The 288,358-nt window shown below is 37.5% G+C and overlaps 1 protein-coding gene, 1 non-coding gene and 1 pseudogene across 2 annotated transcripts; 2 read left to right on the top strand and 1 right to left on the bottom strand.

Annotated features, from left to right (window-relative positions):
* Positions 1 to 15,607: 15,607 nt before the first annotated feature.
* On the bottom strand, positions 15,608 to 15,706 carry LOC143639538 (U6 spliceosomal RNA; annotated as a pseudogene).
* A 46,799-nt stretch (positions 15,707 to 62,505) lies between these two features.
* On the top strand, positions 62,506 to 181,116 carry Mid1 (midline 1). The gene is made up of 10 exons (XM_077106407.1): positions 62,506 to 62,583; positions 73,231 to 73,943; positions 114,284 to 114,379; positions 137,322 to 137,429; positions 147,149 to 147,297; positions 153,694 to 153,821; positions 158,788 to 158,931; positions 167,865 to 168,026; positions 174,062 to 174,269; positions 180,418 to 181,116. The coding sequence occupies exons 2-10, from the start codon at positions 73,284 to 73,286 to the stop codon at positions 180,764 to 180,766; spliced, it is 2,004 nt and encodes a 667-aa protein (XP_076962522.1). The 5' UTR covers positions 62,506 to 62,583; positions 73,231 to 73,283; the 3' UTR covers positions 180,767 to 181,116.
* On the top strand, positions 84,385 to 84,456 carry Trnag-acc (transfer RNA glycine (anticodon ACC)). Its single transcript has one exon. It is a non-coding gene; the product is annotated as a tRNA-Gly (tRNA).
* Positions 181,117 to 288,358: the final 107,242 nt, after the last annotated feature.

The following is a 288,358-nucleotide window of genomic DNA, read 5'->3' as shown; positions in this document are numbered from 1 at the left end:
AGGCTGGCCTCAAACTTGAAATTCTCCTGTGTCTGCTTCTCTAGTCACTGCAATTATATGTGTGTGCCACCACATCTGGCTACTTTCAAGTCTTTTCTGAAAACACAGAATGTCTATGTATGTACAAAACATTCCACCCTGAAGTATAAATGTGATATGCCCAGAAACTTAGAGTGGAAGATGGCAGCCTTTTTTCCAATATGATATTCAACACATGTGAGATTAGAAGAGTCAAAATTTTGAAAAGGGACCCTTGGAAACATCTCAAATGAGATGGCTCAATGAGGAACCTACCAGTTGGAATTTAACAGCCTCTGTCCTAAGCAGATGTTTTCCAGCTGGAAAAGTGATGACCAAAAAAAAAAAAAAAAAAAAGGCACCCACATGCTTCTAATGGACAAATCTCTGAACAACCTTTTAAGCATAAAAAATATTTAGATTGCTTAAAAACATCCATTACTTTAAAATTAGAATTTCATGTGTTAGTCACCACTGGTCCATCATTATTTATTTGCAATGCTCAGGAGAGTTGGGGATTATTTTATATTTAGCTGAAAAGCAAGTATAAGGAAATCTCAACCCATTGACAGAAAGACCCAGTTTTGTCAGCATCAGATCTACATTCCACCTGTGATTGTCTTTGAGACTGATGAATTCATTTGAGTTCCAAGCAAGTCAAGCCTGGGCTTTGCAGTTGTTTCAATAGCAACTTCCATTTCCACAAGATCTTAAGACCTTGGAGAATCAAGGTCTAGAGAACACCATTAGGGTGGCCTCTGACTTCTTGAGCTTTTGACATTCAGCCACCAGAGGCTGCTCTGAGACCATTATCCTCTTTTCACTCTGGGCCCAGATTCCACTGGTGAAACCTGTAAGAACTGATTGTACTTCAGTGGCTCACAATTTTCCTTGCTCAATGCAGTTCCCTGGTGGTCTGGTGTTTGGAGTAGATGATTAATTATAGTTAAAGAGCAACTGCTGAAAGCAATAAAAGAACTACAGATTACTGTTTTACCCCCCTCTCTATTTTTAAACTCAATCTTGTCCAATTTCTTTTAAGTCAAAGAGAATTAGGGTGGAAAGAGGGGGTACTTTCTTACTGGCATTGGATAAATTTTCATCATTTTTCCCCTCCATGTTGAGGTAGTTTCAAAGAACATTTCTGAATTTTTTTTTCCTTAAAAAAGTTTTATTCCTCAATATTTACTTCCACATGGTTTCTATTCTTCCACATTTACCAGTATTTTATAGTTGCTTTCATGCTGTTCCCTCTGTTTTATGTTTTGAAATCTTTGTCTTTCTCCTTTAAGTCTTTCTTTATCTAACAAAACAAACCCAAAATTAAACGAAGGAATAAATGTAGTTAAGTAAAAAGGATTAGAAATAATTTTGATGCCTGTAATGCACTTTGTATTTAATCTTGCACAACTAAGCACTGATTTAAATTGTTAATTGAAGAATGAAACCCGTGTCTTTATGTGAAATTGCTTTCAGTCTTCTAAAACAAAGGCATGATTTGGTAGACAAGGACCAGCCCATAAAAAACAACTGTTTTTTATGCTATTATTACATATGCTACCCTAATCACTAAGCTTCCATATTTATGAAAGTAAATTATTACATAAAGAAGTAAGGTTTGGGGGCTGGGGCTATAGCTCAGTGGTAGAGCACTTGCCTAGCACATGTGAGGCACTGAGTTTGATCCTCAGCACCACATAATATTAACAAATAAAAGAAATGTGTGCTGTTTATATTCAACTACAAAAAAGAAGTAACGTTTTAAATTCATGGCAAATAGCAAATTTATAATTCAGCAGTCATCAATGTATAGATGACCTAGGGAATTGCAACACTGCAATTCTTTAATTCTAGACTTCTTTTCTGGGAAAATTCCATATCTAATTGAGAAAGGTATAACTTAAGTGCATATCTGTGTGTCCTTCCCCCCACCCCCCAGTACTGGGGATTGAAACCTTATGCTTGTCGCTCTACCACTGAGCTACACCCCCAGCCCCTTTTTAAATTTTATTTTGAGACAGGGTCTCCCTGTTACCCAGGCTGGCCTCCTGCATCAGCCTCCCAAAAACTGGGAATACAGGCATGTGACCCCACGCCAGGCAAAAAATTGTCTTTTTAAATATTATTTGTTTTCTATAGATTACAGAAAAATCGGCTGAACTGGAAGAAAAATGAATGCCTACTTTATTACTTTGTATTTATGGTAAAAGAAGAAAACTTTTTCATCTGAAAAGAAATTCTCAAGTTACCATGAAATGTTCCTCAATGTTTAGTTTCATTATATTCATCAAGTGGAACTACAATTAAAAAGCATTTGAGCTCAGCATAGTGGCACATGCCTGTAATCCCAGTGACTCAGGAGACTGAAGCAGAAGGATCACCAGTTCAAAGCCAGCCTCATCAATTTAGCAAGGCCCTAAGCAATTTAGTGAGACCCTGTCTCAAAACAAAAAGTTAAAAGGACTGGGGATGTGGTTCAGTGTTTCAGTGCCCCTGGGTTAATCCCCAGTACCAAAAGAGAAAAAAGTATTTGAAATATTTGATAGTTTTCCCAAATGTATTCATAATAATAAAGATTGTTACTTAATATTTGTGACTAAAACAGGATACTGGGCTTATATGCTTGAATTTTCAGGTAGAATGTGGCATGTGTAGTATGTAAATTCGTGCATATTTCACTAAGCACTTTGACAAAAGTGGAATGTCAATAAAAGTGCTGGTTTCTTTCTGTTTGGCAGGTTATGCTTCTCAACTTGCCCCCACTGGGAGAGTACCAAAAGCCATTTGCCCATGAGTAATACCTTATTAAACCATCATGATTTAATGTGGCATATTTTTTCTGGATTTGCATGCCTGACAGTAGACTTCCTAAATAATCTCGTTCAAACTGAACCACAAAAGAAAAATAGACCCACTGAAGCAGCATTAGGTCAGCTTCGTGGGATGCATTAGCGACCTGTCTGAACAAAGACGGGGGACTTAGATGCAGAAAATCATAACGTGGCCTTGGGCCCTGGGAGGTGGCTCCATTGCCTTGCAAATGCATTGCATGACTCATTATTAAACACTGGAGAACAGATAAATTCCAGGGAAGTGAAACATCCACCAATTCAACTGCAGTTAGGTGGGTTGTTTGATATCTGTCTTACATGCTTTTCCTTAAGGAACTCCCACGCCATTTCCAACTGCTCTTAAACACCATATGTCAGATGCACTGAGCAACTGTATTAAGATAAAATTGTTAGCATTAAAGACAGGCGCTTAAATTAATATAACCCTCAGGCCAGGTATTCTTCACTAAATTGCACAGGCTTTAAACTACCAGCACTCAATTTTTAAAGTTGTACCCATAGCAACCTCTTTGTTAAGGGCATAGTTACCCAAAAGGACACACGTCTTCTGAGAGAGAGAGAGAGAGGGTCATGTTAGTTAACTGTGGATGATATTAGTTGGATTTAAATTTAACTAGAGGCATGATTCGGAAGGAGAAGGGGCTTTTAAGAAATTTGTAAAAACTACGTGCTTGGGCTAGGGCTGTAGGTTAGTGGCAGAGCACTTGCCTAGCATGCATGAGGCACTGGGTCCAACCCTCAGCACCACATAAAAATTGAAAAACAAATAAAATAAAGGCATTCTGTCCATCTACAACTACAAAAAAAAAAAAAAAAAAAAAAACCCTTACATGCTTATTTCCAGTAAAATGTGTCTTCATTCCTTCTTTAATACTGATAGGTCCTTAGGAACGGGATTTTTATTAAAGTATGATAGAATAACTTTGGGTTTCAGAAGTTATATCAATAATCCTTTTCTTCTTATTCATGTCATGCCTACCTGCCATTTTCTTAGAGAGGTCCTTCATTTAGTTCACATGACAGGTACTCTGCAGTTTTTGCTGTATACAAATTAACAGTCATTTCACAGTTTTTTGTTTTTTGTTTTTTGTTTTTTAGCAAAAATGGCACAGGATTGTGGAGTAGTACACAGTTCTTCTAATGTGAGGTCACCCAGCTTCATTAAACCTGTTTTTCAAGAGATGCTATCTGATGGAATGGCCTTCTTTTTTTCCTCCTTTCTCTTTTCATTCTTTGAAGTACTGGGGATTGAGCTCAGAGGTACTTTACTACTGAACTATATCCCCAGCTCTTTTAAACACTTTTTTTTAACTTCAAGACAAAGCCTTGCTAAGTTGCTTAGGGCTTTGCTTAAGGTCTCCAACTTGTGAACCTCCTGCCTCAGCCTCCCTGAGTTGCTGGGATTACAGATATCTGCACCATGCCCTGCTAGTGCCTTGATAATTTCTCATATCTCTGAAATAAGGAGTGTTGGAGAGGAAAATCTTTGCCTCCATCCTCTTTGGTTCAGTACCAGAGACCTATGAAACAAAGTAACAAAAGACAGATTCCTACTGGTAGTGGAAAATGCACATGATTTTTATTAATATTTTTGTGCACAGTAGTTCATGGGAAAGGGGCGAAACTCAAAATAATGATTAGACTAGGGGCACGGTAGCTTATATAACCTTTTAACAATGGAAAGAGAGTTTTAGGTTGTGGGGCAGTGACTAGGAAAGATATGAGGAAACTAATGGAAGATAAGGACTATTTTGGTAAGGTCTGTTTATGCAAACTCATCTTGGTGAGGACTCCCTGTCTCAGATGATAAGAGTCTCTTCTCTCCCTGGTACAGGGGAGCATCTTCCTCAAAGGAAAATTTTATGCATTGCTTTTAGGCAGATAAGGGGAGTGCAGAGAATTCTTTCTATAGCCATTGATTCTCAATTGCCTTTAGCTCAAAATAACCCAAATAGGCATGTTTTAGGGTAGCATATTCTTATCCCCTCTGGGATGTAAACACATCATGCTTGGAGCTTATATTAGCCAGTGTCAGGACCAACTTGATGAGCAAGCAACCTGTGCTGCTGTCCAGTCACAATGGGTTTAATGATGGCTGAATGGGCATGGCTACATTATAATAAAACTTCATGGATACTGAAATTTGAATTTTTCACTATTTTTTGGGGGGTACAGAGATTGAATCCATGGGCACCTAACCACTTAGCAACATCCCCAGCCCTTTTTTAACTTTTTATTTTGTGACAGGGTCTCACTAAGTTACTTAAGGCCTCACTAATTTGTTGAAGCTGGACTTGAACTTGCGATTCTCCTGTCTCAGCCTCCTGAGTCACTGGGATTACAGATGTGTACCACCACACCTGGCTGTCATTTGCTTTTAACATCTCATGAAATAGAATTATTTTTTTCTGTTTATGTTACTAGAGATTGAACCAGGGCCTTGCCCATTTGCTAGGCAAACACTGAGCTACATCTCCAGCCCTTTGTATTTTTATTTTGAGACAGGGTTTCACTAATTTGTTCCAACTAGCCTCGAATTTATGATCCTCTTGCCTCAGTCTTCTGAGTTTCTGGGATTATAGGTATGCACCACTACATCTGGGTATGAAATACAATTCTTCTAATTTTCCTCCTAGCCATTTGAAAAGGTTAAACAACATTCTCAGCTGGTGGACTGTACAAAACATTTGGTTGGGAGGTTTGGGCTACAGAGCCAAAGTTTCAGACCCCTGATCTAAAGAAGCATTTCTCAGACCAGCAGCATCCATCCAAACTGGAAACTCCTCAGAAATGCAAACTTCCAGGCCCCAACCCCAGACTTGCTACAGAACTTCTGAGACAGGGTGCTGTAACCTATATTATAACAAACCCTTCAGGAATCCTGATGTGGACTTCAATTTGAGAACTACCCATCTAAACCTATTGCTATGCATCAGAGATCTCTTATCTCTGAAATAAGGAGTGTTGGAGAGGAAAATCTTTGCCTCCAGCCTCTTTGGAAAATAACTGGCCCAGATTGACTAAATTGGCAACTATGAGGGACTATCTAGGCCTGAGTCACCAGATTTCAGTGATCAGTCAAGGAAACTAATGCTTTCATTGTACAAATAAGGAAACTGTAGCACTGAGATTTTGAGTGATTTGCTCAAGATACACAAGAAAAAAATTGCTAGGTATAATCTATTTGCTTTTCTTTTCTTTTTAGCTATATGTGGGTTAAATTCATACAATTTGTTATGGATTGTATTTGCCAGCAACTTCAGGGTCAGTTTATCTTTTATTTAGCACTGATTAGCTTAAATACTCATCTGGAATCATGCCCTAAATAAAATAAAAACTAGTTTTGGAAACTCATTAGACCAGACAATGCAGCCCTAATTAGAAGAAATAAGATGCAGAGGAGCAGGAAAGTCCCATCTGAAAGCACTTTTGGGCCAATGGAGATCTTCAGGATTAGGTGGATGACAAACTGTAAGGTAATGTCAGGAATTGTGGCCTGCCCTGGAGCTACTTACAAGTGTATCCCAACAATTGTTTCCTGTTCCATATCTTGAACACAGGTAAATATATCAGTTTCTTAAATGTCATTAGCGAGTATCTTAAATGTCATTAATGGCAGAAAAACAAACCTAACATTTGCATGCTTGTAATGGATTTTCTGACTTTTAAGGATTCCTGTGCTTCAGGCCTTTTTAAGGGAACTTTCAAATGATGAGTGCTTTGTTTTGTTGTTCTCAGCTAAGGCCTTATCTGTGCATTCCAAGGAAGAAAGAATGCAGATTGTTTACCCAAAATAGAGCTGGAGAAAGTGAGGCACAGATGCAAGCTGAGTTATGTGATGATTCCAAGTGGAGCTGTGTGCACACAAAACTGAGTGCTAGAGATTGTTATTGTGACCTGATCACAATATAAGCTATTATTATGATTTTGGTACTGGAGATTAAACTCAGGGGCACTCAGCCACTGAGACCCATCCCCAGCCCTATTTTGTATTTTATTGAGAGACAGGGTCTCACTGAGTTGCTTAGCACCTTGCTTTTGCTGAGGCTGGCTTTGAATTCGCACTCCTCCTTGCCTCAGCCTCCTGAGCCACTGGAATTACAGGCCACTGTGCCTGGCTATAAGCTATAATTATTGGGTGTTTGCTCTGTGCTATGTTCTGATGGTATTATGGGTTAAGAGCATGTTTTCAGGGGCCAATAAACCCAAGCATATAAACCTAGCATCTGTGGCCTCCTAGCTATGTGACTTTGGTAAGTTACTTTGCTTCTCTGTGCCTCATTTTTTTCCTCACAGAAAAGGAGGATGGTATTAGTACCTTTTCTAATAGGGAAAAGGAGGAGGAAAGCATGCTCACCACAGTGTTTGGCATCCAGTAAGCACTCAAAATGTAAAATGATATTATTTTTAAACAAATCACCCCATTTTATTCTCACAATAACTTTGAGAAAAATGATGCAAGTGGGTCAAGTTCACACAGATATTAGTGTTAGGGTGGATATTTGGACTAAGACTGTTTTCCAGGGCTGCCAGTCACAGTTCTATAGTACATTGATTGGGAATACTGAATCAAATATTTATGGCCAGTGTTTTTCCCCACATATAGTATAAACTTCTGGGCTTGATCCACATATCCCTGGACCTTCTTACCTTCTTTTCATTTATCCGTGTGTATGTATTTACAGGGTTCTGAGTATTTAACCCACTTATACTCTATCAATGAGCTATACCCTCAGTTCATTTTTCTTTTAAAAAATTCATATTATATATATATTATATCTATATTTCTTTTAGTTGTAGTTGGAGACAATATCTTTATTTTATTTTTATGTGGTGCTGAGGATTGAACCCAGGGCCTTGCACATGCTAGGTGAGTGCTCTACCACTGAGCGACAACCACAGCTCCTATTTTATATATTTTTGAGAAAGGGTCTTGCTGAGTTGCCAAGGCTGGCCACAAATGTGTGATCCTCCTGCCTCAGCCTCCCAAGTCGTTTGGAATTACAAGTATGTACCACCACTCCTGGTCCCTTATTTTTAACTTTGAGATAGGGTCTCACTAAATTGCCTAGACTGGCCTTGAACTTGCTCAGCCTCCTGAGTCTCTGGGCTTATAGGCATGAGCCACCACTCATAGCTCTATTAAAGAGTTCTAAATGTCTGAGAAATAATATTCAAATGAGGTTTCATTTTATTCTCTTTTGAAGTATTTATTTACAAAAGGAAGGGATTTTATTGCCTATTTTGTAAATAGTTATGGTATTTGATATGTTAAGGTGAGGGATTTAAATAACATCATACTATGAACACAATATGCTCTTTGGAAGGGGGGTGTACCTGGGATTGAACTCAGGGACACTCAACCATTGAGCCACATCCCCAGCCCTATTTTGTACTTAGAGACAGGGTATACTAAGTTGCTTAGTGATTCGCTTTTGCTGAGAGTGGCTTTGAACTTGCTAATCTTCGTATCTCAGCCTCCTGAGCCACTGGGATTACAGGTGTGGGCCACTACGCTGGGCAAAATATACTCTTTTTTATTACATTATCTAAGATGTATCAAAAGGCCCTACTAATATTTCTGTTAAACTGTATGGGGCCTGGTAATTTTGTTATGGTCACCTTCAGAAATCAAACCATTAGCCAGGTGTAGTGGCAATTGCCTGTAATCCCAGTGAGTGAGGCTGAGGCAGGAGGATCGCAAGTTCAAATCCAGCCTCAGCAATTTAGCAAGACCCTAGGTAACTTAGAGACCCTGTCTCAAAATAAAAAAAATAAAAAAGGCTAGGGATGTTGCTCAGTGGTTAAGCACCCCTGGGTTCAATCCCCAGTACCAAAAGAAAAGAAAAAGAAATAAACCAATTGGCAGACAGGTAAATGCATCTTCAACTGGGCAAATTAATCTATCCTAATTAAGGGAATTCAAAACCACTGAAAGGTCTAATGAAATTAAAATATGGACACCTACATTAGAGAGATGTGCTATGTAATATAGTAAAACCCACCAGGAGGTATTTGGGCTGAACTAAAAAGGAGCTAATGAAAGAAATCCCATATCTACCATGGAGCAGTTCAGTGTCAGGCTCCCGGGAATATGTGGCAGGTGTATGGTTGAAATATGGGGAATTGGACCAATCTCTGACTTCAGAGGCTGTGTTCTTTCCAGCAGTGGTGTGGCAAACCTGCTGCAGATGCAGTTCCTTTTTGGAATGAGGCATCAAATCCCAGTCTACCCATGACTGGCCACAAACACTCCCTCATCTCCTGAGCCTCATGCTGGGCTGTTGGGATCTTACCACTTAGATACTGATATGGTACTGAAATTTTCAACCACAAGCCACCTCCAATTTTTTTTGTCACACTGCAGCTTCAAGATAAGCCAGGAATTTGTTATTTACCTTTTAAAACAAATTGATGTACTTTAATAACTCTTATTTGCTGCAAGTGGTTCTCCAAATTTGGGCTCTGCTCTCCGTACCATTGGTAAGTAAGAAAGAAACATTGTATATGCCTATTAATAAGGTAGCCCTCAAGGAAAAAGATGTTGTATTATGCAGGGCAGCATGTGGATGTTAGGGAAATTTCTTTAGGACTGTGAATGAGGTTTCCTTTCATTCAGAATTTCCCACTGGCTTTCCCAACATAGTACACTTGTATTTGTGTGATTCATTCCCACAGTTTTGAATGCAGCCTTGAAGCTTTTTACCTTATTCAGAGGGAATTGGGTCATCAATGGTTTAGCCATGGATTTCATTAGCAACCTATAAATATCTATATATCTCTATGAATTGATTTTCATCATGTTCAAGGCATCCAAAAGATCTCAAACATAGAGACAAGGACCTCCTCTAAGCAAAGGAATTCGAGGGACCTGAATGCCTTAACTTCACACTAACAAAGATTCAACAGTATACCTTCTTTATGCCAGAATAGTCAATCATTCATTCAATGAGTATTTATTGAGTATCTACAATATGCCAAGGATTGTTCTAGGTTCTGGTGATATAGACTGGCACAAATGGGCTATGCACTGTCATCATAAGCAGAACTTTCAGTGGAGACAAATAAATATGTAGTAGGTCTAATGATGCCAGGAGTTATAGTAAGGGAGATAGGGAGTGCTATTGGGGTTAGCAAATTGATCTTTTTTAATGGAGTGACATTTTAACAGAGATCTCAGGAAGTGAGAAAGCAAGGCTTTCAGCTATGGAAATGGACAGTGACATACTTATCCAGACACAGGGAAGAGTGATCTCAGAAACTCTGAGTCCAGGACAAAGAGCAACACAAAGAGCCTGTCTTGGTTGGAAGAGACTGAGTAAGGGTGATAGCAGTAGGAGCTAAGGTCTTAGGAATGTCTCAGTGTGTATGTGTGTGTGTGTGTGTGTGTGTGTGTGTGTGTGTGTAGAGGGCAAATATCTGCATATCTTATAGAGTCTAGGGAATATAGTTCAGTGTTAGAGCACCCCTAGGTTAAAAAGAATTGTCCTCTTTAATACATATGGAGAAAGCTAGGGCACTGATAATCAATGTTTTCATTTTTCCCCTTGAAACAATTTGATATATTTATCTTGCATGGGGGAACAGTAAACGAAAGCCTATCTCAGTATGTGTGAATTCATAAGTGGTTCCTAGCAGAGGAAAATCTAACCAGTTATAAGGAAATAGTCTTTCCTCAGCTATTAAATGAGATGAAAAACACCCTGATCTGTGTCTAGCAAAGGAAAGAGATGTATGGACCATGATTCATAAGTAGTTTTTATCTTTATCATCATCTTAAATCCAAGTCTAGCTATTATGTGTGAAGTGGAAGAGGGTTTTCACCAATCAGAAATGACATTACCATCCTGGCAATCTTTGTGGGCATTTGAGAAGTGCCAATCTACAAGATAAAACACTGAATTTTTATAAGCAAGGAGTGCAATTCCTGTGCACAGCTTCTTTTGATGAAAATTTCTAATCACCTTCTTATGTCCATGTGATTATAAATGATCCAGCCTGATTTGCTTGTTTCTAACATGCAAAAGTGAGATCTGATTCACAAAAGTTAATTTTTTTAATCTCTAAGACTAATTTAAAAGCCAGTTTGGGGCATTAAAATATTAAAAGCTTGAGGGACTAATCCTTTTCACCTTTAAGTAAAGTGAGATAAAAGAATAATAAGAAGCAAAATGGTTATAATATGGAAAACGGTTACCAGCTACTCCTACCCACACTTAAACCTACCAACAACAACAACAACAACAACAACAAAAACAGATTTTAAATCAAGAATGATATCATTAAACGAGTAAGAAGAAAAAAGGAGTTTTGATTACGCTAATGAATTATTAAGGCATCTGGGTTGTAGAATCTTCTTTCCTAGAGATCTAAAAGAATGTTTGTCTAAAACAGTTTGGATCAGGGCTAATACATGTATTTCTGGATACACATGGCAAATAAGTCATAAACCTTGAGCAAATTAAAGCTGTGGTGGGGGAAACAGGAAATGCCAATCAGCTCATATGTGCACTACATGGTGACATTACACTTGGGGGTTCAGAATGGGCCATCAGGCATGTAATTTCTCTAAAATTCTACTATGACTCTTTCGTCAACCATAGGTCAAATAATCATAAAACACTGTTAGTTCACAGGAAATGAATTTAAGGATAAAAATTGCTTTAATTGCAAGTGAGTGCCTTTTTATTTTTCACTAATTTTAATTTTTATCAAAGTAATACATGTTCAAAGTACAAATGTATTAAAGACGCATAATGAAAACCAGCAATCTTTGTTCCATCCCTCTCCGCCCTAGGGGTAATCATTTTCAACTGGTAAATATTTCCTTTGGTATGTACTTCCATATTTCCCATAATATCCTTTTACTGCTCTTTCTTGGCTTATGAATTTTAGACATTATCTTTAACATTCTATATATGATCAAAAGGGAATTATCCTTCCCTATGTTTGATCCCCAGCACCACAAAAAAAAAAGAAACAAAGAAAGATGGAATTTATCCCTTTTCATTCCCACACCACCTTTTCCTAATATAATAGTGTCACAAAATTACTTTACCTAGTTACACAGATATCAAAACACTGGTTCAGGGCTGGGGTTGTAGATTAGCAAGAAAACACTTGCCTAGCATGGGTGAGGCCCTGGGTTCTATCCTCAGCACCACAAATAAATAAAAGTTAAAAAATGACCATTCTTGTATCAAGATGATGATAGATACATACAAATGTATTGCACTACATTCCAAAAAAAAAAAAACTCGTTCTAACAGATTAGTGATTAATTTTTCTCACAAAACATGAAGTTCAGGACTCAGGGCTCATATAGAAGCTCCAAAATGTCATTAGAAATCCAGGATGTTTCTAGCTTTTTTGTTATCTAGTCTTTACAATGTGGTTTATCCTCCTTATGGCCCTTAGGCTTTGCAAACATATTCCTCATGGGGAAATCTGGGAAGGGTAAAGAGAAGTATGTGTCCCCTTTAATGATCTTTCCCCAAAGTTCTACATAGGAGCTTCTATTACCATTTTGAAGTCTATAATAGTTTCACTTAATCACCCATACCTATAAGGAAAACTAGGAACTATTCTTCATTTGGACACATTTCTGCCCTAAATTAATTGAAGTTCTTTTGTAAAGAAAGAAAGGGAAGATGGATACTGGACTCATGACTAATTGTCTCTGCTATATTTGTCTCTGCTACAATATCTGTATCAGAGTTCACTGTCAATTTAAGGAGCATTCTATGACTGTGCTTCTGTTTTCATGCAGTTTTTGTTTTTCCTGAAGTTAATGATAGCCTCACATTTTTCTTATATTTGTATGTACCTGTTTAATTTAAAACCTCAAATTTAATCTATCAGTGTCATTTTTTTCCCTCTTTAGAGATCTAACCTCCCAGAGTCCTTCATGTTCCTGCTACAATTTAAAATTGGGCCTTTCTAAAATGATGCATCTATCATCTTGGACTTTTCTTACCTCTCTATATATTGGATCCTCTATTTTCCCAGTATCATTGGCTTATCTTTCCAGGTTTAATTCCCTCATTTTGCTAAAACACATCTTTGAGTGGTTTCCAAAGGAACATAAGGGATGCAAAAATTTTCAAACTTTGTGTGAAAATAATTGCATACAATCCTGACATTTGATTGATAGTATAACATAATATAGAATTGTCAATTAGAAATCATTTATCTCAAAATTGTATTGCTCTCGCTGGGTGCAGTGGCACATGCCTATGATCCCAGCAACTCTGGAAGCTGAGGCAGGAGGATCACGATATCAAAGCCTGCCTCTGCAACGTAGAGAGGCCCTATACAACTTAGTGAGACCCTGTCTCAAAATAAAATATATTTTAAAAGTTGCTGGGGATATAGCTCAGTGGTTAAGAAATTTTATGTCTCTTACCTTCCAGGGATACCATTGAGAAGTATATAATAGATATTTTAGCAAAATTACATCTTTTATGAAGAAGCCTTCTACTGATAGAGGTTTTAAATTATTATTGTTAGTTGCAACAGTTCAATAAGCATTTATTAACTAATACATTCTTACTTGTTGCAGGAGAGATAAATGTTTGGGCATGGGTTATGTGATTTTTTTTAACATGGCTGGGCTATGGTACCCATTTCTTCAATCAAATATTAACTTTGCAATGGAGATGTTTATAGATGTGATTGACAGCTACAATTAGTTGACTTTAAGAAGATTATCTTTGATCATGTGGGTGGGCCTCATCCAAGTAGTTGAAGTCCTTCACAACAAAATTGAGTTCCCCCCCCAGGAAGAAGTTTTGCCTCAAGACCACAGGGTCAGCTCCACTGACCTGCCCTATAAATGCCAGAATTGCAAGTCCCTAAAGCCATACAAGTCTGAAACAATCTTATATGTGTATTATGCATCCTACTGGCTCTGCATCTCTGGAGAGTCTTGATTGATATAGGCCTCAATGAGCTCAGCATCTAGGAAGAACAGATAAAAAGATAGTTGATTCAAGCCAGGCATTGTGGTGCACCCGCTGTAATCCTTGTGACTTGAGAGACTGAGGCAGGAGGATTTCAAGACCAGTTCAAGACCAGCCTTAGCAACTTATTGAGGCCCTAAGCAATTTAGTGAGACCCTGTCTCAAAATAAATAATAAAAAAGGGCTGGGGATGCGGCTCAGTGGCTAAGCATCAGTGGGTTCCCCAGTACCCCTCCCAAAAATTGATTTAATAGTTTTCCTCTTACCAATTCCAATAGAAAATTATGGCAAAAAGTAGATGACTTAGAAATTGTAGAATTACTCTGGAAAGTAGGATACTACTGTGTTGAAATGAAGCAGAAGGGTTCTATTGGGAATGGAGACAAATTTTGAGAGAGGAGGCTACAAAACCCCTTAGAGCCAGGCACAGCGAAGCCTATAGTCTCAGCTACTTGGGAAGCAGATGCAGGAGGATCAGTTGATCCTAGGAGTTTGGAGCCAGCCTGGGCAACATAGCAAGACCCTGTCTCAAAAAAAAAAAAAAAAAAAAAAAAAAAGGACTGGGGGTAAATCTCAATGGTAGAGCGCTTGCCTAACATGTATGAGTCCCTGGGTTCTATCCCTAGCACCAACAAAAACAAAATCCCTCACATCATAACAAAAATGAAAAGAACAAAAAGCCCTTGCTAAATTCATGCATACATCATTTACCAAATTACTAAGAGAAAGAGAATGAAGAATCAGCTGTACTTAATCAACAAAATCTAGAAACTGTCTATACATTTCATCTCTAAATGCATACAATGATTAGTTATGATTGAAACTTAAAATTACATGATTTGTTTTAAGATTTTAATTTTCAAGTGAGGAATTCTCAAGCCTAATTTATTTCAAACCCTGACTGATGACCATTCAGTCAGTTCTGCCCTGCATGAAAGCCTGCCTTTAGGGGGTATTCTCCTAAACTATTTCTCTTGGTGTGTATGCGTTTTATTTCTGTATTCACAGATTCCTTCCCTTCTTCCAGAGTTAGTCATCTGAGACATTCATGAAACAAGCAATAGCACTTGCACCAGGCACACTTCCTGATTTCATTCAATCTGCCCAACTGTCCCCAGAGAAATCTGGGGCTTAGAGATGCCAGTTGGTTCACCTGGAGTCCATCTGTCAGTTGTAGCCAAGTCAGCACCACAAAGAGATTCCAAATCCCATTTGCCCTGTCCTTACTGTAATGTGGCACTGCTTCCCTTAACAACAGAAAGAAACTAACTTAATGAGACCTGTCTTCAGTGAGCAGAAACTTAATTCTTTCCTGTGGCTTCCATAAGAATTCTAGATAGGATTTTCCTTCTCTAAGCAGGAACTTATGTTGTTGTCAACTTAAATTATCTTCACTAATCACCTTGAACACAGTGTTTCTCAAATTTTCTTCTGCCCTCATAAGAATAAAACAACTGGATTTCTAGAACTTCTTGGGGAGAATAAAAGCAAAAACACTATTTTCATAGATTCCCAAGAATGTATCCTTACACTGGACACATTCTTCTAGATGACTATGTAGCAACATCAGCTTGATTTTCATTGATTTTATTTTTCTTCTTGTGGTGCCACAGACTCCAGGGTCATGTACATGCTAAGCAAGTGTTCTATTATTGAGACACATTCCCAGTCCTTTTTAATTTTTTTTTTTTTGACAAAGGGTCTTGCTAAATTGCCCAGTCTGGCCTCAAACTTGTGATCCTCCCGCTCCAGCCTCCCAAGTAGCCAGGATTACAGGCATGTGTCACCAGCTTCACAAATTTGTATGCCATCCTTGTGCAAGGGTCATGCTAATCTTCTCTGTGTTGTTCCAATTTCAATGTGTACTGCAGAAGTAAGGACTTTCTTGAATTTTGATGATGTATCTTGACACACATTAGAATAAACTATATGAAGTTAACAATATTCAACCATTTGCAAGGGGTACTGGGGATTGAACTCAGGGGCACTCGACCACCAAGCCACATCCCCAGCCCTATTTTGTATTTTATTTAGAGGCAGGGTCTCACTGAGTTGCTTAGGGCCTCACTTTTGTTGAGGCCGGCTTTAAACTTGTAATCCTCCTGCCTCAGCCTCCTGAGCCACTGACATTACAGGAGTGCACCACCATGCCCAGCTCAACCATTTTTCACCATTCTGTAGGCTTTGACCTATTAAATCATTGAAGGAAGTGGCACAGGTATGGTTAGTTATCCTTCAAGAGTGTGTATCAATGTTCATCTGTGTCTAAGTAGGGCCTGTCTCTTAATATCCACCCAGAAACTTATGTTCAGTTTGCTGCAGAGGACTGTGTATAACCAAACTCGCACAAAACTCTAGAGGATTATCATCTGGGCTGTTTTTTAAAGGAAGCACTATCAAGATTTAGAACATCCTTTTAGCTAACATTTGCAAACTGTTAATCACAGACTTGGGATCAGAACATCCATTTCTTTGGGGGAAACAAGTTTCTTGCTTCACTTTACTGGCTTATACTGTTACCAGAAGGGGATTATGAAATCCTCACTCAATGGGAAACCCCCAAAGGGCTATTCATTTCATTTAATATTTTTAATACCTTTATTTATTTATCTTTATGTGGTGCTAAGGATCAAAACCAGGCCTCACACATGCTAGGTGAGCATTCTATCACCAGCCACAACCCCAGCCCTTCATTTAACATTTTAGAAAGTTATATTTATATGTAAATGCAAAAGAAGACTTCACTTATTTCCACCATTCACTTTTCTTAGAGGTCGTCCAAATCATTTCTGGAGACAGCGTATTATGTAACACTTAGTTCAGACTATTAGACCAAGTATCTTAGACTAGGTAATGTATAAACAATAGAAATTTATTGCTCACAATATTGGAGGCTGGGATGTCCAAGATCAAGGACTTGCTCTCTGCTCCATAGATGGTGCCTGTTTCTGTATCCTCACAGGGCAGAAAGGGCAAACAGACAACCTCAGGCCTCTTTTATAAGGGTTCTAACTAACCCATTCATGAAGGCAGAGTTATAATGACCTAATCACATTGCAAAGGCCCCCACCTCTTAACATCATCACATTGCAGGCTAGGATTTCAAAATGTGAATTTGGGGTGAGGGGACAAACATTCAGACCATAACAGGCACAAATCAGAATGATTCTAATCTGATACACTTAGGTTTGATTCTTGGTGAAACCATTCATGAAGGTAAGACTTGAGTATCTTTACTTTGCCCCAATAATCCTGCCTACCAATGGTGATTCCTACCTTTTGGTATTTGGATGGCAATTAAATGGTGCACATTGTGATGTGCCTGGCACAGTGCTTGGCTCATAATAGCCAAGACACCACCATTAGCATTCCTGTCTTAATACATAATGAGAAAATAATGGAGGTAAGCATCATCAATAGCTGTACTTCTTACTTGTACTTTTTACTTCTTATCCCCTTTCATTTACCTACCAGAGATTATTATAGAGATTCCTCCTCAAAGTCCTAACTCAGTGGCTGAGAAGATGTATAAGTATACAGATAAAAATGTATGTGTACCTTCATATAAAACCACAAAATACATTGTCTCATGAACATGTCCATGAAGTTGGGGTTCTGTGCTAGAGGATGGTCTCTTCCCCACTCCAATCTAGATATAGCTTGAACATAGCAGTGTTAAGGTGGGAGAAGGCACTATGTTTACTGTTGTCAGAAGTTCAGAATAGATCCTAAGTGATGGTAAAAGGTCATTATAAGAGTTGTATTTTCCAAAAGATTCCTTCCTCTTCCATAATGTAGTAGTGGCAGAGTTTTGATTGTTCTCCATGTGTAGGGGAAAGCTAGTCACTATATTTTGTTTTCATTCTATAATGTTTGTACATGCAGGTAGGTAAAAATAGCTGAGGTTACAAAGATATATAAGATACCATTCTTTGATTTTAAATTTATTCTTTTTAGATATACATGACAGTAGAGTGTATTTTGACACATACATACATAGAGTATGACTTATTCTAATTAGGATCCCATTCTTGTGGTTGAATATATTGTGGAATTACACTGGTTGTGTATTCATATATGAACACAGGAAAATTATGTCTGATTTATTCTACTGTCTTTCCTATTTCCATCTCCCCCCTGTTCCCTTCATTCTTTTTATCTAATCCAGTGAACTTCTACCCTCTTCCCCTGCTTATTGTGTGTTAGCATCCCCATATCAGTGAGACCATTTGGACTTCGTTTTTTGGAGACTGGCTTATTTCACTTAGCATGATAGTCTCCAGTTCCATCCATTCACCTACAAATGCCATAATTTTATTCTTCCTTAAGGCTGAGTAATATTCCATTTTTTGTTATGCATTCATCTATTGAAGGGCACCTAGGTTGGTGCCATAGCTTAGTTATTATGAATTGAACTGCTATAAACATTGATGTGCCTTTGTGTATATACTTGCCATTGAGACATTCACACTAAATATAGGAGAGAGACTCAAGAATATATGATTGCATTTCAGTTTGGAAGTGAATCAGCAGAGACAGATCATGGTCTGCTCAGCTGGTGCTTCCCATCTCCTTTCCAACTCCAAGTTCAGCCCTTCTCCTCACTGTAGGAAGGAGGGAGTATTTATACCATGGAAATTGGCAAAACTACTACAAATCTTTACTTATTTATTTATTTACTACTACAAATATTTACTTATTTATTTTGAGAGCTGGTTGTTAAAACATTGCGCAACACTGGTGTTGTAGAAGCTGCTTTATGAGCATAGAAGTAAGGGAGACATTACTTTTTCTTGGGGCATCAGGGGAAACCACTAAAGAATATTGACATTTGAAATCATAGGATGATGGGAGAATGGGTCAAAGGAGAGAAAAGTGGCAGAAACTTTGAAAGGGCACCATCCTTGAGAGAGAAAATCCTAACATATGTGTATATATACCTTTGACGTGATGACAACATACACTTCTGAGAAGCTTCTGTTAAATAAATAGATGTGTGGTGGGTTCTAACTCCAGTGGTAGCAGGCCTGGTAGCTTCCTGTGTTCTGGGGCTAGGTTATGCCTAGGGCCAGGATAGGTGCAGTCTCTCTTTTAAAAGTGAATCAGAGTCCTTCAGCAGTAGGAATTTGTTTCTCAGGCTCCTCTGCAAACCTACTAGTCAGATTCCCTTAGAGAAGGGCCCTAAGTATTTGCATTTTTAAAAGACTTCCTAGAAATTTCCTTGCAGTCTCAAGTTCAAGAATTAACCTTTCAAAGCATGATTTTGCTACCCAGGGAATATCTGGTAAAGTTGGGAGACATTATCCATCATCCTGACCATGGAGGTTCTACTGGCACCTAGTGGGCAGAGTTTAGGGATATTGCTAAACATGCCATAGCACATTGAGTGGCTCCACTATAATTACTGATCCTGATGTCAGTAGTGCCAAGGTTCACAAGCACTGATCTTGGGCTTAGTGAAGGGCTTTGAAGTAAATACAAGAAGTGAACGAGACTGCTCAAGTGGGGGCAGGGCTGGGATAGGGTTGTGGACAGTGGGCAGATTATGAACACACAGCAGGATGGCAAATTTTCATAGAATTGGGCCAAGCTCACACATATTGAACCCATGTGGAAGACACTCCTGAAGCCAATGACTCATTATTTACTAAGTTGTCTTTTTCTCTAATACCAAAAAAATTTAAAGTATTTATTGAATTATCCTCACAAATTTGTGGGTCACCACTTTGGGAAAAAATATTACTTGATCTATACAAAGTGGTATTTGCTCAACTTGCTCTTTCATGAAATCCAAGAGGTAGATTTTCATTGAAATCATACTAAGGGTTGGAAAGAGGTACTGTTTAAAAGGAGTTAAGAAAGCAAACTTTGGAAATTCCTTTTTAAGTCTGGGTTGAAGTTTCTAAGAAGCCAGTTGGTTCTCCTGCCATCCTGCTGAGATGATATCCCAGTTTGTCTCTGTTAGTAAGCTCAGCAGATGAACTTTGTGTAGGTCAGGGAAACCATAGTGAAAGGTAGATGCACTTATTTTTTATTTTTTTCTTAACAAAAATGTCAGTGTTGCTTTTAGAAACATACAAGTCAGCCAGCCATATTAGAGATGGAATTAAAGTTTCCTTAATATTGTTTAGAAAAGTCAGCATTTATTGTTCTATTGAGATTTTTATTTGAAATTATGTCTTGGGTCCTCATTGATAAAGATCCTTGTTCATTTGCTGTATTTCAAAATATTTGTGTGCACAGCCCCATTAAGATTTGTTTTTCATAGAGTGGATCTTCAATTTCTATGGAGGTGAGGTGGGTAGCAGCTCCTTCCTTTGAGAGCTTGTTTCAGTTAAAGTGTTAACATAACAATTTGTTTTCCTCCCCAATGTCTTTGCAGAAGTAGGTATCCAGTGCAAGATACTCTTTTAAAAATACCCTTGGGTACTGAGTGTTGAACTTTCCTGGCTGAAATAATTCTGCACTTTCCAAATGTTTTAATGCTTCTAGGGAGCTCTTAAAAATGCAAGGATTTAAAGCCTGAAGCTAGTTATTCTTTGAGCAGACGCAGGACTGTTAGATAATAGAACTCATCCTTTACTTTGGGAGCTCTGGGCACTGTTTCCAGCTGCTTCCAGTCATTTGACTCCTGAAAGCTACCCTAATCCTCGCGGAGGCTGCCTCGCTGGCTCCCAGGACCACCCCCTGTTCCTGATTGGCGAGGCTCCTCCGCGGCCCAAGCCAGCCGCCTACGACGTCCCTGAGAACTGATTTGAAATAAGAGCCAGGCGGTCCTCGCTTCTCTGCGCCCGACTTTTCATAGGCTGGGAAAGAAAAGGTTGAGAAACTTGACATTGTCTTGGGCAGAGTGCGTGTAGCAACAGATCAAAGAAAAAGAGGACGAAAACGTGCTCTTTGCTGCCTGTGGATTTCACCGAGTTGCTTTTGTCTCGCGGGCTTCTGTTGGCTTTAGTGTCTGCACTAAAGGCTTGCGGCGTGCGCTTCCATGCAGCTTGCTCCCTGCCGGATGGGTCATGGAATTCTAAACATGAGGCAGGTAAGGCTGGCGGCTGCGCTGGCGCCGGAGAGGGAGGGCGCAGCGCGGGACTCCTGCGACCTGTTACTCCCGAGAGCTTGAGGAGTTAGCAGATGCCTGTCCGAGGAAAGACACGGATGCATTTTCCTTAAGCGACCCAAGAAACAGATTACCCAGGGGCCCCCCACCACCCGTACCTCCACACCCGTCCCCAATTTTGCCTCTAATGGTGGTTGATGAAGTCAGGCAGTCATTGTAAAGGACTCAAAGCGATTTGTAGAATACGTAAATTCATTCCAGTTTACGGCTGCTGAGATGTATTGTGCAGGATGTATCTCAAGCTTTTAGCTTCTTTCGTGTGTTTTGGGTTAGAATACATGCAACTGAATATTCTGAAAAAGAATTACAGGGGGCCGCTTATCTCATTTTAGCTCCCAGTTCTGAGCACTTAGTTGTGTTTATGGCTGAGAAGGCGTAACCAGTCCGAATGGTACACACAACCCTTCCAGAAAAATGCAGATTTGTTTGCTCTGTTCTAGCAGTTTGGGAACTGTATTGCTTCTGGACGTGAATAGACAGCCTTGAAAGTAATGAGCAGAGAAAGGGCTTGGGGATTACTTAAAGGAGCCTTTGAAAAGAATTCTAAACCAGCAGTTTCTTCCGTAGCTCTGGGGCAGGATGATAAAATTCCTTATCAGCCCAGGCAGAGGTTTATAGCTTTACCCTTTAGAAAGGAAAGGAAAGAAAAGAGTGGATTAGGAAGCCCAAGAAAAGGGTGTAATTTACAACTCCATCAAAGTTATGGAAGAATCTTATGTCAATATTTAAATATCAAGATCAATACTCATATAAGGAGAAGAGAAGACTGAAAAGCCATACCAGTAGGCTGAGAAGGGCAGAGATTATGGAAGAGTAATATTACTTTGGCCAGGGCTAATAAATCTGGGTGGGAAAGTTAGCATCTGTATTGTCACCAGAAAAGCTCCTCACTTTTTTTCCCCGAAAATGGGGTGGGTACTTGCCACTTTGGTGCCCACTTTGGGGTCTGTTGGGGGGAGTGAACCTTCTCCATTGTAACAGGGGCAGAGCGTTTGGAACTTTCCCTTTCTTGCAGCTTGGGGAGGGGTGAAAGAGGACCCTATGGTATGGTCAGGGGTAGAGATCCTCAACCTCTTGTCCCCTTGTTTGCTCTTTGAGCAAGCATGCTTGGCAAGTTTCAGTGAGTGCAGAAAAGCCCATGCAATGCCGTGTGCTTTCAATGAATTAATTGCATTTGCCTTGCTAGAGACTGGGCGGAGGCTGGTTTTCTTTAACTTTAACAAACTCACAATCCAGGCTCCTTCTTTTAATGTCTAGTAATCAGATGGGTTGGGGGAAAGGAGCGAGAAGGCAAACTGGAAAGGATTAAAGAGGAAAAAAGGGGAACGCAAAAACATTGTTGACTAAGCCGGAACAAAGAAGTCATTTGATCCTGCGTGGAGCCACCTGTCCTCTCCTCCATAGTATCTGAGCTCAATTTCCAGAATCCCTGTGCCCACACAATTCCTCTGGTATGATGGCATTCCCTTTGCCTGATGCCCAAGCTTGGGATGGTTTTTCCCATGAATAGCTGTGGCATTTTATATAAGGTTGGAAAATAGCCCAGTATTCAAGTTTTAAGGATACAAGTACATATTTAGTAATTCCTTATTTATTTAATGAATGAACAACTTTTTATCCCACATCTCTATACACCTATTTTTTTTTCCCATTGGGTATTGAAAAGAGGATGGGATGGAGTAAGGATCTAGAAGAGAGGGAGAGGATCTTTGTTCATACATAAACCCAGACAGTTAGTTCCAGAAAAGGAATGCAGGGGGAACTGAGATGGTGGCATTATTGCATGGGCTGATTCCAGCTTGATTCTAGTTTCATGTGGGGAAAACTTGACTGCTACATCTAGGCAGGGTGAATCGCACCCACCAGTCAATTTGTCATCCCAGCCCAGCAACCCCAGCTGGATTTGCAGGGTTAACTTTCAAACCGACCCATGTGTCATCAGCTCAGCAATGAAATTCTATCTTTTTGTTGATGAGTGATCTGTCCCTAGGGCTGCACAAATGCTGAACAGTGGTGTGGCAGCCCAGAAGAGACCCCTGCCACTGACTAGCCAGAAATCCAAGGTAGCCAGAAATTGCCAAATGAGTTAGAAAGCTGTCTGGCTAGTTATAAGGTTCAAAGGGGTTTGGGATTCTTCCAGGTTGGCAGAAAAGGAACCCTGTAGGATAGAATTCTTTGAGGGTTGGTAAGGCCACACTGAGTTAGGGCAAAAAAAGTATAAACCTGACTTCCTAATTTTAAAGCTTGTGCCAACCTTTCTCTGCACTCTAATTGTAAATGGGAAATTTTCCTGAACCTTCCTTGAGAAGGAATTTGCTATGTTCCCAGGCAAAAGGAAAGGCATGGCCACCTGTTCTGGAAGCCCGGCCAAAAACAACAGGTTTGCGTATGGCATTCTCACAACTGCAAATATCTTCCCCAAGTAGTGAGCTACCTATTGTCCCTACACAGGGGAGGGACAAATACTTCATTATCAAGCTGGGAGAAAGAATCAGATTTCTCCTGACAAAATTGTCTACCAGAGGGCTGAGGTTGTGGCTCCATGGTGGCTCAGTTGCTTAGCATGTGTGAGGCACTGGGTTCAATTCTCAGCACCGCATATAAATAAATAAAGGTCCATTGACAACTAAAATTATTTTTTTAAAAAAATTGTCTACTAGACATATTTTGTGCTTTTAGAACCCTGAAAACTTCAGAGAAAACTCTGAGAGAAGGTGTAGGCTATATTTCTGATCCACTGAAATGAGTCACATAGCTGCTAAATTTTTGCAAGACTAGGATGCTGCTGTTCCAAGGAGGCTGATTAGCCCCTTTTGCATTCTTTAGATTGGAATTAAAATGCCCAAGGACATCTGGCTTAATAATGAAAGTCTTCGTATTAATCTTTCCTTGGAGGATTAGAAAGCCCTTTACAAACATGATCTATTTATTCTCTGTCACATCCCCAGGAGAAAATGAAGGGCAATTTGATCCTCATTGAACAAATGGTGAGGCAAAGGCACAGAAAGGTTAAGTATAAAGAGACACAGCAAGTGTCTGCGGAAAATATTCACCTACCCAGAAAGATTACCTGTGTAGGTTTGGGATCTGAAAATGCATTCTAGGAACACAAACAGAACCTCTCCTGTAACATCCGTTTTCTTATCATTCTGTAATCAGCATGTAGTGTCCCAAATGTGTTGTGTGGTTTCCTTCATTTGAAAGTCAGCCCTTTAAATGTTCAAAAGGCCTTTCTGTTCTCATTTGTCCCAACACTGAGATCAGTCCACTTTTATGACATCTAATAGGAAGATACTCTAACCAGAATTTTAAATATGCATCAGAGAAACATTCCCTTTCAGCAGATGTTTTAAGTTTTTGCACATGGTTTAGAGAGCTCAATGTCTTCAACATACGCTGAAATTTTAATTTCTTCCCTGCTATCTCTCTTTCAGAAAATGTTATCATTGTAGGACCCACTGTCAATTTAAAGACAGGCCTTTTTTTTAAAAAACATTTTTTTTTCAATTTGGCTTTGCCTTGCCATTTGCTGTGACTTGTGCTTGTAGATTGCTTGGCTATGGACCACATGGGCTACAAGCAAATCCCTTAATTGGTAGTTGTATGTTATCCTCAGACATTCCAGCAAGTTTTAAGGCTAAGTGTGTATGTGGATGTCTCCTGGCTTTGATCCCTTGTGTGGTAAATACACATCCAAGGTAGCTATGGCAACCTGGGCTGTGCATTGGTGAAAGGGGGGGATTTGGTCACTGGACAAAGAGCAATCTGTTTGATTAGAAAAAGATGGGGCCAAATCAGGATATTTTAAACCCACATGATTTGAGGATTCCAGTTCATCTAAATCGTTTGTATTTTTCTAATAGGCAAAAAGAATTAATGGCTGACCACATCAGAGTATTTTGCAGATGTAATTTAAATTCTTTTTAAGAAAGTGGTTGCTACTTTCCAAAAAGCAAACTTCTGAAAGGAATGTCCAACATATATCAATGTCATCAATATCCTTATTGTGCTTAGTGTGGGTGTTCTTATTTTCAGAACTTGATGGGATGTTAAAAGAAAGAGCAGATCTGATTGGAGGTATGCATTTCAGTTATTCACCTGCAGGGGTCAGGCTTGACGTTTCCATGATGGAAGACCAGGCAGTGGGCACCACTGCAGGGAGCCCCAGGCAGAGCCAGAGAGAATTACTCTGCTTATTTGGAACGATTAGTTAGCAATTCTTTAATCTCATGAGCAGAGCTACTATGAAAACGAGTTCATTTAAAAATACAAAAGCACAGTGATTACAAATACACTGTGATTAAAACAAGGGCAATAAAGCAGGTCAAACAGGAATCTAATCTCCATTTACACATAGGGCAGTTTATTGGGAAGATTCTGGCCCATTATCAACCCCTTTTATTTCATACCAAACTCATCTCAGGGTTTTTATTCTAGAAGATTATTTGCCTGGTTTTATGACCTGGAATGCTCTAGAAGTTTCTTTAAATCGAAAGATACAATATTAGGGATTCATGTGGATTTACAAAATTTTCTTTTTCCTCCAGAGGAAAACATTCATTGACACAAGGTGAGGATGTTTATTGTCCTCCAGAAGGCTGTGTCAAGGAGTTCAAAAAATTGAAGCAAACACCCAGAGAAGACTTTCCTTAAAAAAACAAAACAAAGCAAGCAGAAAACCCTAAAAATTTTATCTGCTTTGTGCTTTAAAAGAAAGGTTCTGAGTAAAAAAGGCAAGAACAGGGAAGAGGTGTTGATCAGTTATAATTAATATAAGTGGATATTGAAGGTTTCATATTCAGTCAATAGTTTATGGAGAGTATAATATCAAGGCTCTCCTTCATTGCTTGTATCACTCAACATTCACTGAATACTTACAGAATTGATATTCAGTAAAGCTACATGGTGATTATTATATGTCAGGAGATGTCTGGGCTCCAAACATGCTTTCTATATGATCTGTGCCCTCAAAGAATTTTCAATCTTGTGTACAGTTTATTGTACCCATTTATTGTACCAATGCAAGTTATGGCATGGGCGAAATGGCTGCTTGTTGATATCTGTATTTGTAAGGATAGAGTTCCAGTTGATAACTGATGGTATCCAAAGCTTTAATGAACTTAGGGGATTTGACAAATGATTTGATTTGTAATTGTGAAGTTTAGTTGATTTTTATCTACATGTCCATTTGTAGAAATTCTTGATTTCCTTGTAAAATAAATTAATCATAATTATCAATGAAGCAATCCCCAATATAGAAATGCCTTATGGTCTATTCTATTACATATGTAAAAATTTATTATTTAGTTTAAAATTAGGTTAAAATTAAACATAAATTTAACTGATATATAACACATAAAAATTATACGTGTTAATGGGGTACCCTGTGATGTTTCAATACCACCTGTATATGTGTAACCAGGCTAAACATGTCTATCTCCTCAAACATTTGTGACTTTTTTTGTGTGTGGTCCTGGGAATCAAATCCAGGGTCTTGAGCATGTGAGGCAAGGGCTCTACCACTGAGCTACATCTCCAGCCTCATTTATCACTTCTCTATAGTGAAAACATTCAAAATCCTCTTTTCTAGCTTTTTGAAGAGATACAGTCCATAGTTTCTATCTATAGTCACCCCACAGGGGAACAGCACACCAGGGCTTCTTACTCCTATCTAACTGCAATTCATTGATCAACTTTTTGGTGTTCTGAGAATTTGTTGTTTGAAACCAGAAAGTTTTCCAGTGAGAAATGATGCTATAATGGGAAGGCTGAGGCAGAAGGATCACAAATCACAAGTTCAAGGCCATCCTCAGCAACTCACGAGACTCTGTCTAAATAAATCAATAAATAGGACTGCGGATGTAGCTCAGTGATAATGTGCTCCTGCATTCAATCCCCAGTACCCCCTCCAAAAAAAAAAAAACCTTTTGAAAAATAATCAAGATTTAAGTTCCGAGTTTTAGAGACATGGTGCTGGGTTTTTTGTTGTTGTTGTTGTTGTTCTGGTTATTGTTTTTTTTTTAAATTTTATTTATTCTTTTTATTTGTTTTGTTTTGGTACAGGAGATTGAACTCAGGGACACTCAGCCACTGAGCCCCATCCCCAGCCCTATTTTGTATTTTATTTAGAGACAGGGTCTCACTGAGTTGCTTAGTGCCTTGCCTTTGCTGAGGCTGGCTTTGAACTCGCGATGCTCCTGTCTCAGCCTCCTGAGCGTGTGCCACCACGCCCAGCTATTTGTTCTTTTTAGAGATACATAAAACTTCTGTTTTGTACAGTATGGAAGCACAGACGGAAAACAAAAGAGTTGCTACTATTGGTAACAGGACAGTTTTGGCAATTGAAATAGGTTAAAAAACTGCAAATTTTTCCTTTCTCTCTCCATCCTTCTAATACCTTCTGGTCCCCCCAAGCCCTCTCACTCAGGCCTGTCCTAATATACAATGAATCCATAATTGCCCATCTTCCCACCCTCCCCTTCCCCACATGCAAACCACACTCCTATTTCCTGGAGACAAAGTTCTCCAGCATATGTTGAGAGAGAAACCATACGGAGGAATCAAAGCCATCTTAGCCCTTTAACCCTTAGGATGAATCTTTAATTGGGGAAATTCAAGCAGTGAAGTCTGGAGCTATAAGACATGGTTGCCCTTTCAGGGACAATATTTGGGGGTCAGTTCGTACCTTCTTCAGAGAGGACTTGCCAGTGCATCTGCCTGTGGGTCAGACCTCTTTGCTTTTTCCTTCTCAACATCTTGCCAGAACTTCTGGGTTTCCTAGCATCTTTGTGAGTGACAGCCAGGGAACCACAGGGGGCTGAGTAAGAGGGAATTGGTGGCATCTGTGGATTTGGGTTGTTTGCAAGTATACTCTGTATGCTGAGCTCTATCGATTTAGATTAGAATAAATGGCAGAAAATAGCTGTTGCAGCCTCTTATCCACACCAGCAGTTGAGATGTTGTACATATTTCCCCTTAGCCATTTGTTTGCATATCTTGGGATTGAGTTACTGGAGACAGTTGCACCTTAATTACCAGACCCAATCACAGTGCCTAGAATACAATAAGAATTATTAAATGTTTTAGAGACACATGATGGGTAAATTTTAGTAGGAAAGAGAATACTCTCCAAGATCAGATACAATATGAAAAAGGAAGGGCTTTAGAAAAGTTGAGGGGACAGCAAGAACTATTGATATCAGAGAAAAGAGGAATGTGATTTGTTGACCATTGGATCGTGTTCTGGGTGAGGACTCAACCCAGAATAGAGCTTATCACCTGCTTCATGGGGCTGCAGAAATGATTGATAGGAGACTGGCTTTCCAATGACTCCAAGCTTAACAGCCAAGATGAAATGTGCTGCTCGCTCTTATTGAGTGCAGCCTGATATTTTAGGCCTTCAGCCTTTGAGCAGTTGGCTTATTTTGCCAGGTGAGTGGCATGCCTCAGGTCACTCAGCAACCAAGATATTGTTTCTGGAAGGCCAAAGTCTTCACTCCAGGCAGATGGCAGCCACATTTTCTATAGTGAAATTCAAGACATGTGCTGGATAAAGCATTTTCACTGCTTCTGGGTGTGACAGACTGTCTTAAGAGTTATGGTGAAAATGATGAAATAGAAATTTCAGAGCTCTTCACTGGTTTGGGGAGACAATAGGGCTAATACATTTTCAAAGGGTACATGCAGTAGACTATGTTATATGTCATATGTCAAGTTTTACAGTGTTGTTTTGGTTATATGTATTTGGAAGTGGGCTTCCTCAAACCAGGAGGAAGGGTGTTGTTTGTAGACAAATGGAAATTATTGAATGTCCATATGAGTTAGCAATAACCAAATAAATGGCTAGATAAAGCAATGTATAGACGGAAATCACCACCGAATAATAGAAATTTACATATTTATACAGAATTGAGTCTTCTATAGGAAATGCATTAGGAATTCAGGCAAAAATTACTAGTTAAAAGTTTACCATTTGTAGATTGAAATTTAGCACAAGGAACATTTTCCTCTCAAGAAAGTAAGGTTATAAGTGAGTTTATATCTAGAACTTAAGACTTAGACTCCCCATCAATTTTCCTTTTTTTAATCTATATTGCATATGTTCTAGTAATCTATGATTTGATATTTTCAGGTTACAGGCTGTAATGTAATATGTTAAAAGATTCTAAGAAAATTGAATTTCTCTCTCTCTCTCTCTCTCTTTTTTGGGGGGGATAGTACTGGGGCTTGAACTCAGGGATTTATGTATGCTTGGCAAGTCTCTACCACTGAGCTATGCACACAGTTCTTTTTATTTTATTTTGAGACATGGTCTCACTAAGTTGCCCAGATTGGCCTTGAGTTTATGATCTTCCTGCCTCAACCTTCATAGTAGCTGAGATTATAGGTGCACACCACTGTGCCTGGTTTGGGTTGATGGTTTCTCATAAGTGAAGTCAGTAAAGACTGTCTCACCTTTATCACCTTTAGAAGATACTATCTGAAAAAAAAAAAAAACCCAAGTAGTTAAATAGTCTTATATTTGGGTCTTATGTTACTTTTTGTGTGTATATTCTCTGCCCTGATTTTAGATAAGTATGAAATTGACAAACAGTAAAAACTAGAAGGAATATTTTTATCCAGAAGAAAAATTTAGGATATGAGATAAATCATTTTTCCCAGCACAGTCAGCTGTGCTTTGGGGAAATAATGCAGGAAAGGGAAATCAAACAAATAGAAGGCAGAAAAAAGTGAATTCTTCTGGTCAATATGTAATGGGGAAAATGGAAGACAAAATTTGCTATTTGGTGTATGATTTAGCCAAGATTATTTTTAGTGGTCAGTGCTTAAAATGAATTTCCAAGGAAATTGATGTTTCTGTCCTTTATGTGGCTCTGAGTGAAAGAAGGAAAAGAATCAGAATAATTAATTGAGAAGGGTATGATTTTCTGAGTAGATGATAGTAGACTATTAACCATGATAGTAGACTATTAATGAATATTTATTGCTAAATGCTTCTTAGTCTGAAGGTGACACTTTCTGAATATTTCTCCCCTTTCTAACATTTCAGCTGTCAGAATTGAATAGTTCACATGTAAACTACATTGTTTTGGTTTAACTAACAAAGAGTGATAAGACATGAATTGTTTGTGACAGCCCCGAACATTGATAACAGGAGACATTAATGCCTGCAGACACAGCCTACATGGTAAAAATCTGGAAGCAAAAATGCTTATTATGTTAGGCCAACGTGCTTTGACCTAGTTTTGCTTTTCTGCTTGGAAATTATGTCAGTATTAGTTACATCATCCCCACGGATGAGCAATTTCACATTCTTGTTTATTTCAGTGTCATATTATTAGTTTTGTGTATCTAGTTCTGACCTCCAAGAAGCCAAACTAATCCTCATTGACTTGCATTTTTCTTTTGAAATAAGACTTCTGCATGATAAAGAGAGAGGATTTTATGTATTAACAAAACAATCTAAGATGTGTCTTCAAAGGCATTAGTTTCTCCTTGATCAGGAGCCACTGCCCTCTTGAAGGCTCCAAGAGGCCATCCAATTTTCTGCTGATCAGAATGAGGCTTCCTTTCTTTGTCTTATGAGTAAGGAATAGATTACTGTGCCTACAACTGCCCTGCCATCCTCGAGTGATGAAAAAAATAAAACAATGAGATCGAGGGGACATTTCTCAGCACAGGACCCTTAAATTCGCCCTTTTGCTTTGTGTTTCTGCTTTGCTTCTTAACATATTTTTCCTATTTAACATTTTTACCGAATACTTTTCAAAATGAATTGTTTCCTCAGTTGATCTCGAACACATTTTTTTCCTGCCATTTAATACTTTATATCACAAGGGGAAAGAACCATTTAATTATTTCATACATTTATGAATCCTAATCTTCAAAGAGTGTGAGTTCTTCTAGTGATCAACTTACACCAAATTTACAAGTCTAATTTGCTACCAAAAGACCTTGAATGTTTTTTGGTGCACATGTTTTGGCATTCCTTATTAACAAATCTAATCAGGCAAAAAGCCCTCAAGAATATGTATTTGTGGTTCTTCTGCAAAAAATCTACCATTTGCTTTTGTTTTCTAATTAAGGCTTTGAAGGTTAAAAATCCCTTTGTTGTTGGCTCTTTTGCAAATCCTCTCTCTGAATACAGAATACATAAGTGTCCCCTTCAAAATACAACCAGATTCATTGAATTTTAGCCAGGTAAATTGCTGATTGGCTTTGGATCATTTAAAGAAACAGTATGAAAGTAATTGGGATCAGCACAAGTCCTGATTGTGTGATCCCAGGGGACTCCAACGTTGCTTGAAGCAGTCAATTCAGAGTATTGTATTCCATGTCTGATCCTTATGCTAATTTGAATACTACAAGCTTTAGAAAAACTTCTTTAGAGGATTTCTGGAATCCCTAATTGGTACATAAATATTGTCACTCCTGACCTGCCAGAAGTTGTGAGATATTGTATACTATGTGTCTCCTATGGTGACATCCATTTCTACAGCAGTTTTTCTGCTTGTTGAAGGCAGATGAAAATATATTTTCTTCATCTTACATAAATAGCCACCTTCTGTATATGCTATTTGGCACTCTGATTTTTTCCTATTTTATGAAATAACCTGGAGATCTTTCCTTTTCATAACAGTATACAGAGAGCTTTCTCTTTTTTAAATAGCTGCATAAAAATTCTATTGTGACAATGTACATAACTGATTTGATCCTTCCCATACTGTTCACAGGGATGGTGTCCAGTCTTTAGCCATTAAAACAATGTGCATAGAGAAGCTCATATTCATTGCTGTGTTTGGGGCAGGTGTATCTGTCTTATATATCCCAGAAGTGGGATGCTGAGCCAAAGGGTGAAAAGGGTTTCCAATTTTGATAGATAGGTGAAATCATCTAATCAGCATTTATGAGAATGCTTCCCTAGAACCTCACCAATGGAGTACAATATGCAGCTTGTACACCTTTACCTCTCAGATGCTTGAAAGAAGGTATTCCTGTGTACTTTTTCACTTCTCTTCTGGGGGATGTTGAGCATCTTTGCATGCTGGTAAGGGCCATTTGTGTTTATTGTGCAATGTCCATTGTTTAGGGTCTTTCTTGATAATCATTTCTTAGCCTAATGTTATAATCATTCACCAGAAGCTTGTGTGTTTGACTTTTCATAAGTAAATCTTTTAGTGTTGTAGGTTACATGAATGGAAGTTGAGCTAGTTCACAGCCAACATTGATTTGAGAGGTTAGATTTCTACATCTTGCTATTTCATTTTCTCCTTCATTCTCTAGCCATCGAAAGTTAAGGGGTTCAGTTTTGTAAAGTACATGTAACTTCCAAAGTGTTGAAAACTTGCTTCTGGGGGTCTAATTCCAAGAGGTGCTTATGTTGTTAGTACTCAATTTGTTGAAATTGTGGTCATTTTTCAAGGAAGTGAGAAGTTCCACTTTAATTACCATTCTTCAGAAAATATGGAGTCTTTAAGGCAAAAAGTCTCTACTTTTTAGTTGCCATATATCAGGATGCCTGATTTATAAGTGATTTTAATATTTCTGCACATTAGGGTCATTCTGTTTCAGCTTTTGTGAGGACTTGGACTTCATTATCAAGGCCAACTAAACAACATTTACATGGTTCTGAGTTTTCAGTGTATATTTATTCTTTTAATAAAATCATTTAGTGCTTAAAAATATTCACAATTACTTATCATTTTATGGTCATGATCCAACTACTTAATCTGTGATTGTAGTTACCTCCTGTAAAAGCATAGTTCCTATATCATAGGGTTGCCATGAAGATTGAATTAGCATTTGTCTATTTCTTAGTCTAGCTCTTATAAATATTTAAGTATGTGTTAAATAAGTTATAGAGTGGTAGTTGTCAAGAGTTATAAAGTGTCTGAGACTTCATTATACTTCCACACTAACACCTTTTCCTGCCACTGATTCTTGGATGTTGGCAGAGGCATATCTGGGATGGCATATTCTGGACTCTTTCAAGGGGAACGTAGAACAGACTGGATGAAGGCTGTACAGGTAGTGGGTTTGCCTCACAGTTATGAAATCCAGAACTGAGGGAACCTGAATCTTTTATATTAGAGAGTAACCATGCCTGCCCATTGGTTTGGAGGGACACACTGTGTCCTTTTTCCAAGATTGCTCACTATACAAAAATCCTGGAAATGGTAATTTGGAACAAAAGCAGTGAGTGCCTCTGTTCATACAATAAGCAGGAATGCAAGGGATTCACGGAGGAATTTTTTTTCAATAGTAGTTGAATGAAGTGTCTTTTTTGACCTTTGATCCTTAAAGCTTGAAAAGTTGCATGCATAGCTGCTTGGGGCAAGAGGGAAGAGTTGTTATCCAGACACAAGAAAAGGGAAGAGATGAGGCAGCAAGAGCCACCCTCTAGTCCTCTGCCATTCCAATAAGAAAAGCTGATTTCTGCTCTTCCAAAATCTTGGGCTTCTGGATTAGATTTCATTTGAACAAAGACATCTTTCTTTCTTTTCCCCTTGCAGTTCTGGGTACTGAACCCAGGGCTTTACCCCCTCCCCCCCCTTTTTAAGTACTGGGTATTGAATCCAGGAACATTCTACCACTAAGCTACATCCCCAATCCTTTTTTTTTTTTTAATCTTTTGATACTGGGAATTGAACCCAATGGCTTTTAACCACAGAGTCACATCACCAGTTTAAAATTTTGGGACAGGGTCTTGTTAAGTTGCTTTGGGCCTCACTAAGTTGCTGATGCTGGCTTTGAACTTGTGATCCTCCTGCCTCAGCCTTCCAAGTTACTGGGATTACAGGCATGTCCTACTACACTTGTTCCTTTTTACTTTTTTATTTGAGACAGGGTCTTGTTAAGTCTCCCAGTCTGGCCTGGAGCTTTCCATGCTCCTGCTTCCCAGGTCACTGACTGACATCTTTTCTTGTTAAAAAGGAAGGAAAAAAAATAAAAAGAAGATGCTTCATGTTATTGCAATGGTAAAATTACTATTTAACAAGAAAATCGCCCCAGGCAGTAGATTTAGAAGCTTTAGAGTCCACTAAGAATAAAGGGAATTTTCCTTTCACCCTCTGAAGGTTAGCATTTGATTCTGTGAAATAAACTGACCCTAGTCAGGTTAACAGGAGAAACGGTATACAACTTTATGATGTGCACAGGAGCTTCACAAAATATGAGACTTAAAAGGTTGGATAGCTGAAGCTGAAATAGATTTATTTATTTGTTTATTTTGGTACTGGGGATTGAACCCAGGGGTGCTTTACCACTGATCTATATCCCAAGTACTTCTTTATTCTTTATGTGGAGATAGAGTTTTGCTAAGTTGATGAGGTCTCCCAGGTTGCTGGGATGACAGGCATTCAGCACTGTGCTCTGTTTAAATAGTATTTTGAATTACAGAAAGGAATAGGGGCTTGGAGCTTCTGAGGGGAGGTGGAGACAAGCCTGCAGGGGAGGTGGAGACAAGCCTGCGAGAGAGAGGGGAGGAAATGCATGTAGAACAAAGGCTGTCTTATTAATTCACATAAAGTCTCTCTAGTAACAGTGGAAATTCAGAGAATGCCCCACTCCAACAGACACACACCTTACAAGAGGGAAAGGGAGTGACACAGGGGGCTGGAGAAGGTCCCAGAGACCTTGGTTCCAATTCTGCTTCTTAAGTTTAAGGTATTCATGCCAGATTGCCATGATTAGAGTATGCTCTTTGAATCCTGTGAACCCATAATCCCTAATGTGTCACCTCTTAGCTCTTTGGCCTTGAGTTGATTCCTTAAAACTTTCAAGTTTCTGTAATTTCAAAACTGAAACAGCTCACAGGGCTTATCTAGTTATTAAATGATTACATATTTTAAAATGACATAAAACACTTAATAGACTTACTGGTTACGTATTAGGCAGTTAAGAAATGTTAAGTTGCCTTCGTGTTTTCTGGAGATGAAAACATGTTTTTTGGAGGGTTCAGAGAATTTAGATTTTTAGATATTTCTATCTTACACGTACACCCATACAGAGGCATGTGTGTGTGTGTGTGTGTGTGTGTGTGTGTGTGTATGCATGTATACACAATAGGATAATATTAAATAGTCATAGTGATACAAAATAATTTCTTTAGTTATGTGTGTGTGCAAATGCATGTGTGCATATATGTATGAAAAATGTAATTTGTTGCTGAAAATATACCCTTATAGGACTAATGTTTCTTATATGCCAAAACACCAAATGTCATTAATGGACGTGGCCACTTAGTCATTAGTTTTCATATTACAATCCAAGAAAGCATTGTTTCTTTTTTTTAAAAAAGAGAGAGAGAGAATTTTTTAATATTTATTTTTTAGTTTCCGGTGGACACAAAATCTTTATTTTATTTTTATGTGATGCTGAGGATCGAACCCAGTGCCCCACACATGCCAGGCAAGTGCGCTATCCCTTGAGCCACATCCCCAGCCCAAGCATTGTTTCTTTATCTACTTTCTTCTTTGCTAAAGTTAAAATTTTTATAATATTACATATCTTATATTTAAAACTATACTCAGAAATGAAATTGCATTTATATGTTTCTATATTTATATCTTTAAAAAATAATGAGCAAACAGCAGTAACTACAGAAGGTAGAAATGGAAAAGAATGCATTTTAGAAGGTATGTTGCCAAGTATGGCCGCTACTAAACACTAAGAATGTAACACTGACCAGTACTACAACTATGAATGAAACCATTCAGATGGTCTTGTTTCCTAGGTCTCTGCTGGTTACAGAAACTGTTTTAAATTTAAATTTTTTTTTTTTTGTACCAGGGATTGAACTGAAGGGCCTAGGGTGCTTAACCACTGAGCCACATCTCCAGCTATTTTTAATTTTTATTTTGAGACAGGGTCTCACTAGGTTGCTTACAGCCTCACTAAGTTGCTGAGGCTAGCTTCATGCCTGAAATCCTCCTGCCCTGGCCTTCCAAGCCTCTGGGATTACAGATGGGCACCAACATTCCCAGCTAGTTTTCTTTTTCTTTTTCTTTCTTTCTTTCTTTCTTTTTTTTTTTTGAAGTAATTAGACACCATTAGGAAGCTGCACAAAAGAAAATATAGGGGGCAGTCTCTTGTACCCTCTTTGTCTCCGGTTTTAACCCCTAGTAACCAGAAATCCGTTCTCTACCTGTATAATTTTGGCAGGGAGTGACTCTGGGGATTGAAGACAGCCTTGTGCCTGCTAAGCACATGCTCTGTCACTGACCTTATACCTGTAGCCCTCTACCTCTATAATTTTATTGCTTCAAGAATATTCTGTAAATGCAATTGATATTTATTTCATTCAGCTCAATTCATTGAAGGTTCATCGAAGTTGTTGAGTGTATCAGTCATGTTTTTCTCTTTTATTGCTGAATAGAATTTCATGGTATGGATGTACCACAGTTTAACCATTCACCTTGTTGAAGGATATTTGGGTTGCTTCCAGTTTGGAGCTATTACAAATAAAATTGCTATGAGCATTTGTATACAAGAATTTGTGTAACTACAAGTTTCTATTTCTCTGGGATAAATGCCCAGGAGTGTAGTTTCTGGGGCTTGCAGTAAGTGCATATTTGGTTTTGTAAAAAACTGCCAAACTGGATTCCACAGTGGCTGAACAATTTTATATTTTCACCAGTAATGAATTAGTGATCCAATTTCTCTATATCTTTCCTGGCATTTGGTGGTGTCCCTATTTTTATTTTAGCTATTCTAGTAGTGTATGGTGTTATTGCATTTGTATTGGACATTAAAAGGTAAAGAAGATATTTCATAATACAATGTAGGTGTGTTCAATAGCTTCTAGGTAAAATTCCCACATCCAAAAGGACTTATCTTGGTGCATGACTGAATTACAAAATACTTGCAATTACTGGGTCTTTGGTTGAACTCTGCCTGGTTGTTATATAAAGAGCAAAAAAATGGAACAAAATATCTTTAAAAATTAGATTGGCTATCAGTTATACTCAGAAAAACTCAAAAAATTGATACTTGCTCACTATATGCCAGACTCCCACACGCCTATTCACTTTGGGAAATATTAGGCACATTAAATAAAAATTACCAAGACTGTTGAAATTTTCCTTTCCTTCAGCATATCTCCCTGTCTTTGCAATATAGATGCATGGATGCACGCAGATGTGCATTTGTGGGCTCTTTGGGCTTGAATCCCAAATTTTCTTCAACATCTAGTTTAGATTCTTCCATGTCAGGGGTGCTTAACTTCAAGCACTATTGATGTTTGGGGTTCAACAATTCTTTGTGGGGGCTGTTCTGTACGTTGTAGGGCATTTAGCAGCATCCCTGGTCTCAACTCACTAAATGTCAGTAGTCTTCTCTCTACCAAGGTATGACAACCAAAAATATCCCAAGACATTACCAAATGTCCACTGGAGGCCAAAGTAAACCAAATCACTGGTCTAGGTAGAATAGAAGGAGATTCAGTTAGGGTAGCTGAAACTTGAGAATCTCCTTGCCACCAAGTTTGGGTGCCTACCTGGCTACTTCTGATAACTGTTAGGCTCTTTAACAATTTTTAAAGATTTTCCTATTATAGCTGCATAGTAGTGGTTAGAAGAGAAAAGATATCAACCCTTGTTTATATTTAATGCCTTAAAATATAGATTGAACACACATAATTAAAAAACAAAACTTCATGCAAGTGTGATTTTATTTTACTTTGTATTGATAGTTTATTGCTTTATATTAGATATGATGATTATTTTTTTAAATATAAGATTTAATAGGCAATAAAATAGGGTATATCTCCAGCTATCCCATTCCTGGGTATTTATCCTAAATAAATCATCATACTATGGTGATATGTGCATACCTGTGTATGTACCATGTATGTAGGGAACCAGCCTGTGTCCATCAGTGGAAGAATGTATAAAGAAAATATGGTATATATACACAATGAAGTTATATTTCACTATAAAGAAAAATGAAATCATGTAATTTGCTGGAAAATAGATGGAAGTTGAGAACATTTTGTTAAGCAAAATTAGCAAAATAATAACTCAAAGATCATATATTTTATCTCATGTGGAAGCTAGAGAAGAAAAAGGAAAAGAAAGTTAGGGAGGTTGGGATGAAAATTGAAGGGAGGATTAGTAGAGTAGAGGATAGAACCAGGGAGAGGAAGGAGGGCAAGGAAAAGGGAAATAATGGGGAACAACATTGGATAAGTTATATTGTTATATTGTGTGTATGTATGGTTATGTAAAAACAAAGCATACCATTATGTGCACTCATAATACACCAGAAAGAAATGGAAAATACAAAACATAAAATAGGGTATATCTACATATGCATAAAGAAATTGGAAAAAATTCCTAGATCTTCTTTTGATTTAATATGTTTAACCTTCTAATTCTCTAATAGGTTTTAAAAGAATTGTATGAACCCCCAAAATAGACAAGAGAAAACATGATAGTGTCTTAAAATTTAAATTATGCTTATGATAATAATAATTATTATATAAGCCATAGAAAACACTGTATTTTTTACTTTTAATAAACTAACATGTTTTATATTTAATATATGATTTAAATATAGTTTCCTATCTTAGAATTAACATAGGTTGCAAATATTTAGTGTTCAAAATACTGTAAGTAGAGTTTTATTTTGTTACAAAGTACATGATTTACTACTGAGCCATCCCCCCAGACTCTCAGTTGGAATTTTGAATACCACTTTTCTTTTTTATCCTTCCCTCATTTTATGAGTAAAGAATTTAAGTTGTTATAGTGTGTCCAGTTTCAGACAGTAGTTATCACTAATGCACTGGAATGTAGCCCTTCCTGAAAAATATACCACGGAGTTGTAATATGAATTCCCAACGAATGCCAAACCCATCCAGAATGAAGCATTCCTTTCTCAGAAAGAGATTTTCAAACTGCTGGAAGTACCACTCTTTCAAAACTCAAGCAACAATGCCACGTGGCAAAGCCTCTTAGAAGTGTATGAATTTAATAAGAAAATTACCAAGAAAAAATACACTGAAATACAGACTGACCCTTAGAAATAATGGAATACATTTGTGAATGTGTTAGTTTGATAGCATAACAAATAATACTCAAAAGATATTTTGAAAATGCTTGACTCCATATAAAACATCTAAAAGTATTTGTAGATTATGTTGATAGAAGGCTTTGAAGGAAGAATCATTATATTCTTAAGAGTCAAGAAAATGATCCTCCTTTATTGGATTGCATAGAGGACTTTTTATTTCTTAAATGAGAATACAAATTACTTGGCACAGACTAAAATCACCATTCTTGGAGGAAGTAGTACAGGTTTTCTTCATATAATTTGTATTCTTCCAGAGAGTCTCTGAAGTGACAAAATTATAAATTCATTCATCCTTCTTGTGACTTCATTTAAACTCGGCGTTCTGGTAACATCGTGCACAGTTCTCTTTCCCACCAAGCCTTTATGTTTCCTACAGAGCAAGGGGTTCATTCATTTTTAGAGTTCTACAACAGAGGATTGCTGGAATGGCAAATAATATACCTCCATTTTCCAATATTGCCTGACAGAGTCTTTAGGACCCCTGCAGATACCTAAATTCACAGATGCTCAGGTTCTTTCTATAAAACAATGTAGTGCATTGCATATAATCTATGCATAGCCTTCCAGTGTACTATAAAATCATAACTAGATTACTTAAATTCCTAATACAAAGTAAGTGGTTGTTAGAGTATATCATTCAGAAAATTAATCACAAGAAAAAAGTTGTACATGTTCAAAGCAATTTTTGTTCAAATATTTTTCAACCCACTGTTTGTTGATCCAAGGATATAGAACCCATAGATACACAAGGCCAATTGTAATAAGGTGATCTTTTAGGGTTACAATATAGTCTCAAAAATTGGAGTTCATTGGCTGAGGTTGTAACAGAACTTAGCATTATCTCCTGAAAAAGCTACAACTCAGGTTGATAGGCAGATTAACAAGTCTAAAATGTCAGCTGAGAAAAGATAAAAAAGACTCCAATTTTTGGCAGTTCTGTTCAACAACTCAGTCTTTAAAACCTGTATAGTGGATGGTCTGAATTTACCTTAATTTACTTATTTGTCAAATGGGTACATTACTGAATTAATGAGTAGTAAAATTTAAAAATGTTCTATATTGATTATTTGGGGATAAAATAAATGTCATTTCTATGTACTGGAACATCATAATTGACAGAGTAGATATTTTTCAAATACTCTTGCCAGTACTAAATCTCATCAGAGTTCTTTAAGTTGTAGCATAGTAAGAGTGTATTCAATATAAGAAAATTTTAATTATCAGCCTTAAAAATGTATATAGCAGAGACTAGCTTCATTTTTTCCTAATAACAAAACCTTCTTGAAGTTCTCCAAATTGTACATTAGTTTTGAGATTTTAAACTTTGGACCAAGGGTAGAAAATGTAATTTCAAGAACTGCAGAGTACTTCTGATTAGTTCTACCTTAAGACAATGAAGTCCTACTAGATTTTATTTATTTTTTTATTTATTTATTTTTTTATTGTTGGTTGTTCACCTACTAGATTTTAAATCATTGTGTTCTTTATAATTAATGTCAGAATAGGTTCCTTCTTCCCTATAGTTCATGATTTACTTGTAAAAAGAAAATCTTTGTGTTTTTATATTTAAAGAATAATTAGCTGTGATACATATATGTACATATATGTTAATTCCACAAATAATATGTTTGGCTTTGGCCTACATGTCTTTTTTTCTTTTTTAAATATGATATCAAATATCTGGACAGGTTAAAAATCTCCAACACTGGGGGGAGGGAATGGGAAGCTACTGGGGAATGAGACTTAATGAAATCGATCAAATTATGTGATGTGCATATATGAATCTGGCATAATAAATGCCACTATTATGTATAATTACAATGCATCAATAAATAATCTCCAATATTTACCTATATATGTTAACTAAAGCTTTCCTTTTCATTTTCTAAGTTGCTGCATAAATGCTTTAAAATACGCTACTTTTGACATTAAGACATCATCTTTTTCACTTAAAAAGTGCATCGATCTTTGGGGTTGAACCATCATAGCTGCTTTAAACCCAGAATCTCCCCAAACTAGTTCCTTGCTATCACCCTTGACACACACTCTATCTACATCACGGGCAGTTAAAGGTCTTTGGCTTATTGCTTGGAACCTTGTCATGTTTGAATTCCTACCACAGCACCACTAAACCCTTTTTAACGGCCTCCAGGAAGACTAGAAAACAAGGGATTCTCAGGAGATCCATTCCAAAGAAGTGGCAAAGTTTTTTGTTCCATTAAATCTGTATCTGCTTCCCCATTGCTTTTACCCGTGTTTGGCACTCCTTACCCAACAAAGAACACATGTAGTTACTCTGGTCTCTGACAACCCTTCAAAGACAAAGCTAATGTGGCCTTCTTGGGGCATTTTTCCAGGTTAAATATGTCCAGATGTGTTTGATTTTGACTCTATCCTTCAGGATCAAGCAATGTTAGTAACTACAAGTGTCAAACACTTAAAAGATCTGTCCACAAGGGAGACAGACCCACCTTCACCTGATTGGAGGAATGAAATACCATTCAGTTTCTAATGCCCAGTGACCTCAAAGGCACTATTTTAAACTCTCTGCCTGGATTATAGAGACTTTGCCTAGCTTACTTTTGTAATGGAAATTCTGAGTTTTTGCTTGTGAGCAAGCAATAACATGATAGATACTAAGAAAAAATGAATGGACAAGGTTTGAATTTTGTTTCTTTGCTTGCCTGGTACTCCATGGATATTGCAATATATTAGTGGCATGTATTATAGGACTCAGAATTTTAATCAAGGAGTCCCAGAGTGAAAGAAAAAAAATATGGGCTGATAAGTAAGAAATGAAGAGGAAGAGGAATCAGGAGCATTACTCAGATATTTGGAAAGTTGAAGGCAACTTGAATTTGGTGCAGTACTGGAGACTGAACCCAGAGGCTCTCTATCACTGAGTTATGCCCCCCAAGCCCATTTTATTTTTTTTATTTTCAGAAATGGTTGTCAAGTTGCCTAGGCTGACCTCGAACTTATGTGCCTCCTGCCTTAGCCTCCCCTGTTGCTGGAATTACAGGAGTAGGCTACCATGTCTGGCTTATTTTGAACATCTTAAGAAATTATATCATTTTATATTCAAGACAAAAACTGGAAAATATACCCAGTGTTTTGGCAGTATAGTAGAATATTTAGGGTTTGACAGATCAAGCCAGTATGTAATAAAAAGGAAGTTTGTAAAGAGCTTAGATCTGAAATTATGAGGCATATACCCACCTGAGCCATATTGGCATATGTACTGTTGATATTTATTTGGGTAAACAATAAAATGAACATATGGTAGCAGAGTGATTCCTCTAATGGCATGGCCCAGACTCATGGGCATCCCTCTGGACCATAAGGAAAGTTTGTGGGCTTTTTTCAGCATTTAAGAAAACCCAAAGAATATTGTCCAATCAATTACCTTTTCATTGATGGTTTCACCAGTTACTTACTCCTAAACCTGGGGATTTGTGAAGTTAAAAGTTAATTGGTTTTAAAAAAAATTATCCTAAGTGAGAAAAGCCAGTCACAAAGGGCCACATAATATATGATCCATTTATATGAAATGTCCAGAAGAGGCAAATCCATAGAGACAGAAAGATTAGTGGTTGCCGGGGGCTGGGGTGAGAAGAGAATGGGGAGTGACTGCTAATGGGGTGATGAAAATGTTCTGGAATTAGATTGTGGTGATGGCTGCAGGACTCTGTGAATAAACTAAAACCACTGGATTGTGCACTTTAAATGGGTGTAATGTATGAATTATATTTCAATAAAGCTTTTTAATTTTTATTTTTGGGCACTGGGGATTGAACCCAGGGCTTTTTACCACTACATCCCCAGCCCCTTTTATCTTTATTATTATTTTTTTTAATTTTGGAGACAAGGTCTCATTAAGTTGTTGAGGCTGGCCTCTAACTTGGGATCCCCTACCTCAGCCTCTGGAGTCACTGGGATTATATGCCACTATGCTGTTTAAAAATGATAAGCACCCAGCCTTTTTTTTTAAAGGAAGAACTGGGGCTTGGTGGTTTAAAGGTCAAGAACCACTTGTTTAATTGTTACAATTTTTATTTCAAATTAAAAAAAAAATCTTTCTATTCCATGTCTCTAAGAGTAACAAGCAGAATACTGTCACAACTATTTCTAATAGTCAAAGTATGTGTGTGTGTGTGTGTGTGTGTGTGTGTGTGTGTGTGTGAGAGAGAGAGAGAGAGAGAGAAAGAGAGAGAGAGAGAGAGAGAGAAAGAGAGAGATTGATTTAGCCAGGCATGGTGGCACATACCTGTAATCCTATTGATTTAGTAGGCTGAGGGAAGAGGAAAGTTTGAGGCTAGTCTCAAAAATTTAGCAAGCGAGACCCTGTCTCAAAATAAAAAAAGAAAGAAAGGGATGGGGATGTACCTCAGTGTTAAAGTGCTCCTGGGGTTCAGTCCAGAGAGAAAGACAGAGACAGAGACAGTCAGACTACACGACTTAGTCAGGGGGTCAGCACCCTTGTTTGCAAAGAGCCAGATAATAAATGTTTTAGACATTTTAATCTCTGACAAACTCCTTAGCACAGTCATAAACCATATAAGCAATCAGAGGCAAACAAGTTTAAAAAAAAGCACTTTATTTTTAGGGCACTGAAATTTGAATTTCATATTATTTTTGCAAATCACAAAATATTATTATTAACTGCTTAAGAGTATAAGTAGCATTCTAAGCTGCAGAGCACACCAGAATAGGCAGAGGGTTGGAGCTGACACACAAGCTGCCTGTGGGCCATAGTTTGCAGATCCCTACTCTAGCAATGTACTATGTTAAATTTCTTAAGCCAGGGTACAAGGGAAAGCAGTCATGCTGCATTATGTTTAAATGTTGAACTCTCAAGAGGCCAAATTATAACAATTTTTAATAATGAAAAATAAGCTAATAGAAACTTTTAACAATAGTATTCAGAGTATCATAATGGTACCTTCTGTGGTTTTAAGATTTTTAAGTTAGGGAAGCTGTGAATATCTTGAACTTTGTCCATTAAGAAGTTTGCCAAAGTTGTGTATTTTAAAGCCATGGGAATTTTTCATTGCCCCTGGCTTCTGAATTTTAACAACAAAGTTATTCATTAAAAAAATCTGTCAACAATGCTTCTTTATACATTATCTGCATTTGATAGACTTCCAGAAAGAGGATCTTTAATTTGGCTAATGAGTACATCCATTGTTATTTTAATAACAAGTAATTTACAAAAAGAGAAAAGGTCTTTAAGCAGGCAAATCTCTTAACATTTGAAAGTTAAATTCCCTGATGTTCAGATTCAGAAGGCACAGTCAGGGTGTGATGATTGGCTCAAGACACTGCTGGTAGGACACTGGAAATGCCCCCTGAGTAATAAGCCAGTAAAGCAAAAGGAAGAAAATGTTTTGCCCTTTTATATTATACATGTTGGGTTTATATTTAGATTTTGACACAAGTCTGATGTTGGATTTGGGGAAGCATTTGCTCTACTCTCCCTAACCTCCAAACACCCATCATGGTTCTGTTAGAAGTTTTAAGGTCTGTTAATTTGAAGAATAGTTAAACTTCTAAATATTCACTAGGAGCATAAATAAGATAATTCAGGAACAAATAACTTGTTGAGCTCATTGCCATTTTCAGTGTAAATTTCACATTTTGTTTTTGTAAATTTCACTTCTTATTTTTTGTTGCTAGGGATTTTTAAACATGTTATTGGTTATTTTTAGTTATGCATGATGGTAGTATCCATTTTGATATAATTAAACAAGCATGGAAAGCTGGGGTCAGAGTGAATGTTCTAGATGTAGAAAGAAAAGTTTGAAACAGGTAAAACACCTACACCAGATGGATGCATGAATTGGAAGAGATGCTAGGCCTGAGTAAATCAGGTGGTAGAGTGCAGGAAGGCAGAGAGCCTTAGGAAATGAACCTTTGAGTAGGAGGTAGTTAAATTCCTCCTAAGGGACAGAGCAGAGGTCAAAAGTTAGGGCATGTCTGGCAGGATTCATTGTAGATTCCCAAAAGGTTAAGAAATCACTCAGAGGCCCAAGCTTGAACATTCTTTGAGAGCTGATTGTTACCCATCAGGGTCTCTGACTAGGGAGACAAACATTGTCAGGATGTCACCTATCAGAATGGTTGCAGAGAGGTGAAGATGTATTAGTTTCCATTGCTGCATAACAAATTACCATAAACAGATAGGTTAGAATAACACCCATTTATTAGCTGATGGTTCTGCTGGGTGGCCTGACTTTTTGCTCAGTATCTCACAATGCTGAAACCAAGCTGTCGGCCAAATCAGGCTCTTATCTGGAGGCCCTGGGGAAGAATCTGCTGCCAAGCTCATTCTGGTTGTAGGACTAATTCATTTTCAGGCTATCAGCTGGGGTCCACTCTTTCTTCTTGGGGACCATCTGTATCTTCTTATGTGGCTGCCTCCACCCTGAAAGCATTAACAGCACACTGAGTACTTTGGGCACACTGCATATCTCTAAATTCCTCTTGTACCATCAATCTCAGCTTTGAAAGGCCCAAAATGATGAGGCCCATTTGGATCATCTGTCTCCCTTCCTTACATCAACTGTTCCCCATAACACAACACAATAAAGAGAATGATTCCTCATTGTATTTACAAGTTCCAGGAGTCTGGGTGGATATGTTGGGATGCCATTTTAGAAAGTTTGCCTATCACAGAAGGTGATAACAAGTTTCAGCTCCTACCTTGCTCCTTTGTGAGCAGTGTGACTCATGAGGACAGCAGGTTTGTGGACAATGGGCCCACGCTCTGCTAGGGTTATAAGGTAGAAGAGAAACTGTGCCTTTTCCTTCTTCCTCTGACACTGGCTCATTCCTATGAGGCAATGTGCTCTTTTTGCAGTCTCTTCCCTCTTTGACCACCTCCTGGGTATTGGTGCCAAGAAGCATGGGAGGTTTGATTGTTCATCTGTTTGGGGCAAATGAAGGCGTGCTGGGGGCTCCCACAGCACAAGAGGGCAGCACAGAACAAGAACTGGTAAATGATGAGATGCAGATTCATTTGGTCTTTACCCTTTCTGAGATATTTGTTCATTGGTCTTCAAAACAGCCCCTTATGTAACATGTGCCTCCTAACCCAGATCCTAATGAGTTTTTTCCAAATAAGTCTGATGCTCTAGTTATTTGCAACTTATTTCATTACCGACTTCCCTCCCACAGAGCCTTTTCAAATACCTTTTTACAACTCCACCCCCCATGAAATTTTAATACCATAACTCTACTATATTGATTTATGCATATCTGATTTATACATGAAAGAGTAAAATTATTTGCCACTAAGAACTAATTTTCTGCCTCTTGGGGATAATATCACCCCCACTGATAGCATATGTTGTAATAAGGGGAAAGTGTTCTCATTTTAGTATTTATTAAATCTTTGGCTTGTATGGTCTATTTGATTTGGCAAGTAGCTATAACACTTCAGTTGTACTAAAAGGTACTTAAGATTAATCTTGAGAAGTCAGAAGTCTGTGAACATGAAAAATCACCCAATATATTATATTAAAACTAATAGCTGGCAAAATAGAATATAAAAAATAGTCCCATTTTTTGTGGCTAAGATGTACAGAAAAATAACTAGAGAGATCAATCCACAGAAGGCTGCTTCTTAATGGTTAGGTCCTCTAGGTGATTTGCTTTTGGGACTGTGATAAATGAATATATATTACATTTTGTCAAGAAAAGTACTGTTAAAAAAGTTTGCCATTCTCTTTGCCTTCAACATTTAGGATGAATGGGCAATGTAAACTCAATCATTCACGCGGAGCATAGAACTGTTTTACAGGGCCCATTCATGTAAAACTCTGTTAGATCTCTAGAGGGCTTCAAGTCTCAAAGTTTATTGTTGCATTCTTCTTAATTCTGGTTGAATGCATGGACGTTATTTTCTGTAAAATACTACTAAAGTGTGTTCCTTCTCCTAAAACAAGGTTTTGGTGTCCCTAAGGCCTCCTTAGTCCTGTTTACTTTGGATATTTCAGGAATTACTGAACGGTTTAACTGTGGTGAGTCTTTAAGCCCTCTTTTTAAATTCATAAACCATCTCTAATCTTCGAAAAATGTCAGGTTACACTTTGGAGAGTTTTGGGAACTTGACATTGTGTAACCCAGTTGTGGTGGAGGTGGCTTCCATTCTGAGCACCTTGTTCCAATTTACATCAGGGGAAATTATATACAGGTCAGGGCTGAGAGCAGGTTATAATTAATGGGGTGGACAAGTGGATTTTTAGTGTTTCATAAAATGAAATGGAAATCACATGTGCTTGGAACTGTTTTGTTTTTTAAATATTTACATTTATTCTAGTAAACATTAATTATATCTGATATATTTCTCCTGTGAACTCACTAACTGCAAGGTCATACGCCATTGTTCACCAAGTGGAAAAGATGAATGACAAACTAGTTATAAAAAATAAGAGTACTGGGGGGGGGGTATTGGTGAGTGGATTCATGGAAATAATCCAGTCTTAGGTTTTTCTCCTAATTTTCTCTTGTGTTTAAAGAACCCACTTGCCAATATGATCCAGATGTCTGTCCTTCTAAGAGAAATGAGAAGTGGTTAGCACATGATGTTCCTGAATGGCTCTTGGTGCAGAACAATTGACCAATGCTTTTTTATTTTAAAAATATTTTTAGTTGTAGATGGACACAATACCTTTATTTTGTTTATTTAGTTTTATGTAATGCTGGGGATCAAACTCAGGGTCTCACACATGCTAGGCAAGCACTCTACAACTGAGTTATAACCCCAGCTCCTTTGACCAATGCTTAAACTCTTAGTGTTTCTAAATTAAAGTTTAGAAGTCATTGAAGCATCACCAAAATATGCAGAGTCCATTTTTTTTTGTACCAGGGATTGAAGTCAGGGGCACTCAACTCCTGAGCCATATCCACAGCCCCATTTTGTATTTTATTTAGAGATAAGATCTCACTGAGTTGCTTAGCACCTCACTTTTGATGAGGCTGGCTTTGAACTTGTGATCCTCCTGCCTCAGCCTCCCAAGTCACTAGGATTAAAGATATGCACCACCATGCCTGCCAATCCAAATTTTCTTTACATTCATATATCAAAAATTTCCAGGGGCTGGGCTTGTGGCTCAGTGATAGAGCACTCGGCTAGCACATGCGAGGCACTGGGTTTGAGGCTCAGCACCACATAAAAACAAATAAATAAAGGTACTGTGTCCAACTACCACTAAAAAAAATAAAATTAAATTTTAAAAAATTTCAAATGTAACAGCAACATATTTTGTAACTTTTTTTTTAATCCATACTGGGAATTGAACCCAGGGGTGCTTTACCACTGAGCTCCATCCCCAGACCTTTTTATTTTTTATTTTGAGACAAGGTGTTACTTAGTTGTTTAGGTTTATGTTGCTGAGGTTGGCCTCAGACTTGTAATCCTCTGACTCAGCCTCTGAAATCACTAGAATTACAGGTATGTACCACCATGCCCAGCTATTTTGTGACTCTTGAGATTGTCAAGAATCATAAAAACTCAGATTCTAAAGGTGGACTCAACATGTGCCAACTGTGGGTGGCCCTGAGCAGTATATTCTGAATCTCAGTTTCCTCAGAATAGGTGGACTGATACTGCTACTGAGGGTTTGGGTAGGATTAGAGTTAATTTATATGATGTATATAAAAATTGTAAAGAAATACTGACTATGGCTAGTTGAAGGAATGACTCCAAAAAAGGAAATTCAAAGGAAGGCTTATCAATCACATATCAATCATTTGGGTATTGGAAATGCATTCTTCATTTCACCAACATGTCTCCACTCTCCAAATCAATATTATTTCAATGAACTCAATGTTTCTTTATATATAAATTTGTTTTATGCAGTGAAGAATCAATATAATATGAGCACCTTACTTTCCTAGGTTTAACAGTTACTAAAGTAGTGGATCATGAGACTTTATTTCTCTTTTTAAGGAAAGTATTTAAATATTTAAAGGAAGGGGAGTTTCACACTAAGTTAGCAGGTAACAATCTGCAGTTCTCCCTCATGCTGCTTCTGTGATTGAGCCAGAAGAGTGGCCATTCATTCTAAATGAGCCGAGACTACTTGTCCAGATTCTTGGCCCCAGTGCACCATGTGCGTCCAGTTAACCTAGAAATCACTCTTGGTGTCAGATGGTGGAGTCCAGTCACCCTTGATACTTTGGCCCCACTTAGAAGCATCCTAGTTTAGAAAGTCTCTGCAGAACTCTCTAAGGTGTTTTGATATTAATAGTCTGAGGAGTCCTTAGAAAGAAAAAACATCCAATCTTTGGGTGCACTACCCTTCTTCAGGGCAAGATTTGGGGGAAAGACACTGAGAGAAGACAGAGAAGATAGAAAGAGAAAATGAGTGAGAAGAAAAACCCATTGATCTTGGGGCTGGGGATGTGGCTCAAGCGGTAGTGCGCTCGCCTGGCATGTGTGCGGCCCGGGTTCGATCCTCAGCACCACATACAAACAAAGATGTTGTGTCCGCCGAAAACTGAAAAATTAATATTGAAATCCATTCTCTCTCTTTCTCTCTCTCTCTCTCTCTCTCTCTCTCTCTCTCTCTCTCTCTCTTAAAAAAAGAAAAACCCATTGATCTTGTCTTTGCAATGTTTATACTGACTTATATATTAATTTAAAGTGCATATTCAATACATGTATCCTCAAAAATATGCCACTCTTTTATTCCCCAGATATATTAATTGATGAAATTAACACATGGATAGATAGTATGCTTTATCTAGAGTCCTAGTTCAGAGTATAACAACTATTCTACTTTCAAAATAGTTATTCTGCAGAAATACCAACACTACCACTAAATTTGGCATCACTAAGTGCTTGCCCCACATGCACAAGGCCCTTGGTTCAATCCCCAGCACCAAAAAATAAAAATCTCTTGTGGATCTATAAGTTTGGTATAACTGATTCCTTCAACAGCATTCAGTCTTTTTGGAAATATTTATGAAAACCCTACTGTGTGCCCAGTGGCTAATAGAATTCCTGGTAATAGAACCTCAAAATAAATTTGCTTAGTGCTGCTTTTGGGGATGAGGGCATGATAATGCCTGCCTCTCCACCAAGATGTGCGTATTTATGTGAGTAGGAGATGGAGGGGTGAAGGGGGGAGAGAACATGAGTCCCCGTGTTATCTTTCCATATATAACATAAACTACTTGGAATTGTAAAGTTGGAAGTGATCTTATCTGATATTTTCCTAGTGTCCTAACTTGTATTGACAGGAATTTCTTTTACAATCCTCTTCACAAAAGGGCAGGAAATCTGATATAAGACTAGAGGTCTCTCTCTCTCTCTCGGACAATCATTTGATTCAATATGGTATTGTTATTAGAGAGTTCAAAGTGGCATAGGATAAATTTCTGTGAGAAACTGGAATGGGGAGCCCAAGTGAGGACGGACCTCCTGGTTGTGACTACACTGTGAAAAGAGGACTTCTGGGGCCAATATTGAGCTGAGTGTTCCACTAATAAACCTAAATAAACTCTAGCACTTTCTCTTTTTTTAAATTTTTTTAGTTGTAGATGGACACAATACCTTTGTTTTACTTGTTTATTTTTATGTGGTGCTGAGGACCGAACCCAATGCCTCATGTGTGAGGCAAGCACTCTGTCACTGAGCCCCAATCCCAGCCCTAGCACTTTCTTAATAAGTTGAAATATATGAGAGTGTTATATGGTCCTTAATTTGTGCTAACAAAATTAATTAGAAGTACTATATTGAACCCTTTTACATTTTTCACACCTATTAAACATCAGATAAAGAAGGATTTTTTGTTTTACAAATTTTCCTTTAGCAAACAAGCAAAAGCCTCACTTTACCCAAAATTTGCCCCCCCAATTCTTTATTAATCAGTGTTGTACATTATGCAAAATACAAGGAAGAAGGTGATTTCGTGAATGAGAGTAAAAATTTATGGCCATGGATACATTCAAGTCAATCTCCTAAATGTCTATTTATAATCAAATGAAAAAAAAATCTTTGTAATGATGATCTCAAGGAAAAATAAAATTTGGAATCACCTAATAACCTTTAAATTAGATGTAGTGTGTGGTTTATAAGTTTGCAAGTAAAGTGGGTAGATTCAAGCATTTTAGAAAAATTGTATAAGGATTTTTTAAAAGATGTTCTATTTGTGATTCAATTAACCAGAAAATTAAATTAACCAGAACTCTTAAATTTCCAGAAAATTTCAATTAACGGAGGTTTCACTGTACGTTTATTGTCATCTTAGTTTCCACATGGAAATTAATTCCATTTTATGACCTAGTTCTTAGAGAGTTATTAGCATAGTCATCACCTTGAAGGAACAGGGCAGCAATGGCTTTTTGATGTGTGTGTGTGTGTGTGTGTGTGTGTGAGAGAGAGAGAGAGAGAGAGAGAGAGAGAGAGAGAGAGAGAGAGAGAGGTGGGGGGAGAGGGGAGGAGAAAGCAAAGTCTCTCTGACAAAGGTGTTCAAAGATACATAAACTGTCTGCTCTCGCTATGATCTGACTTCTGTTGTCCTCTTTCCAGTCACTTTTTCCTTTCAAAATTGGCCATTTAGAAGTGAAAAGTATTTTCTTAGAAATGAGTACTGCTTTCTCTGTGGTTTATTAGTAGTTAGAAGGAAATGCACCATGGTCCATGGTAAAAATAATCTCGATATAATATGATAATGTTTTGTTCAAGTTAACCAGAAAGCGAGGTGAAAAAAAAAAAAAAATTCAAGTAGCAGAGAGACCAGATGGTCTTTTTTTTTTTTTTTTTTTTTCACACAGTTACCTAAGCAGGAAATTTTGCCTGATTAAGAAAACACTTGTCTTGATTTTTATTCAGCAGTTTTGAGGGACTGTTTAATACACACACACACACACACACACACACACCCTGTTTTCATTCAGCCAAGTGATGATTTATGCTAGTGTAAGCTAGATTCTGTGGCTGAGAACGTGAAGTCTTAATGATGAAGAAGAAAATGGATTCCCAAGTCTCAGCTTTAAGAACTAGGAATTTGCCCACTCCCCTAAAGATCCTCATCATTACCATATCCATCTTATTGTAGTAAGGTCTGGTGTTTTGTTTTGTTTTCTTTTGATAGCCTAGAATGGAAGAAAGGCTGTGTACCACAGTGGCTAACTAGGGTTTTGTGAGATACAGGATAGACCCAGGGGGAGAAAATAGAGGTTTTGGAGTTCAACGCCCCAGGGGGTTAATGTGCATAAAGCGACTGCTCCAAAGGACTTGAGCTTAATCCTCAGAGCTGCCAGTCAGGATCAGGATGAAGAAGCATCCATGCAAAGAATTGCTTCTGGATGTTGATAGGCAGGGGTGGGAAGGGGGATTGGAGCGCCCCGCTTTGGACCAGTGATGCTTTGGTAGTTCCTGTTCCAGGGAGGTTAACTGGCAGTAGCTTGCACACAACAAAGCTCCCTTTGGGGGAAGTCACCAGCATTCCTGCCATCATCTGGCACCCTTTTCCCAGAACCCCAGGAGTGAGCAATTTCCAAGTTGTATTCTAAGGCAAAAAAAAAAAAAAAAAAAAAAAAGACTAAAGTTGTGAAACTAAGTATTTGCTTGGAAGAATTTGGAATGGATAGAAGAGATTTAGACAACTGGTAGAACTGTTTGGACATGTGCCTTGAATCATAGCACCCCTCTTGACTTACATAATGACAAGCAATAGAAGCTAAATAACAAGAGATAACTGATAAATCTTTACCATAAAGATGATAAATCAGGCATTAAAAGTTGTTTTCAAAATGTGTTGTTTTTTCATATAATTTTGTGATATTTTTTCACCAGTTAGCATTCATATTTATTATCGAAATAAATATAATTCCACTGTATTACATGTAGCCACCTCACTGTTCTTAAAGCTAGACATTTTTTTGCAAGTGAATTTTTAAGCCCTAGACTGCACCTCAAGTACCAAGTTCTTTTAATTTTACTTTTTCTTACGTTTAAAAAGCAAACTTCTTATCTAATTTGATTCAATGAAAGGATAAAATGTACAGGATGAAATGCACACTTAGAATGCATTTCAATGAAAGGATAAAATGCTTGAAATATTTTTTTTAAATCACAAAAAAGCAATCATATAAGACACAAAGCAAAACACTCTTAAGCCAAGTCCCCAGGATAGTATTTTTATATTCTAAAATGATTTCTTATATTGATGTGTTACAAGTTAACATTTATAATCTCTCTTAAAGATATAACAAGGAAATATTTTCCCCTCCCCCTTTTCTTTTCCTTCACCTCTTCCCTCACCCTTAATGCCCTGCTTCTTTTCTACTCTTTTCTTTTCTGTTTTTATGAGATCCCCTTGTTTTTACTCCTTTTTCTCTCCAGCTTCCACATATGAGAGAAAACATTTGACCCTTGGCTTTCCAAGCCTGGCTTATTTCACTTAGCATGATGTTCTCCGATTTCATGCATTTACCAGGAAATGACACAATTTCATTCTTCTTTATGGCTTGGTAAAACTCTATTGTATATGTACACCACAATGTCTTTTACCCATTGATCTGAAGGAAACATTTTGATAATACAAGAAAAAAATTTCAGAGTTTAGCCTGCCATAAGAGTATGTTTTAAAATTCATTAAGAGTTTCATAATAGTCTTTAGCAGATTTGTTCTAAGAGATTACAAAATTTTTTAATATACCCTTTTTGTAGAAGTATTCAATCTCCAAAGAAGCAACTTTAATCTTGATTTTTTGGGCTGAAACATCTTTGGGTTGGGTCTCAGAAGTAGTTTCAGAAGACTGCTTGTTCATAAACGCCTCAGTACACAAACCTCATCTGCTTTACTATTTTCCCACAAACCTCATCTGCTTCACTGTAAAGGAGCACATACCCTCGACCCAGGCTTCCCAACCCTTCCCTTGGCCTCTGCTTAGCTACAATATCACCTGTGTTCTCCCCCAACAATTGCCTCTGTGGTCATCTTTCTTTTAGCCCATTCTTAAAGAGGTGGGCTCTAAAAATCATGATTGAACTGCTATGGGAATTTTACCTAACTGGTGAATTCTTTTGAGATACTTTTTGATGTTGTCATTGTCAGCAGAACACCAGATGAGGCTGTCAGGTGACTTGTCCTTCCAGTCTCAACTCATCTTTGGTACTTACACTTATTCATCCACCCCAGTACTATTCCCCTACTTCCTGCCTTTTTCTTCCTGAAATTTCCTCTCCTAGTAAGGCAAAAGCAAGTTAGTAAGAAAAGACAAAACTAATGACTCTACCATTGTCTCAATTCATTTTCTTCCTATCCTTTTCTGTAACCTTAATTACACATCCATGGTCATTTCAACTTTGGTTTAATATCCTAAGATCAAACATTTAGACATTAAAGTAATTCTCAGTTCCACATGCTGTGGTTTGAATGTATCAAAATTCATGTGTTTGAAACTTAATCCCTAGTGCAGTGGTGTTGGCAGGTGGGACCTCTTGAGGGGGGCATGAATGTTGCTATAAAAAGGTTTTGCATAAGTGGGTTTTCCCTCTTATGTTCTTCTACCATGTAAAGACATAGTGTTCCTCCCTTCAAGAAGACAGCCTTCTGGGAACCATCTTGAAACCAGAGAAATAGGACTTTTACCTGCAGGCACCTTAATTTTGGACTTCCCAGCTTCCAGAACATAAGAAATTTCTATTCTTTATACCTTATCCATTCTCAGATTTTCTATTACAGCAGCACAAAATGGACCAAGAAACAATAGTTTCTGCTTTTTGGCCACCAAATCTTCACAGCTCTTCCCTCTCAAATTTCATTGCTGAAATATATAAAGAGGTTGCTATTTTTCAAAAATTCATCACATTGCCTTTTCAGATAAGAAATAGTAAAAGTCAGATTTTTAATGCCTGGGAGAAAGAAATCTGTCCTTTAGGATATCTGAAACTAAATGTTTAATAACTTGAGAAATTAAATCATAGCTCTTTGCTCAAATGCTATAAAATTTTATACTGAAATTAAGAAGTTCTTTGCTTATTTATTGGCAGGAAAATAGCCAAACTGTTAAGAGAACCATGCAAATATGAAGAAAATCTTTGCTAAAATAGACAACACCCAGCCATCTACCTTCTTTCATGACATCCTTTTTATTTATTTCATATTACATATGGGTTTTTGAAATTATTATTGTTTTTATACATTTATTTTTTCATCTCTTCATTGAAATGGAAACTCTCTAAGAACAAACATTTATTTTCCTATCTACCAGCACATTCTTGGTGCTCAGAGAAGCTCCTGGCACATACCAAGACCTAAAATATAATCTGTAAAATGAGAAATAGTGAAGGAGATGACTTTCTATATTTTACTATAAAAGAAGTAGTTCTAAAATTTTCAGAATGCTTAAAGAAAGCTAAATTGATGTACATGCAAGATATTCAATGCCATAAAAGTAACAAAAACAACTTACTCATCCAAATTCTTAAAACTACTTCAGGATCAAAGTAAAGAGCTGAAGATCCAGACCAGACCCAGGTTGATTTGGGCCTATGATGGAAATTGATAGGTGCTCTTATTTATTGGGCAAAGTCTGTGCATGGGACCACCTTGCTCTCTTGCATTTTTTTCTGGAGTTTCTTCTGATGCTAGGGGTGAGAGAGATGAGGAGTTTGGACTTGGGGGTAAGGAACACCTCATTACTTTCTTGCAAGCTCCTTTAACCTCTGGTTTTCCATAACTCATGGGTCATTTAATGCCACGTGAAACTCTGCCTCTACCACAGCTACTAGAAAGCCACCCCACTGGTAACCTGATTTCTAGTTACTACCATTGTTGTAATCCCCAGGAGGAGGCAGAAATTGTGTATATTTCAAAATAATTCTCTGTGGTTCATTCATTCATTTATTCATTCATTCATTCAGTTCTTCTTTCGTTCCATCCTTTGTCTCTCTCACTCTCTGCCATATCCCTAGCCCTTTTTTGTTTTTATTTTAAGATAGAGTCTTGTTGTTTAGGGCCTCACTAATTTGCTAAGGCTGGCTTGAACTTGTGATCCTCCTGCCTCAGCCTCCTGAGTTGCTGGGATTACAAGCATGCACCGCCATACCCAGCTGGATCTGTCGTTTCTGTACCTCTTGTGAGCTGAGATGCTGACAGCCTTTTTTCTAGACTGTTTTTTAAGGGTGTTTTTATAGCAGACAGGCTAGATATAATGTGTCCTTCCAAGGTTGTGGAGGTTTGCTTAGTCCACAATACAAGATTCAGAATTCCTGAGCTTGGGATTGCTCAACTGTAATGCAATCCCCTGTGACATGCACCTGAGACTCTACATGGTTCTTGGGTGATCAGATGAACCAACGAGATCATGAATCACATACCACTTGTGCCCTGAGTAAGAACATTCTTTATCTTTGTTAAAGGAGTCTGGTGTCTTCTGCCAACATCCATGTAATTGGTGGATTAACTGGTTAGCTTGCAAATAGAAAAAAAATCTGAAGCTCTTCTCTGTTCTTGATAGTCTTATAAGCTCCATCTATGTCAGGGTTTCTTATTTCCTGCAAAATAAAAAATTGTGGTGACAAATGCATTAGGTACAAGAAGACCTTCTTTGGGGAGCAGAGAAGTGAAGCCTCAATATCATGGTGGGAAGTTGTAGCAGAAATAGATATAGCAGAAATAGAAATAGTAGTAGCTGGAAATAGATGAAACTGCCTATGTGAAGACAATTATTAGACAATTATTAATGTGAAGAATAGAAATGGTATGTACTATTTCTTCATATAAGACACTCCATGAATGTTACTGAGCAAACAAATGAATTGATATCTTTTCTGCTTTCAAAAATCATTTGCAGAGAATTCCAATAAAAATACAGATAATGAATTTATTCAATGAACAGAAAGAGGTGATTCAGGACAAGAGGGGAAGAAGGATGTGAGAATGACAATTTTGTCAGGCACTTTTAAAACTTTGCCTCACTTACTCCTCAAAAGACACTTTGAGATCACTCTCATTGTCCACATTTTACAGATAAGGAAACTACATATAAGATATGAAGAGTATCTGTGAGCAGGAGATATGTAGAGTATCAGGCTCCTATCACCTTTGCAAGGAAATGGCAGAGCCAGGGGTTGAACTCAGGTTTATCAGGATGCAAGGTATACATTTTTTTATATGACACCTCATTGATGGTGTTGGCCCAAAAGTAGACTAAGGACACTTGGGCCCCTGAGTTTAGGGCTTAGCCACATGTTTCTGACACCACACCATGGAAAAGCTAAATGAAATTCATTAGCAGAGAACTTGAAATAGTCCATTAGTCATCTGACAACAGAAAATACAGAATGAGAAAGGGAAAACAGAATAGTAGTTGAATAGTAGTAGAAGCAGAAAAAAGATGGACCGTTTTGATGCAGTACAAGATGCTATTTACTTTTTGGAAATTCCTTTACGTTAGAGCCTTCAATTATAACAAAATAATAAAATAATATGTATTAAGGGTCCACCAAACTATACAAACTCAGATGATGTCTTATTAAATGAATCATGACACTATCAGGTTTCACAGAATTTTCATCTGAAGAAAACTGTAAGACAAGGCACTGTGACTTGCAAAACCAGTGTACTTTATTAATGTAACAACTTAGTTTGTTATGATTTGTTTCCCAACATAATACCAATTGCATTGTTTCCCTGGGGATTTAAAATATTTGTTTGGTACTGGGGATCAAACCCAAGGGTGCTCTACCACTGAGCTCCATCCCCAGCCCTTTTTATTTTTTATTTTGAGAGAGTCTTGCTATATGCTCAGGCTGGCTTTGAACCTGTGATCATCCTGCCTCAGCTTCCTGAGTCTCTGGGATTGTAATCACATGTGTCACCATGCCCACATCCCTGGGGATTTTTGAAAACTCTATTTAAAGATTGTATTTAAAGTGTAAGTTAGAGTATGTGGTGAATGGAAAGGGTTTTCTTGTTTTACTTTTTGTAGATTCAGTTTCCTTAGGATTGCCTACTGTTAGCTCAGTTATTTATTATAACCAACATTTTATTTTAGATCAGGCAAAATAGAGATACAGAAATTTCAAGAAGTTGATCGAGGGTTGAAAAGGTAGTGATTTAATGTATTTGAAAGCAGTTTTAATTTTGCATTAGTTTCGATTGTGTGCCTTTGTTCGTGTATGTGTGTCTCTCTGTGTGTATGTGAGTGATAATTTTATTGCCCCATGTGAAGATCTGTACTGCGATTTTTGTGCTGCATGGAAAAACTACCCTTCATCCATTAGCATTTAAATGTGGAAAAGTATTTTTGTGAATTTTCTCCTGAGAAGCCTCTTGCCTTTGTTCTGTACAGATGCTCAGTATGCTTCTTTCATGTGGTGCCTTACAATAACAATTCAGAACAAAAGAATCACTCCTCTTTTGGTTGCCTTAAAAAAGAAAAAAAAAAAAAAAGACTTACATCCCCCAACTGTAGAGCTTCAGTGACCATGGGAAGTGTTTAAAGCATGTTCTCCATAATAGTTAACCAGGAGTTGTGAAGAAAGGTTAGTTTTCTTTATTTTTTAAGATCATGAAGTAGCTTCAGGCTATTGTGAGCATGAGTTTTTTTGGGTTTTTTTTTTTTTTTTTTTTTTTTTTTTTTTTTTTTTTGTGTGTGTGTGTGTATAGCTAACTTTGAAGTTGAAAGGGAAAAGTGATTTTCTTTGAGAGAATTTCCCAATCTGCTCCTACAATAGGAATCAGTTGCTCTGTAACATCGTCATTACCCTCAGAGTCACAAGACAGGAGTAAGTGTTATTGTTGAATTTTAAGCTTTCCAGTGTTCTGAGAATAATGTCACATTGAACATCATCAGCAACTATTTATCAATGCATTTTGCTTCTGGTGAATAAATGGGAAGGGAAAGTATGTCCTTCTCTGCCTTCTAGGGGAGTGTTGTGTGAATGAAGTAGAAAAAAGTTTCCCCAAGTGGTGAGTGTTTTTTTTTTTCCCCCAGGGCACAATCTACTTGTTGCAAAATCCCACTGGACCAGTATATCTTTCAAATAATATAGATTTCATGGGCTGGGTCTGTAGCTCAGTGGCAGAGCGCTTGCCTAGTATGTGTGAGGCACTGGGTTCCATCCTTAGCCCTGCATACAAATAAAATAAAGGCATGCTGCCCATACATAACTACCAAATTTTTTTTTAAATAATATAGATTTCTTATATCATTTTGCTCATTTCTGTGTAGACTTTTGAAATATGAGAAGGCAATTGATTTTTTAAATAAATACAAATTATCTAATGCTTCTGTTCTCACATAGAGAATGGGATGTTCCTTTAGTACAGGAGGACTGCTCAAACTGAGGGACTTGTGAAGAGTGAATGTTATAAAGTCCCAAGTAATTGTGAAAAGGCACTTATATATGTGTGTGTGTATGCATATGAATGTTTGTCATTCTGTACATGTAAGTATTTATATGTGCCTATGATACCAATTCTATGGTAAACATGTAGGAATTTTTTTGGGGGGGGCCACTGGGGATTGAACCCAGGAGTGCTCAACCATTGGGCCACATCCCCAGCCTTTTTAATTTTATTTTTTTTTAATTTTGAGGTAGGGTCTCTCTAAGTTGCTTAGGGCCTCGTTAAGTTCCTGAGGCTGCCTTTGAACTTGCAGTCTTACTGCCTCAGCCTCCTGAGCTGCTGGGATTACAAGTGTGCACTTCTGTGCCTATTTAAACATGTAGGATTTTATATAGACTTAGGAAGGATTTTGTGAATGTGTATAAAAAACTAAGCACTCTGGGAAGGCAGTGTATGTGCTTTTCATCTGTGGGTGGTTTCAAAGGAATTAGCAGCTTCCATTTCTGTGACTATCACACTTTTAGTCTGCTCCCTTGGAGTGCTGAATTAGATTTCTGCCAGGAGACTAAATGTGACATGTTCTCTCTCTTGTCCTTCTCTCTCTCTGGTCTGCTATCACTGCCTTCAGAACCAAATTCTTGCATGACAGCCAGTATAGCGTAGATCTGGAAAACATCAGTCATTATCAATATAATGTAAAATAGGTCCCGTTTGCCTTTAAAATTGAATGCTTTATTTTTAAAAATAAATAATAAAAGAAATGAGATGCCTTACACCTTTTGATGGTTGTAAATTTTGTATCAAAGATGTCAGATTATGTTCTTTAAAAGATTAAAATAATTATTGTTTTACTTTTGAGATATAGTGTTTCTTGATGTTTCAACTTGAGATGCTCTGGCTAACTTTCCATTACAATATGAAAATATGAACATGTTAAGCCAGTTTAGAAATTTTTATAGTGTCTTTCTTTTTTGGAAGTGTGGGGGGAGTGATACTAGGGATCAAACCCAGGCCTGGTGCATGCTAGCTAAGCACTCTACCACTGAGCTACATCCCATCCTGATACTTTCAATGTTGTTTTAAAGAGGCAGTTTTTTTTTTTTTTAAAAGTCTTGATGAAAAGTACTTTAACATTCTATTTTATGATATATGTATGTATATATGCATGTCTTTTCCCTAGATAATAAGAACTTCTTAAGGAAGTCATCTGTATGTGAAATTGAGTAATCCTTGTATTGTTAAAAGTCATGATTTGGAGAGATATAAGCTGAGAAAATGTATGTTTGCATTTTTATGTCCTGACATGTGAAGCACACTTTGGTTTACCATGAAGTGTTGCAATGGCACAAAAGTAAGCACTACAATGTGCAAAATGGGCAACACAAGGAAACAGCAGTTCTTGCCTCCTGCTTCCCCTTAATCACGACAGTTCCTTAAACACCTTCATGGTGCCCAAATGTCTAGAGTATAAATTGAGTTGTGCAGATATTTTTTTTACACTTTCCTGATGATTTACTTTAGCTGCAGTTTCTTGTCTTGTATGGTGATAAGCAACATCCTTCAAAGAACTGCAGTGCAGGACAAAAGAAACTACTTCCCTTTCTTTCTTCACATAATCAAATTTTAAGTGATTATTTTTCATTCTCAATATACCCTTCCTTTTTCATTCTGGAGAATAAAATCAAGATTTTTGACTCATTACAGTTTATTTTTTATAGAATTCTTTTTAAAATATTTATTCTTTAGTCATTGATAGATACGGTATCTTTATTTTTATGTGGTGCTAAGGATCAAACCCAGTGCCTCATACATGCTAGGTATGTGCTCTACCTCTGAGCCACAACCCCAGCCCCCACAGTTGATCTTAAACACATGTACACACACACACACACACACACACACACACATACACACACTTTTGTTTCTTTGTCTCACTATGTCCTGGCTGGCCCCAAACTCCTAAACTGAAGTGATCCTCCTGCCTCAGCCTCCCTAGTGGCTGGGAGTACAGATATATGGAAAACCAACTGTATATACAACTAATATATGTAGGTTCTGCATTTGCAAATTCAACCAAACTTGTATAAAAAATATGTGAAAAAAATTCATCTGTATTGCATGCTTACAGATTTTTTTCTTGTCATTTTTCTCTAAACAATACAGTATGGCAACAACTTATATACATTTATATTGTTTTAGGTATCATAAGTAATTGTGAGATGATTTGAAGTATACAAGAGGATGTATGTAGGTTATAGGCAAGTACTGTGCTGTTTTATGTAAGGAACTTGAGCAACCACAGATTTTGGTATCCTAGGGGAGTGTTCTGGAATTAATCTCAAGTGAATACCAGAAGAAGGCTGTATACACAGAACATGCATATACTTGTGATCTGTGTGCATAATATATGTAATATGTTTATAATAAAGTTAAAACTTGTTTGTGTATATACATGTTTCATATGCATATATCTTTTCAATTATTTATCAGGATGATCCATTGCAATTTAACCCTCTGTTTCTGGAAGAAAAGATGATTTTGGTTTATTGTTTCTGTACAGGAGATTGTTCTCCTGGATCTAAGTTGAAAAAACTTCTTTCAGAAGTTATTCTTTAATTCAGAAGGTAAAGGCACAAAATAATGAGTATATTATTTTTAAAACAAACAAAGCAGTTTCCAGAGCACAATGTGATAATGTGCTCAGCAGGATGCCAAAAGAACCCCAATGCAAGGGCATGCGAGTTTCCCACTTCAGGAGCTGGGCAGGACCGCTCCCGTTGGCTGCATGGAGAGCTGGAATCCAGCCTTCCACTGCAGGACCACGTCCAGTTGGCCGGGCCGCTGCTGATCTCTGTAAGCAGTGAGAGTACAGAACCCAGTGCCAAGTCATCATTATTTTGGACCAAGCAGTGGGTGTTGACCTGACCTGAGCTGCCTTTTTATTTGGTTTCAGTTGAGCATCGAGTGGGCGAGGGGATAGGGCAAGTGCGGCGGGGGCCGTGGAAAAGGCAGTGGATTCTTCAACTCGGGCAACCCTGGCGGAGTGGATGAGGTGGAGCTGGCCTTCCTGGAATTGTTGGGCCGATTTTCCTGTTGTGTTTCACTGTCGACGCTCTCACAGACACACAGGACTGTTCCAGCACTGCCTGCCACCCACCATCTGGTCTCGGTGGCCTGTCTGTCATTTCGTGGGTCCCCATCCTCTGCCTACGGCGATGTTTCTTCAAAAAGAACTAGTGTGCAGTCCATTGGTGGGTATTCAAGGGGATCTGTTTGTCAGAATCTCGAGAGGTGCTCAAAGAACTATTAAGGACCAGTGTACTAGTTCCTGTTTTTAGCCTGTTTATCAGTCTGCCAAAGGAACAAATGGCACTTCTGAGCCTGTCGGGGGGTGGGGGGTTTCTTCACTATTCAGACAGAGTGGGATAGGGCAGTGGTTCCTCGAGGAATTGGGATTGCTCTTTTTCATTGCCATTTGTGTCTTTTGCTTGTCTGCTTGTATAAATGAGCCTCCATGAGGAGTATTTAAGCATCCTGTTAAGTAAATTTGGAAGACTAGGTTTCAATTAAAATAACCAGACTGTGTGACCCAGCTCCCATTTCCCCTTGATTTTGATCATTAAAGCCTTCATATCCCCATAGACATCTGCCATGCTTCCAAGCGATTCTTTTTCAGGAATGTTCATTCATTATTAATCAGGTTGCATGGTCAGACGAGTGTGTGATTATTTTAAAGAATGTCCTAGAGATCCAATTACTAAAAATGAACGTGTTACAGGCAGATGTGGAAGTAGAGAAAAAGGTTTGGTTAACAATTTAATTTGATTTGCATGAATTCCACCAGGTGGGTGTTTAGTGAAATTAAAAGTCTTCCTAGCCTCATGTCAGGTATCAGGCAAAACGATTTTAATTTCACCACTCTTTAGAATAAAGAAGAAATGGCAAGTTATTCAAAATATCTATTGTACTAATTAATTGTTTTAAAACTAGAGGCTAGCATCTCAATGCTTATCTGCTTGTCATTTTTTTTTTTCAGTCAGTCTTTGGTCCCCTGTAATTTCGTTGGCAGAAATTCTTAGTTGTCTCTTACCAATTAAACAAATGAATTTGGGTGTGCTGGAAGTCAGAGGTTACCCTCTGTGATGTTTCAGAGTAACATTAGTTACCTGTGGAATGTTATTGGATCACCTTTTTTTCACCTGTTCCTACTCAGTGTATTATTTATGTTGTTGCTTTAAGGTCCACTTTGCAATTATACTGCTCTCTGCCATAATTTAGGGTGAAAAACAGCCTGTATTATGGTATCAATTTCCAGTTAAGTTCAATTGAGTTTCCTCCTCTCTTTCCATCACTTCATAGTGCCCTGTTTTATTGGACCTTTATTGACTCACCTGCTTCTCAAATCAGCCAGGATGCTGATCAGTAAAGTAGCATTTGGGTAATGTGTTTATTCAGTGGTTTTTGTAACTTGAGGTTGAATTCTAAACTACATGATTGAATATGCAGATGCCAAGCACTTGTATTATGTTATTTTAAATATTCTATCTTGGATATAGTTGTCAGTTTTTATTGACTAAAATAACTTCTGCATTGAGAAATTGTGCTTATATGAGATGAGAGCAAGTTCCTTCCCAGTCTCAACCTCACTGACTCAAGTTGGTTTCAAGCCTTGCCCAGTTAGGTGGTCCCTAGTCCTCTGACAGTGTGTATTTCTGCTGATCAAAGACAGAAACATCATTCCACAGTCTTTAAAAAATATTCTACCTGTAGCTATACAGTTAGGATAATCTCATAGCAAAAATCCAAAGACCAATAAGTTAGCTAACTCTGAATTCTTCAGGTAAAGAGGGGACAGAAGATATGCACAATTATTTGTAATATTTATTTGCATTATTTTCAATGCTGTTTATTGTTTGCAGAATTTTGGGAAGCTTCCTTTTCTGAAACCATATCTTTTTCACTTGGCATTACTGTAGTGTTGAAGTGTTTTTGTCATTTCACTTACATTTTGGTAAATTTAATAAGCTTAATTTCCATAATTGGAGGATATTTGGAAAAGAATCTGAGGAAGTGCCTTGGGAATCATTGGGGCAGTGGCAGAGAGCAACCTGATATTAACGGTTAATCACAGGCCACCCAGATTATTCCTTGGTTTAGTGCCACGTTAACTTCCCTGACTGGGAAGGATCTCAGAGCTGTGCTGTAAGGGTAGCATGCTGGCTCTTTTTAATATACTCTAAATTAGAAAACAGTTATGTTTCTTGGACTATGCAGATATGAATAGATGATGTAATGATGATGACATAGCTCTTTGTTCTAATGGGTAACTGATCACACAGAATGTTTGGGGTCTGGAGATTTCTAATTTTTGACCTGGCCCTTTTTTTTTGGAGGGGGGGTGCTAGGGATTGAACCCTGGGGCACTTGGCCACTGAGCCACATCTCCAGCCTTATTTTGTATTTTATTTAGAGACAGGGTCTCATTAAGTTGCTTAGCACCTCACTTTTGCTGAGGCTGGCTTGAACTCATGATCCTCCTGTCTCAGTCCCTGAGCTGCTGGGATTACAGGTGTACACCACTGCACCCATCCTTGACCTGGTTCTTGAGCATATGGGTGAATCTTCCCATACCCTTGGCATCTGAATCTAAAACCTTGCCCACTGAATTTAGCCATAAATTGAATCTACACTGCATGATGTATGCACAGAGATTCTAGACATTTCTTCAAGGTACATGCTATCTTGATTGTGTCATAGTAGATGTTGATTGTGTCATAGTAGATGTCGTGAGAGACTATAAAGAGTAAAGTTTGTCACAAGGGTTGTGACAGTGCAGACTTGGGCTTAATTGTTTTGTCTGCATTGACCTGCCAGGGTAAAGTAGTATTTGTGCCTTTTAGTTCAAAGGAAGGAGCAAAAAAGATGAGTCCAACAGCCATGAACCCCTTTAACTTCCTTGTGTCCTTGGCTTCTAACACTAATCCACAAGAGTGTCCATCCTGAGTTACCCTCCTCTCTTCCCAAGACCAAACCCTGCAGCTGGGAAAGCCCCTATATCCTTCCTCTTGCACCAGGAATTTTCCCTCTTGCTGTTTTCTCCCATATCCTGTACCTTGGGCAAAGTAAACCTTGCTCTTTGGAAAATATTCTCCTCCTGTGATGAGTGCTACTGTTCAGCCTGAAGATACCTCAGGAAAGAGATCCTTGGAACCCTGAGTGAGAAAGGAAGGAGCCATCTGCTCAGGCAACTCTTCAGCCAGATCTCCCTAGGAGATTTATGTTTGTGTGTCTGCTTGTGCCTGAGCACATACATGTTCATAGTGAGTCTGACTATATAGAAAGAAGGAGATGAATTATATATCTTTAAACCTGGGTCATATTACTGACTGTTCTGGTGAGTACTTGGAAATAATATTTTAAACTAAATATTTTAGTTGTTTTGTGAATAGGATAATTATATTGCTGTGTGGTTTTCAGCTTAAAGGGTTACTTTGCAACCTTTAAATGTAAACATTTAAGACACGTCACACTATTTAGAACTGTCTTTTTAAACAATTCTTCTTTGTTTAATATGAACTTGCCAAGTACAATAGTGGCCAGGACTTGTTGGGCCTCTGGGAGGTTCCATTTGCATCTTTAAAAATCAGCAGAAATTGAAGAAAAAAAAGAGTAAACATCAAATAAAAAAAATTTCACATAGGAACATCATTTGTTCTAGGAAGAAAAGCAAAGGCAATTGCTGCTAGGGACAGCAAATGGTCCCATTTACTGGGTCTCTGTTTAGGAAGTGAGTGAGAATAGACTTGGAGGTGTGGTTTGAGAGAAACTTGGGCCAGACTTTGCAAAAGGAAATAAGATGTCAGAACTCAGACGTCGGGCAACAGGGAACTGCTCTGTGTTTTGGACCATTGAGGGAAGTTACAGGAAAAAGCCGTGATGCCTGAAGCATGTTCCAAAGATTAAACTGGAGCTACACATTGTGGCCCAGGCCTGTTATCCCCGTGACTCCAGCAGCTGAGGCAGGAGGATTGAAAGTTCGAGGCCAGCCTGGGAAACGTAGTGAGATTCTGTCTCAAAATAGAGTGAAAAGGGTGGGTATGATGCTCAGTGGCTGCCCCCCAACACCCCCCCCCCAACTCCCATGAAGATTAAACTGAGGGAGGAAATATTGGCAATAAGGAATCAAATTAGCAAGTCGCACCCCCCACATGATAGCCTAAGAATGCTGCAAAGAGGGTCTGGATCAATATAGAGGCAGTGAGAACAAACAGAAGGAAACTGATGCAAAGAACTATGAAGACCTGACATCTCCGAGTCTTGGCCAATGATTTGGATTTTTGGAAGGGAGAGTGTATGAGTTTTCTATTGATGCTATAGCAAGTTACCACACAGTTGAGGACTTCAAGGAACACAGATTTATTGTCTTCCATTTCTAGAGGTTTGAAGTCTAACACAGATCTGTGGGCTAAACATAAAGGTATCTGCAGGGTTTCATTCCTCCCCGGAGTCATAGGGTAGAATCTATTTTCTCTTTCTAGCTTCTAGAGTTTGTGTGCACATCTTGGCTTATGGTCCCTTCTTCCATGTGTGAGGCAGCCATGGCTGGAATAGCCTTCTTCACATCACATCATTCTGGCTCTGACTCTTTTGCCTCCCACTTCCACCATATATATATATTTTTTGAATGGGAATTGAATCCAGGGGTGCTTTGCTACTGAGCCACATTCCCAGTCATTTTTATTTTTTATTATGGGACAGCGTCTCACTAAGTTGCTTAGGCTGACCTGCAACTTGTAGTACTCTTGCCATAGCCTCCCAAATTTCTGGGTTTGCTTTTATTTAAGGAGCCTTATGATTCCACTGGGTCCAATTGGAGAATCCAGAATACTTGGATCTCAAATTCAGATGCTTAATTGCCTAATTATATCTGCAGCATTAATTTCCCTTTGTACCTGTAGACTAAAATATCAACAGGTTCTGAAGTATAGCTTGTGCATATCTTTGGGATCATTATTCTGCCTCCCTCAGAGACACAAGCTCTCTTTGCATTTTTTTGAAGGAAGGATCGACCATTAGAAAACACCTAGGCTTTCACGAACAGTAGAACGAAGTCAGAAACAGTTAAAGAAAGAAAAACTAGAAAAAGATAATTTCAGTGTTATACAGAATGAGAGAAGGAGAGAAATGGGGAAGGAGGAAGAGTGAAAATATTCACATCATTATTTCCCATCAAAACATACATTTATTACTTTCCCACTTTACTTATTTATTTTTTTGATACTGAGGAGTTAACCCAGAGACATTTTACCTCTACCTACATCCCCTACCCTTTTTTATTTTGAGACAGGATCTCACTAAGTTGTTTAGGGCCTTGAACCTGTGATCCTCCTATGTCAGCCTCTGGAGTTGCTAGGATTATCAGTGTGCACACTGCACTTTCCTATTTTAAAGAGGTGCTTTCTTGAATCTGTAAGAAAGTATCTTTGAAAAGATGTCCAGCATTTAGTATGGGATGTCTCAGGATGCAGGGCTTCACTGTAACTTGCCATTAAAGAGTGTCCTGCTTAGGCATGCAATCAGAATGAATGCTAGAGGGATTGTAGGGAACATCTGTGGGCCCTCACCCTTGGACACTCAGGCACCTAATAAGTACCATGTTGAATGCCCTAGATTTTTCTGGCCACTTGCCTAACTTACCCACTACTGTGCTATGGTTTAGATCTCCTAGTTGTGGGTGAGCTGTGAATTGTTGCCATTCCCAGTTTGTTTCAAGGGATTCTCATGATTAACTACATCCTCCTCTGAATGAAGACTGCTCAGCCCATTCACAAAAATGTTGAGCTATAGAATATCCTGACAACAATATGCACGTGTGATTTCCTTCCATTGTAGTGAAGGCTAAAAAGTTTTTCTTTTCTGGCATGGAAATTGAACTCTAAGGGATAAGAGAATATGAAAGAAATATAACATTTTTCACAAAATCTCCATTCACCACCACTATCTGCTTGGTGAACCTCTGTTCTCTTTTAAAACCTACATCATGTGTTGCCTCCTGCCAGAAGCCTCCCCATGTCCCCTTCTCCTCTAATATATTATAAATTTTTTCTAGCTGTCTTTGGTATGCATCTTCTGTTATGTTACACAATAATTTAAAAGAAAATTTTCTCCACCCTAATAAACCATAAGACCACAGAAGCAGGAGCCAAGTGTCACCAGTGCTTGTCTGAGATCAAGCACATAGAAAGACTTAAATATTTTGTGAAAGAATGAATGATATTTTGATTTCTCCAAAGGATATTTATAAGTAAGCTAGAAAATGCTAATTGTTTGGAGGCGGAATTGCATGCATACAAGTAAGACAGATACATTGAGTAACTTAGTAAAAATGATATCTCTATTATAGCAAAACGTGGATAAAGTATAAAATGGGATCCAGTATACGTGTCAAGTCAAAACCCCTTCCTTTCTGGCAGCATGTAGGTGAAGATTTAGAAAATTGGCTGAAACTCACTTACCACATAGGTATTTTGTTATTACTTAATATAGTTAGCCATTTACAGTGTACACACAGGCCCAAAGCACCAGGCCAAGCACTATGGCAATAAATGAAAAAGATCTCCATCTAAACAGCTGCTATTAAAACATTCTTATGTGACTTGCCCCAAGCACTCGTTCAACTCACATCGTTTCCATTGATGCAAGGTGAAATCCTATTGCAGATTATTTCCTGTTAGTACTGGAAACGTGTTTGTGCTTGTCGAAATCTGGCTCTACTGTCATTGCCACGGTTGCCCACACAGCATTTTGTTCATACCTCTTGAGGGTGATTTTCATTTTATATTCTGGCTTTCTATATGTGACTCTGTCTTCTAAAATAAGATCTGTAGAAAAAATTCCATCTCATTACCTGTAAATGCAGTTGTGTGGGAACACAGCCACACTCACACCATTATGTGTTGAATATGATTGCTGTTGCATTACAATTAGTGGAATCAAGGAATTGCAGCAGAGATCCTACAGCCCACAAAGACAGAAATGTTTACTGTACTGCCCTTTATAGAAAAAGCTTGCTGACATCTGTTCTAATGTATTGAGAGATCCTTAAAGGAAAGAGTTATGTTTCATTCTTTTTGGTTTCAACCCAAACATCAGCAGTACATTTAATGGAATTAATGTACTAATGATTTAATGAATGTTTGAGTGCTCATTGGGCTGGACACAGTTCTAGGTGCTGAGGGTACCTCACCCAAAGAGCAAATTTCTGGTCTCATAGAGTCTCTGTTCTAATGCTGGTAACAATGGGGAGAGACAGAGCAGTGAACAGCACGTAATAGAATGTGTCAGCAATAAATGTCATAGAGAAAAGCAAAATGAGATGGGGGAGAAGGATTGCCCAGTGGGCGGGTGATCATGGTGGTAGTAGAGGAATTAGGTTTATGTGAAAAGACCATGTGGGGGTAAGCAAAAGATGGGGAATGTTTGGCATGTTTGAGGACTCACCAGGAGGCCATGTGCCCACAGCAAAGCAAGGAAGAGGTAGTGTGGGAGAAAATGAGCTCACTGTCTGAATTGGTTTTCTGGGGCTGGTTTTATCCTGGTGAATTTCTTTCTGAGGTGGGAAGCCTCTGGTGAAGGAGAAGCAGGATCTGACATGTTTTAACAAGGTCTGTGGCTTTAGAATGGAGGATAGAGTACAAGGGGAAGGGTAAGCGTGAGCAGAAGCTAGGAGACAAGTTAGAAAGCTCTTGCCATCTTGGAGATGGCACTGGGTTGGCCCATGATAATGGTGGTGGTGATTACAACTCCAGATTCTGGCTTCTCAAGCCAGCTATTGAATGAGTGCATAAAACGCTGGCATTTCCTTTAGGGTACACACTGCACCTGCTTCTGGAAATTCTTATGGCACCACTCTGGGATGGAATCCTAGCATTTGTACTAAAAATACAATTATCATGCTGTATTTGTTTCTGTGCTGGACTTATTTCATTGTTTCACTCAACATAATGTCCTCCAACTCCATCCATGTTGCTGCAGATGATAGTGAAGTAGGACAGAAGAGGATGGATATCCAAGGAATTTTCAGGAAGCAGGTTTATTGACTACAGGGTTCAGAGGTAGCTCTCGCCTAAGAATTCTTCCTCTGAACGAAGATTTTGGAAAAATTTTTGAACTTTATACCCACTGAGGTTGGGCCTGGAGGCTCACATGACATATGATCTCTGTTCCATCCCCTAGACTACACACAGGTTTCACAAGTTTTTATCCAAGAAAATAGAGATAATATCTTTTTGTACAACAAGCTTAAAAACTAACTCTGTCACACCTTTTGTGTGCAAACCTGGCATTTACAAGAAAGAGAAAACTACCATCCACAATAACCTCTGCAGATATCTTGCTGATCTGACCAGAGGAGAAGCTTAATTATGGCAAAGGTCTTTGGAGTGGGGGTACCCAGTCTACTTCAATAGGATTCATTCTTTTTCCCCCCTTTTTTGTGGCTGAATAATATTCTATCATGTCTATGAGCCACATTTATTTATCCACTCAGCTTATGGGCACTTATGCTGATTTCATATCTTGCCTATTATGAATAGTGCTGCAATGAACATAGGGGTGCAAATGTTTCCTTGACCTACTGATTTCATTTCCTTTGAATACCTAGTAGTGGGATTGCTGAGTCATATGGTAGGTCTACTTTCAGGTTTTGTTTTTTGAAAAACCTTCATACTGCTTTTCCATGTATCAAATGATAATGCTGTACCCATAAATAGGTACAAAAGTGTTGTTAATTAAAAATAAAAATTAAATAAAAAAATTAACAGCACAGTTACCATAACTCTCTAGACATAATCTGATACTCCCCCCTCTGTGGAGATACATCAGTAGGTGTTCTTGTCTTTACCTGAGAACAAAGCAGAGCAAAAGGGTACATTTTCCCCTGCAATTTCTATGCTGCTTATAGGAAGGAAGAAGAAATTTGATTTGAAGATAATTCTTTTTCCATGATTAAAATAATATTTAATAGGTAAAAACAAAACAACAATGTAAAAAAAAAACCTTTCAATTTCCTATGAGCCATCTATAGGAGAGTTGGCTGGGATGAAGTAGAATGATTAAGTTTGTTACAACAGTAGCCTTACGGTTTCTATTCAGGCTGTGGAACGATGATTATGTTTTAATATTTCAAATTGTGGGTACTCCTTTATTCTTTCTTATGTAGTAAATATTAGTAAATGGTTGAATATTTTTTTAAAGCTCCTGGGGTTTTAGGAAACCAGTAGCTTTTTAATTTTTAACAGGTTCAGGACATACTTTCCACTTTTAATGATCATTTACCATTCAGTTGGTAGCAAGATGAGCATCACATGGCATTTTGGACTGATGATGTTTCAGAGAAGGTCAGGGTATTCTAGAAATTGTGAATTTGGTAAATAAGCAGAGGTGTGAATACAAATGATGGATTGTCAGAATCACTAAACATAGCTTTGGACATGAAGCCTCCCCATAAATCTGGTGGGGGGGCCCCCTCCCCTTGCAAGTAATTTGAACTTCCCGACCACTGGGTGAGCTGCACTGTTCTCCCACAGCCTGCAGTGGGCTGCATCTAATATGCCCACCAGTGCTCCGGAGACCTCTGCTAATGGTCTTGAAAGGGAGAAGGTTCAAAGAGGCTTGGTTCCCAGGCCTGCTAATGAGCATGAGGCCTCTTCACCCTAATGAACCAGGGCTTGTGTGGGATTCTTTGCCCTCCCTTTTTGAAGGCAAGGCAGGCGGGAGCTCACAAAAGCAGCAAGGTCTTTATGGCGAGGGGAGTGTGCAGCTGGGCCACCCCAAGGTGGCCTGGAGGGGAGCAACAAAGCTGACGGAGGTCGTGTCCAGGCCAGCACAGTTATGAGTGTGAGGCAGGACCTCCTGCCAGCTTGGCCTGTTGCTGGCAGCAATGACAAGTCCGCAGTGGGAGATTTCAGACCAGGAGGGCTACACAGGTCGCTCAACAGCCCTTGCAAGCCTTCTTAAATTGCTTTTTAAGCTGCATTTGTTATCATTGTTAGAACTTATCAAATGAATATGATAACCACCAAAATCCTTGTTCTAATTAGCTAAATTGTTGTTCTAAATATTAACCATTGGTACCAAAGCTCACTGTAGCCGCCAAAACGTCCTCCAGATATTTTTATCTCTCTATGCCCACCCACGTCCAACTGCATGATTAAACAATAGAATTATTCAGAAAAGTAACAAACACATGCCAAAAATATTGCCTTTGTCACAATCATCTTTGTGGAAGTCAAAGTTTTTCTCACGAATAGATTTAGAAAATGATATCCTGTATTTAAACCAGAATTATTTCTACTGAAATATGTGCATTTGATTTCACCTATGCTCAATGCCCATTTCTGCAATGACTGCTTCTTTATTATTAGAAAGCCTGGTTTGGTATTGCAGCGTATAAGTCCTTAAAACACATATACTGTAATATGTAACTTCATGAATTCAAAGTTATAAATGACTATAGTTTCATAATGAACATTTCTACGTTTTAATTTTCAATCAAGGTTAAAGCCTGGCTGTGACACAATACAATTTTTTCTGATTAAACACAGGTTATGAAAATTACGAGTTTTAATTACTTGCCAGTTTGGAGTGAGGCCTTTTAAGAACCAAACTGAAAAACAAATTGCCACTTTCAGTTACTGGAAATTTGAGCAAACGTTACAATGTTCCCCTTCCCCCCAAGCCCCCCCCAATAGAGAGAGAGAAGAGAAGAGACTTGGAATGTACACACACATTTACCCTTCCATGACCTGTGTTTGAAATTATTCTGAGACGCATTCAAAGCTGACAGCCCCCCATGGCTGACCCCTCGTGCCTAATCAAATCTTGCGTTCTGTTTCCAGATAGCTGATCAGCTTCCTTGGATTTTGATGACACCAGAGAGCTTTGCCTGAAGATGGAAACACTGGAGTCGGAACTGACCTGCCCTATTTGTCTGGAGCTCTTTGAGGACCCTCTCCTGCTGCCCTGCGCACACAGCCTCTGCTTCAACTGCGCCCACCGCATCTTGGTGTCACACTGTGCCACCAACGAGTCTGTGGAGTCCATCAGCGCCTTCCAGTGCCCCACCTGCCGGCATGTCATCACGCTCAGCCAGCGAGGTCTAGACGGGCTCAAGCGCAACGTCACCCTGCAGAACATCATCGACAGGTTCCAGAAAGCGTCAGTGAGCGGGCCCAATTCCCCCAGTGAGACCCGTCGGGAGCGGGCCTTTGATACCAGCACCATGTCTTCTGCTGAGAAGGTCCTCTGCCAGTTCTGTGACCAGGATCCTGCCCAGGACGCGGTGAAGACCTGTGTCACTTGTGAAGTGTCCTACTGTGATGAGTGCCTGAAAGCCACTCACCCGAACAAGAAGCCCTTTACAGGCCATCGTCTGATTGAGCCAATCCCGGACTCGCACATCCGGGGGCTGATGTGCCTGGAGCACGAGGATGAGAAGGTGAATATGTACTGTGTGACCGATGACCAGTTAATCTGTGCCTTGTGTAAACTGGTTGGGCGGCACCGCGATCATCAGGTGGCAGCTTTGAGTGAGCGCTATGACAAATTGAAGGTTAGTCCGATCCGCCTTAAGCCAACCCCTTTCTGCCAGCAAATGTCATGGAAATAAGAAGTGTATTCACTGCTAGCTACATGGCAGGTGAAGGTTTTCTCTTCACCTTTGTTATCTGATTAGTTTTAGCATGTTTTTGGCAGCCTATAAATGTTACACAATAAGGGTATCTTGTAAAAGTTGACTGCTGCTTGTAATTTTAGCGTTGTCAAGGTGAGGGTGAATTCTAAAAATCTGGATCATTTTCAATCCTTGCAGTTTTTCTGGATCATTTTCAATCTTTGCAGTTCTTGCTAAGAGAGTGCTGCTTTGAGAGAGAGTACCCGAGCAAGAATGAGAAAATGAGCGCAAAAAGAATTGGCTGATAGAATCTGGCTGTAGGCATTTGGGGGGCATTTATTTTCCTCACTCATCTGGGAAAACTAATTCACTGTCATTGTACCTATATCTAGTTACTACACAAACAAAAGAATAGAAGAAAGAATGTCTGTAGCAAATGTGGGATTTTAGGGGACACGTGACCTTTTCTTCTTGTCTAAATGATATCCAGCTTATTGGTTAACTAGAGCACTCTGACAATCTCAGGTTTCATGAAAGAATTCCTTTCCACGTAGGCGTTTTATTCCATGAAGTTACAGGCAAGACTGTTTGAACTTAACTTTTAATACGAAATTATTACCCTAATTCCAGCTTGGGGGCTAATAATTAATATGAATATATGTCAAATAAAAAAATCACTCTCTAAATATGGCTAGAAAGCACCAGGGAAGAAATAAAAAGCCGTCTCCAGATGTCTGTTCAACTTTAGGCAACCGTGGGGCTAATTATTGAAAACTCAGCTGAGAGAGTTGGAGGGAGAGACTGTGTTCACCAGCTAATTTTAGATCACAAGACACCAATTAAAAGGAAAGGAAGTATAAATTAAAGCTCTCAGTAAATATATACTGAAGTCCTTCCTCTCAGGAAAAACACATACCAAGTGGTTGAGCAAACAAAATGAATCATGTGATCCAAAGAGTATTATCACTTGGAGAACTTCTTCACCTTTAACAAATGGTTCCTATCACTTCTCCTTAGCGCTAATGGGTGGTTGTGTTTACTTGGGGCACAGTTTGTGATGGTGGAATTAACAGATCACATCTGGGATTTGACTTGGCTATTTTCTTGACACACTGAGGGAAGATGACAGACTGAAGTGAATCCCTGCTTTTAAATGTCATTTGGGCAACAAAAGCATCACCTGGGCAGTGTGTTTAATTTCAAGTGTCCAAAGAGTGACTGGCACAGATCCATCTTTAAACCATGTACAGGAAGTTAAGCAAAAGGGTTAAGGTGACAAAGAAAAGTGGAGAAAGGTACCCGTAGTTTTTTAGTGCTTTGCATGGCCGTAGCAGAAAAAAGTACTACCGAAGTCATTAATCGCAAAGGCGACGCATGCATGAATTGTGCTTCTAAAGTCAGTTCTTCAAAAATCGATATGACTGCCAATTTTTAAAAGCCAAGGTGATCTTTTGTAACCCCCTTCTTTGTTGTTGGGAGGGGAGGAGGTTCAGGATCATTGAACAGAAATGTTTGATCTTTGTTTTCCTATAGTAAACATCACAAACCTTTCCCCTCATTTATAAAAAAAAAAATGTTCCTTTGATTGGATTAATGCTATCTTTTAATGATTGTTAAAACACTATAATCATAATGATGTTCCATATTCAAACACACTTGATATTTAAATCTGGTAATCAAGTTCTGATCATTACTTGGGTACTGTCACAGCAGTTATTAATTATTTACCTAAAATCTTTAAATTTATGAAGAGAGACTGTCATATTCTAGCTTTTTTGTGATGAAAATGAAAATCTTCAATCATTGCTTGCCTAATCAAGCCAGTGGGTTATTGGTCCTTGGTGCTATCACAGGGAGGGCCTGACAATTAACAATGTAGTATATTTTATTTTCTAATTACATAAATATGAGCATATAAACAGCATCCAATGTGCCTAAATACATTTATAGCTATTCAACAAAATGTGCTTATGAGCAATTATTTACAGCCATTCAGCAAAATGTGTTTATGAGCATTTCAACAAATAACGTACTAGCATGGCATGTTTGTTCTGAAACATGCCACTGATGTTAGAATAAAAAATAACTAGAAGAATATAGGACATTTGGGTGAAATTTTAGTGATCACAGATGTATGAACATATGTACTTCCTTGTTTTGTTTAAAATCTCAGTACAATATAAATGTTGATTTTTGAAGGAAGTAATAGCATACTGAAAGAACCAAAACGAAGGAAATGTGTTTTTGTTAATTGTGACTTTGGTTTGAAAGAGTGAATGCACTCTGTACACTTTTTCTGTAGTCCTGGGATCTCATAGAGATTTGTGATGATATGAAAAATAGATGAAGCACAGAGATATTTGAGAATGCTTTCATTGACAAGATGATAGATTGACTTTAGTTATTTGGATGTAAGGATCCAGGTATCTTTGGCTTGAAAATATAGTTGTTCCTCTGTTAAAGTCCACTATACAAAGAGGGGAATCCTGCAATGATTATGAAGAATAATTATTTCCTTCAATAACACTAAACTTTGGGGAACCTTCTTAAGTTATATCAGATCTTGGTAAAAGATATATGTGTTTATATAAAGAAATGGAATATAGTTTTATATATCACAGTGTTTTTCTAAGCACAAAAGACAAAAAAAGACAACATATTCCAACATGTAGAATTCATGCAAATCAAATCTTCCACATCGTCTGAAATAGTGTCATGTCAGTAGTCTAATGCTTTCAGAAACTGTGTGTTGAGAGGCACTCATGAAATATTGAACTAAATAGAAAATTAAAGTAGTATTTCCTGAACCCTATTTTAAGAAACGCCAAATGCAAAGTCTCTAAATGGAGCATATCAGAATACACAGAATACAGACCTTTTTTTTTTTTCAGATGCCTCTCAATCCTCCAAATCGTGGATTAAAATTTTGATTTGTGAAGTACATAACATATAAGAGAATTTCACATAATGCCTTCCAGAGTTTTCAAGGAATTACAATGAAGTAATAGCTCTTTTTCTCTTCCAGCATACTATGTTGGAACTCTTGATTCTTTTCTCTAGTTACACCTATAAAAATATAGCAGTTGAGAACAATTAGCCTTTCCTTGCCCTTCACTTTCATCATAGCCCCATCAAATGAGCTGAATTGAAGTTCTAAACCATGGTCTTTTTTTCTAACTCTAAAGGCTGGCTATAGGAGGGAGTTTGTTTAATACAGATTTCAATGGATCATCCTATTGTAATTTTTAAAACATATATATATATATTCTTAATATCTTTATTTTGTTGTTTGTTTATTTTTTATGTGGTGCTGAGGATCGAACTCAGTGCCTTGCACATGCTAGGTGAGTGCTCATACCGCTGAGCCACAACCCCAGCCCCTCCTATTGTAATTTTTAAATGATCTGATCAAAATTTTCAGTTATATCTCAGCCTTCCTTATGTAGCACTTGTTATTAGGAGGAAGACATGAGATTTCACTCCTTCTATTTTTTAATATATTTATAATTTTATGATCTATTGATTATAGATTTAAACAATTGATTTTATATGCATATTTTAGCTGTAGTTGGATACAATATTTTATTGAACCCATATTTAGGTGGTGCTGAGGATCGAACCCAGCGCCTTGCACATGCTAGGAAAGCACTCTACTGCTGAGCCATAACCCCAGCCTCATTAAATTGTATTGATTTTTGAAAGTCTTTTCCAATTTGTAACTGTGAAAGTTTTAGTAGCTACTAAGGTAGACCTTTTCTTTTTCCTTAAGAGTTTCTATAGCTGGTTACTTCTCTGTGAATAGCTGTAGATATTGTGCAGGTTCTAGTGTAAGATATGTGTGTGTGTGTGTGTGTGTGTGTGTGTGTGTAAGAGAGAAGTACAAATATACCTATAACATACATGTGTATGTATGCATACATTCATTTGTTTATTTATTTTAATATCAGAATTTTTCTGAATCCAAATTATATGGAGGAAAATTCAAGTGATCATTATTTCTTCTAGGCATATTTCATTATGCAGGCAAGAGATGACGAAAAACAGAGCTATGTTAGCTATATTCCTATTATCTGAAATATTTCATCTATTTTCTAAATGTTTGGTAGATGGGTAGAAGTTTTTTTTGAACTTGGTGTATACTTCGAGGAAAGATTTTTTTTTCTTTTTTTCTTTTCTTTGTATTTCAAAGTTCCAAGGATGAGAGGGGTTTTTTTGTTTTGTTTCTCGTTTGTTTGTTTGTTTTTGGTTTGTTTGTTTTGGTGCCGGGGATTGAACCCAGGGGTGCTTAACAACTGAATCACACCCCAGCACTTTTTATTTTTTATTTTGAGACAGGGTCTCACTAAAGTCCTTAGGGCCTTGCTAAATTGCTAGGGCTGACTTTGAACTTGCAATCCTCCACTGGAATTACAGGCATGTGGTACCGTGCAAGGCAGCATAAGTATTTTTTTTAAAATGTATGTTTCTATTTATTTATTTCCAATTTAAATACCTTAAGATTGCTCAAGGCAATTGCATGTGATCTTACTTATAAATACAGCAACATTTATTAAACACTAGAATGACTATTAATTGTGTCTTCAGGTTTTCCATAGCATAGGCTCATTGTTTTATTCTGCTTAATCAATTAATGACTTAGACAGGTACATTTAAACCTCTTACTGATAATGAAGATTTCTGGAAAGTGAAAATTTCAGGTTCTCATCATATTTTTTTTAATTTACAACTTTTGAAGCTATGTCTATAAGAATATGTAAGTTCATATAGTTTTTTGGAAATTATGAAAAATTAAGTTTAAATATGTTTATTAAGTGAAGAGAATATGAACAGAAATGGTTCCTGCCTTTATGGAGCTTATAGTCTAGTAGAAAATTCTAATAGCCAAATATTTTCTCTGTTGGTAGAAGGCACATTGTTCTCAAAGCAAGGACACTGACCCTAGCATTAGAGATGCTTTTTTTCCCAGAAAAAGGGCCATCATACCTACCATTTCCAAGTCTTGTATTAAAAAACACTGTCAAATTTACTAGATGTCTGTAAAATTCCTTTTATTGGACTTTCAGTTTTTACTTCATACCACATATGACCTCCTTAGTGTAACCTTTATATAGTTTTTCAAAATAGTTCACAATAATTCCAGGTTAGATTTTAACACAAAAGGCAGATATATACCTAATTTGATGTTTCATCATGTGGTATGTGAGTGAGACACACATTTTCTAAAATGTTTTGGTTTATGGGGTCTCACCACTTCCAACTCATTTCTTTTAAAATGCAATTGTTTGTGATTATTTCAATGGCCACATGTCTTTAGTCTGCAACATGTATTTTTTTATACATTCCCATGTGATAAAATGATTTCCAAATATTTGTAAAATGTATTCAACTATTTTAATTTTTTTAGTTTGGTACAAGTATTTATGATGGATCGAGTAAAAAGAAATATCTGCGGGAATATGTTCTTAATGGAAAGCTCAAGGGCACTCCCTGCCCTGCTTCTCACCTCTCTTTTCCCCGATGAGTCACCTCTCCCCTCCTTAACTTGTAGAGAGGAATGCATTATTGCCTGACAATTTATTATGATTAGGATCATTTTTTTTTTGGTAAGCTCAGGGAGTTCCGGAAAATGCACAGACAAGTACACAAGGAATCTCTTAGTCTTGGTTCTGTGTAACAAATGTATTCTTAGAGCATGTTGCTTAACATTTATATGCTGCATGTTACTCGTCTATAAAATGGGGAGAATAACATACTGTACTTACTTTCACAGAAACTTGGGAAAGCAAAATAAAGTGTTTCATTTAAACCCTTGACATTGTGGCTGACTCAGAGAAAGTCTGCTATACATGGTAGTTCTACTATTAGAAACCAGGAGGTAGAGTGTGTATTGGTTGAGTGTGTGGACTTTGGCAATAGATGGGCTGCTAGGTATTTTTTTAAATCATTGCTTGCATTATTTGTCTAGGGGTCCACATTGTTACTTTAATGTGTTTTGTAGTTTAATTTCTAAAGCCCCTGGCCAAAGGCAGAGGCACGATAATAAACACTTGTTGATGGACATGTGCAGTTGATTGGTTTAGATGAGTGGGGATTCGGAGGAGGAAGAGATAACTCTGGGTTTGAGTAGACAATAAACCTTGCTTCAGGGTGGTGGGATTTAAGCTGCTCTGACAGATCAGTGGATTATGCATCAAAGAGGTGTAGTGAGGCCTGCAGAGACCTGTCTACAGCAATACGGGAGATAGCTTTGTGACTGTAGACAATGCTAAATAGATTGTGGGGTTCTGACTGAGGGGCCAAGAGAGGCATTGTTGGAAGAATCATCATTTTTTTAAATATATTTCTTTTAGTTGTCAATGGGATTTTATTTTTATTTATTTATATGTGGTGCTGAGAATTTAACCCAGTGCCTCACACATGCTAGGCAAACACTCTACCACTGAGCCACAACCAACCCCAGCCCTGGAAGAATCATCTTAATGGAAATTTTGAAAGTCTTCACATGCCAGGTTAAGAGTTTGGGGTATTTTTACTCTTGTCTCTAAGGCTATAGTGAAGCGATTTCTTTTTGAGAGAGGGGCTAATGCAATATATATGTTCTCTAAGAAATGTTGAAAGAGGATATCAGAATTATTAGGGTTACTGCATTCACAGAAGAAATAAAGAATCCTTTAGATTTTGTGGTCTTTGCTTTAGTTGGCAAAATTCACCATCCTGTCAACAGAAATGCATCAAAGTGTGAGATTCAAAGTCTCGCCCCTGAAGATTAAGAATAAATAGGAGGTGTCAGTGTTGATCAGCTCTTGGGCCCAAGCATAAACATGATGTTTCTCTTGTGTTCTTGGCCCAGAAAGACAGTGATAATAGTGTGTGACTTTCTTCTGGCTTTAGATTCATGATAAGGAGAGTACTGTTCAATCCTCCAAGTACCTACTGCAGGTCCCAGTAACATGTAGGAACCAGGAGCAACCTTAGAGCTCAGGTTGCTCCACCTCATTCTACAGCTGTGGAAATTGGGGCTGAGAGTGGCAAACTGAGTTGCCTCAAATCATCTTGAAGAGATAGTGATTCTGAATTATAAGCACAGTTCCCTTGTTGCTCAGTTTGTCTTATATCTCTTTCAGTACTTTCTACCTAGCTAACTATGCCAACACAGGCAGCATTACATTTTGAGTGTTTCAGCCTTCTATGTGGCCTTTTTTGAGTTTTTCAGAAATAAGTACAGTGGGGGTTTTTTGGAGATTTTTAGGTTGTAATAATCAAAACCCTTTTAGTCTATGCCATTGACAAATCATAAATTATTCTTAGAAAGACTAGTGAATTTTTTTTCACATTGACTGGGTAAATAATAAAGTGACTGTGAGTGGCTGGGGAAAGTAAATGACTGAAGTTTTAAATTTTTTCCCCTCTCATTATGTGATATAAGCCTTCTGGAAAAATCTGATACAACTGCATTTACAAAATCCACTTTAAATTTCTTCACATTATGTTTTGGACTCTGGGACTTTAATGCCTTTTTGCATATCCATGAGGCATAGCTTTTTAAGCTAACAGAGGAAAACACATTTTGTGTTTCTCATCAAAAAGAAAAATGCTAGTAAACTGCTGATCATAGTGATGGCACATAGTAAGCATTGGATGAACATGAAGTAGTATTTTATCTACACTTTTACAGTTATGATAAAGGCTTCATTGGTGTAATCCAATCGTGGATTTCTTGACAGTATCATAAATTACTCATTGGTTATAGGGTTGATTTGTGTTTCCGGCCGACATGGGAAACTTTGAACAACCCTCAAGGGAATCATATGGTGTTAATATCTGGAAATTGCCTAATTCCAAACTTTGGTTTATTGTTCTTTTTAACAAAACAAAATAGTAAACTGGACTTTTAAGAAGCAGTGAGTGGTGGATGGAAACATATGCCTTTAAAAACACACACCATTTTGAAGATGATGTGGATGGGCTGGGCTTTCATGGTCCTGCTTTATTGGGCTCAATCATCTACAATTGTTCCCTAGGAAAGGGAAGCTGGGATTTAGGTTTATACAATAGCTGTCCCATTTCGACACATCTAGACAGATGAAGAAAATGTAGGTGGCATGACGTTCAGGCAGCTTGGGTTGGCTACAAGGGGCTCAGCGGGCCAGCTTTCTTTTTTTGTGGTAAGATTGCATTTGGTGGGGTGAGGGCTGTGATTCAGAGGTAGAGTGCTCGCCTAGCATGTGTGAGGTGCTGGGTTCGATCCTCAGCACCACATAAAAATAAATTAACTAAAGACATTGTGTCCAACTACAGCTAAAGAGAGAGAGAGAGAGAGAGAGAGAGAGAGAGATTGCACTTGGTGTGCGCGTGAAGAAGGTAGCACGCTGGCCCTGGGCTGTGTTCACAGCTGTGTCCCTTAGAATAGGAAGTGGGCAGGGTAGCAGAAGGAAAGTCCTAAAGTAAAGGAACTTGCAGAGGGAGAAGCTTCCAGCTCCTCCTCTGTAGTAGCCCTGGGGATTTTGTTCTTGGTAATCTCTTTGTGTCAGTTGTATACAATGCAAAGAGTAGTGGTGCACAATCTGCTTCTTCCCTTATATCTCCTTTGCTTTTTATGGGGGGCGGGTATTAGAAAACTACAGGTTTTTATATACATTGTGATAGAATAGGTTTTTATTTTTTCAAAATATTTATTTATTTTTAGTTGTAGTTGGACACAATACCTTTATTTTATTTATTTTTATGTGGTGCTGAGGGCCTTGCATGTGCTAGGCGAGTGCTCTACTGCTGAACCACAACCCCAGCCCCAGGATAGAACAGGTTTTTATTAGTGAAAAGTATGAAACAGCATCATGAAAGCACTTATCCTTTTTTGTGTCTTTATAAATGTTTTTTATATCTGCTTTATCAAAGTCTTTTTTCACAAAAGAAATCTTTTATTCACCCAAGGGATATTTTTATGTAACTACTATGAGATAAGAACTGGGCAAATTTGGGGGATGTAGAAATGAATAGCAAAGTTATTGCTTCATGGTCTAGAGCTAATGACAGATAACATGTAATAAGATCACATAAAAGGGGGCTATGAAAAGAGTACTATGGAGCTCCATCCATGAGATAATTTTTAATGTGAATAATTATCAAAGATTGTTGACTTTGGTGCCAATATCTGGAAATTGCCTAATTTGAAAAGTTGAAGCAAAAACACATTTCAGTGAAAAGCAACATTCAGAGAGGACAAACAGTGACATCTACACTGTTCATTCCTCTGCAGTGATGTGAGGGCAAAATATGAGGGCTCTGATCCACACTAAACTCTGGGCCGGATGCTTTCTTATTAAAGGTCTACTGCTCACGCGCTGGACTGTTGGCTCTTCTCACATGCTTTCTTCAGAGGTCCCCATATCCTTCCGGAAAAGGGCTAATAGGTCAGGTAAATATCCAGACTCAGAAGCAGTTAATGCAATTTCCACTCTGAAAGGCCAGGTCTCTAGGAAGAGAGGGATGAGAGGCCAACTCAAGGAAGTGCTATTGTGTTAACCAAGCCAGCTGGTGGACTTGCTTTATCTGAATGGAATTTTTAGGAACTTAAGTGTTAGGATAAATATCCTGAAGTGGTAAGGAGCATTTATTTCCTTCTCCTTTGACCCTGGATAGCACATAGCTGTCCAGAACTCAGTCAATTGCTCTTGGTTGTCCTGGTCAAATTCAAACCTGGGAAGAGTGAAATGGATAAAATTCAGGCTCATGCTGAATATAGCCAGTTGCTTCTGAAAGATCTAGGAGACCTGGAGAGGCCGAATGATCTCCACCCAAGGAGGTGCTAGGCCTGCTCCTGGATTGTGAAATTGAACTGTACAGGGTTCCAGTATTCAAGGGCTTCATCTATTTATTTTAGTGTCAGCTCGTTCAGTGAAGCAATTGTAACGGTTCTTCTGAAAATTCATCTGTAAACATATGGCAAGGCCATCATGCAGGCTCCATATGTCTAGGACAAAGTTTGTAGGCCAGGACTGGAAGGTAGTAGATGGAGACAGAGTATCTTTCAAGATACTGCTTTCAGTTGTTGTGAGATATAGTTCAGGATATTTGTTGATTCAACACTGAGAACCTGCTATTACCAAGCATTTATAATAAAAACTAGCATTCATATTTCTCCAGATTGACAGGTTGCAAAGCACTTTCAAGTATTATTTGATAGTCAGAACAACTGTATCTCCTAAAAAAAATATGGGAATGATAATACCTGCTTATTAGGGATCTTAGGGGTTAAATGAGATAATACAGGTCCAAGTGTTTAGCCTACATCTAGTGGATAGAAGCACATCAGTGGTACACAGCAGCCATCTTAGTGATACAAAACACAAGGTCATGAGTAATTGAATAGCATAGAGGCTCTAGGGGTATAGCTTAGTGGTAGAGTGCTTGCCTACCATGCATGAGGCCCTGGGTTCAATCCCCAGTATTGCAAAAACAAAAAAACAAAACCCCAAAAACAATGACCCAAACATAGCACATTTAAAAATTAGTGATAAAGAAAGGGAGAGACAAAGTGTTTTTACATTCACTTTTGACACCTGGGCTCCCTGGACTGAGCACAGAATTTTTCTTTAAAGTGGTGATGTTGATTAAAAAGGATCTATTTTCAATATTGATATAAGGAAGTAAAAATACAAGGTTGAAATATGTAAATCCATGTAGAATCATTTTTATTTACTTACCATAATGTTGAATTATTTAAATATTTTGCAGCTACTGGGTACCTAAGCATTATGTGAATGAATGAATGAATGAATCTGATGATCCCTAAATTTTTTTTAGATAGATAGAGAGAGGGAGAGAGAGAGAGAGAAAAAAAAATTTTTTTAATATTTATTTTTCAGTTTTCGGTGGACACAACATCTTTATTTTATTTTTATGTGGTGCTGAGGATCGAACCTAGCACCCCATGCATGCCAGGCGAGCGCGTTACCGCTTGAGCCACATCCCCAGTCCCATGATCCCTAAATTTATTTCATTACATGCAATATGGTCATTTATTTGAACTGGTTATACATAATTTTAGATTCTTGGTCTATAAGTTTGACATTTCCAATCTTTTAAGAGGCTTAAATGAATTTTGAATAATATTTAGTTTTTTATGCCAAAGCATAGATACAAATAAGAAGGGTCACCATATGTTAGTCAATAATGAAACTTTTTGTCTAGTATTCATTCCTCTAAGAATGCTGATCAGTCAGAATTGTAGGTTGAAATCAGTTTCTTAGACAAGCATATCACAAATATAGCCAGACTTGGTGGCATACCCCTGTAATCCCAGTGACTCAGGAAGTTGAGGAAGAAGGATTCCAAGTTTAAGTTCAGCCTCAGCAATTTAGCATGACCTTGTTTAAAAAAAAAAAAGAAGAAGAAAGAAAGAAAAAGACAAGAAAAGGCTGGGACATAGCTCAGTGGTAGAGTGCCTCTGGGTTCAATTCAAACAAGCAAACAAAACAAAAACACAAACAAAAACAATCTTAAATTCTCTAAACCTCATTTCTGCACCAGTAAAACAGAGATAATAATTCAGAAATAAACCCTATAATACTTGACCCATGGGAAGCTCTGGGCAAAAGATAGTGGTTTCTTTTCCCTTTTTTTTTTTTTAATTTTTTTACCTTAGGGCTCTAACTCCCCCTGCCTTATTGCAAATATTAAGCTTTTTCTATAAAGACAAATTATGTTCTTATAAAAAGTCAGACAATACAGTTTATATAAATAAAAGTGAATTGTTTTCCTACTCAGTCCTTCTAGTCCTCCCTCTACCAAATCTTGACTAGTCTTAAAGGACCAACTCAAAACTCATGGTTGACTACTGTAGCTAGCTGGTCACAAAATTCTCTAATCTACATTCTCTGTTCTCTTTACTTTCTTTCATAATTACATACATTTGTGCATTATTTTTATAAGCATTGTTTGGGCATATGTCTTTTCTCTCCAAATATTTTTCAATTACCCAAGGCCAGTGAGTATATCTTGCAGTTATTTTGTATCTGATAATTCATTTTTCAACAACTAGAGCGTTTAGAAAAGCTGTAGGGAATTTATCAGCAGTGAATACTTTTTATATTAATTTATCTAACAAATGATCTCTTTATTGTTTTATTTTTATGTGGTACTGAGGATCGAACCCAGTGCCTCACATGTGCAAGGCAGGCACTCTGCCAACTGAGCTATATCCCAGCCCAGCAATAAATACTTTTTGAAACAAATATAAGAACCTATAATCTGTAATAATTTAACTAAATTATAGTCTATCTATTGTGGAGGTAGAATTTTCCCAAGAGATTAAAAAAAAAAAAAAAAGTCAGGCACGGTAACACATGCCTGTAATCCCAGTGGCTCAGGAGACTGAGTTAGAGGATGGCAAATTCAAAGCCAGCCTCAGCAGTTTAGCAAGGTCACAAGCAACTCATTGAGACCCTGTCTGTAAATAAGATACAAAACAGGGCTGGGGATGTGGCTTAGTGGTCAAGTGCCCCTGAATTCAATCCCCGGTACCCTGCCACCACCACCACCACCACCACCACCAAAAAAAGATCATAGTCCACCAGCCATTCTTTTTTAAAATACCTTTATTTTATTTATTTTTTATGTGGTGCTAAGGATTGAATCCAGTGCCTCACACATGCCAGCTCTACCACTGAGCTAAAACCCTCACCCCCACCAGCCATTCTTTTGAATATCAAATATATAAGCAAGCAAATTCCCTCCCAATGATTTCTTTCAAGAAAGTCTTATAAAGAGACTATTTGATTTTTACAACTTTAGATTAGGCAGTAATGATGAAATACTTCTCGTTTTTAAGGAGCAGGATAAAATAACACTATATGCATATTTGTAGATATTTTTTGTGTTATGTTTTGTTCCCTGCTGCCTCAGAACAGTTAACTTTCATTGTACCTGTAGATAGGACAGTGAGAAATCATCAGGACCATTGGGTAATCTTTGCATTGTATAATGCAAATGTTGCTTTATTGTCCCAACTTGGAAGGAGAGAGGGCTTCTATTGGAATCTAGAGGGTTGAGGCCAGGGATGCTGTTAAACATCTTAAATGCACAAGACAGCCCCACAACGGAGAACGATCCAGCCCCAAATGGCAGTCGTGGAGACACTGAGGCCCCCTGAGTTGAACCAAAGCATCTTTGCCAACACCACAAGGGAAACCATCAGTTTCACTCTTAGAGGCTTTTACTTGTTTGTATGACTTCCAAAACCAAGTGTATCTTGAGATGTCAAGAGCCCAGACTTTGCAGGATCCCCCACCTCCTCTCTACACCCTGCCATCTGCAGCCTGCCATTCAGGCTGGCAGCCTGGAAGCTGCCCCACAGTTCTGAGCACAGCAGGCTCTCCCACCCCATGCCCCCAGCAGTCTCTGTGCAGTCTGGGCCTGCACATGCCATCCTTCAGGCTGTTTCAGCAATCCCTAAACCTCCAAAGGCTTAGGAAATATTCTTTAATCCCTTCCCCAAGCCTGATTTAGGTGCATTTGATATTATCTGCTATCCCTCAGATTTCCTAGTTCTTGGCGGCTCATTCCCAGGGCTACTTTCCAGGTGTAGCCGTCTGTGTCAGATAGGAGCCTGGGGCTTTCCTCCGAGTGGAGAATCAGTGGGGAATGGGCTGGCAGCTGAGAACATCCACCAAATGGCTTATATTTGATGTATAATAGTTTTAATTGTGATATATTACAAGTGAATTATTTTCATAGACCAAAAGTTAACTCTTTAAATCTGTTAGTCTAATTTAAATCTGTCTTCCAAAGGAATCATTTATATCATACTGCATCTTTATCCTTGCAAATCCATAGATTCTAAACTCCTCTAGTTGGAGACTTGGAAGGGTATAAATCAAGCACAAGTCTTTAATGCAAAAGCTAAATTTGTTTAGGCATAATTTCCAAGTGTTTGTTCCTGTTGGTGGATATTACTTACTTCACAAGTAGTTCAATGTCCTGAAAGCACTGAGCTCGAAGGGCCCTGGCAATTGTCTAATCCCTAAATTTCTCAATCTGGCTGCCCACGGACCACCTTGAGCAGGAGCCCAGCCCAACAGAGCATGACCATCTGCCTTGCAGCTTGGGCTTGGGAATTTCCCCCAAAACTTGCCCAAAATAACTCTGATGGGCCAACTTTGTGGAAAAGCTTAAATCTTTTCTAGTCTCTCAATTGCAAAAAGGGAAACTGAGCCCCAGATTAATTCATAAAGGCAGGAGTCCCATAAACATTGTCTGTCTAAGGCTAGCAACTAATTCTTTCTGGCTTTGTAGGCCATAAGGTTTCTGTCAGAATTGCTAGATCCTGCCATAGCTTGAAAGCAGCCATAGACGGCACAAAAACAAATGGCTATGGCTTCGTTCCAGTGACACTTTATTAAAGCAGGTGGCTGGTTGGATTTGATCTATCAGCCACAGTTGCCAACCCCCAGCCCTGGTCTTACCATTGCTAGACCACAGATATGCCACTCATCAACAATTGGTCTTTCTCCCACTTGGTGGCAGTTTCCTGTTGTAGAGAGTATCTATGACATACCCAGTTTCAGCAGAAGTTAAATAAATGCCTGTATGTAAATTTAGGTAGTTGCTTCGTGTAGGTACTTAGTCTAGAGCGCAGAAATTTCCATTTTCTCGGTATTTTTTCATTTTCTCTGCCTTTCCTTTGAATGTATTTACCACATTTTAAATAACAATCACTTTCTCTATGCTAATAAAGGAATAACTTAGACAATAATATTCCTGTCCAAGAGAAGTGTTTAGTTTCAGTCATAAAGTCAGAAAATGAGATGATGTGATCAGATTATCAAAACAAGAAGGGGGAAAAACATTTTGCTGAGGGAAATATGGACCTGATATTCTCTTCCCTTGGTTTAGAAATCATTTATTGATCTCTTAATTCTTTATTATTGTGCTGATGACCCATGGGGAAATAATTTATTCAGATTTCTTCTCAATAAAGCTGAGAAAATTTGAGTGTTATACCTAATAGCTAAAGATGTTTTGGGAAGAGACCATGGACTAAGGCTGAGGTAGAGGAAATGAACCACCACAGTTGTTTGAAGAGTTATGAGTTTGGTTCTTATCACAGTTTGGGCCCTTTTCACTCTGTAACCTTTCCCCCAGAATACATTCACTATAATGGGTTTCCTGATTTAAAAAGCATTGAGTCAGGTCTTTTCCTTTGGAGATGGGTTTATCTCCATTCAATAGTGACCTTCATATCGATGCCTTTCAGGAAAGTAATTCTACCTCTTCTATTTTGTGTCTATATAGTCAATAAAAGTGCTTTCTATTTTGAAAAAAAATCGCTGTCATATTTACAAGTGTAAAACAGCATTCCATCAATAGTTTCTCTGGTGGCTAAACATTGGAAATGGCAAAACAAAATCAATTTTTTTCCCAAGAAATTGATGTCCCTCACTATCATACCATCATTGAACTGGGTTTATTGAAGGAGGGATACCATAGAGGGACATCATGATGATATCATAAAAGGGCCATCATAGATAATCACATAATTGATTTGGCATCATTGATAATAGCAGTGTAGAGAGATGCTCACAGAGAGGGACCTTGTGTTCATGGGAAACACAGCAGGGGTACATTAAAATAATCCGATACTCAATTGTTACTATACATAATAATGATTATGAAGCCTGCCCATACAGTTATAATATGCATAATAATAACAGATCATTTTACATGTAAGTCATGCTACTTTCCCTCTTCTTGCCTGGTTTTTATGATATGCATAGTCATCAGCTTATAACTTTTCAAAGGCACTAGAAATTGTGGTTACAATGAAGTGATTCTCTAAGAGGTTTTCTGCAGTAATCCTTCTGGGATTATTAAGTTTACCTTAATCATATTTAGTGATGATTCACAGTCTCTTCTACCTTAATTTGAATTTTGGCTCTGCCTCAGCTAAGCTTGACCTCGAGAAGGTTTCTGAACATCTCTAATTCTAAATTCCAAGTTATAAAATGAGTCCAGTGACATCTGTCACTCATGGTTTATATGAGGAATGTATGAGATTGTGCCCATAAAGAATTGAGGAGAATGCCTGGCAATCCAGTGACTTTCCATACAGAATGATATATTATTATCTTCAGGGCCATTATTGTTTTTCTACCATTGCCATAGTGCACCCTAGACCACAAGTTGTGCCTTTGTCAAGGAAGCATCTACAGTTAGGATAAATGCAAGAAGGAAGGACACACTGGAATATGACTGTCCCTCGCACATATGTGAAGACAGTAGCTCTGCTGCTGCCTTAATCTTAGTCTGGGGGGCGGGCAGTCAGTGCTGTTGAGAGATATATAACCCTAAGAGATTTTATGAAATAAACTAATCCAAAGGGAGTGTTGTAGAAGATGAGTGATATTTGTTAAAACCAAGAGTTTTTTTCTGGGAAAAAAAAGCAGATGAAAAATATCTAGTAAATTTTATCTTTTTAGAAAGTTTCTTTTGACAAGGGGGTATTAATTAACAGCTGTCGAAGGTTGAATTGATCTTTATCCTGGGAAGTTCTGCACTTGAGGTAGTCTTCGTAAAATGGATGAGATCCAGAGGAAATGTGGCAAAAAAATAGATTGGGTAATTTCACAGTATGATTGTGAAAACAACTATAAACAAGATATATAAAAAGATATGAATCTATAGAGTATGGTTTTTAATTGCCCCAGAACTCTTGAAGATTTAAAAACAACTGGAATTTAAGCAACTTTCATGAAACAAAAACAGAACTTCTCCCTTCTGCAATTCTTTATTTTACAGTGTCTCAACATTGTTTGTGTTGTTTTTAAAAATATTTTTAGGCATTGATAGATCTTTATTTTATTCATTTATTTATATGTGGTGATGAGAATCGAACCCAGTGCCTCACACATGGTAGGCAAGCACTTTACTGAGCCATAACCTGTTTGTTTTTACTGTTGTTTCTCTGAAAATAATCATTGCCCTAAATATCTTTAAATTTTTTTCCAAAATAATAAATTCCATGCAATGAAAGGTAACAATCAGAGTGACTACTATGAACTGACGAAAGTTTCCAAAAAGGAACAAAACATCTACAGCCTTATTTTATTTTATGTTTTTGGCACCAGGGATTGAACTAAGGGGCACTCAACCACCGAGCCACCTCCCCAACCCTATTTTTTTTTTTTTTTTATTTAGAGACAGGGTCTCACTGAGTTGCTTAGCACCTCACTTTGCTAAAGCTGGCTTTGAACTTGCAATCTTCCTGTCTCAGCCTCCTGAGCTGCTGGGATTATAGGCATGTACCACTGAGCATGGCTTTTCTACAGACTTATTATTGGGCATTAATTTAGCACTATTTAGAATGGATTTATCCTTTCATTTTCCCCTTTTTCTTCTTCTTCTTCCAGAAAGAGTATTCAGGCAAACATCCCATTTTGAAGTGTTTACCAGGAACTATCCTTTCTTTTTTAATATCATGAGCTGAATATTGGTGTGACTTTTCATTATATTAGCAGGCAAAAGGGTCATTAGATGTACTAAAAGAAAATGAGTCTGTATGTGATTATAGAGTTGGCAAAAGATGAATATTAATATTTTATCTTTTTATTGTAATCATGGAAGACAAAAGATGCAGGTTCCCAGCAATAACTTCCATTTGTCATTAGGATCATGATGAAAGTCTAATCCCTTTGAGTTTGAGAGCCCACATAGGAAGAAAGAAGGATAGGAAGGAAGGAAGGGCAAAGAAAGAAAGGGTGAGACTTTCCTTAATGTTCTGTATTTGGAGTTTTACAAAGACACTTATACCTAGATTCTTTGTTGATGTTGAAATTCTAAAATAAGTCAAGGTGTAAACATGTAATGTAAAACTAATCTTTGAAAGGAAACAGCCTATATTTTCACAATTAAGTTATAGTTTTTTCATTTTTATTTGTGCTTTTTAGATATACATAGCATAGAGTATAATTTGACATTATACATATGTAGAATATAACATATTCTAAATAAGATCCCATTCTTGTGGTTATACATGATATGGAGTTACACTGGTCATGTATTTATATATGAACATAGGAAAAGTTATGTCTGATTCATTCTACTGTCTTTCTTATTCCCATCTGCTCTCCCTTCCCTTCATTTCCCTTTGTCTAATCCAATGAACTTCTATTCTTCCTCTGCCACCCCCCCATTATGTTTTAGTTTCCACATATCAGAGAGAACATTCAGCCTTTGGATTGGGGGATTGGCTTATTTCCTTTAGCACGATAGTCTCCAGTTCCATCCATTTACTGGCAAATGTCATTTTTATGGCTGAGTAATATTCCATTGTGTATATATACCACATTTTCTTCATCCATTCATCTGTTGAAGGGCACCTAAGTTGGTTCCATAGCTTACCTATTGTGAATTGAGCTGCTGTAAACATTGATGTGGCCACATCACTATACTATCCTGATTTTAAATTCTTTGGATGTATATGAGGAGTGGTATAACTGGGTCAAATGGTGGTTCCTTTCCAAGTTTTCTGAGAAAGCTCCATACTGCTTTCCAGAGTGATTACACCAATTTGCAGTCCTACTAGCAATGTATGAGTGTACCTTTCCCCCACATCGTTGCCAACATTTATTGTTACTTGCATTCTCGATAATTGCCATTCTGACTGGAGTGAGATGAAATCTCAATGTAATTTTAATTTGCATTTCTCTAATAGCTAGAGATGTTGAACAATTTTTTCATATATTTGTTGACCATTCATATTTCTTCTTCTGTGAAATGCCTGATCTGTTCTGTTGCCCATTTATTGATTAGGTTATTTGGGGATTTTTTTTTTTTTTTTTGGTGTTTAGTTTTTTGAGTTCTTTATATATCCTGTAGATTAATGCTCTATCTGAGGTGCAAGTGGCCAAGATTTTCTCCCATTCTGTAAACTCTCTCTTCATGTTCTTGATTGTTTCCTTTGCTATGAAGAAACTTTTTAGTTCGATACCATCTGATTTATTGATTCTTGATTTTATTTCTTGTGCTTTAGGAGCCTTGTGGAGGAAGTCAGTTTCTAAGCCAACATGATGGAGAGTTGGGCCTACTTTTTCTTCTAGTAGGCACGGGGTCTCTGGTCTAATGCCTAGGTCCTTGATCCACTTTGAGTTGAGTTTTTGTGCATGGTGAGAGAGAGTGGTCAATTTCATTCTGCTACATATGGATTTGCAGGTTGCATTTTTACTGTACATGTCAGCAACATTTTTAACCTGGTCTAAGTTCATCTAGTAACTTTGTGTGGTGGTGGGGGTGCTGGGGATTGAACCAAGGGCATTACTCTACTAGCTATAACCCCAGTCCTTTTTATTTTATTTTGAGACAGGCTCTTGATAAATTGCTGAAGCTGGTCTCCAACTTGTCATCCTCCTGCATGAGCCTCTCAAGTAGCTGATATTACAGGTGTATACCATTGTTCCTAGCTAGTAGCATTTTCTTATGAGTTCAAATTAAAATACACCTATTATTGGTGTAGATCTAGGTAAGCCCCCATTACAAGAATGTGGTAGAAACCTGTGGTATTAAAGGGATGCTGACACAGAATAATTTCTACTCCTAAATTTGATTCAGTCCTAATATTGTTTGTGAAGTTCTAAATAAACTCAATGCCCAGTCCCAACTTTATTTACAGTGAGTTAGATATTGAAGTGCAACTGCTTTTAAATTTAACTGCTTTTAAATTTCAAAATAAAAATAAATTCAAATGCAATTTGAATTTAGTCTTCTGCTAAAGGTTTCAATTCATGGTAGAAAAATATTTATCAGATTGCTGTTTTAAAATTAAGTCCTGGTAGGAAATTCCAACATGCCCTTATTTCTCAAGAGTTTTTTTTTTTCCACATAGTACATCTAAGTGTTTACCATGATCCGAAATCCTCTTGATTCTAACTAGTGTCACTTAGATGTTGAATCTCACTTATTTACTTTCTCCTTAAGTATAACCATGGCAATTCCAACTTTCCCTCTGATGCACTGATTGTTACTTTGGCCTCTCCATCTGTCAAGCCAGTGCAATACTCATAGCAAGCATTTTCTATGGGTGTTACATGGGGCAGCAAACAAATGAGATGAGATTACTTCTTAGAGGAAAATGCCATAAGAAGCACGGAATCAAACTACTTCACAAGTTGGATGGAGTATGAGGAGGAGAACAGACTTTGGAATTCTACAGAACTGGCGTGGAGACTGTGCTACCTTGGGAAAGTGAGCCTATCTGAGTGCATTTCTTCATTTATAAAAAGCAGTAATACATTCCTCATTGCATGAATAAGAGGAGTAGACATTAAATAGGAAAATTAGTTGGCATTTTCATTACTACTAGTAGTACTACTACTAATACTGCTACTAAACTACTGATAGTGTTGTTACTATTATGATTCCTGTTACTTCTATTATTACATGAGGAGGACTAGCAAAAGAGAAATCACCTCTTTGAATCCATTTTTTAAATTTTTTGGTATTGGGGAATGAACCTAGGGGTGCTTGACCACTGACCTATATCCCCAGACCTTTTAGTTTGATCAGGGTCTTCCTAAGCTGTTGAGGCTGCCTTTGAACTTGGTATCCTACCTTAAGTCCCTGAGATTACAGTCCTGCACCACTATGCCCAGCTATTTTCTCCAATTCTTTTGTTAATATCATAATATTTATAGAGTTCCATGTGATGTTTTGATACATCTATATGTTGTATAATGTTTAAATCAGGTTAAATATACCTATCTCCTCAAACAATGATGTTTTTGATGAAAACACTCGATCCTTTCTTCTATATTCAGTACAGTATTCTGTACTTATCCTCCTATGCCAAAGCACATCAGAACTGTTAACTCCTATCTAGCTGTAACTTAGTACCCATTGACCAACCTCTCCCCAACTCTTTCCCACTATTCTCCCCAGTCTCTGGGAACTACCGTTCTACACTCAAATTCTATGAGATCAACGTTTTTAGATTCCACATATGAGTGAGATCTCACAATAATTGTCCTTCTGCACCTGTCTTCAACCATCCATGTTGTTGTAAATGATTTAATTTTATTTTTTATGACTGAATAGTTTCCCAGTGTATATAGGCACTACATTTTATTTATCCATTCTTTAGTTTATGGACATTCAGGTTCTTTTCATTTCTTGGCTATTGTGAATTGATGACCTCCTTCATTTCCAAAACAATGAGTCATTGCCTCCTTCTAGCAGTTATAGAAGAATGCCCAAGAGTTTTGGAATCTGAGAAAACCAAAAGTAACTTATGAAGAATGATAAGACCATGGAAGATAGGAGAACCTGAGTTTAAACTGGGAAGTGTTGAATTTGTTTATCCGTGAAAATTGCTTTTCCAAAATTTAATATCGTCATAGATGTTGAGATTTCTCTCATGATCAATATTTGATCTTTCAAAGCTGATAAATACCCAACACACTTCAAAGATTTTGTTGTATCACTATGATTATATACCAGGGATTCTGTCATATATGGAAGAGTTATTTTGTGTTTGGTACATGATAGTTAAGACTTCCATTTAGTAAACTGGTATGTAATTGCATTAGAAAAAAAGTTTTGGTGCTAGAGATCATAACTAGGGCCTTGTGCATGCTAGTAAGCAGGTGCTCTATCACTGAGCTATGTCTCCAGTCCAGAAAGTTTTTTTTTTAATTTTAAAATAAAAATATATTTAAATGCAATTATTGTGGTGTCTTCTGATATGACCTAGTTGCAATATCTCTAAAATGTTTTGAGTTTGGAGTAGAATAGAATGGAATAGTTCACCTATTCCTGCCACCCTAACATTCATATATACTCCAGGGCAATTCAACAAATCTATATTTATCCTACCCTGTGTCCAGGCGGTAAGGCAATAAGATTAGTGGAAAGATTCTTCTGTCATTAGGGAAGTTACTATCAAATAAACCTGGCTACTCTATTTAATTTATGATTTTTTGAAAAAGTTTACTTTTTATTATAGAGTAGCAAAGGTTCAATTTCACTCCTTTTACTTTTCCCCTTTTTGTGTAGACACTCTTTCTGATGTTAATTAGCACAGTACTTAGGTCTTAAGTTCCCCACTCCAGCCCTCCTCATGATTCTGGCATTTCTTACAACTGGCAGACATGGGTAAGTAATGAGCTATAACATTTTTTAAAGGTCCCAAGCATTTATTCCAACAGCACAAAGTACCCTATGGAGACATTGTATATACTAGTAGCAATGAGCAAATGTTTCCTTTATTTTTATAATTGTTTTGGAAAACCATATGATTGCCAAAGACAGCATGCACATGGTCAATTTGGATTTATCCCAGCCCTTAAAAAATCTGCAAAACACATTAATAGTTGTAATGTATAGAGTTGAGTGTTGTTTTGTTTTGTTTTGTTTTGTTTTAACATGCCTTCCAGTTGTACATTGGTAATGTTTAATTTAGGTTAAAATTCTATGAAGGATGTAATTGATATGTTCCAAGTTTGTTAACCATTTTAAATGGCCATTTCTTTTGCCAAATTCCATTCTATGCCATAAAAATGCTGTCCACACTAGGATCCATTAATGGGAATAAAACTCCCCTGATCGATTTTACTCAAGTATGGTAAAATGGCTGCCTATGTATAAATAAGCCAGTCTTGGGAAATCCAGTGGAAATATGTAGCCAAGAAGGTCCCACAAGTCTTTCAAGTAAAGTGCTTCTCCCTTGTAACTCTACTCCTCTCCACATTTCTCTAACTTAATTCCACACATGCTCAGAAAATTCACACTTGGGATTTTTGTGTTTTGTGATTTAAACTCATTTTTGTAATTTTCTTTAACATGTCTAGAGAGTTGCTTAAAATGGTACTAAACTACAATTCCAGGTTTTTATGTTTAGAAAATACTAAACTACATGATGTAAAGAATCTAAAACTACTTTAGAGTCCTCATTTTTAAACTGTATTATATTTTAGGAATTGAGGAAAGAAAATTCTTGTTAATGGACAACTTAAACTTTTTGTTTTTCAGTTTTGGTGTATATAATTGGTTATTGAAAAAGATGGTGCACACATAGCCTCTCTCAGAATATGCTGAAGAGTATTTTCTTCAGAAACAAGTTTTTAAATTAGAGATTTCAGAGGTTGAGAAGTTGTGGTCACCAGTTCTGAGTTACATGGGGAGACTAGCACCTGAACTCTGTGTTATCTGTAATCCAAAAACAAATATCTGTTAACTTCATGTGCTAACATGTAATGGTATCTTTCTGGGCAGAGTAAAAATGAGGCCATTCTTCTCAGCTCAAATGTCGGAGAGAATTAGGGGTTTTGCAGTGGTAGAGACAGATAGGCCATTTGGTGCTTTCCATCGAGGGTCAGAATGCCATCCTATCCTGGAGCAGGCTCCTAAGAGGCTCTTTTCCTGACCTCACATTTTGTGTAGGACTAGAATACTCATTGGAAACTAGAGACCAAGAGTAGCAATATCAGTTTCTCTAGTAATATCTTGGCAATGTAAAATGTGCCTTTCTGTCTGGGACACCTCCAAGTCATGGCACCTATATATCATGGCATAATCCTGTTAGCCTGTGTGTCCTGAGCACCAAGATGATATTTTTAATTAAGCCAACATTTTTTTTTAAATTTCAAATCTTTTGATTGTTGACCTCTTGGGAAACAATAGCCATAAATTGTTGATTTTCATTTTCAGGAAACTAGTTAATGGAACTCAGGAGACCATTATAATCAAATTTAATATGAAGATTCAGTTAAATGTGTGGCTCAATTTTTTTTTTTTTTTTTTTTTGGTTTTCTTGTGGTGTTGGTTGTTTTGAGTTCAAAAGCAGTTGAATTTTAAGAATCTCACTTTAGCCGGATGTGGTAGCACACACCTGTTATTCCAGTGCCTCGCAAGGCTGAGGCAGGAGGATCATAAGTTCAAAGCCAGTCTCAGCAACTTAGGGAGGCACTTAGCAACTCACTAAGACACTGTCTCTAATAAAATATAAAAAAAGGATCAGGGGATGTAGCTTAGTGGTTAAGCACCCCTGGGTTCAATTCCCAGTTTTAAAAAACAAAAAGATCTCCATTTATAGTGGAGGTTTAATTTTTTAATTTATGTAAAACAGAATAGCACTATAAAAAATGCGAGAAAAGATTAAAAATCCTCATGCTAACATGATTGAAGCAATATTGGAGGTCATGGGTAGTGTACTTTCTCTGATTATTAACAGAGCTTTGTTACAGGGAAATGGTTCATTATTAAATCATCTGTCTGATCTAGAGCCAGTAGCATCATCTAATGATTTTATTCCTGGATATTTTTAATACATAGAATTAGAGGCGCATGGGAAGAGGTTGCTATTATTTTAATTGCATGATTTCCACTTAAATTGCTTGTGTTAAGTCCAATGTTGCATTGGAAGAGAGTGTGTATTTCTTAGTAATGCTTCACAATCCCTTGTTTCACGATTCAATAAATCATCTTACACCTGTCAGCACATGTAGTCTTAAGATTTATTGCATGGTCCATTGTGTAGTAGATAGTTCCTTGGCCAGAGAGCAATTTCTGAAACTAATTTAATCAGTGTTTTATAGTAGAGCGACTTGTGGCTTGATGCCTCAAATATGTATCAGTGTCTTTAGAACCATATGATTTAATTCTATCCAATTTCAAAATGGAATTAAGATTTGGCATTATGTGAATATAAGTCAAGAAATCCTTTTTCAAGGAAACCTCTATTTGCATAGCTAGGCCTAAGGCAGATGTTAACATGTGGCATCACAGACACATGCAGAGCTACTGTGAGGGAACAAAAAATTTCAAGGTTGATGGAAAAACACATGCGAGTACTCAGAGGGACAATAGATGGGGCACTTATTGGCCAATAAAGAACCCAGTTTCATTGAAGTTCCATGTTCATTTTGCAGTGCAGTGGTAATCATAGCTGGCTGTTACCGAGGAAATTCTCAACGTGCTATAGTTTTGAGGACCTTGCATGCCATTTCAGGAACTTGAACTTGATCTTTTAAGAATAAACAAAGATTGGAGTTTTGAGAATAGGAAGCTATAGTAATACAAGCTCACTAGGAAGATTACTTTGGTGGCTCTATGTGGACCTGATTGGGCAAAAATGAGAGAAATGAAAACTAGCATTTCTCAGAAGACAATGGACTGCATGACAACCTTGTGAAGGAACAAGAAGGCTGAAATCTTGCATCTTTTTTAAAAAACAACCCAACAAAGCTTTAGAGAGTGATTAGATAGAAGGTGTAGAAGAAAGGTCAAGGTCTAAGGATATGTTAGGTTTTTAATATGGAAAGTATGGAGAGTAGTAATAACCTTTGTAAATCTGTTAGGTGGGAAAACATGTCAAGGGACAGATGATGCATTTAAGGGAGTTGAGTTTAAGGACTGGGGATGTAGCTCAGTGATAGAGTGCTTGCCTAGCATGTGCAAAGTCATATGTTTGATCTGCAGCACTGAGAGGTGGGGGAAACAGGGCAGCACCAGGGGTAACAGTTGATCTGGAACTGGGAACAAGTGACCAAAATATAGGTCAGAGTCAGAATCAGAGATCAAAATGTGACTATTATCAGGACAGAGGAAAGCATGAAGCTGTGAAAGAGAATGTGTTGTCTGAGGGGATATATCTTTTTAACATAATTTGCGAAAAACTCACTTAAGTCAGAATTGGTGCATAAGTATGCCTTTAATTACAATAAATGTGATTGATTTGAAAATTTGTTCATCAGCTATACTATAAGTGACACTTTATTCAAATAAGGATTATATTCTAGAGAAAGATAGTGATTTGTTTGTGGAAGACTGAAGTCCTCTATATGATTTACTGTCACCATTATTATCAAGCTGTGTCTTAATAATTAAGCTGTGTCTGTGATGCCACATGTTAACATCTACCTCCCCAGACAGTCCTTTCACAATTGTGGACCAAGGTCACATACATTTGAAGATCAAATGATAAAAAGTTACACTAAAAATTCTTGAGAGCAAAGTTTAATGTGCTTTCTTTCAGCTTTATATGTTTTGTGTCAAGCCAAATTTTGGAGTGGTGAACCAACTCCAACCAAGTGAGGGGGGCATTATTTTTTCATCATAAACAGATGAGTTTGGGTCCTCTGCTGGCTGGATGCCCTCTCCACCTTTCAACACCACTTAAAAACATTTTTTAAAAAACAACATTTATAAGTAATTGAGAATACACTGGGGCAACTTCACTGAGACTCCCCCCAACCCCAAACACACACATTCTGAACATCTGAGTTCCATCAGTGTTTTTATTAGAAAAAGAAATTCAGGTTTGCCAGTGGTGATAGAGGAAAAACCATGGGTGATCAAGGTACACATCCACTCCTGAACCTTCCACGTTCTAGGGCATTGGCTCCTATCCCCCCATGTTTCTCCCTCTACCTTAGCTAGCTTCCTCTTCCATTATATTTCCTATTTTCCAATGGAGATTGAAGGATTGGGGGACAGGCCTGAGAACAAGGCTTCATGAGAAAGACCAAGTAAATAATGGGATCACAAAGTATCCATGAGAAAGGGAAAGGAGCAGCAGAGGGATCACTTACCTGTGTCTTGACCCCCAGCTTCTCCTCTAATTTCCTTTTGTAAAGCTAAGAAAAATTTTAACCCCCTCTCACCCCCCACACGATGATGTCACAAGACTGCAGGTAATTGGTTCTCAAACTTTAACCCCAATCAGATCAGGATTCTTGGGAGGGCTTTTGTTTTTTTATTTTTTAGTTATAGGTGGACATAGTATCTTTAATTTTATTTTTATTGGTGCTGAGGATCAAACCTGATGCCTCACACATGGTGGGCAAGCGCTCTACCTCTGAGCCACAACCCCAGCCCCCTTGGGTGGGCTTTTTATAGCACAGATTGCTGGGCCCCACCTACAGAGTCGAGTCTGTAGGTCTAGGGTGGGGCCCAACAATTTGTATTTCTCACCAGCTCCCTGGGATTGCATCTACTGTCCAAGATACCTTTTAAGAAATCCTGGTCTTTCTCCAAGGCCCCGTGGGAAAGATGAGACTTTGTAATTGTTATAACTGGCAAGTCTCCTCCTTGTTCTCTGAATATTGTTTTCTCTCTACTGGCTTAACAGCAAATGACTTTTTAAATAGGAACATGTATTCTGTGACTTTGACTCATTAACAAAACATTGTGTGTGTAAACTAAAATGTATTCCAAAGAAAGAGAGGTAGTTTGTTTTTGAAATACAATGACCCTTAAATTGTCTTTTGCATTGTATACACAAATGAACTTTACTGGGAAAGTGACTTAATAGTTTTTTTTTTGGGGGGGGGGTAAGGTAGTGTAAGTTAAATAATTAACTCTCCAGAAAAAAAAAATTCATGCAAGTGGCCATAAGTCAAAAAAATACTTTGTTATCACTTTGGTTTCAATCATTGCAAATATTTTACACTACCAAGTTTCTAGTTTTCAGGTCAGTGTTTCACCTGAGTTGACCTTTCAAAGTATTTGGGTAGGGCTATGAATCTATTCTTTTGTTATCAAATTTAAAAAATTATTTTTTTCTAAATCTTCAATTTAATGTATAACAGTATTGCTGAATTATAACATCTGTAGAATATTCTGTTACACTTATGGTAAAATAATTATTGTTAATGACAACAGACCAAATTATATGATACAAATGGTTTTGCAAAGTATAGTAAGAAATGATCATTCAGGAGTTATTCTTAGGCATTAGAAATACTTGAATGATTCTACAATGCATTCCTCTATGTTTTCAAGTAAAAAAAGAGTCCTCTAAAATTTTTAATAGCAACAATCTGTGTTTCCCTGCTAGACATTGTTTTAGTAAAGTTTCTGGGATTTCCTATGATAAATTCATACTTATGTATATCTATATATACTTTTATTTCTGTACTTGTTGTAAATATATAAGCTGCATGACAAACTGTTATTTTTAGCCTAAGTAAATTCTAATGCAAAACTCATAAATTGAATGAATCAGTGATCTTTTGTTCATTCTACTACAGAACCTGTTTCTCTATTTTGAGCAATGGTTCTCAACCTTGGCTGTACATTACAATCTCTTGAGGAGCTTTTAAAAATCTCACTCCCTTTGGACACTCCACAGACTAGGTTATTCAGATTCTGTATAAGAAAGGGATGTAGACTATGTGCCATATTTTCACAGGTCCCCAGCTTATTGCTATGTACAGATCAGGGAGGAAACTATGTATCTATTGGTCAGTCAATATCTTCCTTGCTTCCATAACTTCCACATTTCTTTAATTCCAGCTCAGTGCAAACCATGTTGAATGGACAAAGTCAGCTTCAGTCCAACTAAAGTTTGTGGAAATGGTTGAGTGAAAGTAGTGAAGTCTAGGAACAAAGGATGCAATGAATTTTAAAAATTTGAGATTCAGACTTTCTAAACCCCAGGCAAAGGTCTGTCTATTAATATTTATTTTTTAATTGTAGCTGGACACAATATCTTTATTTTATTTATTTATTTATTTTTTTATTTCTATGTGGTGCTGAGGATTGAACCCAGGGCCTAGCAAAAGTCCAGCACTTTACAACTGAGCCACAACCCTAGCCCAAAGGTCTGTCTTTGAAGGTTATTTAGGGCTGAAAAACAAAGGCATGCTTTCTCTTCTTTGATTCTGCAGGATGTCCCTGATGGGGAGTTCTCTTACATAACATTGATTTTGTAAATTTTTAACAGACCAGACCCACTTTGAATGGAATGGAATTTTAATCTAGTTTTTGAGCCAAAGAGTTTAACTTCCATTGGCTCTAAATACTTTTTTTGCACCAGCCATGTGGGGATAAGAGTATTGTGAATATGGACCCTTTGGCAGGGGAATGACACAAATTCATGAGCAAAGCTGTCCATGTATTGAATTTTAATAATTATTTTTGTCAGCTGGTCCCAAAAAGCTACTTTCCTCCAAGAACTAAAAATTTGGGAAGATAAAAAAAATTTGTAGAAACAAAGTAAATCTTAGTTACCTATGGAGCATTATTAGATGAAAGATTTTGACTGTTTTAGCTTGAAATATACTTGGTATATTCAATTCAATAGACAAAAAGTCCCTGTCGAATGTGAAGTTCTGGCTTAGAGAAAAATTTGTTCTTCCCCAATATCTGCAAAACAAAAAATGTGTGCTCATCTCTGCTCAGGGATAAGCATCCACTATGAGACTAATTTGCCATTCATGTCTGGTAAAAATGTTTGAAGGTATCAGTTAAAACCCTATTTAAGTAGAAAGGCCAGAACATGTTCATTAATGAGTATCTGACAATGTCATCATCTACTTACAATGGCAGAAAGGGGATAAGATCAACATTATTCCAACCCTGAGTGATGGAGGAAGTAAAGCTTGAAGTGACATTTATAAACAACATGTATGACATCCATCAGTATCAGGGGATTTTATAGACATTAATTATCTGCATGCTAAGGCCCTCTGAAAGGGGTATTTCATGGTTAAGAAAAAAAGAGACTAAGGGAAATGGAATTGATAGAGACATTAATTGATGAGTAATTCCACATTTAATGTGGAATAATTCCACATTTAGTGTGCATGCACAACCCAGCACTATATACTTATTCACAGAAAGGAAAGAATGAACTAATCCTGTGTCATACGTGCCTTACTCACTTTGGACCATGTTCTTGCTGTAGTAACCTTCGTCCCATTTAAGATCATCATTTTTTACTCTTCTTTTGTCTGAATCTTTTGCTTTTCTGAACAAAAGACACATAAAACAGGAATTTCTTCAGTAATTGCACTTTACCCATGATTTAAAGTGACTTTTGTCTGATAAGAGGTTAAAAATCATTTTGGTGATGAAACAAAAAGAGATGAAAAGATTCTTCTCTTTTAACGTTAAATACCTGAAGGATTAGAATTTGAGGCATATTTCCTAACCTCCTATAGTAGGGATTGAAAATGTAAAGTGAATTGAATTACGTTGACACATTTAAATGGTTTGGGTAAACAGAGAAAATGTTATGCATTATTAATAAAAAGGTACTTGGATTCTTAAGAAAGACAGAAGTTTGTTTTTAAAATATGGAGAGCAATTTTCAGTAAATGGCTGGATAGCAAATATTTTGACTTGCTTGATGCAAATATTTCATCAGTATAGCACAAAAGTACCAAAAGACAATGTGTGACAGAAAAGGAACGACTGTTCATGTGAAACTTTATGGATACAGAACTATAATTTTTTTATATTTTTCATATGTCACAATTTTTTTTTCATTTAAGAAAAACTAGTTAAAGATGTAAGTAAAAATCAGTCTTGGGCTGGGATTATGGCTCAGCAGTAGAGCACCTCACCTAGCACATGTGAGGCCCTATTTTCAATCCTCAGCACCACATAAAAATGAATAAATAAAATAAAGGTATTGTGTCCATACAACTAAAAAAATAAATATAAAAAAATCATTCTTAGCTGGCAAGCCATACAAAAACAGGCAGTAGATATGATATGGCCTCTGGATTATAGTTTGCCAATCTCTGGTTTAAGAGATTAAATATATTGCCAATTTGAAAGCTTTTCACTTAAGCAAAAGTAATATTTTCTTCACTATATTAATTCTTTTTGTTTTTGGTATCAGGGATTGAACTTGGGGGCACTCAACAACCGAGCCACATCCCCAGCCCTATTTTGTATTTTATTTAGAGACAGGGTCTTACTGAGTTGCTTAGGGCCTCGCTGTTGCCAAGGCTGGCTTTGAACTCACGATTCTCCTGCCTCAACCTCCTGAGCCATATTAATTCTTAACTGATGTTGCCTCTTTTGATATGCCATAGAAGCCCAGAGTATAGTATTGAGAAGAACACAGAAGTTGAGTAGAGGCTAATGAACAGAGAGAGTGGCAGGAGAGCTGCCAAATTGGACTGCCCATGGCTCTTACACCTATGTTGTGACCTTATAAAATGCTTCTTATATGTTCCACTAATAAAAAATTATAGTCATATTCTTGGAAACATTTCTTTCAAGGCACAAATTTTGCAGCTAGGACCATTATTTTTAAATCAGAAAATTTTGAAGATTCATAGGAGTACAGCTTCATTCGAACTTTGAGAACATTCATTGAGAACTTCATTTAGTTCTCAAAACTGACAAGTGTATTTACTGATTAATCACTTATCACTCTAATAATAAAAGGCAGAAATGGGACTAGGGATGAGGAGTGAACAAAAAAGGTCATTTACATCTCTAATACCTGGAAATAACCAGTCATCATCAACTATGCAACTATATATATTTACCTCCATTAAAATCCAAAACCTCTTCTAGACCATAAACAGTATTTAAAGTTTGTTCTCTGTATATTATTGACTACCAGGTTAGAAAAATAAGCATTGGACCCCTGATGATTTAATTTATAAATATATGAAGCAGATTCTGCAGTGTTAATATAGAAATTTCAAATAAAACCTGACAAGGTAAATACAGTATCACATATCAAAATGACTTAAATTGTAGTCCATGGAACACTAGACTTAAATTTGTATGCAGATTGTGTTTTATTAGGTTTTTGAAGTTCCCAGGGCAGCCTGTCTTGCCAGGGTATTTGGAAATGGTAACTATCATAACCAATGAAAAAGGGCATTAAAAAATTAAAACAACATAAATCACATGTATTTGTGGTCTGCCATGAGTTGAACCTGAAGATAGCCTCAGACTCCAGCAATGTAATTAAAACATCTTAAGAGTTTAGTTACATATAAAGAATTTATGCTTTTATGCAGGTGGCATGTGTTAATACAAGTGTGTTTTCATATTAAGGATTGTGATTAAAGTTCCTTAGAAGAAAATATACTGGTTGTGGCACCCGACGTGTCTATATCCTGATGGTGCTAGAGTAGTGGTATTGGGTGTCAGAGCTAGGAACACAGTTCCTGAATGTCGTTCTGAATATTATGGAGTGAAACAAGCCAGATCTGTGTTTGCCTTGAAAGGTATCCAGCCCTAATATTATACTTTAAAGACATTCTGAAGTACTGGCTTCGGAATAAGGGCAAACATTCTTTAAGGCCTGGGCAAACCCAAAAGGAATTACTGAAATCTCCTATTTCAGGCATACATTTTAATAGTCGTATTCAGTGTCAAGCCATTAATTCCCAGCAACATGACTCTTAGGTACAGGTCTCAAAAGGCTAAAATTAGGGGCATTTGTCTGCTTACTTTGCTATTTGATTGGGTATCACTGTATATAGAAGTACAAAGATCATCTGTTAAGTTGGATTTACTCTTCTCTGCTTGTGTCCTTATCCATGCCTACAGGCCCATATTGAGATTCATGTAAAATCAGCTGTCCTATCATGGGTTGTTTAATTATGAAGTCAAATAAACCTCACCAAAAAATACAGAACGAAAAAGAGGTTGATTAGAGTGCCACAAGAATGCATTGGAAATGCATGCATTAAAAACAAAAATGATAGGAAAATTAATCATTCCTTTTTGCATAGAGTAGGTAGGGGAGCCTCATTATTTAAGCAACATGTTTTACAATTTCATCTTTCACAACTTTGTGCTATAACCAGTCTTTTGGTTCATATTAAAAAACTCAAACTGCCCACTTACATTGTTACCTTCAAAGAACCATATGGACACTTCAGTGGTGATGGTGAGAGGGTAGTATTGAATTCCATCAAATAGTAGCACACTTACTAAACATTATTGTTGTGTCAGCTTGTTGTTGCTTTAATGAAATACTGGAGACAGCTAACTTTATGAAGAGCAAAAGTTTATTTAGTTCATAGTCCTGGGGGTTCAAGGGTATGGAGCCTGCATTGGCTTAGTTCTGGTAAGGACCTCATTGCAAATGGAAGATGGCAATGGTAGAGTGCATGTTGGAGGAGGAAGCCAGAACATCTTAAGCCAGGAAGGGTGGCGGGAGAGAGAGTGTGCACACTGGTGGGGTCACACTCAGGCTCCTTAGCACATGGTAGCTGGAAAGCAAAGAGAGAGAAAGGAAGGTGCCCAATATCTCCTTCAAGAGCAAACATACCCCAGTTACACAAGGACCTCTTACTAGACCCTCCCACTTCTCAATAGTGCCATCCTGGGACCACCCTTTTTTGTGGTGCTGGGGATTGAAGCCAGGGCCTTGTACATTCAAGGCAAGCACTCTACCAACTGAGCTATATCCCTAGCCCTGGGACCACTCTTTTAATCACAGTGAACACTTGAGGAACATTTGAACCACACCCACACCATAGCACTTACTTTATAACAATGACTGCTGGCACATCCTTTCCCCTCACAGAATGATAACACTGGCAAAAATCACTGGGGGAAAGGGTATTGAATTACACCATTGTTATCACATCTTTTTCTCTCACAGAATGATAGCACTGTGACAAAAATCACCTTGGAAAGGATTAATGAATTAAGGATGGGAGCATCTTTGCTTTTGTGTTAAATAGGATTTGAATAGGTATGTTGGTGATAATAGAAATTGCTAGACTATCTCTATTTTTATATAAAACTGTATTTATAAAAATCTTTTAAATGGTATTGCATTTGTCTTCCCCAGATATCTTTTGATATAAATGGAGTTACATAACATTCCTTGAGAATGCTTCTAAACTGCCAAGGCCCTCCCTCTTGGGTTCAGACTCAACTTTACCAATGCAAAAGCTCTAAAGAGTAGTAAGCATGGTTTTAGCAATCTATAGTAGTTGTTAAATTAACTAACTCATGAGTTGATTTAATTCATTGGATTTCAGAAAGTTTATCCAATGAGTTTGCAGTTGTAAGTATGCTAAGTATTCCCACATGAGTATTTAAAGGTAGGTAGTATAAAAGGAATAAAATGATATGGGTATAGCATTATGCTTTCTCTTTGATAGTAGAATTATTTTCTGTTATTCAGATGCTTCCAGGCAGATCAAAGAGCATGTGCCCATGCTCAGGCCTAGGAACAAGCCTGGCTCCACAGACCAGCTGGCTCAGGATGGTAGGAGAGTGGCATGGGAGCAAGACAGAGCATTAAAGGAAAAGGAATTACCCATTGGATTAGGTGATGAGGAGGACTTCACAGATGAGATGATATCATATGGCGATGTTAGTATTCATTGAAATTTAGGACTTTTAAAAATATGTATTCATGGGTCTCAAATAGGAGCCAGCAGTCTCAGTGGAAATTCTGATAGTAATCATAACATCATGAGAATATTGAGCAAATTGGATTCAGTGTCTTGGGGAAATGTAATGGGAGGATATATTCTTGTAACCATCTGCTATTAAATTGAAAATCTATTGAAGAAACATTTATGAAATATTGGGGCATACTTTTAGTTTGGTGATTTTGCCAGCTTTTTGTCACTGTGACAAAATACCTAAGAAAAATCAGCTTTCTTGGAGGAGAAAAGTTTTATTTTGGCTCATGGTTTCAAAGGTTTCAGTCCATTGTCTCTTGGCCCCATTGCTGTGGGCTTGTGGTAAGGGAGAACAGCATGGTGGGAAATGCTTAGTGGAGCAAAGCTCCTCACATCATGGCTGGCAAAAAATAGGGGATGTGGACAAAGAAAAGTATTCAAAGGCATGTCTCCAATGACCCACTACCTCAACAAGGCCCTACCTCTTGCAGTTTTCATCACCTCCCAATACCACCACCAGCTGGGGGTCAAACCTTTAACACATGAGCCTTTGGGGGACTTTCTAGATCTGAACTATAACAGTGATGGTGTGAGTATTCAAATTTAGCTTTTGTCAGTATAACTTTAAAACTTGAAAAACAAGTTTTTTATTCCATTTAAAAAGCACTGACAGAGTACACCACATGCCAGGAACTCTTCTAAGGGCTCACATGGGTTTTCTTCTCTAATCGCCTTGGCAGCCCCATGAGGAAACTGAGGCACAGACAGGTTAAGAACTTGTTGAGAGTCTTAGAGCTAGTATTGGAACCCAAGCAGACTGGTCACAGACTTTGTGTGCTTAAGCATTATGTTCCTCAGATTAATGTATCTATATGTCATAATGCTGTGTAATTTTCTTGAAAATTTTGTGAATTTGGCAAGCTAAGATTTCCAGACATAAGTAAAATTTCTCTTAGTGTATTGCATAGAAAAATCCTTTCTGAGGCCCATGGAGTGGCATCTAGGTTAGACTTACACAGAAGGTTAGGAACAAAGGTTAGTATTTGACAGGAGTAGGTGTGTATATACCAGTGTCCAGAGAATGTCAGCATTTTGGTTTTTATCTTCTAGCCCAAAGTTGGGCCAACAATAGTCATGGGCCAAATCTTTGCTATCCTTTTTTGTAAATAATGTTTTATTAGAACACAACCCTGCCCACTCATTTACATATTATCTATGGTTTCTTTTATTCTAAAACAGCAACAGAATTGAGTCATTGTGGCAGAGAGCATATAGCTAGTAAAGCTAAAAATTTTTTCTATATTACTCTACATAAAAAGCTTGCAGGTCCCAGATCTAGACTCTAATGTTGCATTGTCCAATATGGTGACCATTGACTGTACTTAGCTGCTGAGTGCTTGAAATGTGAGTGGTGTAGATTGAGATGGGTTATAAGTGTAACATATCAGACTTCAAGACTTGGTAAAAAGAAAGGAAAAGGATGGAAACATCTCATCAACTTTTGAATATTGATTAAATGTTGAAATGATAATATTAAAATTAGTTTTGCTTATTTCTACTTTTAAAAAATGTGATTATTAGAAAATTTTAAATTTGAGTCACATTAGATATCTGTTGACAGTACGTCTAAAGTCTGGAATTTGGAGGATACGTGGCATCTAGAAAAAAGTCAGAGAGAGAGGAAATTTGCAAATATCTTTCTGTATCACCAAGATATTTTGGGGGGGTGGCAGGTACTGAGGATTAACCCAGGGGTATTTTACCCCTGAGCCACATCCTCAGATCATTTTATTTTTTATTTGGGACAGATCTTACAAAGTTGCTTGGGGGCTCACTAAGTTGCCCAGGCCGACCTCCAACTTGGCAATCCTCCCGCCTCAGCCTCTCAAGTTGCTGGGACTACAGCCATGTGCCACCACAGCTAGCTGCACCAAGAGTTGTTTTCAATGTAACAGTTCCTCATAGGGAGGAATACTTGAAAAGAGCATATTAGGTTGTCTGTGGAAATGGTCTCAAGGGAGTTCTCCTAGAATCCTACTCTGAGAATTTGACTTGGGAGGTGATCCAGAAAGCACCTGGAAGGGGAAGAAACTTGGGAGGGAAGGAAGAGGAAAGAGGTTGTGTTAAGGTAGAACCCATGTCCCCTCCCAGTGAGGCCCTGGATGAGATTTTATGGACCAAGACTCAGAGTGGTTCCACCCAGAAGGTGAGGAAGCTGTGCTGTTCATCCCTCAATTCTAGTAGTTTCTGATGGAGGGCTGCTTTGGGGGCATTGGCCTCCCCTGACTCTCCCCAGTACTCCAGCCTTTCCTGCCTGGGGCCAGACACAGAAAGGCCCAGGTGCTTGTAGAAAACGCCATCATCAAGCTTTCGAGTCATGTCTGCCAGAGATAAAGGAGTGGGCCCTTCTGGTGTCTGGTACCCAGATTAGACTGTTTTATTCTCAAATTCATAATTTTAGCAAACATGTGTACTTTCCTGGTGTATCTGTTCATTTTCTTGTGATCTTAAAAATAGCATAGATAGGTAGATTGGTCATGATCTGCTCAATATGGATGGGAAAACTGAACCCAAGACATGTCCAATCATTTATCCAAGAGAATCCAGCTAGGGTAGTAACTCAAGTCTCTTTGCTTTCATATGTGATCACTCATGCCTCACTTTTTGGGTTTCTATAAAACTTGGATTGATAAGGAGACATAAATATATTGAAGTTTTTAATGTGACAACAGGAAACTTAAGTTTTTGTACTGTGGAAGGTTTTAGACTTCCATAGTGAAGTTGATAGTTATGTCTACCTAGTCTTAAGACTCTTATGCCAAAAAAATGTTCTCTCTCTTTGGCATAAAGCACAATCAAAACCAAAAGGTTATCGAACCTACTGACCACCATACAGGATGTTATCAAATAGAGTTAACCTCCAAAAATGTTCCAGAGAAGTCCCTATAGTGGAAGTGGACACATGAATGAGTGAAAAGTGGATTTTCTTCCTTTCCCACTACCCACGTTCTCTTCAAAGATGTTGTCAGCACCTTTAGTACTACTTGGAAACAAGTCTCTCTCTCAGCATAATTTCCCTTTATTATACTTCTAACTGACTCAATAATTCTTTGCGGACTTCAGTAACACTTGTACTATTTAAATTTGAATAACCCCAAAGGATCTGGATAGGTCAAAGTGTTTAAATCACAGGCTTTAGTCTATGTATTAGTTGATTAAAAACAGATTTTATACATGATGTATACTTAATAAAGGGAGGGGGTGCAAGCAGATGTTTGTAAAATCTTAATGTGTTGGACTGCATTTATTTGGCTTTCTGACTGACTAGCTTTAGAAAAGTCATACCTATGACAATTGAATTGTAAACAGTTAGATGATGTATTTCCCTAGAAATTTCCTGCTATGAAGGGTCAGCCAACAAGAAAAGTAAAAGGATTCCCTAAGATTAACACACAAAAAGAAACTGACTAATATACCTTATAATAGTCACATCTAAATCAAGGACAGTAAATAATGCAATACCTCAGAATTATTTTCTGGTCTTTGACCATAAAGTGAAGACCAGTTGGAGTTCATTTAATCCAAGCAGTAGAAAAACTTAAGGCTTTTGGTGGTGGGGTAGGGGGAAGGGTTGTTGTTCAGAGCTTGGAAAGCAAAAAAATTTTTTGATGCAAACATTAAGTTGTACTTAAATCACTCTTTGACTTTCTGGTCTCTCTTTGTATCCCATCCTCTACATGGGGTTTTCTCTTGTTTTCTCTTTTCAAAATAGTTATATTTGGAATGTTTTTTTTGTGTTTCCAATACAAAATTGATGGTTTCTTGTTGGTATTCCAGTCTGGATAAAATAGGTACAAATCTCACCCTGCATTCTGAATGCATGAGAATTATAGGCAAAATATTTTAAAGTGTATTTGGGAGAATTCATAACCAACCTTAAATGTAAGTAGAAAATATCCAGGAACCAGAAATGAAAGAAACTGTAGAATGGTGAGGGGGGAACTGAAGTTGGGCTGCTCTCAAGAAGTAGAGACGAGATGGGGCAATGGGGACTTCAGAGAACACATGGGGCAGTGTACTCTGCCTGTGGTAGAAGCCCCATACATCTGGAAGTAAAGACACCCCCCAATACACACCAGGCTCAAAGGACCCCTCACACCTCTGGAATTGAAGCCAGACATGGAATTCTCTCAGAAGGAAATAGAGGCACTGAGCCAAACCAGGATCTGAGCTTCCTTGGCAAACTGGTGTCCTGAGGGGAGCACCCTCTTTGTGGGGGGAAAAAAACCTTATGTCCTAACCTCAGAGTGTGCACTTCACTTTACTGGATATCTCAATCCCCAAATCACAGTATGGGGAGGAAAGTTAACATCAGATGAACTGTCAGACAAAACTTACAAGACACAAGATAAAATCAGATCCTTTGGAAACATGAAGCAAACACAGGAAAATGTGCAATTGCCCTTTCTCAAATGAGCTTAAGAATAACTTATGATTAGTTTTCTTGAAATTATGAAGAAGGAAATTGCATCTTTGGAAAAGGAGCAGAAAACAGTTCAACAAAGGGAGATGTGATAAGAACCCAGTTGAAATGAAAATATAGCCATTGGAATTAAAGAAAAATCCTAGACAATAAAATGTCAGATTAATAAATTTAATTTATTATAACCAGAGATTTCTGCTTTTGACCTTCATTTTAAGCATTAGGTAAAAGTGATTATTTTCTCAAATACACCTTTCTAAGTAAAAAGTTTTGGAAAGTAGGACAAGCTAAAAGTTCTATAAATTCTTCAGCCTGATGCAGAGGTTACCACCTTTATGAAAATCTTAGTTTTCAAACTCTCTGCACTCTTTACAAATCTTGTTTTGGGGGTGTGTGTGCTAGGGATAGAACACAGGTCTTGTGCAAGCACCCCACCACTAAGTACACCCCCCAGCATCCAAATCATCTTTCCCAGATGGCATTAAAAATCTGAGATCTATTAGCTTTTCCACAAAATTTCCCTTTGTTGCATATCTCCACTGTATTTGTGGAACTACTTATATGTTAAAGCATATATTTTCACTAATCCTCTGCCCTCCTATACTTCCCTGATCCTCTTATATGATATTGATCTATGTCCACGTGCTCACTTCCATCTGCATTTAATCTCTCCAAGAAATGACCATTTAGGTCCAACGAAAAGTCTCTACCCATCCTTCCACCCTCAGACAAAAGATTTTGCCCCCCTGGGAAACCTTTAAGTAGCCATGGATTCTCTCCCTTCCCTTATTTCCAACATCTCTCTCCCAATTGCACTGCCATCTCCTTGTGAATAGGGAGTAGATGCTTTTATTTTTGCTTCTCCAGTAATTCTCTGAGTCTGACATATATTAGAAGCTTAATAAGTACTTGTTGTGTGAATGGATAAGTAAATGAATGAATGTTATAAATGAAGAACTCATGGAATGAGAAGGAATTTAAATGAGTCTTACCCAGGACAGAGGGTTATTGTGGTTGAAAATATGATTAAATATTCATTCCAGGGAACTTTTAAAATCTGATGCTCTAAAGGAATAAGGAATAATTCTATAATCTTAAACAGGACAGTGATATAAATAGAGTGTTCAAGGAAATTTTCTTTGGCATTGATAGACAAAGAATAGAAGCATGTACAATAAAATGTAGTATGAGTAAATGTGTGAGACAAGAACGTCTTATAAATGCCTGTAAATGGGCATATTGTCAGGAATAGCTGATCAAGTTAACTTCCTTTCAAGAGATTTACCTACGCCTGCCCACAAAATGGTAAATCCTAAAAATTCAGAAGTAGGTGATTTGATGTGGGAATATGTTCTTTATATTATTGCCATTTCAGATTCAGGTAAAGGGATAAAAATCCAATTATTTCCTTTTCCCTAGTTCACCACCTAGCAGTAACCCATAACTAATTATTTGGTTAAATATCTGAGTTCGTACAAGAAGTAGAAACAAAAAGATGAAGTTTGAGTATTTCTACAAAGTTGTTTGAAATGCAACTTTTGAAAATGCAGTTTGAATCTATAAATACTTGAAGCTGCATCCATTTCACTGGTTTCTGAAAAATGTATCCGTTTTTCTGAGTAGTTTTGTATATATTAAAATATGAAAGTATGCAGAATAACATTTTTCCTCTCTTTTTTGAACAGCAAAACTTAGAGAGTAACCTCACCAACCTTATTAAGAGGAACACGGAACTGGAGACTCTTTTGGCTAAACTCATCCAAACCTGTCAACATGTCGAAGTAAGTGTCTATCTCTGTGTGGCATATTCCTTGTGAAAACTTCTAGGTCAGCGTTTTTATATCCACATGCTTTCAAATTTCAAACAGTCATCTTTGTTCAAATTGATTCTTCTGAAGAAGCCAAATATATAAGATGGATGGAATTAGAAAGAACTAGAACCTCAGCGAATCTCTTCCCATCCAGGACTGTTTCCCCTCCTTTTATAGCTCTCCTTGATCCAGCATTGCACCGGGTTCCTAATAGTACAGATTTTAATCACTTCTATGAAGAACAGCCAAAGATAGCACTATTTATAAGGTATTCTGTTAGTTTACTAGGGCTCCTGTAACAAATTACCACAAGCTTGGACAGCATAAAACAATAGAAATTTATTTTCTTACAGTTCTGGATGCCAGAAGTCCAAAATTCAAGGCCCTCCTTCTGTCTGAAGTCTGGGGGAGGATCCCCCCCTGTCTCTTCCCACCTTTTGGTGGACTTCCTTGGTTTGCAGCTGCAGCATTGAATCTATGCTTTTGTTGTCACATGACATTTTCCCTATATGTCTCTGTTTATGTCCAAATTTCCTTCTTCCTGTAATGACTTCAGTAATTGAATTCAAGCCCACCTTACTTCATTATGATTTCACTGTAACTTGATTACATCTGCAAAGACCCCATTTCCAAAAAAGGCCCAATTCATAGGTACCATTGAACATATTTTGGGAGGCACAATTTAGCCAACTACACATATATATTAAATGCTTCTTATTTGCAACATGTTTCCATACATCAACCACAATTGCACCAATAACAACCTGCAATGATACTGTACCTCATATGGGAAAAATGGATGCCAGTTGCTTATGGCAATTTTAGAGGCCTTTTCCAACTCCTCTGACCCTGGCTTTCCCACTACCCACACCCCACACACTGAAATGAAACAATTGCTTATTCACCCTGCCTTCAAGCCTTCTGGCCTTTAGCCCAACAGATCCCTCTGCCTGGTAGCCTCACCCGTACCCCATGCCTCGTTATCTGAATCATTCCTATCTGTCCTCCAAGTTCTGACTTGAGGAATACTTTAATTGTGAATATTTCTATAGTTCTCTGAACCAGACTCATCCCTCCTTTCTCTGAATCTCATAACATTTTATCAATAATCTTCTAGTTTTAATCACCATTTCATGTATTGCTTCCATTTTTCCAATTAGAATATAAGTTATTTGAAAACAGGAAACAAATGCAATTTATCTTCAAATCCCAGATTCTTGCATAGTAATTTTTATACAGTTAAAGCTCAGGAGCCCATAAATATGTATGATTTCGATGTTTTTATGTATCAGTTAAAATAAATTTAAAAAAAAAGCTCAGGGAAAGGGCTGGGATTGTGGCTCAGTGGTAGAGCACTTGCCTCGCATATGTGAGGCACTGGGGTCAATACTCAGTACCACATCAAAATAAATAAAGACATTGTGTTCATTTACAACTAAAAATTAAGAAAAAAAGCTCAGGAAATTTGTTTTGTACAAATATGCACAATGACTGCAAATAGCCAATTTGAACACTAATAACAATTAAAGTACACTATGGTAGAAGGTGAGGCACTGAGCTAGTAGATTATTGCATTTTTTAAAATGCATGCTTTTTCACAAACCAGTTTGTCTGAAATTAGATTACAACTTCAAAAAGTTAATAATGGGGCAAGTTAAATGGTTGGCATTTTTTTTTCTTTCCTACTAACACAAAATATGAGTGAGATATTTTCCAGCATTCTAGACTGGATAAATATGGTATGTGGAGGGGGAATTAAAAGAGAGGAACACAGCTTAGCTGAAGGTTTAGTGGGGAGTGAGACTTTAGTAGATTTCACACAAGCTGTTTTAAGAAATACTTCAGCATTGGGGGTAAGCTTATTTGTACAACACAATGGTGTTTAGCAGTGATACATTCTTCAGCATGGTAAAAATCAGTAAATGCTGCTTTCAGGTACTTTCAGCTTAAAAGCATATCTACTATGCAAACACTGGTGCTTTGAGGGAAGGTTTCAAATACTTAGGTTCATAAAGTTTGTACTTTTACTTACAAGTGCTCTCATTTGATTGAAAGTTTAAAACTGGTTACTGAGAAACATGTGAGCTGGAACTCCTAATTTGTTATGCTTTTCTGTGATAATGTCTAAGGGGTAGGAATTAGATGTGTCCTCCTCCCCTATCTGAGCCATTCAATCTATGCTGATGAGCAGGCTGTGATGGGTGGGGGATGGAAAGACGTATACAATGAAAATCGAGGAGCAATAAGAGCAAAATGGTGGTGAGAGACTAGATTAGAGCTGGTCAAGTAGCTCAGTGGTTCATGTCATAGAGCCCCTTGACTTAAAGAACTATGTGAGCTTTAAGGTAGAAGCAATATTTTCATCATGTGGGATGAAGTAGGAAGTGTGAAGGCAGCAGCAACAGTGACAGCATGTTGTGCCAGACCTTTCTATTCTTCTGCTTCGATAGGATTTACTTGTGTCAGTAATCTCCCCTGGGAACACACTGAGCCTTATTGATAAAACAATATTGGAAGTAGTAGTGAACAAGCATAATGTTTTCATTATGGCAGGGTAAAGTAAATATGTAGCACACAAATAAATGAATGAACAAAATAGAATGATTCATGTGCTATATTTTATTTTTATGATGCAATGTCATTTGATATTTGGAATAGTAAGAAAGACTAATTTTTCATTGGTTAAAAAATACCTGTGCTTTATGGTAAATCTTATAAATGCTTTATAGATAGGGTGATTATTTCATTCAATTTCTGCTAGTTACTTCTTAAAGGCATTAGTGTCTGGTTTCTATTATGGTTGGTAGTGATTTCAGAACAAATGCCTTGTTCCTAATGTAATATTAATATGACTTGAACTTACAAAATGCAATTCATCCTAACATGATGTCAAGTTACATTCTATCATGTTCAGTAATTTCAGATGAGAGATAAACTCAAGAAATTGACAAGCAGACCATTTTTATTTCAAGATATCAGATATTATTTTAGTTGAGATATAGGCTTTTAAAATGAAGCTATTACTGAGTCAATTGTTGCAGTTTTGCAAATAGACACGTATATGTCATTAGAAGTTATTCTAGATAAGGAGTAAAGAATATTTGTAGCTTTCTCTGTTGCTTTGTATAAATCTTTTGGAATGGAAAAAATGTTTACAGGTGAGTAAATTCAGAATTCAGGACATTTACTCTAGACAAAAATTAAATTATTTATGAGTAGAAAAATAATGATAGTGGAAGTACCTAGTTTTACATTTATTCCCTATCAGTTCTCATATAATAATTGAATGAGTGCATACCAGATTTATTTATCTCATTAATGAAGGAACCAGTATGGTGTTAAAGATGGTTCAAAAGAGGATACCCAGAAACTGATCCATATAAACATGGGGGGGGGGCAGGGAGCAGTAGAGGAAAAAGAATGCAAGAGCCAAATTAGCCACAACACTGATCAGTGACCCACAGGATAACATGGCAAAAACATTTGGGTAAAGTAAGTTGCATGACACCAGTTTTCTCTAAGTTCATATCTACCTTTGTGGAGTCTAAGCCATAATCAATATCAAATACAAAGCCCAACTGTGTTCCATTCCAGTTTGGAGAGTCAGGTAACCCTGACTGAGCCTGGCTTCATGGAGTATTACTAGTATGACATTGAAAGGCACACTGTCTTCTCTTTGTCTTATCCATGTTTTGATTAATTTTGCTTAAGATGACCTTCTATTGTGGAGACTGTTGGTCTTTGGACTCTGCTGTATGTTGCACCATGCTAGTTGCAGAGAACCCTGTTCACAGGGAGCTATCTTCACTAACACAGAAGATTACTTACAATATAATAAAAAGTAAAACTGTAATTGCCATGAGTGAGGTGTGAGTAATATACGATTACTTCCAGCTAGGGGTGGGAGAGGGCACATGTGATCTTAGCCTTCCTTCAAGGGAAGGCACCATTTGGGTTTACGGAGAGAGAACAACAACACTGCTTGCAGTGTTGGAACAGGAAACAAGGACTGAATGAATACAGAGCAAATGGTTTTATCTGGAGAATGGAAAATGTGTAGGAAGGAAGAATAGGTAGGAACCAGTTTTGAAGGGATGGGAGCTGGAATGCCTTTCATAATTGCATTTGAGTTTGAACTTTGCCCTTGAAGGTTCACAAATGTTGAAGGAACACAGACCTCTGTAAGTTTCATACTTACAATTGAAATCCCTAATTCTTTTGAGGAAATAATAATTTCAGTTAGTGTGAAAATAATATGTATGTCTTTGTGCAAGACAATCATCCATGCAGGGAAAACTTCACAGCACTAGGAAACTCTAAAAAGTTAGTGGAATTTGTTAGGCACCAGCATGCTATTCTTTTAAATCACTGCAGTGGAAAAGAATTTCCTGATTCACATCCGAGGTTCCTAGACTGTACTTCTTCCTTTTCCTCTTCCTGAAGGTGTCCTTGTATTTGGGTCTGAGCATTTCTCAAGAAAATAATTCCCATGCCAGCTGGAGCCAAAAAAACTCCCAGCACAGGGGCAACTCCTAATTGTTGTAAATTAAATCAATAAATTCCTTCCCATGGACTCAGGGAGGAAATGCCACATCCTTATAAGTCTACCCCTCCTCCTGGGCTTACACCTTTGGTTTTCTTTAAAATGGAGGAGTTTGAAGGCCTTCCCCCTAAACCCCATTGTTTTCATAGCTTGTTTAATAAATGAGGATAAGCAACCAAAATGGCTTTTTGATTGTGTAATTGCCAAGTCTTATTCAAACTAGAGAACAGAGGATATGAAGGCCAAGACATTTTGTGACTGAGGAGGCAGAGGCTTTGAAAGAGGAACTTTGGTTTACCCAAGAAATGTTTGTGTAACTTGATGGCTGGGATTCTAAAAACAAATGAGTTTTTAGCTGCTTTGTTTTTTTGTTTTTGTTTTTGTTTTTTTCCTGTAGGAGAGAAATATAGTAGAAAGTTCCCTCAGGTGAGTTTGGAGTTAAGGTTATATGGAATGTTAGGAAAAGCTATGCAAAACGATCAAAATTTGGATCAGCTGCAGAATTTACCTTTTTAGGTCACATGGACTATGTCTTCATCATCCCATTCTTCTTTACCATTTTCTTAGAAAAATCAGAAGACTAGTTTATTAGCATCACTAGTGTTCATCAGATTCTCTTGTAGCAAATACAACATCTTGACACACAGTAGATGTACCTTTTGGGAATTATAGGTGACCGTGACTATAAATCCAGTGAAATAGTGGTAGAGAATTACTGGGAAAGGGTGAATACCTGTCATAGCTGTTTAGGGAAGATAGAGGCCCAGCAGGGTATGTGGTCCTTGACAAGTCATCCTAGAAGAGCATGCTCTAATTCAGAATCCTGTCAAAATGCTGGCCTTGGCCCCTCTGGGTTATCTTTGTTTTTAATCACCTTTTTAAAACTTTCTGTCACTGCTTTCCTAACTAAAATTTTAAACATTTTAAAAAATTTTTAATGAGAGGTTTTGCTCTTATTGACTTTTTTCTGAGTTTTTCCAGTGCTGCTGGTGTGTGGAGCAAGAAACTTTCTTGTGGGTGAATTAAGTGCCTTTTCGTTAGGTTTCTGCTCTATAAATTGAGAGGTTTGAGGGGTATGGGTTATCTTGGGTGATGTGTAGCTTATAAAAAAAATTGTTTAAAATATCTTGGTGAAACAGATGAGGGTCTGTGGAAGACTTTCAAAGTCATTGACCAAGATCTGAAAGCATTTATTTGTAAATTTTGAAATAGTGAAAAATGACTGAATTAAAAAGTGAGATAAACTTTTTGATTTTGTTTCAATTGATTTTGTTGTGCAATTTCATATGTCAAAGCATTCTGACTGAATGGAAACCTTAGCAATTGCTTCATTCAGAGAAGCCCAGCATCCAAACTCACATGTGTCTTACAGACATATGTGATCTTGGATGAAGTATATACTGCTAGGGGCCAACTCGAATATCCAAAGTTATAATCCATTGTCAATTGAAGATAAGGATCAGATTCCTATCTCATCTCACTTCCTGGAAGGATGCTTTAAGGGATTATTTAGAGTCAGATTCTGGGTCTTATTAAACCATACTGTACACACCCCATTCAGCTATTGTTCTCTATGTAAATGGTTCTGAAATGATGATGTGATAGGGCAAATATGGCAACATTCAGAAACTGGATTAAGGTAGCCACCATGGTAAAGTTGATTTCTCAGGTTCAGGTTTTAGGATTCCCATGACAGAGGAGAAAATGAACTGTCAGTCTACATAGAACTTCATCATTTCAGAAGAAAAATAATGTTTGGCTATTGCATGTATATAATGCTTATGTATCTAGTTTATGCCACCAAGTTTACAAGATTTGACAGCTTATGAAATAAACTTTATTTCTCTTGGTGAATATTAAATTTAATTGTTTATAAAAGTAGTATCTAACAAGTAACCTGAACTTCCCCCACCCCCTTAGATTCAGCACCATTGCCTTAAAAATAAACAGATTTATAACAGGCATTGTAAACTATTATTTTCTTGTTTATATTCATAAAGAATAAAGAGAAGATATCAGTAAGCATCTTCTAGTATTTTGGCATAAGGAATTAATCTTATCAATGAAAAAAAATGAGGCTTAATTTTGTGGTATTACTTTCAGAATAATATCCCTCCATTTCAGCTTTGAAACTTCAAACATTATCCAAACTTTTCATCATCTGTTAATCTTTCTATCATGTTGTATTCAGAATTCTACTAAGTGACTCACATTGGAGTTTGATCACTAGTGTGTGCTTCTGAAGATAATTCCTCAGATATGTTTGAATATGTAGCACAGATTGCCAAGTTCCACACTCAGATGTGGAGGAATAGGCCTTAATTGAGTGGCCAGTGGCTGAGCAGTAGAAAGGAATAGTGAAAGCATGGCTTTTCTGATGCATCTTAATGTACAATACAAGGGTTATGTATCATATCTTCCTCATACTGCTCCACACACAACTTTCTTGTCATGAAATAGTGACATGTGACTGACTAGAGCAGTAGAGATGTTTCTGATATAAAGAATAATAGGAACAGTTTTTGCACATGTTAAAAAACTAACCATTATAGTTAGCTCTAACTCAACTTGAACATGAGATGATCTTAGCTGGTGGTTCCAGGTGAGAGAGGATGATTGCAGGTGTGCAGTTGGTTCTCAGGTAGAATGTTGGGTTCCATTGTGGCTCTTTTTCATTTTCTTCAGAGACAAGCATGGTATCACTGAATCAATGGATTGAATATTTGGTTTAGCGTATTTTCAATAAATGAATATAAATTTGTCTTCTTTATGAGAATCAACTCAAAATTATGCCTGGGTATAAAATAAGTATAGATTATGGGAGAAACGAGACACATCTTTTACTTTCTTTCAATTGACTTCTATGTTTAATTGCCAAGTGTTATAGGAAAAACTGAAGAGCTTTGTTCTAATTTTGAAATTCCACAGCAAAATAATTGAGCCATGCATATAAATTTTCCATTAACAAGAGTGCAATTGTAGTACTGGTTATTTTTGTTTGAAACAGAAATATGAAATTTTAAATTCAGCTATTTAAAAGGCCTGGGGCTACCACTGAATGTAAAAGGCTCACAGCGAGGAGCAACACATAAAGGTTTTTACAACCAAGTGAGGTAACTTCTCAGCCTGGGAATTTATGATAGAACTTTTACTATACTTGAAAAACTGTTTTCACTAGATAGAACATCAAGTTCACATATATGAAGTAATGAAAACTATCATCATGATCTAATTCCCTGACTAGGAGATATTGGCATTGGGCTGTAGGATAAGTTTATTCAAGGAAGCTTTGTGTCCATTTTCATCAGAGTGGTGCCTCCTTCATCCTTGCAGGTATCATAAGGAGAAGATTAATGTAACAAAGATGTTACAGTCCCACAACAAAGTATAGATTGTGGGGTATGGAAAGCAAAAGTGTAGGGCCTATGCAAATGTGCAGTAAAAACAATTATGACCATTTGACAAGCCCTTGCAATCACTTCCTGATTTAATTATCCCAGTAACCTTTTGATGTGAATGGCATTTGAATGACTATAGATGTGGCCTGAAGCCAGACATAACAAAAATCAACCAGTGAAGAAATGAGTTGAATTCAACCAACTAATAAAATATGGTAACTGGATTAGCTACTGAATTTCTACCCAAACCAGGTGATAGAACTGAAAGAAGATAAAGTCCTAGGGGGCTTCTTACTGAAATATGTTGGACCCACCATCACACAGGCTTAGTGAGTATACATCTATGGTACTAGTAGAGCAGGGAATCTTCAGGTTGTTCTCAAATCTTTGACTGTTAATCATAGACCTGGTAGGCACAACTTCTTTGAGATGAAAAATATGCTTCCTTTAATACAATCAGATTCTTTTATTTTTCCTTCTCCCCAGGAATTTTGAGACTTATATATATAAAGATGAAGACCTTCACAATACCACAGAGTCAATATTAGAATTTAGAATTGAACATATTTATATGTTTATAATTTGTAGCATTGAGAAAAAATGGCATCTTATAGAAATTTGATAGATTTGCTTTTAAGTTCCAAATTTGAAATATATAATTTTTATTAGCCCTAGGATTTTAAGTTGAAAGTCAAAACAATATTGGAGTGTTCAAGAGAACTTGAGTTTCCTTATATGGTTTGTAATTGAATATTTTTTTGATTTATAAGAGCTACTTAAGGATTCAGGAAGGATTGACTTGGCTTTAATTTTATCCTGTTAGGCATTTGAAGTGCTCATACTGTAAATTGAACATGGTAAATTTATAAATACAGTTTAAAATGTTACAGGAATTTCATGTTAAAAATCTGAAAAATGATCACTGGTGGTGGGAGGATTTTCTGGCATTATACAAATGTGTTGTATCTTGATTGAGCTGTTAGATTGGTTATTCAAATTCATTGTACTGTCCCTTAAGATTGACACATTTCCTTGAATATAAATTTGACCTCATGTAATTGAGATGTAATTGATTGATTGTTCAACTTGAGTTAATCAAACATTGATTTAGGGACCCCCATGAGTGATTGTTTGTTGGTTTTATAAAAATTTATCAGATTTATGAGTACATAAGGAAATTCACAATTTGAATTTAAAAGTCAAGGAAAACTACATAGTGAATGGTTCATGTAGATGTAATCCTTGGATAAAAATTCTCTTGGCCTGTAAGTTCATGTCTATTCCCTCTCTTTGTGGTTCAGACTACTTGAAGAGTGGGACACTCTTCCTAGAATCTCCCAAATGTCACATACAGCACTAGCTATGGGTGAGTGAATGGAATGCTCTCAGAGTTCACCTGCTTCTTCCCTCCAGTGCTAGCTGATTTGCATAGATCTTACCCCAAATGTCAGAAAGTATCCTTCTTTTTTAAAAAATAATTTTAAGTATTTTTTTTGTTTTGGATGGACACAATACCTTTATTTATTTATTATGTTGTGCTGAGGATCGAACCCAGTGCCTCACACGTGCATAGGCAGGCGCTGTACCACTGTGCCATACCTGCAGCCCCAGAAAGGGCCCTTCTTGAGAAGAATGTACAAGGACAGTGTTTCTGTGATTTCATTTCAGTGGCCACAAATCCCTAGAAACATTAGTACCATAATGGATGAATACAGGGGAGCTCTTGCGCAGCACGGGGGCTCTGCCACTGGACAAAGGCTAATTGGATGGAGTTGGTGAAGGGAAGTAAAAAATGGGAGAATTGTATATGGGGGCATTGCTGAGCCCTGAGGGAGGTCATGGTGGGTCTTCCCCTTATACATCTGTACGTTTGGATGCTGTAGGACACCCTCTCTGCCTGTTCTGGTTTGTGAAAGAAGATATGAACCAATAGCCACTTTGACCCAAGTTGGGGAACACACTGAAAAAAATGTTTGGTGCGTGTATAATGGTTTAGTCAACTAGGGTCTAAAGATGACTTATTGGGTCATGTCTTCATATCAGACTCTCTTGATCCCTAAAAACACACATGCACACATGCAAAACACATATATACAAAATCTTCAAACCAGAAACCAAAGGACATCTGAAGTCCATAAGGTTTGTTTCACATATTATCACTGGTGATACACACCTGTAATACCAGTTACTTGGGAAGCTGAGGCAGGAGGCCTTGTAAGTTCAAGCCAGTCCAGGCAACTTAGTGAGATCCTGTCTCAAAATTAAAATTAGGGCTGTGGATATAGCTCAGTTGGTAGAGTGCTTGCTTCACATGCACAAGGCTCTGGGTTTAATCCTTAGCACCACAAAAAAAAAAAAATTGAAAAGAGCTGAAGATATAGTTCAGTGGTACAGCAGGTTCGATCCCCAGTACTGCAAAAAAAGAAAAAAAAAAATATATATATATATATATCTGGCATCCTCCTCATTCATGGAGAAACTAGAGTGACCTCATTTCCTCTCACTTTCATTCCTTGGTTATTAAAACTTTGACAAAAAAAGAAAAAAGAAAGAAAGAAAAAGAAAGGAAAGAAAGAAGTAAAACTTGCAGCTAAGAATCCAAGGACTCTATAGCAAGTTTAGTTTTCTGGCAGAATCAAAATAAGCATTGAATTAAGTTTCAGTGGTTTACAAGAAGAGAGTGTTGGCTTGTTGGTTTCTGGTGCAAACTATTCCTTCTTTTAGCCTGTTATCTGAAGCTAATAATGCTACAAGATGACATCCTAAAGTTTTTTCATAAGTTAGTTCTTTCATGAGCTAATCTGAATGAAGGAGTGGGCACGCAGGTAGACAGTGCCAACAGATGCTCCTGTAAAGAGGTCACATGCAAATGTTAACCTGGGATCAGTGGCTGAAACAAAGGTTTGCTTTAATTTTTGTAGAATAAAGTATTTTTTCCTTCTGCTTTTCATGAAATGGCCTTAAAGAATTCCCCTTGTTTGTGGTTTCAAAAAAATTAGAACTATGTCAATGAGGCCCGCCTTTAAGGGTTCTATTAAACATTAAGAAGACTTTGTTCTTGGCAATAAAATTAAAGCAGGCAATGTTTCCATTACCTGGCAGGATGCCCTCCCCAGCCTCCACCGTGACCCTGATCCTGACACACTTGATCAGAGTCTTCTGGTTTCCAGGTAGGAAGGTGAGAAGGCAACATCTGTCAGACTTGTATATAGAAATAGAGTTGACGTTTTAGATAATGGGAGCAGGGGAATGGGGAGAGGAAGGAGGGGAGAGAGGGGAAGAAAGAGAGAGAAGGTGAATTTCTTCAAGCAGTCCTTAACTTAGGCTTTAAAAAAATCAATTTTACTTCAGAGGCCTAAAACTTTGAAACAACTGTTTTAGAAAATCAATAATAATTTCACAATGAGTTGAAATGATGGAAGCAAGGAGTATCTAGATTGCTGGGAGCCACAGCCAATTAATATGATGCATGGCATTTTTGATTAAAAGGTGATGCCAGCTAGCCATTGAGATGATATGATTATGTTAAAAATTACATTCATATGGATACCGGACTCCTGCTGCGGGACTCCTGGAGAGTTCCCATTGGTTGGGAAAGTGCAGTAGGAGGGCATTCCGGAGGAGGCGCTTGCGCTGGAGTTCCGGGAAGGAAGGAACCGGCGGAACGTCGCGTGGGTGGATCGGGAAGGTGTGGGTGGATCGGGAAGCTTCCCAGGCACCGACGTGGTGTTGGCGGTTTTTTCAAATAAAGTTTGTTCCTGTTTGAGTGGCTCGTGATCTTGTGCCCAGCCAGACAGCGGCACTAGATAAGGAAATATATATTTTAGTCTGACTTCTTAATTTCATATGTTTTCTTTCCCAAGCAACTCTATCAGCCACTGCCCAATTATGATCTGTTGCAAATAAATACTTGTAGGTAGATTGTGGCCCTGAAGTCAGGAATGACCAAGGTGAATAGAGAAAGCACTATCAGATGCAGGCTGTGTTTAGCCTCACAATTAGTCAGAAGACATTGGAGCTGCAGAACAAATTGGATGACTTTGACACAACCTTCCTCTGACCTCTGCAAGAGTTCATCTTAAGAAACATCCTTCTTGTAGTTGCCTAATCAAATTAGCCCTCTTTTCCCTAGCTGTTAGTGCCATGCCCATGTGGCAGTCACTGGTCTTCTCTCCTTTGGCCTGGGGAATTTTTCTATGCCTCCCAGGACCAGTAAATTACACAGGGGAGTTACTGATCACACACCACCACAGCCTCCAGCCAGCCTTGATGGGACAAGGTTCAATAAGTCCCTTACTTCCTCCCTGTGGGCTGGAATGTTTTGTACTCTTTCCCAGAGTTGTCCATTGGGATTAATCTCCAGTTGCCCTAAGTGCTCTTGGTAAAGCACACTTTATTAGCTTCATACCTTTCCCTGTCTCACTTCTTCACCTCTTACTGTTTTTTGGCAACAATCTGTACTTCCATATTTCTCTTATTCCCCTCTTTAGGGAGAACAGGATGGTGGACAGCTTCTAAAATGAAATGACAGCATGAGTCCCTTTCTTGAGCATGACCATAGTTCCTATGTTCACTTTTTATAAATCCTATTCTCTTTCATTATAAGTGAATCAACATGGATATTAAACATTGGGCAGCAAAGATACTTAATAATCAATCTGAAGCTTCTGTTGGTATGCTAGAGTGACAACCAGACAAGATGGCTCATAAATATCACTTGTGGACACACCATAAAGGACAAGGCTTAGAATTTTCCACTTATATTTTAATTATGTCCATCTACAACTAAAATATTTTTTTTTAAAAAAAAGAAGTCTATGGTATTGGTGCCAAGAATGTAAGGTTGGGGTCAGTTGAGTAGCCCTAGGAAAAACATTGCAGGAGGAGTGATATTTGTTATTACCATGGCAGAAGTCAGCAGGATATATTTTCAAGGGTTTTTTTTTAAATACCAGGAATTAAACTCAGGGGCACTTAACCACTGAGCAACATCCCTAGCCCTTTTTTTGTATTTTAGTCAGAGATAGGGTCTCACCAAGTTGGTTAGGGCCTCACTAAGTTGCTGAGGCTGGCTTTGAACTGGCTTTGAACGATCTTCCTACCTAACCCTTCCAAGTCACTGGGATTACAGGCGTGTACCACTGCCCCCGGCTCCAAGTTCTAGTTTTATCAGTGGTGTAATCAAGTATATTTCACTCACTGTAAGGAATACCAAAGACCAGCGATCTGGTCTCACTCCCCAGAACTTTTCAGGGGAGTAAACTGCACCTGTACTTAAGTAACTAAAGTCTGAATACAGTTGAACTTTGTATTTTTCCAGTACATCGGTATCCAGGAATCATGGCACAACTAAAAGGAATGTCACAGAATGACAAATGACATGTAAGATTGAAAGTGATTAATGTAAGGTCATGAAATAGAAGTTTCCTTTTCCATTAGAAATAACTTCCGTTTTCTGAAACATATCACCTCTACATTTCCCCTGCACCTAACCAGTGAACATCTTCTGCAAGTTATTTTTTTACCTTCAAAAAAGGATGATTTTTGATAGATACATTTGTTGCAAATTGCTTAGTAGAACGTTAACATTTTGTCAAAAACTTTATGAAACAGATTTGATAGGAATAAGTGCCCATGACAGGGTAAAAGATATATTTTTCTTCATTCTGTGTGCTCAGCCCAAACGGAAGGGTGTGGAACATTTGTTTTATAAAGTGTGCAATTAATAAAAGAAAGGAAGGGAGGAGATTATTGTTTTTGAATGAATTGTGAGCAACACCTTCCAATCTGCTTCTTCATTTTCAGACTTTGAACAAAGTTACCATTAAACACAAAAAGAAGTCTGTGGGGCTGGGGCTGTAGCTTAGCGGCAGAGTGCTTGCCTAGCATGAGTGAGGCACTGGGTCTGATCCTCACCACCACATAAAAATAAACAAATAAGGGCTGGGAATGTGGCTCAAGCCGTAGCGCGCTCGCCTGGCATGCGTGCAGCCCGGGTTCGATCCTCAGCACCACATACAAACAAAGATGTTGTGCCCGCCGATAACTAAAAGAAAAAATAAATATTAAAATTCTCTCTGTCTCTCTCTCTCTTTAAAAAAAAATAAACAAATAAAAAAGGCATTCTGTCCATCTACAACTAAAATAATTGAAAAAAAAGAAATATGTGGTATTGGTGCCAAGAATGTAAGGTTGGGGTCAGTTGAGTAGCCCTAGGAAAAACACTGCAGGAGAAGTGATATTTGTTATTACCATGGCAGAAGTCAGCAGGATATTGTGAGGAAAGTAAAAACCACACTGCATGCCCATTGTCATTTTCAAATTGAAATCCTATTAGTTCAGTAATTGCAACTATTTGTGCCTTGAAAGAAGACAATAGTTATAGAGTGCCTACTTTGTGCCAGATTGTTTACAGACATTTTCATCAAAAGCATGCAAATAAGGAAATATACTCAGGGAAATTCAACACATTTTTCACACCTGCTGCTCTTTGACTCCAAAGTCTGTAATCTGTTCTTTATGCTAGAAGTTGGCAAACTTTGACACTTAAGCCCAAACTGAATTGTCACCTGTTTTTGTAAATAAAGTTTTATTGGAACCAAGTCACACCCATTTAGTTACATATTTGTCTGTGCCTGGTTTTGCACTACAATAAAGTTGGTTAGTTTGTGCAGAGACCATATGGCCTACAAGACTAAAATATTTACTGTCTAGTGCTTTGCAAGAAATGTTTCCCAACTCCTGTTCTATTCCCTGGAAGAATTTCCTCTGTCCTTCTACTCCTCACTCTCCCATTCAGTTGCATCAGGAATCCCGCCTTCATGGAATCCATTTGAAATTTGAAAGTAGCTTCAAAAACTCTAGAGTTGTTCCTCATGTTCTAGTTTCCAAATTCATTGATTCTGTGGAAGATATAGTTTCCATTCATGCTAGAAAGTCTTTAGGTAGTCATTGCAGGTTTATTCATTCTAGAACCTGCAGTTTTAACTCTGCATGGACAGACTAGATCAACAGAGATTGTGAACCCTTGTGAGTCAACACAAATATAGTAATCCCTGTGTGCCAGGCATGTTTCACTGGCTTTTGGAATGGCCAGTTCTCTGTTGTGGAGGCTATCCTTCTGCTTTGTAGAATGCTTAGCAGCATCACAGTTGCTCTGTCAGCTAAAAATCGATATTTTCCTTGTTATGTTATAGGGAACTTGTGACATGGATACTTCAAGCAAATGCCCAAGTACATAAATAAACAAGAAAAACCTGGCATTTCAGTCACAGAAAGACATTCTCAAGACCCTGAGCTCGGAACAATTGCTTCTTTAGCCTTTACTCCCTCTAAATTATTTTACCTTATTTGAAGATTTCGCTTTCCTGAAAAATTAGACACAACCTCTCAGATGGGCATGTTCTGTAATGATACACTTGGGAGTAAAACTCCTTTGTGTGAAGTTTCAAAGTTTAAGGCATGAGCAGTGACTTTTTTTTCTAAGCAGTTTTATTGTCTTGTTGCAGTTGTATTTCATTTATGAGAATTTTATTGCAATGCTTACCACAGCATGTAGCCATTTTTAATGGCATCTCACTAGCTTACCCAACATTCAAGTTTCATACTCTAAGAAATTCAAGAAAAGAGGATTTATCATAACGTTCCTGAGAGCTCTTTTTTTAAATCCCATAGCAGATATATAACAAATTTCTATCTGGATAGGTAATCAATATGTAGAATTGATCTCCTCTGGGCCAAATTACTTTCACCATGGTACTCTATGCTAAAGGCCAGATTACATATAGCTTCTAAGCATGGTATTATTAGTATTATTTCCCACCAAAAGCATTTCATAAAGGGATTCCATGTTTTATTTTATTTTATTTTTGAAAAGTTGTTCTTGGAGTTTATAAAGCTCTAGTTATAAATGTTAAATATTAGGTGTTAGCGATGTAGCTCAGAGGTAAAGTGCCTGCCTGCACAAGGCCCTGGGTTTGATTCCCTTCCCTGAAAAAAAAGTTAAAATATTAAATTAATATACTAAACATTAAGATTTTTTGACCTGTACTCTTGTTTCTTCTCCAATGACAGAGAGTGGGAACTGGGCCATTCTCCTCCCTCCCATCCAGTTGAGCTAGGTCCACAAGAATTGACTTTGGTGTGAGAAAGTTTCAGGGTGAAGATTATATATAAACATATTAGATGAATTACAGTAATATTGTCTGCTCTTACTCAGTTCTCCTTGGCTCAGTTTTATATACAAACTGAAGCATTAGAACCCCTTTCATTGTTCCTTCTGGCAGCTCTGTCTAACTTTTGCCCCAAGGTCTGGAATGTTCATCACAGCTGCCTTTGGTAATAAAACCCACAGCACCCTCAGATCCTCATATTTCTCTTTGCACCTGGTCAGCAGTATGCAGCAGGATACAGAGCCCATGTGCACACACTTTTTTCTTGTATCCTTGTCTTACTGCCCAAATATCAGCTTATCTAAAGTTCACTTGTGTTTCAGTTGCTACAGCCCTGGCCAGATTGGAATGAACTCCTTCAGCATTTTTCTTTTTGAGTGAGATAAGATGACTATGCCATGATTAGTGGATATTACCACTAACCCCTTTAAATTTGGATACAGACTCAGACAGAGTTATATATTCTTAGTAAGAGAGACAAGTGTTTTTCAATTCAAACAACAATAATAGCATTAACATAACATTGTATAAATAAGGTGACCTTTCTGAAGATCACCTTAAATCACTGAAATGATACAACTTTTGCTTTTATCCTGAGGACCAGTTCAAGAATGTATTAATAATGGGCCAATGTGGCAGAGGGCTCCGGGAATGCACAGTTCAGGAGGTGGGGTCACTATTCTTACAGAGCTTCAAGTGAATTGTGCAGTACAACACCCCTCTTTCCTCAACACCGGAAGTAAGTTTCCTGTCTCCAACACATTGGGCTTATCTTGTCCTGAGCTCACTTCAGAGTTTCTATCTGTGTACAAACAGGAAATGATCTATCAAGTCAGTGTAGCCTTTTCACAGGAAATATTAGAGGGTTCTATTCTGAAAGTCTGTAGATGGCTAACTCATTTCAACAAGGCATTGCAAAATGAGAAAATGAGGATTTTCAAATGCATGTTCAAATTCACCTGTGAGAACTGGCCAAATAGTGCCCCCCCAACTAATGTTCCTTTCTGAGAGTTCCATAAAATATTTCTAAAGATTTTAAGCCCACGTGTGTCTGAGATCTAATGATGTTTATGCTCTGCACTGAACACCTCATTTTGCAGTTGAATGCAAGTCAATGAGCAAATTTTCAAATAATACTTAGAAGTCATTTACAGACTGCTGAAGAACATTAGACATGTAGTCCAATTATTAGTGTGTTTTGTAATTAAATCCTTTAATGTTTATATATATTTGATGAGAAAAAAAACATTTGTCTTCCTACCATTTTCATGAAATCCTGTAATAGTTGTTATATCATAAAACTTAGCAGGGAGACTCTTTACCTGACCTTGTTAACAAAGTGCTTTGGGGAAAATAGCTAACCCATTTATGTTATCATTAACTAATCTGGAGAATGATTATGTGTAATTGCATTTCAAAAAAGGAAGGTAAACCATGCATTCAGTAGCAATTTACATGGGACTCTAACTGATTACTGGTGTCTGATATGTGTATTAAAATGCAGCAGAGGGCTGGGGATGTGGCTCAAGTGGTAGCGCGCCCGCCTGGCATGCGTGCGGCCCGGGTTCAATCCTCAGCACCATATACAAACAAAGATGTTGTGTCTGCCAAGTACTAAAAAATAAATATTGAAAAATTCTCTCTCTCTCTCTCTCTCTCTCTCTCTCTCTCACACACACACACACACACACACACACACACACACACTCTTTCTTTAAAAAAAAATGCAGCAGAGTTTGATCTCTGATAGAAGGATAGAGGAGGGCCAAGCATGAGTGCCTTCTGCACTTGCTTCCTTATTCAACTTTCTAATTTCAATCAGACTGTAAAAGATCAAAAGGTCCTCATTGGAGAAGTGGCAAAATGACCCTAGGAATAGTAGAAAGAGAATCAGCAACTCCCTACAGGCAAGATTCTTCTACTGTGCTTTTCTTATGTAATTTCCCTGCCTATTCTACCCTCCCTGCTTCCAAAATACTTAGGGCAATGATGACACACCAGAGAGTAACAACCAATGCTTGTTATTTGCAATAGGTACATTCTATAAAGTCACTGTGAGTTCTGAACTATGGAATACTGGACTGAACCATTGCTGCTAGGAGAAATTTGCATATATTAGTACATATACATATACAGACTATCACACCAGGATTATAACCTTAAATTCTAAAAGCAACCCATCAGGGTAGCTTCCATTTTTTTTTTTTATTTTACAAAACAGCAAACAAGGATCAGAAGTAAGTGACTAGCCTGAGGCCACCCTACTAGGCCACCCTACTAACAAGTGCAAGAGTTGGGACTCTAACCCATCAGCTGACTCCTGAGCTAGAGTCTTCCATATTATGTTCATTCTGTGGTTACTTGTGCATGAGACCTGACACAGACAAAGCATTGCTCTGTTCAGCCTCAGCTGGGTACAGGTAGGGCAATTCAGTTTTGATACTCTGTGTACATCTGCAAATGGAGGCAAGAGGACCCAAGTATTATTTGGTTTTTACAAATAATTTTTTTAAAAAATTACATAGCCAGAAAAATTATACATACAGAATCTGCAAATAAGGCAGATGGACTGGGTGTGATGGAGGAGGAGGTTAACCTGCTGGACTCTGCCTGGAGTTCTGCAAACACCCTCACCACATCTTATGGTTGGCTCTTTTTCATCCCCCAAGGGTATTAGCAGAGAATTCTTGTCTGACCACTCATAAAAAAGAACTCCCTCTCACCCATGCTTGACCACATTACCCTCTAACTTCTTTTCCCCACCTGTAAGTCTGAAATTTTTATTTGTTTATTCATTCAGCGGGTTTTCTACATTTGGGTGTAAACTCTTGTGATAATGGAGACATTGTCTTTCTTGCAACCCACTGTATGCACAGCAGTTGGAGTGCTGATACACTGTTAAGAATTCTTTAGCTCTTCTTTGAATGAATGAGTGATTGAACAGTTCAGATTGGCTTTTTCAAAGGAATCCTTGAAAGTGTGTTTTGTTTTGTTTTGTTTTTGTACCAGGGATTGAACCCAGAGTACTTAACCACTGAGCCGCATCCCCAGTATTTTTCATTTTTTTTTTTTTTTATCTTAAGACAGGGTGTTGTTGAGTTGCTTAGGGCCTCATTAATTTGCTGAGGCTGACTTTGCACTTGTGCCTTTTCTGCCTCTGCCTCCCAAGTCACTAGGGTTATAGGCGGGTGCCACTGTGCCCAGCTGCAAGCATTTTAAAAAAGTTGTCAGGACTCAAAAGGGCACAACATTGGCTATGGCACTTGTGTCCTCAGCAAGTTAGGGCCTATGAAAAGAGGTGGTAGTACCCAATATAGAAAGAATAGAGATTGGGTCAGATTTAACTTTAGAGGAATTAAGTATAGAATGTTGCAAATAGATGAAATTAGTCCTAAAGAATAGAAGAAAACGATGGGGGAAAGATGATGCCTTTTAAAAGAAAGAGAGCTGTGACTGTAGATGTTGAGCTGTGCACTCTAAGCAAATAGGTGAGGCCAAAAGAATGACCAGACAAAAATGGCCAAGCTTCACTTGAGGGGCTGATGTGAAATTTGTTCAACAGTGTACTTGAGGAAAAAACAAATAGCGAGGAGGTTGTCATAGGAGGAGGACTGAATTTTAAGTTAAATTTTGTCCTGAGAAGTCAAGGGTGCTAAAGGAACAGTGTGCCCTAGTTCCAATGTGATCCAAAGGTGGGATATAGTAATCACCTACCACTGGGCAGCACTCCTAATTATCTCCATTCCACACTTGCCTTGTACTGAGGGACCTAGGAAGAGACTGATGACACAAAAGTGTTAAGTGTAGGTTAAGGAAAGGAATTTGGCCCCATTCAGAGCACTTCCATCAGCCACAGTGATTTTTTTTTTTTTTAAATCAAGTGATGTGAATCTGAAATAAAAGTTAAAATTATAGCCGGGAGCTGCTAGTTTCCAAACCAAACCTGAGCACCAGAAACACCTGAACATATTGCAAGTAACCTGTAAACCCTACTATATTTGAATTAATGGCTCATATGAGAAATGAAGTCCAATCAAATCATTAACACTTTTTAAAATGACACATGAAACAACAAATCTGTGGAAAACCTCGTTGTCGTGCAATACTTTTAGAAACATAGGATAATATTCCACTTATTTTATTGTACCTTGAGGAACATAAGAATGCTAGAGTTAACAAAAATTTGGAACTTCATCAAAGTAGAAAAAGAGATTCAGTCTTCCTTGTTTCAAAGAAAAGTTCAGCCTGTATTCTTTGAATGATCTTGAGAAAATATTTGGCCTAAGATGAATATATCACGTTCCCAACTTTCTGGGAATTACATTTCGGGGTGATGATGATTGTGGATCAGGTTTCTCAAATGTATTTGGCTCAACACAGTAGATTACAGTCTACTTATTTGATAAAGCCAACCTATTCATCCCCAAAACATCAAAATATTCAGAATCTGTACTAAATTGAAACTTGTGTTACAATGGCAACTGAAACTTTTTTTTTCTAACCTAAAATAACTCAAATCCCAATGATTTTGAGAGAAAAATGGATACTATTAAGGGAGTAAGGTTGGTTCTGACTAAATTAACCTAAAATAATCCTTGCTAAAAGCAGACCAGGTGATCAGACATCACCTTGGGTATGGGGAAGGATTCTGATGAAACCAGCTTAGCAAGTTTCTTGCTAAAAGTTGATTTTACAAGGAAGTTCACAGATGGGCCTAGAATGAGATGCAGGAGCCTGACTAAAATTTGGCCAAGCTAAGAATCTTTGTCAGTGCTACTTTCTAGAAATTTAACTTTCTTCATCATAATGTGCTTTTTTTCTTTTAAAACCAGGAATTGAACCCAGGAGTGCTTCACCACTGAGCCACATCACCAGCTCTTTTATTTTTTATTTTGAGGAAGGGTCTCACTAAATTGCTGAGTCTGGCTTTGAATTTGCAATCCTTGTGTCTCAGCCTCCTGAGACTGTGCTAATGTTATCAGTATGATCCCTTCCTTTTCATAGCTCAACTGTGATCAGTTATTTAATTCAGTATGAGGTCAAAAGGAAAGAAAAGAAATTTATTGAGGGTAACTTTCTAATAAGCATTTCAATAGACAGCTAAACTTGTGTGCAAAACCTTAAGTTGTGCTAGAAATGATGACATAAAAGTAATACATGGGAATTTATGCCAATACTTCAAGAAAGATAATCACTAGGTTTATCTTTTTTGAAGTATTGGCATAAATTCCATATTTTGCACTTGTCAATCAATGCATTTACATTTTTTCTTTGTTAATTGAATGAATGTTTAGCAAATACCTATGTGTGCTAATCTGATGTAGGATACAATATCATGATTTCCTGTAAATGGCTGCTGATGATGGTCAGCAGCCATTTACAGGAAATCATGATATCTTAATAAGATATCTTGAGTAATCTTTATGTTGTGTCTGATAAGGACCAGGATCAAAATTCAAGGGATCCTGAGCCTCTAGAAACAGGACATAGTTTCTCTGAGCCATGATCTATAGATTTTTATCCTGAACTCATGACCCTACTTCCAGTGCATCTCATTCATAAAAAATGAAGTTTACAGTAGTAAAAATCTCCAAATCAAATGGCCTCATAAGAGAGCCTTGTCTCTTCTGTGAGATATACTAGAATAATCAGTGCCATTGTCATTCTTTGTAACATTTCAACTTCTCCTGTGGCTGTGCTAAAATAATAAAACTTGTGCATTCTATCTCCATCTCCCACAGCTGTGATTTCTGGATTTCTGTTGGTGAATAAGCCCTTCAGAATTGTCATGAGGTGGAGGAAATAGCATGTACTGAGTATTTCCCAAGTCAAGTTGCCAAGAATGAGCTAATTGTAACTCTCCCTTGCATATAATGAGTCAAAAATTTCCAGTGCTGGCCATTCTTTGAGGATCCACCTTTTCACAAGAATGGTGCACTTCCGTCGAAGCTTGGCTTTTCAGCCTACCAGGAGTGAAATTTAAAATTATGTCTTGAGATAAATACAATGTCCAACCATCTTTTTGAGTATTTTTTCAATGTTTTATTACTGATTACATATTTTATCCATATTTAATGAAAAATTTTAAGATAAATGTTATGTAAGCTGACTATATTTGCTTTTGGAAAGTTTCTCTACAAGATACTGATAGTACTCTGTCTTCCATCAAATAATAAGATTTGTTGAAAATTTACTCATTATGTTTAACAGGACAAGTTTGACACATTTTCCCAAAATATAAAAGCAGGAATTACAAATATATTTCATTTCACATGTCAATTTCCAACTAATATGTAATAGATATTTACCTCTTATGTTAATAAAGGTTGTGGGGTGGGAATATAGCTCAGTTGGTAGAGTGCTTGCCTCGAATGCCTAAAGCCCTGGGTTCGGTCCCCAGCACCACAAAAAAAAAAAAAAAAAAAAAAAAAAAAAAAAAAGTTCTGAGGCTGCATCTGGCCTAGCAGAAATTTTTTTATTCTCATTGGATACAAGATAGGGAGTAGGCAATTAGGTCCTATATTTTCCATCCTTGCATAATAAGAAAAGAGTTAACATTTAGGGGCTAGGGTTGTGGCTCAGTGGGAGAGTGCTTGCCTAGTATGTGTGAGGTACTGGGTTTGATTCTCAGCACCACATATAAATAAACACAAGGTCCACTGACAACTAAAAAGTATTTTTAAAAAGTTAACATTTAAAATATACTTTCAAAGATTACTAGAAACAAATTAGTATACATGAAAAATATTATCTAAGTAGAAATGAAGGCCAAATTAACTGCTAATTTATTTGTCCTATAGGTCAATGCATCACGTCAGGAAGCCAAATTGACTGAGGAGTGTGATCTTCTCATTGAGATCATTCAGCAAAGACGACAAATTATTGGAACCAAGATCAAAGAAGGGAAGGTATGATTTCTAGGGTATCTTCTCCTGGAGAAGATATCCTCCCATATTATTTCAGTGGCTTTGAAAATGACAAACACCCTCTTTTCTACTTTTACTATACTTCCTTTTTACGTCTTTATATCAGTCTATTTTGTACTGCTATAACAAAATACCTGATATTGGATAATGTATAAAGAAAAGAGTTTTATTTGGCTCATGATTTTGGTCACTAAAAAGACCAAACTGCATGGTATCCACATCTAGGAAGGATCCCCTAGTTGTGTGACATTATTGCGAAGCATAAGGGGAAATAGGCATGTATAAAGTACATGGCTGGAGGGGGATTCCTTCATAACAACTCAGTCATGTGGTAACTAATCCAATCCTACAAGACTGAACCTACTCCTTTGAGATAGCCATTAATCTCTTCCAAGTGTAGTATTCCCTATGACCCCAAATGCCTCTTAAAGACCTTACCACCTCTCAAAACCATTATAGTGGTGATCAAGCCTCAATATGAGTTTGAGTGGGGATCAAATTTCATTTAATCCATAGCAGTCTTTAATACTTAGTTCAAAGGTCCTTGTTTGGCAATTGTTCCCCCACCCCTTTTTGTTTGTATTATGGTTTCCTGTGCACTTCTGTAATCAAGGGCTGCACCATTAGCCAACTCCAGGGCTTGGCCATTGTGTGTTCCATAGAGGCAGAGTTCATTTCATATTTATTGAAATATCCTAGCAATCAATACAGCATTAAATAAATTAAAAATGAATCAAACTTTATATATATAGAAATTATGAACTACTTTCCCATGCCCTTGAGGGAATTAAGACAGGTTAAATAAGCTCACAGTGGCAAAACTTTCATTATATCATAGACTCCTTTGTGAATATATTAGTAGTACTTCTTTTCTAATGTTTATGTTTTTTAAAATGGTTTTCCAGCAAACTGTATTCAAAAAGAAATTTATCATTTTATATTTCACCTTTATAATCATTTATTAAAAATTGATTCAAAAACTGTTAGACTTTAGAATTCTTCACTTTGTTCTATTTTCAAATTAGTAATATTTAATTGAAACACTTATAATCCTTTTAATTTTACCCATTTTTCTACTACATTCAAAGGATAATTTTTCTAAATATTTTAAAAATAGAAACATTCATGGTCCAAGAAATTTTTGAGTTTCTATTATTACTTCTCATACCTGTACTTTAATGAACTATGTATACTTAAAACAAATTATAAATGCTTAAAAAAAACAGTAATCATGCAAGGACTAAAGTAGTTACTTTTCTCTGTGTCCTACAAAATTTAACAGGTACCTTCCAATATTGTGCAATGTTTTAGATTACTCTATTGAGATTGAAAAGTATACATGTAAATTATAATGCTAATCAAAAAAATTAAAGTCAAGTTAATTGATCTTAAAGCTATCATAGTGAATTAACAGATTGACATGACAATATTCCGTGGCCAATAGGTCTCACCTGGGCTGGAAGCTACTTTCCTAAACACTCTGGCTGTCCAGTGGACATGAGCACTGAGTGTCCACCTGGAATCCTTAGAGGATACTTTTTCCTCTCCATCATCATCATGTACCACATGGGCACATCTCTTAATTTCTTACACCTTCTAGGTTCTCAGATGCCTGGATGCCTGATGTTCAGCCTCAACTAATTATAATAATTAGTATGCATGGAAAAGGGATCAGATTTCAATACTTATATTAGTTTGTTTTCAATTTTTAATTGTAAATAGGTAAATTGTCACTATATGTATTGTGGAGTACAGGTGATGTTATGACTGATGAGCATAAGGTGGAATAATTAAACTAAGTTAATTAACATATCCATCACCTCATACTGTTTTTTCTGTGGTATGAATATTTGAAATTTAATGTTTTAGCAATTTTGAAATAAACACTACGTTATTATTTACTGTTCAAGCTAAGCAATCTCTCTCAAATTAAAAAAAAACAAACAAGCTCATTATTCCTGTCAATGTTGAGGCTTAGAACTCTATTCATATCAGTTTCTAAATTACCATGCTGTTGGCTTAAAACAATTCAGATTTATTATGTTAGTGTTGTAGAATTCAGAAGACCACAGTCAGTCTCACTGGGTTAAAGTCACGATTTTGGCAGCACAGTTTCTTCTGGGGGAGAACCAATTCCTTGCCTTTTCTGAGCTCATTCAGGCCACTCTTATTTTTTGGCTCCACAATTTGTTCTGACCTCTGTTTCCCTCCTCCCTTCTTCATGGACCTGAGCCTCCCTATTTTTTTTTATAAAGATCTTGGTGATTACATTGAAATTTCCTACATAATCAAAGACAACCTCCCCACACCCAAATCCCTAATGTAATAACATTTGCAAAGTCTGTTAGGCTGTGTAAGGTAATGTACTCAAAGATTGCAGTGCACATTTTTGAGGATCCTGTATTCGGCCTGCAATGGCATACACAACTTTCTAGTCAGCATGCCTGCCTTGCCCTTGCATAATATGAACTATGAGAGTTTATCTCATATCTCAGTTTATCTCACAGTAGTGAAGGATGTCCCCGTTTTAGCCATGATGGTGCCGGCACTTGCTTTGGTGCATTCTCCCTACCCCAACCCCTTGACATTGGTAGAGAACATAATGAAATAGAAAAGCAAAGCGAGATAGCTGGACTGAAACAAGATAAGTATCTCCATGGGACAGAAATGGGATAAAAATAGTGCAAAGCCCTGACTGTGGCTAACACAGGCTAGCATCATTTGGTCTGGAAAAGGCTGAAGCAGGTATGGTTTCAACCCTTATGGCTAAGTCATACTTTTTAAAATAATTTTTTTAGTTGTAGATAGATACAATGCCTTTATTTCATTTATTTATTTTTATGTGGTACTGAGAATCAAACCCAGTGCATCACAAGTGCCAGATGAGTGTTCTACCATTGAGCCACAACCCCAACCCCACTAAGTCATTCTTGATGATTTGGGGAAAAGGATCTAGAAGTGCCTCAGATAAGACTGGGACAGAAATCATTGCTTAATGCTACTCACTGACTTTTGAAGGCTTCTCAGATCATTAAAAGGAACTGAAAAAGATTATTGCCAACCTCTGCTTAGTGTCATAGCTTTTAACAAACTTCAGGTCTGGGACTGTGGGACAAGTCAGTTGCTAGGTTGAGGCCTGTGTCATGCTCTTTCTGATATCTCACAAAGCAGGAACCTCAGAAACAAAGAGAATCATTCTGCACAAAGAGAAACTCCTGAATCTTCTGCAGACTGGGAGAGGGCAACTGTGAAACTGTCAAGATAGGGCAGCCTGATCAAGAAGAACGAGAAAGCAAAGAATCATACATGACTTCTCCCATTCAAAACTGAAACCCAATTCCAAAGCAAATACAGTAATCTTATTATCTTATTCCAGAGGAAATTAGTTATGTGGAAGAATACAAAAAATACTTTAAAAGATATAGTTTTAAAATATTTCTCAAAGGGATAAATGAAGAAATAACTTTTAAAAGAGCAAAGAAAAACTGAAAAAGAAAACAAAAATAAAAGAAGGGAAAAAAAGCAAAGAAAAAAGTGAAACCATGAAATTAGAAAAAATAAAATCAAAGCCAGCAAACTAGAAGTTTTGAAAGTAAACATGTTTTGAAAATAAACTTAAATTAAAAAAAAACAGCTCTAAAGGAAATTTGGAAACTGAGTTTTGACATCCACCTGAGGAATCCCATAAATACAGAAGGCACAAACGAGACTGAATAGCATTAAAGCATGGCAGATGCCCATTGATTTTTCCACTCAAAAACTAGGAAAGTATATATGTAATATATAAACTTCATATGGGACTTTTTTTGGTGGGAAGTATTGGGAATTGAACCCAGGGGTGCTTCACCACTGAGCTATATTACCAATCTTTTTTGTGTTTTATTTTATTTTTTTTAAATTAATTTTTATTGTAGGTTGTTCAAAACATTACATAGTTCTTGATATATCATATTTCACACTTTGATTCAAGTGGGATATGAGCTCCCATTTTTACCCCATATACAGATTGCAGAATCACATCAGTTGCACAACCATTGATTTACATATTGCCATTCTGGTGTCTGTTGTATTCTGCTGCCTTTCCTATCCTCTACTATCCCCCCTCCCCCCTCCCCTCCCCTCTTCTCTCTCTACCCCCTCTACTGTAATTCATTTCTCCCCCTTATATTTTTCCTCCTTTGTGTTTTATTTTGAGACAGGTTCTCACTAGGTTCCTGAGGGTCTGAGTTGTTGAAGCTGGCTTAACCTTACCAATCCTCCTGTTTTAGCCTCCAAAGTTACTGGGATTATAAGCATATATGACCATGCCCAGCACATGGGACATTGACTTCCTTCCTTCCTTCCTTCCTTCCTTCCTTCCTTCCTTCCTTCCTTCCTTCCTTCCTTCCTTCTGATGCTCAACCACTGAGCCACATCCCCATCCCTTTTCATTAGTGTTTATTTTGAAACAGAGATTCACTAAGTTGCTTAGGGCCTTCTTAAATTTCTGAGGCTGACTTTGAACTTGCAATACTCCTGCCTCAGCCCCCCAAGTTGCTAGAGTTGTATCTCCTTTTTTCTTTTAATGTCTCATACTTGGTTGGAAGGGAAGCAAATTTTCAGGACTGAACACCATATAACCCCTCCTCTAAGGACCACACAGTGAAATGAATTAGATACTGTCAGCAGTGAAAATAATGTTTTTTACAATGTTTGGAAACTTTATAATGTACTAATAAATACATTTTCAAAACAACTTTAGAAATGCACCACAATGAGGGCTAGGGATGTGGTTCAGTGGAATAGTTCTTGCCTGGCATGCATGAGTCCCTCAGTTCAACCACAGAAATGTACTGCAATGACAGGCTGTATGTCATAAGCAATAAGCAGCCAAAAGTTATTTGAATGCAAAGTGATTGCCTTCGATTATTTACAAAAGGCAAAGAAAACATAGTAAAAAGAATGAGCTCTCAAATGAAGTTAGAAAAAGCACAACAGAATAAAAATTAAAGAAGCCCCCACCCCAATAAAAACAGGTGTCAGCTAAGTACAACCCATTGCCTAACTCCTAAAAATGGAGTTTCCTCCATTTTTAAAAGGTTGTTTACAAAAACAAAACCAAAAATGTTTATGTGATAGAGATACTATGTACTCTCCCAAACCTAAAATATTGACATTATTTTAACTATGTTTAATAGAAACCATGTATATACTCTCAGGTTAAGAAGGACTTCTGAGACCAAACATTAAAACAAGAAATCATAAATCAAAGATTAAAACATCGGAACAATCACCTATCTGTCCAAGGGAAAACTTCATAGCACTAGGAACCTCCAAAAATGTAGTAGATTTTTTTAGGCACCAGCATACTCTTTCATGGGAATATATATATTGGAAAATTTTTCAAATTTTCAAATTTGCAATGTCGTGTCAGTTATCTCAATAGAGTTGTCTTTATAAGACACAGATTTTTAATTATGTAGTGAAAGTCTTCAGAAATTAAAATTAATGAACTACAGTGATATGAATTATCGTTGACAAATCACAAAGTCATAAACAAATCTTATAATGATTTGTATACAATAGGGAGAGTTACATAAGATTTCATAAGCTAACCCCCAAATCCTATATGTTGTTTAAGCACAAGTGTCTTGGGTGAGCAGTTCTGAATTCAGGAGCTCTTTTCTCTTGGAGAGATGTGAAGGAGGTTAGAAAGGGCCACACAGGGGCATTAGTGCCATTGATGATGTTACCTTCTCTTCAAAATTTTGATGCTGGTATTATGACAATACTGAGATTTGGTAGTACATTTGGGATAGTTCATCATATTACTTTAAATTTTTTCTGTATGTTTAAAATTGTACACTTTTTTGAAGTGTCCATTTGCTTGGAGACATTATCTCAGCAGGCAGTATTATGTGGCAGATGTTACTGGAAAGGAGGAGGGCACAGTTTGGCTTTCCCTTGGGTTAATACTTTGATGCATGAGCAAGGATTAGTTGACTCCAAAGCCTGGGATACACAATGATTTGAGTCCCTGGTCACATTATGTTGCATCACAAGCATGTTTCCAAGAGGAAGGGTGGGAAGGCCAACACCCTGGAAATCTGAGGTGCCAGGGAGGGAGGCCATGTGTGGACCTGGGGCCCTCTGTGGGGTGGGTCCCTGCAGCCCAGGGCAGTTGCAGGGCAGTCTTATCACTGAGTCAGGAGCAGGGACAGTGGGGCCCTCTGACAAGCACTTGGAAATAGGCAGGTGAAGGAAGTTGCCAGCAGGTGATAGTGCAGCACATCAGTATATACTGCTGCTTTATGCTCTTGGAAGAGCTCCCTAGCCTGTATGGGGGTGTAGACTGCATAGACTGCAGGCTACGCACGAAACTCCCTGAGAAAGATGCTGCTGCTTCTACTCTGCAGTCAAGGGTGAATTTTTTGTCAAGACACAACAAACTCCCAAGGAAGTGAGTTCTTTCAATGTGCAAACACAGGGCCCCTTCTCTGCACTGCCTTTATGTACTCGAATTCTCCATAATTTAAGAGAATTCACTTGGACTAAATGGTCATATTGTTTATGGCCTTAAAACAGTGCTAAGTCCAGTTCTCATGGTCAATTCAGGTAGTCCTGTTAACTGAGAGCACTTGCTGATTGCATATAGCTATTTGGGGGTGTGTATACTACAAATGTACAAAAGCACATATTTAAAATGCATTTAAAGCAAATTAAGTCTGCTTTTAAAACAGTATGTAAGGTATAATAAACCAAAAATAGAATGATATCAACAGGCCTATGCCTGGTTACAAGGAGATTCTAATAGAATATTTCCATGATGAGTATAGAGTGAAATTCAAAAGTTACAATGTGGCAATCTCACTTTTTAAAGGCAAAAGGGATAGAGTCACCTGAAAAATTTCCTCCCTGGCTTTGATACTTGCATATGTAGACTCTTATGTGTCATGGTCTAACATTTCTTTTAAATTACCAGATTTTATTCATGTTGTCAGATTTCTAAAATATTAAAAGTATTGTATAATGAAAAATTAAGTATTTTGCTCAGTGCTCTATGTTAGAATTTTAAGTGCTGTAGCATGTAGCACAGGGTTTCAGAATGGGTTTGAGTCAAGGCCATCTGACTAGAATCATTTATGCTAGGAGTTAGTTAAGTTTTTCTGTGAAGGGCTAATAAATACTTTTGGTTTTGCCATGTAGTCTCTGTTGCAACAACTTACTTCTGGCAATATTGTAACATGAAAGCAGCCACAGATGATTCCTACACAAAAGAATGTGACAGTGTGCCAATAAAACTTTATTTATACAATCTTGATGCTGAATTTGGTCCATACACCATATTTGTGAACACCTAACTTTGAGCAGTGTTTTTAATTTCTCATTTTTATAATGTAACCCACATAAGAAATACATATGGTATCACAATCAAGTGTAAAACACACATGACATATGTTTTACAAAATGCAACTTGCCTTTTCTACCAGAAATATGCTCTGCTATTTTCTTCTATTTTATTTTTTAATGTTAGTTCTGACCATATTATTTATTCATCTCCTGCTTATTAATAAACCTTCACTGTTTGTTAAAATGCAAATTCCTGCTACTCTGCCAATTACAATTCCTTAACTAAAATATTGGAGGATTTGCCCAAACATCTACAGTTTTTCTTTGGAAAAGATCCCTAACTCATCTTTTGCACAGTACTTGAGAAGCTCTGATCGTCATATATGAGATGGAATTGTGCACTAATATATAGCTAAGATTAGCCCCAAATCGTTCTTTGTAGAACATTCTAATATTTTCATAGGAGGCTCTTATTTTTGTTTTGTTTCCATGCATGATTTGGGGCTTTTTCTTTCTCTTCTTCTTTTGTTATTTTTAATTTCTGGTATCATGATAGAAGAAGAAAATGATGAAACTGGAGTGCAGTCATTCACATTTGTAATCTGTGTCATCTTCTCAGACATATCCAAATGATAAATGATTGGCATGAAATTATTCTACAAGAATATTTCAACCTTGTTTTCTTTTGTTAGAATTGTATCAAATATCTTCTATTTTGCCATGTAATTTAAATTATTCTTTATGTTGTGTAATTAAGTATTCCATGCACTTGGTTTATTCTAGGCACTGTAAGTTATTTTTCCTCGTGGAATTTTTCTTGCCTCTGTTAGTTTCTAATAGGTGTGTTCAATAACTTGAATTGGAGTGGATGCTTTGTTGGGTTTGCCTGTGGATATAAGGATGACAAAAGCTAAATTCTATTTGGTATAAAATAAGTGTCATTTTATTCAACCCAGGTACACAGATAATGTTCTGGGGATAGTAACAACAATCATAATGTTATGTCTTTTACCAGGCTCAAGATATCATAGTATTTTCCCCAAAGTTTTGACATTTCAATCTTTGACTCTTTACTTTCAGGAATTTTTCTCACCCTGATATCTTGTGCCTGGTGCCTCTCAATTCAGCATGAATTTCCTTTGTTTGCTGTAGTCCGTACTTGGAATTGGATGTTCCTTAGAGGCCTAGAGTTCTGACATCTCTTTCCTTCCTTTTCTTCGATTAGAGTTGTCCGGGGATGATAATGATGACTTGGAGAAAGAAGGAATTTCTTGGAGTTAGCAGGAATTCTGGAGGGAGCCTGAGCCAGCCTTGTCTGCAAGACAGATTAACCGGCCTCCTCCCTACCCTTTCACCCAAGGCTATTTTCCATTCCGGAATTATCATAAAGCCAGCCAAAATCTGTCCCCGGGTGTATAGATGGGGGCACTAGGCACACGGCAATTCCAATTAGTGGTCTAATTTTAACTTGGCTTCTGGCCAAAGGGCTTCATCTCACAGCACATTTCAAGCACCAGAGTGACGGTCAAGTGGGTTACCTTGGACTTATCTTGGCCTGCCTGGGAGGTTATGGTCTATTACGTTTGAGAGTCATTTTCAAACAAGACAGAAATGGGAATTGGAATGGAGGTTGTGAAGCAAATATGCATTTTTATCCCAACTGGGAAATGCTTATCAAAATAGTTCTTAGTTATCAAGTAAGCACAAAGTGCCTGGAAATGACGTTCCCAGCGAGGGGAAATGGCCCAGCTGTGCTTTTTTTGGCGTTCTCTCATCTGCTCAACAGGAAAAATATTAATCAATGGGAAAAATGCTCCCTTTCTGTTAATTTAATACATGAGTTTTAGGTAGAGTGGGGAATAGTAATACCTAATGCATTTATATCACAATTTTATTACATGAATTACAAAGAAGTTTCTAGAAAATGATTTTTGCTAAAGCCTCAAATTTACACCTATAGAGCTGTTTTGTTTTCTTAATGGAACAGAAGGAAACCTGAAATAAACTTCCAAAGTTCCCTATGTTCTTGGAGTAATTGTGTGGAATAGTGGAGGGAAGAGATCTGATGACCCTTTGTAATTTGACAGTGGGTAACACCTTTTTTTCCCATTAACAGGGAAGCAATTAGCAATTCAGTGTTTCCTCATAAAATGAATTAGCAACACTTCTCCAAGAAGAGAAAGTATATCTCTAACAAGAGTTCCATGACTGGGCTTTACCTGATTTTGCTATCTCTATGCTTACTTTTGAACTTTTATAGAAAGATGGCTTACATACTATAGAGCACACACATCACAATGGTCCAGTCTGATGCCTTTTCACTGGAGGCACTTACCATGTAACCATATGTGTCCTTGTCTCTTTTGTTCAAGGTGATGAGGCTTCGCAAACTGGCTCAGCAGATTGCAAACTGCAAACAGTGCATTGAACGGTCAGCATCCCTCATCTCCCAAGCAGAACACTCTCTGAAGGAGAATGATCATGCCCGCTTCCTACAGACTGCTAAGAATATCACTGAGAGGTAAGTTTAGGGGTCCAGTGTGAGGTTCTTGGGCTGCTGATCCCTTGTATATGGGATGTGATTGACTGGTCTTACTCTCTCAGTGCTTTTGTTTTTCAAGGTTGAGGAACAGAGACAATAGAGGTTTCAAGCTCTTTCACTCCAGCCAAAGATGCTTCCCTTTGACATGTCAGCCCTTTCAGTATTCAAGGACTTTGAAACAAGAGTCCACCAGTTATAAAGAATAAAATCAACCTCTTTTTTTGAGCAGGAGCTTTTGATGGAACATGAATAGCATTTCTTGTGAATCTTAGTCCCTATCTCATTGTGCACTTGGTAACAAAGAAACAAAATGAAGGCAGAAGCATAAAAGGGGATCTTATCTTCTATTGCACTCTTCAGCATCTGTCTGAAAAAACATCACACAGGTGTCATTGTGTGAGGCCTGTTTTTACTTGGTTCAGAAGCTTGGCCTCACCTGAAAAGGTCAAGGCTGACTCATATGGAAGACAGAGGGCCAATCGGTCAACCTCATCCTGTCTTCTTTTAAAACACCTTCTATTTCAGGGGAGGGAACTATAAAGTGATGTTTACTCAGTGGTCAGCTCAGCTGTGAAACTGGCAAGGATGAGTATTCATTTAGTACACCTACTTGATTGTCATAAAAATTACTCATCTCCATGGATGGCAAGCAAACACCTCTAGTAATTCCATTGGATCCACAGAGATGATCTAGACTGGATTGAGTAAAACTAACACCATGTAATGACATTTCTGAGCAATGAAATGGCCTTGACTTTTCATTCATTCTCATTTTCAGAGGTAACTGCCCTTTATGCAAAATGATAATAGAATCCTATCACTAAAATATCCCAGAGAGCTTGTTCATGCTGGTGTTTATTCCAAAACAGGGATTGGCAAACTTTTTCTGTAAAGGATCAGAGAATAAGAATTTTTTGGCTTTGTGGGTTATAAGGTCTAAGTTACAACTAGTAAACCCTGCCAGTATAACTTCACAACAGCAAGAGGAAACAAATGGGCATGGCTGTATGTCAATAAAACAATTTACCAAATAGGTTACAGGTTCTGTTTTGCCAGCCCATGGCTGGTGAGGGGGCATGCTCACCATCTTTTTTTTTTTTTTTTTTTTTTTTTTTTGTGGTGCTGGGAATTGCACCCAGTGCCTTGTGCATGCTAGACAAGCACTGTACCAACTAAGCTATAAACCCAGTCCCATACTCACCCTCTTATAACTTGAATTTCTTCAAAGGAGAAAGAAAGCTAACATGTATTAAGTGCTTGCATGTGTTGAGCATTGTGCTGATTCTCAAAATATCATCTAGAGGTAAGCATTGACAATTCCATTTTCATTGTTCTTTAAGATCAGTGAACAGTATTTTTGCAACTCTGGTCTACTAGCTTAACTGTTTTATTTCTTATATTTGAGAAGAATTCTTTTTGCAGCTGGTTAGATATGTATCTCTTCTAAAGAACATGGATAACAGCTGGCTATTATCCATTTTCTGACTTCCCCACTGTGAGAGCCCAGTTTCTTTCCTTCTGACTCCCAGGTTCCAAATGTTTAATTGTTTGCACTGCTGTCATCTGGACCACATCCAATTAATTGCTCATCCTTCTTCCTAAAGTTAAAAACTTTAAACAGCTTTAATATTCCAGTGTACCCAGAACACCGTAATACAGATAGCATTTATACTTAGGTCAAGATTCCCAACTGGGATCCAAAAGACCATTTCTCTACCTGGGACGTGTCCAGATAACATGGCTACTCTGAGCTGCATTCCTCAGCAATCCCTCCAAATTCAACCATGTGAAACATGAATAAATTCTCACCAGCAGTTGGGTGAGAATTGACCCTCGAAGAGTAATGCTAAAAGAAGGCCTGCATTTGAAGCATAGCATAAGCACATGAATGGGTGCATGAATGCCTTCCATTCTGATGAGACATGACTGGTCTCATTCAGCTCCGTTGTAAACAAGCCCAACTTATCAGAAATGGAAACATGACTTGAATTTCTTTTTCCATAAAGAGTATGCTTCTCTAGAGTTTGAGTCCACCGTGCCTATAAAAATCTGCTAGAAGCCCTTGTCCCTATTTCTGTAGTCTCCTGTCTTCCCATCTCTCATTTATCAACCTCTTTGGTTCATTTCTGAGGTTTTTTCTTTGAAGCAACTGTGATGTAGTAAAAGGGCACTGGACTTGGATAAGAAGTGGGGAGTACTGAGTTCAAATCTCTCATTACTGCCCCTATTTAAATGTGGTTCTTTGGAGCTCTTTTGTAGTTAGAAAATGGTTCATATTAGTTATCCCTATTGTGATAACATTGTTGAAATCCCTTCAGAACAGGCCTTAAGCATCATAGACACTACATCAATGCTAGCTGGATGTATATTTTCATATTTTGATGTCAGCTGAGCCCTCCTGTTATGTCTTTATTCCGATGCTTCTCTCTGTCTAGCTGCCTCTGTTCTTCAGCCTGCCTCTTTACAACATGACTTCCTAGTTTTGTCTCCTATTGTATCTGTCTTGGGTTTTGGCTCCTGTATACTTCCAAATCATCTTCATTCTTCAAGTATGGCACCCAGAAGAAACTTCAAATCCTGCAGGCATTCTTAAAATGAGACTTATATGAGGTTTTTCAACCTCATTACTTCAGTTAAAGTAGATGTTCTCCTATAGGCTAAAATTCAGAAACAGAGAGAGAGAGAGAGAGAGAGACTGAGACTTAAGCTTTACATTGTAGGAGATGCATATGCTTTGGAATTAACTGTTTGGCACTGTGCTAATTGCTTAGTAATTATGGACAGCAGTGGAACTGCTCATTAACACTTCTGAGTCTAATTTTGCTTATATGTTCCAAGTGGGCAGGAATCCTAGTGAGCTTGTTATGGCTATTATAGCCCCAGCACATTGCAAACTTCCCCATGTGAATGAACGAGTGAATGAAAGAATGATGTGTAAACAGGGCCAGTTGCTGTAAGGATAAAATAAAATAACATGGTAAAAGCATTAGTCCAGTTCCTGTTACAAAGTGAACATGCAATAAATGCTAATTCCCTTCCTCCCACTCACTAGATGAATGCAAATAGAATGTACAACATATTATAGTATGTTATACATTCATTAATACATATAGATTCATTAATATATATGTCTTTGATGTGATTGTATAGACATTTTTTAACATACTAAATGAGCAAAACTGTTTGGTAAATCTAAGCATAAGAAAGCTGATTTACCATTTATAAAGAATCTAAAATTAAAATCACAAATTATGTGTATCAAAAGGATGGTGAAATGAAAATTCTCTCTGAAAGGAATCCATTTTTCAGAACACTTAAGAGGTTCTCTAGCGCAAGGTGATCACTCAGTTCCTCACTGCCACAGGCAGTTCAAAAATTTGTCAGACTTTTCCAGAATATAAAGCTAAGGACACCATTTGTCAACTCTGGAAAGACATTGCTTTGCTTTAAAAATTAGAGCATATCTCATTCATTGGATTTGAAGTATAGTTGCAAGGTGTTGAGAGGTGTTATGACAATAGGAAAGTTACAGGGCCAAATGTGTTTGGGAATTCCTAAACTAACCAAAGTAGAACACATTGTCTTACTGTGAGACCTCACTGGGTTTTACCATGGTGATGTGCATTGTTAGGCAGAAGCCCTGTGAACAGTATAGCTCTAGACACATAGACCTTTTGGAAAACTGGCCCCATGTAGTCACTATTAACTAAGTGTCATGGATTAGGGACATCAAAGCAGAAATAGAAACAGGGAGTAATGTGCAACTCACCTTCTATGCATCATGATGGGACACAAGGTCTTTGCTCCAATATGTTAAGAAGAGTTTAACACACACCCCTACGGGTGTGTGTGTGTGTGTGCGTGCGCGCGCACATGTGCACACACGTGCACTAGGAATTTAAGGACTTTAAAGAACCGAGGAAGTGGCACAGCCTGAGTGCCCTTGGTGGATATTGGCAATTTATCTAAAAGGCCAGAAGATGGGTATTAAGGATTTGAGAAATAAAAACGTGACCTACAATATTGCATTTGGCAGATTTCCTCTTTGACTGTCATTCCAATTAAAAAATTGAAATTGTTGCCAAAGATAAATATCTTTCCTTCTTCCATCAAGGAAAAAAAATGTAGGTGTTAAAAGCTGCAGTAATCCCCAAAGATTCTTGTTGTCAGTCTTTGCCTCCCAGGCTAGGCACTTTAATTCTTTTGGTTCCCACCATCAAGATGACAGCTGTTTTATACATGTCATTTGACAAAAACATGCTTTATTTAATTGTTTGTTGGCCATAGAACCAGGAGAAACTTGGGAACAAAGTCTATTTGGGATGAGCCTGAACAAGTGGCTTCAGCCATTGAGCAGAGAAATCTCAAAGCCAGGTTATCTGTGTTCAGAGCAATCTTGAACCTGTTTAGCACAAACTGCCACATCAAGCAGCAAAGCAGTGCAATCAGAAGTTCAGTGCTTGTTTCTTAATAGCTTAGTGCAGTTTTCCCCATTAGAGTTTATAAAACAGGATAAACTAGAGCTTTTCCCTTGAAATTTTTTTTTTGAGGGGGGGAATACTAATAACAGATCTTTTGACTTTTCTGTATTGATGCAAATGGCTTGGACTTTTCAGTATGTGAGATACTTTAATGGCATTATAAATGATTGTTGACTATTTGTTGAAAGTAGTTTGACTAGCAGCAGTCCCATACACATCAGTCTAAATTAACAGCTGTTGGTGTCAATAATTAGCATAATTCACTTAGGTGCGATATTTAGTCAGCAAAATCATACAGCCCTGCTATTTACTACTTTTTGTAACCCCCATCAGGAGGTAAAGTTAGGTTCTCCACCCTCATTCATATACTTGAAACTTCCCAGTGTTTATTTCTCTTTAGCATTAGTTTATCTGTGGATTCTGATAGCATTCCAATTATGACATTACTGATTAACCTCTTCCCTCCCTATTTAACACTGAAAATGTGCCAGAAATGCAACTGTAGAAACTGTATTTCCAAGAATATTGAGCATTTCACAAGTGCATTCTTTTTTTATTGAGGTAAAATTCACATTTTGCAAATTAACCTTTGTAAAGTACATAATTTAATGATCTGCCTATTCTGGACATTTCATGCATATAGATCATACAGTATGTGATCTTTTGTGTCTAGCTTTTTTAAGCACAGTGTTTTCAAGGTTCATCCATGATGAATATACGTTAGTGTTTCATTCCTTTTTAAGACTAAATAGTATTCCTCAAGAGGATATATAACCCTTGGAAGGTAACTGGGTTGGAAAATTTCTAGATTAAATGGAAGAATACAGACTCAAACTTCTCCTGGGTGTCACCAGCTTTGTGACCTTGTATAAATGAGCATCAATGATATTTATTTGAAAATAAGTAACTATGTATTAAGAGCTAAATCATTTTAAAGTCATTTCTTTGCACAAAAACTCCCAGTGCCCTAATGTTGACAGAATTTAACAAAATGACCAACTCAGAAAAATCACAAGTCCAGCATAGTTTGATCACTCAGAGGTAGTATACTTCAGACCAAAGTTTTCTTGGTTTTAAGGGAATCCCTTGCATTTTGAACCAGGTAAAATGTTCTGCTCTTAATATCTGAACTTTCCAAATCAATTTCAGGACACATAGGTGACTGATACATAGCAATTCCTTCCTTGCTTTATAGTTCTTACAAGAGAACTAACCAGAAAGCCTAAGTGAGAAGGAGAAACAGTGCATCCACAGGGGGAATTTGTGAGAAAGCTTATGAATATTTTCCATGGCATCTGCTGGGAATATGGTGCAAAAAAAATGAATACAAGGAGAATGAAAATGAGCCAGACGAAAACTTTTTTTAATGTTTATTTTAGAGAGAGGCTAGTAATTGATTAAACTAATCCAATATCTGGAAACATTCTTTTTTAATCTTCACTTTGCCTTTTATGCAGTTTGAAATTTTGGAGACTCCCCTTTGAAGTAGAGCAGGGGCCCGCCTGAAAGGAACAAACAGCTTCCCAGACAGATGTGTGAAGAACTGCCTGAAGCAATGTGCTTCTTGCTTGGTTCAATGTGATGGGGCCAGGCTGTTAAATATACAGCAACATGAAATATGAATATTCTTTCACCTCCACAGGGACTTTTTTTTTCCGATAGTAAAAAGGAAGAGGTGGAAGGCAGTCTGTTGTTTTTCCCAATTCCTTTGCTTTTTTTTTTTAAAGCTTGCATTCGATTTCTTTGTGTTCCTGTGTTGTACCATCTAGATTCTTCTGAAGGCACTTTCAAAAGAATCGTATTTCTTTTCCTTTTATTTTTTTTTTAAATGCCTCCACAGTGATGGTGAAAACCATCTTGACATCTCTAAAAAGTTGTTTTGTTTAAATTACAGAGTCTCCATGGCAACTGCATCCTCTCAGGTCCTAATTCCTGAAATCAACCTCAATGACACATTTGACACCTTTGCCTTAGATTTTTCCCGAGAGAAGAAATTGCTGGAATGTCTGGATTACCTTACAGGTATTATCTTTTGTGTTCTGTTTAATATTGTTACTTTCAGTGATACACTTTGCCACAAGATCAGTGATTCCTGAAAACCAGAGTTGTGTGCTTTTGAGGTAGGAATACTGTTTCCAGGAATAATTTCTGTGCACTCTTTTTCATAACCAAAACAAGAGAGCCCAAGACTTAGTTGAGGACAGGAGAGAAAAGAGAATCTCGATCATTAAAAGCATACTTACTACTATTTCCCTCTCAATGTGGGGGTGTTAAAATAAATATGTCTAATGACCATCAAAAAGACATAAGTATTACATAAGTTTTATAAGTTTATTTCATTTCATGTTAGGAAAGCATTTGACTCTTCCAGGATGTTAGCAGTGAGAAAAATAGTAAATAACTAACTAGGTATCCACCCTGCTCCTGCTCTCTGTATTTGCCACCTTCACAATGTTGAATTTATGTAAAATGTAATAATCCTTCTTTTGGACATGATGATAATCAGCCATCTTGCTGGAGATCTGATAGGGAGGGAGTAGCAAAATTAGAATTTGGCTCAGGTCTGTATAGATGCCTAAGACCTTTTCTCTTTCTAGTAAAATACTGATTGAATTTCAGGGACTGGGATATAGATTAGTGTTAAAGCTTTTGTCTCACATGCATGAAGCCCTGATAAAGAAAAGACCCCCCCCCAAAAAAAAATAGACCAAATTTTATTTTGGCAAATTTACCATGGCAAAATTTTGGTCAAGCTTAGAAAACAGCAATAGAAGAAGAAAACTAAGGCTTTTCCTATTCTTAGCAGTGCATCTAATCTTTTCTTTGCTGTTGTCCTCTAAAGCAGAAACTAAGAGAACACTGGTAAAAACAATATGGACTCTTCAGACAACGGTATTTCTGTTAGCCAAAGCCACCAGGGCCTGTGCCTTCAGGAAAGCACAAGGTACACAGTTAAGCCAGATGTGTACTGCACTTAGGACATGTGGCCTTCCAGAAACCACATCCCTAACTGAGCCTGGTGTCAGTTTCTTAACTCCAGTCCTGTGTGTACATGTTTGTGGGAAAGTGGTCTAGAAAGGTAGAGCAGGAGAGAGGGGACGTTGTATAGTGTTTATTTTTATAGTCTGTGGGTAGTAAAGCTAGGAGTTCTATATTCAAGGAGCATTATACCTGGAAAATCAGTTTTTCCTTGTGAAAACTCAACGTGCTGTTTTTAGCTTTTTTCTGCATTTGCAAGGAAGGCAAGTCATTCCACAAGTATCCTCTTATTTTATATAATTCTCTTTCAAACTTACCATTCGTGTGAAGGAAGAAAGAAATCAACTCAAAAAGCATTTGCAGTAAGGGACCATACTTGGTTTAAAATATTTATGAATATAGCGCCCTCCATTTTTTAGTTTTAATTCTGTGATTTATTGAAACTAACACCCTCCCCCCAATAGAACAATGGTAGAAATGTTCTATATCTGCACTATCCAAAATATTAGACATTAGGCACATGGGACTATTGAAAATTTGAAATGTACCTAGAAAATTGTTACTTTTATTAACTTTTTAATTAAATTCAATTAGAATTAAAGCAGCCCCGTGTAGCTTGTGGCTACTGAACTGCTTTCATTATGGCATTCTGGTCAAAATACCCCTTTTCTCTTATCATTTAGGAATGAGTTTGGTCTCATGCAACAGAAAACCCAGCTGGCAATTTCTAAACCCATCAATGAGTGTTTGAATGAGAGAAACAGAATAGAGGCATACAGTCCAGGACTGGGAATTGGCTTGCTGATGACTTCATTCACCAGGCTTTTTCTGGTTTCTGGCTCTGGGGTCTCCATTTTGTTGTTGTTGTTGTTGTTGTTGTTGTTGTTGTTGTTGTTTTGGCCACATGACTATAATGTGACCCCCTCCAATCAATATGCTGAAGTTCTAAGCAAAAAGACAGTACCGTTAAGGGAATGATGGACAAAAAGCTCTGCCAGTCAAGTTTGTCTTTGTCAGAAAAACAAGAATCTTGCTCAAAAGACTCACCTAGCAAACTATGTCTCCTGGGCCAGATCCATGTTACAAGTTTATCCACAAAGTCAGAGAAGACTGAAAAGTTAAATATTTGCCTGGGCACATGGGTATGTTGCCCGAGATCAGGGTCCCATTGACAAATGTGTCCTGCTCCTTTCCCAATAATTAATAATATTTCAACACTGTATGTCCATTTTAATTTCTATAGTCAGGCAAAAGTATTGATTAAAGGGGAAACTGAGTGGAATCTTCATTGAATTGTAACATGCACACCATATATCATGCCAATAGCTGTTTATGCCAAACCAAAGGCCATGCTGGGTACCTGGTATTATGCCTTCAGAGCTGTCAACCCCAAGTACAAATTCAGTCTATTTCTAGACATAACATCAATCCTGGTCATAACATATGATGCTTGGCTGATATTGCCAAGTCCAAATAGTTTATCAGACATTTATAAGCAGGAAGTGAAGTGTTTGTAGAGTATTAGCCTGCCATTTCTTGCATGGTGTTTGTGATGAAGGCAAGAAAATAACAGTTCTGGTACTGATTCTGTGAGTATTGAAATTGGCAGCATGCTGCTGTTCTCATTTACAGTAAATTGGGTATTGACTTTTCAGGACAAACCCATTGGGTTTACAATCAAAACAGGGTTAGCCTGCCTGGCTGTGAAAACAAGATTTTTTTCCCCTATGACATGCCTTTAAGTGGTATGTCAAGTTAATAACCCGTAGAGGTGACATTTCCTTCCTGATTGCGACTACTGCCATGTGTCTCACAGCTACTTGCCTATTTTGAACTAACATTTTCTTTATATTTAATCACATATTACAATATGGAAAGAACAGAATCTTTCTACAATGGTTGATGGAGAAGTAATTTAACAAACTGTTTAAATTATGAAAGAATATGTATTTCTTCACTGATCCAAGTAGGGGTGATCCCACATGAACAGGACCACACAGATGATAATTTTACGATGCAGCTGGGCCTACAGGGAATGCATCTCATGATTGGTGTGGTTGATTCATGAACATCCAAGTTCCACCCCATGATGCTAAATTTTACATGTGGATACTTCAGGAGACAGGTGTACAAATACATGTGTTAGAAAGAATGTTCTAAGGGTTATGTAGAGCCCTCTTATCTTACCACACAACCTAATGCAGTGCCTGCCACATTGTAGATACTCAGCGATGTTTGTGGAATTCAATAGCCACCAGGCAAAGCTAATCTAATTGACTTAATACACCAGCCTTGCTTCTCATGACATTTGTCCTGGATATATTTCAGGTGCAAAGTGAAGACTACTGAAAAAAACTTCAAATTTGCCATTTCCATTAATTTTCTCCACTCTTTGGGTTTGTTTAGGACTCATTAATTCTAATCAGAATTTAGAGCAGGAAGAACCCTGCAACAGTGTAAGCAAAGGTTGCTCCTGATCTATGGAATGAGCACATGTTTGTCTATTTGAAGCCAGGTTCTGGTACACAGAAGAGTAGAAATAAGGGCCCTGGACAATTCTCCAAAGCAAAGGCCAGTTAACTTTGGTTGTAATGGGCCAGATGGTGGATGTATTAGGCTTGCAGGCCACATGGTCACAACTACTCAACTTTGCTGTTGTGGGAACGCAGCCACAGCCAATACATGACTGAATAAGCCTGGCTGTGTTCCAATAAAACTTTATTTACAAAAATAGGCAGTGGGCCAAATTTGGCCCACAGCCATAGTTTGCCAACCCCCTCTCTAAAATATTATGGCCAATTCAAAACACTCATTGCCTAGTCTTTTTCTTACTCACATACTCTTCTCATAAAACCAGTTACTAAAATCAATCTAGTGGAAGTCATTTAAAAATCACAGTTTGGGTAGGATTTAGACTTCTCTCCTCGAGAATGTGTTAAAGAAATAAAGCAGTGGCCTTCCCAGTGATAAAGTTAACCAATGCCAAGGAATCATTTTCCTTATGAAAGAAAATATATATTCTTAGGTACAATTGATTGTTAATTATGGTCTTCTGCATTTGAAATATCACCTATAAATTGAGAAATGAAAATACATCTGTACCAATATTTTTTTAAAAAATAAGACATAAAGATATCTTATAAAAGAAAATGTACATATAATTATTTTAGTCTGATTTGTTATAGAATGATAAATGGTGGTTCACACCTATAACCCCAGTGGTTCTAGAGGCTAAGGCAGGAGGATTGCAAGTTCAAAGCCAGTCTCAGCAAAAAGCAAGGCACTAGGCAATTCAGTGAGACCCTATCTCTAAATAAAATATAAAATAGGGCTGGGTATGCGGCTCAGTGGTTGAGTGCCCCTGTGTTCAATCCCCAGTACTAAAAGGAAAAAAAACCAGCATTTTTCCTGTTGGATGCCTAAATATAAAACTATCAGGCACCGTGTAGATGGTGGTTGCCAAAGTTTGGGTCACAGGCCAAATCTAGCCCCTGCCTGTTTTTGTAAATAAAGTTTTATTGGAATCTGGTCATTCCCATTTGTTTACAAATTATTTACAGCTGCTTTATGCCACAACAGCAGAGTTGAGTAGTTGGAATAGCAACTGTCTGACCCAGAAAGCCTAAAATATTTAACATTGGGCAATTTATGAAAAAAAAAAATTGCCAGCTGAATCCTTGCCCAACACACACACACAAAATAAAACTACAACTGTTCTTCTTTTTAACATATTTTGCTTCATGTTTAGGTATTGTCTACTTAAATCTCCTAAATATATTTCCATGATAACCTGACATAAATCCATACTGACTGGCTCTTGACACATTACTTATTAAAAGTAAAAGCAGTAACCAGCCAACCAAATATTTTTTGGATTGAGTTTTTCCATGTTAAGTATAGTAATCCTGGTGGGCTTATTTTTTAAAGGTTTGTTTTAAGTCAAGCATCTCCAAAATGGTATCCCAGTGGTGTTTGGTTCTTTACTGATGAGCACTCTTAACCCCCACAGCTCCCAACCCTCCCACAATCAGAGAAGAGCTCTGCACGGCTTCATACGACACAATTACTGTCCACTGGACCTCTGATGATGAATTCAGTGTGGTCTCCTATGAGCTTCAGTACACCATATTCACCGGGCAAGCCAATGTTGTTAGTGAGTATCTCATGGCCTATTTCCTTCTCTATTTTGTGGCTGTCTTCAGATGGATTGCATTCTGAAATTCAACATCAAAGGAAGACAATGAAGGAAAGAATGCACAATATTTATTGGCTTGTCTTTCCTGACCAAGAATATGATAGCACTCAATTATATTGCACTAGTAAAAATAGTTGGCCAAATATTGATGAAAATTAATGACCTCCAGCAAACCACATGGATGAATCTCACAAACATATTATTATAGGAAAGAAGCAGGAAACAAAAGAATATATGCAGTGTGAGTGCATTTTATCAATCGTAACTTAAGATCCAAATAAACTGGTTTGCTTAAAGATGCATTCATAGGTGTTAAAACTATACTTAACCAGGATAATGGTTACCTGTTGTATGAGAGGGAGAATGGCATCTCTGGGAATAAGTATATGGTGGTTCATGGGGTTAATGGCAATTTCTGAGTGATAATTACATGCTTTAGTCATTAAACCATACATTTGGTTTTATGTACTTATTTGGGGTGTTATTTCACAATTTTAAAAAAAGAAAGGATTTAATAAAATGAATAGCACTAAATATCTGGTCGTCTACAGAGGGAATTTGGTGCCATCACTTCAAATGTTACTAACCAGCCCCACCTGGGACGAATTTCTTACCTTACCAGCAACACAAGGAGTCCCCACTCTTGTGGAGGCCTGTGTGATATTTGGCATCATGGACAATTTGGAGTTTTCAAATTTCAGTAACCATTCAGATGAAATAGAGGAAGCACTCCTATACCCAACAAATATTTATGTCCAATTCAGGAAATGGTAAATGACCAGAAGAAGTGGCTTTTCAGGGGAGCAAGTTTGAAACTTCCGCAGCAATGAAAAATACAACACATCAAAGTAGAATAGAATAGAATAGCAGTCACTTTTTAACAGAGAGATGTTTTGAATAAATCCATATCAACTTAATGTGCTTTTATCATATAAATCTTTTCTCTCCTTACTGTTCTTTGCTAGCACAAGTAGTTCTGAGGCACATGATGCTTAAAATAGAAATTAGGTTTAGAATTAATTAAAGGAGTGATGCAAAAAGATCCCAGCTTGTAAGTGACTCAAGTGTAAATGCCCAAACCAACCAGTGGCTCCCCCTACATCCCAGAAGCCACTTTTCCCAGTTTCCTTTCCCCTACTCTCTCACCTTCCTCCCCCTAGTTGTTCTGCCTTGGAAACTTTAATTAAAATCTTGTCATTTTCCAAGAATGTGTAAGCTTTGAGTGGAAGGGGGAAAGTCATGAAATGTCACGTAAACAACAGCTTTGGCAAGCTGGAAGTAGGTAAGCAATAGAGAGGAAGAAGTGATATGTGAGACAAGAAAGTCTTGGGGGAAGTTATAGTTAAAAGAATTTTTAGGGGAGTCGGTGACTCCCCAGAAGCTAGCTAAGGGTATGGCAGAGAGCAGAGTCATCAGAAGTGAATCTGGAAAGACATAAAGTTTGGGCACCCTGCTGGGAGACCTTACCTAGTTAAGGCTCACTGGGGATTTTGGTGAGGAAGTGAAAATGAAGAGTGAGAACTAGAGCCAGAACTCAAATCCATATCAGTCTGCTCCAGAAAGCACATGTTATCAGTCATCAGTCACTGAATCCTAACTCACAGGCAAGAGCTTGATTACAGAGGACTATCCAGGCTGCACCATGGTTTTGTTTTCCTCTGTGTGCCTGGGAGTTTTTCAGGGCAGTGGTGTGTTCAGGTGTACAATTAAAAACTGACCCAGGAGCACTATGGAGAGTGCAGTGGAACAAGGCAGAACTAGAAGCAGAGATAGCAACTAGACATTCATAGTGTTGCACTGAGTCAGAAATAGTACTTCCAGAATTACTTCTTTGACTCTTGCCCATTTCCCTGGAAACATCTTTCTGCCCTCAGATATTTGAAGTGTTTTTTGAGGCAAGTCTGAGAAGCACTACAGTGGCAACAGTTCAACATCATTTTATTCTACTTCCAAAATTTTGAATTCTAAAAAATATCATTCCTAATCTCCAGGTATATATACACTGCTGCAAATCATGAAGAAGTACTAATTCTCTAAATTCCCTTTGTGGATGTGCAGACAATGCACAGTTCTCTGCCTTGGTGCTTTTTTAAACTAAATATTATTGTGTGAAAAATCTTTCTATTTCTGCATAAATAAACAATTTCTTCATTAATTTTTGAGGCAGTGTAGTCTCCTATCATAAAGACATGCTAATTTATCCCATGTTCTATTGATGATTACTTACCTTGTTTCCAATATTTTGACCTTAAAAACATTGCCTCAATGAATATTCGTGAATATTTCTCTTTCACACATGGGGGATTCTATGTTTAGTATAATCTCTTGAGGTGCAATTGCTAGGAAAAATTTATTTGCATTTTAATTTTGGTTGACATTGCCAAATTGCCCTTCAGAGAGGTGACATATGATTTTTAAATGCATTTTCCCTGCTGTATGAGCTTATATTTCCCTGATTTTGGACATATATACCATGAATTTAACAGAAGAAATCTGATTTAAAGCAAGGTAAACATGTAACATCTACATAATTACATAATAAATCTGAGACCTATCTTAACTAATATGGAGACTGTAACACATTAACTGCTATATCATGTGGACGGAAAAACAACAAAAAGAAGGAAGTAGAATTAATATCTTTTTCTTTAAAAGAATTATTTTCCCTATGCTGTGTGGCCAACATTACTAGGGTATTAGGTAAAGAAAACCAGATGTCATATCAACATAATGAAGATGAAATTCAAAAGATGGTAGATGGAAAGTGAATAGTACAACCAGAAAACAAAAACATTTGGAGTCATTTTATACCAAAAAGGTGATTCCTGGCCCCTGTGTGGAACATTATATTTCTCTTAAATCACTTTTGCTTGGTTCAAGAAAAAAAACAATATCAGTTTTCTACTGCTGTGAAATAAATTTATCAAAACTTAGCAGCTTAAAACAATACCATTTATTATTTCAGTTTCTGTGGGTCAGGAATCAAGGCACATTTGAGCTGTTTCCTCCTCTTAGGGTTTTGTGGGGTAGAAATCAAAGTGTTGTCTGAATTGCATTTTTGCCTAACAACTAAGAATGAGTTCCTTTCCTAGGTTCCATAGTTTGTTGGCAAACTTTGTTTTCTTATGTATTCATGGCAGCTTGCTTTTTCAAGCCAGCAAGGGAGAGTCTGTCACTTCAAGTCTGTTACTTCTAAACTCACGTTTAAAGGGCTCACCTGATGGTCAGACCCACCCAAAATAACCTTCCTTTTGATTAGCTCAATGTCAACTGATTAGGGGCCTTAATTATATCAACAAACTCCCTTCACCTCTGCTATGTAATGTAATATAATTGCAGGAGTAATAAAGGTGACAGACCATTGTCCTTGGCCATATTCTGTAGTTTTGAAGTGGATCATGGATCCTGTCATGAATATTAGGGAGTGGGGATCCTGTGGGCTACTTGATGGCATATAAAACATTATATGGTTATGTCTCTCCCCATATTTCTTGAATCAGATTATCAATGGAAATTTCAGAAGTAGATAGTCTTGGCTTGACCTGAGGGAACTTTTATCACTTGGTTCTTACTGAATAACCTAAGTAGAATATCATAGTAAATGCTTGTTGCTCATGTGTCTTAAGGGACTATTGATCATGGCTGCTTTGCATGACAGTCTAATAACTGAGACAATTCACCTGCTGCTTTCTGTCTCATCCTCCCGCTATCTAGCTCCATCTATTCTCTTAGGGATTGTAGAGGTAAAGGTATGAAGGCATGCCCAATTGCACACGTGCATTTCAAGCCTCCAAAGCAAGTTCCCTGGTTCCACCCCAGGTGAGAATGAGAGGGCTTGTAAAGGTACATGACAAAGGTGTGAATACAGTGAGGAGGAAGGAATTGAGTTGAGAAGGCAATTCACTTTAGAACCTTAACTCAATGCCAGTGCTGCATTGCATCATTCAAGTGAAAGATATGTATTGTTTGAAACAAGGTTTCTTGATTGGCTGAACTATGACTGACTTGACTTCGTGTTATTGGTGTGGAAAATAATACCAACCCATGATGCAGAAATGGAATAGATGACTCAAAAAGGCCATGCCTAACAAAATTCAACAAGAGCAAAACTACTCACCATGATGAACTCACAACTTTATGGTGGGTGATTCCAGAGGAGGTATTTTGTTTCTGGAAATGAGTCACCACCAGAAAATGAATGCAAATGGCTGCATGAAGACTATGGACCTGCCTTGTTGAATGCATGGTTACCAAAAAGACCCTTTTTCTAGAGATAGCTAAAAAACATAAAACTGCTGCTGATGATCAAACTGAGACACTCTCATAAGATGGTTCATACTTTATGCCTCTTAAGCCAAGATAGTGAAGTCCTGATGTCTACAGGATAAATTTGCAACAATGAGAGAATAAATTCAGATAAAATCTGAGATGCAAACATTTTTGAATTTGTTTTCTTCTTAAATATCGTATGCATTTGTAGTGACCAAGGGAAACCTACATTCAATACCTGACTTTGCACCTCCCTAGCTCTGTAATCTTTGGCAAATTAATGCCCTACAAATCTGTTTCCTCATCTGTAAGAGGATAATGCTTTAACTTCACTTAGTTGAGATAATAAACAGTAAAGGCCTTAGACCTGTGTTTCCCACAGTGGTAACACATCTGTATTCAAAGTTAGTATTCCTATAAAAATAGAAACTGCACTCACCTACCATTGCCTGATATTTTATGTCATAAAATATCAAGGCTGATATTTTATATCATGTGATAAATGTCAGTTGTGTAATTTGCCAGGATAATCTGCATGTGAAAGGCCTTCCTTGAATGTACCATACTATCATTGGAGAAGTGTTGTTTGCAGATACTGTATTGAATGACAAGATCTAACAGTAAAACTTTACTGAAAATGGAAAGATATGTTCAAAACTTGGCTGTGGCTCCTCATGCCACTAGGAAATCTTTTATTATTACTAGGTCATGGTTCCTTCACTAGGCATAAGTTGTAGTTAATTGCCTTCAATGACTTTAGTGAAGAAGAATTAGATAATGTTAATGAAGCTTGTTTAATCATAAGCTCACTAATGAAATGTACAATCCAATTGCAACATTAATGATGTTAATTTTTTATTTTTATTTTTATTGATAGAGTTATGGCTTATTAAGATATTGATGAATTTCTTATTAATATGTAGATGGGTATTTAATTTTACAATGCTTTCCAAAGCTACACTTAATATATTTTAAAAAGCCACATTTCTTTAAGCCATCATGGCATAGTAGTCATTTATTTTAAGTCATTTTGAAAACATTCATGAAAGTTATTAAACACATACTATTTTTACAAGAAAGAAGGAAAAGGATGTTCATTTATATCCAATCTGTTACAAGAGACACAGGATGTTAGCCTCTCCAAAAGGTGTCCATATTGCATGATGTTTTATACATAATATTTTGTGGGAAGATGGCAGTTGTCTTACAAGGCCCTGAAGTCCCAAATGTAATTAAGATCTTAGAATGAGACCCATTATGTAGGGAAATGCTTCTGATCCATTGTGAATGAAAAAAAAAAGTACAAAATTGAAAAACTCAATTAGACTTCATTATGGACTAATTATCTTCCAAGTTCCATTGTTGTTTTAGTACTTTAAGCTGAATTAGGTGAGCATTGGAACACCTCAAAGATGATAGAAAATGAGTTTGGAACAAAGTGAAGTTTTAGGCAGGATGATTGGGTGGGTGTTTCATAAAAAGATGAATAAAACCTGGTCACCAGTCCTGACACAGTGGGATGTCAAGGCAGAGACGTCTCACTTAAACACACTCAGCATCCAGCGCCATATGCAAGAAGTTAGATGGTACTGGCCTAAGACCAACACTAGCAATGCAATAATAGCACATGTTAAGTTACCCACTTACCTCCATCCCCCAAGAGAAAATTGTCAATAATGTTTTCTTGGCATTTTTAATCAACTGCTCAATTATGTCTTGGCAATAATAATATAAAGGTAAGATGAAACAGTAATAATTGTTAGTATTTATGAAAGTAGATTGCTTCAGTGTAAGGCTAGCCAATAAAATTTTAGTATGCAATAAACATTTTGTTCTTTTAATATTCAAGGAAAAATTAGTGGCCTCTTCAAAATAATCAGGATAGTCAGAGTCCCTTTTTTGTTTGGAAAAGGTTTCTGAAACATTAAATCTTCATTAAGATTTTGGACTGTAAGCCAAGTTACAGTTTGCAACCATTTTAGACATCTGCTTTATGATGTTGCTGAAAGCATTCTCCACCACATTAAACCCAGCCTTGGGTTGTACAGTGATTTAAAGTTTATTGAAACATTTTTACATTTGCTTTCTTTGACCACAATGGTCACTGTATTGTAACATACGCAATTAAATAGGAATAGTGTAAAACCAGTGACACTGATAGGATTCTCATTTGAATCTACTGAATGCTGTTATTGTTTTTATTCAAGCCTGACTGCTGTTGACAAAGATCTGGGAATTTAACTGGATTATCCTAGGCAATAGAAAGGCTAATTTTTTGTTTTATTTCTATTATATTAATATTATTAAATATTAAAGTGAGTTATAGGCCTGTTGGGGCTCAAACCTCAAAATGACCCTTCTTTGGTTAGGTTAAAATCTAATATTTCACTGTGGCACTATACAGAAGTAGAATTTATTGCAGATAAGTTCAAAGAAAAGGGAAAGTGAGAAAGACCCAAAAGGGATGTATCATAGGGAGATTCCCACGTTACTGTATTATTTTCTTTTTAGGGGAAGGTCTTAGATAAATGGGACTTCATAGGAGAATGCAGGGCTGAGTTTGGGAAAACTGGAAAAGAGTGGGTGGTACCTGTAGTTGAACTACTAAATCTCCAAACATACACACACAACACACACACATACTCACATTCACATACTCTCACACATTCAAACTCGTTATGTCCTTTATGCTTGTTTTTTCAAATCTGGGAGTCCTCTGGTGAAAATGTTCACAGGTGGAAATGAAAAAGAGGTGACAGAAAATTCACAAGGCCAAGGATATATGTGTGTGTGTATAAAATATATCATATATCATATATATGATATATATATAATATATTATGTGATATATATGTTATATATATGTTCTGTCCATGTATATCCATATGGAGATATATATTTCCAAATACTCCCTAGAGTATACCTGAAAATACTTTGCACTCGAGGTACAAATCATATGAAGTCAGTTTTCACAACTGACAAAATACAAATAAAAAGTTCTCATCTGTGAGAATACCAGAAATAATTTTAACTCAAAAGTTTGAGAAAGCATTTAGTACAATTCAAAGACAGCCTTCAGGGAGTCTGTGCCTATCTTGCTATGCAAATATTTGTAGTTCAATGTATGTATGCATTTGTGAATCTCTTTTTTTTCAGAAAGGTTTTATTAGATTCTCAGAGGTAAAACAAAACAGCAACAACAACAAAAAAAAGATTAAGGGGAAGCTTCTTGAGAGCCTGGTAAGGTATAAGTTGCCTCAAGATCAAAGAAACTAATCTTTTGACTTGCAAATCAGCCAAAAGGGAAGGATAGGGGAGGTGAGTTTGGAGACCTCAGGAAGTAAAGAGGTCCAGCCCTCTCCTAGGAACTGGTGGTGGAAATTCAACAGAAAGGAAACTTCATGACAGCCCAGTCACCAGGGGGCTGGGAAAGGTCCTTTTGTAGTGGAGATTGATGGGTGAAGAGAGGAGAGTTGGGCCTGATACCAAAAAGATGTTTCCAGCATTGGCCAGCTGCAAAACAAAATCAGCTTCCTTTTTCCTACATGTTCTTCCAAGTGTCATAAATCCTTGGCCTGCTCCTCAGTCCACATCCTGCAGAATATAGCCAGAGGAGCAGTCTTCTCCATTCTGGAACCAGCCATCTCAAGGATGCAGCTGGTCAAAACTCCCTGTGGATGCTTTCCCAAGATCTTCACTGGGGCCTGAGCTCCCTATAGGTGCAGCTGCTCTAGGGTTTTTTTCATAATATGATTCCTGAGTTCACATTAATACAGCATCACAAACTACCCTTAGCTCTCCCATTGGAGATTGGTAGGGGGTTGACTGATCTCTCCTGGGCTTGCTTCTACATTGGCCTGGTGGTAAGGGTGTTCCTGTGCTTCATCAGTTGGGTGAGCACACTATACCAAAACTGTTGTCCCCATAGCAATGGTAGAGGTGCAGCGGGTCAACAGAAACTCTCAAGACCTCACAGTGTCTCCTCTTTCAATTGGTACCTTGTCAGTTTTGGCCTCACCCTGTTAGGCAAAGCAAGTTACATGACTTGGGGCATATGTCAAAGGAAAGAACTATTCCCCACCTCTCTAGATGGAGCAGCTGCAAAGACACGAAGAGCTAGATACAGCAGGGTGAAGAACTGGAGGCAAAAATGCAATCCACAACATTTGTATTAGTGAAGTATGCTTCTCCATGACTCAGGTCTCCTCATGAGCTGTGTGTCTCAGAATTGATGAGATTTAGAATTTGACAACCAACATGATATTGGGGATGAGGATGGAGTGGGAGAAATAAATGTTTGCTTTCACTTCATTCCCACAGCACCTAAAATCACACCATGCACATGTTTAGTGCTTAAGATTCCAAATAGAATAACCTTTGCTGCTCCAATTCACAAAGACCAGAATTTGCAATACAGCAATTCTAAGTGACTGGTCTATCCAGAGCACACAATAGGAATATGTAATACAGATTGCACCCCTATCATAGATAGGACACAGAGCACTCATTTATTGGGTGTCCCTTAGAAAAAGTGACTAAGCCCTTTACTTGCCAATTCTTTCAGATATCCTAAAACTATGCAAACATGGCCCATGCTTGCACCTATCTGTTTGACTTTACAGGTCTGTGTAATTCGGCTGATAGCTGGATGATTGTGCCCAACATCAAGCAGAATCACTACACGGTGCATGGTCTTCAAAGTGGCACCAAGTACATCTTCATGGTCAAGGCCATCAACCAGGCAGGCAGCCGCAGCAGCGAGCCTGGGAAGTTGAAGACAAACAGTAAGTGCTGTGAATTTAGCAGAGTTGTCATCTTGCATTTGCTTACCTTTCAGCTGACTCTGTCTCTCACTGTCCATCCTCCCCACCTCACCTCTTTCTTTCTCCCTCCCTCCCCCGCCCCCTGTCTTGGACATCAGTGGCACCTCAAAAAAGCAAATACAGAACCAGTGTGGAGTAGTGGGATTTGCATCATCTCCCTCGGGGTTCCAAAAATGACTCAAGGCCTTCAAAGCTATGAGGCTGTTAATCTCTCAGCACTTCAGTCTTCTCTTTTTTTAATATTTAAGGAAATCATTCTGAAGGAGTTCTTATGAGAAATAGAATATATAGAGTAGGGGACATAGAGTAGGAGTTCTGTAAATGGTGGACAGTTTTCTATAGCAGGAAAGCAAATTAAGCTGGGTGTGGTAGTGCATATGTGTAATCTGAGCTACTTGGAAGGCTAAGGCAGGAGGATCATAAGTTCAAAGCCAGCTGGGGCTATGTAACAAGACCCTGCCTGTCTTGAAATAAAAATAAAATAAAGAAAGGGCTAGGGATGTAGTTCAGTAGTAGAGAGTAGTAGAGCTCCCCTGGGTTTAATTCCCATTACAGAGGTAGAAGGTGGGGAGAGGGAGAGAGAGAGGAAGGAAAGGATGGAGAAAAGAAAAAAAAGCAAATTCTCTGTTTTATTCAAGATGTCTGTCTAGGTATGTTGTTCTCAATCAGGGGCAATTCTGCCTTTTCAGTTCCCATCCTGTCCAGGGGATGTTTTTGGTTGTCACAACTGGGGAGTGCACTACTGTCATCTAGCAGGTAGAGGCTGGGGATGATGGGAAGTATCCCATAATACACAGGACAACCTCCAGTGCAAAGAATGATCTGTTCTATACTTTTGTCTCATGGTAGTGGCATCTCTCTGTCTCTGCCTACATGCGTTTTGTTTTATCCTCTCTTTCTTTCACATCTTTTTGATCTAGAAATGCAATGCAATGTAACACAGTACTTCTGTGCATAAGACCTCCCCAGAGAAAGCAAATCAGGGTGTATCTACATGACACCATATTGTGCTGTTGCCAGCCAGTCTACAGGAACAATTAATTGCTTTCAAAAGGATCCCTCATTTAATCATATCTTTGACTTCTCAGTGCATTGTAGAACATCTTTTGGTCCTTAGAAGAACATCAAGGGATTGAACAAGAGCATTAGATTAAAAATTCACATAAAATCTGCTCACACTGCAGAGGTCTATACACCCTTCCACCTGCTTCACGTAATGGTAAAATCTTACCTAACCTCAATACCTTTGTCATGACCAAGAAATTGATATTGGTGTATTGCCATTACCTAAACTGTAGATTCTATTCAGATTTCACCATTGGTGTAACTAAATTGCTGTCCCAGCATCCAATCTAGAATCTCAGTTGCATTTAGTGTTTCTTCACTTTTAAGATGGGAATATATTAGTTTCATTTATAAGCTGTCACGAAGACAAACTCATAAATAACTCTCATAAGAAAACATAACATGATGGCATGTTTTTTATGGCCACATGACACACAGAACAATACTTGATGCACACTCGGATGGATAGTTTTGATTTGCATTTGAATATGTATTTAATCCTTCAAAAGTATGTTTGAGCACATAGTGTATTTGAGATACTGTGTAAGATGCTGAGAATACTATGAATCTTCAGCTCCTTAAGATGTGTTCTCTCAAGGATTCACAGCATATTGGGGGAATGAAGCAAATAAATGCTTAGTTACCTTTCAGTTCATGAAGGAGTAACCATGTATATGCTGGATTTATAGGGGTGAGGGGCACCCCTGCATAGCCTTGAGAGCTTTTCCAGGTGGGGGAAGATGTATGAGAAGGAGGAAGCATTTCACACAGAGGGAATTGCTAATGCAAAAGTCCAAAGACAAGGAGATTATGTCATGGAACAGAAAACAGATCAGTGTGGTGAAAGTGTGGCATAGGTCGGGAGGATGGACAAGTCAGGATCCTGGAGACAAGAACCAGATTGTGAAACCTTCAATGGCCATTGGAGAGTAATGGTTGGTCCACCATGCAGCCAGCGCAATGGTTTCATTAATGAGGTTCTTGGCATAAAAGTTAGCTAGCAGAGATCGAAATAAACACACAGACTCAGTTACCTTTTTCTATGACCAGGTCCAAGACGGCTCCCCTCTCTGGTTCCCACCTCTAACCGCCCGCTAGGGCAACAAGGATTACTCAGGTCTAGCAGGAGAGAGAGAGAGCGAGCACGCCAGGGAGTAGCCTTTTATTGGGGAACAAGAAATTCAGGGGAAAATTCCATCCAATGAAGGTTGAAGGGGGGCCGCACTCCAAGGTCAGGGTCAGTGATTGGGCCCCTGGGGTCAGTGGTCAGTCACACCCCCACACGGACGGGTTCTCTCATCAGGAGAGGGCCGGGAAAGTTCCGACACAGCCAGAAGCCTCAGACCCAAAAGGGGAGTCACCCAGTCACGTGTGAGAATGGCTCCCCACAGGTTGGTGGGGGGCAGGTTGAAGAGTTTAAATCAGAGAAGCAGGATGAACATTTCCATAAAACAAAGTTCTCTTGCACAGTGATATAAGATCTTGATAATGTTGATGATGGTGAATAGATTCCAAGGAAGGGAGACTGACAGCTGAGCAAAAAAATATTGTAAGATTTGTGTAAGTTGGTGGCAAGAATTGGGTCATGCCCTATACAAATATCCTAATGAATTAAATTCTTTAGTGAAGTAACCAGTAATTTCCTCCTTTACTTATTGTCCTTATTGAAGTAAAAGTCTGGCATTTGTGAAGAGTGAGTGGTAGGTAATTGGGAAAACTTCTTAGCTACAGGTAGCATTTGCTCTTTGAGAATGCAGGGGCTGGGCCTCACTGATGCTGGCTGGGTCATGCCCTGCGTGTGAGTAGCCAAGAGTGTGAGCAGAGACAAGCAAGATATTTCTGGAAGTTTTTTAACATTACAGGTCCAATCTTTCTGATGGCAATAACATTCTGATATTCCTCAAGGGCAGGAGGTCAAGTAGCTAGTTCTTTGCCTTTTTAAATGATGAGCACCATGATGGAGTTTCTTCCTGCTCTGCCAATTAGCTTCTAATTAGTTTTACTTACTTTTATCTTTCAGCTTTAAAAGCTATCTTTTTACTTTTTCTTGTCTTAGTCCATAGTTTAATCCCTAAAAATTGATGGCAATTGATGGCAATTGATGAGCATCCCTTAGAACATATTTTTTTAAACAAGACAAGCCAAAATTTAAACTACATGTGTAACTACATGTAGGTCCTTACAACCTGTGAGGTACTACTTACTTTGCACTTGAGGGTCTTCTTATCTCCCCCCCTTTATGTCTTTTGGGTTTGTTTTTTATATGGAAGAAATCTAAAACAAGAATCAGCAAACCACAGCTGAAGAGCCAAATCTGGCTCCCTGTTTTTGTACAGAAAGTTTTATTGCCATGTAGCCATGCCCATCCACTTATCTGTTGTCTACAGCTACTTCCTCACTACAATGCTGAAGCTAAATAGTTACCAAAGAAATCACATGGCCTATACAGCTGAAAATATTTACTATCTGGCCCATTGTAGAAAACGTCTGCTGGGTGCTGATGTTATGCTTGTATCCAAGTAGCCATTGGTAATCCTTTGGCTTACCTCCATATGACAAAATGCATACTGCCCATGCTTACTGGATCAATTTCTCAGCCAGCTTCATGTGATGCCCTAGTCAGAATTTTTTTAAAATATCTTTTTAAAGATTCATTGACACAGTTTCTTTGTTTATTTTTCTGTGGTACTGAGGATTGAACCCAGTGCCTCACATGTATGAGACAAGCACTCTGCCATTAAGCCACAACCCCAATCCACTCCAGTCAGATTTACCAAACTTTTTCTTGCAATCATCAGGGAGTTGCATGTTGGGCAGAAAGGCCACCCAACTACAGTAGTGGCTGTGGAGTTTTGATACTGTGGTATCTGCATTAGGTTGTAACTAATTTCCTGCCTTTAAATGCCTTGTACCCTATGTGGTGTTGAATGACAGGCAATAATACAAACCAATATTGAATTGTCAGAGAAAAAACAGCTATGACAAAATGTCCAAGTATCACTCTGCCAAGATTTTTAAATAGTTAAATCTTAAAAATACAAATACGAATAATGAAGTAGAAAGGGTCCTATTTATTATATATGTGAATAAGCTCAGGAATAGAAAACCTTAGTGTTACTATCATATTTTTCCCTGATTTTGTGACCTGAAATTTTTTTAAAATAAGGAATAGTGTTTATTGATGTATGCCACTGTTATTTTTGTAGTTGCATATGTGCAAAAATATTGACTTAGTCTTTTTTTGTATTTTATTTTTTTGTATTTTTTAATTAGTTGCTCAAGACAATACAATGATCTTGACATATCATACATTTGATTCAAATGGGGTATGAATTCTCATTTTTCCATGTGTATAGATTGCAGGATCACATTGGTTATACAGCCACGTGAAAATTTTACAATTTTATACTTATTCTAAACTCCTAAGAGTAGTTTTAAAACTTTTATTAGAGATTTGTGGTTATACATAGCAACTGGGTTCATCCCAACAAACTCATACATGCATGAAACTATATTGATTCATGCTTCCCGCCTTTTACCTCCCCCTTTCCCTCCAGTCCTCCCTCCTGTCTCTCTGCTAGACTCTTCTACTAGGCTTCCTTTTGCTCTTCTATTAATTTGTATTTGATTGGTTCTTTATGTAATCTTATCCTTCCCTCTCCCTTTCATTTGTTTTGCTCTAGCTTCCACATATAAGAGAAAACATTCGACCTTTGAGTTTCTGAGTTGGGTTAATTTCATGGATTTTAATTTTTAGCAGTCTCAGAATAATGTAAGCCTTTAGAATATTCTACATGTTAAGATGTGACATCTTGATTTGTTTGGTTTCTGAGGTTTTTTGAGCACAAATATGTTTTAGGTCCAATTGAATATGGTACTTATTGAAAATCAAAAGTCTCCATTTTCTCTTTCTTTTGAGGACACTACACAGCCAGTATGTACCTGTGCTGCTCGTATTCAGCAGGAATCCTTGAAGATAGTCCATACCATGATCCTTGCCCATACTGTTGTTGTACAGTTAGTATAGTACCACAGGATCCCATCTAGAAGCTAGAACTCATGGACTAGAAGCTCATGAAGGGAGGGCCATGTTCTAATTCTTACCTTGTTTAGCATTATACTTTATACAGGGTTGCTGCTCCCTAATTATATTTTGAATGTCATGAACACTGTAAGCAAATGTCTGAAAGTTATTTATTTATTTTTATTTTATTTTTTAAAATTTGTTTTAATTAGTTATACATGACAATAGAATGCATTTTGACATATCATGCATGAATGGAGTATAACTTCTCATTCTTCTGGTTGTATATGATGTAGAATTACACAGGTCATATAATCATATATGCACATACGGTAATAATGTCCAATTCATTCTACTATCATTCCTACCTCCACACCCCTCCCCTCTTCATTCCTCTCTAATTCAAAGTATCTCTATCCCCCCCCCCTTATTGTGAATTAGCATCCACATATCAAATAAAGCATTTGGCTTTTGGTTCTTTGGGATTGGCTTATTTCTCTTAGCATGATATTCTCCAGTTCCATCCATTTACTGGCAAATGCCATAATTTCATTCTTCTTTAAGGCTAAGTAATATTCCTAAATTCGTAAGCTATTATGAATTGAGCTGTTATAAACATTAATGTGGCTGTGTCACTGTAGTATACTGATTTTAAGTCCTTTGGGTTTAAACCTAGGAGTGAGATAGCTGGGTCAAATGGTGGTTCCATTTCAAGTTAAAAGTTATTTATAATGCTTAAATTACTTTAAAAATGTAAGATATAGCTTTGTCACAGAAGGCATTATTCAGAGAGGGATGACTTTATTCCAGTTTTATAAATCTGATTATGAAAATGTTATTGGTCATGTTCAAATAAACAGTGTTTTTCCATTTCCTTTTTTTGTTTGTTTTTTTAACTTGTTTCTAGGCCAACCTTTTAAACTGGATCCCAAATCTGCTCATCGAAAACTAAAGGTGTCCCATGATAACTTGACAGTAGAACGTGATGAGTCATCATCCAAAAAGAGTCATACGCCTGAACGCTTCACCAGCCAAGGAAGCTATGGAGTGGCTGGAAATGTGTTCATTGATAGTGGCCGGCATTACTGGGAAGTAGTCATAAGTGGAAGCACATGGTAGGCAACTTTTATCTATATTCTTCTTGTTATCAAAAGGCAGATCTCATTCTGTTCTTTTTTTTTTTTTGAAAGAGAGAGAGAGAATTTTTTAATATTTATTTTTTAGTTTTCGGTGGACACAACATCTTTTATTTTATTTTTATGTGGTGCTGAGGATCAAACCCAGCCCCTGCGCATGCCAGGCGAGCACACTACCGCTTGAGCCCCATCTCCATCCCTCATTTTGTTCTTTGTTAGAGCATCAATTTGTTAAGCATCCATCCTGAAGAATCAAATGCAGAAAAGCTGTATCAGTTAGCTATTGCTATAATAATGCTACATAACAAATACCCCAAAGTTTAGTGGCTTCAAACAACAACCATTTATTATTGCTAACTAACACCCCCATGTAGGAGTTGGCTGATCAGAGGTAATCTCAATCAGGCTTTGCTTGAAGCTGTAGGTTGGTACTAGGCTGGTTCTGTGTCTCTTCAGCCTCCTTGGATGTGTTGGCCACCCACATAATGTTTTTCTCAAGGAATCCAAGAAGGCAAGCACATTTCAAGCCTCTGCTTTTATAATTTCTACTAAATTCCTATTGGCCAAATTAATATAGCCAATCCCAAAACCCACAGAGGCATGAGGAGGGAGTGAATATTTGCCAAGCAATCATCTAACCCACTCCTCAGCCAATAAGGAAAAAAAAACTTGTTATTAGTCTGTGTGTGTGTGTGTGTGTGTGTGTGTAAGTTATGACAGGAATTAGAGGCAAGATCATTGAGTTCTGGTTCCTGGAAGAGCTCTGGTATCTAAATACTGTTCTTTGATGCCTTAAAATGCAGGTTGGCAGACTACAGCCCCTGGGCCAAATATGGCCCAAAGCCTGTTTTTTTTTTTTTTTTTTTTTAGTGTAGTTGTAGATGAACAGCATGCCTTTATTTTATTTATTTTTATGTGATGCTAAGGATTGAAGCCAGTGCTTCACACATGCTAGGCAAGGACTATGCCACTGAGCTATAGCCCCAGCTCCAAAGCCTGTTTTTATAAATTTAAAAAAATGCATTATGGGGGCACAATTATACCCATTTATTTACATGTTGTTTGTGGCTATTTTGGGGCAACAGTGGCAGAGTTGAGTAGTTAAGACAATGATGTGGTTCACAAAACCAAAAATATTTTCTTTCTGGCCTTTTAGAGAAAAAAAATCAGCCATTCCTACTTAAAAACATTATTCTTCATTATTTTTTTTAATTAATTTTTATTGTTGGTTGTTCAAAACATTACATAGTTCTTGATATATCATATTTCACACTTTGATTCAATAGTCTTCATTATTTTAACAAAACTAATTTTTGTTACCTTGTATGTTTTGCGATTCAAGATTAGAAAATTAGTGCAAACAGTAAAGGGCAGAATGGGTGGAGGTGAAGCACTGATTATAGGCTTTTGTGAATAATTTCAAGAGGTCTGTTTCATCCAGCCCAGTGACCTTAGCCTGCTGGGTTCCCTAAAACTAAGTGCCAAAGTCAGGGAGAAGTCTACATTAGAATTAGCTAAGACTGCAAAGTTGGCCTTCCCTACTCCATATCCACAAACTCCACCCCTTACTTTGGCCATCTGTCTCATAAATGCAGACTTACTATTGATCAAAAAGGGACCTATTTTGCTTTAATTTAACAAGCCCTCATATGGTGCAACTATGTGCCAGGCAAGGCACTGATCTAAGCATTTTACTCATTTTTTCATCCTAACTGCCCTACAAAAATAGGTATTAATACTATCCCATTTTCACAGATGAAGTGACTGAGGCACAGGCCCAAGGTCATGAAACTCACAAGAGATGGCAGAGACAAGAATCCGCAATCAGGGGTCAAACTCTCAGCCAGAACTCCACAAATGTCATCTGCAAAAGACCCAGACACTCAATATTTCTGGTTTTATGGGCCAATTTTTGTTCCAAGTCAACTCCTTAGCTCTGCTGTTGTGGTGGGAAAGCAGCCACAGACAGTACATACATGAATGGGCATGACTGTGTGCCAATAAAATTTCATTTATAAAAATCAGCAGAGGACCAGAGTTGATCCCTGCCTTATAATTTGCTGATCTGTGCTCTTAACCACTATGCTATGCTGCTATTTACAGCATATTTGTAAAATGGTTTAATTACTCTTTTTTTGGGGGGGGGTGGGTACCAGGAATTGAACCCAAGGGCACTTAACCACTGAGCCACATCCCTGGCCCCTTTTTGTATTTTATTAGAGACAGGGTCTTGCTGAGTTGCTTAGGGCCTCACTAAGTTTCTGAGGCTGGCTTTGAACTCGCGATCCTTCTGCCTTCACCCTCTTGAGCCACTGGGATTACAGGCATGCACCACCATGCCCCACAGGGCTTAATTACTCTTTAGAGCTTATAGTAGTATATACTTACTGATAGCTTCATCTGTGCTTTAAAAATAAAACCAATGTTGAAAACTGTATAACCTGAAGATGGTGAGTATTATAACAGTGTTTCTTTTGATGTAGGCATGATAGAACACTTCTCATTTTAAAAAGACCTTTCAATTCAAATCTATGAAAATAATGCAATATGTGTCTTTCCTAGTGTGGGCAAAAATCAGCTTGGGCATCCCATTTCTCCCAATAGTGAGTGGTACCATTACTGGATGAGTGAGTAGATTTCATTTATTGTAATCCTCATGATTCTCTTTGCCTAGAACATTTTCTTTTCTCAACATCCTGTCTGAAGGTGTAGGGCAAATTCTTCACCATACTAGGCTCTGGGCTAGGTTGGCATTTGCAATTTTTAGCTGCATTGGAGAAAAAGAAAAGCACAGAGGAAAATACCATGAATGTACTTGCAAAAAGGCAATCATTTCTAGTTAATTAATGTGCTATATTAATCTGGGATGGAATTCAATGTCTAAATGATTATAAACCCATTAATAATTATTTATGATAAATGATAGCTGATCACTATGATCTCATTGCCATTGATGAATAATGCTGGAAATTCCACCAGACCACTTTAGTTCTATAAACACAGATCAACATTACCTTTAAAACACCCTCCAGATGTCAAAACTAACTCTTGAGGGGGAAAGAAATTCTACAGTTAATTGCTGCACTTTGGATCTTTACAAACCTGTTTGTGTCAATTTCAGAGAAATCCTCATGTCAAGAATAGTTTCATAATTCCTGGGAGGAATTAGCAAGGAAGGGGTTCCTCTACTATTAAATGCCTGTGACACCTTGACTTACAACAGCTAATGACACATATATTTTCTCATGAAATATAGTCCTGACTTTAAATTAATGTGTATGTTATGATCCGTGCAATGGGGCATGTTAACATTGCTCTGAGAAACATAATTTTTATATTTTTTTAATTCTCCATGTCTCACTGCGCAACTTAATGGAACATTACATTGTGCTTGCCCCTTTCAAGCTCAATGGAATTATGTACATAGTTTTACAGATTAATGATAATATAATGGTATTTTCCTTTGCCTAATGGACTATGCACTTGGTTATTTTCTTATTCTCTAATGCTGTTAATGTGCACTGGGTGTTTTATGAAATGGTGTTAACTAAACCTATAATGATGAGTTCATGCCACAATTACTAGACCAGAAGTCAAAAGGGCAGCAGAAGATTTCTGGAGTTTGTTCCTAATTTTAACCTTCTCTATATTTCCTATTTGCTGAATACAGCCATCCCTGATGTAGCTACACAGAATTCAGTTAAGGTTCAAATGGGAAATAAACATAAAAATTCTTTAATAAAAAATTAATATGGTATGTAGCAATAAGAAGGAAACAACACAGATGTGGTTATTTTGTGATGCAAATGTAGTTCCCACATTATCTGAAAACTGGAAATAGCGTCTGCCAGGGCATACAGAAGATCACTGGGAGAGATATTTTAAATTGCAAAATGAAAACCATTTCAAAGTATATGAGTTAAGACTTGGCAGATTAACAGAAGTCAATCAAGGTGCTCCATGAAGGAAGGGAGTCAAAAGTTATGGGACTGTAGCACCCTGGGAATACAAATCAGCTGGTCTGCTGCTTTATGCATGGAGTCACCATGACTGGCTGCCCACTGCTGAAGCAGGTGTTGCCAGGTGCTCAGCTGAAGCTTCCACAAGCCTCATATCTACTGTCTACCATCAGAACAGAGTTCCCCTCCTCTCACAGTTTCTGCATCTTGTGCAAGGGTGTTGCAATAGCAGAACCTGACCTGCGGATTCTGGGAAATGCAACCAAGAACTCTCTCTGCAAGTAAAAGAGGATCGACATGAGGGAAGAGAGGATGCGGGGTTGACATCACAGATGGGCTGGCACATTGATTTAATGGATGATGCCATGTTTTATTAAGTTTCATTTGAACTCCCTACTCTTAAAGTGACTGTATTTTAACTCAACATGTAATTTTTAAAAGAATGTCATTTTAACAAAGACCAATGAATTTTTCCCCTCTTCACTGGGTAAGGTACCATATGTCAATATCCAATTACACTGGCTTCTGCTATAACATATTAAACGTTGAACTATGAGTCATTCACTGTTTATTAAGAGTGATGTGTTTTGCTTATCTTAATAACTGTGAAATGCTTTGAATATTACAGGGCATGTCTCAGAGAGGTTAAAGTAGATTAAGAAGCTTAGAACATTGTAGAAAAAAATTCTTAACATTTTTAGTTTTGAACAGTGAGAGCATCTAGGATAACTGGATATCTCTCCACTCAAAGATATTTTTAAAATTTAAAAATATTAGGAAATATAATCAGGAGAGCTCTTGGCAGTGGTGACTTGTACAATTTCTGGTGAGGGACGGCATTATGAAGTGTCATAAGTTTGTGGCCTTTTGAGTCATCCTAGGTTCAAATTCTGATTCCAGTACTTACTGTTAATGTGTCATCAGACATTATAACGAAGTAATAGTTACTGAATATTACATGTCAGGCCTTGGGCCCAGGATTTAAAATGCATTTTTTTTTCTCTTTTACCTCTTAAAATAAGCTTGGGAGATGGAGACTATTATTGTCCCAGTGTTATAGATGAGAAACTGAGACTGAATGATGACAAGGGATTTATCCTCATAAATGGAAATCATTCTCATCACTTGCCTTTGGCAAAGTGCATTCAAAGTCATGGAAAACTACAATTGAAAAATTTAAAGAAGATCAAAAGGACAAGTCTAGGTTACACTGTCCAATATCATAGCCATAAACCACATGTGGCTATTTTAATAATTATCTTAATTAAAATTAAATAAGATGCTCCTCCACTTATGATGGGGATACGTCCTGATAACCCCATAGTAAATGGAAAAATATCATAAGTGAAAAATGGATTTACTACACATAATCTACTGACCATCATAGATTAGCCTAGCCTATTTTAAATGTTCTCTGAACACTTAAATTAGCCTGCAGTTGGGCAAATTGATCTAACATGAAGCCCACTGTATAATTAACTGCGCAATTTATTGAATGTATTTCATGGAAGAGTACAGGAACAGTTGCTTCCCCTTGTGATCATGTGACTGCCTGGGAACTGTGGCTCACTGCCCCTGCCTGGCTTTGCAAGAGAAGATCATACTTCATTTGACTAGCCCAGGAAGACATCCAAACTCAAAATTTGAAGAAAGTTCCTAGTGAATACATATCACTTTCACACCATTGTAAAGTTGAAAAATCTTTAAATTGGACCATCAAGAACCATCTATAAATTTATAGTTGAGTTCCTCAGTTTGACTAGCCAGTTGAGTGCCTGAATAGCCCATGTGGCTCCTGGCCACCATACTGAATGGAACAGAACATTTCAATCATTGCAGAAAGTTCTATCTGTTGGTACTGGCAATTCATGAGAGAAAGTAAAACAACAAAGTATGTAGTGAAGATTCTTTTGCAGTATTTGAACTGAAAACAAGACTGTGGACAAATACAATGGCCCCTTTCTGACTACAGTATGTTTAGGAGGGAAGAAGATGAGGAATACAGGTGTTGGGGTTCTTAGCTAATCTTTTACTTAAAGAGAATGAACAGAGACAACAGATGATCACATTTTCATAACCCCATGAAAAAAAAATTGACCATAGAACAGGTTAAGTACATACACGCAATGTCATTCACTGTTTTTGTTGTTGCTATTTTGTCTCTGCAGGTATGCCATTGGCCTTGCTTACAAATCAGCCCCAAAGCATGAATGGATTGGGAAGAACTCTGCTTCCTGGGCCCTTTGCCGCTGTAACAATAACTGGGTGGTGAGACACAACAGCAAGGAGATCCCCATCGAGCCAGCCCCCCACCTGCGACGCGTTGGCATCCTGCTAGACTATGATAATGGCTCCATCGCTTTTTATGATGCTTTGAACTCCATCCACCTCTACACCTTCGATGTGGCATTTGCACAGCCTGTGTGCCCCACCTTCACCTTGTGGAACAAGTGTTTGACGATTATAACTGGTCTTCCTATCCCAGACCATTTGGACTGTACAGAGCAGCTGCCGTGAGCATCTGACCACATGAAGCTGCTTTCCAGGAGTAACAAAGTTTGAGGCTATTATTCACTATTTAGAGGATTAAGAAAGCACAGGTTTCAAGAGTGTGATTAAATCTCCCCCAAACTGTCCATAAATCAGCTAAAATAGGGTTCAAATGGGAGATTTCTTTTTCTTTTACTGTGTTTTGTATTAAGTACAGGCTTTAATATTTTTTTTTTGTATTTAGAGGAAAATCTATAGATTATTTATAAAAGAAACATAATCAGGATTACAACTGTTAGGAATGACTTGGTTTTGCACATTGAGAGGCCCATAAGTTTGCCAGCTCTTTACAACTTTTATTTCTTCACTATGGGCTTGCAAAAAGAAGAAAAGAAAAAGAAAAGAAAAGAAAAAAACCTTTTGTAGATTTGTATGTTTATTCACTTTCTCACATAATATTTCATACTGAGCCCATGGTAGGTCCTGTCACTTTGGCAGTGCATTACAGAATATGCAGCTATTTTAAATACAAATAATTTTAACCTAGTAGGGAAACAACAGGCTTTCTTACGATGGTGTAATTTGAAGTATTTTAACTGTGATGTCAAAAACTTGTGGATCAACTAGAATAGAGTAAGAAGGAGAATGGATAAAATTGACTTTGAATTGAACTTTGAACCTCAGACTTAGCTATGGCTCAATCTTTACTCTCTGGTGGTTGATGGGATAACTTTGGGAAGAAAGGTTCTGAAACCTTTGGCCATACATAACCCTGCTTCTCACAGGGCTAAGGATTCTGGGCTAATATTGTGAATGAGATTGCAATTGAAAATAGTCACTTTGAATCCTACAGATTATTCAGAAATTTAGGCTGATTTGTGTTTTCTCAGAAGTAGGATTCTGTTTGATGATATAATACTATTTTATCCTTTTAATAGTTTTTTAGGCATATGAAATTTCTTCACTACATTTAATAGTTGTCCTATTTCCCCTTTCCCCAATTGATTTTTTTTCCCTTTTCTCTGGGGCTGAGGAAATAAATAAACACAATCTGTCACGAATGGCAGCACACTTTGAATTGATTTTGTTCTCTAGGACATCAGCACATGGCCCTGATCACAACTACCATGTCCAAAAATAAGTCACTGAAAAACACTTAATATTTATGAGTTAGTAATAGCAAGGAACATTGCATAAAACACTCTTCACTAGAATATATGTCTCAAGTTATTATAAACAAACATTTATTAAACACATCTTGAAAGATGTAGAAGTCCCTCCATATTCTAGTATAGTAACATAGAATTGTAAAACAAAAACAAAAAGAAAGAAACTCACTATTTGCATGCAAGAACCTGCAAATAGAACCTGCTAATCAACTGTCAGATGGGGTTCTTTGCATGCTGCTCTGACACATTGTAATGGTCCCTGAATTAAGGCTTTCTGGAGTGGTCTTTGGACTGGAAGTTTGCTATTGGTTCTACCTTGATGAAGGGCATGACTTCTAGAAAGATTTGTGATGGCTAAAATATTTATCTGGGCTACTGAGTCAGCCAATAAATAAACAGACTGGTAGATTTAGGCATCATTTTTAGTAATTTTGCTTTTAACCAAATCAATCGTTTTCCTGAAGTCAATAGACCCATTGTTTTAGCACCACATGGCCAAGGCTTATGTGATTGCCAAACTGGACTTTGAGGGAGACCAAGCCAGCTTCCTGTGTCCTTTTGTCTCTTCCCTGGCAGATACTGTCCTTTTTCTTATTGGATAAATTCTATATATTTACTACATTATTTATACCCAGATGAATATTTTGATAGCTATGTAAGACAATTACACATCTAAGAAATAGACACCTCAATGAAGAAAAAGAATCATTTTTTGGCAACTAAATGTTTTTTCTTTTGTTTAACAATGTAAAACAATGTGTATTTTGCCTTCCCTGAATAAATAGAAAGGGTTCTTTCAGTAATTTTTACATACATTTTGGGTTACTGGATAATGGATATTTTAATGCACTTTGTACACTTACAGGTTCTGAATATAAGGGTCTAAAACTCAGTTTCTGAGTTTTTAAAACCATGGTCTCCAGGTACCAATAAATGCTACAGTTTGCCTTATGATGTTAACAGAAAGCATTTACTGGAAGGACACTATTTCCATGAATATAATGTTTTTCAATATAAAGATGTTACTACTCAAGTTTTCACTGCAAGCTGTTTAGGGTATGTTTTGGCTATTTTTATAAGGATAAGAGATTATGTTATAATTTTGTTGTGAAAGTCTCACTTTTGGCTAACTTAAAACCATTGTGGATGTAGCAGCTACTATTTCCAGGTTGTCACATTTACAGGAAAATATGTATATGGTGAAAGGCCACTGTGTTTAATTACTGTAATGGTGTAGAAAAAATTTCCATGTGGATTTTTTTGAAAGTCTAAAAAAATATATGCTGTAAACATTTGCTGCAGTATAATAATACATTCTCTTCAAATGGATTGGGGTCACAATATTTTATTTTACTTTTTTGAGGTCTTCACTTCACCGGAAGCATTTCAATATAGGAGCAAAAGAGATGGCAGTGCCAATTAAATGAATACAACAAAATTGACATGGCACCAACCAAAGTTACAAGGGCTGGCATCATGGTTGTATGATAGCTCAGTATCCCAGAACCCTGGGCTCAGAGAGGCCCTAAGCTTGGTTCAATGCTGTTCTGTCACTGTCATGAAAGTCTTAATAATTTTTGAACAAAGGGCCTGCATTTTCACTTTGCACCGGGTCCTGCAAATTATGTAGTCAGTCCTGATAGCAGAACTCAGAAACATGGTACCTCTCTTCCTAGTGGATAGAAAGAAGTCTGGATCCAAAGTGGAAAATTGCTGGCTGTATCATTCAAGTAGGAATCTAAATGGTGAATTAAGATGAGGGTGGACTTAGGCAAAGATTTTCTTTCCAGCTTTAAAGAAAGTGACTTCAAAAACTGACTGCAAATATGGATGATGGTTTCTGCTGGACAAGAGGAGATAGCCTGAATCAACAGGCTTTTAATTATGGTACTGCTATATTGACCTTTAACTTCTGAGGAACTGAACTAGTGCCCTCTAGTCAACGTGGAATTCCATCTCAGCTCCAGGCACATTTGCAACTGCCTGCAGAGACACATGCCTATGTGCTCACAGACATGTATATTTGGTGTTGGGAAGTTGACATCTGGTCTGCCTTCATGAAATACCAAAAAGCACACAAAGACAATGACGACGGCAGGAGGAAGTTTTTGAAAATAGTGCTCCTCATTCTGCGCTCTATTTTACCCCCCAGGAGACATTTGGCCATGTCTGGAGTCAATTTTGCTTGTCACAACTTGGGGGACGCAGTGCTACCAGCATCTAATGGGTAGAGGTCAGGGATGGCATTGAACATCCTGCAGCTCCACCACCACAAAAAGGTATCTGGCCCAAAATATCACTTGTTTCCAAGTTCAGACGTTCTTGGTTGTTGGCCTTTTTAAAATGCAAAACTCTAATGCATAAATACATTTTAATATTTCTATAATTGATTCAGTGCCTGATATACCAAAAAAAGTGGACGTCGTCAATTCAAAGGTTCTCTGCAGTGACTCCTTCAAAAATGTTTACGAACTACTTAACAAAATCCGAAATCTGTAAAATAATCCAAGCCTGTGTAAATGGGAATCACTGAAAAGTATCATGATTTGGAGGAGCTTAGTTTGGGAATGAAAAATTGTTTTTCTTTACTCCACCTTGCACTGGACAAAGTCACTCCTTGGTACTTGAATCACGCTGCCACGCCCTTAGTCCAGACTATTCTCTTGATTGCTGTTGCTTCCTGGTTCAAAATAAAATCAATTTTGTGGCACCGAAACAGATCTCTGCCTATCTCTGTTGCCTTTTTGCCATTTTATGTGTTCACATTTATAATTTTTACAAACTGATTTCCCTTACAATTTTGCGAGGGTTCATTTTCTTTAATATCTGAAACTGTTTCATATCTGCCCTCAGCCCATCTTGAGTCAAAAAGACACTTAAAAAAAAAAGACTAAAAATACCCCACAGACAATTTTAAAACAATAAAAGATAAGTGATTAAGGGATAGAAAAGGATAGAAACCTAGTGCAAAGATTGCTTAAAGTTTAGTCTCAGAGGTGGGATAGAGACGGGTAAAGTAATGACCATCAGCAGAGGAGTGGTGGTCTTTACCAGTATAGTCTAGAACAGTTCCAGCAGATGGTCCATAAATAAATACATGCTCACTCCCATCCCAGGATTATTGGACCTGACTCTGGCATCTTGGAGATGCAAGCCCTTTCTACCTAGGTCTACGCTGTCCACTGGGCCCCAGCATTAAGACCACTGTGAGCTTCTTCAAAAGGCCCACTCTACCTCACCCCAGTTCTGCTGGTCAGAACGTCTGGAGGTGTGACAATATGAGTTCTAACCTGCACTGCAGGAGATTCTAATACCAGCAAAAGTTTGCTGGGCATAGCTCTGGAGAGATTTTTTCAGTCTCACAGCCCATATAAAAGAGGCACTTGCAACCTGAAATGGATATTCAAGGCAAAATGTGCTTTAGAGGCAGCGTGATGTAATGCAATGATTCTTCACTTGACTTTGCATTAAAATCCTTTTTACACATGCTGATTCCTGAATTCCATCCTGAAAGATCAGGGATGAGAAGGTCAGGAATGTGACCCAGCAACCTAGAACTTTCTAAAGTACAGCCAGGATTGGCAACCAGTGCTATAGCTGGCCACTTGAAGGGTCAGATAGTGAATACACATGATCTCTACAGCAACTATTTATGTCGGTTGCCACAGAAGGAAAGCAATCACTGAGAATATGTAAATAAATGGGCGTGGTTGCATTCCAATAAAACTTTATTTACAAGAACAGGCATTGGACTGGACTTGCCTGTGAGCTCTAGTTTGCTGACCTCTGCTATAGTGGATGCTGGACTGACAACCCAAAGCCCTCAGGCATTCTCTACTCCCTTGCTCACCCAGGACTCAGCCTTGTTCCTTCACGCCTCAGTGAACTCTGAAAGTCCTTTCCAACATTGAATTACATCAATTCTGTGAAATCACATAACTTGGGGAGAATTAGTTACGGAGTGCTTAAGATAGGGCCTCTCAATGGGTATTAGAAGATATATTCATTCAACAGTCCAGAGTGGGGTGTGCCAGGGTTCTAGTGATTAGCTTTACCTCCTTCATAATTTCAACTCAAATCAGCCCTTCTCACAAGTGACAGGTGTGTAAAATATATTCCCTTTGATAAGAGTTTTGAAGTACATTTAATTTGAACTTTTGAAACTGAACAGACACCACTATAATTAATCACCTTTCAAAGTTAACTTGAAGGGCATGTCATACACTCCACAGGGTAGCTCACATTCCATCTATTTTTTAAAACATACTAGTAAAATATGTTTAAAAAAGATAGTTGCTTGTAATTATAATAAGAGCACAAAAAGGAAGCACATGGAACTTGCAAAATCCCTTTTCCCTTGAGTATCATTCTCCCTATAGGGTGAACATTTAAGAGCATAAAATAAAAACGGGGCTGAGATTTTACAGAGAAAACTTTCTTGTAGTTGTCCTATCTTAGCATGGGCAATTTATGGAAAGGAATTCAGGTCTCTCTTTGGATCTTTTTCAGCCATGTCCTCCTGAGAGAATTATTAAAGCATGATTAAATAGGAAGCCTAGCAATTAACGAGCAAATATGTCAGGGCCGAAAACCAATTACCAATTAAGAAGCGGCACAGAAAAATGATTTAATGAACATTGGTTCTTTTGCACAGTCTATTTATTCTCAAAGCTCAATTTTTATTATGGTCATTAAAAGCTATTCAATTTAACTAAAGCATTTCAAATAATAATGCTGATTTTCCCCTTCACTAATCATATTCTCCCTTCAACAACTGTCCTCCCTCACCTTTTCTTCTCTGTCAAGTTTCTCAAGGAGCTGTTCACACCTGCTGCTTCTGATTCCTCACCTATCATTGTACCTCTCCATATCCCATTGGAAGTTCAGTGATTTTGTTCCACCAAACAGTGCTTGCTGACATAAAAAATGGCGTCCATGTCAATAAAACCAGAACATTCTCAGATGTTCACTTGGCTTCATCTTGACATACAGCAGTTTTTTTTTTTTTTTTTTATAGACCACCTAGTTCTTTTTTAATACCTACCTAGGCAATGCCATCCACATCATCACTTCATTCACTAGTCTGAGAAGAAGGCTCCCAAATTCAAATCTCTAGCTTCAATTTCTTCACTGAGTTCAGTCCTACACATTGACCTATTTTTTTAGTGATAATTTTAAATGCCTAAAAAGTTCAGTATGTCCAGAACTGCACTCATGACCTCTCCCCCAAACCACCTCCTAGCCAACATGTTGCATGAACCCAAAGCTACATATTCATGTTTGATATCCCTCTCACTCATGTCCAATCCATCACCAAGTCCTGATGACTTTATCTCTTAAATATGTTTTACTGATCTACTTCTTTTTGCCTCTGCATACAACCTCAAGTCTGAGTTTTCATGTCTCTAACCTCTATCACTGAAATAACCTCTGACTAGTCTACCTGTAATCTATAATCACATTTTCTCGTTCATTTGATCCCCCAGAACAACCAAGGTCATCTCTAAATCGAATCATGTCACACACATCTACATACTCATTCCACCACTGTCATCCTCATTCGCAAATTTCTTACATTAACTAAAAAACCTCATAGTTTCTCTGAAAAATTTCTGCAGTGCACTCCCAATGGATTTGTGCCTGCAAATCTTAATATCATCTTGGACCATTCTCTCCTTGTTCCCTGCACTCTGGCCAAACTGGCTGTTGTAACCATGCTCTGATCTGCCACAGACCTCTTCTTGGGCCAATTTTCCCTCACCTTTTAACTAATATTTCACATTGCTTCTCAACATTAGCTCCTGGAGAATCTTTCCCTGACCTCTCTGTGTGAGCCAAATTCCCCTCATTCATAAAGAAATTGGTGCCTTCCTTTATAATGTTTGTAACAGTTGCAATTTAACATTTGTTTGTGTAATGTTTGTTAACCATTTCTGATCATATGCCCACACGAAAACTGTAATATCCCTGAAGTCTTAGACCAGGACTGGCATAGACCAATGTTTGCCATATAGTAGGTACGCAATAAATATTTAGAGCAGAATTTCCATTTCTTGTGAATATATTTTACATTTAACTTTCTGTTAAATTCACAGCATCCACCATGCTTTATAAAAATACTTGTATTCTTAAAAAAAAGTGCTTCATACTAGCAGCAAGCACATATACTTCAAAATAAAAATAGTATCAAAATAAAATCTAGAACATCTACCTTCTGGCTGTTTTAATCCTCTCTTATCTTCACGTCACCAGGCAAAATCAAAACCCTGAATTTGGGCAAGCAAACATGCCCATCAATCTTCTAATGTCCTGCTTGGCTCCTTCCCCTGAATGCTAAGACTAGAGTTGCACTTACATAATTCCTATTTGCTGGATCACCTCATCCCACACTCTAAAACATCCCATGTGAAAATAAAGTGTCCTTTAGGGTATCACTAACTCCATCTTGAAGCAGGTCCTCTTTGACCGTGATGCCTCCCACCCCAAGTAGCTTCACTCAGTTCCCCAGATACACAGACTCCCTGTCCTATGCTGCAGCATCAGAGTCCAGCCTCCTTCAGTTTTCAGTAGCTGTATTCTCTGGCCTTTAATCCTTTTAATTTGATCTCTAGTATAAACTTTGGATTTCCCAGGTGGCAGCAGCTGTCTGCTTTGAATTCCATCCAATGCCTATGTTGCTTGTTTGCTCAACATCTCAGGTCACCAACTCAGTGCTCTGCCCTACTTCTTATTTTTTTAATTTTTATTTATTTATTTGATACCAGGGATTGAGCATAGGGGCCACTGAGCCACATCCCCAGCCCTATGCTGTATTTTATTTAGAGACATGGTCTCACTGAGTTGCTTAGTGCCTCTCCATTGCTAAGACTGGCTTTGAACTTGTGATCCTCCTGTCTCAGCCTCCCTAGCTGCTGGCATTACAGGCATGTGCCACTGCAGCCGGCTTCTGCCCTACTTCTTTATATTAGCTGATTTCTTTCTTTTCTTTATCACTTCAAAGCCTGTTCTCATGTTCCCAGATCTGTTTTCTTTAAATCCCTTTAAATGAACTGGTCCATACCCACATTTCCCAAAGACACAGTGACTCAAGGACAACTCCACGCTTACCTGTCCTGGTAACTATGTTCAGTCTATAAGAACCTCACTTGAAATAATGAAGACATAGTAAGTGAAAAGTAACAGGGTAACCAAAGATATAGTACATAGACCCTGATAGAAACAAAGCAGAATGATTCTATTAAGAGAAGACAAAGTCAACTTCTATACAAGAACATTTCCAGAAATAAAAAGGGACATCATATAATAAAGGGTTCAATTGGCCAGAAAACCTATCAACCATAGAGTGTTCCAACAGTATGAAACCTATCAACATTTTTACTTTCTTTAAAAAGAAAAGGAAAAATGCAAATATATAAATAGATTATTTAAGCCAGGCATGGTGGTGCACACATGTAATCCCAGCCACTTGGGAGGCTGAGGCAAAAGGATCAAAACTTCAAGATAGCCTCAACAATTTTCCAAGGCCTTAAGCAACTTAGCGAGACCCTATCTCAAAATAAAAAATAAAAAGGGCTAGGAATGGGGCTCAGTAGTAGAGTAGCCCTGGGTTCAATCCCCTGTACCAAAAAAAAACCCAGATTCTTTAAAAGAAATCTAATACATTTCAGTAGGCACTCATAATAAATTTTCAGTTAAATAGGAATAGAAGAAAACTATTTATTTTTGTCTGTAAACCTACAACAAGTATGATGTGTTTTTATTTTATTTTATTATTTTTTATACTGAAGATTGAACTCAGGGGCACTCAACCACTGAGCCATATCCTGAGCCCTATTTGGTATTCTATTTAGAGACAGGGTCTCACTGAGTTGCTTAGGGCCTCATTGTTGCTGAGGCTGGCTTTGAATTCCCAATCTGCCTGTTTCAGCCTCCCCAGCTGCTGGGATTACAGGTGTGCACCACTGTGCCTGACCAAGCACGATTTTAAGTGAAGCAATTCCAAAGTAGTCCTTTCAAAATCAGGGCCAGACAAGGGATGCTCAGTTCCTCCACCACATAGCATTTCTCTCTAGGTTATTGTCAATGGGATGAGAGGAATAAAGAAGAAATGATAAAAAACAAGGCTCAAAAATATCTTTATGGGCAGGAATAACTAGATAAAATTATTTTTCAAGTTCATGTAGAAAATTAAATTTCTAAAGAGTCAATAATTAATAATAAAAAGAGGAAGGAGGGACCCTTGAACCCAGGGCTACTCTACTACTGAGCCCCATCCCTAGCCCTTTTTATTTTTTATTTTGAGACAGGGTCTAGCTAAGTTGCTTAAGGAGGAGGGAGGAGATAGAGAGGGAGGGAGGGAAGGAAAGAGAGAGAGAGAGAGAATGAAGAAGAAGAACTTGCCATATGATATATTAAAATGTACTGAAAAGACTCTGTAATGAAAATATTAGGGTAGTCATACAAAATAGTCAAGTAGATCAGTCAAATCACTTTAAAATGTAAAAGAAATTTTAGCAGAAAAATGTGTATAAATAGAGGTAGGGGGGAGTTTCCTAAGCAAGAAAAATCATAGATTTTTGGCTACAAAAGTCAATATATATTTGAAAAAGTTCAACCTCTCTGTCAAGTTTTTACAGAAATTGAAAATGAAACAGCAAGCCAATGCATTTTGCCTTCCAACTGATTAACTGAAATAGAAAAGAACAATAATGTACAATGTTTATCAAGATTCTGTCACTCTTAGCACTTTACCAGGATATTCTGAATTGATGTAATCTTTTGGGGAAGTAATCTGGTAATGATAAATTCACAAAATTCATTCTTGCTCCTTAGGAATATATTCTATAAAACATAAATTGGACAACTTTCTATAAAGGGCAAAATAGTAATTATTTTAGGCACTGGGGGCCACATATGGTCTCCGTAATATGTTTCTTTCTTTCTTTCTTTTTTTTTTTTTTTTTAAGAACCATAAAAAACCTTTCTTAGCTCTTAGACTACAAAATCGGGCAACTGTACAGATTTGGTCCATGAACCATAGTATCCCAATGCCTGCTAAAAATTAAAGTACCACTTCTTAAGGATTTATGCAAAAAACTGTAAATCACAGTGGCCAAAAACCTGGGGACAAACTGAATATAAATTGACTGAGAAAAGGTTGAGTACATTGTCATTTATCCATACCACAAAATATTTATACAGCTATTAAAAAGTCATAAAAATGAGCTGCAAGCATTATCAGTGATGTGATGCCGTGAATGAAAATGCAAACAATAATGACAAAGTATCCTCCAGATGGTGTTGCAGACAGCCCTTCTTGTACACGAGAATCATCTGGAATGCTATAGTGGACAGAACCTAGGATGGTCCCATGATGTCGACCTGCTGATATTCACAACTTGTATAATCCCCTCCCCTTGATCATGAGCAAGACCTGTATCTTGCTTGCAACCAATATAATATGGCAATGATAATGGGATTTCATTCTTAGAATTATGCTATATTTAAATAAAGCTTCATCTCACTGGTATATTCTATAGAGTCTCATTGCTGGCTTTAAAGCAAGTGGCTATATTTTTTAAATTATTATTATTAAATTGAAATATAATAATTGCACATACATATAAGGTACAATGTGACACATTAATACATTTGTTACATGTATACAATGCAAAGGTTGATTTCTATAAAAATGTTCTTGCTCAAAATAAAGTTAGATTCTTTCCAGCTCTCTGTTACACCTAGGCTGTAACTGACTGAAACAGAGAGCACACCTAACTCAGCATCTTGGTATTTACTTGGTATCCACTTGCTAGAGCAAGTGGCCATATTATGAGAGTCATGTGGCAGCAAACTCTGGGTGGCCTCTGGAACCTGAAGGCAGCCTCTAACCGACAGCCAGAAAGAAACTGGCATTTCTACAGCCACATGAAAATAAAGTTTGCCAACTTGGAAGCAGACCTCCTCCAGTCAAGCCCCAGATGAGAATGTAGTCCAGCTGAAAAACTGAGGTAAGCTTTGTGAGACCTTGAGCAGAAAATCAACTAAACCACATCTGAATTCCTGAAACACAGAAGCTGTGAGATAATAAATGTGTGAAACTGTAAGTAAAACTGCACTATTAGAACAAATGGGCTTAACAGAACTTTTTAGAACAGTCCACCCAATAGCTGCATAGTTCACACTTTTCTTATCAACACATGGAGCATTCTCCAGGATAGACCATAAACCTTAACAAATTTAAAAAATTCAAAATCATGTATCTTATCTGACTCTAGTGGATTAAATATAGAAATAAAAAGAGGAACTTTAGATATTGTACAAATATGTAAAAATTAAACAACATTCTACTGATGGCCAATGAGTCAATGAAGAAATCAAAAGAGAAATTTAAAAATTTCTTGAAACAAATGAAAATGAAAACACAATGTACCAAAACATACGGAGTACAGCAAAAGCAGTACTAAGAGGGAAGTTCAGAGAAACAAGTACCTATATTTTTAAAAAGGTATCAATAAACAAGAATGTAACATAAGGAATTAAGAAAGAAAAAAAAGCCAAATCTAAATTAGTAGGAAAGAAATTAAAAAAATCAGAGCATAAATAAATGAAATAAAGACTAAAAAATAAGAAAGATCAATGAAAAGACTTTTTTGAGAAGATAAAAAATAGCAAACTTTTAGCTAGAATATCCAAGAAAAAGAGAAGACCAAAATAAATAAAATAGGAAAGGACACTACAACTGATACCACAGAAAGAATAAGGTTCATTGAAAACCACTATGAACAATTATGAGCCTACAAATTGGAAAACCTAGGAGAAATGGGTAAATTCTCAATACATACAACCTACAAAAATTGAACCACGAGAACATAGAAAATCTGAACACACTAATAACAAGCAATGAAACTGAGTCAGTAATAAAGTCCCTGAACAAAGTAAAGCCTGGGATTGGATGGTTTTGCTGCTGAGTTTTACCAAACCTTTAAAGAAAAACTAACATCAATTATTCTCAAACTATTCCAATTGAAAGGGAAGGAACATTTCTAATTTTATAAGTCCAGTATTACTCTGATACCAAAACTATACAAGAACACAGCAGCAACTAGGAAAAAAACAGAAAGCAAGCTACAGAAAAATATCCCTGATGAATATAGGTGTGAAAATTCTCAAAAAAACACTATCAAATCAAATCCAACAACACTTCAAAAAACTTATAGATCATGATCAAGTGGAATTTATCCCAGGGATGCAAGGATGCCTCAACATATGCAAATCAATAAACATAATACATCACATCAACAGCATCAAGGATAAAAATCATATGATCATCTTAATAGATGCTGAAAAGGTGTTCAATAAAATTTGATATCCCTTTATGATAAAACCCTAAAAAATAGGTATGTAAGGAATGTGCCTCAATGTAACAAAGGCTAGATATGATATACTCATAGCCAACATCGTACTGAATGGGGGAAAGTTGAACCTTTCTTCAAAGATCAGGGACAAGACCAGGATGCTGCCAGGCAAGATGGTGCACACCTGTAGTCCCAGCTATACAGAAAGTCAAGGCAGGAGGATCTCAAGTTCAAGGCCAGCTTCGCAATTTAACAAGATCCTGTCTCAAAATTTAAATTAAACAAAAAGATAAGGATGTCCATTTTTTAATAGTTTGACTAATTTTTATTATATTTCATCTTTAAACATTTAAAAATTATTAAGTTTTCATTAGTTCATCTCAATTATACAGAATGGGGGTTTTCATTGTGACATATTCCCACATATATAAAAATACAACTTGATCAATTTTGCCCCCACCCTTCCCTCCTTCCTCTATACTACCATCACCTTTCTACTTTTATGATATGTCTTTTTCCCCTTTATCTTCCACATATGAGGGAAAACATAACAATATGTTTCTCTCTCAAGTCTCATTTATCTTGCTCAAAATTATGTCTCCAGTTCCATCCATTTTCCTCCAAATAACACATTTCATTCTTCTTTATGGCTGAGTAAAACACAATTATGTATATATACCACATTTTATTTATTCATCTGTTGACAAGCACGTGGGCTGGTTCCATAGCCTGGGTATTGTGAATTGTGCTGCCATAAACATGGATATGCATATATTGCCAGAAGGAAGCCTACTTTCATTACTCTTATTCAATATAGTGTCGAAACACTTAGCCAGAGTAATAAAGAGAGAGAAAGAAATAAAGGACATCCAAATAGGAAAGGAGGAATTCAAATTATTTCTATTTGAAGGTGACATGATTTTATTCATGGGAAAAATGCTATTGAAAAACTCTTAGGACTGATCAACAAATTAAATAAAGTGGAGAGATACAAAATCAATATACCAAATTAGTAGCTTTTTTATATACCAACAACAAAATTTCTAAGAAAGAAATCAAGAAAGTCATCACATTTTAAACAACTACAGATGTGTGAATAAATGGGCAAGAAAATGTGGTACGCATACACAATGAAATATTATTCAGCCATTAAAAAATTCTGTAATTTGCAGCAACATGGATAAAACTGAATGGCATTATGTTAAGTGAAATAAGTCAGACATACAAAGACAAACACTACATTTTCTCACTTATATGTGGAAGCTAAAAAGCTGTGGAAGTAGAGAATAGACTAATAGTTACCAGAGCATGGGAGGGAGGATGGAGAGAGGATGGTTAATGATTCAAGGGTGCACTTGGATAAGAAGAAAAGTTCCTGGTATTCTCTAGCATAGCAGAACTACTATGGGTCGCCACAACTAACTTAATATTTCAAAATTGCTGGTAGGATTTTCTATGTTCCCAACACAAAGAAATGAGAAACATCTGAGGTGACAGATATGCTGATTGCCCTGATCTGATCATCACACGTAATATACATGTTTTGAAATGTCACCATGCACTCCATAAATATATACATTACTATGTGTCAATTAAAAATATTTTTTTAAATTTTTCTTGTGGTTCTTTCACCTGGAGTGGTAGAATAAACTCTGATGAGCAATTTTTAAAATGTACAAAGTAAATGTATTTAAATAAGAAAATGGTTCTGCATACAGTAATTTTCAATTGATTGCTTTTCAACCTAAATCATATTTGGTTTTACCTACTTTGTGTTTCCATTTTTTCACCCCCAAAAGAATTTGAGTAACAAAGAAGACAGGATCAGGTGAGAAAAATAGTCCTGAGTTGGAAAATTGGAGCAGGCCTATTCAGATGGAGTTAACTGCACAGCTTTCAGTGGGCCGACTGTTTCTTGGAGCCTGTAGTCAGCACCCAATAAATAAGTGAATGTAGATGATGACAGAGATGAATACCCTAAGTTTCACTCTCCATGTCAGGCTTTGGATGAGTCCATCTTCAGGAGGCCAGGTTGAGAAGCAGCAAGAGACTCAGACAAGAACAAACGTGCAGCTGTCATCTTGGAACGATGAGCCCAATCAAAGCTTCTGACCCTGGGCCCCTAGGGAATTGGTGCAGGCAGAGAAAGGAAGGGGGTGGCCAAATCCCAGCATCTGTTATCGGTTGCCTCTTGCTCCCTTTCTGCATTCCAGACTCAGCACTCAGGACATCCTGAAATGGAGAAGGTGGCTGCTAGGGTCATGTTTGAAACCTTCAAATGACTGACTGGGAGCAGAAGTGCCAGGGCATGACCCTTTGACCCCAGAGTTCACAGGGCCAACGGCCTGCAGAGGTTGAAGCCTTGATCCCATCGGGAAGGCGCTCTTCATTAAGCAATGCCGCCAGATTCAGGGTCCAAAACATACAGTTGCCTGCTCCCTCCTGGGCTTCATTTCTAGGCTCTGATATACATGTATTTAAAAAAAAATTCTAAGCCAATCAATCTTGTCTTGATGGACTTGTTTGAGCAAGGCTAACATTTGCTGATGGAGGGATGGGGATAAAATTATGCTGGCACGTAGCATCATAGGAGATGTCCCAGGAATAGAGGACAGCCCAGAGAGAAAGGCCACAGGGCTCCTGTTCCCTGCTGAATAGCCTCCAAGCAACACTGTGAGTGGACTTTGTCTGAACCGACTTCAGAGAGCTACCGGCTAGGCTGACTTTCAAAGCAGCCCGTTCTTCCTGAGGGTTTTGCCCTTAAAACCAGGAAACCCTCAGGGACAGCTCTGACTAGAGGAAAATCAACACAGCTCATGACAGCTTCCGAGACACAAATGTGGCCAATTTTCCTTAATGCTGTCGGACACAGCCGTCATAAACATCTCCAAAGTGGAAGGGCCAGGCTTGGTGTTGCAGAAAAATTCCACTAGAGAGATTGAAATCATGACACCTTTACAGCTCTGGGAGGAAATGAGATGACTGAGTGTTAAAATGCCCTGGTGAATTGGGGGAAAACGAGGAAGTTGTTCATTCTTGCTAATTACAGTCTGGGTGTCAAGTTTTCATTTTCAATTTAGGCAGGATATTACAGACTTTGTTTGCTTATGTGTTTTGGGTCTAATGAAATTGCCAAGTACAATCTTCTACCTTCATGGACCCACAGGACAGGAAAGTCAGTATCTGTTGAGCACATTTTATATAAATACTTCTCCTTCCACACCTCACTGGTTGTAGGGAGAAAGCCTTCTGACACCCCTTTTCCTCGTTGTTCAGTCTTTTCTCCAGCTGTCTTTTTCTCTAGAGCAGGATTTCTCCATCTCAGAAGACATTTGGGGCTGGATGGTTCTTTGTGGTGGGTCCTGTTTGGGGGCATTGCAGGATGTTTAACAATGTCTCTGGACTCCACCTATTTGATGCCAGTAAGGTAGGAGGGATGTGGGGAGAGTAAACACCTCCAGCTTCTCCCTGGATGTGGAGGCTGCCAATGAGCTAATGCTCAAGAGAGCTATTTCTCACATATGTGCAATTTAGATGGAGGGATCTTTTGCTAGTAATATTTTTAAAATCATTATTAATGTAAAAAGAGAGATTGAGGTTTCCATGTGTATTTTTAAAAATACTTAAAAGGAGACTACCTAAGCTCTCAAAATATTTTTGTATTGCAAAAATGGATTATTTCTAGAAATTCTTGCAGTACAGGAAATACTGGTGTGTTCACCTTTTATATTAGATCTAGAGATGAGGTACTTCTGGTCTCAGCCACCTCTGCTGCACTATTGCTGTGCTATTAAAGGCAACACTATTAATAGTGTTTAAGACAATTACCATTGTTAAGAGCAGCATTGTTATTGCTATGAAGCTCCACTTCCCATGGCTAACTTGAGAGAATAATTGTTTTTGTTAATCTTGGAGACATATCCTTCCTAGAATACTGGTGGAACATTGGGGGGGTATTTTTTTTTAAATAATATAGTAGCCCCAAAATACAGCTCTCTTCTCTTCTCTTCTCTCTCTCCTTCTTTCCATCTTTTCTTTCTTTCCTTCTTTCTTTTTTCTTTCTCTTTTACACAGTTCAGAAGAATCTGTAAATTGTTGCCTTTATGTGAGAAACTTTCCCCCACTAGAACCTAAGCTCCCTAAGGGTAGGAATTATTCATAATTGTCAACTTTTAATATCTTGGAGGCCTAACACAGTCCCTACTTTGTTGTATGTCTTTAGTGAATGATAACTGAAAAAGAAAATAGGGAAGGGAGGAAAAGAGGGAAGGTGGGAGGAAGAGAAACAAAGCTAGGAGGGAGAAAGGGAAGAAGATAGGAAGAAAGGGGTCAAAAGGAGAGGAGGGAGGAAGGGTGGACATCAATGTTACATTTGCATTTTGCACTATTCAGATTTGTTCCAAATTCTAAAACATTTACTCAATTGAAAGTAGCCAAAACTGCTCTCATTTGTTGCCATATAAATATTAGTAGCTTTATCATTAGAATCTCTTCTGACATCCAGCATTTCATGCAGAACAAAAAGAATCAATGTGCTGGTTCGGGTGATCCAAAAGGCACACATGAATGAAAACTGACATCAAGAAAAAGTCATCAACAATAAGAACTCAAAAGATGCTCAGATTTTCAAGTTATACACATTTCTATTAACTTTAAATATTAGAAAAGGGAACAAAGATTTCTACTTTAGATCCATTAAAGATAAACAGAATTAGAATTACAAAACAGGTTTAAAAGTACTTCAATCCAAAATTATGAACAAAGTCAAACATTTTTTTCTACAGATTTTTGAAGGCAATTGTCTACTTTTTGTAACATCATTTTCGTATCGCATCAGTTTTTCAGCTCTTAAGTTTAGTCCATTTTCTCTAGCAATATATATTTATTGAAGAAAATTCTGAAAAATATCAAAGAGCTTATTGGAAAAAACACACAGCAAAATAAATGCCCATGGCATTCCAGGAATCATTTAATAAATGAAATTTTTCATTTTCATAAAATCTCATTTCTGCTACTTATTACTATATGAATCACTCTGCCTTTACATCCTGATTCAGGACCTAATTCTTTATTTGCCATTAATGAGAAGTGCTATATAGTTTTGAAGTGTGTTTAAAAGTCTTATTTTAGGACCTGAGCCAAAAGGCAAGGCTCTCCAACTCATTAACCTGCTCCATAAACTTTAAACCACTGTTTCCTACGGGAGAAAAACATACCTGGGAATAGAGTTACTATTTTAATTCTTTCCTTCTAACTATTTCAAGACTGGTTTATCCCCATTTCATCTGAATGAAAATTACTTGAGAATATTTCCTCCCTTGTGCAATAAGGGACTTAACAATCTAATTCTGGTTAAGAAATCCGATTGCTTCTATCAGTCAGAGAACCAGAAGCTAAAGAAAAATCAAGAAGCAAACAAAATCTGCTATGATAGCATAGGGAACCCCATCGAGGTGCTGCTGATCAGAAGGACCAACAGTTTGAACTTTAATCTGAGCAGAGTTTCCTCAGCCTCCAGTACAAGGAGGAGAGGAACCATGGTCCTGGGTAGTGTTCATCCAAAACCATCACCCAGTCATTTCCTTTCTCACAAGGAAAGGGAATTATTGGGTTTGCTTTGTATGAATTTTATTTGTTTTCCACCTCAGGATTAAGTTCTTTGGCTGGGAATTGGGGAATTCTGCTTTGACAGGCCTCAGCCTAAAAGCCATCACTTCTCCCACTTCTGTATGCGGGAGCTGGCATTAGGGCCACTCAGGAGGTGACATTCCCAGCTTCCAGAGGATTCATGGTCAGGGCTTCCTACTCTGCTCATGGACCAGGAGGGGCTTCTTTCCTAGCCTGGGGCTGGGTCCATGCCCACAATTTAATGACAGGCTGGAGTCAAGTGCCTGTGCTGAGTGGGCAAGCTGTGTGCTTGCTTGGGGCTTTTCAGTCATCAAAAGCCTTGGCAGGCAGTGTTCCCAAGCTGTGCTCCTCCTTGGCCTTGAAATTCTAAACTAAATTATCAGAATATTCTGACCACATTGTTATCAGTGGTCAGAATATTCTGCCAGCACATTAGAACACTCCAGTGTGGTCTGCTCTTGTGTAAAATCAATAGAAGACCTGGCCTCCATTTCGAGACCTTGTGCCCCCAGAGCCTGGCAAGCATATGTAGATATGAATGTCGATAACAATCATTGACAAACATCTGAAATGTAGGAAAACCTTGTTAGTCCACTATTGCTGATCCCAGATAGCATGTAATACAAAGCAACTGCTGCTCCTGTCCTCCATAGTTCTTTAATGAAAATATTAAAAATGTAAATTGGCAGATGGGATGTTTATTTTTGCAGATCCCTGGCATTTTGAATTTTTAGGACATTGCTCTAATTTCATTTTCTTCATTAAGTAACACATATTATTTTCCTATATTCACCAATCAAGTTCTCCATAAGAAGTTTTGTCATTGGAGATATAATTGCAATCGTGTTCTGATAAGAAACCTGCCTCATAGTATCTAAATAAATTGTTACTATCAATTAGAATGCTAAATGTGGGTTAGTAACTCCATGTTTAAAAGGAATTTTTGTCTTATCAAAAATGATAAACTGGAGCCAGGTACTGTGGTACATGCCTGTAATCCCTGCAGCTTGGAAAGCTGAGGCAGGATGACTATAAGTTGAAGGCCAGCCTCAGCAACAGCAAGGCACTAAGCAACTCAGTGAGACCCTGTCTCTAAATAAAATACAAAATAAGGCTGGGGATGTGGCTCAGTGCCCCTGAGTTCAATCTCTGATACAAAAAAAAAAAAAAAAAAAAAAGATAAACTGGGTGTGGTGGCACTCACCTGTAATCCTAGAAACTCAGGAGCCAGAGGCAGGATGACTATTAGTTCAAGGCCAGCCTCAGCAATTTAGTGACACTTTGAGCAACTTAGTGAGATCCTGTCTCAAAATAAAAAAAAATAAAAAAGGACTGGGTATATAATTCAGTGATATCTGCCCCCGGATTCAATCCTCCATACTTAAAAGAAAAATATGTTAAATGTTTATTTCAGACAGTTTTGAATATACAGAATAGCACAAAGGAAAGCAAAATAAATGCCCAAGAACACACATGCAGAGAAAACACTTCATTTATTTACTGTGAGGCTATGAAGATGTCGATCTATACAGAGATGAGAGAGGAGAAAGAGAGACAGAGAAAGATTGTGTAAGAGAGGGAGAGTCCTACTTAATCTGCTCTTTTTACTTATTTTTTAAAACTTTATACCTCTTTTGTAGTAATATGGATCTAGAGTAGAGAATTCAGTCACTATGGCTAACATCATAATGAACTCTGTTTTTCATGAAACAGAATTCATGATAAATTAGATGCAGCTCATATTTCAATTCCTGAAGTAAAGAGAAGCTCATTCCAAGAAGGTTTCACCTAGGAAGTGAAAATACAGGCCAAGCCCTAAGGACAATTTGACATACTCAAATGTTGCACTGAGCAGATTGAGTCAAACTAGTGGTTCTCTATTTGGGGTGATTTTGTTCTCTAAGGGACATTTGCAAGGTCTGGAGACAATGTTGGTTTTCATAACTAGTACAAAGATGGTGCTGCTGGCATCTAGTGGGTAGAGGCCAGGGGCACACTAAACATACTACAATGCATAGGACAGCCCCACACAAAGAATGGTCTGAACCCAAATGTCAATAATGCTGAAGGTGAGGAGTATTGAGTTATACTGACTGCATTGTATTCCCTGAGAATCATAATATAAGAGGTTACATGAATGCAAAGAAAATAGAAGACTGGAAGCTACCTGCCCTTCGCATGACTTGGTGGGTGGATGAAAATTCTGGCAAGGAAGCATAATGTTTCAAAGCACTGGTGTGAAGACAAAATGAGTGCAAAATAGTTTAGCTGCTGGCACATTATGAGTAAACTAATAAATGGATCACTGTTATCATTATTACCTAAATCCAGTAACTTTTGACACTTGATTTCCAAACTGTGATGCATAGCTGAGATTTCCTCTAGCCATGAATAAGTCAATAAACGGCTCCTGGAGAAAATGGAATCATTTCTTTAGAGTTCATTTGAGTTCTAAACAAGAGCAATGCATCATGTGGATGAAGTCTTTTTTTGGTTACCAGCATTCAGTAATCACAGCATAATCAAATAGTCTAAGAAATTCTTCAAGTTACAGGTTGTTTTCCGGATGCTAAGCACCTTCTAATGACAAATGCTAAATGAATTTGTGGTAAATGTTGTAACGCTATTCTATTGAACAGTTTTCCAGCCAAGTAAATCTTTACCTTCAGGATTCTAGACAGCTATCATCTGGCTGTCCTTCCCAGCATTAACTAATCACCGGTGAAAAATACAAATGTCATTCACAAATCATATCAAAGACGGGAACAGCTGGAATCAAATTCAAGAGACTGCATCATTTTATCATCTTGACATTAATCATTCTGCATGGTTACTACAGGCAATCTGGAGCACAGAATAATTTATGTTGCAATATAAATGTTAACCATTTAGGGCTGGGATATTCTTTTTCTACTGTCTTTTCTCCAACCCAGAACACCCCTAGAGACTCAAGTCCGAGTATTACATGAAAATGTTTTATGAAACATTATTTATAAAGTGGCCATGAAACCTGGAAAAACATGTCCAATGTATACAAGACTGAGCTGTCTGACAATCTAGGTTAGGGGTGAGCAAACCACGGACCACAGACCAAATCTAGCCCATTGCCTCTATTTCTATGGCCTGTGAGCTCAGAATGGTTTTGTAGTTTTAAATGGCTGGAAAAAATCAAAATAATAATATTTGTGATATGTAAAAGTTATATAAAATTCACATTTCAGTTTCCAACACTTTATTGGAACACAGTCACACCTATTTGCTTACATATTGTTTATGGCACTCTCCTAACACAAGGGCAGAGTTCAATAGCTGCAAAAGAGACCTTATGGCTTACCAGTCCTAAAATATTTACTTTATGGCCTTTTACAGAAAAACTGCCCACCCTGACCTAGGGATGAAAAGATGCAATACTGTATTTTTTTTCCTATGCAATAATTATAAATTTTACTGAATATCTGTTAAGTTTTCACTGCTGTATACCAATCAGATAGCAGACCAGTATGCTCTCCTCCATTGTTAGTGGTCTTTAAGGGAAAGTAATTCCTAACACACCAAGCCAATATGTCTGCTACTTTCACCTTATTGTCCCTTGACCTGCACCTATGACTTCCAGGGAGTTCACTAAAATTAACTCTTCATGTATTCATTCAACAAATATCTCTGGGGCACTTTCAAGCATTGTGCTAGGCTCTGCACAAGATAGAAAAAGACTTAGCACCCATAGAGTGCATAGATATAATATAGATAATAAACAACTAAGTAAATGGAAAGTGACATCATATAAGGATAAGAATTACAAAGAAAAGAAAGCTAGACTTTTGACAAGGAGTGAGAGTGATTAGCTAATGTCAGTTAGTACTCAGGAGTGGCATCATTGAGGAGAACATATGATATATGTACTGTCCATTAACACGGACTTGGAAATGTCAGATGGGCAGTTTTTAGCTCAAAGGAGACATTAAGGCTAGAGATAGAAAATTAGAAACCATAAATGTGTAAGGAGAAATGTACCCCCAGTCATCTAAAATTAGAGAATGTAGAAGTGAGAAAAAGGTAGTATCCAAAGAAACCAAAGGAAGAAATGACTTGAGAATGAAGAAATAATTCTAATGATGAGGAAAAATTTAGGAGCAGGTCCATAAGGAATATACTAGCACTGGCTTGATGCAGATTACTGGGTGCTACAGTCCCAATTGCAGGTGGCTCTGAGGAACAGTAAAGAAAGACACCCTTCAATGTACAGTCAATAAGAACATCACATTTCCCACTATTCTTAGGAATACAGGCAGCCTGAATTGGTTTCAACATGAATTAATTGTTGGTAGGTAAAGATTTGGTTGGATTGTTCTTAGGTGGGAAGAAAAAAAATGTGAAAAGATTGATGGCAAGGTTGGGAAGCAACAGACCTTACTGAATTGGCCTACAGTATTACACTTTTCATGTCACATTTGAATACTAATATGGTTATTCCATGGAAAAATGTTCAAGTTCCCCAAAGCAGTATGGTAGAATGTGTGACTGACCACCAAAACTTCTTAGGCTCCCTCCTTGGTATGGAGTTGTCACTAAGAAATGGCCACTCAGCCAAAAGACTACATTTTCCAGGCTCTCTTGCAGTGAGATATGGTCAGGTGATTAGATACAGTCAATGGAATGTGATCAGAAAAGACATACTTCACATAAAGATCTGGCCTGTAGATCTTCTACATGGGTTATCATGTTCTCTTTCCCTTCCTGCTGGCTGTAATAAAGATGAGCCACTCTCTCCATCCCAGAGCAATGTTTTATGTTTATGATGACAGAGTCTCTATCACCCTGGACCCCTGAATGATTGTATGAGGGAGGGAAAGATATTCTTCCAACCTTTGAACTTGCCCAGTACTATTTCATAATCAAGAAACAAACTTCTATTGTATTGTATTCAATATACATTTTTGTTGCCTTTTGTTTCAACAATAAATCTGCCCAAAGCAACACAAACCTGAACCTCCAGAGGAGATAACATATTCTAGGTTGATCTGGTGAGCCATACTGCTGTGGATTGAGTATTTGTGTTCTCTGCAAATTTATATGTTGAAAATGTAATCTCCAATATGATGCTACTTGGATATGGAGCCTTTGGAAGGTGATTATGTAACGAAGGTAGAGCCCTCACAGCAGGGTTAGTTCTCTTATAAAAAGAATGGGATTACACAAGGGCATGAATATCAGGAAAAGAAAAAAAAAGAGACAGGAAAGAGGTCACTTCCTCTCTTTTTCTGTTCTCTACCACATGAGGACACAGCAAGAAGACAACCATCTGTGAACCAGAAATAGAGCTCTCACCAGAACCTGAAAATGCTGGGAGGATTTCCCAGACTCCAACACTGTAAGAAATAAATTTCTGTTTTTAAGCCATCCAGTCTATGGTATTCTGTTATAGCAGTCCAAACTGACTGAGACACACACAAACATTTACCAGCCCTTTCCTATCTGGCTAGCAAGTTAAAGTTAGAATCTTTTGTAACTTAGTTATGGAAGTGACTTCCTATAACCTTTGTCATAATGTTGGTTAGAAGCACTTCACTAGGGTAGTCCACACTAAAGAGGATGGGATTATACAAGGGCATGAATATCAGGAAGCAAGGATCACTGGGAGCCATATTAGAGACAGCCTGCCAAACTAAGTAAGATCAAGTAGTTGCAATAATGCAGTAGAAATTCCTCTCTGCCCCTTTGTGATAAGTACTTGGATTTGCATAGAGGAATCAGCAAAGCGTTACCTCAAACAAGCCATAGGTGCTATAAAGAACAGTATCCAAGGGAAAGAATTGGACTACCGCACTGCACATTTTTTAATTCAGATGAACAATATCTTCCTCAATTGCAGCTTTGAGGTTCAATGTGATCATTTCAATTCTTCTCTGTTCTTTTCCCCAAACTGCCTCATAAAACAAGCAATGTATTAAGGGTCCAATCAGAGCCAAGCCACTGCTAAAATATGTCACCATCTTGAGATATGTCAGTCTGTGTATTTTTCATACTCAAATGATCTAACAATTTAAAATAAGTTAGTAAAAGAATGATTATACCCTGAGAATCTTCAACTAGGGACCAAAGAGAGGAGAGGAGATCCAAAGCATTTGATACTGTTACATTGCCCATGACTCCAACAATAATTGATCTCTTTGGTTAAAAAATAAATAAAATGTTTATAGTGTTAAAAAATGCTTAACTAAGCTAAACCATGATTGGGAGATGAAATGAAGTGAGCGCTCTAAATTATTTAGAGATGCCCAGAATCCATTTTGTAACATCAATATTTATGAGGAAGAACTGAGGTGAATGTGAACATGAGCTACAAACAATGAGGTGCTACTAGTTTTCAAATGTTTTCCCATGAAAGCTGGTAAGGAAAACTGATCCATGAAACAGATAAAACCAGAGCCAATTTGATTTCAACATTGGTGGATGCACAGAATTCCATTGGCCACATATGGGCACTAATTCTGTGGAGTGGATTTGGAAACCTCTGGGCTATCAAACTGGAAGGTCCTTCTGCATTTATCTTTGTGTGCCTTTTATCTCCAGGTAAAGTTGTTCTGCCTATTCACCCTGGAGAGTCTGGCAGGCTAGTGTTTGTTAAGCCAGTATTTGCCAGAAGTTTCATTTTTTAGAAAGGTATCTTGGAAGAAGATTGGCATTTTTGGACCTAAGAGTTGGTTTCCATCTGATATTCAATAAATGATAGGATCAGGGATCCCCTATTTCTTAACCACTAAGTGGGTTAAGCTGGGAGAAGGGTGAGGTGTAGAAACAAAATATTTTTAGGGGAGATCCTGGAAGACACCATTCAAAATCTCTCCTGACTCTGTCTTGGAGGCACATGTCTCCATTGTCTTAAGAGAAGCATATTTTGGAACCTAAAAGAGTAAATTAAAAACTTTAAGAAACTGTAGGAAGCTACTCTATTTACAATGGTGTGTCAGAGTGGCCTCCACCAATTCATACTGGTCCTTCTCTTTCAACTCACTGTTATTTTCAAAATACATGCATTCTGAAATTTCCTAAGACTGCATATAATCATTGTATTTCATTTCTTTGCCCTACAAATAAACCATTTGGACAACAAATCTATAGAATCTTATAATATTTTTACTCATAACATCTTTACTTATAGCATTTTCTTTGTATTAATCATGATGACTGTGTTTCTTGATAATGTCTAATTAAGCATTATTAAATCCAAGTAAATTCCCAAAGAAAAGAACTTTCCTAGCTGAGTTTAACTGAAACATTTGTCTGCTACTTTTTTCAGCTAATGATATTGACATTTTACTATATTAGTTCATTAGAGCATGAAACTTCCTGTCTTGTTTTTGAAAAGCTATTTTAGTACTTCATATAGAAGTAACTCTATACCACAGGGACACAGTGAATGCAATGAAACGATCAACCACTCAGTGGGAAAGAAACCATTGCAAGCCCCTAATCATTATTTTAAGTGGAGCACATTTTAGACCTCTCACCTCATACAGGCAGTCCATACCTTTTACTGCAATCTCTCTAAACAAAAGTGTGGTGAAAGCAGATTTTTTTTCCATGTTTCAATCTATTTGAAAAAGTTTACTCTCCTTCTTCATAGGTCTGGGAGGCAGATGTGTTAATTTTTCTAAAAGAATGTCTACTTAATACATAACTATGGCACATTTTTTTTTTACTGAAGATAGGACCACAACTATATTTCCTGTCCCACATGCTCTTCTTAAATATATCTTAGCCTTTTCTCTTGTCAAAGGTGGGAGCCCATTTTCCTTTATCTTAAACCTTGCTGGGCTTGTGACTGCAATGATTTCCAAGCCTGTTATTTTGGGGATGATCATTCTTGAAACCCAGTCACCATGCTGTAAGGAAGCCCAAGCAGCCACAGAGAGAGACTACATGTATTATTCTGTTCCCAGTCAAATGTGTGAGTTGAGTGGGTCTCCAGATGATTCCAGCCCCAGCTGTTGAGTCATCGCAGCTTTTGAAACTTTTAGACTTTGTGGAACAGAGACAATTCATCCTTCTGTGCTCTCCAAATCCTTGGCCCACTGAGCTGTGACCATAATAAAATGGTGGTTTTGCAGCATTAAGTTTGGGTTAGTATGTTAGATAAAACAAAAAGAGGAACATTGACTTTCATTGGGTTGTCAGTTCAGTAACACAATTGTGTGGTGCTTTCAGTATTCCAGTATCTATTGAGCACCCACGATGTCTTAGCCACTGTACAAGTACCATATAGGAAAATATAGGAGGTGGCCTCTGCATTCCAGGAATTTACAGTTTAGTCAAGAGAGACTGCTTGTAAACCAGTAAGATCAAGACTGGGTTTTAAGAAACATGATGAATTTTCAGAGCCTATCCAGAGCACAGCCCTTTCTCTTTCTTGTCCCCAGATCTACCATAAATGACAAGAGGCCTCATGAACATGAGAGTGGATACTCCAGCTCATGCATCCAGCTGCCATGTGAATGCTCTACAAATAGTCACTTCCTTAGGCAATTCTTAGGCCTGGGAGTGCACCCAGCAGCACTGTTCACCCTACCCTTACATAGATGAAGGCCACTTGGAAGAATCCATATGGACTCAGAAGCAGACATAAGACACCTAGGCAGGGAATTCCTAGGTCTCAGGTACCAGAGGCATGATCTAGAAATGGGTTTCACATCCACTTAGTCCAACAGAATCCTGAGCATGAGGAGAAGTATGAAAAAGGAGGACCCTGGGAGCATAAGACTCAGAATAAGGACTGACCCCTGGGACTAGGGGAGATCCACAGGGGGCAGAAGTCACATTCTTAGCCAGTTAGAAAAAGCATCATGGACTAGATGACACTGCCTCTGAAAAGATGTGCTGTCTGGAAGTGGGATTATTGGTATTCATGCAGATTTTGGTATTGGTATTATTCAGGATAACTGGTAGACAAACAGGTGATGAACTAAATATCTTCCTTTTACATTAGTTTTGGTACAATGCAGAAAACATAACTGCAAACATAAATCATCATCACGAGGGGCCTGACTTTGCAATTGTGAACCTGAAGTGTTCTCTGAGTTTCTTCTATCCTCAGCATATGCAACTTGTGAAGGACAACTAACCACTTTGAGTTTGGAAAAAGAGCTTATGAACCTTGTACTAGATGTGCAAATCAATAAGCAGACCTAAATACTTTAGAGGAAGGTATCATACAAAAGTACTGAACAAACACCAGTTGCTCATTGCTCAAAAGGAAATTAGCACCATCAAATCAAATCACAGCTTAGACATTATTAATGTCTTTTCAAGTTAAGAAGCAGTGTCCACACTCTGTCAAAGGTCAGCAAATGCTTTCTGTTAAAGCTCAAATAGAAATATTTTTAGCTTTGCTGGCCATTAGGTGTCGGTCACAACTACTCAATACTACAATTGTAGTGCAAAAGTAGCCATGGACAAGATGTAAATAAATAGGTGTGGTAGGGTTCCAATAAAACTTTATTTACAAATACAAGCAGAGGGCCAGATTTTCCTAAGGGCTATAGTTTACCAACTTCTGCTCTATGTGGAATAGATTAGACAAAAGAGAATGAAGGGAAGGGAGGGAGACCAGGAATAGAAAAGACAGCAGAATAAACATGACATAATTTTCCTATGTGTATATATATATATATATATATATATATATATATATATATGAATACACCACAGTGAATCCTCACATCATGTACAATAATAAGACTGGGATCCTAATTAGAATACGATATACTCCTTGTTTGTATAAATATTTCAAAATATACTCAACTATCATGTATAACTAAAAAGAACAAATAAAAATTTTAAAACTGAAATAATATCTGGGATTATTTCTTTCTAAGCAGGGTGAAAATTTCCAGTCATTAGATTAAAAATAAAACTAAGCAGTATAATCTTGGCTAGGACATACATAATGTGCTACAAATAATCAACAATATTAATGAACACATTTGCCTTCTGTTTTCACCTGAAACAAAACATCCATCATCATTAGTTATAGCATATTATGATTCTGTTCTTCTGGAGTTAATCATAAAGTAAAAAATACAAAAGAGCAACAAAAAAGGGAAACATATTTCTAAAAATAAAAGGTTATTTCTGAGATTACTTTTCTTCAGGATGTGTTTTTTTCATAAATATTTTTTCTATTACATAGTAAGAACTTGAGACTATGAGCATTATATATATGTATTTCATTATATATAATTATATATAATATATATGTATATATCATATATATATTTGTATATGTATGTATATATATATATATATATATGAATGATATAATTTCTGGTCATTGAACCCTGGGTCTAGCACATGCTAGACAAATGCTATACCTCTGAGTAACATCCCCAGCCCAAGCATCATTGCTTTAGTCAGCCTTTCTGCTGCTATGACTAAAAAATCTGACCAGAACAACTGTAAAGGAAGAAAGATTTATTTAGGGATTTATGGTTTCAGAGATCTTAGTTCACAGAAGGCCAGCTCCATTACTCAGGCTTGAGGTGAGGCAGAAATCATGGCCGAAGAGTGTAGCAGAAAGAAGCAGCTCATGTGGTAATCAGAAAGCAGAAAGACTCTACTCTCCAGATACAAAATATATACCCTATAGCCACACCCCCAATGAACCACTTCCTCCAGCCACACTCCACCTGCCTCCACATACCACTCATTTAATCCTATCAGTGATTAATTCACTGATTAGGATAAGGATATAAGACAAACAGTTCTCCTCCAAACTTTCTTGCATTGTCTCATATGTGATTTTTGGGGCACACCTCACATCCAAACTGTAACAATCATGCATTTTTTAAAAATTAAAAACATTTATGTGGAAGTCACAAACCTCAAAAAGGTCACAATCCACAGGTGAAATAAAATAAGAATAAAAACGGTAATATAAGACAGAGCAAGACAAGCAATCATAGAACTATATCTTCTCATGATGGGATGAGCCCTTGAAATCCACCTGATCCACCTCAGTTCTTGTGCTTGGATTGCTTTATTACATCCCTGAAAGGGGTAGCTCTTGATTCATTGCAGACACACTAACTTCCAGGGACCCTGCTTATTCAGGGAAATGCAGTTCTTGGCAGGGAAATAATGTTGCAAGAGAAGAGGGGCTGGCGACAGCTGTGTCAAAGGTGTTACATTGTGTTCATGACCAAACCCTGGTATGCAGGCTGTGGGTGAAAGAAAGCAAAACAAGTTCCAGATTCCACCACAGTCGCAGTCCTGCTCAGGGCTGGTCCAAAAACTTTCAGGAAAGAACAAGGCTAGGCAAGTAAGGCAAGGTTGGCAACAGGTGACAGTGATTTGTTGTTCTTGCTACTTTGGGGCTACTAAATTTAGTTGATTCTTAAGATCCCTTGTGTGGTCATTGAATCCACCTTGAAGGATTAGCAGTTTGCCCAAGGAAGATTTCTATTTAGTGTGGCTCTTAAAATCTTTAAAATGGGGAAAAATTCTAAGCTTAACTTAATCTGTGCAAAGACAAGACAAGGAAGCAATTGTATTTCAAACCACTTAAGGTTTAAAATTTGCTCTGTCAATAGCACATTCTACCCTCTCAATTCTCATTTTAATAGTGCTATTTTAATTTTTTTTTAGTTGTATTTGGACACAATACCTTTAATTTATTTATTTTTATGTGGTGCTGAGGATCGAACCCAGCACCTCGCACATGATAGGTGAGCACTCTACTGTTGAGCCACAATCCCAGCCCCAATAGTGCTATTTTTGACTATGTGATTTTGAGCTACTTTGGGGTGGGGGGAGTACCAGGGGTGAAACCCCAGGATCACTTAACCATTGAGTTCCTTTTTTTGTTTTATTTTTGAGACTGGGTCTCAGTAAGTTCTTAGGGCCTTGCTAAATTGCCAAGGTTGGCCTCAAACTTGCAATTATCTTGCCTCAGCCTCCTAAATCACTGGGATTACAGGTGTGCACCACCACATTAGGCTTGAGCTAGTTATTTAATTTCTCTATGCTTTAATCTCCTCATCTTAAAAAAATGGGGGGAAGCAATTGTTACCTCATAGGGTTTCTGGGAGGGTTAATTAGATCATGCCTATAATATGTTATTGTGAGCAGTTATTACTTTTATTACCCACACTTCAGTTACCTCTCTCCAGTGTATCTACCCAAAATTTACATGGTACAATGTATTAGCAATTTATGGCTTACATGACAAACTACCACAAACTTAGCAACATAACCAACATATATTTTGCACAGTTTCTTTGAGTTAAGAATTTGAACATGGCATAGCTGTATTCCCTACTGCATGGTCTGTCATAGGTCTGCAATCAAGTAACCAGCCAAGACTGGGATCTCATCTGAAATTTTGATGGGTCTGCTTCCAAGTTCACCTAGGTGGCTATTGCCAGGATTCAGTTCCCTGAGGGTGTTTGGACTGAAGTTCTCCATTCCTCAATGACTATTGGCTGTAGGCCATGCTCAGTTCTTAGCCTTATGGGTCCCTCCAACATGGCAGCTTGTTTCATCCAAGTGTGCCAGCCAGGAAGGGAATAGTGAGAGTCTGTCAGCAATAAGTCATTATCTTATGTAACCCAATTTTGGAAAGGATATCCCATCACCTTTACCGTATTCTGTTGGTTAGAAATGAGTCACTAGATGCAACCTACACTCACAGGGAAGGGATTACTCAAAGGCATAAATACCAGGAAACATGGATCATTGGGGGCCATCTTAGAAATTGCTCACTACAATGACCATGCCTCCTTCATTCTTGGCCCATTAGTTTTGGGTAAGTTTCACTTCCCTGATTCAGAAGTGAGGCATGTGATTAGGCCCCAGCCAATCAGAATACCACATTTCCTAGGCTTTGTGATTGGTGATTAGTTCCAGGATATGCATGTCACCCATTCAGCATCAATAAGATTTTGAAAAGGCACCTCTTTTCTTCCCCCTGGACTTGAACCTAAGAGGATGCAAAGTCTAGACCTACTGCCACCGTATTGTTATCACATGAAGTTTGAGATGGAACCAATTCAAAGTAGATTGAGCCAAGAGATAGCAGGTGAGAAAAAGGAAGAGCCAAATGGTGGTCAGAGAGCTAAATAATACAATATGGTTGGAAACATTCATTTCATGTTGATACGGCCAAAGGATTTATCTACAATTGTGCACCTTTCCATCCTTTGCTCTTTTTAAAAGCTGAACTAAACACAAAGGCCCTTTAATTTTCATGAAGAAAAGCACCAAATCCCATGCTTAACAAATAAAAAAGTAGTGCATATTACTTGGCCAAAGTAGACACAGCCTAAGATACTTGAATTTCTAAAAATAAAGTTACATACAATCCTCTGAGGTGTTTGCTGGTTGATATTTAGAACTGAGGATTTAAACATAATCAGCATCCATGAAATGCAATCTCTCCCCCTTTTTTCTTAGTGCTTTTTTGACAAAAAGTGTTTCATAGACTGAACTCTCTAATGAGGGAATATTTATATGACATACCAAAGCAGATGTGAGTCTCGTTTTATGAAATCCAAACCCAGATGGTCTTTTCTTTCCATTGTCTTATGTAATTTATATGAAAGCAGAACATGAAAAAAATTCAAATGTAATTTCTTTTCCACCATTTATGCTTAATGGCCCTGTAATCACTTTCATGGCCTCAGTTTCTCTTCTGAGTCTCCAGAGGGTCTATGGATTAGTTAATGTCACAGAGGTGCTTTACAGCAATTGGAAATGCCCAGAAAGAGTGGAAATGTCTGTTATCATGAAACATGCATTTCCAATTTAGGGTACTCTACCATGTGTCCTCTGTAGAGTCCAAAATGCTCTTCTAATTTGAATCAGCCCAGAGGGTATAAACTAAAAGAAAGACTCATAGATGGAAAAATAAAATAAAATAAAAAGACTGACCCCAAACTCAACTTCTCTAAATGAGTTTTCTTGGGGAACATTCTATTTTGTTTGGACATCTATGGGGAAATGGAAAAGAGGATTGAGGGATGAAAGAGAAGAGAATACAAAAGGGCTCTGAGAAGTGTCTAGGAATTTCTTTTTGCTTTAGGATTGCTGGAATATGACAGAGAGAGGGTTTAATTTTTCCACTTGGCTTAGTGACAGTTTCTACCACCTTCCCAGACATTACCTTGACAACCAGTTCATGCTACATTCTTAAGAATTCGTTAGTAGGCTTAGAACAGAATAATAACACCCATTTAGTTATCCTCTATTTAAAATTGTATTTGTAAATGTTGGCTTCAAACACTCCAAAGGGCATTTGGAGCTCCATGGATTGCATTAAATCTTTCTACGTAATGTAGTATATTTCCCAGCACCTCATAAATTGCATAGTATTCATATATTCAAGTATAGAGATACCTGGGATTCCCTTTGAAATTAAAAATGATTTTCTACTCATTTCTCCTTGAATTCAGTTCCCCACATTCCCAAAATGGCTACATGATGAAATGAGCAAGGGAGAGCTGAACGTGGGAGTGATTTCCTCCACCAGTGACCAGATATCTAGAGAACTTGAAGGATAAGAAAGTCAATCATTTGGAGTCATAATGACTATAGGTGGGTGCAAATAGGAAGGTCTTGCAGGCCAAAAATAATTGCATCAGGGCTCTGGAAACCTCGGGTCTGGAAATTTCCAAAAGTCAAGTTGAATTGACATTTGGATGTGTTCCTGAGCACAGAATTCTCAGCGTATTTAACTCAAGGCACTTAGTGCTTTGTATTATCCTCTTTGTGCTTCTAAAACTAAATGCAAAAAAAAAATGCTTTTCCACATTCATAGGCAGCAGCCAAGAGGCAACAAGAGAGTTAAAAAAATTTACACACCATTAAACTTCAAGTCCCTCATAGCACTGTGAGCTTTTATGACAGATGCTGAAAATATGTGCAGCCCGAATAGTGCTGGAGGATTGGGTCAAGTCCTCCGTCATTTCACTCTTTTTTGAGTTTATTTTTTTGAGGAGACGGACCTTAAAATGTCTTGTATTTCCCGTTCGCCAAGTCTGTCCTTCCGACAGCACCTTCGTTCCCCTGACAGCATCCTGTCAGCAAATATAAGTCAATAGAAGCCATTTCTTCCCAGCAGGTCCTGTGACTCCATCTAGATCTAAGCACCATCAAGGCTGTGTTCACTTTTCTCAGTTTAGAGTCATTCCCATTAGACTTTACTGAACATGGAATCCCAAGGAAAATTTATGTGGACAAGGATTAATCTCTGCTATCAAAATTGTTGCATATACTCAGTGTGCAATTGCTTTCCCTACGGGTTCACAGAGGAATAGGCCCAGGTCTCTGGGGAACCATGAAAGGAAATGAAAATCACACCATGAATCAGCAGTCACTGGGTGAACTTTTGTGCTTTGTAAACTTTGGGGAATTAGAAGCACAATCTTCGTGCCCTTGATGAGCTGTCCATTCAGTAGTTTAGAAGTTCCTGCCCAATCATGATTTAGCTCTATGCAACCAATATTTCACTTTTTATATGTAGTTAGCTGCCACTGCATACTGCAGTTTCCAAGTGGATGTCCTGAAGTTGCCCCAGTGACCACTAAGTCCACCAGACGACCATGAGAGGGAATCTTCCCTCTTCTCCCAATTGAAGAAGCAACAAGGGCATTTGGCGGTCGGATGATTTATATCTCATAGGCAGCTTCACATATTTTTAGAGTTATATCAGTGACTAAAACCACACAGTAAATACCTCCAGATTCAGAGTACTCTTAATTTAAAAAAAAAAAAAAACACACAAACCTTCAAATCTAAGAAATGTTTTCATGATTTCCATAAGACACAATTGATTTTAATAACTAAATTACCCCCAAAGAGAGTCCTAATGAGTACCACAGATCCCCCTAAATAGAAAGAATATTATTCTGCATTTTAAGAGCTTGTGAACATAAAGGTATATTATTTAATCATTTTTCATGTTAATCATTTTCCTCCTACGTTTCAGCAGTCTTCCATTTCCATAGCAAATGCATTTTGGTAGTGAAACCATATTTTCTCTGTTAAGAAATTTTGCTTTAAACAAAGCCTCACCCATAAAAGAAAAGATAAGCATCTAATTGGAGAACCTTGGGAGTTTCAAGTTAGAATTTTGATGGTGCGGCTTACTGCCCGCCTGCTTTGGCTGAGAATGTCTGGATGTCTGCACACAAGAGCAGACTCCTCTCTGCTTGTCGTGTTTTTAACTTTAATCTCTGCTATAAAAAAATTGTATTGTTGGCCCTTGAAAAGCTTCTATTGTCAAAAGGGAATATAATAACCTCTCCTGCTTATTGGCCAGGTGTCCCGCAATAACAACCCATGGTGATGGAGTGGCCCATCTTCTCTGCAGCTATGCCTTGGTGATATCGCTGGGTTGCAGTCAAGACGCTAATGACCCTGGGTTAGAGCACGGCTGGGCCAAACACACCATCTCACACAATGAAGCTGGGCTGGGGGGTAACTGCTGGGAAACTTGGGAAATACAATAAGCTTGATCTCTCATGTGGGAAAATCCATGGTGTTTAATAGCTTCATAAAGTGGCATGCTTTTGTCTCTGTATATAAAGTCCCCAGTAAATTCTTACATTACCGCCATTATAAAATGCAGCAACGGAAACGTTGAGCTGTGCTATTTGATCCCTGGTGGCAAAGGTTAGGAAGAACCAAAATTCATAATGACTTCCAAGAAAATACTATTAGAGTGTAATTTAAGAAGGCTTTGCGGCCATAATTTTCAGTGTGATGCAGAACGTGCTTTCGTGACATCCACACCCCCATCAAAATGGTAACGCTTCACAAGGAAAATTGACAAGAATAAAAAAGATGAAAGGTCAGTAGGGAAATGAAGAGTATAATCATTTGCACCAATTGGCTCCGCTGCACGATTTCAAGAAAGGAGACCACATGTTGTTAGATATGATTCTCTGATAATGCAGAAGATTTCATTCTCCACTCTGAAAGGATACTGCTTTCTTTGTAACTGTAATTTCCATGTGTACCTTGAAGCCTGTGATTTGAGGCTGATACCAGCATTTCCATTTCATCATCATGGCTATTGCTTACATACGGTTGGTACTTATCTTGATTTGGAGCTCTGCTAGTGACTTATATGAAAGTTATAATCAGGATTTTCCCCAGGCACAGTCCCCAACCCATGGGCATGTATTATTTCACTGTATGGAGGTGATAATCAGTGAGGAATTCAGCACAAAGTCTCATAAGGATGCTGTTATGATAAAACTAATAGGGAAATTCTCTGATATCCACTAATTGGGGCAGTGGGGTGTTACGGTTATCTAACTACCCAGCTTAAGATAGGATTAGCCTAAGTAGATTCATTTTCTGCTATATAAAATAGTACATACTTAATATTGAATAAAAATATGCAATAGATTTCATAAGTTTAAAAAAACACATTATATTTGAGAGGCTAGAACAGAGGTTGACCAACTTAGTCCTTTGTGGGCCATACAATTTCTATCTCAATTATTCAACTCAGCCACTACAGCACAAAAGCTGCTGCAGATAAAACATAATCAAATGGTATGGCTATATTTCAAGAAAACTTTTTTTAAATAAATAGGTCACATGATAAATTAGCCTGAGTTGTCTATGGTTTACCAACTCCTGGTTTAAAAGAGCCCTGTCTGTGACAAATATGATGTGAGACACATAGTTAAAATTAAATTTCCTAGTGGTCAATTAAAAAAAATTAAAAAGAAATAGATAAAATTCATTTCAATAATGTTTTATTTAATCCAATTTATCAAAAATATTACCAATTGAATACATAATCAATACAGAAATTATTAATCTCTTTATACCATGTCTTTGGAATCTGGTGTGTAGTTTTTTGTTGTTGGTTTTTGTTTGTTGGTTGTTTTTTTGGTACTAGAGGATTGAATCCAGGGTCTTTGCATGCGAGGCAAACACCATATCACTAAGCTACATCCTCAGCCCCCTTCCCGCCCCAGTATATATTATACAATTACAGCACAACTTAGTGGTGATTAATCACATTTGAAGGGCTCAACAATGGTCACAAGGCTAATGCCTACTGTTTTGCACTGTGCAGATTTAGATGCTTTGCCACAGTCATAAATGGTTCCCTAAAATTAAGACTTTGTCTTTCACTTTGCTGATTGATGAAGTTAGAATTACTGGTATGAGGTGCTGAGTGGACTCCTTCTCCAAAACTGAAAATTAGGACTCATTGTAAGGAAAATCATGAGGTAGTTACCAACTGTAGGCAGCTACCTACTCCCCTGGGGAACATGCCAAGAGGGGCCCTGTCAGTAGAATGAGCATCCCAACTCTTATTCCAGAAGATGCCAAAGAGGCCTTTATGATAGATATTGGAGGCTGAAGTAAAAAAGTGCTTACAGAAATTTTTGATATTTATGTGAAAAAATGGAACTAGACTCATACCTTTCACCTGTTACAAAAATCAAACTGAATTAAAGACAGAAATGATTAAAGACCTGAAATGATGACACTACAATAGGAATACATAGGAGAAATGCTTTGGGACATTGGAACAGGCAATGGATAACACCCTGAAAGCATAAGAAACAAAAGCAAAAATAGACAAATGAGATTACATGAAACAAAAAAGTTTCTGCACAATGAAGCAAACAATCATCAAAGTGAAGAGACAACCTATAGAATGGGAGAAAATATTTCCCAACTGTACATCTGATAAGGGATTAATATTCAGAATATACAAGGAACTCCAAAAACTCAATAGCAAAAACAAATAGCTGTATTAAAAATGGGCAATAGACCTAAACAGACATTTCTCAAAAGAAGACACAAATGCAGCTAACAGGTACATGAAAAAATGTTCAACATCACTAACGATCAAGGAAATGTAAATCAAAACTACAATGAGATACCACTTCACCCCAGGAAGAATGGCTGGGATCAAAAAAAAAAAAAAAAAAAACTAAAGGTAACAGGCACTCAATAGGTATGGGAAATTGGAGGCCTGCAATAATTATAAAGGCCTGAGAAATCTAAACCATTATAAAGAAAATTTTCTATATAAATGAAAGTTATGGCATTAATGATGAAATTATTTGAGATTGCATTACAGTTTAGGAAAAGAGAAAAGCAGCCACTGATACTTTGGAGCTGGTGGGCACCCACAGCTGGGTATGGGTGTTTTCCTGTTGAACAAGAGCAATTTCAACAAGCATCAACTTTAAAGGCCACTCTGTGGCTGTGATGGAATAAGACAAAACCCAGACTCCTCCATAACCACATTTGAACAGACAAAACACACTGTCCAAGTCACAAAATACAAAATATCCCCTCTCCTGGTTAATATAAGTGACAACTGCCCCTTTCAGCTTCAGCCTTGTTCTCATCTTTCCTCCTACGTAAGATTTCCTGAGATACCAGATCACAGAATTGCTCCTGCTCCTTGAGATCATTTGATTTAGAACAAGTCCCACTCCTTTACACCTTCCCCAAAGACACTTATGTAACTTCAGATATCATCATAAGTATATCAGACACCCCTAAGGCCACTCCCAAATTTGGTGATTTACTAGAAAAGTTCATAAGACTCAGCATATAGTGATTGTCACAGTAAAAAGATACATCGAAACCAGCAAAGGTAAAAGGTATGTGGGCAAAGTTCAGAAAAAAATACAGGCCTAAGCTTCCAGAGTCTTCTCCCAGTGGAGTTACACAGAATGTGCTTAATTTCTCCAGCATTGAATTATGATAACAGTGTGCAATATTGTCATCAGGCATGCTCCTTAGAGATGTAGTGCCCAATGTTTTACTGGGGGCCAGTCATATAGCCAGCTTCTGCCTAGCACAGGCCAAATTTCAGACTCTCAGAAGGAAAGCAGGTGCTCCACATAAACCACATTATTTGCACAGTTTAAGCACAAGGAGCTATTCTTATCAGTTAGGGAATGGTGGGACTATTCCCAGAATGCAAGTTCTCTGATAGAGGCCAAGGGCTAACCTTGTAGCAGGCTTTTGAAAGGATAGCAGTCTCCAACTTGCTATAGTAGCTCTTTTCTATACAGGAAGTCTTTTCCAGCACCCTCATCCTGAGACACTCCACGACTTCACAAAGTGTGTATTCCTTGCTACAAGGACTAAGAAATCCAACTTCTTCAGCAAAAGTAGGTTCTTAAGGGTCTTTGGCTAGAGGGCATTTGTCCTGTCCAGAGTCAGTAGGCAGGGAGCTCTACCAGGAAAATCCAGACATCATCTTGATCTGTCCTTTAGTACCCTTAGAGGCCCCTTCAGGATAAATCTGACCAGTCAGCAAGACCACAGAGGGCAGGCAGTACAATGTCAAGAAGTAAAGCAAGATGAGGCCACCCTGTGGCTGTGAATATGTATCACAAGCTCTCACACAATGTATACATTCGCCAAGAACCTACTGTGGATAGGATACTGCCCAGTCTGGGGTGGGGTAGGGGTGAAGGTCTTAGGTTTGTTTCCCCTGCAGTGAGGGAAATAAGGTATTGGTTTTATAGTCAGATAAATAATAATGGATTTAAATAGTCATAATATACTAGATTCACATGGCAATGACTCAAATATCTAGTTGAGTAAGGGAGTAACTGAGTTGTGTGATGACCTTGACCCTCATGGCTACTTCCTGAGGTAGTCATTCTTTCTGGATAACTGGGTGTCCAGAAGGAGAATTCACTTACCCCAGGCCACACAGTGGGTGGGAGAGCTGGAATTTGATCCTGGAGTCCTTTGACTAAAATTCCCATGCTTTGGGAATTTTCATCAGTCCTTAAGTTATGTGGCTCCTGCCATGCCACATCAGAGAGGAAGTGAGTGATGAGAGTCAGGAAATAAAGGGAGAAAACACCAGATATTTGGGGAGGAATGTCCCAGGCAAGGTGCTTGGTTTCAAACAACTGAAACACAATACTGGGGGAACTAAAAGAGAAGTGGAATTTATTTGGAATTTGCAAGTGTAGCTGATAGACTCTGTGGGAAAGTTATAGAAATAGGCCTAGGGGTGGTAGGCAGCAAGGGGGTGCTGGGTCACTGAGAGCAAAGCCTGGTATTTCCACCCCATTTATCTGATTTTCTTTAACCCTCTTCATAAGCATAGAGCAGAGCTCTGAGGGCTCTGAGGGCCATGGAGCAATGGAGCGCAGCCACTGCCCTCAAGGGCATTGCAAACTAACAAGGGAGCAGTAATCCTGTAAGAACAATAATAAAAGCAGTAGTCATGTAACTGTGCTCATAAAATGCTAATGGAAGTAACAAGAAAGGAGCAATTAGTCCCACAAGAGGGCCACAGGAGAGCTTTATGGAAGTGTCCATATTGCCTGAGAAATGTTCTATTTCCTCACCTTTTTGTGTTTCAATTCCCAAACCAGATTGGAAGTTACTCAAGCATTGGGAGTGCAATTTCTAATCACTTCACAGAAACGAACCCTTAGTGTGGTATGGGAATGTGTGTTGGTGTCCAGGGCAGACATCTCTATTTTGATGATAGCCTGCTGGAATTCCCTAAGCAAGGGTGTCTCAATCTTCTACCCAATGGAGTTATGGAAGTCAACTATATTTGACACAACATATAAAGTTTATTCTTCATTGCTAGCTTAGGCACATTATGGAAAGAATAAAAGATTCCTGCCTTTGCTTACTGGCATTTCATTCATTTTACTTAATGCAGTACCCATATTAGTAAAATACAAGTCTTTATTTGAGTGAATTATTTTCATTGATGATAGTAGTGTCCTTCAGAAGTTTAACTGAATTTGGTGGAATTATTTGAACTATGCCAAGAAAACTAGGGGCTTTGGACTATAGTCTGTAAGATGATTTAGTTAATCCATTTAATTATTTAAATCATCATGTTTCTGTTTTAAAATTCTTTCACTTTTAATTGTATGAAAAGTTCCCCTTGAAACTCAGATTCTTAATGCTATTTCATAAAGTATTATTTTAACTTTTTGCAACAGTTGGTAAGAAGTGTTATTCACAATAGAGAACACTTGTCCTTCCCAAGTAGGAGGGAAGTTAGAATCCCTTGGGGAGCTTTTCTTACATATGTCCAGAGGAAATTCTGATTCCTCTATTTTCAGTGAAGTTCCTTGCCAGAGATCCTTGTTGATTTCATGGGCAGGGGAGTGTTGACATACTCCAAAGAAAAATAGCAATCTCTGGTTTAGAGAAAGAGGTTAACTTGCAGCTCAGACCAAGTTTTTTAGTTCATATACCTTGTTGGCATGCCTGCCCCAAGCTCCAAGTCTTGATCTTGGAATCAGGGTGTCAGGTGATAAGAGCATCATTTCACGCCAGTAGTACTGATGACATGAAAGCAAAATTCTTACCATTTTAATAGTCAATCTCCATATATCCATCCCCCTCCATTCTTGAAAAATCATCCTATTTCTGCCACCATAAATAAAATCCCAGCTTATATAAATTTTTTGAATTAGAGTTGAAGGAACCCCTAGCCTATCAGCTGCTCATTTACAAGCCATCTCTGTGGATTTGCCAGTCTTCCCTATTTTTTATTTTTAATGGTTTTCTCTTCAGAGATTTATATTTCGTAATCTTGTCCAGAATGCCAGATTAATACCTTCCTGTCCTGAAGCCTTTTTGCCTCAATTGTAACAGCTGATTCCAACAGTTGACTCTTTTTTTTTTTATCATTGCTTCTTTTTAGTTATACATGATGAAACTGCCCATCTGTGAGGCTTTTAACTAATGGTAAATGATAATGTAAAATAAACTATTTCCTACTGTTTCAAATACTCTAAAGTTCTAAATACTCTCAAATTATCAAAATGGATCCCATTAATATGATATCAGAGTTAGATCCTAAATTTTTGTATGTTTTGTGTTTTTTCAACAGACCATATTTTTTTTTCCTTTTTTTAAAATTATTTGTTTTAATTAGTTACACATGACAGTACAATGATCTTGACATATCACACATTTGAAACAAATGGGGTATAATTACTCCTTTTTCTGAGTGTACAGGTTGCTGAATCACATTGGTCGTACAGTCACGTATATACATACAGCAATAGTAGTGTCTATTTTATTCTGCTGTCCTTCCGGCTATATTTTTTAGACCAATATTAGGTTTACAGCAAGTTGAGTAGAAGGCACAGAGATTTTCAAAGTACCTGCTGCCTGCATTCATGCATAGCCTGCCTCATCAATATCTCCATCACAGTGGTACATATTTGATCAACATACATTGACACATAATTATCACCCAGTCTACTATGTACACTATGACTCAGGCTTTGGACAAATGTGCCTAAGGACATATATCCACCATTATAGTATCCAATGGTTGTCAGTGGATTTTTTATTTTTTCTATCCTCCTTTTATGTGATTACTGAGTATGATTATCTGAGCTAATCCATCTGTCTCCCTCTGTCTAGCTCTAGCTTTTCCTGGCAACATTTGTTTTGTTTAGTTACCTATATCTAACCTTTTCTATAGGAGATGGGGAGAAAGATACAAATGATACTTTATAAATAAGGGACTTGCTTATTAAAACTGTAGAATAACCTTTTAAATCAGTACCCTTTGTGCAATAAAATACAATGAAGCATTTTGTATCTCTTGTTATCCTTAATTTGTATTACGACTTCCTTTTGCACACTTTATATTAATTGTTCTTCTTTATAGTATTCATCATGGACTCATAGCCTTCCACAGACTTAAATTCCTAGTAAAAACAATGTTTCAAACCCATCTGTCTTTTTTTCTCCAGCAAGATATAAAATCAGATAGAAAAATTCTCTTTTAATGAACAATAGAATTGGAAAAACCACATCTGGGTTTGGGGTTCATATTAAAGAGTTCTATATGTGTATAAGCAGTTGGCTTCCAGATCACCTTAGTAATGGAGCTGGAAAGATTCTTTATTTAAGGATATGACTTCATATGGTTACTTCCACTTTAATGCTAAAACTAATAAATTCCTTTTCAAAATTTGTTTGCATCTAAATTTTTAATGTTTATTTGATATACAGCATAACAACTTAAACTTCTAACTCCTTTCTCAGACTGTAATCATATCACTTCTCTCTAGAATTCTCCACATGTCTATTTGTCTACCATTTCATAATCATTCTTTTGATCTGTATGTGTCTATTGAGAATTATAATGTCTGTTTCACTGGTTTGTTTGATGGACTCAATGAGATCATGTAAATTTCATTTTTTGTAGATTACATTTTTTTATCTAGCATACTCATGCATAAAACTAGCCACATGGCTTTCAAAAGTGTAAAAATAGGAAGACATATTCTGGTTGTAGTGGAATATTTTTAGATCTACTAATAGCCAGTCCTATATGTAATCATGTTTCTCATTGTTCATATGTATATATTAGGCCATAAATACATAATGAGAAATGAAACTTGGATTGTTGAAATATACTCAGTAGCACATTTAAAAAAAAAAAAAAAAAAACAAGTAACAAGTTCTGTGTTCTTAGGCCAGGTGGACAAAATGAACTCTAAAGTTATTTTCAGTCTTAACCATCTGTGATTTTAGGGTTGCAGATCTGCATCTGTTTCAAGAGAAAAATATTTCATAGTTGAAAAGTATATTTTAAGAAAGTGACCACAAGGGAAATGAGGAGAATAGATAAAACTCTAGAAAATCTGCAGGTGCTTCTTATAAAGATTGGAGATGCCTTATCTAGATGTACAGGTAACAATGAGATGACCTATCAAAACTTTGTTTAGCCTGAATTTTACATGAAAAAATTTTTAACTCTATGCTTTAAAACGATGCACAATAAATGTAATATACCACATTAAAATAGTGAAGGAAAAAAACTACATCCTTATCTCATTGATGCAGCATTTGACAAATTGACACACACTTTTATGATAAAACTGTTTAACAAACCAGGAATAGAAAGAAAGTACAACATAATTAAGGTCATATACGAAAATTCAACAATTAATAACATACTTAATGGCAAGAGACTGAAAACTTTTCCTCTAAGATCAGAAACAAGCATGCCAAATTTTGCTATTTCTATTTAACATAGTACCAGAAGTTCTAGTCACAGGAATTAGGCAAGAAAAAGAAATAGAAAGCATTCAAATTGGAAAAGAGGTAAACTTATCTCTGTTCAGATTATATGATCTCTTATGCAGGAAACCCTAGAGATTACAAGTGTGCATGTCTCTCTCTCTCTCTCTCTCTCTCTCTCTCTCTCTCTCTCTCTCTCACATACACACACACACGCACACACACACACACACACACTCATATAACAGCACTTATTTAAAAAAAAGCTCAGCAAAGTTGTTCAGTAATCTACACACAAAACAGTTGGGTTTCTAGGTACTGATAATTAACAATATGAAAAGGAAATCTAAAAGACTTTTATTTCCAAAAGCATCAAAAATACTTAAGAGTAAACTTAATCAAGGAGGTGAAAGACTCATACACTAAAAATTATAATACATTGCTGGAAGTAATGAAGGAGTTCACAAATACATGGAAAGACACCTATGTTCAAGGATTGGAAGACTTAGTATTGTTAAGATGTCTGTATTACCTAAAGTGATTTATATATTCAATGCTAACAATATTGAAATCCCAATAATGCTTTCTGTAGAAATAGAAAAATTTCTCCTAAAATTAATATGGAATCTCATGGGATACTGAATAGTCAAAATAATCTTAAGAACAAACAAAGTTAAAAGTCTTGTGCTTCCAGTTTTCAAAACTTATTGAAAAACATCAATAATCAAAATAGTGTGGAACTGGCATAAGTCAGATATGTAGCTCAATCAAACAGAACAGAACAGAATAAAGATCCCAGATATAAACCTTCATATATATGGTCAAATGATATCCAGCAAAGGTGCCAAGACCATTCATGTGTTTTTTTCTACACATAGTGTTTGGAAAATTACATATCTATATGCAAAAGAATTAGGTTGGCTCCTCATACAATATACAAAAATTAAATCAGAATGGATTAAAGAACTTTAAACACAACAGTTAAAACTATAAAATTCCTAGAAGAAAATAGTGGGAAATCTCCAGTACATTAAATTTGACAATGATTTCTTGGATATGACACTAAAAGCACAGACAACAACAACAACAAAATTAGACTACAACAAATTTTTAAATTTTAGCACATCAAAGAGCAACTATAACAAAGTAAAAAAGCAACCCATAGAATGGGAGAAAATGTTTGCAAACCACATATCAGATAAGGGTTAATATTGAGAAGAAATAAAGAATACCTACAACTCAACAATTAACATCAAACAACCCAATTTAAAGAAGCAATAAATATCAAATATATATATTCCTCCAAAAAAGATATGCAAATGACCAATAAACACATGAAAAGACATTCAACATAATTCAGGAAATGCAAATCAAAACCAAAATAAGATAATGTCTCATACCCTTTAGGTTGTAAGGCTATCATCTTAAAAAGAAGAAATTTTTAAAACACAGAAAATAAGTGTTGGCAAGAATGTGGAGAAGTTAGAACTCTGGTGTACTGTTGGTGAGAATGTAAAATTGCACAACTGCCAAGGAAAGCAGTACAACACTTCCTTAAAAAACCAAAACCAGAATTGCTATATGTTCCAGCAAGTCTGCTTCTGGGTATGTACTCAAAAGAATTGAAATCATGGACTTGAACAAATATTTGTACACTTCATGTTCATAGTAGTATTATTCACAATAGCTAAAAGATAGGAGCAATATACTTATCCATTGATGAATGAATGCATAAACAATATGTGGGATTGTGTGCAGGAATCCAAACAATTTGAAAAGGCCATATTAATTCTGGATAAATTTGGAGAACTATTTGATCAGGACTTCTTAAGCTGGGGTTTAGGAAAGACTTAAGATCCTTGCAATTTGATGCACATTTAAATGTATAGATATATTTTTTTCCCCTAGAGTGCATGGTTTAATTCAGTTTCTCAAAGGACCAAGACATTGTATTGTTTGTGGATGCTTGAAAGCATTGTGACATTTTGCTTTGACTAACATGTAATAACTAAGCTGACAACGGAGCTGAGAAATCAGGTGAGGAGGAGAAGATGAAAGCAGACCCAAGTTAAGACAAACTAACATGGAATCCCTTGGGTCCCTTACTGATGTTTAGTCCTATTCTCAAAGTTCTGCTGCTTTTGGAAGTGCAAACACATACCCTGCCTTCATACTAAGCCCATGTGTATGTGATTATCATACATTCACTGGGAAAAGTTCCCCATTGTTTTGGTTTTTATTTCATTTTTCCTGATTATAATTAGTTTGGGCTTATTATTTAGGGATTATGAAATGGATTTTTCACATTGCTGCTATATAAAAAGGAAGCATCCAACTCTTAATCATGTAGATATATTGATAATAGTTTGGAGGTCTTTGGTAATGGTTTTCAAATTGTCTTTGGATAAGACTATAACAAGGTGTTTTAGGGGGCTGGGATTGTGGCTCGGTGGTAGAGCACTCACCTAGCACATGTGAGGCACCGGTTTTGATCCTCAACACCACATAAAAATAAATAAATAAAATAAAGGTGTTTTAGGAATTCACAAGAAGGAAAGAAGAGGCCAATTTGGGTCTCTCCAGATTCCAAATCACACTCAAACGAAGTTTTGCTTCACTTATCTTACACACACACATACACACACACACACACACACACACACACACACACACACACTTTCCTCTAAAACATGAAAACTTTTGACTTATACATACTCCTCTAACCATCAGATTTGTATTAGTCAGTAGATACCAGATTATGGTGTAGTAATGAGCAGCTTCCCCCAAGTCTTAGCTCTTCACCCCAAATGGAATTTACATGTCCAAAACAAGTTTTCAAGGGTCTCTTTTCATTGTAGTCACTCAAGAAATCAGGCTGATGGAAATCCATTTGGACAGGGCAGGTAAGTATAAATGCTAAATTATATACTCACATTTTAAAGTTTCTCCACACATCATTTTTAATAGATGCAAGTCATCTGTCCACATCTACCATCAGTCAGGAGTGAAATCCTATGGCCTGACAGGAAAGAAATGAGAATAGAATATTCATGATGACTTTAATAACCACTCTAATATTTATTTAAGCTATAATCACAGAGAAATGTTCCATAAAAACATTAATAGGAGGATACTTAAAGTTCTATTTGGTATTATCTAGTCTCAAAAGATGAGGAAAGTCTATAGAGGAAGTTTCCTACAAAATAGTATTTTGATTCTCTTTCTTTGAAGAAGAGAGGTTAAGTTAAATTAATATTTAGTATTCAGGCAATGAGTATATTCCACATCAGTGATAGCTTTGCACTAGTCGGTATAACCTAGTCAGAAGTCTACTCTCTATTAGTCAATTTGTTTCCTTGAGTTAGATAAAGCAGCTGAGCCACAATAGACTCATCCTTTTACCTGGTATTCCTCTGGATGGCTTGGAGGGGAAGTAAGCCAAGGAAAAGACAAAATCTGGAGGTAAGGGAGGGAGGGGCCAGGAAGAAGCATCTACTCCTGTAATAGACAGGAGTTGAGGGCGGGGTGTGAAAAGCAGCAAAAGTCTGAAGCCATAGCCTCTGGAACTAATGTGTTACACCCATCATGTTCACGTTTCCCTGAGATCAATTCTCTGTTTTTCTCATACAGGAAAAATTTTGACAGATCCTCATGGTCCAGTCATGGAATATGAGAGGGGATTAGTACCTCACTATGGTAAGCCAGATTCTGAAGAACAGAGAAACTCATCCACTAAGAATCTTATCATGGAGCTAAAGTGGGAGCCAAGTAATAGCTCCCACCTTTTTTTTTAGTGCTTTGTGTGTGGACAACATAATTTGCTAGGAACATGGCATGTTGGGTGGTCTTGGGAGTACTTAAAGAGGTTAACATCTATTCAGTGGACTCTAGCACTTAAACATGGTAGATGGAATACACGTAGTAGCCACTGCTCCTTCCAACAGTCCTTAGCTGTGGCTCCCTGTCCCCTTCCCCCCTAAAATATTATATTGTAGACTGCATTTCTACAACTTGATTGACTCAACTTCTCATAAAGACAGTTCATTAGAATACACATGTGTCCTCTACTTCTTCCTGAAATCCTTTCCTTCACTCTCCTGACTGTTAAGACATTTGCAAAACAAAAGGCAGAAACTCAGGACAACAAAGAAAAGGAGAGGAGATAACAGGAACAGAATTTCTGCAGCTGGTGAGCAGATGGATATGCTAATTGATTTAGCAGGCCCAAGAAAGTAGGAACCTAAATCAGCAATGGAAAAAGCTAAGGAAAACCCAGTATTATGAGACCCCCAAAGGCTCAGGAATTGATTGGTCCAGGTACTGCAGCAAAAAGTGCAAATGTGGAGCTAATGATAGAAGGGTTAGTGGAATGTTTATTTAAGAAATAGTTAAAACCCCAGATCCTCTGAGCACTCAGGATCTAATGTTCACTAAGCCCAGAACAAAAAACGGATATTTATTCTTCAGAAAAGGAAAGAGAACCTCAAGTCTGGTAGATTTAGAGCAGCATTTCTCAACCCAGGGTGATTTTTTCCCTTACAAGGAACACTTAACAATGTTTGGAGACATTTTTGGTTGTTCCAGTCAGACGAATGGATGTTACTGGCACCTGGTGAGTTAGAGGCCAAGGATGCTAAGCTTCCTACAATGCACAGCAGAGCCACCCAAAATGAAGAATCATTCTGCCCAAAATGTGTTTAGTGCCAAGGCTGTGAATCTCCAGGTTACAGCAAGGATTTCATGTTAAAAGAATGGAATTAGGGGCTGGGGATGTGGCTCAAGTGGTGGCACGCTCGCCTGGTATGTGTGCGGCCCGGGTTCGATTCTCAGCACCACGTACAAACAAAGATGTTGTGTCCGCCGATAACTAAAGAATGAATATTAAAAAAATTCTCTCTCTCTCTCCTCTCTCACTCTCTCTTTAAAAAAAAAAAGAATGGAATTAATAACTTTATCTCTTTTAGATGCTGAGATGCCAACACTGTTAACTTTGGCCACCTTCTCACACTCACAATGCTGGGACCTCAGCTTGCTCATGACAAATAGGAGTATAGGGATCCTCTCAGAAAATCTTACTAGCATAGAGAAAAATATCTAAAGAGACTGACATCATAAGTTTCCCAATAAAACAAGTATTATCTCTCTAGAAGGAAGCCCACAGAAAACTCTACCATGTGCTTAGAGCTTCCTATCAGTCTGTCCTTAACAAGCAGTTAAAGATTGCCAAACATTGGAGGGAAGAGGCATGCAATGTAAAGGACAGCATTAAAAAACAGTTTGGGGGAAAAGGGGGTTATGTTAGGAAAAGAAAAGTTCAAAGATGGAGAAATAACAGATGCTATTGTGTGGATGAAACAGGACAGATGCTATGAAAAGGAACACTTGGCAAATAAAATAACAGTGATTAGAAATTAAAAATAAAATAGCAGATATGAAAGACTGGACATGTTGGAAGGAAACATTAGACAAATCTTCCATGAAATAAATGTAAAAGAGAAAGTTAAGGAAAATGGAGGAAACATTAAAAGGGTGGTCCCAAACATAAAATTCAAAATATAGGAGTGGCAAAGCAGAGACAATTGAAAATGGGCAGTTAGAAATTATTGGATAAATAATCCAAGAATATTCTCTAGAAATGAGAGATGTGATTTTCCAATTTGAAAGGCTTCCCCACAATGTATCAGGTACAAAGGGAACAACATTTGACAGAACAGAAGCATACCATGATATCTCATCATGAAATGTGAGACCAGTAAGCACCAAAAGATGGGCAAAGTATTCAGCTGGAGGAGAAAGAGTGATTTCACTCAAAGGATCAGAAACCAGAATGACATTGGATTTACCAATAGCAACACTAAAAATAAAAGAAAGTAAAACAATGTCTTCTAATTTCTGAAGGAAATGACATACAGCATGGAATTCCATAGAATGATAAAGCTATCAATAATGGGCAAAGACAGCTTCTGCCAGGCAGTGTCTTGAAATACTTACATTCCATGCATGGGTTCTCAGGAATCCCCAAGGGATGCAGTCCACCTAACAGGGTGTAAAAAAGGAGAACACAGAGGAAACGGGAGAGCCAAGGCAAGAGGTGGAGGGAATCCCAAGGTATTCAGAAAAGGAGACATGAGGGTGATGGAGAGACAAAGGAAGCACCAACTCTGGATAGATTTCTCCAAGAGGATGAAGCAGATAGAATTCCTGATGTGTTTTAATATAATACAAAGAGAGATATGCAACAAGGGTAGTATTTGAGAACATATCATATGTATGAGTAAACAACTAAGCTAACCAGAAAAACAAAATGACCATTTCTATCTCCAGAGAGAACAAACAGCTAAGCCAGCATTGCCATCTCTGTATCATGCAAAGTCAGAATCACGATCTGACCACAGTTCCAGAAAGAGGCCATCTAGGGCATGTATGTATGAATCGGGGGACAGTGAGGCAGTGACACGAAGAGAGCTGTTATTATCACTCTCTGAAGTGGAAAGCTAATGGATAATGCACAAAGTGGAAAATTAAGAAATACTGGTATAAGTATGCTACCTAGAGGCATGAAGGTGACTTTCGAAAGAGTCAGTTGAGGGAGTAGAAAATAAAAGCTGGGGAGAGATGAGAGGAGAGTGCTGCTTTTCAACCAAACCTGTGGAAATATGTAACTTTTTAAAATTACACAAAACTGGTGGAAAAATAATAGCTATCTTCCAAAAGAAAGGTAGTTGAGTGTGTATTTTGTATCAGACCCTAAGTTATTTGGGGAACCCAATAATTAATAATATATAGTTCTTAAGCTCAAGAAATGCACATCCCAAAGGAGGTAAGATGCAAATAAACAGACAACAGTGTGAAGAATAAAAAAAAAAAAATGGAGTAACTACTTCCTCTTCCCTCACTGGGGTAGTAAGGGTAGGGCTAACCTGACAGCTGCATTGGAAAAGGCATGTTTTAGCAGGAAGGATGAGTTATAGTTTTGAGTTGGGGGCAAAGATCAAGTGAAGGGTATGTAGGTTGGGGAGGGCTACACAGGCCGAAGAGCACTCAAATTCGGTCATGAGATGGATGTCCTTTCCCTTCAACATTACCAACATTCACCATCTCAAGTTTATGAATAACATGGACTATCACCCAGAATTATTCAGTAAGGTGATTTAAACTGAATTTATGGGCTTGGGACTGAGTCGGAGGTTCTCAAACTGGCCATCAGGAAACCAAGAAATAAATAGCTGGGGGTATAACTCAGTGGTCAAGCACATGCTTAGCATGTGCAAGGCCCTGGGTTCAATCCACAGCACTAAAAAAGAAGAGGAGGAGGAGGATAAGGGGAAGAGGAAGAAGAGGAGGAAGAGGAAAAAAGAAGAAAGGAGGAGGAGAAGGAAGAGAAGAAGGAAGAGAACAAGAGAAAAATAAATGAAAAAAGAAATAAATACTGGAAGAGAAATCAACAAATTTCTAAGTCTCAACCTTGACCTCTGCAGATCCAAGGTAAAGGTGAGTCATGCTCCTGCCTGCTTCATTTTGATACATAGAAGATTCCAATTCTAAGGCCCTGCTCATCACAGAATCAACACAAATACATTTACCTAACCTACATAGAGACATTTCTTCATGAAGTGGTTTTTGGATTTTTTGGTAGTTTTTCCTGAAATCACATGATTCCCTGAAAATCAAATTCACAGTTGCTTTTTTTTCTTTTTCACGTGACATAGGTTTTTTTTCTTTTTCACGTGACATTCCAGGTAAGAGAACTTGCCAAAATTTGCCCTCCTTTTCTAGGTTGATCCTAAAGTTACAGATAATGGAAAACGGAAGATAACAAAAGCTAAAAACAAAGAAAGAATCTTCCTTTCTATATTTTGTCAAAATAAGTATGTGCTTTACTTTGTATTCTAAAAGTAGCATAAACATTGGAATGAATCTCCAAAACTACAGAAGAGCATGAAATAGGTAGAAATAGAGAAGTGCCAATAAACCACCTCAGAGACCAACAACAACAGGAAACATGATATATGGTATCAAATACTTCTATGAGCATGTGGGTATATTTTAAAGACAAAACTGAAAGAATGTAATGTATTCTGTTCAGATACCTGTTTGTTTTTGGTTTTTCCAGAGCAAACATTTTTCTCCATCAATTCAATCCTGGGGTTTTGACACAGAAAATATGTAAAATACACATGAAAAAATAAAATATGTATTTTCTTAAGTGATAAAAATTTTCAAATTTTCTCCTTATTTATCTGATCATTGTAACATTATGCTACATATTATGCTCCATAATATGTGAAAGGATGGTGTAATGGCAGTTCCTTAGTGGAAATAAAATAACTTTAACTTTACCTCTGGCTTAAACAGTTGGAAGGTTTGGATTAAAAGAAATTGTTTGTTAAATAAGTTTTGGGAGGGAAACAGTCCAATCTTGAAGACAAGGGTTTAGGTCTTTCATTTTCCCTGTTCTATTGACTCAGTGCCAGTCACTTAATTTGACTGCTCTCATGTGTATAAAGGGACAGGAATTAACCCACATTGAATAGCTGTTGTATGGAAATTTCCCTGTCTGCAACTCTGGCCTGGGCCTGAAGCTGAAGGCAATAGTTGATGCTGGACTCTTCATGAGATTTGTTAAGTGATTTGAGACTGACCCTATGGCCCCACGCATTGCTTACCACCTGACTATACATGGAAGGAATTTGGGAGAAAAATAGAATCATTTCCTTATGAAACCCTATGTCATTCAGTTCAGTGCTCCTCAAACAAAGTTCTTGCTAAAATACAGATTCAGATTGAGGAAGTCTGGGACTAGGATTCTGTCTTTCTATGAAGTTCCCAGGGGATGCTTATACAAGTGGTTCATGGAGTACACATTGAATAGCAAAAATATAGATCAAAGGTCAGCAAATAGTCTATTTCTATGAGTAAAGTGGTTTTTTTTTACAAATAAATTTTTATTGGAACACAGACTCATTTGTTCTTGAATGTGTTATTGATGGCTGCTTTCATGCTACAGCATGAAATTGAGTGGTCATGGCAGAGACTGTATAACCTGCAAAGCTGAAAATATTTATAATCAGTTCCTTTACAGTAAAAGTTCACCAATTCTTGGATTAGACCACTAAGTTACTCACTTATATGATCATACAAATCTGTTGAACATCTGATGTGGTGATAGTGTGAAAGTGTTTTGAAATCCCACAAAAAAAATCTTACACTTATTTCATGGTAAGGTTCTGCAATCCCAAATATTGTGTTTGTAAAAGGATTTGACAAAAGGAAAAGAAATAACTCAGAGGACTTAGAAAAAAGATGGTTAAATATGGAACCAATCATTGGCTAGAAGAGTCCCCTTAGCACCATTAGAGAGCAAGAAGAGAATGATGATAATGATGATTGACATAGATAAATCATGTATTTCTTCTTCAGTAATCACAAAAGTCTTGGTGATCCAACCAAAAATGCTGACCCAATCAAGATGGTGGTCCAACCAAGATTATGGACCTGCCTATCTTCTCTTATTACTACTTTCTCTCCCCAATTTCCACTCAAGACAGTCATTTTGGAAACTAAAGCTTCTTTACTGTTGAGGGGAGATGTTAAGGTCTGTAAACAAGTCAGTTGGCACCTGTTATTTTGCCAGACAAATGTTAGAGTCTGTAAACAAGTCTGCATGGTGCCTGGCAAAATGCCAGAGGGAGTGGTTTGTGAAGTAACAAAAGCAAGCCATTAAGTGTGGAGATTCCTTATTGGTTGACTGCTGTATCTATTTTATGCTAATTAGATAAGCTGTGTAAAATGTATAAATACCACTCCTGTCCTACAATAAAGGCTTCCACTCCTGCTGTATCAACATACACAAGTCATTAGTCACCCCCCAGTTATTTTGCCCAGCCAGCCGGGCTGCGGCAGGGAGATTTGGATGAGTCTAACTTTCTCCACTGGGCTCAGGCCTCAGTAGTCATGAGCTCCCACACCCAAGATGGTCATGTTCCCTCCCTCTCCCCCCTCTCATACTGGGGGTTAATCCCAGGGGAATGGAACTTTACCACTGAGCCACATCCCCAGTTATTTTTATTTTTTATTTTAAGATGGAGTCTCACTAAGTCTGTGAGAGTCTTGCAAAACTGCTGAGGTTGGCCTCAGCCTTGGCTTCCTGAGTAACTTTGATTATAGCTGTGCACCACCATACCTGGTTGTTTTACTTCTTGACTCCAGGATGAAATTCTTTCTCAAAACACCAGAAACCTAAACTGGAGATTTCCCAGGAGTTTGTCCATACAATTTCTCTGTCTTAAAATCTTCCTTTCACAACCCAAAGGCCCAGGGAGAGCCCCTGAGAACTCCTGTCTTTTCCTCTGTGGTCATTTGTTTGTTCCAAAGGACCTTTAAATTTCACACATCCTTAACATTTCCACCTGCACCAAACAGCTGCTTCTCTGGCCTACTCCTGATTTAAATCACAATTCTTTTAGTTGTCGTTGTTCTGGGGATTGAACTGGGCACTTAGCCACTGAGTCATATTCCCAGCCTTTTCTGTTTTTAAATATTGAGAAAGGGTCTTGCTAAGTTGCTAAGGCTGGCCATGAACTTGTGATCCTCTTGCCTCAGCCTCCTAAGTTGCTGGGAGAATAGGCACGAGCCACCACATCTAGCTTAAGCCACCATTGTTTCAACATGTATTTATGGAGCACCTACTGCATGCTGGGCACTGTCCCAGGTGCTGGAATTTCTGCTATGAACAGCCCAAAGCACTTGAATCTGCCTTCAGTGATCGTCCAGTGTCTAGGTCAGTTTCAGGGGATAATTTCGATTACAAAGATCTTCATCATAAAATATTTAAATAGAAATGATTTTATTTAGTTCAGCTGCACACAAGCTAATCTGGAGTTCCTCTAAACTGACACGTGATTTTGGGCAAGAGGTACTTTTTAGAAGTTTACAAAAGAATATGCCAAAGTTGGAATGAAATACAATGCTAACAAAGCTGACTTAAGCAATGAATCAAGAGATAGGAGATGAGAATACAAATATAAATATGGAAGCCCAGTATGGTGGCACACAACTCTAATTCCAGGTACTTGGGAGGCTAAAGCAGGAGGATTGCAAGTTCGAGGTTGATCTGGGCAACTTAGTGAGACCCTGTCTCAAAATAAAAAATAAAAAGAGCTGGGAATATAGCTTAGTGGCAGAACATCCCTGGATTCTATAACCAGTACTTGGGAAAAAATATATATATATGAGAAAATCCAAATATTTGTCAACATTCGCTTCAAAATGTAAGTTCTCCCAAAGTAGAAAGGAAGGGATCCTTCCTAGTGACATATCATAAGTGGTCTCTGCAGTTGATACCCTCTCATTACTATATCTAACAGACATAACCTTCCCAGCCATTGGAATATTCTCCAATATTTTTATAGGGTGAATTTTCAAAGACGTATAGAGGGTGTCAACCACAAGCTCCACTGGTTTTAAAGGCTTGGGTTTCATCAGAACCAGGTGGGTATGATTTCAATTGACATTTTTAAAATGACACTCTGATGTACATATACCTGAATATGGTATATGGACCATATGGTATACACCAAATATGTGATATATGGAACATATGGTATGATGCACAGATTCATTCCACAGATAAGAAGGAAGTCCTTTCTAGTTTCTGAACATTCTGGTTCAATAAGTGATAGGCTGGAAATGTATCCATATCTTTAGGACATCATCATGTTCCTCATTGTGTCCCTGCTGAAACCCAGAGGGACTCTAGATCAACCTGTTGTTGACAGTATTATCATGCATACCTTCTGGCCATTCTCTTTTCTGCATTCATGTTTTCAGATGCTCTGCTCCCCCTGTACTATACTTTTTATTGTCTGGGGGTGCTACAAATGTGCTTGTAATCCTGTTTTATAGTAGTTGGAAATAAGAGACAGAGCTCCAGTGACTTGCCCTAAGTCAGACATCAAAGTAGATACTCAATTAGAATGCAGGTCTCCAGGGTGTTTTCTTAAACTCTTCCCTTTATTAAATGTTACACATAATAAATTTCCAAGGCAGCACCATTCCTGGAATGCACAGTATACATTACCCAGCACCCAGTGGAGCTAACTTTGCCACAGACACCTTAGGAATTGTTTCTGTATTTGCTTTTCCATTGGTTGGTTTTTAAAAGAAACATTAAGCTTTTCCCTCACATAAGACAGAGCACTTCACTTCCCAGAAACGGTCTCTGAGTGTGCCTGCTCCATTTCCATGCTCTGCCTCTTAGAGATGATTCTTTCCCACAGGGTCTGTCAGCCACTGCAAACAGCAGAATAAATTGTCCAAATATCAAAACCACCTATCTAAGTAAGTAAACAATTTATTTTATCCTCATGGCCCTTAAGTTTCTCTGGGCCAGTTTTGTTAATAATAAAAACAAATGAACTTTATTTAATTTTTTTGACAAATAATGTTAGCCACTTGACATGAATTTGTTTGCACCTCACAACCACTACTCATAGAGACTATTATTGACATCATACACACTTTACACACAGGAAGCTGAAGTATTTTAGAGGGCAAGTAATTTCCCAAGGTGATGGTTCTTGGATATGAATCCATGGAGTCAAACACAGGTAGCCTGGCAGCGAAGTTGTGACTCTTAGCCCCCTCTGTACCATCTTTCTCTGGCTAACATCAAATCTGTGTATTGAAGATATTTCAGGGACTGCTCCAATTGTCTACTGCTGCACAGCAAACCACCCTATCATTTAGTGGCTTTAAAAACATGCATTATCATCTGTCATTTGGTGGATGGACTAGGCTCAGCTAATGGGTCTTGCTCAGAGTCTCAGGTAGTTGTTGTCAGGTAGCATTTGGGGCTAGAGTCAGCCAAAGCCTTTGCACTCTCTTATATGGTTCCTGGGATGGCTGGGATTGTTGGAGTTGTTTAGGTACTTCTCTCCAGGTGCCTTCTCCATGAGGTTAACTTGAGCTGCTTCACAGCATGGTGGCATTCTGTCCCCAGAGCAAGTGTTCTAAGACAACCTGGCAAGGCTTTTTTTTTTTTTCTTTTTTTGTACCAGGGATTGAACCCATGGGCGCTTAACCACTGTATCACATCCCCAGTCCTTTTTAGTTTTTATTTAGAGACAGGGTCTCCCTAAGTTGCTTAGGGCGCACGCTGTCTTTGAACTTGCGATCCTCCTGCCTCAGTCTTCCAAGTCATTGGGATTAGAGGCATAGCTACTGTGTCCGGCCTGGCAAGGCTTCTTATAGCCTTGAAAATTCCCAAATGGCAATTACATCATATTTAGTAGTAATGTTCTTTTTTGACTATCATTTTCTTCTATTTGGAAAAAAATAGTTTTTCAATAACTTGGAATTTTTTCTTTTTTATTAGAAAAATAGAATCTGAAAAGAGAGATTGATTAAGTTTGTAAATATAGTAATACAGGAAAAACCAGGGTTTTTTTTTTTTCCTGCTCTATACTCTCATACAATCACTCAACACTTCTGATACCAGATGTGTGGGTGTATTTTTGTTCTCCCACACATTCAGCAGAATCTGAGAGAATGTCTCTTTGCATGTGAACATTTCAAACAACAGTGGAAATAAAAGAACCAGAGGTTTTTGATTTCCTCAGCTTTACCCAAAAAGGTAGATAAAAGATTTTTAGCCACAGGTCAAGTCTTTTGGTGACAATTGGAATATCATACCTATTTTTCCTACTCCAGTCAATCTGTGGCACTGGAGAAGTTTCAGACCTTTATCTGCCTCTACCTTTGTATTTCCTTTGTTTCATAAACCTGGTGTTCTATAAAGAAATCCAGAAGGTAAGTCTGAGAATAAAGATGCTTTTAAAGCAAGATCTTGTCTCTATAAAAACACCTGTGCCCACAGAATACAGGCATTAAGTCATCACTGTGCCATGGATCACTGTGTTGGCAGAACTCTTTTGTCCCTAAGAGACAATGGAAGGAAGTGAATTCCTCTGGTCTGGAACAAGCATCTACTGACTAAAGTGCATCTGTATGATAAAATATCCTTTTATAAGACAACCTTTCAAAGACGTGAAGTTGATGGAAAGAAGGATTTTGTATATATTTACTATTTTTAATGATATTTCAAAAGTTGTTGACTTACATGAGAAATAAGACTTGGCATGACAATAAAAATTACAAATGTCAATGGATACGTCAGCTGTGCCTACCTTTTTCCAGTTGCTTGGGATTAAGTCATTAGTGATTTGATTATTTTATCAAGAGTGCAAGCACGGACATTCTCCTTCTGATTTGCTGTCTTAATGTTGACTAAACAAGAGTGGCAGTGTCTTATACCAAAACCAAGCTCTCCTAGCTCACTTGAGGAGTGGAAGCTATTAAAAAGTTAAAATGTAAGACCTGATTTTGTTCGACTAAATTGAATCACTGTGCTGAACTTAATTGTTGAAACAGCTGCCATTCACAAGCCAATTCTGACTCATGTCAGTTTTCCCAAAGCCCATATCATCTTCTTTCTCATCTTATCTGGGGATTGATTTATTCTTAAGAAATTGTTTTTTTAGTAAGTGTCAAACATTCCAACCTGACCATCTAAATCTGTGTTTAAATGATAGGAGCATAGCAATGTGCTTAAAAATAGACACATCACTAGAGTCGGTGGCCTTAAGTCTTAGCCTTAGAATTGAGTCCTTTCACAATCTGCCCCTTATTTACCTCTGGATTTCACTGAACTGTTCCCTTGTCTAGACCATCTGTCACAGTTTACCCTGTCTAACTACAGTTCTTTTTGCCCTTTTCACGTGTAACTTTCTCAACTAAAATATCTTTCTCCTTTTATTATTTATTGCTTACGCCTATTAAAAGACACATGCATTCTGCCATGTGGCTGGTATCACATCAACTACTCTTCATTTGTAAGGACACTACTATCTGATTATAGGGTTCACACATGTCTTTATAATTTACCTTCTCCACTTGTGTTGTTTTTCTTCTTTTAAATACTTAAAAGCTCCATGAGGATGGAGACAAAGGAACAAAGTCTTTAATTCAGTTTAGCAAACATTTATTGAATGCAATGATCTATTTATGTCACTCCTTTGAGAGAAAAACATTGCAGATTCCTCCAAATTCATTTTGTACTTCTTACAAATAATCCCTTTCAAGTATCAAGTTTTCTTTGAGACATTTATTTTACTGCTCAAGACTTTTTTGCTGAAAAATTTTTACTTGTCCCAGATTTCTTTTTCCCATATATTTTCTTCAATATTTATGTCCCCTATATCCTTTGTGTCTGTATTTTTGAAAAATTATATAATCCAATTAGTAAATTAAATCATATGTTGAATGTCTAAGGGAAGTTTACTATATAAAAAATTATCTGAAGAATCCAATCATTCTTTATTTGTATCTGTTGTAAAAAAATAACTTCTAATAAAAAGTTAGATGAAAATAGTAAGATGTTTACATTCAGTTTCTTTCTTTCTTCTCCTTCTCCTCCTCCTCCTCCTCCTCCCCCCCTTCCTCCTTCTTTTCCTTACCAGGGATTGAACCCAGGGGTGCTTAATGATGGAGCCACATTCTAAGCCCTTTTATTTATTTGAAAATAATTTTTAGTTGTCGATGGACCTTTATTTTATTTATTTTATGTGGTGCTGAAAATTGAACCCAGTGCCTCACACATGCTGGGCAAGCACTCTTCCACTGAGCTACAACCCCAGCCCCTTTTTATTTTTTATTTTTTTATTTTGAGACAGGGTCTCACTAAGTTGCTCAGGACTTTGCTGCTAAGTTGCTGAGGCTGACTTTAAACTTGTGATCCTCCTGTCTCAGTTTCCTGAGCCACTGGAATTAGAGGCATATGACACCATGTTAAGCTACATTCAGGTTCAATTCATCTCATTTTTTGTTCTAATTGGTTATACATGACAGTAGAATGCATTCTGACACATCATATATAAATGGAGTATAACTTCTCTGATAGTTCAGGAAGAAATGGCAATAGTTTAATGGACCTTGCTCTCATGCTTCCATGAACAGCAGAAATGGAAGAGTAAGTCAGACAGAGGAAGTAAGCAACAAGTTCCAATAAAATGCAAATTCAGGAAAATCAGGAAGGAAGTTAAAAGTTAGAGACAAAGCTGGAGAAGTAGAGGCTCTGATAGAAAGTGGAGAGTCATCAGGTGTCCTACAGCATCAGGAGGGAAAGTGACTCTTAAAAATAAAGAGAGGGGGAGAAGTGTGTAATGACCAGAGAGATGGATAACACAATATTTTCCAGAAAGAGAAATAGAGGTATTCTCACCACAACTTCCTTCTAGAACTCAGCATGTCCTTAAGAAATTTTCTGTGAACATAGCACTGATTTTTGTGACTCTAAGGCTTCTTTATATTTCTGACTTTCTCCTTTCTGCAAGTTATAACAACAAGAAGCTTTGAAAGTGGCTTATAAAATATACAGGAATGTGGTCCTTCTGGAAAAGCCACAGGGAAGGGACTGAGTATGCCTCATATTTATGTAAATTTTAACCACATAATGGGCATCTCAAGAAATAATGATGTGACTGCTGGGACAAATCCCTTGAACTGCAAAAGCTTTTGATTCACAAGGAGCAGTGGTGATTATTGCCCCTTGCAGCCTTGCTCCTCTGTCAACTGTGTAGGTTCTGCATTTGGATCAGTTTTGTTGGAAAATGAAAATATAAAACCCTAAATATTAATGGGCTCAGTGATGTTTCTAAGAAATATGCAATTAAACAATCAACATATAGTATGAAGAATTGTTAGTCACGCTGAGTTCTGAAAGTGCCAACATTGTAAGAATATGTTATTGAAACATGAAAGAAGTAGACCTTTGAGATGCCAGATTTACATGTTTTCTTTTGCTATTATGCCCTTTTTGTGACATCAAAGAGTTGAAGAAATGTATATGAAAATATATAATTCTCCTCTTTGCTGGATAGAAAATGAAAATTGAAAGAATTTGCAAGACAATAAAATGAATGCTTTAATATGCTATGCAAGGATGGGAGGAAATAAGCAGAATGCTCCATTACTTCCCTCCTTTTATTTTTCCTATCATTTTCTTCCTCTCTCTCATATGAGTATTAATTTATATTATTTATTCTTCTGTGTATATGCTTCTGTGTATAAAGTGGGTTTGCATCTGCTCTAATTATGCTCCTAGATTTCAATATTTAAATAATGTCCCTTTGTTTTTACCATACTGTCCAGAACTAAAAATTTATTTGCATCATTATAATGTACTCCTCAATTTTATTACCATCTTCAATTCTTTGCAAATGGCTTGTAGATCTTTTCCTACCATAATTTCCATTTAAAATTTAAATTCTCATGAGAATCACATGCATATTCCAAAACACCCCTAATTCATAATTTTATGTTCCCACAAAGGAGGCCCATGTAGTATTTTAAGAGCAGAGCAGAGATTTGTAGCTACAAGTATCCTCAGGAGCCCTGGGCTCCTAGTCTAGGTTTGTACCTATGCCCCCATCAGCTCAATTGCTACAACTGAGAGTAACTGGAAATTGCAAGCAGGAAAGCAGTCTTGGGTGTATCACCCTAGCAGTTAGTCAATCTCACTTGATTCTAAAATAGCAGTGTTTATTTCTGCAAATTAATATGATCTAAAAGGAAAAACCTTAAAATAAAAAAAAATCCTAATGTATTTTTAACAGTGCATTTATTACCACTGTACTGATTTCATTACAAATATTTAAAAATTCATTAAAATGACTTTTGTCAGATTAGTTAGCTCCCAGGACAAAACTTAGTATTTTATAGTGGATGGAAATTAACAGCTCGATCCCACACCAGGAACCATGTCACTTCCTCTTGGTGATTCCTCTTAAACATCATAACTAGTCAAAATAGATTTACACTTGAGAAGGTCACACAGATTCTCATGCGAAACATTCTCCTGCTCAACTATGTTTTGTTGCCTGACTTTAGGGAGAGCTGTACATTACACAGCACATTCTGACCTCCTTTTCACGATCTGAGAACTGAAAGGCATGAACAGCAAAGGGAGATGTCTTTTTTAGTCATTTGAAGCAGGGACAGTTGAATTTGGTTTCGTTTAGAGTTAATTGCACATTTTGAGTGATTCGGTTTTGGCAAAATCCAAAGCATATTTTGCAAATCGCTTTACCCATTAAATGCTAAAACCCTTTATTTTTAAAAGGAAATGTAATCCATATGTTTGGAATTTGTTTACACTAAAATTATAAAAAAATATATATTTTATTCATATCCCAGAAGCTTTCTGCACAATTTTGTAAACCTCTTTCAAAAATGAAGAAGTTATGTATTGCCAAAAACTAATGAGAGCAAATCCATAAATGTTAGAAATATTGATTTCATGATTCCTTATGGTCTAACCTTAGGGAAACATATCTTTTGGTTTTCAATCAATCCTTGTAGAGAAAATGACACCTTTTCTTTGGAAAAACCTGTACCAAACAGACATTTTAGGGGACCAAATTCTTGCTGTGCAGAAAAGTTTTATTTTGCCTACACTTATCAAGCTGCTTATCCAGATTCAATTTTGGAAATGATTTAATTCAATAAACAAACAAACAAAGCAGTGGAAAATTTATGGAATGCTTGATTATTAAAAACTATATCCAAATTGTTAAGTTGTACTCTCAGATTCATTGAACATGAGGAAATTTCACACACTCAAAAATCTCCACCTTGAAAATAAGGAAGTCCAAGAGGAGCTAAGATACCCCAGATATTCCTTCATAATGAGGATAAATATGAATATGCATTTATCTTTGACTACTATCATGAAATTGTCATTTTCTTAGAGTAGGGACTGGCCAACTTTTTTTTGAGAAAGACCAGATAGTAACTATTTTAGGCTTTGTAAGTCATGTGGTTTCCATCACAACTATTCAGTTCTGCCACTATAGTACAGGAATGGATATAGAAGACAATATATGTATGAATGGGTGTGGTTGTGTACTAATAAAACTTTATTAATTTTATAAAAACAGACGGTAGGGAAGATCGGTCCCATGAGCCCTGGCTTAAAGCTACTTAGCAGAATATGCAATTCTATTTGATATATACCTGAGATCACATTTTAAAACATTGGCTTTACATGCTGAAAGATAAAAATTAACTTTTCAAAGTTTGTCTCTTTCTGCCTTCCCTGTTTTGAGACTCCAATGAAGTATATATTAAACTTTAATACTACCTTCTGTATCTCTTCTTAATTTTTAAGGTGGAAGCTTTCATTTTGAGTGGGGAGGAATTCTTATAGTGCTGTCTCTCTCTCTCTCTCTCTCTCTCTCTCTCTCTCTCTCTCTCTCTCTCTGTCTCTCTCATTTCCTAATATCAACATTGGAAAATGTCAGGTCTGAATTTGAATTAACTCTAATGTTTGTTTGAATAGTTTTTGACACTGACTTGATGAGGTTTGGAAGCTAATAAATGAAAGATGTCTCAGTGCAGAAATGAGACTGTGATTCCTCAGTGCTATTACAGCATTCCTCTTATAGCTGAAGTGAACCAAGCTCATGTTCCTTCCTCCAGAGGGCAAATGAGAACAACTCAAGAGCCTCATTTGCAGGCAAGCAGCAGGCAGGCCCTGGGGCAGGTGCACTCATGTTGGGGAACTTGAGGGCCTTATTGCTGATTATATCTTTCAATATTCAGATAGTCTATATTACTTCAATTTATTACATTTCATTGATACACACTGAGTCAAATGGTGATCTATTTTGGCTTTAACAGTCTATAAGTTTATCCTTTCTCTTCACCTCTGAATAAATCCAGCTCTAAAGTATTTGAAATTTGGAGAGCACGTGGAGATAAGACCTTGATGTAGACCAGACCTCTGAAAAATGGGATTGTGGCAGCTATAAAATATTTCCATGTGCTTTTGCGAGCAATGGATGAATAAGGTAGATCCAGAACCAAAGAGGAAAATTTGGAGACTCCTGAAGGCACTGCCACTGACAGAGTGCCTTGAGTTGCATATGAGTCTCCTCTTTGGGGATTTTTAGAAATTCCTAGGGGATATGAAGGCAGAGAGAAGTTGAGTCTCTCCTCTTCCAAAGTTGGTGGCAACTGAGCCAAGAATCCGGATAGCATTGCTTGGAATTTCTTCAGAATTGTGGAAGGGTGGAAATGGGATAATGACTGCCTACCACTAGCTATACTTTTCTACACTGAGCCATTCTCTGGCCTCATAGACCATCTGGGTACTATTTCCTTTGAAGAAAGGATCACCTGACTAAGAGAGTGGGTGATGTCCTCCACCAGCCATGTGGGTCTCTGATCTTTTCACCATGAGCCAGGTGAGTGACTGAGGAACAAATCAACAAGCATTTCTGCACTGAAGTAAGCTAATGTCCTTAGAGCCTAAGAAGAAATGGCTAGAGATTCCAGAAAAACACTAGTGATACTTCTACAGGGTTTTTAAGGGAAAACAATTTCTACTCAGCTTCCTAGGTTATCCTAGTGAGGAGTAATGTGACTACCATGGGAACATTGAGGGTCCAGTTAGGTGAGACTCTCAAAATCCCAACCTAGTCCCTGACTTAGACACTAGAAAGAGGATTAAAAGTTGGGAAATAGTGGAGAGGTGCAACAAGGACAATCATAACTGGGGACACTCACCCTACAGGAGAGTGAAAATTTCAAAATTATCTGACATATACTCCTCTCCCCTTTTGTTTCTCTGGGTTATTCTTGCAATGTTTAATTTGCTCCCCAAAGTATCCTGCATCCTGTTATATTTAAGTTTCTATTGACTTTCTGTGCTCAGAATGACCTTTTTTAAATATCTGAGTTAGAAATTTTAGAATGTATATATTCTTGTAGTTGGTACTTAGAAAACACATGGATCTAAATTTTATTCTCCAAGACAAGTTGTAGGATAGTAAGAATCTTCTAGGGGGCCTATTGTTTTTAATAAGGAGGAGGTGCTACATGTAACTCATTTCCAAGAGCCCAAAGAAGGCAGATCCTCAATAACTGTTGAGAATGAAATTATCATTTGCAGGTTTACTCCTCCAGTCTTTACAGATGCAGCCCCTCAACTTATGACAAGATGAGGATTTCTACAGTGATGCATTTGGGGAGGGATACGAAAACAGATTATGTAGTCAATAGAGATGAACTTTTATCATGCTAGTCATCATTTACTAATTGCTCTGTCTCTTCTCAGGACATTTCCACTCATGATAATCAGCCTTATAACAAAAAATAAACCTAAAATGAATTCAATGTGACCTCACTCTTCTCTCTGCCTATTTATACGTAGGAGTCAATTGTAATATGTTGATATGGAGAAGAGATACCAACAACTATGGTGGTTAGTATGGATACACAGTAGAGGCAAAGCTGATTTTGCTACATTGTATCCTTTTCCTGGGTATATAAGAAGACTACATTTCCCAGTTTTATTTGCAATTAAATGGGACCATATGAGTAAGTTTAGGCAGTATCATATAGTAGCAAGTTATTTTCTTCATAGTCCTTGAAAATATCTCACAAACCCTTTGGTCTTCTCTTCCTTGCTAGGAATATAAAAATTCTTAGAGGCTATATTTACCAGTCCATCTTTGTTGCATAATAAACCACCCCAAAACTTAGTGGCTCATAAGAAATACAAGTATTCTACTGGCTCATGATTCTATAGTTCAGCAATTTGAGAAGGGCTCAGCCAGGCAGTTCTTTTGTAGACCATGTTTGGGATCGTACATCTGGCAATACTCAGCTGGGATTGACTGAAAGGTAGTCTGGTTAAGAGGACAAAAGTTGGGTAGTTCATCTTGGCTCCAGATGATCTTATCCTCCAGTAGGCTAACCAGGACTTCTTCATATGTTAGAGACTAGAAAACATTGGAAAGGGAGAGAGTTTATAAGGAGACATAATTCACTGGGTAGTCATTAGTGCAACAATCTAAGACTGAGGCTATGTTCCTGATAAAAAAGCAACAAGATGGAACTAGTTCAGATCCCTGAGTCATTATTTGTCAGTGTCCTGATCTTTATTGACTGTGATGTAAGAAATAAGATGTTATTAAATCACAAATATTTCAAGATTTATTTGTTAACATAGTATAGCCTATAGTATTATCCTAACTAACATAGGGAGAATGACTCTTCTCTCAAGTTTGGAAAATATGTCTATTATTACTACATGAAGAATAAAATCTTAATATACAACCATAAATTACTTTCCTGGGATCTTTAGTTTATAATACTTACATTAGTATAGAGTTTTAACATTGATATCATTTTTCACATATTAATGCATTTAATTTAGATACCAGAAAAAGAAATAGATGAGAAAAAGGCTAAGTGTTAAATGATACATGAAGACCACAAAGGTAGAATTGGCAGAGCTGATACTGAAGTCTGGATCTCTTACCCTTTATATCAGCAGATTCCTTCACCAAAGAGAGGTGCCAAGTCACACTAGCTAGGGCAGGTCATCAGACATGAAGAGCCTTTGGAGAGAAAGGAGGCTTCTACAAAACCAGTCACGATGCACAGTGAAAGATACTTTAAGATAAGGAAACTTCTCCCCAACTGAAGGAGCCAGGACCAGGCTAGTACTCAAAAGAGTATGTACAGCTGTAGAGATAAAATGAGGGGGACCAGCTAGAATTTCACCATGTGGCTATGATATCAATTCACAGAGAAGACTTGGAAACAGGTTCTTGGCAGAGTTGGAAAGTCTATCAACTATCAAAGCAGAATCTGAATGGCGTAGTTCAGAGGTCAACAAATTATGGAGCATGGGCCAAATCTAGCAGCTGCCTTGTTTGGTTTTGTTTTAAAGGTTTTTTTTTTTGTAATTATGATAAAATTCACATAATATAAAATGAACTATTTTAAAGTGAACAATTCAATGGCATTTAATACTTTTGCAATGTTGTGCAGTCACTATCTGTATCTAGCTCCAAAACATTTTAATTACTCCAAAATAAAACCAATACCCATTAAATTGTTACTCTTCATTCCCTACCCCTCAGTCCTTAGCAACCACCAATCTGCTTTATGTCTCTATGGATTTACTTCTCCTGGACATTTTATATAAATGTATCCATACAATATGTGACATTTTATGTCTGACTTCTTTAACTAAGTATAGTCATTTTGAGGTTCATTCACATTGGAGCATGGATCATTCCTTTTTATGGTTGAATAATATTCCATTGTATGACTAGACCACATTTTGTTATTCATTCATGCATTAATGGAAATTTAAGTTTTTTTTTTTTACTTTTTAGCTATTATTAATAGTGCTACTATGAATATTTCTTCACAGGGATTTTGTTGAATACCTGTTTTCAGTTTTTTTTCAGTGTATAATTGGGAATGGAATAGCTGCCTATTTTTAAAAATCAACTTCATTGAAATACAGCTGTGCCCATTGTTCACATATTGTCTGTGGCTTTTTTGTGTGTGCTACATAGCAGAGTTGAGTAGTTTCAACAGTGACTATATAACCACATAGACAAAAATATTTTCTATTGGGCTCTTCATATTAAAAGGTTGCTGACCACTGGGATAGGAGAAACCACACCTCCATCTTTCAGAACTTGCTCTAATGCATACCCAAAGTTACATTCTTCTGGTCCTTGAAATGGTAAAAAGGAATAGGAATTTTCCTTTGATCTGTGATGGCCAGGATTCGGTGTGGCAAGTTTTGAATTAGAATAAGATATATGCATTGGTGACTATTCCTCTCATTCTCTCTGCCCTCTCCTTTTCCTCCCCTCTTTCTTTTCCTCTCATTGAAACATTCCAATATTCTTTCAGTAAACAAAGAGAGAAGAACAGACAGGTAAGGGAATCAGTGCTCTATTCATTGCCAAGTGCAGAGGTACCAGAAAGATCCACTTTGCTTGGAAGTCAGGAAAAAGCTTGCAGAGCTGAAGTCCTTGGCTGATGTCCTATCCTGTGTGACTAACATACACCTTTGAATGTTCAAGTAAATCACCTGAGACCTGCTTAAAAAGTAGATTCTGTCAGTAGGTCCAGAGTGGAGCTTGAGACATTCCAGCCAATTTTCAAGAGAAGCCAATACTGCTAGAGCAAATCATAGTTTGAATAGTAAGGTGAGCACAGGCTCCCAAATAAAGCTGCTCTTTGAAATCCCCTCGGAAATTGTTGAAAAAATATTCTGCTGCATGCATCCACCACCAGAGATTCTGATAGACTTGGTCTGGGGTGCAGCCTGGCATTCAGATGTTCAAAATTTCCTGGGCAGTTCTAATATGCTTCAAGGTTTGAGAGGCCATGTTCTAGAGTTTAGGAGGTGAGAGTTAGAGTTGGATCAACAATGACTATTTTCAAAAGAGGTTATTGGCAAATACAAATAGGCTAATATCAATTCAAAACTCAAATTGGCTATTGACCTATCAAGTGATTTCAATTACATGTTCTACATTATATAACTAATTTGGGCTATCAGGGGAATCCATATAATAGAGAGCTGGAGCATTTTACAAATAAGTGATCTGATTTCATTTTCCTGGGAATTGTGCCTGGCCAAGCTGTGACCAGCTTCCGGCCCCCCATTGTATCAATAAATACATCAGCATCAGACCACTGGGACCTCATCTACATTGAGAGCAGAATGTGCAAGATGATCCAACAGTTAATGTTTTACACTTGTCTCTTCCCATTTCCAAATTACATGCTTATTGTATTCAGGCAAATCAACATGAGGCCAAGTCTGCAGATGTTTGAAAACTTCCAGATGATTCCTTAAGTTGTTCATTTTTCATCCTAATGTGAAGATGCCTATGTTCATGATCTTTACTGTATACTTTAAAAGTGTTTCAATAAAACCAAGTGTTCTGATCTTAGTTTCCATGTCTTCAGATTAGGATAAAAGACATACAAATATTAACAAGACTAAAATGCTAGTCTATGTACCACTACTCCCCATCTGGCCACTTAGTACCTGAATTTATGTGGGCTACTCCTCTGGACTATTGCCTCAGGGCCTTGTACTTCATCTTTCAAAGGTCAAATTCATTTTTATAAAATTCTCCTCTCCTACCACCTGACCACTGTATCATTAATACTACTTGTATTCTCTTTGCTCAGACTGCTTTCTCTAGGTAATTGGTCTAGCTCCCAGTTTATATCACATCAAAAATGGCTACATCTGAAGAGCTCATTCATTTCTATGTGTATAGCATGAACTTTGAAAATGATTAATTCAATTAGTATTCAGTAGTTTATAGCAGAGTTTCTCAAAATGGGTCCTTGGGCCAGCAGCACCAGCAGCACTGAGAAGCTTGTGATGTATAAAAAATCTTAGATCCCAACACAGACCAATTGACTCTGACTGGAGTCAATTGGAGTGTGGGGGAGGGCAGGAATCTGCATTTCACAACCCCCCCCCCCCCCCCGCCCCAGTGACTCTGATGAGAGCACAATGCTGAGAATTGCTGGAGAAGATTAACTGTAGTTGTTTGGAAACTTTTGTGAGCCAGCAATCACCAGGTGTATTACATTAGCTATGAAATATGTTATCACCAGTCTCAGGGGCATGAAACAACTATCAGTACTTTCTCACTCTTGGCTTGCTCGCTGCTTCTGCAGTGTGACTGGGGAGCTCTGCTTCAGATGGCGGGTTGAGTCCAAGGGTGCTCCATACATTTTATTCTGGGACTCGGGCTGGAGAAGTGGCAGCTACTTGGGCTTATAATTCTCATTGCTAAAATCAGAAACTCCCAGAGGGCTGACCTTCTTAAGGCTTAGCCTCAGAACCCAAACTGGTCACATGGCCAAGCCCAATGAAGTAGAGAAATATAATACCAAAGAGGTGATAGGATCCAGGTGGAGAGAAGGGGAGAGAATATTTGCTCAACAAAAATCCTATATACCCCATTGGGATAATGAGTAAGTGCATCCAGCACAGACATGCTAGCTAGTAAATGCACTTCAATTCTATTAGGCCAATACTAGTAATCAAATGAGAAACTACAGGTATTTCAAAAGAGCACCAGTCAGCCTATGAATGACTTTTGTCATTCTTTTCATATTCATGTGATAAGCCCTACAAAAAGAATTTCCGTCCACACTTCCTTTCTGGTTCTACTTCTAAAGAACACATGCAGTATGAATGTTTAAAAAAAAATCAAAGGAAATACCTGCTGCTATACTTTTTCCCATGGTTATTTCCATTTTGAAAAGCTGACCAAATATTTTTCTCTTCTAATGTGTTAAAAAGAAAAAAAACTCTCTTAAATTCTCATCAATGATTTTCTAACCACATTGAACTGGAAAGAAAGAAAAATAAAAATATCTTCCCTGAAGATACAGTGAAGCATGCCACTACTAATAGAATCAATCATGTATCTTCTATGGAATCATTATAGGACTAAGGACAATACCATCAAACTCTAGGACATTGAGAAAGCAACTTAAAATTCCCTGATGGTGGAAGTAAAGAGAGCTTTCATTGGCCTAGCTTTTTCTTAGCTCGGTAACTGAAACATGGTGCCAAACATGGTGTTTGTTGACCTGAAAGCACATGGATTCTGCTCAAGATGTCAGGTAACTGGCAAATTCCAAGGTCAGTGTCCTTATGAAAGGGGATCAAAAGGAAACCCATTCCATAAAGATCATTGTCTACCCATGTGCCAGACACTCAAAAGTAAATAAGCTGCCATTTAATGAACATAGAAGAACAAAGGTGAAGCACCCGCCAGGAGAAGGTCATATAGTTTTACATCCCCTGTTTCATGGATTAGAGGTGGGTGAAGAAATTCTAAGAGGGTGAAAGAGTCTAACACCTGCAGAGGAACCACCTTCACAAGTTGCATGCATGACCCTGACTTATTTGGAGAAGAGCTGTGAACAGAACAGGAAAAACAAATCAAAACAAAAAATTCAGCTCTATAAAGAGTATAGTGGGCCTTTTGGGAAAATCCCTGGTCTTGGGTTCTAGACTTTGTTCTCTTCTAATGCTGCTAGACACTGGGTAAGTTACGTAAGTGCACTCAGCCTCAGTTTCCTCATCTATAGAGTAAGGTTAATATACCTGCCCCCAGTACTTCTAAAGGTGGAAGCTCTGTTGGATGTGTATGTGAAATGACTCACGGATATGCAGAATATTCTTATTGAGAATAATATTGAAACTGGGGAAAAATTAGGAGAGAGACAATATGGTCTTTGTAAACAGCACCTCTGGGATTGTACACGACACAATCTCTACAGCTGTATGCTGGGCTGCCTTACTTCCCATGCACTGCCTATGGTAGCATCTAAAAGCCACATTGATGAACCGATTTTCAAAAGTGGTACAAAAATGTGAAGAGTCATCACCATACTCTCTGAGTTCTTGACTGAAGTTAGTAGAAAAAAATATTGTGTCACACAGTAATTTCTTTTAAAAACTCAGACCGTAATAGAATGATTCTTCTAATCACTGAGGTAGTGAAAATAGTGGAGTTGACATTTTTCTTATGATTTTGAAGTTTTCCCCTGTCTTTAAAGATGTTGTCGTCAATCAGTGTTTCTTTGAGAGGTAGCACAAGAACACTTTCTTTCCTATAGTCCCTCCTGTTTGCCTCCAACATCACCTCTCAGTGAGAAAAGTACAAGGAAGCCATTTCCAGAAGGATTGCTGTCGCTCAGCTCATTACACACTTGCTGTGAGCCAGACACTTAAAGGTGAATGAGGCACCACCCCAAGGGGAAGTAAAATGAAGCAGAAGCACTCAAACAGAAACAGCAATGCAGTGTCCCAACGTTTGCTGCCATTTCTCTCTGTTGGTGATAGACATGCAATGAGTCACATCCTGGAGTTATTCTCTCCCTTTTTGTGAGTGGAAGCCTTGATTTGCTTCAGATAGAACACAGCAAACGTGCCAGGATATCAATCTTGTGATTATATTACGAAAAACTCCATCTTAACCAATTGGAGAGAGACACTTGAAGAAACAAACTCAGAGGCACTAAGGGAAAGAGCTGCTTGGCAGGGAACTACCAGTTGCCTCTGAAACCTTAGGGCAGGCTCCAGTCAACAGCCAGGCAGATTCTAGAAACCTCATCCTACAATCAAAAGGGAATTGGCTAAGGGAGCTTAGAAGCAGAATCTTTTCCAGTCAAGCTTCTCTTGAGAATGCCTCAACCGGCTGATGCCTTAATGGTGTGGCTTCCTGAGACCCTGAACAGAGAGGAGTCAGCTCAGCTATGCCCAGATCCCTGACCTAAAGAAACTGTGAGATAATCAATCTATGTTGTTTTAAGCTACCAAATTTGTGGTGAACTATTATGCAGCAGCAGGAAAACCAATACCCACTATTGAAATCTCTTATGATAACTATAAACATCAGCTTCACTCTTGAATACATTAGCATATAGGGCATGTACTATTCAGAGAGAAGCCCTCTGTGGGTTTTTGACATTGAGTAGAGAAACAAACTGGATTTTTCCACTTCACAGCTCCTGTGATATAAATAACATTCACATAGCTCCAGAGGTCTCCTTGGCAGAGTAGGAAATACCTCAGGGGTGTCCCCAGCACTGGCAGCCTGTGGTCAGAGGCCCACCCTTTCTCTGAGTCACATGAATCCACACAGACTCCTGCCTGGTTATCCAGCTCAGTTAATTACTGTATAAAAGTTCCCCTCAAGCACACCTCTCAACTCTCATGGCACTCAAAGAGTTTATAGTCTGAAAATGTCCTTTTCCCACATAGTAGAGTAACTACAGGAATGAATTCTGAAGAATGATAACCTTGAGCATTTTGTGGCATTCAAGTTATTCCAAAGATTCTAGTGTCCTTGGTTTGAAAATAATAGCCTACAGAAAATGGAAATGTTGCATGAAGTTTCAAACATTGTTTCCTTTAGAACAAATTTCACATAAACATACAGAGAATTACCTTAGCTCTCATGGGGAAGTTTTGTCTCATTTCTAAATATAAATTGTATTTTTATATGATGGGCAGCACCTTCCATTTCATGAGCTTGCATTTCATGGTCTTGCTTAAAAATTCTAAAACAGTAGTAAAATTACTTTGACTTACATTGAAAACTGATTTAATTTGTTGGGGGGAGTACTGGGGATTGAGCTCAGGGGCACTCAACCACAGAACCACATCCCAATCCTATTTTGTATTTTATTTAGAGACAGGGTCTGTCTTAGCATCTTGCTTAGCATCTTGCTTCTGCTGAGGCTGGCTTTGAACTTGCGATCCTCCTACCTCAGCTTCCAGAGCCACTGGGATTACAGGCATGTGGCACCAGGCTCAGACCGATTTAATTTTTAAATATCCTAAAATACCCTGTTTTTTTGTGCTCTGCTGTCATATAATCACAGACTTCTTAAATAATTGGCCACTGAGTATTATCAAATTATAGGAAAGTCTATGAAATGTTAAAGTTAGGCCTAATTCAAAATAATTCATTCTGTTCTACGTGTCACCCTTAAATGAGGTATGTGACTATGGAAGGCATTTTCAACTCTGAAATTCATCAAGCCTATAAATGTTTCTAACATCCTCCCTGTACTGAGTCCCATGGAAAATGGTCCACAAATATTTAGGTGTTTTTCTCTCCAGGCTCTTCTTAGAGGATAAACTTAAATGATCATAATTTGTTCAACTAAATGTTACATTTTGGGGTAATATTTAACTCTTCTCAGAGATTATCCATATACAAAGAGAAATATACAAACTAGTGATACTAATACTAATCCATATTATAAGAAAATAGAGTTTTTTGATTCTAGCATTGGTGTTAGCACCACCTATGGCATAGATACCTCCTTTTTTGTGGTGCTAGGGATTAATCCCAGGGCTTTGGGCATGTGAGGCAAGTACTCAACCAACTGAGCTATATCCCCAGCCAAGAAACCTCCTTTAATACCATCTACAACAGCTACATCATAGCCAATGAAGCACAGTATTATGGCCTTGCTACTGAAAGTACAGTCCACAGACCAGCAGCATGAACATCACTGGGAGTTGTTAGAAATGTTCAATCTGAAGCTCCACCCAAGACCTGCTGAATCAGAATCTGCACTTGAACAGAAGCCTTTTTTATGCACAACACCAGAGAATCTCAAATCTATGCCAGGTGGGTTGGACATCTAGCTTTTGTGGCTAAGGGACTCCTCTTTTTCTCAGTCTGTGTAAACAAGATCTCAAAATGCTGGGATTATGTTTGTTAATGATAAACTATATTCTCTGGTGACTTCTCACATTCCAATTATGATCTTCACACATCATCCAAGGATATTGGTGCTAATGAGAAACAGCAAGCCAGAATGAGTTCTACACAGAGCCAAGGTTGCAGGCAGCAAGATCAGGAGCAAAGAATTAAAAAAAAGTTGTTTCAGTTCAAATCCAAATGTCCTCTAATTGTGAGAAGATACTCTCCAGGCACTGATAGTATGTGATATTTCAAGGTCTTCCATTTATAATTCAGGTGTAATGGAAATTGGGAGCAATGCCATGATTATTAGGGGGGTTTAGATGAAGGATAGATAAGAACTTTCAACTATTTGGGCACTTTTGTAAATTGAAAAATATTCCAAAATAAAAAATTGTTTAAAAAACACAAAAATGGCTTTAAATTTTGGAAAATAAGAAAAAACTTTTCAAATATTATTTAAAGAGCTAAATATATAAAAATGGAAAAAATGCGTAATGGAAATATACACACCTTTATGTATTTGTCACATTTTTCACCCTGTCATCACAGCAGACATCTATTTGTTGAGCAAACTCAATGGGGCACAAGTGTCAAAAAGCCAAAGGAGAAAAAAAAAGAACAAGGAAGAATGAGGAATCATAATTATAGATACAGAAATTTGATAAATATATGTTATGAATATGAAATTAAGACAGACTCTCCCTTAGGCAGTTTGACTCACCTCTTTTTCCAAATAGCTACAGAGAAAATGTTTTTATATGAATAGGTACTGAAAAGAATGTGTACTTAACAGGAGCTATGTCCATCATCCTATATATATGAAATACTCGAATTTTATTTTATTGGTCAGGATTCTGACTGGCAAACAATGAAATTCATTCTCTGGCGAGTTTAAGCAGGAAAGGGATTTATTGAAAGATAGTCAGTAGCTCCAGAATCTTTGGGAGTGCTGGAGAAACAAATCCAAGGCATTGCTTCCAGGAAAAATGTCAAAACCCATACTGCAAATTAGCCTGATTTGAGGGGGAGATGCCACTACTGCCACTACCAAGCCCTGGTGCCAAGACCTCAGATGGATTGCAAATGATAGAGCTTCTAGCCCCTGGCTCTTCTGCATCAGTACTCAAAATTGCAGCCATTGCTCCATCCCTGAAAGGCAGCCAGCTGGACTGTTGCCCTACCAGCAAGATGAACGCTCACTGTTTCCATCCTACCTCATCTCTGAATGGAGGTCCTGAGTGTCTTTTATTCTGAATGACAGAACCTTGATAGCCCCCAAAGAACTGGGAATTTGAATTCTGATTCCCAAAGTAAGGGGCAAAATTTAGAGCAACCAACTCTTCCCAATTGGTCTAGGACCTTCCTCGTCTTAGCAATTAAAGTCCCACATCCCAGGAATCTCCAGTCCAAGGCAAACAACTGCAATTGGTCATACACTTCTGTGGACACATAACCTATGGATTTTTTCCAAGGATATTAAAGCTCTTAAAAAGACAATGGGTAGGGACCGGAGTTGTGGCTCAGTGGTAGAGCACTTGCCTAGCATGTGTGACACACTGGGTTCGATCCCCGGCATCACAATCAAATAAAACAAATAAAATAAAGGTATTTTGTCCATCTACAACTAAAAACAATATTTTGAAAAAAGACAATGGGTAGTTAAAACTGTAATACACATCCCCTATGATAACCAATACATATTAACAAAATATATAAATTTGAGGCAATTACACCTTTAGCCAAAATGATCACTTGGCCAATTGACTCATTATTACTGATGAATTATCCAATTAATCTCTCTTTGTACTTCCCTTATCCTTCCTCAGCTCACCTATCACAGTTTCTTTCCATTTGTGCAGAACTATTTGTATAAAGGGCCAATAATTTTCCTGGTTACTTTGCATTTCTTTTGTAGGATATATTTTTACCTGATAATTACTAAATTGGATTTAAAGTGGCCTTTACATTTGAAACATCACCACCCTCCTTCTACTCCTACTCCTTCACCACAAACACCCTGGGCTGGTTTTCAGCTTATCAGCATTATCTTTCACTTTGTTATTTTATTTATTTCCTTCCATCCCTTCCCATGTAGAGTACAAAAAGTGTCTCTCCAACACTCATTCCATTTGCCTTTCAGGATGGCTTTCTGTATCAAAAGCCTGGAAAGATGAAAATTTTCAAATTCTTTGCAGCTTGGGTTTTGCATGGGACCTAATATCCTGCCAACAGATCAATTGGCCCAGGATCTGAAAGGTAGCAAAAAGTAACATGATTTGGTTGATATGTTCAGGAAACTAGAATTGTACAATAGAACCACTTGGAGTTTTTTTGTTTGTTTGTTTGTTTTTGTTTTTGGCATCTTCTAAGAAGGTTGCTCCATAGCATAGCAACATGGGCATTGAGGAACAGGTTATGATAGAAGAGTTTCTGCCAGGAAATTATTGGATCCTTGGTTCCTGTCTCCATATATTAAACCTGATTATGTAGATAAAACCTCCCTAGTCTTCTAGATTCAGCAAACTACCCAATCCATGGGCTGTTTTCTATTGCTAAGAACACAATATCACAGACTCAGTAAGTTTTAATATAAAGTACATTTTGGTTTAGGATTCTGGAAGTCAAAGGATGAGAGTCACATTTGGTGGTAGCTTCTTGCTGGCAGAATCCTGAGGAGGTACAGGGTATCACATGGTGGAGACAGGAGTACATATGTATGTATATGTCTCTTCTGGTCTCTTTTTCTCCCTTATAAAGCACCAAAATCAAACTGGGGTTGGGGGGGGGCGTTCCTATCCTAATGACATTATGAAATCCTTGTCACCTTCCAACGGCCCCACCTTTAAACACTATAGTCTGATTAAGTTTCTCCCCCCTCTTAACAATTCACAATGGGATTGCATTTCAACATATGACACCTTGGGGGACACACTCAAGCCATGTACAAACCATAGCACTTGTTGTGTTGGAGTTTATGGAAGCCAATGATGTACATCACTTTCCAATTCCTCTTCAGGAAGTTAATATTAGTAGCTTGAAAGCTGCCACAGAGAAAGTATCTGCACCATGGAAATTGGGAAATGCTACAAACAGGATTTATTTATTCTAAATTTTTGAACTTTATTTGATTTCTTTACTTTTTGTGTGGTGCTGAGGATCGAACCCAGTGCCTCATACATGCTAGGCAAGCACTCTATCACTGAGCCACAACCCTAGCCCAGGATTTATTTTTTAAAGCTGATTGTTAAACATTTCCAAGATCCAGCCCCTCTTCTCTCTATGCATCATGCTGACCACTGTTGCCCTGTTTGTTCTGCTCTAGCCACACTGCCTCCTTTTTTCATGAACACACCAGAGATGCAAGGGCTCCAGACCTATGCACTAGCTGTTCCCTTTGCCTAGAATTCTCTTTCCAAATATCCACATCTGCTCCTTCATTCCTTCAGGAATTTTTTTTTCAAGCGTCTTCACAAATGAAGACACCTCTGGCCACTTTTCCCAAAATTGCAATCCGCTTCTTCCTACTCCTACTAAATTATCTTGGCTTCAGTTTTCTCCTAGCTCCTATTACCATGTAGCATACTATATATTCATGCATTATTCTTCTTGTTTATTGCCTCTTTCCCACCTAAAATGTGAAGTCCTCAGGAGCAGTATTTTTTTTCTGTTTTGTTCACTACCCCACCCCTGTATTCATAACACTACAGACACATAATAAATGCACAATAAATCATCGTTGGATGAAAGCCTAAAGATGTCAGATTGCTCTGGATTAAGCCAAAAATATAAAATTTCAATAAAAATGCCAATATTCTTGTATAGGAGTTATACTAAGTATTAAAGCCAATAGTCTTAATAAAAGAGTTAAGGTTGATATAGAAAGCTAAAAAAGAAAAAAAATAGAAAGTTTCTTAAAAATAATAAAGACTAACCCTAAGACATATTAAAACACATTATAAAACCTCAACACTTTAAATAGGGTAGAGCATGGAAATATAAAAATATAAAAAGATCAGTGAGTCAGAATTAAAAATCCAGACCCAGATACATGTAAAAATTTCAGTATCTGATACAGTTGGCATCTCAAATTAATGAAAAAAAAAGAGATAGATTAGTCAATCAATTGGACAAGGTATAACAGGTTAAAAATCAAAGAAAAGGGAGATGGGGTTGTTATTCAGTGGTAGAGTGCTCACCTAGCATGTGTGAGGCACTGGGGTTGATCCTCAGCACCACATAAAAATAAATAAATAAAATAAAGGTGTGCATACATGGAGTATAACTTAAAAAATCAAAAACAAGAAAAGTACAAAAATTTTCATAACTAATCCGTCATATGAGGATAAATGCCATATAAAAATTAAATATATATACGTTTATGTTTACATCATATATATTTAAAAACATAAAAAGTAGTACAAGAAACAACACAGTAATTTTTGAGGTCTTAGAATGTCAAAGACTTTTCAAAGTATGAAATAAAACTTAAAATATTTTGCTAAGGGTATATAAATTCAGAATTTGTTTGATATTTTTTAAATGTCATTCTCCCTCCTACTGGCTTAGAAGTTAAAGTCTTAAAAATTTACCATGAATATTCAACAAAGTGTAAATTTAATCCATATGTTAACTCTTTTTCTAAAAAAAATTCAAAGGCCTAGAATGCTTTAATTACTCCTTCTCTCCTGACACAGTACTTTTCTGGAGTATTTGAGATATATTATTAATTATTAAATATAAAGTTTCTATTTCTGTGTGCTTTTATACATTTACATATGATCATCATTTATTCTTATATCTCAAACATTTCTTCTGAATTTATTTTCCTTTATCCTAAAATAAATCTTTTTAAAGTTTCCATCATTCACCATTGTTCCAGAAGTATAGTCTTGCTGAAAACACAATCCTAGTTTGAGTCCTGTTTTCTGACAACATTTAAAAGATCTTATTACTTTAAGGATGATAACATTTTTTTAATGGCTATAGTTTTATAACTGTGTATCTAGGGTGTGGATTTTTATTTAATTTACCATTCTTAACATACACTGTATGTGAGGTATGTGGTGTGTGTGTGTGTTTGTGTGTGTGTGTGTGAGTTCATAATTCACATCAGTTCAGGTGAGTCTTAGCCATTATCTCAAAATATTTTCTCTCCTTCATTCTCTTTGTTCTTTCCTTATGGAACTTCCATTAGATATAAATTAAGCTTTATCTCCCATGTCTCTTTCTTCTCTTTTATATTTTGCAGCTTCTTGTCACTCATTGTGTCATTCTGGGTAATTTCTTCAGATATTTATTTAATTTTACTAATTGTTTGCCCATCCCTAATTTGCTGTTTAAAATATCTATAGTTTAATCATCTTTATCATAAAATACAACACACACAGAAAAAATTATATAAAATATATTAAAAATTTAAGTAACCATAAATCAAATATTTTTGTAACCCCCACCTAAGTCAACAATTAAAACAAGTACTGGGGCTGGGATTGTGGCTCAGCAGTAGAGCACTTGCCTAGCACATGCAAGGCCCTGGGTTCGATCCTCAGCTCCACATAAAAATAAATAAACAAAACAAAGGTATTGTGTCCAACTACAACTAAAAAGTAAATATTTAGAAAAAAAAAGACAAGTACTGTGGAAATCTCCACATATTACTATTAAATTACCTTCCTTCTACTTTTCCACTACAGGAACCACTTCCCTGACATATTCTGCAAAATCTTCCTTGCTTTTCTATATAGTTTTATTATCTATATATGCATAGAGAAAGAGTTTTAATTTCAATTATTTTTTAATGGTTCAATTTGGTTCTTTAAAAAATATGCTCGAAGATAGTAGAATGAAACAGACATTATTACTGTATGTATACATGTGACTGCATGACCAATATGATTCTGCAACATGTACACTAAGAAAAATGAGAAATTATATCCCATCTATGTATGATATATCAAAGTATATAAATGTGTTCTATTGTCATGTATAACTAATTAAAACAAATAAAGTTTAAAAAATCTGCTTGGATGTTTCTTATTATTTTCTGATAATAAGAGCTTATTGTTATTGTATCTTTAAGCATTTAAAGATAGTCACTGCTAATCCTAATATCTTAAATTCTGAGAGTCAACGCATTTCTTAGTTACTGTTTTGATGACATACCCATATTGGTTGTTTCCTCATGTATCTAGTAAGTTTTTAATGGTGACCATATATTATTGTTGTTTCCTCTAACAAAGATTTAGGTTAACTTTTGATGGACTCTGGGAGTGACTAATCTGGAATTACTTTAATTTATCCACATTCAGGACTAATATAAATTTGAACATGATAATCTAAGCGATATCAGGTCTGTGACTGCAGATTGACAAGAGAGACACCATTATAGTCATCATTATAATTATCTTAATTGTCATTGATATTGTTTTTTACCCAGAATCCCTTTTTAGGGTCCTGGCCTAATACAAGAGTTTCAAGGCCAGCATCTTGTTTTTCCAGAAGCCCAAGGTTTCCTAGCCTTTTCTGACAAAATGATGACATTCATGCCTTAGACAACTCAAAAACTTGCTTTCTTTCTGCCCACTGCCTTGGTCTGATTTCTTTTGTTGTTCTGTTACTAATAATATGCTATTTCAAATTTATAATTTTCCTTTCCTTTATTAGCGACTCAGCACTGCATTAAAAAGTATGTCATAATTTATCCAGAATATGGAATGTGTTCCAGCAGGACTTTTTAGAGCTTCTAGTTCCCTAGAAAAGCAAACTTCCCTTGTCAGAAATTACTTACAACAAATTAAAAGGCAATAAGAGAAATGCAAATTAAATGCACTTTGAGATTCCATTTCTCATGTGTTTATTCAGCAAATAAAAAATAAGTTTGAGGGCTGTGGGTGTGGCTTAGTGGTAGAGCACTTGCCTAGCATGTGTGAGTCACTGGGTTCGATTCTTAGAACCACATAAAAATAAATAAATATTGGCCCATTGACAACTAAAAATATATTTAAAAAATAATTTTGATAATGAATTATTACAAAAGTTTAAAGAAATAAGTAGGGCCATACAGTTCTTGGGGAAGTACCACGTGTATGGAGCACAATCTAGCCATTTTTGCCATAATTATAAATACAAATACCTTTTTTTAAAAAAATTTATTTTTTAGTGGTAGTTGGACACAATATCTTTATTTTATTTATTTATTTATTTTTGTGGTGTTGAGGATCAAACCCAGGGCCTCACACGTGTAGGCAAGCACTCTACCGCTGAGCCACAAGCCCATCCCAATACATATACCTTTTGACCCAGAAATTCTACTTTTGTGACTTTTTTCTACAAACACTAGTACATATGAAGATTATTCATCATAGCATTATTTGTAGTAGCCAAATTTTTGAAATAACTTATATGCCTACTAAAAGAGAACTATTTAAATAACTTACAGTATGTCCATACAATAAAATATTATGCATTTTTACAAATGAGAAAGTTTTAATATAGTGGTATGATGCAATACCCAAGACATATATTCAATGAAAAACATAAGGTTTAGAAATGTATACATATTATTCTCTGATTTTTTAAAAAAATATATATTCACATATTTGTGTATATGGCCCTACCATATTTTTGGAATGGTACATAAGACATCTGTGATAGTTGGCTTCCACCAAGTTGGGGGACATGGGTGCCTGGAGAAGGAAGGTGAGAGGGAGACTTATCATTGCAAACTCTTTTGTACTTTTTGAATTGTATACCATGCGACTATATCATCTATTTTTAAGAGGGTTTGTTAGCTTGTGGTTGGCCTTCTACAGGAAGTGTTGAAGTGGGTGTGCCAAAGACAAATTTGGCTTTCTTCTTGGTTTTGCCTAAGGCTGTTCTCACTCCAAGCAGAGAGGGAGTGTGGAGAAATCTGGAAGCCAGGTTGTCCAAAACAGACTGGGTGAGCTAGTGCTGATTTATTGGCCATGTGATCTGCCTCCTGACTTCATCAGGTAACTAATAATGAATCTACCAGCTCTTTGTTTTATTGCTTTTCACTCAGAAATTTGGAACGTCACAGATGATTGTGTTTTGACAGGAATTCAGCGTACACTTAAACACACAAAATTCAAGAATCAAAGTCTTAAAGGGCAGCAATTCTCTCTTTCTCTTGCTTGGGCCCTGTGGGTTTTTTTTTTTTTGGGGGGGGCGGTGGGGGGGAAGTCACTTACTCTTGTTTATTGAAGCCACCAACCATCTAGCTATAGTTTAGTTATTGTCTTTTTTTAAAATTTGCATTTCTCTTTTTTTTTCTTTTTAAAATTTGTTTTAATTAGTTACACATGACAGTACAATGATCTTGACATCATACATTTGAATCATATGGGGTATAATTTCTCATTTTTCTGAGTGTACAGGTTGCAGAATCACATTGGTTGGGCCCTGTGTTTTATGTTTGGTGCTACTGATTGACAGTTTTGACTGGAAACACTACCAGATAATAGTGTCAGACATCTCACAGAATTAACTCCATTTCCCAAAAACCTGAGAGGGGAAAGGAAACAGATTTTAAGTGGATACCATCATACAGCATGTACAACATCAGAATTTAAAATTAAAACTAGAAAGTTCAAAATTGAAACTATAAAATTCAAACTGAAATTCCATTGCCGAAAAACAAATGCTACCACTTGGTTACATAATTTTGTTTCCAAAAATTGGAAAAATTATAAGTGCTACAAAAAGCTTAATCTTCTTTGTGGTTTCACTTTTTTCTGTTTTAGTATAAAATGTTTCAGACATATAGAAAAGTATGGAGTGTATTTTAAAGAACATCCATGCAACCACGGAAAAACAATCTTAAACTTTTGCCATATTTGCTCCAGATAATTGATCTCAAAAAATAATTTTGGATGCAGTTCAAGGACCCTGTGTCCCTCTTCCCTCATCCCATCTGTTTCCCACCCTCCTGAGAGGTAAACTGCCTTTCAGAATTTGGCATTTATCGTTCCCGTGCATGCCTTATGCTTTTACAACATGTGTAGGCATTCATAAACAGTATATAATACTATTTTGCATGTTTTAAACATTATATACATGATATTCTGGATCCATCATTCAACACCTTCACTCTTACATTCAACTTTTTCTATTAAAGGGCATATGGTTTTTTTTTTTTTTTTTTCTATTTTTCCCCATTACCAAAAATGTGGCAATAAAAATTTGGTACTTGTCTCTGAACGCACATGTGAGATGCTTTCCTCTAATTAGGAGAGAATTGATAGGTCATAGGATATGCCTCTCCTCAATGTTTCTAGAAAACAAACTACTCTCAAATGTGGTCCTACCACTTTACCTTCCCTTAAATAGAAAAATTTTAGGTACACTTTCTAGCTTCAAAGAACATCAGAAGAAAATTTATTTTGGATCTAAATACTAATTTGATAAATGAATCCATAGCAGAAGCTGTGAGCACCCACCCATAGCCCCTCAGCTTTCCCACTTCAATGCATTTCAGCCAACCAGCCAGTTCCCAACTGCCAGCACTTGCATTGGTTTTTGCCTGGTTGCCAGAAATGGTATTGCTTTCCTGGCAGCAATAGCAATCGGGTCCATTCCTTGGGAACAACCCTCAACCAAGGATGGATGGGAGTTGGCATATCAACACCTCAGCTTTCCCATTCTTCAGATAGGATAACTCTGAGATATCTGTTTTATCCAGATTTTCAGAGTTCCCAGTACAATTAAACCACAGTGTGCCACAATGATAATCTACTTGGTATCAAACACTGTATTCAGCAATTCTCTGTCTTCCCTTCTCTGTCTTGATTCCTCTCTCCCCAGTCAGTGTCCTGGGGCCTCCTCAAACCCTTGTCACAGGGTTTATTTCCAGATGAACCCAACTGGACTCTCCCTGGCTCTCGCATATATGTATTCAATGCTGATAACAGTCATAGGAATGGGGGAAATTGTCACCAGTTGTAAAGTTGATCCATAACCACATCAAAAAAAAGAAGCATATTATTCACAGGATACAATACATTCGTTTCTGTTTTGTTCTCGGCAAAGATAAGGACTGAAATCTCATAAATTAAGTGTTAATGTTTGCTAAACCAGGAGGCTTTCCCTTGAAAGCTATACTTTTAGTTTCTAAAAATCTTCAAGTATAATAGGTTAGTGACTTGCATATAAAAATCACCTTATTTGGCTGAGTTTGAAAAAAAATGGATTTTTTAAGCCTAAGTTTTTGCACAGTGGTTTGTAACTTTTTCCTTTTTATTGTTCTAATTTATTATTTTATAAAATATCACAAATAACAACAGCTCCATGTGTATACATTAGGCAACAGTTTTATAATGCCTTCAAAGACTCCACCTTGAACTTTGTTTCATGGAATCTCAAAACTGGTGATTTTTGAAGTGTATGTTTTCCACAAATTTGTAATAAAAGAATATTTGTTATAATGGGCCCCAAGGAGATGAAGTTTAGAGGTTTTTTTTTAAGCTACAGATTTAGTCAATGTCATATTAGTTGGTAGAAGGCCAAGGATATGTTTTGCCAGCCTGGGTAGATTGACAGGACCCAAGCAGGAAACCACTCTATACTGAGGAGCAGACAAGCAAAGCACTTTTCATATAGCACAGAAATAGCTTGGGGCAGTGGGATGGATCGCATGTTTCACTGCAGGGCTGGATTAACTGACTTGTGAAGGCCTGTCTTCAAATTCAAGGGCTTGTTTTCATGGTTAATATCCCTTCACTGCCTTTATTAAGACACATGCTGTGCCATATTCATTGGGTTTAGAAAGTTCATATTTAAAAGCTCACTTTGTAAGATAGAACGTGAGTTCAGTATTGTATACCTAGCTCTGGAGGCCAGCTCAGGAGTCCCAACTTTGCCCCATTGTGTGCATGTGGGATAGGAAAATTGCCTAATCTCTCTCAGTTCAGCACCCACTTCTGTAAAATAGAGAGATTGGCAGTGGTCATGCCATTGATTTGTTGGGACAATAAATGATGTTCTCAAGAATTTTCTACCTTATCCCATGGCCTAATCTGCTCTACTAATGTGTATGTTTCACAATCAAAAGCAAAGAGGCCACGTTGAGTTTTGAATATGTTTTCTGACTACCTAAGAAACTCATCTTAATTTAAAAAAATTGCAGAATATCCAAGACTGCAAAACATAAAATGAAACATCCTCCTACCACCTGGAAGGGAAGCTCTATAATGGCTCATTTGTGTGTATGTTATGGCCTCTGATTTTTACACAAAAAGTAGAATTCTTTGAGTCAACTATTTTGTAAGCTGCATCTTCACAAAATTATCATGAAAAGTGCCCCACATCATTAAATGGTCTTTGAAAATCTATCTGCCTGTTTTTATGACTGGCATTTCCTCTAATGAAGGTCCACAATTTATTTATCCAACATACCCTATTTCCTAGGCAATTGGGTCAGCTTTTCCAAAATTTCAATGTGCTAATAACATTCCTTGATGATATACCTTCGTGTACACACATCCTTATTTCTTTATTCTGATTTCTTAGACAAGCAATTATTGGTTCAAATGATGAGAATGCTTTTAAAACTTCTGATAGTTATGCCAAATTGTCCTCCCTAAAGGCTGTTCCAGTTTATATGTTGATTCATAGTGTGAAGGCCTGTTTGAATACACAAAATATTTTATCACATCACAAGAGTTCCAGCAGATGCTATGAGAAAAGCAAAGCCTCCAGGCCTGTTCACACACACCAGCCTTATTTTAAGTTTGGTTTACATTTGCACTTCAACACAATTAGAAATGCCAGTGTGTTTAGTTCTCTGGAGGCCAACGGAGAAAGGAGAATGCTAAGTCTCTGAATACCAAGCTTGTCCCTGCAAATATTGTTTACAATCTGTGAATACAGCTAGATTCTGGAGGGCAAGGACTGCTTAGATTTACATCTTCAGTACCTGACTCCCACCTAGTGTGTTTTATGGCCTGATTTCACTAGAAGAATACTATTTCTAATTCCACAGCTCCTGAGTCTGGTATGAGATGTGATTTAGGGTGCTGAATTAATTCCTGATAAGGTGTTAGTGGACAATAAAGGACTTTCCTTTAACAATGAATAGACACCTATCATGTGCCAAAGAACTCTGGTAGGCATAAGGTTGCAATGTTCAGAGACTACCATTAAGAAGGAAACTTTTAAATTGTTTTAAAATGGGGTTCCTCCAATATTTAACTCCAAGAGTATCATAGCAAATGAAGAAATACTAATAGCAAAAAAGATAAAAATGAAAATCCCAAAAGCTAAGTGCTGTTGAAGGTGTTGGCATATTGATCTGCTGCCTGGGCTCATAGCATTCACAACTGTGTGCTTCCAAAGGCCTGCAGACAGCCAGCACCCCCACCCTCTCCCTGCCAGGCACCTCCCACTCTCCCATGCCTTCTTTCAGAAACTCCTGAAAGAAATGCTTTCTCAGGCTAAAAAAGCCACATTGGCTTCAGCTGTAGCAGTGCCAACAGCATGCCTGCAGTTGCCCAGACAGGCAGCAGAAGCCCTTCAATGTCCTCCAAGATGATAAATGCCTCTCTGGCTGCTGGCTCTCCCTCCTGCCTGCTTCACTGTCTCCACCTCACCTCCCTGCCCAGTGTCCCCCTGCTGCTTACTTGCCTTCAGGGACTCATCTCAGAGTCCTGGGACAATCAGACACTTCTGTCCTCTGCACAGGGCCAGCAAGAACATCTCTGTTTCTTTATGTCCACCCATCTTCCCACCCTCTTGCCCTTTCATTCCACCAATCTTTCATGTTCTTTCTGCTTGCCTGTGTGGACCCACATTTTTTCCTCTTAACTCATAAAAGTCTAGGCAGAAATATCTAGAATGCAGCTTTGACTCCCTGTATTGCAGGAAGACTTTAAAGACAGGTTACAATTGTTGCATATGGAAATCTCATAGAGGATTCAAAAGTGAAAATATCACAGATATGTTTTTCTACATAATGCCCTTATTTTTCAGCTGTGCTACATTTGACTCAATTGTTTTTCATTGATTTTGAAGGCAAATTTGATTGTGGCCATTTTCAGCTCCAGAGAAGTTGAAAATCATGAACCCAATGCCATTGACACTGTTCTCTCTCTATCCATCCTCCCATGCACACATGCATGCACACACACACACACACACACACACACACACACAAACAGCTCCTTAGAGCAACTGACTGCTTTAATTTCCATAAAAGAAGGGGCAGTACAAGGTCCATAATTTAATGATTATTTTATCCTCTATAAATTAGAAAATGTTCTCTACTCTGCTCTTTTTCTGCCTCTCTCTTCTTGCTAGCTTGTAGACTTGTATTTCCTGTCAAATAAATTGAGAAAAGGAAAGAGTTAATTTATTCACATTGGCAACATCGGGAAAATAAAATAACTGCTTATATATTTTGTTAGTCTACCAGCACAGAAATCATATGGTTTATGCCAAGGTTTATTAACCTGGCACTATTGATTGACATTTTGAGCTAGACATTTCATTGTTGTGGGTAGTCGTCTGTACATCATAAGATGTGTAGCAGTATCTTTGGCTTCTGCCTGCTAAACACCTCCTACATAGTTGTGACAATGAAAATATGTCTTCAGACTCCAAATATCCCCCAGGGAACAAAATCATTCCAAATTGGAAACTACTGGCCTATACTACATAGAACATCAATGTTCCCAAGCAGACATAATCTTAGATAAATTCACATTTTGTTTACTCTCCATGAGCTATCTAAGTACCAATTATCTTGACTACAAAAATCAATAGGCTTTATCAGTCCAAGATATCTATTTATGGTATCTCATAAGGATGTTTATAATAACCTCAATAACTTGGGTCTTTGAGATCCAAGTAATCATTTGAGAATTATTTACTTCACCAATAAATAGGGTGACAGAACAAATTAGAAACAGTACACAGTAATAGACCATACCTCCCCATCTGAGTCTTTGAACCCATGGCACCTATATAATCCCAGAGAAATAAAGAAAGGTTGATCAATGAATTGGGCCAGTATGGTTTACCTGCATTGGCTATAGTTGTCAGGATGTTGGCATCAGAAAAAAAAATCCTTCAGGAGAATTGGATAAATGTTGAAGCATGGGATTACTTAAGTTTCCCATTTAAAAACAGGGGCAGTATGGCAGATATGGAGACAGAGGTGAGAACGTCACTGCTGTAGTACAGATAAGGGACAATGGTACCCTGGGCTAGAGCTTTCTCAGTATATGGCATTTCCTAAAGGGATTAGCTAAAGAATCAGAACCCACATGTGAGCATAAGCTCAAGAATTATGAGCTCTGCAGTCATTTGGAGTAAAACATTTAATCTCTGTGAGTGTCATTTTGGAGTTCTGTCAGAATAAGGGGCCAGAGTCAGTATTATCTAAATTCCTTTCCAATCCTCCTCTCTACCATCCCCTATTTTCCCCAATAAAAGCTGCAGATCCAACAATAGGCTGGTGCAGGTGATATGAGTGCTCCTCACACCTATTGTCTTATAGCAGAAGAAAAAAAACTGACCATGAGCTAACCTCAGTGTACACTGGCCAAGTCACTCCAGGTATATGCAGTCAGTAGGGGAACACCAATGGAGTGCCTTCCTCCCTGATTTGGACCCACAAGCATGAGTCCAATGTTTCTGAGGCTGATGAAGTAGTGAAAGAAGGTTCTGATTCTATTTACTAAGTCCAGAGTAGATGTGGCAAACATGCTTCAGGACATGTTGATAGCTCATTTACCCCAGAACTTAATGAACATCTTCAAAGAGAAGTTGGCTAAAAATGAAGCCAATACTATAGGCCACTGTCTCTTCTTGGGAGAGTCCCTGGAATCACTAAGCAGTTCCTTTAAACCAGAACTCAATAAACTATCTTCAAAGAGGAGTTGGCTAGCAAGAGAGAATGGATAACCATCTATTCTTGGGAGACCCTTCTGGAATTGCTGGGCAGCTGTTGAGTCTCAACTGCAAAGCAAACCAAGAACATGGGATTCAGATGGATGGTACAAAGCACTTGCAAGTTTACACAAATTATGTATGCAATGGATTAATCTTCAAGCTATATAAGATCATGATTTTGGATTTATTTTTATTGATCATCTACTGAATACAAAGGTACATGGCAGGTCTGTGTTAGGTATAGAACTGAGAAATGGATCAAAATCCATGTAGTTTATGTGCAAAGAGCTAATGTGTATGACTTCAGACTTCTTGTGGTAGCATGTGACAGAATAAAAGCACCTCAAGATTGGCTTACACAATGAAGGAGATTTAACAATATATGTTTCTGTCAATTCTAGAGGTAGTATAAGTTCCAGTGTGGCTCAATAATCACTTTTGACTTTATTCTAAGGCTTATATCCAGCATGATGGGAAAATGACTCTAGAATTTCAGGTTTAATAAATAAATCCTGAGAGAGAGAGAGAGAGAGAGAGAGAGGAGAGAGAGAGAGGAGAGAGAGGAGAGAGGAGAGAGACATATAGACAGAGACAGAAACATAGTCTGAATCCCTGGATTACCAGAAAAAGTCCTGAGCTTCATTTTGATAGTCCAACTCCTGAATCAATCTCTATGGTTAGTTACTGTCATAATCTGATTGGCTTAGGCATGTGTTATCTACAGCAATCACTAAAGCCATGGGTTTGGGATTGGTGTATGCTAGTCAGAGCCCCACACTGAAGCTTGGGTGGAGTCAATACTGCCAACTGAATAACTCCTATAGGACAGAGAAGGATGGAAGAGATGTTGGAAAGTCTACCATGATACCTAGTGTACAACACAATATTCATATAAACACATATCTAATATATAACACAAAAGAGAAAACTGTCATAAGAGACATCACAACAAAGTATTATAGGTATTCATGGCTGAACCACAAAGTACATTTCTAACTTGAATCCAGTTTTTTTTTTTCCATTGCACTAGTGTGGTTCACGTGGTTATGTACCTGTAGTGAGAATTCCAATGGGATTAATCTGTGTATAATTTACTCACAACACCCAAAGCTCTGATGTCTCTAAACCTATAAGCAAATACAGATGCTTTACTTCACCCACACAGATGATATGAGTACCACTCTAATGTTAGCACTAATCCCAGACAAATAATCTTCTAGAAGGGAAGGCCACTGGCCACTCACTCAGATAGAACCTAGATGGATTCAAATTTTCTTTTGCTTCAATGCTGATCTCATCCATTACCCATGGATTTTTCATAATTTATAATCAGAAAAGGTTCTTTAAGTAAATCACAATGTTCCATTAAGAAAACATCAATGACAAGATTGTTTTATACTTATAAATTAAGATTGTCTCACCAAAAAAGGATATTTGAAATGTTAAAAAAACCTGCTAAATCTCCCAATTCACCCCTATTATATATAACTATATAAGAATAAATCATGCACCAGTCTGATATTTTTGTGACAAATGTAAAAAATGATAATAATCACTGTAATGACCTGACATAAACTTTTCTCTTACAAGCTAGTGTTCCTCAATGTTGCCTACTAATCAAACTTGCTAGAGAAATTTTAAACATATAGTGCCTCAGGTTTCATTCCAAGATTTTCACTTAGAAAGTCAATCAAGGCATTCATATCCCTTAAATAATCCTGAAGGAGATGATATTATTATTCATATAGATTCACTATAGCTCAGTGGGAAGAATCACACTCTTCAGACCCACCATTAAGTTGTATCATGTGACTGACTCTGCAAATGAAATTGCCAGACTCTCACTTTGGTGCCCACATTGACAACTAGCAATGTTTCAGCTGGAGTCTATTTGGTCACTTTGGTGTCACAGTGAACACAAGATGGAAAAGCGTCACAGGTGACTACAGTAAATGCATTTTGTGAGTCAGAACTACGTTTGCTGTAGTAAACCAAGAGACTTGGGGACCATTTGTTACTGCAGCGTAACAAATCCTGTTTAGACTTAGTCCCAGAAGTAATTCTGATACACAATCATGATTGAGAACCATGGATGTAAAGCACTCAAAAACATATCTACACACTTGTATGGGTTGCATTCATAAGACAAAATATGTGGATCCTGAGGTGGCAACCTTTTTCCAGGCTTAGAGATTCCTGGGTGACATGAAATTCTAATGAATAAACTTTCTATGGAAAATTCTACACATCACTGATAAAAGCTTACCTCTCCCCTACCAAAAAAAGTCTATGAAACACAGTGGCTTTCACTGAGGCTTTGTTCAGTTCTCTTTGAATATGAATTAATTCCTCATGGTATTATAAAGAATTTAAAAATGAATGGAACCAATTATTCCTTGTATTTTCTCCATTACACCCCTGCAGAAATGAGACTTTCCTTAACTCTAAATTTCCCTAGAAGAAGGAGATAAGAGAATTTTGCCACATTTTGACTAATGTGTTGGTTGTAAAACCAGACTGAAGGTTATAATAAAAGATAATCTCTTTCAGTTATTTAATAATCATTTATTTAATAAACTGTTTCATTAAAGTCATTGAAGAATGAAATTGCCCTTGGTGAAATCAAGAATAGATTTGTATCTCTTTAACAGAACAAAAGCACTTTACCTTTAAAATAGTTCTGGACAGAGACGAAAATTCTGATGAAAAAATAATCAGCATTCTTGGAAACCTATTAACAGAGACCCTCTATGGTGATATCCCTCAGCCATAGCATAATGACCCATGCAGTAGTAGCAGGCAGAGGAAGAAACAGGCTGCCAGCATAAACACAACCAGGGGCAACATGAAACACACTACTGCACCCATTTCCTTCCTTCATGCTCCCTCCCATCAGTAATCCTATTTCTTTTCTTTTTTTTTTTTTTGTGAGAGCTCTCTAGACATACTCAAAACTACAACCAAAAATTTTGCAGTCAATGGTCACAGACACCTATGCAATGGTCCTACTTCTTAATACCTAAGTAGAAGGGCAAGCTGGGCTGCAGAGAGGTAGGAAGCCCGCAGTGAGGCCCAAGGAATGGTTAATTCTAGGCTGCTGAGAAAGGTCCTGTCTCAGTCCATTTTCTGTTGCTATAACAGAATGCCTCAGACTGGGTACTTTATAAAGAAAAGATGACTCGTAATTCTGAGGCTGAAAAGCAGAACATTGGGTGGCTACATTTGGTTGGCTTCCAGTAAAGGTCTCATGAAGGAATGCAGAAGAAGGCACATGTGGAAGACAGATGGGGACAAAGGGAGCCAGACTCTTTAAAAAACAACCCACTCTGTGGTAACTAATTTATTCCTGTGAGAACTGAGCCAGTAATATGATAAATATAACAATGCTTCATAAAGGCCACAGTTTCCAACATCTTACATTGGCAACAAACTTCAAAATGAGTTTTTGGTGGGGACAAACCATGTTCAAATCTTAGTGGTCACCAATCAAATACTTGATTCTAGTGAATCCTACAAAAGGCTCCAAATGAATAACCCTAATTGGGCTGAAGTTTTCATGTAAATAATGCAGTGGAGGATTTCTATTGTAAATCAAATAACTTTCTAAGTTTTCTGACATTACACTCCCATTAAGTGTATAGATTTAAAACCCTAAAAGATGGATCCAGCTGTACCTATTCTTGGAATACAGACTGGGGAATGGCCATTTTAAAGCTCAGTAAACATAAAATTACCTGTGTCCATTTATCTCGTGAATTCTAGAGACTTCTTGTGCTATGCAGTCCAGAATATAGTCCAGGTTGACTATATTTAGTTGACTATAATATAGTCCAGGTTGACTATATTTCATGTCAACCTATGGCACCAAATTCCTGAATCTCATTCTGTAAACTGAAAAAATACATATGATTTCTTTATGAGTTTGTGTACTACTCAGACCGAATACTCTTATTTGTTCCAATTTCAGCAATTCTCAGCCTCTCCCTCACCCTAATCTGGGTTGGATGAATCAACTCTGACATGCTTGAGATAGAATCAAACATAAATCGGCTTCCTGGGCCTCTTGTTTGTGCTTCACTTAACACAATAAAAGCTATTCCACCTTTTCAAAGGTCAGAGATTTCCTGACTGCTTAAACAGAGAGAAGATCATCATAAATTCATTATTTGGAGATTTATTGGTTAATGCATGTTTCTAGGTTAATTTCAGAACAATTTAAATAAAAATTACTCATAGAAAATTCAAAAGAAAGGTTTAAAATGGCCAGAAAATACAAAACCATTTTCATTCACTTCTGCAGGTTTTATTTGTAAAATAGTATTTGAGGCTATGCCTCTTTGCTGTTATCTCTCAGATTAAAATCTAGTAGTTTTAAATTAAGCATTGTGTTTTTATTCTTAGGATTACTTCCAGTGACTTTGTGAACTGGTTGAACTTAAATATTTATGGCAAAGGAAGGGGCAAGTCTCAATTTTTTTTCCCTGGAGCAAAGAGAATCTTACTGATGCTTCTGGATATTTCTTCTTTCCCTGGGCATGATGAAAGTGTAAAGAAGAAAGGGGAATAGAGGTGTCTTTGTCTGTTTCAAGAAATTACCATTAAATGAAATTTAAACCAATCTAAAAATGCAGATTAGCAGCATCAGTATGTCTTTACCCTTTTTGGACTTAAATTACATGATAATTAGGTCAATTTTGTCAGAGCTCTGGAGCCTTTCCTGTCATTTAATAATAAATAGGTCTATTTCTACCCACAAACTACATTTGTTTATGAATATACATAAAAATTTATATTATCAAACGCTTCACTAGACAAAAAGGACTCAAAAGGGAGGAAATACATGTCATAAATATTAGAATTTTTAAAGGTGAAACAAATGTGAGCTATGAATTTCCAGCTCTGGGGCAGTAACATGAGAGATGGGTGTCTGAGTGATTTTCCTGCCACTATGCGAAGCACTGTTTTGCGTCACTGCAAACCAGCACCGGGGTAGTGAGCAGACTCTTAATGGAGGTGTTGTGTTTCCACAAAGAAAGTTAATCATAATAGACATTGTATGCTAAACACATCATCCTTCAAGCTCTCCTCTCAGACAAAATACATCAATTAAAATAATGTAACAAAACGCGGAGGAAAAATAGGAAAGAGAAAATTGCTTGTGGTACTTCAAAGGTAACACATGTACCCGGCATTCCCTGGAGGATTTCCTGTATGGTAAGTGCAACGTGAGTGAACATGCTTTCCAGCTGCTGAGCCCAAATGCAGAGACCAATTAAGAGGCTCAGGTTCTAGCTCTTCAAATAAAACACCAGGTGTTTACCTCAAAGATTACCTGAAAGAGACAAGTACAATTGGATGCCCAGGAATGAGACTGAAGGAGCTTGAACATAAAGTAAAATGCATCCATCCAGAATCAACTTGAGACCACAGCACAGGGAAATGAATGTTTATCTGAGTGTCCAGCCTCAATTTTCCAGTGCAGGCTCACCATGAGGCAGATCCCCCTACAATTCGAGCTCTGATCCATGCCAATGGGAACACACACCACCCTGGACCTCCAAAACCAACTTGTTTCAAATTCACCAATGCATACTTTAGGAAAAAAGAAACTCTAGTCATATTTGATGGTGATGAAATTTTCTTGCATGGAAAAGACTTTTCTCAGTATGCTATTAATTTAAAGCACACCTGGCCAAGCCATTTATAAAGGTATATCCTCCAAGAAAGAAGAAAAGGGACTCAATTTTCTTGAACTTTAAGAAAATGGTTTTTATTTTCTTACAAAGTTGGAAGTGCAAGTTGTTGAATATATTGCTCTGACTTCACTGAGTGAATATAAAGAATGTGCTAAAAAAGATACCAATGCTGGGACTCATTAAAGTTCTAAGGATGACAAGGGTTTGGAAATGAGAACTGCAAAAACTGTGAATTTCTGCATACTGGCTATGAATACTGACTGTAGTAATTTCACCAAGTGATGAAAGACTATGGATAAATACCAAAATAGCAAAGGAGAGACCTGGGCATTTTGTTTTATGAGTAGGATAGTTACTTTAGGGTTGGGATCACTAACAAGCCAGACTGATAGGTGGTGTGAAAATGAATCTTTCTGACTTTCACAAGGGTATTCATTGGCTGAGTCACTGTGAATCTGGTGACTGCATTATAGACATCCTCATTAGAGGCTACTCATCCATTCCAAATGAAAAAAATTGGTGGTTCTTTGAATAATGAAAGTGGTCAGATAATTATTCAGATAATTTGAGCTTCAACTAGGGATACCAGCAGAATTTCCATGAGAACTAGAATAGTCCTTAAGATCCAATTCTCTGCCTCAATGAAGTAAATATCTAAGAATTTTCAATATCTTCCTTTCTTCCTTTTGTCTTTTTTTCCTCCTTCATGTTTTATTAAGGCTTATTTTCTGAACTTTATGCTATGATTTTGTCAGGTTCCTTATATTTGGCAATTTTGGCCACTCAAGCCTGATTTTTAAGATCATTCTAATGATATGTAACAGATACTGCTTGGGCTTCTATGCACTAGGCCCTGCCTTCTAACTTCTTATAGTCCCAAAGGATATTTATATTTCTGGAATCCTCTAAGAGATGATAAAACACTCTAGGGCAGGATCTTTGAGCCCACAATGCTGGGTGTGATGCCTGCCTTACATCACAACCTCAATACATTTTTCCCATAAATTTTCAAGCAAATATTTTCAGACTTTTCTCAGGAATATATAAATGATGCATCAATATATAATTTGTTGTCAAGTGAAACACTTGAGAAACTGATCTTTTCACATTTTAGTTTCTCTTAGTCAAAAATTCTAAAACATTTTGTAAACATCATCTATACAAAGATAGAGATTCTCTATTTTCCAGTAAAAGGAACCAAAGTGACATTAGCTGTTTGCAATCCTCAGCACCAAATCTGAAAAGTGAAAAATTCAGCAAACCCCATATCTGAGGTGGAGGCAGAGGATGCCCTTGCTGGAAATGATTTGAAAAGTATGTAAATGAAGTTCCCTGACCAACCACCTTTTCCACAGGTGGCTACTGAAGATGTGCAAAAAGAAGCAGCACAACCTGGGAAACGGGAGAGGACACCCAGATCTGTGCCCCAAGGGGAGCTGGGTGCTTAGAGTACCTGGGCATGGTGACCCCTGAGCCAGATGACCCTCAAAGGCAAACATGGGGGCTGGGGATACAGTTCAGTTTGTAGAATGCTTGCCTCGCATGCACAAGGCCCTGGGTTCAATCCCCAGCACCATTAAAAAAAAAAAAAAAAAAAGGCAAACATGGCCCTCTCTTCATGTTGCCTGCTTGCCTTTTGCCTAGTGATGTTATTGGGAGGATTACACAGGGCTCCAAAATCATTTTGCCTCTTTCATGCTTCATTTTCTTTTATAATCAATCTGAAATCTAGGTAGGCATTTGAAAAGATACTAGAAGTAAGAGTTAACTTTAATGAATCTACATTACATTACCATTTCCTAATGCTTCTATAAAAATCATCACTAGGGCTTGGGCTGTAGCTCAGTGGTAGAGCTCCTGCCTCACATATGTGAGGCACTGGGTTCAATTCTCAGTACCACGTAAAAATAAATAAATAAATATATTGTGTCCATCTACAACTGAAAAAAATTTTTTAAAAAAACATCACTAAGAGGCTGGGGTTGTGGCTCAGTGGTGGAGTGCTCGGCCTTGCATGTACGGGACCCTGGGTTCAATCCTCAGCACCACATAAAAATATATACTTCACACATAAATAAGTGAAATAAAGGTATTGTGTCCAACTACAACTAAAAAATAAATATTTAAAAAATCACTATATAGATGCTTATGGAAGGCTCTTTGGTTTGGGCTAAAACTGAGTCATTTGTATTACACAGGTGCTTAACTGATGGTGCTTCCTCCCCACCACCCCAACTTCATCCAATGGGCAAAGTTTCATTTTGTTTTAGTTTATTGAATCTATTTCTGTGATATTTGCATTCTATGGGCCTAGATGTAAACAACTTTTTCAGAAAACCAACAAAGAAAGAAGGTGGGGGAGGGGGGAAGAAAGGAAGAGACAGACTAAGGCAGGGAGAGAAGAGAGAAAAGGGGATAGAAATAAAAATTTCACCCACATTTATTCACAGAAAGCACTGTTATTGGAAGTGGAAATTATTGGGGAAAATACATTTAAGAAATTGTTGTGATTTTTGAAAACTTAGTTTTGAAACTTATTTAAGACACATCTCTACTGTCAAAATAAGATACAATAAAATTTGGAAGTTCACAATGCACATAAAAATTCACATTCTATTCAGTCAAATAAAGGTATGAATCTCAACTTTTTCTTTGTGGAGTGGTCAATCTTTTATGGCCAATGACTGTAAAATATCTCCAAGTTTCAACCTCTCCTTTTTCTATTTGTAGGGGTGGTGTATATGATGGTAAGAGGGAGGAGTGAAAATCCTAATACTTAAATTCATTGTATTCCAGGTTTTGAAATATAAAGGCAGTCAATTTTCTTCCTTCAAGGTCTCCATCATTCACAATTTCTTTTTAAATTATTTTTTAATTTATATATAACAGCAGATGCATTATAATTCTTATTACACATATAGAGCACAATTTTTCATATCTCTGATTATATACAAAGTATATTCACACCAATTTCTGTCTTCATACATGTACTTTGGATAATAATATCCATCACATTCCACCATCATTTCTAACTCCATACCCTCTCCCTTCCCCTCCCACCCCTCTGCCTTATCTAGAGTTCATCCATTCCTCCTACGCTCCTCCTCCCCAACCCACTATGAATCAGCCTCCTTATATCAGAGAAAACATTCTGCATTTGTTTTGGGGGGATTTGCTAATTTCACTTAGCATTATCTTCTCTAATTCCATCCATTTACCTGCAAATGCCATGATTTTATTCTTTTATTGCTGAGTAATATTCCATTGTGTATATATGCCACATTTTTAATCCATTCATCTATCATCATTCACAATTTCTGAAGACAGGCAGTGAACTGTCTTTGCCTTTAGTAGCCAATGGAGATTGCATGGGGTGGAGCCTTGTCACCCTTTGCTACAGATACTTGTGCTCACCAACAAATATCTAAGGCATCCAGCTGTGTAACATTGTTGAATAGATGATTGTGATTAAACTTGCACTTGATAGGGTTCCTTTTTATTTTTGAAAGAAGCATGGGCATTGGATGAGACACACAAGGTATATCTCCAAGAAGTTTCCACCCCAATAGTGAAATGAGAAACCTTCCTAATCACTTGCAGGGTCATGAAAGAAACAGGGATAGAAACAGGTCTAGCCAAGTTTGCAGTCTAAAGCAGTGATTCTCAACCAGGGGTGATTCTGACCCAATGGGACATTTGCCCATGTCTGGAAATATTTTTGGTTGTCACAACTAGAAAGAGGTTATTGTAGGCATCTAGTGGGTGGAGGCCAGTGATGCTGTTCAATGTCCTATGATGCATAGGACAGCTTCCATCACAGAGAATGACGCAGCCTCAATATCAATAGTGTAAGGTAGAGCTACCTATTATCAACCTTAATTCTAAAGAAAAAGTTAGCACTCATACATGGGGGGATTTAAGTACAATTTTAGAGGGATGCGTGAAGTTGGCCGATTACTGTTTAGGCAGATATTGATCAGGGTTTGAGAGAAAACAGAGGACTGACTGAAATGCTGGAATTTAAGGAGACATTAATCAGGGAAAACTACCCACACTGCTTATAGCCCTGTAATTTCTATATCATGTTGTGTGTACACCAGTTCCCAAGTCCTTTTACTCACAAGTATGCCTACATATCTCATCACAAAACTCCCCTGCATCTGCTAGAGCCTGAGTGACCTGCAGAAAGAGGGTTCACCAACAACTGACCTGATGAGGACAGAAATAGAATAAGTCCTCTGGGTTATGGTTCACACTGTCTCCAGAGTTTCTCTCCATGGGGCTTAGCTTGATACCACACCAGTGAGGAACCCCACCATCCTAGGCTCATGTCTGCATGGCCCTGTAAGCCTTTCTTCAAAATCACTTTCACATGAATCCTCAGATTCCACTTCTGGGAACCTAATCCAAGATGAGGATGTACTGGGTCTAGAGAAACCTCAGGACAGTGTGGTGTCCCCCACCTCCCACCCTGGCCCACCATCCCAGCAGAGATTCTGGAAAAGAACTGATGAAGCACTGGATGGACTCCAGAGAGGGCCTCTGGCTACAGGGGAGCAAATCAGCACAAAGCAAGGACAGTTGAGATGCAGGGAGGTACTGAATTCTTTGGCAGTCATCTGGGGACTACATTCTGAAGGCCTAAGGGATCATCAGCCCCAAGTGGAGGGGAGTACTGAACATGGGCTCAGCCCCAGCCACAGTGTGATGGGGGTGGGGGAGAAGCCAGCCCCAGGAGAGCACAACTGAACTGGGGAAAGAATATGGCTCATCTGAGTGCTTCTGGACAGAAACCAGGGCTCTTGTCTATCCATGCTCCAGCATCCAGAACCAGGCCAAGGTATGGTAAATGCCTAGTGTATATATGTTGCAAGAATTAATTATTTTAATAATTAATTATCAGGCTATACCCTGATAGTAGCTGGTGTGGCAGCCATTTGTTAGGGCAACTCCTCGTGATGCATACTTCCTGGTGTTCATTCTCTTGCATGATCTCTTTTTGTTGAATGTGAGTGGGGCTAATGACTTGCCTATAATTAAGATTCAATGTGGCAAAAGTGGCAGGAGGTCACATTATGTGTACATGATTTTGTAATTGGAGCACCCATCTTATTGGAGTCTCCCCTCTGTCTTCTTGCTGGCTTTAAGAAGTGTTGAAGCTCAGAAAATGATATCCCAGAATATGGCACTGGTATGCTAATTATTTTAAATTGAAGGTCCTTGAAGAGCAACAGATACTGGAAGAGGCTTTACTCTGATATTCCCTTATCTGCTTTAAGACCAGACCCACCAAAGAGAAGACAATTGCCTGCCATGCCCCCTGACCCTGAAATTTCATTATCCATTGAAGGGAAAAAAGACTGAGCAATATATTCACACCTTTTGGACTTTGTCACAAGATATCGTCTATCTCTTATGTTCATTCCAGTTCCAAAGGGAGTAATTTACAAGCTAATTTCTGTCTCTCAGGTCTTTTCATCTCCCTTAAAGTCATTTACTTCTGCAAATTACCTACACATCCCACTTTCCTCTCCCCCTGTGATGCTGTTATTTAAGTTTCAACCATCTGGCCCTCTTTTGAGTTTTCATTCATGTTTTGCATGTCATCCATGCTTATGTATATTAATAAATTTTGTTATGGCTTTTCTACCATTAATCTACCTATTGTCAGTTCATTTCAGCAAACTCAATTCAAACCTTCAGAGGGAAAGTTTTGATCTTTCCTACAGGAGCAAGCTGCCATGTTGTACGCTGCCTGTGGAGAGAACCACTTGGCCAGGTGGCCAGCTGCCAGGAAGGAACTGGAGCCCTCCATCTGACGACCTGTCAGGAAACCAACGCTGCCAAAAACCTGAGCAATCTGGGAAGAGGATCATGTGTCTCAGATGAGATGACCTCCCTGCCAATACCTTGATTGTACCCTTGCAGAGAACACAGTCAAGCTGTGCCATGGGACATAAATGTGCTCTGTTTTAGGCTCTTATATTTGTAGTAATACTATTACACAGACATAGAGAAGCAATACAATTGGGCAATGATGAATTTCAGCTGTGCCTGCTAAACATGAGCCATAAACACCCAGGAGGTGGTTTTGTTGTCCCATGCCCAGGACAAAGTACATGCTAAGTCTTGTCTTTCTCTGAGAAGCTTGGAAAAGATGTGGCTTATTCACCCATCATTTTCTTTGTACACTGCTAGTCTTTAAAGAAACTCAAAAGAGGAACTAAATCTCCCTTTATTTCTTCCATCTCCATCACCATTTCTATCTTTGAGACTCAATGATTCCCACCAAAATGTACCCAAACTTATTTGAGTCTTTTCATGCATATTGGAATAATAGCACAATTTATGGACAATAAGCTTTATAGATACGATTTTACAGTTTCATATGGACCCTAAAATGCAAGGGACATGGGAGGAAAAAATACCCTAGCAGATGAAACTTCAATATCTGTTAGACTCAAAGAGTATTAGTGCTGGAAAGGAATTCAGAGATTAAGGGTCTAAAACTCTCGTCTCACAAAATAGGAAACTGGACTAAGAGAGAGAAGGAAAAAGTTTCAGGATAACACAGGGTGTCTAATGGGGCTACAGAATTCTCACCAGTCTTTCATTCCATACATCTTTGACCTTCAAATTTGGGGTAAAGACCTCTTTAATCTCTACAATTCTGTGACCCAAGAATTTTCCCACACATTGTGGTTATTTTTGAAAGGAATCTTTCCCTCTGTTTTTAATCTTTTCCGTATTTAGATTTTCAAAACTCTGCTGAAATCTGAGAGAAGAATTATATAAAATGAAGTCCACAGCTGCTGCCTTTTTCAGAAGAATTGACTCAGGTAAGAATGCCATTTTAAAACATGTTTAATGTGGCAGATGTTTAAAATGGGACTAACACTCAGCAAGGTCCACCTTTTGTTGGGCTCGTTTGAGCTCCACCTTCAGACTCACAGCATGTCATTCTTCAGTGCCCCAAACTAGTATTGGGCAGATTTTACCCCCAAGAAAACTTGGGTTCTCTGAGATAGGAAGCTTTTCAGATTTCTATAATGTGGTCATTACACAATTTTAAGACTTGAATAGCTTCTCTGCCTCCTGGCTGGCTGCTTATAAACACAAAGGGTTGGCAGAATTTAGGTGAATTGCTCACATTTGGGATCTTTATGTATAATTTTTAGACATATGAAAGAAAAAATAAGGTGCAAAACCCCTTTCATAAAAGACCCCATCTGCTGCATGAAAAATATTGTTATCATGTGTGAAAATTCAACTACATGGTTAAAGGGAAAGTCAGAGCATAATTCAAAAGTAAAAAATATCACATGTTTTCCTAAATTTCATCCCTCATTCTGTCTCCTCCAGTTCATTCTAGTATAAGATAACACACAGCAGACCATCATCTCTCTGCAACTGTGGCACCAAGCATAGCATTTGCTTTTAATTAGGGAAACTTGATTTTCATTCATTTAAAGCCCAGGGTAACAGTGGACTTATGTGGAAGTTTAGAATGAGCTAGAGATATCCTCATCCCACCCCCTAGAGAATCTGATTGGCCTGTGCTTTGGATTTACAGTGAATTGCTTTCATCTGCTGGGAGTCCTCTGGCTGATGCTCACTCATGCTGCCAGATAGCTTTGGGAGGGCGTTGAAGTCGGCTAACAGAGTGCAGAGCTGTGACATCTTGGAGGCCTCTGCCCACTTGATGTTTCCAGTGCTAAAATGCCTCTGTCTCACTGTTGGATTTATTCTTTTCATCCTCCCTCAGCGAAGCAATGACGCATGGCCAGAAGGATTTGAATCGACAAACATCAACTTATACAACTCAAAGTTAATAGTTTTGTCATAGTTCACAAAAACATGGTCTGCATTTAGGGTCATCCTTGAAATACAATGAATTGTGAAGAGCTGTTTTCTATCTCGATAAAATGCTAAGAGTTTAAAGAAATATTCTGGGCATGTTTTCTCTAAGGAAAAAGAAAAAGTGTTATTAAATGATAGCACCATTTATTCAATTGCTCAAAACAGAAGGTTCATCCATAGCCTTCCATGTCTAATGAGTGCAAAGTTCTGTTGATTAATCTTTTTTGTATGTTTATTAATTATTAAATAGACACAAAAGAATACTTATGCTATATATGTTTAAATCATTATAAAATATATTCTTCTATTTGCATCCCGACTGAAAGAAACTTTAAGATTATGACCATTATTTTGTGTCTTACTTGCACTATACCTCAAACCCACTACCTTCCCCATAGTTTCTTGATCTCAGCACTACCAATATTTGGAGCCAGTTATTTTTTTGCTATGGGATCTGTCCTGTGCATTGGAGAATGCCCATCAGTATCTATGGCCTCTGCCCACTAGATGTCCATAGCATCTCTCCAGATATGAAAACCCAAAATGTGTCCAGATGTTACCTAATGTCCACAGGGACCAAAATCATCACTAGTAAGAACCACTACTCTAGAGGTAAATCTTATTCTGGATTTTGTATTTATCATGTCTTGCTTGTACTTTTAATTTTTTTTATTTTTTTTCTCAGCCATTTCATAATTTATTTAGTACCTTAAAGTCCCACTTAGATAACTATTTTTTTTGTTTGTAATTCCAAATTTCTCTCTTTTTTTAATTTTTATTGTTGGTTGTTCAAAACATTACATAGTTCTTGACATATCATATTTCAAACTTTGATTCAAGTGGGTTATGAACTCCCATTTTTACCCCGTATACAGATTGCAGAATCACATCGGTTACACATTTGCTTGTACTTTTTAATGATCTATATCTGAATAAATATTGTTTAGTTTTTCATTTTTTGAAAATTTGTATAAACTTAATTCATTTAAGAAAAATGCACATACAACTCACAATTGACCTCCCATCCTTTCAATATCATACTGGAATATTATGCATGAGGCTGACCCATGAAGTATTAAATTCTCCAGGAGAATATAATTTAATTTGACTCAATATGTACTATTTTTTATTGATTTTGTTTTTTAAATATATGACAGTGGAATGCATTACAATTCATATTACACATATAGAGCACAATTTTTCCTATGTTTGTTTGTATATAAAGTATGTTCATACCAATTCACGTCTTCATACATGTACTTCGGATAATGATGTCTATCATATTCCACCATCATTGCTAACCCCCTGCCCTCTCCCTTCCCCTCCCACCCCTCTGCCCTATCTAGAATTCATCTATTCCTCCCATGCTCCCTCTCCCTACCCCATTATGGGTCAGTCACCTCATATCAGAGAAAACATTTGGCATTTGCTTTTTGGGGATTGGCTAACTTCACTTTAGCGTGCAGTACTTACACAACAATATGTACTATTGACCAAAGCCTGACCAATTCTGGAAAGTTAAATGATAACTTGTATATTTTGTTCAGCAAAAATGAAAATTACTTCTGCTGGGTAGAGAGATAACTCCAAAGTTTATAGTCTTATTACCCTATGGGACATAATCTGTTTTGTCTCTTAACTTTGCAAATGCATTCCAGCATTCTCCTCCTGTCTAAATACATGACTCTCTTCCTCAATTGCTCTTTGAAGCAGTTTTACCATACTGCTGGTATTCTCTTTTGTCAACTGAATAATCTTTTATGCATAGTCCTTCTATACAGATGCTTCTGGACTTACAATAGGGCCATGTTCTCCCAAAACCCATTATAAGTTGAAAATATCAGAAGTCATAAATGCATTAAAAATACACCTAATCTAATGTCTTAGCAAAGCAAGATACTGAGAGTTTATGTTGTTTCTCCTTCTGATTGAGTGGCTGAGTGGGAGCTGTGGACCACAGCCACTGCCTAGTCTCACCTGACAGCATTGGACTGCATATCACTAGCCCAGGAAAAAAGCAAAATCCAAAATTTGAAGTATGGTTTATACTAAATGGATATTGCTTTAGCACTACTGCAAAGCTGAAAAATCATATGTAGAAATATCATAAGTCTGGGACCGTCTATATTTGTATGAGAGTCATATATGAATTTTTTTTGAAAATTAAGCACAATCATGCTACATGTATGATGCCACAACTTATTTTTGATAATACTCTGTTCCTAAAACTCATTTATGTTGCTGAGTTAGTTATAGTTCATTAATTTTTACTGGAGTATTGTCTCCAATTGTATAAATATATTACAACTTTTTTTTGCAATATTGATGGATGTTTTGATTGTATCCAGTTTTCTAGCTGTTACAAATATCCTGCCTTTAAATTCATATACATATTTCTTAGTACAGATATTCAAGAATCTCTGAAGTGTTTATACCTAGGGATGGAATTCCTGAATCAAACAGCATGTGAATCTTTAAGTTTTTTAGATAAAGCAAACTTATTTTCACAAGAGAATAATCAAATTTACAGTCTCATCAACAGGGCAAAATGTAAGTATTTCTCTACTTCTTTGATAATCACACTTTAATTTTTGAAAATCTTTTAGATTTACTAGATTAATTTGTACTTACTGATTACAATAAGGCCCGGGTATATTTTTTCATGGGTTGGTTTGTTTTTCTATGAAGTATTCATAAATCTTTTTTAAAATTTCCATTGGATTATTTACCTTCATCTTATTCATTTATGCATGATATTTATATATACCAGATAGTAGTACTTCCACAAACACTTGAGTTGTAAATAAATATCTTTTCACAGCTTTTAAATTTTATTTCACACTCTGTGTTAGTCAGCTTTTCATTGCTGTGATCAAAGTACCTGATAAGAACAACTTAGAGGAAGAAAAGGTTTATTTGGGCTCATGGTTTCAGAGATCTCAGTCCATGGTCAGCCAATTCCATTTCCATTGTTCTGCGCCCTAGGCAAGGCAGAACATTGTGGTGGAAGGGCATGGTGGAGGAAAACTGCTCAGCTCATGAGAGCCGCGGGGGGGGGTGGGGAGAGAGAGAGAGAGAAGCCAGGGGAACAAGGTATATTCCAGGGATATGTCCCCAGAGACATACATACTTCCTCCAGCCATGCCTCATCTGCCTACAGTTGCCACCCAGTACAGTAATTGCTTCAAATTATTAATCCAGCAAATGGATCAATCCACTAATTAGGTTTCAGGTCTCATAATCTAGCCATTTCACCTCCTGCATTAATATAAGAGTTGGGGGGGCACTGCAATATGCAAGCCATAACATGATCTATATGGCAACTTTTGCACCTTGCATGTTAAAGCTGTCTTAACATTTCACATCATTCCTATCTAGTCTGACAATCTCTGCTTTTTAATTGTAATATTCACACAAGTTCACTTAAATCATAAATATGGTTGTGTTTGAATTTACCAAATATCTATATTTTCTATTTTCTTCATCCGTTGTTTCTTTAGTCTTATTTTCCTGCTTTACTTTATCTCCACAGTTTCCTAGTCATACTCTTATTGTTTTAGTGACTACTCTAGGGTTTGCAAAATGAAACTTTAACTTATCATAGTCCACTTTAAAACAATATCATCCCATTTCACAGTGTACCAAAATTCAAATGGGAAACTTCCAAATCCCCACCAGTCCTTGTGCTGCTGACACCACCAAATGTTTTACTTCTACTTAGGTGATACTCTTGCAATACAGGGCATTATTTTTTGCTTTAAGTAGTCAATTATCTATTTTAAATATTTTTAAAGATGAGAAAAGGTTATCTTCTATTGGCTCAAATATTTACTACATCTGTGCTATTCATTCTTTTGTGTAGATCCCAAATTTCCATCTGGTATCACCTTTCTCTGCTGAAGAATATTCTCTACATTTCTGGTAGAGCAGCGCTGTTAGCAACAAACTCTCAGATTTTGTTTGGAAAGGTCATTATTTCACTTTTGTATTTGAGTATATTTCCACTAAATGTAGAATTCTAGAATGCTAAATATTAGATATTTTACTGTAGTCAGACACTGTATAATGACATTTTGGTTAATGAGGGACCACACATACAATAATGATTCCATAAGATTATAATGGAGCTGAAAATTTCATATCACCTAGTGACTTTGTAGCCTCTATAATGCCATGAGGTAACACCTCACTCATGTGCTTGTGGTGATACTGGTATAAACAAATGTACTATATTACCAGTCAGATAAAAGCATAGCATATGCCATTATATATAGTACATAATGCTTAATAATGATAATAAATGACTATATTACTGGTTTATGTATTTCTTTACTATAGTTCTTACCATTTTTGAGAGTGTGCTCCTTATTATTTATTTATTTATTTTTGGTACCAGTGATTGAACTCAGGGGCACTCACCCAATGAGCCTCATCCCCAGCCTTATTTTGTATTTTATTTAGAGACAGGGTCTCACTGAGTTTCTTGGCACCTCACTTTTGCTGAGTCTGGCTTTGAACTTGCAGTCCTCCTATCTCAGCTTCCCGAGCCACTGGGATTACAGGCATGCGCCACCACGCCGTGTTTGTGCTCCTTCTTATAAAAATAGCTTAATATTAATCAGCAGCCTGACAGATCTCATTCTTACTGCACATCTTTATTACATAAGTTTTTCTTCTGCTTGATTTAATCTCGTGTTGTTTTGTTCATTGTGGCCTTGTGAACAATAGGCTTCTCTTTTTTTCTATCCATTTAACATAATCTATCTTTTTTTCTATCCTTCTAATCTAATCTATCTATGTATCTATCCCATAGAGTCCACTTGCATATTTGGCTATATACCATCTAGGTTTGCGTAAGTACAATCTATAATGTTTACACAAGGATGAAATTGCCCAACAAAGCATTTCTGTATTTTTATTGTTATATGATATAACTGTATATAGAATTGCAATTTTTCTTTCAGTCATATAAGATGTACCTTTTCATCTGGCTTGCATTGTGTCTGTTGGAGAAGTCAGCAGTTATTCTTATCATGTTTCCAATATATAGCATATCTTTTTACTCTACTTTTTACAATTTTTCTGTATTACTTTTTAAAAAGAAAATGATTATAATATGCCTTAGTGTGGGTTTCTTTATGATTTTTCTGCTTGGATTTTTTAGGTTCTTTGAATTTATAGTTTTCATTAAATTTAGAAACTTATATATTATTTCCTCTAATATTTTTTCTGCTTCTCCCTCCTTCTGGGACTTCAATTGTCCATATGCTAGACTGTTTAATATTGTCCCATGGGTCACTAAGGTTGTCTTTTCTTTTTTCAGGCCTTTTTATCCCATTCATGTTTTAGTTTGTATTGTTTCAGTGCTATGTCTTCATGTTTTCTAATCTTTTCATCTGCAGTGTCGAATTTGTTAAGCATTTTAAGTGAAGTTTAGAAATTGTGGTTTTCATCAATGGAAACTTCTTAGTTTTATATCATCCCTTTCTCTCCTCATTATGAACTTGCTAGCCATATTTAAAATAACTATACTTTAAAGTCCTTGCCCCCTGTTTATTACAGAATCTTTATCATTTTGGGGTCTGTTTCTATGGATTGAGTTCCTGCATTTTTTTTATTGGAGGCTGGGCACTACGAATTTTACATTTTTCCATGGCTTTTTTTGTTTTCTTTAAAATAATGTTGAGTCTTGATTTAATAAGCAGTTACTTAAGAATCAATGCTTTTGTGGGTTGTTTTTAAATTTTATTATGGTAGGTTAAGAATAGCCTTTTACCTAGGGCTAGTTTTTATCTACTACTAAGAAGGGACCCCTCTGGGGTCTTTATGGAATGTT

This window comes from Callospermophilus lateralis, chromosome X, assembly GCF_048772815.1.
Source record: "Callospermophilus lateralis isolate mCalLat2 chromosome X, mCalLat2.hap1, whole genome shotgun sequence".
Classification (NCBI taxonomy): domain Eukaryota; kingdom Metazoa; phylum Chordata; class Mammalia; order Rodentia; family Sciuridae; genus Callospermophilus; species Callospermophilus lateralis.
Note: the sequence above shows the minus strand (reverse complement) of the source record. Positions and strands in the feature narration are given on the sequence as shown.

Bases quoted from the DNA above. Each gene is read 5' to 3' on its own strand.
- Mid1 (XM_077106407.1), top strand. From the start codon at position 73,284: ATGGAAACACTGGAGTCGGAACTGACCTGCCCTATTTGTCTGGAGCTC. The intron at 114,380-137,321 runs GTAAGTGTCTAT...TTTGTCCTATAG, and splicing joins AAACCTGTCAACATGTCGAA to GTCAATGCATCACGTCAGGA. The intron at 137,430-147,148 runs GTATGATTTCTA...CTTTTGTTCAAG, and splicing joins CCAAGATCAAAGAAGGGAAG to GTGATGAGGCTTCGCAAACT.